General features: G+C 43.7%; 2 protein-coding genes across 5 annotated transcripts; one reads left to right on the plus strand and one right to left on the minus strand.

Annotated features, from left to right (window-relative positions):
- Positions 1 to 11,194: 11,194 nt before the first annotated feature.
- PAWR (pro-apoptotic WT1 regulator) lies at positions 11,195 to 216,719 on the plus strand. 4 transcript variants are annotated; one of them, XM_069764518.1, is made up of 7 exons: positions 11,195 to 11,308; positions 18,560 to 19,156; positions 116,275 to 116,397; positions 157,872 to 157,900; positions 211,223 to 211,358; positions 211,440 to 211,544; positions 213,136 to 215,246. In XM_069764518.1, the coding sequence occupies exons 2-7, from the start codon at positions 18,656 to 18,658 to the stop codon at positions 213,220 to 213,222; spliced, it is 981 nt and encodes a 326-aa protein (XP_069620619.1). In that variant the 5' UTR covers positions 11,195 to 11,308; positions 18,560 to 18,655; the 3' UTR covers positions 213,223 to 215,246. The 4 variants fall into 4 exon arrangements, with proteins under 4 accessions (XP_069620619.1, XP_069620617.1, XP_069620618.1 ...); XM_069764516.1 differs by having other exon boundaries at positions 116,275 to 116,409; positions 213,136 to 213,356; XM_069764517.1 differs by having other exon boundaries at positions 11,262 to 11,374; positions 213,136 to 216,719.
- Positions 104,086 to 106,568, minus strand: LOC138675898 (uncharacterized). Its single transcript, XM_069764514.1, has 6 exons — positions 106,397 to 106,568; positions 106,241 to 106,330; positions 105,969 to 106,052; positions 105,679 to 105,889; positions 105,442 to 105,598; positions 104,086 to 105,326 (listed from the first exon to the last, which is right to left on the minus strand). The coding sequence occupies exons 1-6, from the start codon at positions 106,439 to 106,441 to the stop codon at positions 104,138 to 104,140; spliced, it is 1,776 nt and encodes a 591-aa protein (XP_069620615.1). The 5' UTR covers positions 106,442 to 106,568; the 3' UTR covers positions 104,086 to 104,137.
- Positions 216,720 to 288,358: the final 71,639 nt, after the last annotated feature.

Genomic DNA, 288,358 nt, shown 5'->3' on the forward strand with positions numbered 1-288,358 from the left:
CATTCCATCTAAGTCTGCATTCCAACTGGCGCTCCTTCCTTTCCGAGCCCTCCCATGTGCCCAAACGGTGGTTCCCCCCACCACATATGGTATCAGCATACTCAGGACAAATTGGACAACAACTTTTGGGGTCCAATTTCTCCTGTTACCCTCGGGAAAATACAAAACTGGGGGCTAAAAAATAATTTTTGTGGGAAAAAATTTTTGTTTTATTTTTACGGCTCTGCATTATAAACTTCTGTGAAGCCCTTGGTGGGTCAAAGTGCTCACCACACATCTAGATAAGTTCCTTAGGGGGTCTACTTTCCAAAATGGTGTCACTTGTGGGGGGTTTCAATGTTTAAGCACATCAGTGGCTCTCCAAATGCAACATGGCGTCCCATCTCAATTCCTGTCAATTTTGCCTTGAAAAGTCAAACGGCGCTCCTTCCCTTCCGAGCTCTCCCATGCGCCCAAACAGTGGTTTACCCCCACATTTGGGGAATCAGCGTACTCAGGACAAATTGTACAACAACTTTTGGGGTCCATTTTCCCGTGTTACCCTTGGTAAAATAAAACAAATTGGAGCTGAAGTAAATTTTTTGTGAAAAAAAGTTAAATGTTCATTTTTATTTAAACATTCCAAAAATTCCTGTGAAACACCTGAAGGGTTAATAAACTTCTTGAATGTGGTTTTGAGCACCTTGAGGGGTGCAGTTTTTAGAATGGTGTCACACTTGGGTATTTTCTATCATATAGACCCCTCAAAATGACTTCAAATGAGATGTGGTCCCTAAAAAAAATGGTGTTTATAAAATGAGAAATTGCTGGTCAACTTTTAACCCTTATAACTCCCTAACAAAAAAAAAATTTGGTTCCAAAATTGTGCTGATGTAAAGTAGACATGTGGGAAATGTTACTTATTGAGTATTTTGTGTGACATATCTCTGTGATTTAATTGCATAAAAATTCAAAGTTGGAAAATTGCGAAATTTTCAAAATTTTCGTTTTTTCACAAATAAACGCAGGTAATATCAAATAAATTACCACTATCATGAAGTACAATATGTCACGAGAAAACAATGTCAGAATCACTGGGATCCATTGAAGCGTTCCAACCTCATAAAGGGACAGTGGTCAGAATGGTAAAAATTGGCCTGGTAATTAACGTGCAAACCACCCTTGGGGGTAAAGGGGTTAAAGATTAAAAATAATGGTCTATCAATGACTGTACTTCATTCCTGCAGTACTCGGGGGTGTATCCCATCAGGGCCTGGAGATTTGTTAATTTTAGTGATTTTTAGATGCCGACGTACTTCCTGCTGGGTTAAGCAGGTGACACTTAATGGGGGATTTTTGTTATCACTGATCATATTGTCTGCCATGGAATTTTCTTGTGTAAATACTGATGAAAAAAAGTCATTTAGCATATTGGCTTTTTCCTCATCCTCATCCACCACTTCACCCAGACTATTTTTAAGGGGGCCAACACTATCATTTTTTAGTTTCTTACTATTTACGTAGTTAAAGAATATTTTGGGATTATTTTTACTCTCTCTGGCAATGAGTCTCTCTGTCTCAATCTTAGCTGCCTTGATTTGCTTTTTACAGAATTTAATTTTCTGTATTTATTTAATGCCCCCTCACTACCTACTTCCTTTAATTCTCTAAATGCTTTCTTTTTTGTCACTTATTGCGCCCCTCACAGCTCTATTTAGCCATATTGGTTTCCTCCTATTTCTAGTATGTTTATTCCCATACGGTATATACTGTGCACAGGTCCTATCCAGGATGCTAATAAACGTCTCCCATTTTCTTTGTATATTTTTATGTCTCAGGATATCATCCCAGTTAATTGCACCAAGATCATCTCTCATCCGGTGGAAATTTGCCCTCCTGAAGTTTAGTGTCCTTGTAACTCCTCTACTACACATCTTATTAAAGGATACATGACAACTTATTATTTTGTGATCACTATTCCTCAAAGTGACCCCCAACCCTTATATTTGATATGCGGTCTGGCCTGTTGGTTAATATTAGGTCTAGCAGTGCCCCCCTTCTTGTTAGGTCCTGAACCAGTTGTGAGAGGTAATTGTCTCTCATAATTGTCAAAAACCGATTACCTTTGCTGCAGATTTCCGTTCCCCAATCAATTTCAGGGTAGTTGAAGTCCCCCATAATAATGACTTCTCCTTTAGTCGCGGCTTCACCTATTTGCTTTATGAGGATATTTTCTGTTGCTTCCATTATTTTTGGAGACCTATAACAAACCCCTATCAGTATTTTATTATTTTTCCCCCTCCCCTTATCTCCACCCACAGGGACTCTACATTTTCATTAGATTCACCTATATTATTCTGCAGGATGGGTTTTAAGGATGATTTTACATATAGACACACCCCTCCCCCTCGCTTATCCGTTCGGTCATTTCTGAACAGACCATAACCCTGCAAGTTAACAGCCCAGTCATGGCGCTCATCCAGCCACATTTCAGATATCCCCACCATGTCATAATTATGCTCCAACACCATTAATTCTAATTCGTCCATTTTGTTGGCGAGGCTTCTGGCATTAGTATACATACATTTTATGTATCTCTCTGCACCTCTATTCTTTCTTAAATTATTAACTGATCTAACCCCATCCCCCATGCTGTAGCAATATGTTATATGTTCATGTGGCCTCTAGGGGTTTCACTACTTTTATGTGTGTTCTATATTCTTTGTTTGGAACTTGTTGGATGTTGTTGGACTCGGAATTCATGTAATGGAGGTTGAGACATGATGTGAATAAAGAGCAGATTACCTACAAGAAGAGTGCCTGTAGCTTTAATGCAACCGCTGAAAGTAGAACTGCAAAATCTACAGAGAAGAGGCATGATAGCACCAGTCTATAAGAGCACAGATTGGATCAGCAGTTTGGTCATAGTGCAGAAACCATCGGGCAAGTTAAGAATATGTATTGGTCCTAAGCCACTCAACAAGACGCTGAAACGAAATCATTACCCAATGCCAACATTAGATGATGTTCTACCAGATTTATCAAAGGCTAAAATATTTTCTGCATGTGATGTAAAAAATGGATTCTGGCATGTGACCCTGACTGAAGATTCAAGTTTATTGACAACATTTTCTTCACCATTTGGACGCTTTAAATGGCTGAAAATGCCCATGGGACTAAAACCTGCTCCAGAGATATTCCAGCAGAAATTGATGAAGGCTTTGGAAGGACTTACTGGAGTGAAGACAATAGCGGATGATATCCTAGTAGTGGGAGAAGGTGAAAATATGGAATCTGCAATCAAGGATCACGATCAGAAGATGATACAATTTTTGGACAGATGCAGAGAAAAAAACATAAAGCTGAATTTGCACAAATTCAAATTGAAAATGACAGAAGTGGCCTATATTGGTCATCGACTGACTTCAACTGGGGTCAAAGTGGATCCTGAAAAGGTGAGAGCAATACAAGATTTGCCTACCCCTACTGATGTTTCTGGAGTACAACGATTTTTGGGCATGGTGAATTATCTCTCAAAATTTTGCAGACATCTGTCAGACATGTGTGAGCCACTGAGACAGCTAACCCACAAAGATGTGCGCTGGGAATGGACAGAAAGCCAGGAGACTGCTTTCCGAGCAGTAAAGAATGCCAATGCAGATACAGCAACCCTAAAGTATTTCGATCCAGATTGAGAAGTGGTGGTACAATGTGATGCTTCGGAAAAAGGCCTTGGAGCCACATTAATGCAGAACAAACAGCCAATTACATTTGCAAGCAGAGCTCTTACAACAACAGAGCAGGGATATGCGCAGATTGAGAAGGAACTACTGGCTGTGGTATTTGGGATGGAAAAGTTTCACCAGTACACCTATGGTCGACGGGTAACAGTGCAGTCAGATCACAAACCATTGGAGAGCATTACAAAGAATCCATTACTAAATGCCCCAAAGAGACTACAGCGCATGCTGTTGCGACTTCAGAAATATGATGTTGACATCGGGTACTGTCCAGGAAGAGACTTACTGATTGCAGATACGCTAAGCAGAGCTTACCTTCCTATCACAAATGATGAGGAGGAAGACATTGAAACCATCAATATGTGTAACTACCTTTCAGTGTCAAAAGAAAAGGTCAAGCAAATCCAGACGTTTACAGAGAAGGATAAAAGTCTCCAGAGTTTAAAGACTGTCATCTTGCAGGGCTGGCCAAAATACAAGCAGCATGCTCCGAGGGAAGTCTCACCATTCTTCCACATAAGAGATGAATTGTCAGTGCAGCAAGGAATCATCTTTAAAGGAGACAGGGCTGTTATACCTGAAGTTCTCAGAAGAGGCATATTGAAGACATTGCACTCTTCTCACTTAGGCATGGAAGGATGCCTACGTCGTGCACGAGAATCAGTTTATTGGCCAGGAATGAATGACCATATAAAAAATTACATAGCACAATGTGAAATATGTGCATCTTGCAATGATAAGCAACCAAAGGAGACATTGCAACCTCATGAAATTCCACATAGGCCTTGGTCAAAAATAGGAACAGACTTGTTCACATGGAATGACAAAGAATACCTGATTACAGTGGACTATTTCTCTAACTTCTGGGAGGTTGATTTGGTGCAGGACACAAGGGCGAGAACAGTGATTAAAAAACTCAAGGCCCATTTTGCCAGGTATGGCATTCCAGATATCGTTTTCTCTGGAGGTTGAGACATGATGTGAATAAAGAGCCTGGAGATACTCACAGAGTGTGATTTGACAGGATTCATCACACAGAACACATGCCACCCCCAACTTCCTTATTTGTGCCCAGGTCTCTTTCTACACTATCTTCCCCTCCTATAAATTGAATACCCTCCCCCCAATCCCTAGTTTAAACACTCCTCCAACCTTCTAGCCATTTTCTCCCCCAGCACAGCTGCACCCTCCCCATTGAGGTGCAGCCCATCACTAGCGTAGAGCCTGTAGCCAACTGAGAAGTCGGCCCAGTTCTGCAGGAACCCAAATCCCTCCTTCCTACACCAATTCTTGAGCTACTTATTAACCTCCCTAATCTCCCGTTGCCTCTCTGGCGTGGCACGTGGTACAGGCAGTATTTCGGAAAATACCACCTTGGAGGTCCTTGCTTTCAGCTTGCAGCCAAATTCCCTGAAATCATCGTTAAAGGGCCGCTGTCACCCCCCTCCAGCAGTTACAAACTAAAAGAGCCACCTTGTGCAGCAGTAATGCTGCATTCTAACAAGGTGGCTCTTTTAGTTTTGTGTTCATGTATTACTAAAATAAAGCGTTTTGAAACTTTTCAAAAATACCTGTCTTTGTCCATGGAGGCGGGTCTGAAGCCTCCTCTGTGAAGCGCCCAACTGCAGTCACTCATCTCTTCTGGGGCGATGGTCGCCACCCCCTGCGCGCTGTTTTCTTCTGAAATCCGGCGCCTGCACTGTGCGTGCCTGCCTGGGCAGGAGCAGTGAGAATTGGCCGTCATAGATCTCAGATGCCGGGTCCCTGCCTGCGCCTGTGCGGGCAGTGCGGCCACCCTGTTACTGAATCCCCGCCCCACACTGTGTTATGCATTATGCACAGTGCGGGGCTGGGATTCCTGGGCAGATTCCTGCACAGACCGACGCTGGAAGGCAGGGAACCTGGGGGAGCGTCTGACAAGCGCAGTGCGCATGTCCAGGAATCCCAGCCCCGCACTGTGCATAATGCATAACACAGTACGGGGCGCGGATTCAGTAACAGGGTGGCCGCACTGCCCGCACAGGCGCAGGCAGGAACCCGGCATCTGAGATCTATGACGGCCAATTCTCACTGCGCCTGCCCCCAGGGACGCTGCTTCCATTAGGCAATTTGAGCCCTTTGGCTCAGGCGGCAGAAGAGAGGGGGCGGCAGATTCCGTAGTAACTGGATTTGCGCTGCTAGGTTTTTTTTTTGTTTTTTTTTTATAAAACTCCGGGGTCAAGTGCCCGCCCCCCCTCCTCCCTCCCTCCTTCCTGCCCCCCCTCCCTGAAGACGTAATACTCACCTTCCTCCAGCGGTGGCTGCAACTGTGTCTCAGCGCCGGCAGCGCGTACTGTCTTCAGCGGTCACATGGTACCGCTCATTTAAGGTCATGAATATGCGCATATTCATGACCTTAATTAGCGCTATCATGTGACCGCTGAAGACAGGAAGGAAGACGCTGCAGAAGAGATGCCAGGAAGTTCTGTTCTGTGCCGCGCGGTAAGAGGTGAGTATGACAGGGAAAAAGGATGGGCAGCCATGCACGCAGGGTGGGAGGATAGGGGAGGCATGCACGCAGGGGAGAAGGATAGGGGAGCCGTGAACGCAGGGGAGAAGGATGGGGGAGCCGTGAACGCAGGGGAGAAGGATGGGGGAGCCGTGAACGCAGGGGAGAAGGAAGGGGGAGCCGTGAATGCAGGGGAGAAGGATGGGGGAGCCGTGAACTCAGGGGAGAAGGATGGGGGAGCCGTGAACGTAGGGGAGAAGGATGGGGGAGCCGTGAACGTAGGGGAGAAGGATGGGGGAGCCGTGAACTCAGGGGAGAAGGATGGGGGAGCCGTGAACGCAGAGGAGAAGGATGGGGGAGCCGTGAACTCAGGGGAGAAGGATGGGGGAGCCGTGAACGCAGGGGAGAAGGATGGGGGAGCCGTGAACACAGGGGAGAAGGATGGGGGAGCCGTGAACACAGGGGAGAAGGATGGGGGAGCCGTGAACTTAGGGGAGAAGGATGGGGGAGCCGTGAACGCAGGGGAGAAGGATGGGGGAGCCGTGAACTCAGGGGAGAAGGATGGGGGAGCCGTGAACGCAGGGGAGAAGGATGGGGGAGCCGTGAACACAGGGGAGAAGGATGGGGGAGCCACGAACGCAGGGGAGAAGGATGGGGGAGCCACGAACGCAGGGGAGAAGGATGGGGGAGCCGTAACGCAGGGGAGAAGGATGGGGGAGCCATGAACGCAGGGGAGAAGGATGGGGGAGCCTGTTATGATCAGGTGGCCTTGGAGCAGCATGAAATGACCTTCGCTGGAGCAGTGGTAACTTTACTGACCGCAACCCCTGATCCTATCACCGCAACTAGAAGTAGCTGTGGGGTGTGCCTAACCAGACCTAGACACCTCGACACAGCCTAAGGACTAAATATCCCTAAAGATGGAAATAGGAAAACTCTCTTGCCTCAGAGTAGACCCCCAAAGAATAGGTAGCCCCCCACAAATAATGACTGTGAGTAGGAGAGGAAAAGACACACGCAGACAGAAAACAGGGATAAGCAAAGGAGGCCACTTCTACCTAGATAGGAGATAGAACAGGATACTATGCAGTCAGCATAAAACACTACAAAATATCCAGAGCAGAAAAATACAAAAACTCCACCACCTAACTAAAGATGTGGAGAGTATATCTGCGACTCCAGCGAGTCCAACTAGACTGAGAAAAACATCAGGCACAGTCTAGCAGGAACAAAATAGAAACAAGATAAGCACAGAAAATAAACACACAGCAGTGTGTCTAAAAAAATGAAGAAAACACTTATCTTAGCTGAATTGGCAGCAAGCAGGAGGGGCCAGGCAGAGGACCAACACTTCCAAAGGAACATTGACTACTGGCAAGGACTAATGAGTCCTGCACAGCTAAATACCCCAGTCCAAGCTGCAATTAGCAGAAACACCTGTCCAAGACTACTGCTCAGGAACAACCGCATTACCATCAACAACCACCGGAGGGAGCCCAAGAGCAGAATTCACAACAGGAGCCGTAACGCAGGGGAGAAGGATGGGGGAGCCGTGAACGCAGGGGAGAAGGATGGGGGAACCGTGAACGCAGGGGAGAAGGATGGAGGAGCTGTGAACACAGGGGAGAAGGATGGGGGAGCCATGCACGCAGGGGAGAAGGATGGGGGAGCTGTGAACGCAGGGGAGAAGGATAGGGGAGCCATGAACGCAGGGGAGAAGGATGGGGGAGCCATGCACGCAGGGTGGGAGGATAGAGGAGCCATGCACGCAGGGGAGAAGGATGGGGGAGCCATGCACACAGGGTGGGAGGATGGAGTATAAATATGGAGTATAAATACTAGACCCTATAGGGGGGCCACAGTGTGAGAGGACAGTGTGAAGAGGGGGCCGGTATAGAAAGGAGAGGTCAGTGTGAAGAGCATGTACCATAAGAGGGACAGTGTGGGGGTCATATTTTGTGCAGACAATATAGTGAGGGGCAATTTTTTATTCCGGAGCATTATAATGACACTTGTATCTTTAAGGGCGTCTTGTGGAGATTTTCTGCAAAAGAGCGGAAAAGATGGAAATCTGCAGAGACGGCTGTGGCTGAGAAAACTCATCATGGGGTCTGGACAAGATGAAGAAAAGAAGAACGGCTCGATAGACGATGTCATCTATAAGGTACCTGGATGTAAATGTTATTTGTGATACTAACTAATTCTCATGTTTTTATTTATGTTAGGAGCTTTAAAGGGGTTGTCCAGGTTTGTGATGAGTCTGCAGTCATTCTTTGTGACTGGAGACTTCTGAGTTCTCACAGTGCAAACTGCACGCTGTCAGGATTCTCTCGTGCTGGGGATTTACATACACGCGGTCACATGCTGACTAGACATGTGTGGCCTCCGTCATTGAAAATGAACTAAGCGAGGCCGGGCACATCTAGGCAGAATGTGGTCAGAAGTATACAAATCACATGCTTGTGCTGACATGACTGTCCACCGGCAAGGGAGAATCCTAGTAGTGTGCAGTGCATGCGTTGTGAGAATTCAGAAGCTGCGATCTCAGGATTCAGCTCTGCAGGTTCCAGTAGTCGTCACATGGACACTTCACTCATATGCGATTTTCATACTTGTGGTCCTGTGACAACGAGCTTCTCTTCTGCTTCTCTCAGTTTTTCACTGAACATTGAGAGCATTAGGGAGAGGAGCTCGTGGGTACATGACTAAGGGTACCGTCACACAGTGCCATTTTGATCGCTACGACGGTACGATTCGTGACGTTCCAGCGATATCCATACGATATCGCTGTGTCTGACACGCAGCAGCGATCAGGGACCCTGCTGAGAATCGTACGTCATAGCAGATCGTTTGGAACATTCTTTTCTCGCTGGATCTCCCGCTGTCATCGCTGGATCGGTGTGTGTGACACCGATCCAGCGATGCGTTCGCTTGTAACCAGGGTAAACATCGGGTTACTAAGCGCAGGGCCGCGCTTAGTAACCCGATGTTTATCCTGGTTACCATCGTAAATGTAAAAAAATACAAACACTACATACTTACATTCCGGTGTCCGTCAGGTCCCTTGCCGTCTGATTCCCGCACTGACTGACTGCCGGCCGTAAAGTGAAAGCAGAGCACAGCGCGCTGTGCTTTCACTTTACGGCCGGCAGTCAGTCAGTGCGGGAAGCAGACGGCAAGGGACAGACACCGGAATGTAAGTATGTAGTGTTTTGTTTTTTTTACTCTGGTAACCAGGGTAAACATCGGGTTAATAAGCGCGGCCCTGCACTTAGTAACCCGATGTTTACCCTGGTTACCCGGGGACCTCGGCATCGTTGGTCGCTGGAGAGCTGTCTGTGTGACAGCTCTCCAGGGACCACACAACGACTTACCAACGATTACGGCCAGGTCGTATCGCTGGTCGTGATCGTTGGTAAATCGTATAGTGTAACGGTACCCTAAGTGTGCAAATCGCATATGTCCTTGGTGGAGGGGGGGCACCAAAATTAATTCTTGTCCCTGGTGCCAGAAACCCTAGATACACCTCTGCCGGTATGCCACTGCGAGCGGCGATTACCGAGTCCGGTGGGGGGATGTGTGTGCACAGGCAGTGAGGCAGGGACTGTGGGGGAGGGGGGGGCGCCATTTTTCCGTTCGCCTCAGGCAGCAGAGAGGCTAGGTTCACCCCTGCCTGCCCCAGGCAGGCACGCACAGCGCAGGCGCCGGATTTCAGAAGAAAACAGCGCGCAGGGGGCGGCGACCATTGCCCCAGAAGAGATGAGTGACTGCAGTTGGGCGCTTCACAGAGGAGGCTTCAGACCCGCCTCCATGGACAAAGGCAGGTATTTTTGAAAAGTTTCAAAAAGCTTTATTTTAGTAATACATGAACACAAAACTAAAAGAGCCAAAGAGCCACCTTGTTAGAATGCAGCATTACTGCTGCACAAGGTGGCTCTTTTAGTTTATAATAGCTGGAGGGGGGTGACAGTGGCCCTTTAAGGACCTTCCACCTACCTCTAACTTTGTCATTTGTGCCAATGTGCACCATGACCGCTGGGTCCTCACCAGCCCCTCCCAGTAATCTGTCCACCCGATCAGCGATGTGTCGGACCCGAGCGCCAGGTAGAGAACCTAGCAAAAAAGCCAAACAAAAAACAGTGGTGTGCTTGCAGTTTCTTTGCAATTTCACCGCACTTGGAATTTTTTTTCCCGTTTTCTAGTACACGACATGCTAAAACCAATGGTGTCGTTCAAAAGTACAACTCGTCCCGCAAAAAAATAAGCCTTCACATGGCCAAATTGACGGAAAAATAAAAGTTTTGGTTCTGGGAAGGAGGGGAGCGAAAAACAAAAACGCAAAAAAAGCTCCGGGAGTTAATGCTTGTCATAAAAAGATGAGACAATTGTCCACCCCCCAAAAAAAAATGCCTAAATGCTAAAGTAAGGCTATGTTCACACTAGCGTTGTGCGCCGCTGCGTCGGCGACGCAACGCACAATGCACGCAAAAACGCGGCAAAACACACGCAAAAACGCTGCGTTTTGCGACGCATGCGTCGTTTTTTGCCGAAAATCGAACGCAAGAAAAATGCAACTTGTTGCGTTTTCTTGGTCCGACGCTTGCGGCAAAAAAGACGCATGCGTCGCACAATGCAACAAACAAAAACGCATGCGTCCCCCATGTTAAATATAGGGGCGCATGACGCGTGCGTCGCCGCTGCGTCGCCCGACGCTAACCCGACGCACACTAGCATAACGCTAGTGTGAACGTAGCCTAACCGCTAAAAATGCTGGTAAACCATTAGCAGAAAGCGCTCCAGGAAATTGTTAAGAGACAAAAACTTGATGTGGTTTCTGCTCTAGAACTGGTGGTTTTGACCACCTGGATCCCCTCAGTGTGCACACGGCTTATGCTGGCATGTTCCGGAGTCCTATGGCTGCCCCCTCACACGGCAGCATGTCCCCTCTATCACAATGACTCCCGAGGTATGACGGCGGTCGGCACATTCCGGGAATGCGCGGTCACAATAGTCACTCCCTCAGCGCCCGGAGCTCGTTACACTTCGGAAACACTCGGAAACTTTCGGCTTCTTCCGGGGACGCGAGTGCAGCTCGAGAGAGGTGAGTGTGCCCGCCGCACCTTGCCCCTAGTCTGTGCGCCCGGTGACTGACCACTGTGTGCCACAGGTAAGGACGCTGCTGAGGGCACCCGCACGAGGGGAGGGTGGCAGAACACTGGCATCTAAAACTTTCCAGCTAGGAAGCCGGTGCGGCCACTTCTGGCTGCAGGGAGGAGATGGGCTGCTGCTGTCAGGACTGGGTGCTGCTGGCCACGCCGAGGAGGAGAGGGCTATGTGATGGCCAGCCAGCCACTTCTGCTGAAGTCATGGTGCCATGCTCATGCCTGGCACCTTCCCTGTCCACAAGTCTAGTCCTGGGCCATAGCCAGCTCTAGGTTATTATATGGATACGTGATTACATAGTTATATGGATATATTACATAGTTCTTACATGGATACATTATTACATTGCTTTATAAGGATACATCACTCCATTGTTATATGGACATTGTTACATTTATTATGTAGATTAGTGTATGATATGGATATGTTGTTATATGGAAACGATAATACATCCATTATATGGGCACATTATTCTATTGGTATGGGATACATTGGTACATTGATCATATGGTTTGTTACATTGTTATATGGATATATTATGTTTATTATATTGATATGTTGTTCCATTTATTTTATGGGTATATTAGTATTTATGTTTGCTTTATGTGCACATATTGTTCCATTGGATATATGGATACATTATCAGATTAGATATATACACATGCAGCGGTACATTGGATATATGGATATATTATCAGGTTAGATATATACACGTGCAGCGGTACATTGGTTATATGGATAGATTATCAGGTTAGATATATACACATGCAGCGGTACATTGGATATATGGATACATTATCAGGTTAGATATATACACGTGCAGCGGTACATTGGATATATGGATACATTATCAGGTTAGATATATACACGTGCAGCGGTACATTGGTTATATGGATACATTATCAGATTAGATATATACACATGCAGCGGTACATTGGATATATGGATACATTATCAGGTTAGATATATACACGTGCAGCGGTACATTGGATATATGGATATATTATCAGGTTAGATATATACACGTGCAGCGGTACATTGGTTATATGGATACATTATCAGATTAGATATATACACATGCAGCGGTACATTGGATATATGGATACATTATCAGATTAGATATATACACGTGCAGCGGTACATTGGATATATGGATATATTATCAGGTTAGATATATACACGTGCAGCGGTACATTGGTTATATGGATAGATTATCAGGTTAGATATATACACATGCAGCGGTACATTGGATATATGGATACATTATCAGGTTAGATATATACACGTGCAGCGGTACATTGGATATATGGATACATTATCAGGTTAGATATATACACGTGCAGCGGTACATTGGTTATATGGATACATTATCAGATTAGATATATACACATGCAGCGGTACATTGGATATATGGATACATTATCAGGTTAGATATATACACGTGCAGCGGTACATTGGATATATGGATATATTATCAGGTTAGATATATACACGTGCAGCGGTACATTGGTTATATGGATACATTATCAGATTAGATATATACACATGCAGCGGTACATTGGATATATGGATACATTATCAGGTTAGATATATACACGTGCAGCGGTACATTGGTTATATGGATACATTATCAGATTAGATATATACACATGCAGCGGTACATTGGATATATGGATACATTATCAGGTTAGATATATACACGTGCAGCGGTACATTGGATATATGGATACATTATCAGGTTAGATATATACACGTGCAGCGGTACATTGGTTATATGGATACATTATCAGATTAGATATATACACATGCAGCGGTACATTGGATATATGGATACATTATCAGGTTAGATATATACACGTGCAGCGGTACATTGGATATATGGATATATTATCAGGTTAGATATATACACGTGCAGCGGTACATTGGTTATATGGATACATTATCAGATTAGATATATACACATGCAGCGGTACATTGGTTATATGGATACATTATCAGATTAGATATATACACATGCAGCGGTACATTGGATATATGGATACATTATCATGTTAGATATATACACGTGCAGCGGTACATTGGATATATGGATACATTATCAGGTTAGATATATACACGTGCAGCGGTACATTGGTTATATGGATACATTATCAGATTAGATATATACACATGCAGCGGTACATTGGATATATGGATACATTATCAGGTTAGATATATACACATGCAGCGGTACATTGGATATATGGATATATTATCAGATTAGATATATACACGTGCAGCGGTACATTGGATATATGGATACATTATCAGATTAGATATATACACGTGCAGCGGTACATTGGTTATATGGATACATTATCAGATTAGATATATACACATGCAGCGGTACATTGGATATATGGATACATTATCAGGTTAGATATATACACGTGCAGCGGTACATTGGATATATGGATACATTATCAGGTTAGATATATACACGTGCAGCGGTACATTGGTTATATGGATACATTATCAGATTAGATATATACACATGCAGCGGTACATTGGATATATGGATACATTATCAGGTTAGATATATACACGTGCAGCGGTACATTGGATATATGGATATATTATCAGGTTAGATATATACACGTGCAGCGGTACATTGGTTATATGGATACATTATCAGATTAGATATATACACATGCAGCGGTACATTGGTTATATGGATACATTATCAGATTAGATATATACACATGCAGCGGTACATTGGATATATGGATACATTATCATGTTAGATATATACACGTGCAGCGGTACATTGGATATATGGATACATTATCAGGTTAGATATATACACGTGCAGCGGTACATTGGTTATATGGATACATTATCAGATTAGATATATACACATGCAGCGGTACATTGGATATATGGATACATTATCAGGTTAGATATATACACATGCAGCGGTACATTGGATATATGGATATATTATCAGATTAGATATATACACGTGCAGCGGTACATTGGATATATGGATACATTATCAGATTAGATATATACACGTGCAGCGGTACATTGGTTATATGGATACATTATCAGATTAGATATATACACGTGCAGCGGTACATTGGATATATGGATACATTATCAGATTAGATATATACACGTGCAGCGGTACATTGGTTATATGGATACATTATCAGATTAGATATATACACATGCAGCGGTACATTGGATATATGGATACATTATCAGGTTAGATATATACACGTGCAGCGGTACATTGGATATATGGATACATTATCAGGTTAGATATATACACGTGCAGCGGTACATTGGTTATATGGATACATTATCAGATTAGATATATACACATGCAGCGGTACATTGGATATATGGATACATTATCAGGTTAGATATATACACGTGCAGCGGTACATTGGATATATGGATATATTATCAGGTTAGATATATACACGTGCAGCGGTACATTGGTTATATGGATACATTATCAGATTAGATATATACACATGCAGCGGTACATTGGTTATATGGATACATTATCAGATTAGATATATACACATGCAGCGGTACATTGGATATATGGATACATTATCATGTTAGATATATACACGTGCAGCGGTACATTGGATATATGGATACATTATCAGGTTAGATATATACACGTGCAGCGGTACATTGGTTATATGGATACATTATCAGATTAGATATATACACATGCAGCGGTACATTGGATATATGGATACATTATCAGGTTAGATATATACACATGCAGCGGTACATTGGATATATGGATATATTATCAGATTAGATATATACACGTGCAGCGGTACATTGGATATATGGATACATTATCAGATTAGATATATACACGTGCAGCGGTACATTGGTTATATGGATACATTATCAGATTAGATATATACACATGCAGCGGTACATTGGATATATGGATACATTATCATATTAGATATATACACGTGCAGCGGTACATTGGATATATGGATACATTATCAGATTAGATATATACACATGCAGCGGTACATTGGATATATGGATATATTATCAGGTTAGATATATACACATGCAGCGGTACATTGGATATATGGATATATTATCAGGTTAGATATATACACATGCAGCGGTACATTGGATATATGGATACATTATCAGGTTAGATATATACACGTGCAGCGGTACATTGGATATATGGATACATTATCAGATTAGATATATACACGTGCAGCGGTACATTGGTTATATGGATACATTATCTTATCAGGTTAGATATATACACGTGCAGCGGTACATTGGTTATATGGATACATTATCTTATCAGGTTAGATATATACACATGCAGCGGTACATTGGTTATATGGATATATTATCAGGTTAGATATATACACATGCAGCGGTACATTGGATATATGGATATATTATCAGGTTAGATATATACACATGCAGCGGTACATTGGATATATGGATATATTATCAGGTTAGATATATACACATGCAGCGGTACATTGGATATATGGATACATTATCAGGTTAGATATATACACATTATAGTGGCATATTGTTTCTATTGGTTATATGGATACATTATCAGGTTAGATATATACACGTGCAGCGGTACATTGGTTATATGGATACATTATCAGGTTAGATATATACACGTGCAGCGGTACATTGGTTATATGGATACATTATCTTATCAGGTTAGATATATACACGTGCAGCGGTACATTGGTTATATGGATACATTATCTTATCAGGTTAGATATATACACATGCAGCGGTACATTGGTTATATGGATACATTATCAGGTTAGATATATACACATTATAGTGGCATATTGTTTCTATTGGTTATATGGATACATTATCAGGTTAGATATATACACGTGCAGCGGTACATTGGTTATATGGATACATTATCAGGTTAGATATATACACGTGCAGCGGTACATTGGATATATGGATACATTATCAGGTTAGATATATACACGTGCAGTGGTACATTTATTATATGGATACATTATCAGATTAGATATATACAGATGCAGCGGTACATTGGTTATATGGATACATTATCAGATTAGATATATACAGATTATAGTGGCATATTGTTTCTATTGGTTATATGGATACATTATCAGGTTAGCTGTTTATGGAGTCACTAGAACATTGGTTACATGAGTACATTATCAGATTATAAATATTTGTATACAGTATTACATTAATTATATAGATACATTATGGAAATGCTAGAACCAAACTGTGACCCGTCATCACTTTATACAGCATATGAATTCTGCATACCTGCAGTCCTGCTGCATCATGTGTAGAGGATCCCATTTACCACCATCTTTGATGTAATTAATATTAGAAGTGACCTGGCTCTGCCCACACCATTAAAGGGAACCTGTCACCCCGTTTTTTGAGATTGAGATATAAATACTGTTAAATAGGGCCTGCGCTGTGCGTTACTATGGTGTATGTAGTGTACCCTGATTCCCCATGTATGCCGAGAAATACATTACCAAAGTCGGCGTTTTCGCCTGTCAATCAGGCTGGTCTGGTCAGGTGGGCGTGTTCACAGCGTTCTTTTCTTCCCCAGGTTTCCGTTGGTGGCGTAGTGGTGTGCGCATGTCCAAGGTCCGGATTCCCTGTGCCCACGTGAAGACACAGCGCGCGATCTGCGCTGTCATTCCTTTCATCGGTGCGGGCGGCCATCTTCCTGGGGCCGCGCGTGCGCAGATGTAGTGCTCTGCTGCACGGGGCTTCAGGAAAATGGCCGCGGGATGCCGCGCGTGCGCAGAAGAGATCGCGGCGGCCATTTTCCCAAAGCCGAGTTTGCATCTCGGCTTTGGGAAAATGGCCGCCGCGATCTCTTCTGCGCACGCGCGGCATCCCGCGGCCATTTTCCTGAAGCCCCGTGCAGCAGAGCACTACATCTGCGCACGCGCGGCCCCAGGAAGATGGCCGCCCGCACCGATGAAAGGAATGACAGCGCAGATCGCGCGCTGTGTCTTCACGTGGGCACAGGGAATCCGGACCTTGGACATGCGCACACCACTACGCCACCAACGGAAACCTGGGGAAGAAAAGAACGCTGTGAACACGCCCACCTGACCAGACCAGCCTGATTGACAGGCGAAAACGCCGTCTTTGGTAATGTATTTCTCGGCATACATGGGGAATCAGGGTACACTACATACACCATAGTAACGCACAGCACAGGCCCTATTTAACAGTATTTATATCTCAATCTCAAAAAACGGGGTGACAGGTTCCCTTTAAGCATGTGTAGCGGTTCACTTGTGCGGTTTGTGAGGTTTATGTGCCACCCAAAAGTAGGGGCCCAATGGCCGCACTGTCTAATCCACTACTATAGATATGGAAGCCACATATATGGCCAGCCTGAGCGCAGATCACTGGCGGCAAGAGATGGCATGGAGAACTGAGGCAGGTCAAGTCATGTGGCGCACAGTTGGCATTGACCATGTGACAGTGGGTCTGTGGCACAGCTACAGTACTAGTAGTAAGCAGCTCTTTAGCTTTAATGCACTCTTGGCTGCTCCATTTATTTCTTTGTGCAGTAGAACATGAAAACGTGTAGAAGGAAAGGGCTGATCTCGCTGTTGTTTCCTCCCTGGGATTTTGATTTATATAATCTTTGTTACTAAAAAGCCATACTGGTGTGTGGGGCAGTGCGTGTCTGTCTGATCTAGGCAGGGTGTCAGCTGAAAAATAGAGCTGCCTCTTCTAAGGAGATTAGTGCTGTATGAAAAGCCAAGTCACCATCAGACTCCTTGGCACCAATAAAGTGCTGTGCTGGATGCCTAGGTAAAAGGTTTTTTTTTTTAGAAAAATATTTAAATTTTCATATTTGCATGCTGTTGGCTATGAGATTTGTTTAATAGTAACTTGCCTAAAGCTTTATTTGTCTTTTTTTATTAACTTTTATTGTCATTTTTATGTAAGCTGAATTTGTCGTTTAGGCTTGTATTATTCACCAAAATTCAAAGTTCACTATTCAATAATATATGATAATAAATATTTAATAATTCAGTAGTCAGTGAAGTGTGCCAAATGATGAACTCGGAGCTACTTCATTACTAGATGGTTGAATGTCTTGGTTTTATTCTTCCTTATAAATACTGTATGTTATCCATAGGTGGGCTTCATCTAAAGCGTACCAGCCTTTGATTTGGAGCGTGCCCATTTCATGTCCTTCCCTTCTGGAGATCCTAGATAGACAAAGTAAGAGAACATGGCGAGCGGTGGCTTTAGGTCACACACCCCATCTTCTTCTAACACAACTGATTTCCTGGAGGAATGGAAGGCAAAGAGGGAGAAAATGAGGGCAAAAATGTATGCGGCTGAGACGATGGGGACTGCTGGGGCAGCGGATCTCGTCAACAAAACTAGCAATGAGATGAACAATAATACCAGTAACAGTAGTAACCACCTGACCGCCGCACCAACTGTGCAAAAAGCACCGACAGCCATCAAGAGGACAGATGATGATCTTTCTATTAGCACCGCCGTAACACAGCAAAGGAAGGCCCCAAGTCCTGTACAAGATGGAGGGGCAACACCGGATGAATCACCTCCACCTACATCTCAAGACACTCCAACGAAGATTAAAGATAAAGGAAAAAGCTGCAGTGGTCCAAGTGCCAGGAAAGGTAAAGGGCAGATTGAGAAGAGAAAACTTCGGGAAAAAAGAAGGTCTACAGGGGTGGTGAATATTCCCTCTGCAGAAATAGAAGTAAGTCATCATGATGAATACTCAACCTGTCATATATGTGTATATGTATATCCTTTGTGTCAGATTTCCAGGGCTGCCGTTAATAGACGTAATAATATCATTTACTATTTTCACAATAAAACATCTGTTTTCTGTACATTTTCGTTGTGTTCTCAAAACGACAGGTTTTCTTCTAGTTTGTAGTAGTTTATATTTCAATGCACATTAGATAAAAGTTGGCCAAAACCACCATTTTTTGTAGGATCAGCTGACTATTTTGTGCTTTGGGAGCTTCTGTAGCTCAGAAAATGATGTTTAGGATATGAGTATTGGGCGGTTGGAATTTAATCATCTGATTCTTGTGTTCGGTTGGGAGGTATGCCGCTGCCAAATAATTCTGAAAGTGGCTCTCTTGTACAGAACACAGGAATACTTAGCTGATTCGAACATTCCTGTGTATAGGGCAGTTATGAAAAATAGCCATTTGACGAACTTTAGAATGGCTGTCTTAAAGGGAACCTGTCACCATGTTTGACCATTATTAGCTATGGCCAGCTCCTTTCTGGGCTGATATACGGCATTCTACATTACTGTATATCTGCGTTTAGCCGACCTGAAAGACTAGAAAAACAGCTTATATTATACTCACCTGTGGGACGTCCACACAGTCTCCCTGGCATCGCGCTCCTGCCGTGTTGAGTGCAGAGCAAAGAACTGTAGTGTGCAGTGAAAGGTCAGCCCTGGCGCATGCGCACTGCAGTACTTTATTCTGCTCTGGTCAGGACAGAGAAGTGCGCCTGCGCAGGAGCGCGATGCTGGGGAACACTGTATGGATGACGTAGGGACGTGTCATCTACATGGACCAAGAAGGAGGATGATATCACAAGAAGTAGGGAAGCACCGGACCAAGATCAGCGATGCCCCTAAGACTGGATTGCCTCCAGAGAAGTATAATAAATGCTCTTTTTCTTGTCTTCCAGGTCAGGTTGTGGGCATATATACAGCATATTATAATGCTGTATATCAGCCCTGAAAGGTGGTGGCCGTATCTCATAACGGTCAAACCTGGTGACAGATTCCCTTTAATGAATCTGGCCCTTAGTGTCTAGCTAGCACACAAATTGTTTGAACTCCTTAAAAAATGTGGAATATGCCTTGTACACAAAGATTTTTGCTCACTTTTTCACAGAATTCCTATTTTTGTCCTTTGGTCCATCAGAAAAACAAGAACACATCCATATTTGTGTCTTCTCAGTTGGAAGCAGCAGTGCATATTTTGTGTTATAGAGGGTAAGAGTATACATTTTCCTGATTTCAGACTATATTGGAAGCTTGTAATCAGGAAACTTCCCCGCACACTACAGTGTGTCAGAGTTAGAATACACGGTATGCGTGGACGGCAGCAATAGACCTCATATTGTGTCTGAACTGCTGCAGTTGTGAATTTATGTTGGTAAAATCTCGCCAGAAAGCAGATTTTGTAATTGGAAGCAAGGTTTCCGTGAAGTCTTACAATTGTTTTCTCTTTACATAAACGTTAATTGTTTTCTCTTTACATAAGTTTGTTTGCCCTTATCCTATGATCATGTGTTTCATTGTGCAATCTGCTTATAATTAAGTACAGTCTGTGCCCGTGAAAGAAATGCCGTCTAATTGCTGTATCCTAGTAGCCAACTTTTCTTTTTCTTTTGTTACAATATGCAGTAAAGTACACCAGAAAAGTCTTCTCCTTGTCAGTTGATAAGATGTGATACCTTTCCTCTACTGCTCCTCACAAGCTAAAGTTTGCCGAGTTTGATACATTGAGAATACAGAGCAATCTGCTGATGGCTTCTTCGGGGGGAATTGATGTCAATAATTACTTTTATTGGGGGAGGGTTGTATGGAACATGCCTCTTAGCTTCAAGAGCGTTATAAAGAAGGGTTTGCTTTTTTTCCAGAATAAGTGCCATTAATGTTCATGTGCTATGTCCAGGTATTGCACCTCATCTCTATTCGTTCTGTAGGTCTTCAATATAAGATCCTGCGGCTCCTGGATGTAAACAGTGTATGAAGCGGAACATTACTGCAGATCAGCTTCTATTCTTTTCGTTATGAGCTGATCTGCAGCCCCAGGAAGTGGACATTTAATAGTCTACATAGTTGTTATTCTGGCTCCATACATTGCTCATGTCCGGGTGCTTCCTGATAATTGGGGGTGTCTGGTGTGTGTCAGACGTTCATTGGTCTTATATTAATGACCTTTCCTTTGGATAGGTCATCAATACATTAGTACTGGTCAACACCTTTAATATAAAGTTCCCTTGTGGAGCTGCATGTAATTTCCTACTATCGTAATTAGCATGTCTATATGGATGTAGCTTTTCTATAGTATTATTTGGTGATGTTTTTCTGATTAGATAAGTTTTAATTTGTGAATATTCTCTGTATTGGGCATTGCAATGTGTACCATTGACCCAGCAGATCTCCACTTCTGGTGCTAGTTATGGAGAATTGCATCATGTCATATTCTGTTTAGATTTACCTGAGAAATATCAAGTGTCACTGAGGCATGTATGTGGACTTATAACCACCTGTCAGTACAGTTCGAGGAAGCATAATGTCTGTCTGCAGCCGATGTGAAGATTTCAGCATCTACACATACGAGTTGCGTGTTTACTGTGACTGTCACCTACCTGCCTTTTCTCTGTTTGAGGAATATACAACTTTTCTGATACAGGTGAATGTGGCAAAAAGTATTCCATTCACTTGCATGATCTGAAGAATAAAGGCTGATTCTTTTAGGCTACAGTACAGGCACAGAATCTGTGCCCAAATCCTGACCGTATCCCAAAAGCATCCATGAAATGCGAATTGTGAGATCAAAGTACAACTTTTTGATGTGAGAAATCAAACACTGCACATCACCTTGATCCCCACTGTCAAACATGGTGGTGGCAGCATCATGCTGTGGAGATGCTTTTTCTCAGAAGGAAAGGGAAGCTAGTCACGGTTGATGGGAAGATGGATGGCGTTAGACTATCTTGGAGGAAAACCTGTTAGAGATTGCAAAAAAACCAAGAGACTGGGGCATAATTTCACCTTTCAGGACAACAACCCTAAATATACTGCCATAACTACAATGGAAAGGTGACATCAAAGCATATTCATGTGTTTGGATGGCTCAGTCACAGAACAGACCTAAATGCCATTGAGAATCTGAATGATGATTCAAGAGATCATTTCACCTGACGAACAACACTTTTACTTGTTCATTGTGCGAAGGGAAGCCTATTTACTCTGCCTGGTTTTCTGGAAACAAACATTCCTAGGAAAGTTTAATCCTGATATTTGTCTTGGGTGAACCATCGGACTGGTTACTAGGGATGAAGTTCCTGACAACTGAAGACTGTGGATGTTATGCTTAATGTCTCAGCTATGTGAGCCATAGCTGATATTTAATTTTTTTTTTTTGCTAAAATTCTAATTTATGGTAATGATTTTTTGTATCAATAGTGATTGTTTCTGGTATACTAAATACTATTAGTTCTAACTGATATTTGCTCCATGAGTCAGAACACTTATGCCACAAATTTCATGACCGTGTCAGATTAACCTGAGAAAGTGACACGTTGGCAATGGTCATGCACTATATTATGTGTATGGTATCTGTGTTGCAGTACTATTCTGTGTTCATGGGCACGTCACCTTTGTGATTTTTAGCATTGAACGAGCTTTAGGCCTGGCGGCACTCCTTTATAGCTGCAGTACAATTGTCAGTGTATATGGTACGGCTGTTGGGCCGTCCTTTCCCTCAGGGCAATCCTGTCTAGATTAAACATTTTGTCACGCTTGGACACCAAGGAAAGTGGAGAATGTTAAGATCTTTGTCAAACATTCAATACGGAAAGGCTCTGCAACATGTACATGCTATAGCGAAGAATGCTGGATCAGTGTCTGCTTTTCCTTATATGCAGTCTTTGTTATTATACTAAACTTTACTATGTAGTTTAACGTCCGAAGTTGTTTTTGCCTTTTTCTCCCTGTTTGTATACTAATCAAACTGGAATGATTAGTCTGTAAATTGTAGCAGAATGCATCTATACTGCAGTAATCGACACTACGCTCTTATCTGTCCAACACAAATAAATGACAATTTAACAGCAAACTGCATTATCATGATGTCCCTTGTAATAATTATGCGTTTCTATCAAACTGCTTGAAGGTATGTGCACACGTTGCGGATTCTCTGCGGATCCGCAGCGTTTTTGAGGGGCAGAAACGCTGCAGATCCGCAATTGATTTACAGTACAATGTAAATCAATGAGAAAAAAAAAATGCTGTGCACACTTTGCGGAAAATCCGCTGTGGAAACGCTGTGGTTTAAAAGAAGTAGCATGTCACTACTTTTTTGTGAATCTGCAGCGTTTTTGTACCCATTCCATTATAGAAAACCGCAGGGGTAAAAACCACAGCAAATCCACAGGAAAACCGCAGCAAAAACGCTGCGGAACCGCACAAAAAACGCTGCGGAACCGCAGGTGCGTTTTCTGCCAGGAGAGGCAGAATCCGCACCAGAAATTCCTAAGGCTAATCCGCAATGTGTGCACATAGCCGTAGTCTTTGCCTGATGAAGAGACCTGTGTAGTCTGGAAAGCTTGCAATTTGTTACCATCTTTTCAGTTAGCCATTAAAAGGTATCAACCACTGAGGACTCTCAAATCTAAATATTTTTCATAGCCTTATGGTGGTTTATAGACTGTGCTCATTGAAAAGATTGAATTCATTTTGTCAGAATGTTTGACTTGTTGAGAGGAATGATGTGACTCAATAGGCATTACACCCTTTAACCCCTTAAGCCCCGAGGGTGGTTTGCACGTTAATGACCGGGCCAATTTTTACAATTCTGACCACTGTCCCTTTATGAGGTTATAACTCTGGAACGCTTCAACGGATCTTGGCGATTCTGACATTGTTTTCTCGTGACATATTGTACTTCATTTTAGTAGTAACATTTATTCGATATAACTTGCGTTTATTTGTGAAAAAAACGGAAATTTGGCGAAAATTTTGAAAATTTCGCAATTTTCCAACTTTAAATTTTTATGCCCTTAAATCACAGAGATATGTCACGCAAAATACTTAATAAGTAACATTTCCCACATGTCTCCTTTACATCAGCACAATTTTGGAACCAAAATTTTTTTTTGTTAGGGAGTTATAAGGGTTCAAAGTTGACCAGCAATTTCTCATTTTTACAACACCATTTTTTTTTAGGGACCACATCTCATTTGATGTCATTTTGAGGGGTCTATATGATAGAAAATACCCAAGTGTGACACCATTCTAAAAACTGCACCCCTCAAGGTGCTCAAAACCACATTCAAGAAGTTTATTAACCCTTCAGGGGTTTCACAGGAATTTTTGGAATGTTTAAATAAAAATGAATATTTAACTTTTTTTCACACAAAATTTATTTCAGCTCCAATTTGTTTTATTTTACCAAGGGTAACAGGATAAAATGGATGCCAAACATTGTTGTACAATCTGTACTGAGTACGCTGATACCCCATATGTGGGGGTAAACCACTGTTTGGGCGCATGGCAGAGCTCGGAAGGGAAGGAGCGCCATTTGACTTTTAAATGCAAAATTGACAGGAATTGAGATGGGACACCATGTTGCGTTTGGAGAGCCACTGATGTGCCTAAACATTGAAACCCCCCACAAGTGACACCATTTTGGAAAGTAGACACCCTAAGGAACTTATCTAGATGTGTGGTGACCACTTTGACCCACCAATTGCTTCACAGAAGTTTATAATGCAGAGCCGTAAAAATAAAAAATCATATTTTTTCACAAAAATGATCTTTTCGCCCCCAATTTTTTATTTTCCCAAGAGTAAGAGAAGAAATTGAACCTCAAAAATTGTTGGCCAATTTGTCCTGAGTACGCTGATACCCCGTATATGGGTGTAAACCATTGTTTGGGCGTATGGCAGAGCTCGGAAGGGAAGGAGCGCCATTTTACTTTTCAATGCAAAATTGACTGGAATTGAGATGGGATGCCATGTTGCGTTTGGAGAGCCCCTGATGTGCCTAAACATTGAAATCCCCACAAGTGACACCATTTTGGAAAGTAGACCCCTTAAGGAACTTATCTAGAGGTGTGGTGAGCACTTTGACCCAACAAGTGCTTCACAGAAGTTTATAATGCAGAGCCGTAAAAATAAAAAATCATATTTTTTCACAAAAATAATCTTTTCGCCACCAATTTTTTATTTTCCCAAGGGTAAGAGAAGAAATTAGACCACAAAAGTTGTTGTGCAATTTGTCCTGAGTGCGACGATACCCCATATGTGGGGGTAAACCACTGTTTGGGCGCATGGCAGAGCTCGGAAGGAAAGGAGCGCCATTTGACTTTTCAATGCAAAATTGACTGGAATTGAGATGGGACGCCATGTTGCGTTTGGAGAGCCCCTGATGTGCCTAAACATTGGAACCCCTCACAAGTGACACCATTTTGAAAAGTAGACCCCTTAAGGAACTTATCTAGATGTGTGGTGAGCACTTTGACCCAACAAGTGCTTCACAGAAGTTTATAATGCAGAGCCGTAAAAATAAAAAATCTTATTTTTTCACAAAAATGATCTTTTCGCCCCCAATTTTTTATTTTCCCAAGGGTAAGAGAAGAAATTAGACCACAAAAGTTGTTGTGCAATTTGTCCTGAGTGCGACGATACCCCATATGTGGGGGTAAACCACTGTTTGGGCGCATGGCAGAGCTCGGAAGGAAAGGAGCGCCATTTGACTTTTCAATGCAAAATTGACTGGAATTGAGATGGGACGCCATGTTGCGTTTGGAGAGCCCCTGATGTGCCTAAACATTGGAACCCCTCACAAGTGACACCATTTTGAAAAGTAGACCCCTTAAGGAACTTATCTAGATGTGTGGTGAGCACTTTGACCCAACAAGTGCTTCACAGAAGTTTATAATGCAGAGCCGTAAAAATAAAAAATCTTATTTTTTCACAAAAATGATCTTTTCGCCCCCAATTTTTTATTTTCCCAAGGGTAAGAGAAGAAATTAGACCACAAAAGTTGTTGTGCAATTTGTCCTGAGTGCGACGATACCCCATATGTGGGGGTAAACCACTTTTTGGGTGCATAGCAGAGCTCGGAAGGGAAGGAGCGCCATTTGACTTTTCAATGCAAAATTGACTGGAATTAAGATGGGACGCCATGTTGGTTTGGAGAGCCCCTGATGTGCCTAAACATTAAAAACCCCACAAGTGACACCATTTTGGAAACTAGACCCTCTAAGGAACTTATCTAGATGTGTTTTGAGAGCTTTGAACCCCCAAGTGTTTCACTACAGTTTATAACGCAGAGCCGTTAAAATAAATTTATTTTTTTTTCGCAAAAATTTTTTAGCCCCCAGTTTTGTATTTTCACAAGGGTAACATAATAAATTGGACCCCAAAAGTTGTTGTCCAATTTGTCCTGAGTACGCTGATACCCCATATGTGGGGGGAACCACTGTTTGGGCGCATGGCAGAGCTCGGAAGGGAAGGAGCGCCATTTGGAATGCAGACTTAGATGGATTGGTCTGCAGGAGTCACGTTGCATTTGCAGAGCCCCTGATGTACCCAAACAGTACAAACCCCCCACAAGTGACCCCATATTAGAAACTAGACCTCCCATGGAACTTATCTAGATGTGTTGTGAGAACTTTGAACCCCTAAGTGTTTCACTACAGTTTATAACGCAGACCCGTGAAAATAAAAATTCTTTTTTTTTTCACAAAAATGATTTTTTAGCCCCCAGCTTTGTATTTTTACAAGGGTAACAGAATAAATTGGACCCCAAAAGTTGTTGTTCAATTTGTCCTGAGTACGCTGATACCCCATATGTGGGGGGGAACCACTGTTTGGGCTCATGGCAGAGCTCGGAAGGGAAGGAGCGCCATTTGGAATGCAGACTTAGATGGATTGGTCTGCAGGCGTCACGTTGCATTTGCAGAGCCCCTGATGTACCCAAACAGTAGAAACCACCCACAAGTGACCCCATATTGGAAACTAGACCTCCCATGGAACTTATCTAGATGTGTTGTGAAAACTTTGAACCCCCAAGTGTTTCACTACAGTTTACAACGCAGAGCCGTGAAAATAAAAATCCTTTTTTTTCCCACAAAAATGATTTTTAGCCCCCCAAATTTTTATTTTCCCAAGGATAACAAGAGAACTTGGACCCAAAAAGTTGTTGTCCAATTTGTCTCGAGTACGCTGATACCCCATATGTTGGGGTAAACCCCTGTTTGGGCGCACGGGAGAGCTCGGAAGTGAAGGAGCACTGTTTTACTTTTTCAATGCAGAATTGGCTGGAATTGAGATCGGACGCCATGTCGCGTTTGGAGAGCCCCTGATGTGTCTAAACAGTGGAAACCCCCCAATTATAAATGAAACCCTAATCCAAACGCACCACTAACCCTAATCCCAACTGTAACCCTAACCACACACCTAACCCAGACACACCCCTAATTCTAATCCCAACCCTAATCCCAACCGTAAATGTAATCCAAACCCTAACCCTAGCCCCAACCCTAGCCCTAACCCTAACCCTAACCCTAACCGGAAAATGGAAATAAATACATTTTTTTTTATTTTATTATTTTTCCCTAAGGCTAGGTTCACATTGCGTTAGGGAAATCCGTTTAGCACTAGCGGATTGCGCTAACACAATGTCTTTTTAGGTGTCGTGTTTAGTGGTCGCGTTAACGTCCCCGCTCTGGAAGATCGGGGATCGGACCTCGGGCGCGCCGCGGACGCTGCAAGCAGCGTCTGAGGCGCGCCACAAAAGAATGGCACCTTGCTAGCGCGAGCCGAAAATGGCACGCTCTAGCGATGCGCTACACCTGAAAATCACATTGCTGTCAATGGTTGTGCTAACGGACCCGTTGCACGGCGTTAATTGTGACATTTTCGCCGTGCAACGCTGTCCGTTAGCGTGAACCCATTAACGCAATGTGAACCTAGCCTAACTAAGGGGGTGATGAAGGGGGGTTTGATTTACTTTTATAGCGAGTTTTTTAGCGGATTTTTATGATTGGCAGCCGTCACACACTAAAAGACGCTTTTTATAGCAAAAAAGTTTTTGCGTCTCCACATTTTGAGACCTATAATTTTTCCATATTTTGGTCCACAGAGTCATGTGAGGTCTTGTTTTTTGCGGGACGAGTTGACGTTTTTATCGGTTACATTTTCGGACACGTGACAGTTTTTGATCGCTTTTTATTCCGATTTTTTTGTGAGGCAGAATGACCAAAAACCAGCTATTCATGAATTTCTTTTGGGGGAGGCGTTTATACCGTTCCGCGTTTGGTAAAATTGATGAAGCAGTTTTATTCTTCGGGTCAGTACGATTACAGCGACACCTCATTTATATCATTTTTTTTATGTTTTGGCGCTTTTATACGATAAAAGCTATTTTATAGAAAAAATAATTATTTTGGCATCGCTTTATTCAGAGGACTATAACTTTTTTATTTTTTTGGTTATGATGCTATATGGCGGCTCGTTTTTTGCGGGACAAGATGACGTTTTCAGAGGTAACATGGTTATTTATATCCGTCTTTTTGATCGCGTGTTATTCCACTCTTTGTTCAGCGTTATGATAATAAAGCGTTGTTTTTTGGCTCGTTTTTTATTTTTTTTTCTTACGGTGTTCACTGAAGGGGTTAACTAGTGGGCCAGTTTTATAGGTCGGGTCGTTACGGACGCGGCGATACTAAATATGTGTACTTTTATTGTTTTTTTGTTTTTTTTTTATGTAAAGTAATGTATTTATGGGAATAATATTTTTTTTTTTCTGCTTTATTTAGGAATTTTTTTTTTATTTTTTTTTTTACAAGTGTGGAAATTTTTTTTTTTACTTTTTCACTTTGTCCCAGGGGGGGACATCACAGATCACCGATCTGACAGTGTGCACAGCACTCTATCAGATCGGTGATCTGACATACAGCCGGGCAGGATTAGAGCTGCAGCTGCAGCCTGATCCTGACCCGGAAGTGCTCCCTGCAGGACCCGGATGCAGCCCGGCGGCCATTTTGGATCCGGGGACTGCAGGGAGAAGACGCTCGGTACACGGTGAGCACATCACCGTGTACCGATCGTCTCAGGGAAGCCCGCAGGGAGCCCCCTCCCTGCGCGATGCTTCCCTGCACCGCCGGCACACCGCGATCATCTTTGATCGCGGTGTGCAGGGGGTTAATGTGCCGGGAGCGGTCCGTGACCGCTCCTGGCACATAGTGCCGGATGTCAGCTGCGATAGGCAGCTGACACCCGGCCGCGATCGGCCGCGCTCCCCCCGTGAGCGCGGCCGATCGCATATGACGTACTATCCCGTCCATGGGAATTAAGTCCCAGGTCACCTGGACGGGATAGTACGTCATATGGGATTAAGGGGTTAAGTAATACACACATTACCGATTGTGTTACCAAGACAAATAGTAATTATTTTCCAATTAGTCATTTATGTTCATGATAACTGTTAATGTCTAATGCCAATCCATAGTTTTTCTTTAAAGAGAACCTATCACCCCCAAAATCGAAGATGAGCTAAGCCCACCGGCATCAGGGGCTTATCTACAGCATGAAAAACACCAAAAAAAGGAACAAGTCAAGAAAACACCCCAAAAACAGGCAGAGATGCTTACCTGTCTGAATGGGCCTCAATACAATTGCACAGACAGGGTGCAGCGGACCCAAGTAAAATGGCAAATGCACAGGTGCAATACCTAATGAAACAGCCAGCCTTCAATCAGGGATTGTCCGTGTGGTACACCAATGCACTAAGATAAAATACTCTGTATGTGGCGTGTTCACACAAGGAATACAAAGCATCTGGCTCCAGCCTATTAATAACACCCTATGGCGGGCTGCCCAGTGCTGAAATGCATCCCGTGTGAACAGAGGCCACAGTGTACAGAACCATGCCACATAAAGAGTATATATCTTAGTGCATTGTGTACCACACGGCCAAACCCTGATTGAAGGCTGGCGGTTTCATTAGGTATTGCACCTGTGCATTTGCTTATCTACAGCATTCTGGAAAGCTGTAGATAAGCCCCTGATGTAACCTGAAAGATGAGAAAAAGAGGTTAGATTATACTCACCCAGGGGCAGTCCCGCTGCGGTCCGGTCCGATGGGCGTCGCGGTCCAGAGCCTCCCATCTTCATACGATGACGTCCTCTTCTTGTCTTCACGCTACAGCATCGGCACAGGCGTACTTTGTCTTCCCTGTTGAGGGCAGATCACAGTACTGCAGTGCGCAGGTGTTGGGCCTCTCTGACCTTTCCCGGCGCCTGTGCACTGCAGTACTTTCCTCTGCCCTCAACAGGGCAGACAAAGTACGCCTGCATCGGAGCCGCAGCGTGAAGACAAGAAGAGGATGTCATCCAATGATGATGGGAGGCCCCGGACCGGACCGCGACGCCCATCGGATCGGACGGCCCGCTCAGATGAGTATAATCTAACCTCTCTTTTCTCATCTTTCAGGTTACATCGGGGGCTTATCTACAGCATTACAGAATGCTGTAGATAGGCCAAGCCCACCAGCATCAGGGGCTTATCTTCGATTTTGGGGGTGACAGGTTCCCTTTAATGAAAATTAGGTCATTAAGTGCCATATACTTTGCTAATATCTCCGCAAAGCAGAAGCAAAATTTTAAATAATAATAATAATAATTATGCTCTGCATCTATTGTTACATCCTGTTTACAATTCAACATAAAAATGTGGTGAAAGGTCCTCTTTAACCCCTTAGCGACCGCCGATACGCCTTTTAACGGCGGCCGCTAAGGGTACTTAAACCACAGCGCCGTTAATTAACGGCGCTGTGGAAAAAGTAAATAGCGCCCCCCAGAGTCGGATTTTCTCCGGGGTCTCGGCTGCTGAGGGTAGCCGAGACCCCAGAGAACATGATTCGGGGGGCTTTTAACCCACCCCGCATTTGCGATCGCCGGTAATTAACCGTTTACCGGCGATCGCAAAAAAAACAAAACGCGATCTCTTTTTAATTTCTCTGTCCTCCGATGTGATCGCACATCGGAGGACAGAGAAAAGGGGTCCCAGGTAGCCCCCCAATACTCACCTATCTTCCCCGATGCTCCTCGTGTCTCCCGGTGGGCGCCGCCATCTTCAAAATGGCAGGCGCATGCGCAGTGCGCCCGCCGGCCGGCCCCGCGAGAATCTTTGGGGTCTCGGCTGCCGGGGGTAGCCGAGACCCCAAAGAGCATGATCGGGGTCGGTTTTAGCGACCCCTGTTTTGCGATCGCCGGTAATTAACTGTTTACCGGCGACCGCAAAAAAAAAAAAGTCAAAGTGTAATTCTCTGTCCTCTGATGTGATCGCACATCAGAGGACAGAGAAATAGGGGAATTCGGGGACCCTGCCATACTCACCTGTGTCCCTGGGTCCTCCTGCTGCTCCTCCTGGCCGCCGGCAAAAGAAAATGGCGGGCGCATGCGCAGTGCGCCCGCCATCTGTCTCCATCTGCCGGCCGGCAGGAGAAGAGCAGTTGGGGCTAAAATTAGGGGTAGGGGTAGGGTTAGGGGTAGGGTTAGGGGTAGGCTTAGGGTTAGGGTTAGGGCTAGGGTTAGGGTTAGGGGTAGGGTTAGGGCTAGGGTTAGGGGTAGGGTTAGGGGTAGGGTTAGGGCTAGGGGTAGGGTTAGGGGTAGGGTTAGGGCTAGGATTAGGGTTAGGGCTAAATTTAGGGTTAGGGTTGGGGCTAAATTTAGGGTTAGGGTTGGCGCTAAATTTAGGGTTAGGCTTCTTTCACACTTACGTCAGTACGGGGCCGTCGCAATGCATCGGCTCGACATACCGACACACGTTGTGAAAATTGTGCACAACGTGGGCAGCGGATGAAGTTTTTCAACGCATCCGCTGCCCAATCTATGTCCTGGGGAGGAGGGGGCGGAGTTACGGCCACTCATGCGCGGTCAGAAATGGCGGATGCGACGTACAAAAAAAGTTACATTGAACGTTTTTTTGTGCTGACGGTCATTAGGGTTAGGGTTTGGATTAGGGTTGGTATTAGGGTTAGGGTTGGCATTAGGGTTACGCTTGGGATTAGGGTTAGGTTTGGGATTAGGGTTAAGGTTAGGGTTGTGATTAGGGGTGTATTGGGATTAGGGTTAGGTTTGAGGTTGGGTTGAGATTAGGATTAGGAGTGTGTTGGATTTAGGGTTTTGATTAGGGTTATGGTTAGGGTTGACATTAGGGTTGTTTTGGGGTAAGGGTTTTGATTATGGTTAGGGTTAGTGATTAGGATTATGGATCAGGTTGGGATTAGGGTTAGGGGTGTGTTGGGGTTAGGGTTGGAGCTAGAATTGGGGGGTTTCCACTGTTTAGGTACATCAGGGGGTCTCCAAACACGATAGCCAATTTTGCACTCAAAAAGTCAAATGGTGCTCCCTCCCTTCTGAGCTCTGCCGTGCGCCCAAACAGTGGGTTACCCCCACATATGGGGCATCAGCATACTCGGGATAAATTGGACAACAACTTCTGGGGTCCAATTTCTCTTGTTACCCTTGTGAAAATAAAAACTTGGGGGCTACAAAATCCTTTTTGTGGAAAAATATATATATATATTTTTTTTTATGACTCTGCATTCTAAACTTCTGTGAAGCACTTGGGCATTCAAAGTTCTCACCACACATCTAGATAAGTTCCTTGGGGGGTCTAGTTTCCAAAATGGGGTAACTTGTGGGGGGTTACTACAGTTTAGGTACATCAGGGGCTCTGCAATCGCAACATAATGCCCACAGACCATTCTATCAAAGTCTGCATTCCAAAAAGGCGCTCCTTCCCTTCCGAGCTCTGCCGTGCACCCAAACAGTGGTTTACCCCCACATATGGCGCATCAGCGTACTTGGGATAAATTGGACAACAACTATTGCTGTCCAATTTCTCCTGTTACCCTTGTGAAAATAAAAACTTGGGGGCTACAATATCTTTTTTGTGGAAAAAAAAATATTTTTTATTTTCACGACTCTGCATTCTAAACTTCTGTGAAGCACATGGGCATTCAAAGTTCTCACCACACATCTAGATAAGTTCCATGGGGGGTCTAGTTTCCAAAATGGGGTCACTTGTTGGGGGGTTTCCACTGTTAAGGCACATCATGGGCTCTCCAAACGCGACATGGCGTCCAATCTCAATTCCAGCCAATTCTACATTGAAAAAGTAAAACGGCGCTCCTTCACTTCCAAGCTCTGCGGTGCGCCCAAACAGTGGTTTACCCTCACATATGGGGTATCGACGTATTCAGGAGAAATCGCACAACAACTTTAGTGGTCTAATTTCTCCTGTTACCCTTGTGAAAATAAGAATTTGTGGGCGAAAAGATAATTTTTGTGTAAACAAAAGCGATTTTTTTATTTTCACGGCTCTACGTTATAAACTTCTGTGAAGCACTTGGGGGTTCAAAGTGCTCACCACACATCTAGATAAGTTCCATGGGGGGTCTAGTTTCCAAAATGGTGTCACTTGTGGGGAGTTTCCACTGTTTAGGCACATCAGGGGCTCTCTAAACGTGACATGGCGTCCGATCTCAATTCCAGCCAATTCTGCATTGAAAAAGTCAAACGGCGCTCCTTCACTTCTAAGTTCTGCGGTGCGCCCAAAAAGTGGTTTCCCCCCACATATGGGGTATTGGCGTATTCAGGAGAAATTGCATAACAAAATTTATGGTTAAATTTCTGTTTTTACACTTGTGAAAATAAAAAAAATGGTTCTGAATTAAGATGTTTGCAAAAAAAAGTTAAATGTTCATTTTTTCCTTCCACATTGTTTCAGTTCCTGTGAAGCACGTAAAGGGTTAATAAACTTCTTGAATGTGGTTTTGAGAACCTTGAGGGGTGTAGTTTTTAGAATGGTGTCATACTTCATTATTTTCTTTCATATAGACCCCTCAAAATGACTTCAAATGTGATGTGGTCGTTAAAAAAAAATGGTGTTGTAAAAATGAGAAATTGCTGGTCAACTTTTAACCCTTATAACTCCCTAACAAAAAAAAAATTTTGTTTCCAAAATTGTGCTGATGTAAAGTAGACATGTGGGAAATGTTATTTATTAACTATTTTTCATGACATATCTCTCTGATTTAAGGGCATAAAAATACAAAGTTTGAAAATTGCAAAATTTTAAAAATTTTCGCCATATTTCCGTTTTTTTCATAAATAATCGCAAGTAATATCGAAGAAATGTTACCACTAACATGAAGTACAATATGTCACGAAAAAACAGTCTGAGAATCAGCGGGATCCGTTGAAGCGTTCCAGAGTTATAACCTCATAAAGTGACAGTGGTCAGAATTGCAAAAATTGGCTCGGTCATTAAGTACCAAATTGGCTCTGTCACTAAGGGGTTAAAGCAAACTTGTCATTAGGATTTTGCTCAGTAAATTACACACATTGTCTGGTTGGTGCAGTTATACTGATTAAAATGATACCTTGGTTGATGAAATCTGTCTTGTGGTTGTCAGTTAATGAGATTCTCGTGCTTAAGGGCGGGCATGTCAAGGAACTTTATTTGGTGCTCTCTGGCCTCATCTTCATTATTTTTGCTTAACTGATAGGTCATTGATCCTTCAGTAACCTGTCTCCTATTTTAAATATTGCAGTTTATATTGTGAGCTTTGGAAACATTTTTTTTTACCTCCAGCAAACTGGCGCCAGCAGCAGAGTCTGCACAGTAGCATCTATGATTTATCTATAGATGCTACTGCACATGTACAGCAGCCATCTTGCTGGAGCCAAATTGTTTTGCTCTAACAAAATGGCGTTGGTGCATGCGCAAGCAATGCTCTCAGTCTGCACAAGCCTCCCCCACAGGTCAGCACAAAATTCTCTTTAACTGAAAGCAAAGATTAAACAACAACAACCACAAGACGGATTTCATCACCAGGTATCATTTTAATTAATATAACAGCGCCGACCTGACACTGCCTGTCGTTTACTGAGCACATCCTGCTTTAAATGTCCACAGCTTTCATTTTTTCACAGCAGTGCAAGAAATTGACAGTCTTAGTGTTAGATATTTTGGATAAATATGTACCAAAGTAGATATTGAGGCTAATCTACCTGCAGCAGAAATACAAATGTTAGCCTTGGATTTCTACACTTCAGATTTACTCCCTATATGTGAACAGACACTGAAATATTTCATTTCTCGTAAACTTGTCAGCTAAAAACCTGTGTTACGTTATATGAAAGGGAGCAATAAAATATATGATCATCCCCTCTTCGGTCTCCTATTGGCAGCTTTCAGCAGCTGGCACCCATGGGCGTGTATTACTCCCCAATAAACATTGCATGTTTCAGATAAGGTAACTTCTGTCGCTCTTGCTGACTTTGACTCATTTCAATAAGCTTGTTTTTGCAGACCAGCAGACATTGGGAGAAGGAGGCAGTTTTATCATTTCTTTACATTTGTATGCATTGCTTCTTCCAGGAAGAGGAAAGTGACATTCATGCCCTTTGGGACCACAATTTGCATGTGTTATGTGAAAGCTTCCAACTCTGTCATCACCTTTTTAGTGATAGGGGAACCTTTTCAGGTCAGTCCAGTACACAGTACAGTGGTGAATCTTATCACAAGAATGCACTGCAACTATTGTACTAGAGGTGGAAATCACGTTGAGAAAGCTTCAGGACTGACACTAGTCTTCAATGCTGAATAAACATTTCTGCTTCTGATGTTACTTTGCTGTTTTTCTGTGTCTTTGAGCCAACTACGATAAAATTCTATAACTATACATTGCAGATGTATCTTAAATTGAACCTGTCAGCAGGATTGTGCTGAGTAAACTACAGACATTGTCAGTTCGGTGCTGTTGTACTGATTGAAGTGATACCTTGGTTGATGAAATCCGTCTTGTGGTTGTTGTTTAATGTTTATTTTCTGTTTTCAGTTAATGATATGCTCGTGCTCCGGTGCGGCCTGTGGGGGTCTTCATGTGGTGCTCTGCTTTACATATTCATCTCTATTGGCTTTTGACAGGTCACTGATCCCTCAGTGACCTGCCCCCTATTTAACATGCTGCATAGAATATTTGTGGAAAAAAACAAAATTAACATTCATCATGCAGACGGCAGCGCTGTAGCATGACACAATGGATAATATGCATATATTCATTTATTATTTAGTCGAAGTAAAGAATTAACTTAATCAAAATGGCGCCTGTGCAGTAGCATCTATCGTGTTCTGATGGATGCTATTGCACAAAAGTGCAGCTGCCAACGTCATTTTGCTGGAGAAAAAAAAAATTAGATCTATTTTGATGGAGCCCATTTTTTTTCTCTAGCAAAATGATGTTGTCGGCAGCGCCATTTTCATGAAGATAATTTTATTTATTTTTTCTCCCCACCACACTACATGGCTAAATCATAATGAATATAGGCATATAATTATCCATTGTATCATGCTACATCGCAGGCGCTGCCGCTTGTCTCTGCCTGATGAATATATATATATTTTTCCACACAATATTCTATGCAGTATGTAAAATAGAGGGCAGGTCACTAAAGGTTCACTGACCTGTCATAAGCTATACAGATGAATATGTAAGCAGAGCACCACATATAGCCCTGCCCACTGGCCTCCCCTGGGCGTATTAGAATCTCATTAACTGAAAACTGCAAATGCAAATTAAACAACAACCACAAGACCTTGGTTGATGAAATCTGTGTCATCAGTATAACGGCGCCAACATGACAGTGTCTGTAGTTTACCCAGCACAATTCTGCTGATAGATTTGCTTTAAATGGTTGCTCATGACTAGTCAGTAGGGTTTCATCATTGTTTAACCTTCTTAGAATACACCTCTCAGTGGTTAACACTGGCTTGCAGTGCTGGGGTCTTAGGTTCAAATCCCACCAAGGACAGCGTCTGCAAGAAGTTTGTATGTTCTCCCCGTGTTTGTGTGGGTTTCCTCCCACACGCCAAAGATATTTTGATAGGGAATTTAGATTGTGAGCCCCATCGGGGACAACAATGATAATGTCTGTAAAGCTGTGGAAGTAGCACTATATAAGCAAAGCATAATGAATGAATAAAACAGCTACATATTGAAAAGGATTGCCCTATAAACAACTTATGTAACATATCTTCAGGATATATGTAGTCCAATCACTGCTTGCTTGTAGTCCAACCACTGTACCCCTGCTGATCATGAGAATGGTGGTCCTACAGTCATCTGTGTGAATAGTGCAGTAGTGAGCATTCAGAGGAGTGGTGACCCCAGTCATAGAAAACATGGTCAGTCACTATTGCTTCATTCACAAAGGGGACTTCGGCCCCCTCTCCTCAAGATTGGTGTGTTTCTTAGCAGTAAGATCCTCAGCATTCACACATGGATAGGTGATCCATGTTGTTTACGACACAAGCCCTTTAAAGCTGTGTATTTGTGTCTGTTGAAGAGCTCAGTCCAGGCTTGTAACGTGTAGCACATTTGATGATGATATTTTTTTAGCTATCTGTCTTAAATATTCTGCTTTTATTCCTGTGGAGCAGGGATGGCAAGAGGATGCATTGTTTTCTAAGGCTACTTTCACACTAGCGTTTTCTGCAATCCGTCACAATGCGTCGTTTTGCAGAAAAAACGCATCTTGCAAAAGTGCTTGCAGGATGCGTTTCTTCCCCATAGACTTGTATTGATGACGCATTTGCGATGGATTGCCACACGTCGCATCCGTCGAGCGACGGATGTGTCGTGCTTCTGCGGACCGTCGGGAGCAAAAAACGCTACATGTAATGTTTTTTGCTCCTGACGGACTGCTTTTTCCGACCGCGCATGCGCGGCCGGAACTCTGCCCCCACCTCCCCGCACCTTACAATGGGGCAGCGGATGAGCCGGAGAAATGCATCCGCTGCCTCCATTGTGCAATGCGCTAAACGCTAGCGTCAGAATCTCTCCCCGACGCATTGCGACGGGGAGATTCCGACGCTAGTGTGAAAGTAGCCTAACTCTACTGTCCGTTTAGAGATGATCTAGACACAAGCCCCACCATTTACATTCATTCACTTCCATGTAAAAGCTAAGAATCTAAAAAAAAGTAAAGGTGCAATCAGAATTCGTTACTCTGAAATTAGTGACTGTAAAGCCTAACCCCACTTTCATACCCACATATCATGACAGTAAGTGCCTTGCACATAGATGATGCTGTGTATTTACTTACCTTACCAGTGGTCAATCACTTCCCGTATTGGTGACCACACAGTCTCTACATATCATGAGTAGTTGGAAAATGTTTCCTATATAAATGTTTTCTAAAGTCCTAAGATGTTTTTTTTTGTGTACCACATTGGGAGGCTGCTGTAACCACATGGCCGTGCCTTGTGAAAGGAAGCTATGAAGATACCTAGGGCAGGGTAGGTCCATGCCAGCTGTTGAGAGCCCTACTCACTGCATGTAGTATTATTTTGTACGAGCCAGATAAGTTGGCTTCTTGTTTCATGTGGTTTAGTATGGCTTAGATGATTGATGTGAAAAATCTACTTGACTGTGAATTCCTCTGATTACAGATCCTTCTTTTATTTCATAAAAATGTAGCTCATATCGTAGATCAAAGACTGGTGAACTCACATTGTGTCAAGAGACCGACGTCTGTAACTGCGCTGACCTGGAACAAGATGAGTTTGTGTTTTGGAGTTCAGTTGATGAACTTTATTACTGAAAGTGATTCCCCTTGTGAATAAGCTACTCTACCAAATAGGAGGAGGCATTAGATGAGCATGACTGAGTCCATCTGTAAGCTCCAACGTGCAGCAACAGGAATTCTTCTCTAAGTGGGACCAGTGTCTTAGGCTGTGGTTTAGACAGATCAGTTAATAACTGCATACTTTTACTAATTCTCGGAAATGCAGCCTTTAAGGCTCTGTCTGCAAAATCAACTTTTGGTTGTGGTTGCCTTGCCATACAGTGTCACATTGCAATTTAGCTATAGTCTTACTATTTGTTTTCTTAGAGGTAAGCTGGATCGGTGCTGTGCTTTGCCTCTTCATTGCTTGCAGATCAGTCATTTTTTTGGTACTGAACTATCTACTAGTTGTGTGGGTTTTTAATACTCTTAAGTACCGTATATTCTTATCTAAAGTTTCTCTTGCATATATCTGTTTAATATTGCCTTTCCATGGAAGTAATCAACTGACTGGCTTGGTGTGGTGTGTCCCTCTCATTTAGCATTGTACAGTAATTGTCATAAAATGCTTCACGATCACTAGTTTTTACGTTTTCTTTGCTGTGTCACTTTACTGTTTGGTGTCAAAGCCCACATCTCATACATATGGAAATGCAAAGCTCAGACCTCTACGTTGTGTGTTTTCCATGATCTTCAATTTGGAAATAAGATGAATTAATCCTCATAGATTCTATATTCAGCCACCTCATTTCTGACATTGATGTGTACGGTCACTTCCACAGCCATGACTGTCACCAGCATGGCTATCCCTACCCTGCCAACAAACAGCTGTGAATGAAAGCGGTTGTTCACTGCTTTATCATTGATAAACTATTGTTAGACTAGATCATCAATGTCTGAGCGGTCGGGGTCTGACACCCTGCACCCCCTCCGATCAGCTGTTCTCGGCCGCTGGCTGGAATGCTTAATTGTGGAACGGCTCTGTCTTCTGATGGTGGCTGCGGCAGGGTACTGCACATCCACCTCCTATTGATTAGATTTGCAGTACCGAGCTGTAACCTGTCAGAAGGTAGAGCAACTCCGCAATTGAGCAGCACCCCTTGAGAAAGGCTCATCACGCTGAAACGCGCGTTGGGGTGGGTACACGCTGCAGACTATCGCTTTCCAGCGCCTGCTCAGGTAACTATGTAGCTACTTTGGGTCAGCCTCTGTGCGGCCATTACTAGAGATACTATGTCTATGGTCTACATATATGTTTCCTGGCATGGCCTGGTATAATATTGTACTCTTGTTTTTCCCTTGATTGATATAATACAAATTGATTCTATTTATATCTCCTAAAGGGGATTTTGTTATTTTGTTACTAAGGTTATGGTCCTCATGCTTGTACCCCTTCCGTTTCTTTGTGCACATTGTGGCTTGAGTACTTTTTTCCTCTCCTCCTGGCTTTGCAAAATGTCCTGTTTTTATAACAAATCAATAAAGATTTTGTTATATTTTTCTTAATTTTATTGTTGGGTGCTTTTTGATCGCACTTTTTTTCTTTGGTATTATATAACTCCGCAATTGAGCAGTTCAACATTTGGTCCGATCTACTGACCAAATTCACACATTTTAAACGATGGGTCCATGATGCGAATGGACAGAACACTGATGCCATTTGTTTAGTACCTGCATGCTGTCTGTTTGACCGAAATGACACATACGTGTTTTAAATACAATGTACAAATCACGTTTTACCTTACGTTCAGTGTCTCTGTTGGGGCTTATGTCCGAACCCCTGGAAAATTGGATACGGGCGTATGCACTGATTGGGCCACTGACTATTATGGTGCAGACGGAGTCACAGTGTGCGCACATCATTTTTGGCTATATTTGGCTTTACTAGTCTGCATCATTATAGTCAATGGGGGTTCAAGCACAAGCCCATACGGAGACACTAAACATAAGGTAAAAATGATGTGAACATTGCCTAAGAGTTTGTTATAATGTTTCTGTTTAGCTGAGGTTGAATTATGTTTCCCTGACACATGGTTGGTCTAAACTTTCTGTATTTATCAAAACAAGCTGATATTTTTGTGTATGGTCAAAAATAAATATTGCGACTTTACAGCATCCATGTTTGAAGTGTTATCAGTCTTTAGTCACGCATATAGTATGTTGGTAAATGAGCTGACCTTTTAAATGCTTTCTTTTTCACCTATATTCTTGGGGCCCTGAAACGCAGATGGTTTTTCTAATGAAATAGTTTTTAGCTGCAGCGTCATACTAATTTTTATTTACTGCTTGTTTTCCTGTTTTCCTTCTAATCCCCATAGATCCTTCTTTCTGTGGCATACACCCACACTGAGCGATGAGGCTGGTGTACTGTATATGGTGACCTTTGGTGGAATTATAATGCCTGACATTCCGGAGTCCGCACCTGTGTTTGTCTAGTCTGTTCATAAACATTACATGTAGGTGTTTGGTTTCTCAGCATACATAGAAGAAAGGAGTAGCACATGCCGCCTTATTGTCAGGCTACAGTAACTCTGCACATTCCATCAGAGCACCACACGAACCATAATAAGAATGGCGCTTTTATATATGCAGTCTATGTTATTGTAGCCACTTTCTTGCTTCTTTTGTCTTTTATTTTATGACAGATTGAATTTGTGATTATATTTATTATTTTATTTATATTGTTTTGTTAGAATAAACTAATAAACAAGGAATATATAATACAGCAATGTATTTAAAGTGACTTATTTTACACCCAGAGGAATCGGTCCAGCACTTAGAATAGCAGCAGCTGGGATTAGGGTACTACGTGTGGATTCTATGTATTTGTTATCAATCCATAATTATTTTATTTATTTTTTTGCTGGTTGGACAGTCCCTTTAATATGACAGCCTTAAAGGGGTTGTCCAATCCCAACTGATAAGTCTGCAGTCACTCTAGGTGACTGCAGACTTATGAATCCCCCAGAGCACGCACTGTGGTGATTTGCAGGTTTCTAATCCGGGCCTGGAGAGTATGTGTGAGTTATCCATACTCCTGGCCAGAGCCCAAGTAGTGGGAGCAGCCTCGCTCCATACAAGTGTATGGAGCAAGGCCGCACCCACTAGACGAGCCCTGGCCAGGAGTATGGATAACTCATACATACCCTCCGATCCTGGCTCAGAAACCGGCAAATCACCTCAATTTGAAAAGATTAAAAGAGGTACATGTTATATGCGTTTCACGCATTACCATCCTTAATCATAGACAGAGAAAATGATTGCGTGCATCCTTTACATGAGCCAATCATGTAGCTAGGAGGGAGGAGCTCTTCCTCTAGCTCCTCCCCCTCCTATCTACATGGAGTTGTATCAGCTAGCAGCTGCCGTCTCAGTAATGGGAGAGTGGGTCTTCACTGAACACAGATTTTACTGACTGATCAATTCTGGCAGAGAAAGAAGTCAATTTGTCTCATAAGATATATTACAAAGTTACTTATTTTCATGTGTACTATTGATTTATGAAATAAAAATTAACGGCCTCATCCACATGCTTAGCAATGTGTTTTTTTTAACTTGCGTGTGGTACAACACATTTCCTGAAGCATTTAATGCATTCTATAACATAAATAACATGTCTTATCACAATTATTAAAACCCTTTATTGCGCTTTTTATATGATTGTCTATAAACATATTCTTTTGTTTAATCACATATTTGTAAACATTGCAACTTGCACTGCCACAGGTAATAAAGCACTTTGTGATAGCCATGTTTTGCCAAGTTTGGAAGTTAAAAGGAATATATTTCCAAAGTTGTCTACTGGTCTCCTATATTCCCATTATGAATAATGAATGAGGCGAGGTGCTCATCCTCCGCACCCTTCACACAAGGACTCAAGGACTCTTCAGAGCCCCATTCTCGGTGTTGGTGATGGTCTCAATGGTTGGATACAACCCCTTTACGTTGGCCATACACTTACTCTTTTTGGCCAACAGCTATCTAGTTTCCCTGATGGCTGTTCCTCTGAACACCTCCATACACATGAATGCTCAGCTTGGCCAAATATGCATAGGTTCTCATTAGGCAAAGGGAAATAAATTCCTCTGGCGCACACTTCTGATGAGTAGAATGCAGTGACTGTGCTGCGTGCACCAGGAACGCTGTGTTTCATTCTCATTATCGTCGGTGGCAGTGACGTTCATTTCATGCTCTAGAGGGACTAGTCAACTGCAATGAGCTGGCTTTTTCTCCTTTGTCCAGTTTGTACTTCTGATGGGTGACTTCTCTGAAGAGAAGACACAAGGATAGAGCATATTGAAGTTCAAGATTTCGTTCCTCAAACATCTACTCTCAGGGTAAAGTTTGGAAACCCCTATACTCTTTTGATTGTTGGCAGGTTTTGCTGAAGTCAACACATTTGGATGATATTACTGTGTCTGCCCACCTTTTACTGTTTAGATATTGAAATTAATGTGTGAGTCGCCCGTCAGGGCAGTGGGGTACTCGATACCAGGTCCAGTACTTAAAGGGACGTGTCATGATGGCAGTGACCCGGACCGTGGCCATGGGCGCCCATGTTAAAGGGATAGTCTTTAAAGGGGTTTGTAAAGTAATAAATGTTCGGGACGCCACCTGAGGTATTCGGTCAGGGATGACCAACGCTGCTTAACCCCTTCCCGACCTTTGACGCATACGCTGCGTCATGAAAGTCGGTGCCATTCCGACCCATGACGCAGCATATGCGTCATGGAAAGATCGCGTCCCTGCAGATCGGGTGAAAGGGTTAACTCCCATTTCACCCGATCTGCAGGGACAGGGGGAGTGGTAGTTTAGCCCAGGGGGGGTGGCTTCACCCCCTCGTGGCTACGATCGCTCTGATTGGCTGTTGAAAGTGAAACTGCCAATCAGAGCGATTTGTAATATTTCACCTAAAAAAATGGTGAAATATTACAATCCAGCCATGGCCGATGCTGCAATACCATCGGCCATGGCTGGACACACTAATGTGCACCCACCCCACTCCTCCGATCGCCCCCCCAGGCCCCCGATCTGTGGTCTGCTCCCCTCGGTCCTGTGCTCCGCTCCCCCGTCCTCCTGCCCGCTCCCCCCGTGCTCCAATCACACCCCCCGTGCTCCAATCAAACCCCCCCGCACTCCGATCCCCCCCCGCACAGCGATCCCCCCCCCCGCACAGCGATTTCCCCCCCCCGTGCTCCGATCCACCCGCCCGCACAGCGATCCCCCACTCCGTGCTCCAATCCACCCCCCCGTGTTCCGATCCACCCCCCGTGCTCCGACGCCCCCCCCGTGCCCTGATCTCCCCCCCTTATACTTACCTGGCCTCCCGGGGACCGTCCGTCTTCTTTCCTGGGCGCCGCCATCTTCCAAAATGGCGGGCGCATGTGCAGTGCGCCCGCCGAATCTGCCGGCCGGCAGATTCGTTCCAGAGTGAATTTTGATCACTGAGATAGGTTATATCTCAGTGATCAAAATTAAAAAAAAAAGTAAATGACCCCCCCCCCCCCCTTTGTCACCCCCATAGGTAGGGACAATAAAAAAAATAATTTTTTTTTTTTCCACTAAGGTTGGGGTAAGAACTAGGGTTAGGGTTAGGGGTAGGGTTTCGGTATGTGCACACATATTCTGGTCCTCTGCGGATTTTTCCGCTGCGGATTTGATAAATCCGCAGTGCTAAACCGCTGCGGATTTATGGCGGATTTACCATGTTTTTTCTGCGCATTTCAATGCGGTTTTACAACAGCGATTTTCTATTTGAGCAGTTGTAAAACCGCTGCGGAATCCGCAGAAAGAAGTGACATGCTGCGGAATGTAAACCGCTGCGTTTCTGTGCAGTTTTACTGCAGCATGTGTACAGCGATTTTTGTTTTCCATAGGTTTGCATTGAACTGTAAACTCATGGGAAACTGCTGCGGATCCGCAGCGTTTTCCGCAGCGTGTGCACATACCTTTAGAATTAGGCTATGTGCACACGGTGCGGATTGGCCGCTGCGGATCCGCAGCAGAGTTCCATCAGGTTTACAGTACCATGTAAACATATGGAAAGCCAAATCCGCTGTGCCCATGGTGCGGAAAATACCGCGCGGGAACGCTGCGTTGTATTTTCCGCAGCATGTCAATTCTTTGTGCGGATTCCGCAGCGTTTTACACCTGTTCCTCAATAGGAATCCGCAGGTGAAATCCGGACAAAAAACACTGGAAATCCGCGGTAAATCTGCAGGTAAAACGCAGTGCCTTTTACCCGCGGATTTTTCAAAAATGGTGCTGAAAAATCTCATACGAATCCGCAACGTTGGCACATAGCCTTAGGGCTAGGGTTGGGTTGGAATTAGGGTTGTGGTTAGGGTTAGGGGTGTGTTGGGGTTACGGGTGTGTTGGGGTTAGGGTTGTGATTAGGGTTACGGCTACAGTTGGGATAAGGGTTAGGGGTGTGTTGGAGTTAGAATTGAGGGGTTTCCACTGTTTAGGCACATCAGGGGGTCTCCAAACGCAACATGGCGCCACCATTGATTCCAGCCAATCTTGTATTCAAAAAGTCAAATGGTGCTCCCTCACTTCCGAGCCCTGACGTGCACCCAAACAGTGGTTTACCCCCACATATGGGGTACCAGCATACTCAGGACAAACTGCGCAACAATTACTGGGGTCCAATTTCTCCTGTTACCCTTGTGAAAATAAAGAAATGCTTGCTAAAACATCATTTTTGAGGAAAGAAAAATGATTTTTTATTTTCACGGCTCTGCGTTGTAAACGTCTGTGAAGCACTTGGGGGTTCAAAGTGCTCACCACATATCTGGATAAGTTCCTTGGGGGGTCTAGTTTCTAAAATGGGGTCACTTGTAGGGGGTTTCTACTGTTTAGGCACACCAGGGGCTCTGCAAACGCAATGTGACGCCCGCAGACCATTCCATCAAAGTCTGCATTTCAAAAGTCACTACTTCCCTTCTGAGCCCCGACGTGTGCCCAAACAGTGGTTTACCCCCACACATGGGGTATCGGCGTACTCAGGAGAAACTGGACAACAACTTTTGGGGTCCAATTTCTCCTGTAACCCTTGGGAAAATAAAAAATTCTGGGCTAAATAATTATTTTTGAGGAAAGAAAACGTATTTATTATTTTCACAGCTCTGCATTATAAACTTCTATGAAGCACTTGGGGGTTCAAAGTGCTCACCACACATCTAGATAAGTTCCTTTCAGGGTCTAGTTTCTAAAATGGAGTCACTTGTGGGGGGTTTCTACTGATAAGCCACATCAGGGGCTCTGCAAACGCAACGTGACGCCAACAGAGCATTCCATCAAAGTCTGCATTTCAAAACGTCACTACTTCACTTCCGAGCCTCGGCATGTGCCCAAACAGTGGTTTACCCCCACATATGGGGTATCAGCGTACTCAGGAGAAATTTGACCCCAAAAGTTGTTGTCCAGTTTCTCCTGTTACCCTTTGTAAAATAAAAAATTGCAGGCTAAAAGATCATTTTTGAGAAAATAATTTTTTTTTTTATTTTCATGGCTCTGCGTTATAAATTTCTGTGAAGCACTTGGGGGTTCAAAGTCCTCACCACACATCTAGATTAGTTCCTTTGGGGGTCTAGTTTCCAAAATGGGGTCATTTCTGGGGGATCTCCAATGTTTAGGCACACAGGGGCTCTCCAAACGTGACATGGTGTCCGCTAATGATTGGAGCTAATTTTCCATTTAAAAAGCCAAATGGCGTGCCATCCCTTCCGAGCCCTGCCGTGCGCCCAAACAGTGGTTTACCCCCACATATGGGGTATCAGCGTACTCAGGACAAACTGGACAACAATATTTGGGGTCCAATTTCTCCTATTATCCTTGGCAAAATAGGAAATTCCAGGCTAAAAAATCATTTTTGAGGAAAGAAAAATTATTTTTTATTTTCATGGCTCTGCGTTATAAACTTCTGTGAAGCACCTGGGAGTTTAAAGTGCTCAATATGCTTCTAGATAAGTTCCTTGGGGGGTCTAGTTTCCAAAATGGGGTCACTTGTGGGGGAGCTCCAATGCATAGGCACACAGGGGCTCTCCAAACGCGACATGGTGTCCGCTAACAATTGGAGCTAATTTTCCATTCAAAAAGTCAAATGGCGCGCCTTCCCTTCCGAGCCCTGCCGTGTGCCCAAACAGTGGTTTACCCCCACATATGAGGTATCGGCGTACTCAGGAGAAATTGCCCAACACATTTTAGGATCCATTTTATCCTGTTGCCCATGTGAAAATGAAAAAATTGAGGCTAAAAGAATTTTTTTGTGAAAAAAAAGTACTTTTTCATTTTTACGGATCAATTTGTGAAGCACCTGGGGGTTCAAAGTGCTCACTATGCATCTAGATAAGTTCCTTGGGGCGTCTAGTTTCCAAAATGGGGTCACTTGTGGGGGAGCTCCAATTTTTAGGCACACGGGGGCTCTCCAAACGTGACATGGTGTCCGCTAAAGAGTGCAGCCAATTTTTGATTCAAAAAGTCAAATGGCGCTCCTTCCCTTCCAAGCCCTGCCGTGCGCCCAAACAGTGGTTTACCCCCACATATGAGGTATCGGCGTACTTAGGACAAATTGGACAACAACTTTCGTGGTTCAGTTTCTCCTTTTACCATTGGGAAAATAAAAAAATTGTTGCTAAAAGATAATTTTTGTGACTAAAAAGTTAAATGTTCATTTTTTCCTTCCATGTTGCTTCTGCTGCTGTGAAGCACCTGAAGGGTTAATAAACTTCATGAATGTGGTTTTGAGTACCTTGAGGGGTGCAGTTTTTAGAATGGTGTCACTTTTGGGTATTTTCAGCCATATAGACCCCTCAAACTGACTTCAAATGTGATGTGGTCCCTAAAAAAAATGGTTTTGTAAATTTCGTTGTAAAAATGACAAATCGCTGGTCAAATTTTAACCCTTATAACTTCCTAACAAAAAAAAATTTTGTTTCCAAAATTGTGCTGATGTAAAGTAAACATGTGGGAAATGTTATTTATTAACTATTTTGTGTCACATATCTCTCTGGTTTAACAGAATAAAAATTCAAAATGTGAAAATTGCGAAATTTTCAAAATTTTCGCCAAATTTCCGTTTTTATCACAAATAAACGCAGAATTTATTGACCTAAATTTACCACTAACATGAAGCCCAATATGTCACGAAAAAACAATCTCAGAACCGCTAGGATCCGTTGAAGCGTTCCTGAGTTATTACCTCATAAAAGGACACTGGTCAGAATTGCAAAAAACGGCAAGGTCTTTAAGGTCAAAATAGGCTGGGTCATGAAGGGGTTAAAGGGGTCCTCTGGGGTGAAGTTATGGCAGCCAGATGGTATAACTTCCCACAAGTAGGTCCCCAGGGCTCCCAGTGAATAGATGGAAGAAGGTGAGTGGTGCAGTAAAGAACCAAGGACGCACTTGTGAAGTCTTTTTACCTGGTTTACTGATGGTAGCAGGCAGCCACAGTCCAGGGCACCAAATCACAGGTACAGGCAGGGTCCGGCCGGCTTGGAAGCGAGTTTAGAGTCCAGCTTTACCAGGTGGAGTTAAAAGCTTTAATTATAGCACTGTGGCGTAGTTACTTACTGCCTATGGCTTCTTAGCAAGGTCCTCTCAGTTGCAGTTAAGTCCATATATATTTGGACAGAGACAACATTTTTCTAATTTTGGTTATAGACATTACCACAATGAATTTTAAACAAAACAATTCAGATGCAGTTGAAGTTCAGACTTTCAGCTTTCATTTGAGGGTATCCACATGAAAATTGGATGAAGGGTTTAGGAGTTTCAGCTCCTTAACATGTGCCACCCTGTTTTTAAAGAGACAAAAAGTAATTGGACAATTGACTCCAAGGCTATTTCATGGACAGGTGTCCCTTCGTTATGTCATTCTCAATTAAGCAGACAAAAGGCCTGGAGTTGATTTGAGGTGTGGCGCTTGCATTTGGAAGGTTTTGCTGTGAAGTAAACATGCAGTCAAAGGAGCTCTCCATGCAGGTGAAACAAGCCATCCTTAAGCTGAGAAAATATTGCTTCCAAGCGTGACATCACTTTCCCCGTGAGGAAAGCAATGCCACTGTTACAACCAGGACCCTGGGGCATCACATGTGTGTAAACACTCCAGAAAAATGTTTTTAAACATTTTTAGGAAAAAGCTGTGGAATTTATGCAATCATCCGTTTGCTTGAAGGTACACCACCCATGTTTCAGGATGCTGGCGCTTACATGTACCTAAGAACTCTAAGCATACTATTTTTCTAGGGAATTAATGTATTAAATGAAAAACAATATCCCATCTAAAATAAAGGATTATCATAGCCCATGCATGCTCGATAAGCGAGCACAATAAATATACAGTACTATTCAGACAAAAAACTGGCTGTAAAAATCCAACTTGGATTCTTAACTTTTCAGCAGGTATCAGTCAAGTGTGAAATAGTCAAGCAAATATTTTTATAATCTTTTCATTTTACCAGTTCTAAGGTGTGTATACCTATAATCAGCAAGGACAGTAGAGCATTAAAGCGAACCTGTCATCAGGATTTTGCTAAGTAACTTACAGACTCTGACAGGTTGACTGATTAAAATGATACCTGGAGTGAAAAAATCCGTCTTGTGGTTCTTGTGTAATCAGTGTTAGAAATTTGCAGCTAATGATATGCCTGTGCTCTGGGGCGAGACTGTAGGCAGAGTCTTAACTTCTTGCTCTAAACCAGAGAAACCATTAAGAGACCTGCCCACTGGCCGCCCCGAAGCACAAACAGTTTGTCTCTCTTTGTCTCTATGATGAGAAACATGTTTGTGCTTTGGGACGGCCTGTGGACAGGTGTTTCCTTGGTTAAAACGATCCCTTGGTTGATGAAATCCGTCTTGTGGTTGTTGTTTAACCCCTTACCGGCATCGGACGTACTATACCGTCCGATGCCGGCTCCCCTGCTTTGATGCAGGGCTCCGCGGTGAGCCCGCACCAAAGCCGGGACATGTCAGCTGTTTTGAACAGCTGACATGTGCCCGTAATAGGCGCGGGCAGAATCGCGATCTGCCCGCACCTATTAACTAGTTAAATGCCGCTGTCAAACGCAGACAGCGGCATTTAACTACCGCTTCCGGCCGGGCGGCCGGAAATGCCGTCATCGCCGACCCCCGTCACATGATCGGGGGTCGGCGATGCTTGTGAATGGTAACCATAGAGGTCCTTGAGACCTCTATGGTTACTGATTGCCCGTCGCTGTGAGCGCCACCCTGTGGTCGGCGCTCACAGCACACGTGCAATTCTGCTACATAGCAGCGATCAGCAGATCGCTGCTATGTAGCAGAGCCGATCGTGCTATGCCTGCTTCTAGCCTCTCATGGAGGCTATTGAAGCATGGCAAAAGTTAAAAAAAAAAAGTTTAAAAAAATGTGAAAAAAATAAAAAAAACATAAGTTTAAATCACCCCCCTTTCGCCCCAATCAAAATAAATCAATAAAAAAAATATCAAATCTACGCATATTTGGTATCGCCGCGCTCAGAATCGCCTGATCTATCAATTAAAAAAAAGTATTAACCTGATCGCTAAACAGCGTAGCGGGAAAAAAATTCGAAACGCCAGAATTACGTTTTTTTTGGTTGCCACGACATTGCATTAAAATGCAATAACGGGCGATCAAAAGAACGTATCTGCACCGAAATGCTATCATTAAAAACGTCATCTCGGCACGCAAAAAATAAGCCCTCAACCGACCCCAGATGATGAAAAATGGAGACGCTACGAGTATCGGAAAATGGCGCAATTTTTTTTTTTTTTTTTTTTTTTTTAGCAAAGTTTGGAATTTTTTTTCACCACTTAGATAAAAAATAACCTAGTCATGTTTGGTGTCTATGAACTCGTACTGACCTGGAGAATCATAATGGCAGGTCATTTTTAGCATTTAGTGAACCTAGCAAAAAAGCCAAACAAAAAACCAATGTGGGATTGCACTTTTTTTGCAATTTCACCGCACTTGGAATTTTTTTCCCGTTTTCTAGTACACGACATGCTAAAACCAATGATGTCGTTCAAAAGTACAACTCGTCCCGCAAAAAGTAAGCCCTCACATGGCCAAATTGACGGAAAAATAAAAAAGTTATGGCTCTGGGAAGGAGGGGAGCGAAAAACGAACACGGGAAAACGAAAAATCCCCCGGTCATGAAGGGGTTAATCTTTATTTTCAGTTCTGAGTTATTGATATGCTTGTGCTTCCCGGGTGGCCTGTGTGTGTGGGGGTCTTCATGTGGTGCTTTGTTTAGCTATTCATCTGCATGGCTTCTGACAGATCTCTGATCTCTGTGACCTGCCCCCTATTTTACATAATGATTATTATATATTAAAAATTAAATCTCCCTAGGCAGGCAGGCGCTGCCGGCGGCGCCTGCACTGCAGCATCATCGCTTATATAATGTGCATTTAATTATTTTATTTGATGCTATAAATAAATTCATTAAAAAATCTGAAAAAATCTCAAAATGGCGCTGGCAGTGCCTGCAGAGTAGTAGCTATTGGCGATCCAAAAGATGCTATTACGCAGGCGCCAGCGGCTCCATCCTGCTAGAGAAAAAAAATTGTCTCTAGCAAGATAGCACTGTCGAAGCCTGCGCAGTAGCATCTATTGGCTATCCGATAGATGCTACTGCATTCGCCAGCAGAGCCATTTTGAGACATCTGAGATTTTTTTAAATGAATTTATAGCATCAAATAAAATAATTAAATTATTTATTTAATATATATAATATTCATTATGTAAAATAGGGGGCAGGTCACTAAGGGATCAGTGATCTGTCAGAAGCCATAGAGATGAATATGTAAGCAGAGCATCACATGAAGACCCCCTTCACAGGCCGCCCCAAAGCACGAGCATATCATTAACTGAAAACGACAAATACAGAATAAACAACCACAAGATGGATTTCATCAACCAATGTATCATTTTAATCAGTATAATGGCGCCAACCTGACACTGTCTGTAGGTTACCCAGCACAATCCAGCTTAAAGGTTTCCTATAAGTTACAAACTAATCCTTATTTGCATATCTATCTTTGTTGTTTTATTGATGAGCTTTGGTGGTTGTGTTTTTTTTTTCCATTTGTTTTTTTTTCTTTATTTCTTGAATATGAACTGAACTTTATTTATTGATCAACAGGACAAGTACAGTACAAACTTTATAATGTACCGTATATACTCGAGTATAAGCTGAGATTTTCAGCCCATTTTTTTGGGCTGAAAGTGCTCCTCTCGGCTTATACTCGAGTCATGGTCGGCGGGTGAGGGAGAGCGACGACGGTCACATGCTCACCTGCTCCTGGTTCGGTCCCTGCATGTCCTATGGTCTCCGGCGCCCGCAGCTCTTCCTCTGTTCAGCGGTCACGTGGTACCGCTCATTTAAAGTAATGAATATGGACTCCATTCCCGCTAAACAGAGGAAGAGCTGCCGGCGCCGGAGACCATCTGTCCGGGAGAAGCTGCCAGGGACCGCGCTGGGAGCAGGTGAGTATGTCATATTCACCTTACCTAGTTCCACTGCCTCCCCGTCTTCTGCGTCCTCTGCAGTGACCGTTCATGTCAGAGGGCGCAATGACGTATTAGTGTGCGCGCCGCCCTCTGCCTGAACAGACATGTGGCACATTTTTATATGGAGCAATAATGAACTGTATGGAGCATTACATGTAGCACATTGTTATATGGAGCATCTTATGGGGCTATAAAGAACTGCATGGAGCATTACATGTGGTACATTGTTATATGGAGCATCTTATGGGGCCATAATGAACTGCATGGAGCATTACATGTGGCACATTGTTATATGGAGCATCTTATGGGGCTATAAAGAACTGCATGGAGCATTACATGTGGTACATTATTATATGGAGCATCTTATGGGGCCATAATGGTCTGTATGGAGCATTACATGTGGCACATTGTTATATGGAGCATCTATGGGGCCATAATGAACTGCATGGAGCATTACATGTGGCACATTGTTATATGGAGCATCTTATGGGGCCATAATGGTCTGTATGGAGCATTATATATGGCACATTGTTATATGGAGCATCTATGGGGCCATAATAAACTGCATAGAGCATTACATGTGGCACATTGTTATATGGAGCATCTTATGGGGCCATAGTGAACTGCATGGAGCATTATATGGGGCACATTGTTATATGGAGCATCTTATGGGGCCATAATGAACTACATGGAGCATTATATGTGGCACATTGTTATATAGAGCATCTTATGGGGCCATAATGAACTGCATGGAGCATTATATGGGGCACATTGTTATATGGAGCATCTTATGGGGCCATAATGAACTGTATGGAGCATTATATGGGGCACATTGTTATATGGACCATCTTATGGGGCCATAATGAACTGTATGGAGCATTATATGTGGCACATTGTTATATGGACCATCTTATGGGGCCATAATGAACTGTATGGAGCATTATATGTGGCATATTTTATATGGAGCATCTTATGGGGCCATAATCAACATTTGTGCAGCATTATATGGAGCATATTTTAATATGGAGCATCTTATGGGGCCCATCATAAACTTTATGGAGCATTAAATGGGGTGTATTTTGTATGGAGCGTCTTATAGGGCCCATCATCAACTGTATGGAGCATCTTATGGGGCCCATCATGAACTGTATGGAGCATCTTATGGGGCCCATCATGAACTGCATGGAGCATTATATGTGGCTCCTGATTCAATATGGATATTCAAAAACACTTAACCTACTAATGTCTCAATTAATTTTACTTTTATTGGTATCTATTTTTATTTTTGATATTTACCGGCAGCTGCTGCATTTTCCACCCTAGGCTTATACTCGAGTCAATAAGTTTTCCCATTTTTTTGTTGCAAAATTAGGGGGTCGGCTTATACTCTAGTATATTAGGTATCTTATTTCACGATTCACCAGACACTTTTTCTTTTTCTTTTTTTACCTCTGACTATAGATCTGATTACATTACACTAGCTGCCATTAGAAGCCTACCGAAAGGGCGAAGGTGAAGGTGCAATATATAGAAAGATGCCAAAGTACACACAGAAACTGCTTAAACTCTAATAGAGTGAATAGCGCCTGCTCAAGCCAGATATAGTATTATTCCTCATGTAGTCAAAATGCAGGGAGATTGATCACTGCGTACTCGACATGTAGTGAGCTTTGACTTTTAGCATTTCCGCAACTCCCTGCTGCGGGTAAGACGCATGCAGAATTCGCATGCGTTTTCCTGCAAAACACGATCGTTTTGCAAGCGTTTTTAGCTTGCAGAATGCGTGCTTTTTCTAAGCGATTTGAAGCATTGCTTGGAAAAGTGATTGACAGGTTAGTCACACTTGTCAAGCATAGTGCTTGACAAGTGACCAACTTTTTACTATTGATGCTGCCTATGCAGCATCAATAGTAAAAGATATAATGTTAAAAATAATAATAATAATAATAATAATAAAAAAAAAAAGGATATTCTCACCTTCCGACGGCCCCCGATCTCCTCAGCGACACTCCCGGTACGTTACGTTCCCAGGAATGCTTTGCGCGAAGGACCTTTGTGACATCACGGTCGCGTCACCGCGACGTCATCCCAGGTGATTCGCGCAATGCATCCCTGAGAATAGAAGTCACCGCGTGCACCGCTGAGAAGCGGGAGGACTCCGGGGGCCATCAGATGGAAGTATATCCCCATTTTTAATTTTTTCATTTTTTTTTTTTACAGAAATATGGTTCCCGAGGGCCTGGAGGAGAGTCTCCTCTCCTGCAGATCCCGGGTACCATCCGCACATGAAGCGCTCACTTTACGCATGGTGGGCATAGCCACATGCATAAAGTGAGCATTTCAATGCAATCCTATGGCTGCGGAATCGTCACGATTCCGCAGAAATAATGAACATGCTGCGGATTTTACCGCTATGCGATTCCGCAGTGGGAAAATCCGCAGCATGGGCACAGCAACTGCAGAATCCCATAGGATTGCAAGGGAATGCGGTTTTTATACGTTTCCGCTGTGGCAAAAAACGCAGCAGAAACGCATAAAAAACACAACGTGGGCACACAGCCTTACAGGGCCCTCTGCACAGTCCCAATGATAAGAAGCAAGCTGCTACATAGAGAATATTATGCAATTTTCTCTCTGTAGCCCTGGTAAATCAGCCTAACATGATTTAAATGACATTTACCTGCAGATCTTGTGCTAACACCCTGACCCAGATACTACAGGACACCTTCATAGGTCTTGAGTCTGATCTGTTTTCACAACACGAGGTAGGGAGGAATCTATGGTATGCTGTGCCTGATCAGTATATGTGTACTTGTGTAAGTGTCTATATCAATGTAAGAAAGTTAATACAACATGTATTGTCAGAAAAGAAAATAGTGAAACCCAAGCTCACTCTTATGGCCATCAGATATATTCATATATAAATATACGTGTATATAGTGTACTCCTTTCTTATAATGGTGAGAGCTTGAGTTTCACATTTGTCTTTTGTCACTCACAATAGATGTAAATTTATTATGACTGGAAATCCCTTACATTCGTGAACTTGTCATTAGTGTAGACACAATGACATGTAAAAAGGTCCCAAGTTCACTGTGTAAAAGCTTTATTATCTGACAGCTAAGCAGGCAAAAGTATTTCTGTAGCCTGCAGACATTAGCTTATTGTCTTTTTGAATATCTTGGTCCTTTAATGGTTTTGTTAGTAACATTGCTTATTTAATTGTAACTTTAAATATTACAATTTCACAAACTGAAATGCCTGTGCCACTATGTATAGAGGTGGCTGTTGCGTCATATTAATCCAGCACGCAATTCATAATAAAGAGGACACGGCAGTTCCACAAAAGTGGAAAATATAACTGCTGTTACCTTGTGCTGCTAGGATAAAGCACATACCGACTTTTCTGCGACTGAAAGTCAACTCTATTCATCTGAATGTTTTTTTGTTGTTGCTGTTCCTGCAGCACCCGATTTAGATTTCTGCAAAATATCTGACCCATGTGAACTTTCATCCACACGCTGTGGAGCAAATTGAGTAATGCTTTGGAAACCAGAGTTTTGTGTGAATTTTGCGACGGAATTCTGCAAAAATGTGTTGTGTTGTGTGAACATAGCGTTGCTGTTACTAGTTTTAGGGGTGTGCATATGACATCTTTTAGCCGTCAGTACGCCCGCATTGTTTTTAAAACAGTTGACGCTGGCAGTGTTTTTCTTGAATTGTCGTCTTTGCGCCGTTTTTGCACAAAGAAGACACTTCACACTCTTCCTTTGCAAGCTGCTCCAGGTTTATCATATTTGAAGTGTGCATTCTCTCAACAGCAATTTTAAGGGTATGTGCACACGTTGCGGATTCTCTGCCGATCCGCAGCGTTTTTTGAGGTGCAGAAACGCTGGAGATCCGCAATTGATTTACAGTACAATGTAAATCAATGAGAAAAAAAACTGCTGTGCACACTTTTCGGAAAATCCGCTGCGGAAACGCTGCGGTTTAAAAGAAGTAGCATGTCACTTCTTTTTTGTGAATCAGCAGCGTTTTTGTACCCATTCCATTATAGAAAACTGCAGGGGTAAAAACCGCAGCACAAACGCTGTGGAACCGCACAAAAAACGTGACAAATCCGCAGGTGCGTTTTCTGCCAGGAGAGGCAGAATCCGCACCAGAAATTCCTAAGGCTAATCCGCAACGTGTGCACATAGCCTAAGATCTCTCCACGGGTGTTCAAAGGGATTTAGATCTGGACTTATTACTGGCCACTTTAGAACTCTCCGGCGCTGTGTTTCTATCCAATTCTGGGTGCTTTATTGAAGTATTTTTGCGGTCATTGTCCTGCTGGAAGACCTCTGACTTAGGACAGAAACCCACCTTTGTGACAATGGGCACTACATTGTGACCCAAACTCCTTTGGTAATTTTCAGGTTTCATGATGTCTTGCACACAATCGAGAAACCCAGTGTCAGAGGCAGCAAAACAACCCCAGAACATCTTTGAAACATTGCAATATTTGACTGTAGGTACTGTTTTTTGTTTTCCTTTGTAGGCCTCATTTCATTTTCGTTTAAACAGTAGGATGATTTGCTTTACCAAAAAGCTCTATCTTGCTCTCATCTATCCGTAAGACACTTTTCCAGAAGGATTTTGGCTTACTCATGTACATTTTGGCAAACTGAAGTCCAGCTTTTTATGTCTGTGTCAACAGTGGGGTTCTCCTGGGTCTCTTGCCATAGCATTTCATTTAATTCCAATGTCAACAGATGGTTTGCGCTGACACTGCACCCTGAGCCTGCAGGACAGCTTGATACGGCCGAGTCTCGCAGGTGAAAACCCAGCTCTTGCGCGTGCAGCTCCATGTATTGCTGTGCGGCCGCACGCTCCGCTCCTGAGTGCCGGCGCAAGAGCTGGGTTTTCATCTGCGAGACTCGGCCGTATCTCGCATATGTGTGATCCCGGCCTAGTAGTGATCATTGGGAGAGAAGCATTATTTTTATTGGACTATTGATTAAGGAAAACCCCCAAAATTGCTGTTTAAAATTAACTGTTATATAATTCCAATGTAATGGTCTAAATTAAAACATCATGTCTAGGTCTTATATTTGGAGTACTGTATGCTAAATGCTTGAATCTGTAACAAATGGAAAGGTGTTATGTGGATGAAAGCTTAAACAAGGCTATAATAAAGCATTATTAGGTAAGGGAAATGCAAAGACCGCTCTGAAGGTCTGTATTATTCATTAGAGTGAACTGCTCATGAATAATACATTTTCCACTGTATTCTCTTTGTGGATCTGGCTTTTTACACTGACATTATATGCATTTTATGTTAACCGGTACCAAGGAATTCCAAGATTTGGGTATTTAAATTATTAGTAAGTTACTAAATGTACAGTTAGTTTTGTTTGCTAACATGCTACTACCCCTAGTTGCTTTTTGTTGTGATGTAAATCAGCATAGTAGGTCAGAGATCCAGACCATCTAGTGTAACACTTCAGAAAATGTTCTGTTTTTCTGTTATTTAACCCCTTTGGGACTGGGCAATTTGTCATTTTTGACAACTATTTTTTTTCTCCTTTTTCCTCATATTTCTTGTTTTTTTTTATGCGACAAGTTGTAGTTTTGAATTACATCATTCATTTTACTATGTCGTGAAAAGAAACCCTTTTTAATGGGGATGAAATTATGCAAAAACTGCAATTCTGTCACTGTTTTGGGGATTTTCTTTTTATTGAGTTCATTGTGCAGTAAAAATGACCTGGCAGTATGATTCTTCAGGTCAATATGAACATAGTTATACCAAACGTGTAGCATTTTTAAAAATATTTTAGTAGTGAAAAAACATTATGAAATTTGTAAAAAAAAGAAAATGTCACCATTTTTTGAGACCTGTAACTTTCTACATTTTCAGTCGATAGTGCTGTGTCAGGGTGTCCTTTTTTGCATGCAGAGCTGAAGTTTTCATGATGTCATTTTGGGGTACATAAAGGTACCGTCACACTTAGCGACGCTGCAGCGATACCGACAACGATCCCGATCGCTGCAGCGTCGCTGTTTGGTCGCTGGAGAGCTGTCACGCAGACAGCTCTCCAGCGACCAACGATCCCGAGGTCCCCGGTAACCAGGGTAAACATCGGGTAACTTAGCGCAGGGCCGCGCTTAGTAACCCGATGTTTACCCTGGTTACCAGCGTAAAAAAACAAACAGTACATACTTACATTCAGCTGTCCCTTGCCGTCTGGTTCCTGCACTGACTGCTGGCCGTAAAGTGAAAGTGAAAGCACAGCACAGCGGTGAGTCACACAGCGGTGACTCACTGCTGTGGCTGTGCTCTGCTTTCACTTTACGGCCAGCAGTCAGTGCAGGAACCAGACGGCAAGGGACAGACAGCTGAATGTAAGTATGTACTGTTTGTTTTTTTACGCTGGTAACCAGGGTAAACATCGGGTTACTAAGCGCGGCCCTGCGCTTAGTAACCCGATGTTTACCCTGGTTACCAGTGAAGACATCGCTGAATCGGTGTCACACGCCGATTCAGCGATGTCTACGGGGAGTCCAGCGACGAAATAAAGTTCTGGACTTTCTTCCCCGACCAGCGATCTCCCAGCAGGGGCCTGATCGCTGCTGCCTGTCACACTGGACGATATCGCTAGCGAGGACGCTGCAACGTCACGGATCGCTAGCGATATCGTCTAGTGTGACAGTACCTTAAGACATTGATAATTGAAAGTCTTCTTCATCAAGACTATCAGTGTGGGAACAAACAGCAGGAGTGTAGAAGACAGTCATTGTTTAGCACAATCTGCAAAATATGCCAATAATACCAGACACTCAGTCTTCTTCACCTGGACCTTACTTTTCATGCATGGCCTTCCGGAATTATGGCACTTGTGCTAGATCTCGGGCAGGGGCAGTTAACAGGAACAAGAGTGTCTTGTCAGTCACTGACAAGAGGCAGGCTGTGGGCAGGGAATAGGGAAGAGAGGCAAGAGGGCTAATTTGCATAGAAAATTGGCAATGGGTTTCTTTAAAATGGCACCAAGAATTTTTAAAAGAAAGTTATGGATTTTCTCAATATTTTTGACTTTGCATATATGATATTAGTATGTGGTATAAACAGCTGATTATGGAAGCTCTTAACATTTTTATCTTTTTTAAAATATTTTTTTTTAATTTGTACCTACTTTTTTTAAAGAAACTTTAATCTGCTATAATTTGATTGCTTATACCATATACTGCATTACTATAGTATTGCAGTATATGATATAAATCACCGTCAGCCGATTGCTGAGCTCCAAACAACTACTAAGATGGCGGCAGGCCCCCAGCTGCCATAACCCATCAATCTCCCATAATCGCGGCGCTGAGTGTCGGTGAGTTCGCGTATTGCTGATTGTTCTATTTAAATGATGCAATGACTGACAGCTGTTTTTAAATAGTTAAGTTGCAGTGCTTGCAGCTAACGCCAATCTCTGATGTTACAGGTAGATCCTGGCTATGCACTACAACCGGCATCTCGCCCATCATAAAGCAAGTACAGCTCTTTTGGCCGTTCCATACACGTGCACCCTGGCTGTGATGTACATGAATGGTAGTGTGTGCAAAGGGGTTAAAGGGAACCTGTCACCCCCACCATGGCGTTTTCAACTAAAAGAGCCACCTTGTGCAGCACTAATGCTGCATTCTGTCAAGGTGGTTCTTTTAGTTGTGGTCCCTTCCAACGCTGAACTATTCATTTTTATAATTTGCCCCTCCTACCTGTAGTCTGTCCAGGGGGCATGTCTTTTCCCCCCGGACACAAACGCCTCTCAGCCATCCCTTAGCCGCGCCGGGCGCCGCCTCCTCTGCAGTCATTTACGTTCCCGGAGCTTGCGCTGTAAGTTTTTTTTTCGGACATGCGCAGTTTGCGCTGCCCTTCAACTCCCATCACATGATGGGAACTTACAGCGCAGGCATCGGGGATGTTAATGAAGGAAGTGAAGGCGGCGCACGCAGGGCCTGAGTGATGGCTTGGAGGCGTTTGTGTCCAGGGGAAAAGACATGCCCCCTGGGCACACTACAGATATGAGGGGCAAATTATAAAAGCGAATAGTTCAGCGTTGGAAGGGACCCCAACTAAAAGAGACACCTTGACAGAATGCAGCATTAGTACTGCACAAGGTAGCTCTTTTAGTTAAAAACGCCGGGGAAGGGGGGTGGGGGGGACAGGTTCCCTTTAACACTCTTCACATATATGCATGTGACCAAATTAAAGAAAAATAAAAAGTAAAAGCTAATAAACAGACATGACCCTTTTCTCATAGCTGCAGTTCAATAGACTTGCAGCCCATAACATAAAAAATATGGTAATGACCTTTGTGACATTTTTCAAGTGGACTTCTAAAAGATTAATTAGACATTTGACCTTTTTATCATTCTGATTTGCAAGCGGCTATATTTCTATTTTTCTGACGTTTTAAAAATACCCGGAAGTTTATTTAAAGGCAATGTGCACCCAGCTAATGCTGTAGTTTGCATCAAATTGATCTAGTGCCAGTTATTAAATCACTGAAGGCCTACCATATAGAATGGCTTATTGCTACATCAATTTTTGGGCCTTTTGACCTCGCATTAATTTCCATTTGCATATGTGGCTGTGTCTTTTTTTGGGATGACTTATAAGTGCAATTGTTCTATTTCTTTTTGTGTTTTATTGTAGGGTGAACTGGAAAAAAATTCAGCAAGGTTTTTTTTTAATGCTCCTCTCCATGCTGTGTCAGTGACATGCTAAATTTATTCAACAGGGTATTATGATAACAGCAAGAACAACGTTTTTTTTTTATGTTTTAAAAATGTGCATTAAAAAATCTCTTTACCCCTTCACAACGCGACTAATTTCCATTTTTGCATTTTCGTTTTTTCCTCTTTTTCTTCCCAGAGCCATAACTTTTTTTTTTTATTTTTCTTTTCACATAGACATAGTTACATAGTTATTAAGGTTGAAGGAAGACTATATGTCCATCTAGTTCAACCCATAGCCTAACCTAACATGCCCTAACATGTTGATCCAGAGGAAGGCAAAAAAAACCCATGTGGCAAAGAGTAAGCTCCACATTGGGGAAAAAAATTCCTTCCCGACTCCACATACGGCAATCAGACTGGTTCCCTGGATCAACGCCCTATCAAGGAATCTAGTATATATACCCTGTAACATTATACTTTTCCAGAAAGGTATCCAGTCCCCTCTTAAATTTAAGTAATGAATCACTCATTACAACATCATACGGCAGAGAGTTCCATAGTCTCACTGCTCTTACAGTAAAGAATCCGCGTCTGTTATTATGCTTAAACCTTTTTTCCTCCAACCGCAGAGGATGCCCCCTTGGCCCTTTTTCAGGTCTATGATTAAAAAGATCATCAGAAAGGTCTTTGTACTGTCCCCTCATATATTTATACATTAACCCCTTAATGACCGCCAATACGCCTTTTAACTGACCTGACATATAAGAGAATGGCCTCCCCATACAGATGACAATCCAGCATCTGTTGGTTGTACACTATAGCTGACAACTTGCTGTATCAGCCACGATCAGTATTTGCACCTTCTAAATCTGTTTAACCCCTTAGATGCTGCTGTCAATAGTGACTACATCATTATAAATGGTTAACAGAGTGTGGGGGCTTCTTCTTTATCCCAATTGGTGCCCTCAGATCATGATTTTGTTGTCCTGATGTTTGCGATGGCAATTCATGACCAAATAGCGGCCTTAGAGTCTGACGGCTGTTGTAACCTGTTCAAAAGTTAGGGCCATTTAGGTGGTAAAAATACACATTTTCATTTCTGTCATGTCACTTTGCATTAATTCCTGTAAAGCACCTGATGGGTTAATAAACTACCTGACAGCAGTTTTCAATATGTTTAGGGGTGCTGTTTTTAAAATGGTATCACGTTTGGGGGTTTCCCAATATATGGGACCCCTAAAGTCACTTCAAACATGGATAAGTCCCTAAAAAAATAAATGTGGTAAATTTCTTTGAAAAAATGAAAAATTGCTGCTACATTTTTAAACCTCCTAAAATGCTAACAAAATAAAATAACATTTTACAAATGGTGCTGATGTAAAGCCGACATGTGGGAAATGTTATTTATTAATGGTTTGCTGTGGTATGACTATCTGGATTAAAGGGATAATCATTCAAATTTAGAAAATTGCTAATTTTTTAACATTTTTCTCAAATTTTTTATATTTTTTATAAATAAACACAAAAAATGTTGAACTAAATTTACCATTATCATAAAGTATAATGTGTCACGAAAAAACAATCTCAAAATCACTGGGATTTGTTGAAGCGTTGCAGAGTTATTACCACATAAAGTGACACTGGTCAGATTTCAAAAATTTGGCTCGGTCACTAAGGGGTTAAAATAAGATCACCCCTTAGTCTTCGTTTTTCCAAACTAAATAGCCCCAAGTGTAATAACCTATCTTGGTATTGCAGACCCCCCAGTCCTCTAATAACCTTGGTCGCTCTTCTCTGCACCCGCTCCAGTTCAGCTATGTCTTTCTTAAACACCGGAGGCCAGAACTGTGCACAGTATTCTAAGTGTGGTCGAACTAGTGACTTGTATAGAGGTAAAATTATGTTCTCCTCATGAGCATCTATGCCTCTTTTAATGCATCCCATTATTTTATTTGCCTTTGTAGCAGCTGCCTGACACTGGCCACTGAATATGAGTTTGTCATCCACCCATACACCCAGGTCTTTTTCATTGACGGTTTTGCCCAGAGTTTTAGAATTAAGCACATAATTATACATCTTATTACTTCTACCCAAGTGCATGACCTTACATTTATCCCCATTAAAGCTCATTTGCCATTTATCAGCCCAAGCTTCTAGTTTACATAAATCATCCTGTAATATAAAATTGTCCTCCTCTGTATTGATTACCCTGCAGAGTTTAGTGTCATCTGCAAATATTGAAATTCTACTCTGAATGCCCCCTACAAGGTCATTAATAAATATGTTAAAAAGTAGAGGGCCCAATACTGACCCCTGTGGTACCCCACTGCTAACCGCTACCCAGTCCGAGTGTGTTCCATTAATTACCACCCTTTGTTTCCTATCCCTGAGCCAGCTCTCAACCCACTTGCACATATTTTCCCCTATCCCCATTATTCTCATTTTATGTATCAACCTTTTGTGTGGCACCGTATCAAAAGCTTTTGAAATGTCCATATACACTACATCCACTGGGTTCCCTTGGTCCAATCCGGAACTTACCTCTTCATAGAAACTGATCAAATTAGTCTGACATGAACAGTCCCTAGTAAACCCGTGCTGATACTGGGTCATGAGGTTATTCCTCTTCAGATACTCCAGTATAGCGTCCCTTAGAATGCCCTCCAGGATTTTACCCACAGTAGAGGTTAAGCTTACTGGCCTATAATTTCCGAGTTCAGTTTTTGTTCCCTTTTTGAATATTGGCACCACATTTGCTATACCCCAGTCCTGCGGCACAGACCCTGTTATTATGGAGTCTTTAAAGATTAAAAATAATGGTCTATCAATGACTGTACTTAATTCCTGCAGTACTCGAGGGTGTATCCCATCCGGGCCCGGAGATTTGTCAATTTTAGTGATTTTTAGACGCCGCCGCACTTCCTGCTGGGTTAAGCAGGTGACATTTAATTGGGAATTTTTATCACTAGACATTTTGTCTGCCATGGGATTTTCTTGTGTAAATACTGATGAAAAAAAGTCATTTAGCATATTGGCTTTTTCCTCATCCTCATCCACCATCTCACCCAGACTATTTTTAAGGGGGCCAACACTATCATTTTTTAGTTTCTTACTATTTATGTAGTTAAAGAATATTTTAGGATTATTTTTACTCTCTCTGGCAATGAGTCTCTCTGTCTCAATCTTTGCTGCCTTGATTTGCTTTTTACAGAATTTATTTAATTTTTTGTATTTATTTAATGCCTCATCACTACCTACTTCCTTTAATTCTCTAAATGCTTTCTTTTTGTCACTTATTGCGCCCCTTACAGCTCTATTTAGCCATATTGGTTTCCTCCTATTTCTAGTATGTTTATTCCCATACGGTATATACTGTGCACAGGTCCTATCCAGGATGCTAATAAACGTCTCCCATTTTCTTTGTGTATTTTTGTGTCTCAGGATATCGTCCCAGTTAATTGCACCAAGATCCTCTCTCATCCGTTGGAAATTTGCCCTCCTGAAGTTTAGTGTCCTTGTAACCCCTCTACTACACATCTTTTTAAAGGATACATGAAAACTTATTATTTTGTGATCGCTATTTCCCAAGTGACCCCCAACCCTTATATTTGATATGCGGTCTGGCCTGTTGGTTAATATTAGGTCTAGCAGTGCCCCCCTTCTTGTTGGGTCCTGAACCAGTTGTGAAAGGTAATTGTCTCTCATAATTGTCAAAAACCGATTACCTTTGCTGGAACTGCAGGTTTCTGTTCCCCAATCTATTTCAGGGTAGTTGAAGTCCCCCATAATAATGACTTCTCCTTGAGTCGCAGCTTCATCTATTTGCTTTACGAGGATATTCTCCATTGCTTCCATTACTTTTGGAGATTTATAACAAACCCCTATCAGTAATTTATTATTTTTTCCCCCTCCCCTTATCTCCACCCACAGGGATTCTACATTTTCATTAAATTCACCTATATTATCGCGCAGGATGGGTTTTAAGGATGATTTTACATATAGACACACCCCTCCCCCTCGCTTATCTGTACGGTCATTTCTAAACAGGCTATAGCCCTGCAAGTTAACAGCCCAGTCATGGCTCTCATCCAGCCACGTTTCAGATATCCCCACCATGTCATAATTATGCTCCAACAACATTAGTTCTAATTCGTCCATTTTGTTGGCGAGGCTTCTGGCATTAGTATACATGCACTTTATGTTCCTCTCTGTACTTCTATTTCTTAAATTATTAACTGTTCTGACCCCACCCCCCATGCCACCGCCACCCCCAACTTCCTTATTTGTGCCCAGGTCTCTGTCTGCACTATCTTCCCCTCCTATAAAATGAATACCCTCCCCCCAATTCCTAGTTTAAACACTCCTCCAACCTTCTAGCCATTCTCTCCCCCAGCACAGCTGCACCCTCCCCATTGAGGTGCAGCCCGTCCCTAGCGTAGAGCCTGTAGCCAACTGAGAAGTCGGCCCAGTTCTGCAGGAACCCAAACCCCTCTTTCCTACACCAATTCTTGAGCCACTTATTAACCTCCCTAATCTCCCGTTGCCTCTCTGGCGTGGCACGTGGTACAGGCAGTATTTCGGAGAATACCACGTTGGAGGTCCTTGCTTTCAGCTTGCAGCCTAATTCCCTGAAATCATCTTTAAGGACCTTCCACCTACCTCTAACTTTGTCATTAGTGCCAATGTGCACCATGACCGCTGGGTCCTCACCAGCCCCTCCCAATAATCTGTCCACCCGATCAGCGATGTGTCGGACTCGAGCGCCAGGTAGGCAGCACACCGTTCGACGATCCCTGTCTTTGTGACAGATTGCCCTATCTGTTCCCCTAATAATTGAATCGCCCACTACCAGCACCTGTCTGGCCTGCCCTGCTCTCCTATTTCCCTCCTTACTGGAGCAGTCACTCCTCCGGCTTTCAGAGGACATGCCTGGCTGCAGCAGTGCTACCCCTGTACTGGCACCCCCCTCATCTGCCAACTTAGCAAACTTATTGGGGTGTTCCAGATCAGGACTAGCCTCCCTGGCACTCTTCCCTCTACCCCGCTTCCTAACTGTCACCCAGCTTCCTACTTCACCATCCTGCAGCTCCATCCTACCATCCCCCCCCTCATCTGTCCCATTGAGCGTCTGCTCCGTGAGCAGAAGACTCCTCTCCATGTTGTCTATGGATCTCAGTGTTGCCAGCTGCACATTTAAAGTCAGAATCTGGGTTTCCAAATGCACAACGTGCTCACATCTCGCACAGCAGTATGCACCCTCGATCGGCTGCTCAAGGACTGCATACATGTGGCAAGATGTGCACTGGATGGCATTAACAATCGTGGAGCACATTTCCTAATGTGGATTGCACCAGACAGAACAGTTCAATAAAAAAATAAAAATAAATACAAAGTATTAATAAAAATCAGACCACAATTCAGTAATTCCTCCCTTGGAAACTCCCTGACTCCAAAGTCACTGAATCACAAGTCACACTTACCGCCGTCCACACTTACACTCAGGTCGCACTCAGCTCGCTCACACTCGATCTGCTGAAGATTTATAGATTTTTTTTTTCTCTAGTTCCCCTCAACAGCAATCAACCTTGCTGTTCAAATGCACTTCCAAAAAGGACTTGAGCCCCAAACAGCTGCCCCTTATAAACCCTTAACTATGAGCCCCCACCCTAAGTTAACCCTTATGAATATAGCTATCCCCAATTCAGCAACTCACACCAATTCACACAGGTATTTGTTAAAGGCTTTACCAAATACCTCTTCACTGAATCACAAGTCACACTTACCGCCGTCCACACTTACGCTCAGGTCACACTCAGCTCGCTCACACTCGCTCTGCTGAAGATTTATAGATTTTTTTTTTTTCTCTAGTTCCCCTCAACAGCAATCAACCTTGCTGTTCAAATGCACTTCCAAATAGGAGCTCTTGTTTTTTACTGGAGGAGTTATACTTTTGAACGACACCATTCATTTTGCCATGTAGTGTCCTGGAAACCGGGAAAAAAATCCAAGCGAAAAAATGCAATTTTGACATTGTTTTTTTTTGGACTGTTTTTTTTTGTGTAGTAAAAAATATTCTCATCAGTACGAATTACGATGATGGGAGAAAAGAGGGTTGATTTAAACTTTTTTTTTTAATTCTTTAAAACTTTTTTTTAACTTTTCACTGTATTTATTAGTCCACTTACAGTCATGGCCAAAAGTTTTGAGAATGACACCAAAATTATATTTTCACATGATCTGCTGCCCTCTGGTTTTTATTAGTGTTTGTCTGATGTTTATATCACATACAAAAATATAATTGCAATCATATTATGAGTACCAATAGGTTATATTGACAGTTAGAATGAGTTAATGCAGCAAGTCAATATTTGCAGTGTTGACCCTTCTTCTTCAAGACCTCTGCAATTCTCCCTGGCATGCTCTCAATCAACTTCTGGACCAAATCCTGACTGATAGCAGTCCATTCTTGCATAATCAATGCTTGCATTTTGCCAGAATTTGTTGGTTTTTGTTTGTCCACCCGTCTCTTGATGATTGACCACAAGTTCTCAATGGGATTAAGATATGGGGAGTTTCCAGGCCATGGACCCAAAATCTTTATGTTTTGTTCCATGAGCCATTTAGTTATCACCTTTGCTTTATGGCAAGGTGCTCCATCATGCTGGAAAAGGCATTGTTGGGCGCCAAACTGCTCTTGGACGGTTGGGAGAAGTTGCTCTTGGAGGACATTCTGGTACCATTCTTTATTCATGGCTGTGTTTTTAGGCAAGACTGTGAGTGAGCCGATTCCCTTGTCTGAGAAGCAACCCCACACAGGAATTGTTTCAGGAAGCTTTACAGTTGGCATGAGACAAGACTGGTGGTAGCGCTCACCTCTTCTTCTCCAAATAAGCTTTTTTCCAGATGTCCCAAACAATGGAAAAGGGGATTCATCAGAGAAAATGACTTTGCCCCAGTCCTTAGCAGTCCACTCCCTGTACCTTTTGCAGAATATCAGTCGGTCCCTGATGTTTTTTCTGGAGAGAAGTGGCTTCTTTGCTGCCCTCCTTGAAACCAGGCCTTGCTCAAAGAGTCTCCGCCTCACAGTACGTGCAGAAGCACTCACACCAGCCTGCTGCCATTCCTGAGCAAGCTCGGCACTGCTGGTAGTCCGATCCCGCAGCTGAAACAGTTTTAAGATACGGTCCTGGTGCTTGCTGGTCTTTCTTGGGCGCCCTGGAGCCTTTTTGACAACAATGGAAGCTCTCTCCTTGAAGTTCTTGATGATGCGATAGATTGTTGACTGAGGTGCAATCTTTGTAGCTGCAATACTCTTCCCTGTTAGGCAATTTTTGTGCAGTGCAATGATGGCTGCACGTGTTTCTTTAGAGATAACCATGGTTAACTGAAGAGAAACAATGATACAAAGCACCAGCCTCCTTTTAAAGTGTCCAGTGATGTCATTCTTACTTAATCATGACTGATTGATCGCCAGCCCTGTCCTCATCAACACCCACACCTGTGTTAATGGATCAATCACTAAAACGATGTTAGCTGCTCCTTTTAAGGCAAGACTGCAATGATGTTGAAATGTGTTTTGGGGTTAAAGTTCTATTTCTGGGCAAATATTGACTTTGCAAGTACAGTAATTGCTGTTAAGCTGATCACTCTGACATTCAGGAGTATATGCAAATTGCCATTAGAAAAAATGAAGCAGCAGACTTTTGAAAAATTAATATTTGTCTCATTCTCAAAATTTTTGTCCATGACTGTAGTTATCTTGAAACTGCAGTCATCTGGTCACATTTACTGTGTACAGCACTACCACAGTATTGCTGTATATAGTATAAAGTACGGTCTTCTTTGAAGCCTGACCACATGCTGGATTTCAAGGGAGCTGCGTAATAACAAACACAGAGGTCTTCAACAGACCCCCTGTTGTCATAGTTGTTGCAGATTTGTTTGACTGCAGCAGAAGTAACAGCAGTCGGACATTTGTGGGAGAAACCAGAGTTTACTTGAGACATACAGGAACTATATAGATCATCAACAGAGAGGAAAAACGATTCTTATCCTAAAATGGCTGCTATACTAAAGAGTGACAGTTTAAACAAGAGAAACCGTTAAATACACTACATATTATTAAGCATCAACAGATAGAACTGCGCCATCTGCTGACACCGCAATGTAACTCCTCCAACGTATAATAAGTCTGTAGCTTCTTGCAAGTATTTGAGCAACAGTAATCCATCGTCGACCAGCAATCTTGTCACAGGTGCGCGATGGGTAATTAGAATGCCATGCCCCAATGCCAGCACGTTGTTAATGCTACTGTCAGAGATTGACGGTAACATTTAACAGGTTAACAGTTGCAGGCGGAGCAAAGCGTAAGTTGTTGTAAGTAGTTCCTGGCTGTAACCCACAGCCATTTCCTGCAAACTATGGGGCAAACTCACCTCGTGAGCCCACTCCACACACCCACTTCCGATTTGCACCGTACATGTACAGTGGATGTCTTGAAGGGATTAAAGAATAATTAATTTCTATTTTATAAATAGTACACATAAAAATAAGCAACTTTGTAATATTTCTTTTCAGACAAATATGCTTTTTTTTTCTCCTGGACTGATCAATCATTCTCAAAATTCTCAATTACCCGGGTAAAATCTCTGTGAAGACAGATTTTTTTACATTACAGAGATAGGAGATGGCAGTTTTTTTTTTTTTTTTATAAGATTCTACAGTGGGGAAAATAAGTATTTGATACACGACCGATTTTGCCAGTTTTCCCACCTACAAAGAATGGAGAGGTCTGTAATTTTTATTGTAGGTACACTTCAAATGTGTATGAAATAAGTATTTGATCAATTACTAACCAGCAAGAATTACAGGCTCTTACAGACCTGTTAATTTTTCTTTGATTCCCTTTTCCTTGTACTCATTACCTGTATTAATTGCACCTGTTTGAATTAGTTACCTGTATAAAAGACATCTGTCCACACAATAAATCACACTCCAACCTCTCCTTCGTGGCCAAGACCAAACAGCTGTCTAATGACACCATGGACAAAATTGTAGACCTGCACAAGGCTTTAATGTGCTACATGACCGTAGGCAAGAAGCTTGGTGAGAAGGCAACAACTGTTGGTGCTATTATTAGAAAATGGAAGAAACACAAGATGACTGTCAATCTTCCTCAGTCTGGGGCTCCATGCAAGATCTCACATCGTGGGGTAAGTATGATAATGATGAAAGGTCAGGGATCACCCCAGAACTATATGGGAGGACGCGCTCAATGATCTGAAGAGAGCTGGGACCACAGTCTCAAACATTACCATTAGTAATACGTTATACCTTCATGGATTAAAATTCTGCAGAGCACGCAAGGTCCCCCTGCTCACGCCAGCACATGTCCAGGCCTGTTTGAAGTTCGCCAGTGACCATCTGATTGATCCAGAGGAGGCATGGGAGAAGGTCATGTGGTCAAATGAGACTAAAATAGAACTTTTTGCTATCAACTCCAATTGCCATGTTTGGAAGGAGGAGTACAACCCCAAGAATACTGTCACAAACCACTTAACGCATGGTGGTGGAAACGTCATACTTTGGGAGTGCTTTTCTGCAAAAGTTACAAGAGAACTGCATGATTCGTGAGATTTTGACCAACAACCTCCTTCCCTTAAGAGCATTGAAGATGGGTCATGGCTGGGTCTTCCAGCATGACTATGACCTGAAACACACAGCCAGGGCAACTAAGGAGTCGCTCCGTAAGAAGCATTTCAAGGTCCAGAGTGGCTTAAGGTACCGTCACACTAAGCGACGCTGCAGCGATACCGACAACGATCCGGATCGCTGCAGCGTCGCTGTTTGGTCGCTGGAGAGCTGTCACACAGACAGCTCTCCAGCGACCAACTATGCTGGTAACCAGGGTAAACATCGGGTTACTAAGCGCAGGGCCGCGCTTAGTAACCCGATGTTTACCCTGGTTACCAGCGTAAAAGTAAAAAAAAAAAAAACACTACATACTTACCTTCCGCTGTCTGTCCCTCGGCGCTCTGCTTCTCTGCCCTGTGTAAGCACAGCGGCCGGAAAGCACAGAGGTGACGTCACCGCTCTGCTTTCCGGCCGCTGTGCTTACACAGTGCAGAGAAGCAGAGCGCCGAGGGACAGACAGCGGAAGGTAAGTATGTAGTGTTTTTTTTTTTTTTTTACTTTTACGCTGGTAACCAGGGTAAACATCGGGTTACTAAGCGCGGCCCTGCGCTTAGTAACCCGATGTTTACCCTGGTTACCAGCGAAGACATCGCTGAATCGGCGTCACACACGCCGATTCAGCGATGTCAGCAGGAAGTCCAGCGACGAAATAAAGTGCTGGACTTTCTGCAGCGACCAACGACATCACAGCAGGATTCTGATCGCTGCTGTGTGTCAAACTGAACGATATCGCTAGCCAGGACGCTGCAACGTCACGGATCGCTAGCGATATCGTTTAGTGTGACGGTACCTTTAGTCCAGACCTGAACACAATAGAAAATGATTGGAGGGAGCTGAAACTCAATGTTGCCCAGTGACAAACACAATACTTGAAAGATCTGAAGAAGATCTGTATGGAGGAGGGGGCCACAATCCCTGCTGCAGTGTGTGCAAAGTTAGTCAAGAACTACAGGAAACGTCTCACCTGTGTTATTGCTAACTAAGATTTATGTACCAAATATTAAGTTCTGTTTTTTATATTATCACATACTATTTTGTGCAATAAAATGCACTTTAATTATGTAATAATCATACAAAGTGATTTTCTTATCTTTTTTTTTTAAATTCTGGCTCTCACAGTTGAAGTGTATCTACGATAAAAATTACAGACCTCTCCACTCTTTGTAGGTGGGAAAACTTCAGTGTAATCTGCAGTGTATGGAATACTTATTTTCCCCACTGTTTATAGAATTGAGGAGTGGGGAACTCTGCCTCCAGCTCCTCCCTTCTCTATCGCTCCTCTACATAGAATCTTATTAGCAAAACTGAAAGTCATGAATTGGAGTATAAGTTGGTATACATGCAACGTATAGGAGCATATTCCCACTGGTCACTAAACAGACAAAACCTAATATAGAAACCAAATGAACATATATCCTCGTGTAAGTAAGCAAACAGCAATAGTGCATATAAACCCTTAATGACCGCTGATATGCCTTTTTTTTTTTTTTAAACCATAAAATTTTTTATTTTATTAAATATTGTAGAACAAAACAGGGTCTTACAGGTATTTAGTTTCTGTATAGAATGCATGAACAAAAAATGATATAAAAGATATAGACGATATAAGGTTATCAGTGACCTTAATTCTACAAAGACGTAAATGACAAAGACAAGACAGTAAGAAGTAGAGGGGAGGGAGTAAAGAGAATGAAAAAAAAAAAGGGGAAAAACCTCAGTTAAATCGATAAATCAAATCCGAACTCCGTCACACTACATGTCGGATCCCGCTGCATAATAATTCCACGGGGACCATATAGCCTGGAAGCGCACCACCGAGTCATTTAGTAAGGCTGTAAGGTGTTCCATCATTCTGACATCCATGATCCGTCCAAGGAGGATCTGAAGCGAAGGGGGACTCGGCTGTCTCCAAAGACGCGCAATCAGGCATCTGGCCGCCGTAAGGATATGTTGCAATAATCTATTGGAAAGTTTGCCCATACCCGGCGCCCCGTGACCCAGGAGAAGCACCAGCGGGTTTAGTTCTATGTCTGTATGCAATACCTTATCGATGAGGGACTTAACCTGATCCCAAAAGGGCACAATTTTTGTGCATGACCAAAATATGTGGACGAGAGACCCAGTGCTTCCCCCACATCTCCAACAGGAGGGAGGGATAGAGGGATTCAGTCCATGCAGAAACTCTGGAGTGTGATACCAGTGCATTAGTATCTTATAGATATTTTCTCTGTAGAGAGTACACACTGATGATTTTGCGGCATTCATCCAAATGACAGACGACTCTCGGGGAGAAATACGCCGCTCCAAGGCGGCCTCCCACTTGCGCATATATAGAAAAGATTCACCAGACCCATCCCGTGTATCCGATAAAATGTTGTAAATTTCTGAAATCAGACCCCTGGTGTTCACGCCTCTCCTGCAAATTTTATCGAAATCCGTGGGGATCGAAGCTTCCGCTTTACTATATAGGGAGTTAGCAAAATCTCTGATTTGTAGGTATTGAAAGAATTCCCTGTTGGAAATCGAGAAATGTTGCTTAAGATAATCTAAGGAGTGAATATCCATGGTCTCCCCGTCTATAATGTCTGCAAATCTAAATATGCCCGCTTTAAGCCAAGGGTGAACCATAGGAGATTCTAAACTGCTTGGGAGCTGTGGATGATAGATGAAGGACACCAGGGGGGAGCAAGGTGACATGAGGGCGAATCTCCGTGTGCAGGTCTTCCAAATGTCACGAGTGGACTGCATGGGGCCTAGAAGGGGTGGAAAGGACTTACATTGTGCTGGCGACCATAAAAGAGAGTTAGGGTGTATTGGGGCAAGCCATAATTTCTCTATTTCATTCCACCTGCTGTAGGCCCATAGGGACGTCCAGCAGGGGATTCTCCTCAGGTGTGTAGCCCAGTAGTATTTAAGAATATTTGGCACAGAAAGCCCTCCCCTGGTCTTATGAGCTGTGAGAACCTCCTTAGCCACTCTATGGCGCTTTTGTTGCCATATGAACCTAATAATAGCTGCCTGAAGGGACTTCAATTCCGAGACCGGAACTCCAACTGGGAGGGTCTCAAAGGCGTAGATCAATCTGGGTAAAAGACTCATTTTTACCGCCGCTATCCGACCCATCCGCAAGAGAGGAAGTGATTGCCATTTAGTTAGGCGGGCTTTTGATTCTTTAAAGAGGAAGGGGAAATTTAGTTTGTAGAGGGTCTCGTATGAGGAAATAATATTCACCCCCAAATATTTCACAGCATCCTGTTTCCACCTGAATTTAAAATTCTGGCGTAGATGTTCCCATACCTCAGGGGGGATGTTCAGTGGCATAGCCTCCGTTTTGCTGGAATTGATTTTATATCCAGATAGGTCTTCGTATCTCCTCAAAGCCCTCATGAGGTTCGGAAGAGACACGTGGAGATTAGTAAGCGTCAATAGAACATCATCAGCAAATAGTGCGATCTTAAAAGATTTACTCCCAACCATCACCCCAGAGATATTGGGGTCCCGTCGTATGGACGCTGCCAGGGGCTCTATGAAAAGGGCAAACAGTAGAGGCGACAAAGGGCACCCCTGCCTGGTGCCATTCGATATAGTGAATGATTTAGATGTACAGAAAGGAAGTTTTATGGCCGCTGTAGGGTGGTTATATAGGGATCTAAGCGCGGACAGAAATCCCCCCAAAATGCAAAGACCCGCATCGTACTAAAAAGGAATGGCCAGGAGAGACGATCGAAAGCCTTCTCGGCGTCAAGGCTCAGTACTAGTGTTTGCTATTGCTTTCGGTTCGAGATGTCCACCAAGTCCACAACCCTCCTGGTGTTATCACCCCCTTGACGGCATGGAATAAAGCCCTCTTGGTCTTTATGAACGAGGGTAGCCATTTATTAAGTCTGGAGGCCAGCAGCTTGGTGAACACCTTCAAATCCGAATTCAAAAGGGCTATTGCCCTATAGTTTGCACCTGATATGCCTTTTAACGTCGGCAGTTAAGGGTACTTAGACCACAGCGTTGCTTTTTAATGGCGGAAGCTGAGATCACAGAGAACATGATTTGGGTTGGTTTTTACCGACCCCAGTGTTGTGATCGCCGTTATTAATGGTATGGCGCCGACTGGAAAAAAAAAGTCAGATTTTCCATTTTAATTTCTCTCTCCTTTGACGTGATTGCATATCAGAGGAGAGAGAAATAGGGTCCACTGATCACCCCCGCGGTCCCCGCATGCCCCCGTGAAGCCCCCGGGCCGCCAATCTTCCGTCCGTCTTCTTCTGGGAGAAAATGGCAGGCGCATGCGCAGTGTGCCCGACTAGATCTGCCGGCCGGCAACAATAGGAAAATTTTCCTATTGGTCATTTTGATCACTGTGATAGACCCTATCACAGTGATAAAGAAAGTAAATAAAACCCCCTTTTATCACTCCCTTAGGGAAAAATGTAAAAAAAAATTATATATATATATATATTTTTTTTTTTACATTTTTCCTTTAGGGTTAGAGTTGGGCTTAAAGTGAGTTGGGCTAAGGTTAGTGTTAGGGCTAGGGTTTGGGTTAACTTTGGGATTAGGGTTAGTTGTGTGTTAGGGTTAGGTTTGAGGTGAAGGTTGAAGTTAGAATTGGGGGTTTCCACTGTTTAGGTACATCAGGGTGTCTCTAAACGTGACATGGCACCACCATTGATTCCAGCCAATTTTGCATTCAAAATTTCAAGCTGTGCTCCCTCCCTTCTCAGCCCTGCCATGCACACAAACAGTAGCTTTCCCACAAATATGGGGTATTGGCATATTCAGCAGAAATTGCACAAAACTTTTGTGGTCCATTTTCTCCTGATACCCTTGTGAAAATTAAAAAAAAGTTTAAATAATTTTTTGTGAAAAAAGTAAACTGTTCATTTTTTCCTTCCACATTGCTTTAGCACCTGAAGGGCTAATCAACTTCTTGAATGTGGTTTTGCGCACCTTGAGGGGTACAATTTTTAGAATGGTGTCACTTTTGGGTATTTTCTGTTATATTGAGCCCCCAAAGTCAATTCAAATGTGAGGTGGTCCCTAAAAAAATGGTTTTGTAAATTTTGTTGGAAAAATGAGAAATCGCTGGTAAATGTTTAACCCTTATAACATCCTAACAAAAAAAAAAAAATTGTTTATAAAATTGGGCTGATGTCAAGTAGACATGTGGGAAATGTTATTAAGTATTTTGCGTGACATCTCTCTCTGATTTAAAGGCATAAAAATTCAAAGTTTGAAAATTGCCACACGTCGCATCCGTCGTCGTAAGGTTGAAGGAAGACTTTAAGGGTACCGTCACACAGTGGCATTTTGATCGCTACGACGGCACGATCCGTGACGCTCCAGCATCGTAACAATATCGCTCCAGCGTCGTAGACTGCTGTCACACTTTGCAATGTACGACACTGGAGTGATAATTTCATGACGTATGTGCGATGTAGAAGCCGTTGGTTACTATGCACACATCGTATACAATATCGTGCACACCTTTGTTACACCATGCGATCATGCCGCCACAGCGGGACACTAGACGACGAAAGAAAGTTTCAAACGATCTGCTACGACGTACGATTCTCAGCGGGGTCCCTGATCGCAGGAGCGTGTCAGACACAGCGAGATCGCTGGAACGTCACGGATATATCGCTGGAACGTCACAAATCGTGCCGTCGTAGCGATCAAAATGCCACTGTGTGACGGTACCCTTAGTCCATCTAGTTCAACCCATAGCCTAACCTAACATGCCCTAACATGTTGATCCAGAGGAAGGCAAAAAAAAACCCATGTGGCAAATAGTAAGCTCCACTTTGGGAAAAAAAATTCCTTCCCGACTCCACATACGGCAATCAGACTAGTTTCCTGGATCAACACCCTATCAAGGAATCTAGTGTATATACCCTGTAACATTATACTTTTCAAGAAAGGTATCCAATCCCCTCTTAAATTTTAAGTAATGAATCACTCATTACAACATCATACGGCAGAGAGTTCCATAGTCTCACTGCTCTTACGGTAAAGAATCCGCGTCTGTTATTATGCCTAAACCTTCTTTCCTCCAGACGTAGAGGATGCCCCCTTGTCCCTGTCTTAGGTCTATGATTAAAAAGATCATCAGAAAGGTCTTTGTACTGTCCCCTCATATATTTATACATTAATGCGTCGTATTTTGGTGGACCGTCGGCACACAAAAAAACGCTACATGTAACTTTTTTTGTGCGTCGTGTCCGCCATTTCCGACCGTGCATACGCGGCTGGAGCTCCACCCCCTCCTCCCCGGTCCTTACAATGGGGCAGCGGATGCATTGAAAAACTGCATCCGCTGCCCCCGTTGTGCTTTTACTTCACAGCATGCGTCGGTACGTCGGCCCGACGCTAGTGTGAAAGTAGCCTAAGGCTACGTTCACATTAGCGTTAAGCTAATGTGCGTCGGGTTTGCGTCGGCGACGCAGCGGCGACGCATGCGTCATGCGCCCCTATACTTAACATGGGGGACGCATGCGTTTTTGTTTGTTGCGTTGTGCGACGCATGCGTCTTTTTTGCCGCAAGCGTCGGACCAAGAAAATGCAACAAGTTGCATTTTTCTTGCGTCCGACTTTTGGCAAAAACCGGCGCATGCGTCGCAAAACGCAGCGTTTTTGCGTGCGTTTTGCCACGTTTTTGCGTGCGTTGTGCGTTGCGTCGCCGACGCAGCGGCGCACAACGCTAGTGTGAACGTAGCCTTAGACTTGTGGCGAGGTGCACGCCTCCTTACCAGATCCATCATGATTGACTTGCATGGTGCTAAACTTTGGATGCTTAGCAGTCATAGACTGACCGTCTGATTTTATATGTAAGTAATTCTTCTGTACAGTCCTATTGCAGGGGTTTTCCCACGAACAAAAGTTAATTTCAATCATCAGCTCTTGGAATCATAATAATTTCCACAATTGGATATGTTTAAATGAAATGTCCCTGTGCTGAGATAATCTTATAAATGTGCCCCTGCTGTGTACTGTGTAATGGCCGTGTCTGACTGTACAGGGACATGGTCTGATCATACCAGAGGTGCTGGGCAGGGGAGTATAGACACATTACAGCAGGGGATCGCAAATAATTCTTGCTTTGAAGTAAAACATTGTTTAAAAACGGGCAGGAATAGGTTTTAGAATAAAGGAAGAAAAATGTTTCCAGCTCCTGGTAAAATTCCTGAAGACTTTATTTCATGGAGAAATTGAAATCAAGATATAAGATAGATAAGTGCAAAGTGTTTGTTAGAGCTTGTTGAAAATGAGCATGTGCTTAGCGAAATGTTGTACCTCACAAAGAGAATCATCTCCGATCCTATGCTGTAATGTGAATATACTCTTTTGCCTCCCCTCCCCACCAACCAGGAGCTGTGGTATCCATACAGACCATGTCCCTGTACGATCAGACACGGCCATTACACAGTACACAGCAGGAGCACATTTATAAGATTATCTCAGCACAGGAACATTTATTTTAAGCACATCCAATTGTGGAACTTAATATTATTCTAAAATCTTTTGATTAAAATGAACTTTTGTTTTGGGAAAATCCCTTGAAATATTTAAATCTGTACTGTAAAGAAAAAGATAATATAAAATAATAGTTTCCTTATATTAATTGAACCATAAAGTAAAAAAAAAATAGTAAATACAAATAAAAATACCCCCCCAACAAAAAAAATATTGCCCCCCTCCAATTGTTGTAAAACCATCCCCTGTATGTCCTAGTAAACAAGTAAGCCTTATTACTGGGGTCACTTCTCTTCAGGGTCACCTTGGCAAAGATCTATGTGATGTGCAAGCTTGCACATGTATAGCCGTACTCTGATGTTATTCTGCTTGGGTGTGTATGTCATATAAGTGAGGCTTTGGATGTTGTTAGCGTATTTTATTTTCATCTTGCCACAGTGTCTCTGATCTTTCGAGCTGTTTGACTTGGCTAACCTAAAGCTGTATCAACCAGATTTCCTTTATTGACTTTCATGTTTCTGGAGAGAATCTATTTGGAGAAATGCTTTACCATCAAGAGAATTATTTAGTGTAAATGGAATGGACGTGTGTGCATAACAAAGATAGAGTTCTAATTAGTGTATAAAACCAATACACTACTGTTAAAAAAAAATAAAATAAAAAAGCACGTGTCCAATATTACTAGAACCAGTACCACCCAATGTTCAGCAACTTGCTCTCTGTAGAATCTGGCATACTCATGATTACAAATCCTCAGCCTTTTTTTTTTCAATTTATTTTTGGAGTGTGAAAATCTCATGATTAATTAAATTTACATCTGTTGTTAAAATGGTTTCCTCAGTAAGGCATTTCCTTATAATGATGGCCGTCAAAATAAAAAGCCCATGTGGCATGTTTCATCAAATGCCATTTTTTAGTACTGAAGGCCCATACTGTGGCACGCAAAATGCAACCAGTCTTCCTTCGCTTGAGTTCATTTCCTCAACAGGCATTGATTTTAGATTTCACAGAAACTTTTTTTTTCTTCTGTAACTGTACCCCACTTGATATCACACTTTGCACTTGTCTTATTTCTAAAGTAGTTATTTCCATGTAGTTCAGCCTCCTGCTTTATTCTCTTCAGCCTTCATGTTAAATTGTAGCTTTCATTCTGTATGTTATTCCTTTTTACTCTACCAATCAAATCAAATATCACTATATCTAGCACCACTGCAATCTTTTGGGATTACACTGTGATTATCTTTCTGCCTATATTCTCCTAAATAAACTAATACATTGTAAGTCAAAGGGCTGAACTGTGACTTCATTATAACTGTGTTACAGGCCCTGCACTGTCATCATCCTTATCTTTGACAAATACTTGTGGAATTAACCACCTGATCATGTGACCTAACTTAAAATATGACAAAGTAGATGAGTTTCAGGTAGAAATAAACAACTACATAAGGTAATAGTAGTTGAACTATATAAAGTGTGTGGGGGTGGAGTATTAGTGACTTCTTTAAAGGGGATTATCCCCTCTTTGACAGAAGAATGCAAAATTGTGAGAGTATGAGATGTGCACAATTCTCCTCAATTCCCTGTGTGTCATGATAACATCCACAGAAGTTGACACAAATGGGTTTGAATGGCTACCAAAGTTAACATCCTCACCTGTACATTGCACATTGTCACGATTTGGCAGTTTGCAGTCAGATCAGGGGCATACAATGACAGCTTGCGGCTCCTGTGCAAGAAATGTGTCTTGGCTCCTCTTCTTTTAACGTGACAAAGCTACAGATATATATCTCCATTATTATAAATATATCACATCCCGTATTACACAGTGCCCTCTCTTGTTACGTATAGCTCCGTCCCGACCCTTACATATCGGATTTATGGCACCCTGTTCAACTCTCTTGTTAAATATGAACTGAAATGACTGCTGAGGGAACATGAGAAAGCTTCTTTTCTGATGCAGGAAGTTGATGGACTGGTCTTCTGGTCACTGGCTGCTCCATCAGCAGTAATTTTATATCTAGCAAGAGAAGACTATGTAATAGAGTGGGTGCTGTGAGTAACAAAAATAACAAGAATTCACTATGTAAGGGACAGCACTGTACATAACAGGAGAGGACACTTTACATAACTAGTGAGAATGGTACGTAATAAGGGATGGTGTTATACATAATAAAAGAAGAAACTATGCAACTAAGGACAGCGCTATCTATAATATAACGCTGGGATCGTCACTCTGTCCGAAGCCTTTATAGACTGCGCAGGCGCGACGCTCCTAGCGTTACATTATAGAGTGTCAGGAAAAAAAATGGCGCCGGAAGCAGGGGGTCGGGAGCAGGGGGACACCGTGCACATATTTGCGCCCTGATTATGCTGTGGCACTTCATGCCACAGCAATTTGTTACTTACGCCATTCCTTTCCGCCCCGCCCATTTTCTTCGTCCTCCTGCTGCCGGAATCGGCGCCTGCGCAGTCCGCGCTTTCCGACGCCATTTTCTTGAAGACACACCTGTCACCATTTTTTTTTTCCTGACACTCTATAATGTAACGCTAGGAGCGGAAAGGAATGGCGTAAGTAACAAATTGCTGTGGCATGAAGCTGTGGCACTTCATGCCACAGCAATTTGTTACTTACGCCGCCTGATTCCTTTGTCCTGCTGCCGGAATCGGCGCCTGCGCCCTACAGTGTGTCTTCAAGAAAATGGCGCCGGAAAGCGCGGACTGCGCAGGCGCCGATTCCGCCAGCAGGAGGACAAATTGCTGTGGCATGAGGCTGTGGCACTTCATGCCACAGCTATTTGTTACTTACGCCACCTGATACGGGGCATATATTATGGAGCAGCGTATGGGGCATATGGATGGGAGCAGCAAACTAAAGAACGGTGGCGCAGGATGGGATCAGCACATGACAGAACGGGGGTGCAGGATGGGAGCAGCACATGACAGAACGGGGGTACAGGATGGCAGCAGCACATGACAGAACAGGGGTGCAAGATGGAAGCAGCACATGACAGAACGGGGGCGCAGGATGGGAGCAGCACATGACAGAACGGGGGCGTAGGATGGGAGCAGCACATGACAGAACCGGGGCACAGGATGGGAGCAGCACATGACAGGATGGGGGCGCAGGATGGGAGCAGCAAATGACAGAATGGGGACGCAGGATGGAGCAGCACATACCAGGATGGAGACCATATACCAATATAAATGCTCGCCACCTGGGCGTAGAACGGGATCAATAGCTAGTACATAATAAGGCTACATTACTGTATCCGTGTGCAGTGTCAGTGTGCTGCCCGCTTTTACAGACACATTGGCCATGTCCTATTCTGATCCCCAAAATCGGGTCAGAACAGGACATTTTGTTACCCTAGCAAATCCATTCTCAGATCCATGATTTTCACGGATGTTTGAATGGACTGATAAAAAACTCTACAAGTCTGTGTGCCGTCCGATTAAAAAGGAAATCTGGCAGCCCACAGACATATCACACGAATGTGAGAATGTAGCCTAAGGGATTTTACAAATATCATTATCACCTCAAGTCATACAGTGCAGATATAGCCTAATATTTTCATCCAGTTACTTAACTCTGATATCTCGTCTGATTAGAGCTACTTTCTGTTTTTTCTTTCTTCTCCATCTTGTCAGATCTTCATGTCAACATCTCCCAGCCACAACTCGCCTTGTCACAATGATCACTGTGGCCCTGAAAATAACAAGGTCACTTATTATTATTATTTATTTATATAGCACCATTGATTCCATGGTGCTGTACATGAGAAGGGGTTACATACAAGTTACAAATATCACATACAGTAAACAAACTAACAATGGCGGACTCATACAGAGGGGCGAGGACCCTGCCCTTGCGGGCTTACATTCTACAGGATTATGGGGAAGGAGACAGTAGGTTGAGGGTTGCAGGAGCTCCGGTGTTGGTGAGGCGGTAGCTCCGGTGTTGGTGAGGCGGTAGCTCCGGTGTTGGTGAGGCAGTAGCTTCGATAGTGATGAGGCAGCAGCGGTGTCAGTGCAGGCTGTAGGCTTTCCTGAAGAGATGAGTTTTCAGGTTCCGTCTGAAGGATCCGACTGTGGTTGATAGTCGGACGTGTTGGGGCAGAGAGTTCCAGAGGATGGGGGATATTCGGGAGAAGTCTTGGAGGCGATTGAATGAGGAGCGAATAAGTGTGGAGGAGAGAAGGAGGTCTTGGGAGGACCGGAGATCACGTGAGGGAAGATATCGAGAGATTAGTTCAGAGATATATGGAGGAGACAGGTTGTGGATGGCTTTGTAGGTCAGTATTAGCAATTTGAACTGGATACGCTGAGGGAATGGGAGCCAGTGATGAGATTTGCAGAGAGGGGAAGTGGAGGAGTAGTGAGGAGAGAGGTGGATTAGTCGGGCAGCAGAGTTAAAGGTACCTTCACACTAAACGATATCGCTAGCAATCCGTGACGTTGCAGCGTCCTCGCAAGCGATATCGTTTAGTTTGACACGCAGCAGCGATCAGAATCCTGCTGTGATGTCGTTGGTCGGGGCTAGAGGGCCAGACCTTTCTTTGGTCGCTGGCTCTCCCGCTGACATAGCTGAATCGGCGTGTGTGACACCGATTCAGCGATGTCTTAGCTGGTAACCAGGGTAAACATCGGGTTACTAAGCGCAGGGCCGCGCTTAGTAACCCGATGTTTACCCTGGTTACCATCCTAAAAGTAAAAAAAACAAACACTACATACTTACCTACCGCTGTCTGTCCCCGGCGCTTTGCTTCTCTGCTCTGGCTGTGAGCACAGCGGCCGGAAAGCAGAGCGGTGACGTCACAGCTGTGCTTTCCGGCTGCCCGGCGCTCACAGCCAGAGCAGAGAAGCAAAGCGCCGGGAACAGACAGCGGTAGGTAAGTATGTAGCGTTTGTTTTTTTTACTTTTAGGATGGTAACCAGGGTAAACATCGGGTTACTAAGCGCGGCCCTGCGCTTAGTAACCCGATGTTTACCCTGGTTACCGGCATCGTTGGTCGCTGGAGAGCGGTCTGTGTGACAGCTCTCCAGAGACCAAACAGCGACGCTGCAGCGATCCGGATCGTTGTCTGGATCGCTGCAGCGTCGTTTAGTGTGAAGGTACCTTAAGGATGGACTGGAGAGGTGCAAGGGTGTTAGCAGGGAGGCCACAGAAAAGGATGTTGCAGTAGTCAAGGCGGGAAATGATGAGGGCGTGCACAAGCATTTTAGTAGATTGGGGGTTGAGGAAAGGACGGATCCTGGAGATATTTTTGAGCTGGAGGCGACAGGAGGTGGAAAGAGCTTGGATGTGTGGTTTGAAGGACAGGGCAGAGTCGAGGGTTACTCCGAGGCAGCGGACTTCGGGTACAGGGGAAAGCATGATGTCATTGACTGCGATAGATAGGTCAGGTAAGGAAGATTTGTGGGATGGAGGAAAGATGATGAGTTCAGATTTGTCCACATTGAGTTTGAGGAAGCGAGAGGAGAAGGAGGATATGGCTGATAGGCACTCTGGGATTCTGGACAGCAGAACGGTGACGTCTGGGCCAGAGAGGTAGATCTGAGTGTCATCAGCATAGAGGTGGTACTGGAATCCATGGGACATATATTGTATATGTACGTGCATCTCCCTTGCACTGCGCGCCTGACTACAGATACCCCACCATTAATATCCTATTAGCCATGCACCAATCAGAATATCAAGTGATAGGTAGTGATGTGCCCCCCATTAATTTTAATCTCCACCACCTGATAAATATAAAATATTCAGTCTCTGTGACTCTCCCCAATTATCTTTAAGGCTATGTGCACACACTCCATTTTTGTTGCGGAAAATATGCAAGGTTTTACAGTACAAACAAAGTGAATAAGATTTCTAAATTCTCATGCACATGTTGCTTATTTTTTCCTTGCAGATTTGCCGCAGATTAAAATCTGCATAATGTCAATTCTTGCAACATATTTCACGCATACTAATGAGTGGGGAAATATGCACCAAAAGCATGTCAACAATGTATCAAAATAATTATTTTACGCAGCATTTTTCCTCCCAACACATTCTGCTGCAATTCCTGAACATGTGCACAAAGCCTTAGTACCTGAACTGTGTCCCCCCATTCATTATAAGTCCTTGATAGCATCATAATGTATTTGGGTGTGGGAAAAGACATTATCAAGTACTTAACATCCTCTGCCACTTTTTAATTCATTACAAGTTCCTAACAGCGTTCTTTCCCACCTTTCATTTCATTTCAAAGTGTCCTATGCTCCTTACCCCTCCCTCTCCCACTCCCCAGTAAATTTTAAAGGGAACCTGTCACCCCCAAAATTGAAGATGAGCTAAGCCCTCAGGCATCAGGGGCTTATCTACAGCATGCTGTAAAGGTTAGGTTATGCTCATCCAGGGGCTGTCCCAGTTCTGTTCTGGTCCGATGGGCGTCGCGGTCCGGGGCCTCCCATCTTCTTACGATGACATCCTCTTCTTGTCTTCAGGCTGCGGCTCTGGTGCAGGCATACTTTGTTTGCACTGTTGAGGGCAGAGCAAAGTACTGCAGTGCGCAGGTGCCGGGAAAGGTCAGAGAGGCCCGGCGCCTGCGCACTGTGCCCATCTGACCAGAACAGAACCGAGACTGCCCCTGGGTGGGTATAATCTACCGTATATACTCGAGTATAAGCCAAGATTTTCAGCCCTTTTTTTAGGCTGAAAGTGCTCCTCTCGGCTTATACTCAAGTCATTGTCCCTGGGGGGTGCGCGGGGGAGGGGGAGCGGCGGCTGTGACATACTCACCTGCTCCTGGCGAGGTCCCTGCATCTGTTGTCTCCGGGCGCTGACAGCTTCTTCCAGCATTGAGCGGTCACATGTACCACTCACTACAGTAATGAATATGGACCCGACTCCACTCCCATAGGGGTGGAGCCGCATATTCATTACTGTAATGAGCGGTAACGGTGACCGCTCAACACTGGAAGAATCTGTCGGCGACCGGAAATGCAGTGTCCGCGCCAGGAGCAGGTCAATATAATGGGGAGGGAGAGCATTGCGCGATAGTCACTTCTCCTGGTTCCGGCGCCACTGTGTATTCCGCGTCCTCTGCAGTGACGCTCAGGTCAGAGGGCGCGATGGCGTGGTTAGTCCGCGCCCTCTGCCTGAACGTTAGTGCAGAGGACGCGGAAGACACAGCGACGCCGGAACGAGGACAGGTGACTATTGCGAGAGGTGAGTATGTTATTTTTTTTTTAATCGCAGCAACAGCATATGAGGCAAATATCTCTATGGAGAATCTTATGGGGCCATAATCAACACTTGTGCTGCATTGTATGGGGCAAAATATCTCTATGGAGCATATTATGGGGCCCTTATTAACCTTTATGCAGTACTGTATGGGGCAAATGTGTCTATGGAGCATCTTATCGGGCCATTATTAACCTTTGTGCAGCATAATATGGGGCTTATTTAATATGGAGCATCTTATGGGGCCCATCATGAACTGTATGGAGCATTATATGGGGCTCCTGATTCAATATGGATATTCAAAAACTTAACCTACTGATATATCTCAATTAATTTTACTTTTATTGGTACCTATTTTTATAATTTACCGGTAGCTGCTGCATTTTCCACCCTAGGCTTATACTCGAATCATTAAGTTTTCCCAGTTTTTTGTGTCAAAATTAGGGGGGTCAGCTTATACTCGAGTATATACGGTAACCTCTTTTTCTCATCTTTCAGGATACATCGGGGGCTTATCTACAGCATTACAGAATGCTGTAGATAAGCCCCTGATGCCGGTGGGCTTAGCTTACTTTCGGTTTTGGGGGTGACAGGTTCCCTTTAAGTCCCTGATAGCTTCATAATGAATTGTGGGATGGAGGGGGATGCTATCGGGGACTTGGCACCATCCTCCACTACCCAATTAATTTTACCTCCATATCTATTGTCTTCTTCCCCCAGTTCATAAGTCCATTATAAGCTCCTTTTACTCCCATCCCAGTCCCCCACATCCCTCATTGTCCTCTCCCCCACCCCATCCCTCATTGTCCTCTCCCCCACATCCATCATTGTCCTCTTCCCCACCCGCATCATTGTCTCCTTTCCCACCCCCATCATTGTCCTCCACTACATCCCATCATTGTCCTCTCCTTCACATCTCATCATTGTTCTCTTGCACATCCCATCATTGTCCTCTCCCCCACATCCCATCATTATCCTCTCTCCCACATATCATCATTGTCTCCTTTCCCACCCCCATCATTGTCCTCCACTACATCCCATCATTGTCCTCTCCTTCACATATCATCATTGTCCTCTACCCCATATACCATCGTTGTCCTCTCCCCCCACATACCATCATTGTCCTCTCCCCCCATATACCATCCTTGTCCTATCCCCCACATACCATCATTTTCCTCTCAGCCACACACCATCATTGTCCTCTCCCCTACGTCTGATTCCTCTTGTTTTCTTTTTACCAGTGCACTAACATATATAAAAAAAAAAACCACTCATCTCTCCATCCGCGCGAGCCTGTGTTACTGAGAAACCGCCTGGCAGGAAGCTGAGGACGGGACCCTGTAACTCCACTGCCATTTTCTCCTGTAGGCAGCAGAGCTGCAGGATCACTCCCTGCTTGCCACATCGCATATGATGAGGCCCTCATTATTACCGCCCTGCCAGAGCCCCCTCCACCTCCATACCCCGGCGCAGATGCAGCAGCTAATATGTCCGTCCCTTAGTCATGTAGAGAAACTACAGACTTTTCTTTTCAGCCTAGAAAACCAATTTAAGTGAGATTAAACATTGATAAAATATTTTTTTCTTTTACAGTGCTTCTTTCCTTCAAGTGAGTGCAGTCTGTTTTGCTGCTTATCCCATTTTACAATGGATTGTCTGGTGACTGAGATGTCTGACACTGTGCTGTTTAGTGGGACATAAGAATTTCCATGAAACAAAGGTCTTAGACTTTCCTCATCCACTCCCTTGGTTTTGCATTTTCATACTGTGCACACATGGTACAGGAGTAGAATAATAAACGCTCGGTGAATGCCAGCCTTGTCTCTGGAATTGTTAGTTCATTGTTTCTTAAGGCCCCTTCACACTAAGCGACGCTGCAGCGATACCGACAACGATTCGGATCGCTGCAGCGTCGCTGGAGAGCTGTCACACAGACCGCTCTCCAGCGACCAACGATGCCGGTAACCAGGGTAAACATCGGGTAACTAAGCGCAGGGCCGCGCTTAGTAACCCGATGTTTACCCTGGATACCATGCTAAAAGTAAAAAAAAACAAACACTAGATACTTACCTACCGCTGTCTGTCCTCCAGCGCTGCGCTCTGCTTCTCTGCTCTCCTCCTGTACTGTCTGTGAGCCGGAAAGCAGAGCGGTGACGTCACCGCTCTGCTTTCCGGCTCACAGCCAGTGCAGGAGGAGAGCAGAGCACAGCGCTGGAGGACAGACAGCGGTAGGTAAGTATCTAGTGTTTTTTTTTTTTTTACTTTTAGCATGGTAACCAGGGTAAACATCGGGTTACTAAGCGCGGCCCTGCGCTTAGTTACCCGATGTTTACCCTGGTTACCAGTGAAGACATCGCTGGATCGGTGTCACACACGCCGATCCAGCGATGTCTCCAGGGAGTCCAGCGACTAAATAAAGTTCTGGACTTTGTTCAGAACAGCAGGGGCCTGATCGTTGGTCGCTGTCACACAGAACGATTTCATTAACGATATCGTTGCTACGTCACAAATAGCAACGATATCGTTAACAATATCGTTATGTGTGAAGGTACCTTTACTGGGAGCCATAGTTTAGATTCTCCATGATCGAACATGATTAGTTCAGCTTGTTTAACACCAGGAGGCTAAAAAATGAACACTTAAATTGACTTTTAATCCTTAGTATGCTTAAAATGTAGTCTTCAGAGAACATTTCAGTTCTCTCAATTTGTAAACCTTATATTGAGCCTTTTTCTTAGTTAATTGTTATATCCCTCCACCCCCCCCCAAAAAAAAAAGTGGCAGACAAAAATGACCCTTTTAAAAAGGATAAGTGTTATTGACCCAACATTACAAGAATTGTGCAATACAAATTTTATACTTTAAAGGTGACCTGTCGCCAAGTTTGGCCGGTAAGAGATACGGCCATCACCTTTCAGGGCTGATATACAGCATTCTATAAAACTTTTATTATACTCAACAGGGGGGTGGTCTGGTCGATGGGTGTCGCTCTTCTTGGTCCGTCGCCTCCCTTCTTTTTGCGATGCCGCCCTCCTCGGCATCGCGCTCCTGCGCAGGCTTACTTCTCTGCCCTGTTGAGGGCAGAGCAAAGTACTACAGTGCACAGGTGCCGGGAAAGGTCAAAGATCCCTGATACATGCCGAGGAGACTGTGTGGATGACGAAGGGACGCGTCATCCACACGAAGCAAGCAGGAGGATGGGGATCATAAGAAGATGGGAGGCTTCAGACCGGACCACCCCACAGGTGAGTATAATAAAAGTTCTTTTTCTTCTCTTGCAGGTCGGGTTGGGGGCAGATAATACAGCATTATAGAATGCTGTATATCAGCCCTGAAAGGTGATAGCCGTATTTCTTATTGGCCAAACCTGATGACAGGTTCACTTTAAGCAAGTCTTTCACAGTTAGAACACATATCCATTAAAGTCTTTGGTGCTATTCACATGTCCTTGAGACATGTCACAAATTATTGCCCATACAAGTCTATGAATTCTTGAAAAATCAGTGACGGCACCGATTGATATGTGTTCAAACCATGATTAACATTGCAATGGGTAGTAGAAGCTTTGCAATTTTTTTCTATGATAAAATCACTCATGGAACACTCTTGGTTTAAACTGAAACACAAACCAAGTACGGTACTTAAGAAAATCAAATCCCAAAAAATCGGTGGAAATTGGAAATTTTTCATGTGTACAAGAATGAGGCCCGATATATTTTCAGTAGCCTGGACAATGTGGCTGACAAATGTACTGCTCTATATTGAAAGACAAGGTGCTACCATCACTACGTGCCCTTGGTAGACGTGCACTTTTCCAGCATGACAATGATCCAAAACTCACATCTGTTGCATTTCTAAAGAAGAACAGGGTGAAAGTGATTCAGTGGATAAGTATCTCTCCTGATCTGAACCCAATTGAACACCTCTGGGGAATTCTGAAGAGACAAGTTGAGCCTCACTCTACATCCAGCATCTACAATTATTTTCCCATAAAGGTTCTTCTTTCCATGTTTTTCGTAGATTAGACGCATACCCATTATTGTCTACGTGGCTGTTAACATGTCTGTTTTTTGCAGACCAGTTGGTCCACGAAATAAAACTGAGGCATGTCCAAGTTGTTATTCGAGTCATCGATCAAGATCAGGCCCATTATTTTAAACATTAAGATGGGTGAGAGAAGCTGTTCAATTTTTTTTTTTTAAATAAAACAGATAGTAAAAACTGACACACTGACCAAATATTGATGAACGTCTGTTCGCTGTTGATGTACAAGAAAAATCACTGATGGCATAACGCTGCATTCACACATAGTGTGACACATCCTAGTGCTGTCTGATTTTTTTATTTTTTTTTATTGGTCAGCGCTGGTCAACACATGCATGTGCTGTGACTGTCACACAGACGTGACACATTCATCTACGATGCCGAACAGCTGAATCTCGGGAGCGCTACAGGTAGCCGGGTTCCCGATGCAGCTCCTTCAGTAAGCACTATAGCTTGCCCAATAAGGAGGGAGCCAACGATGTTCGCTCATGTCTTGTCAGCATTAGAACACAGATTAGAATGTACAGCAGGTGAAATAAGTATTGAAAACGTCACCAATTTTGTAAGAAAATATATATCTAAAGGTGTTGACACGAAATTGTCACCAGATGTCAGTAACAAGCCATCCAATCCACAAAGGCAAATAAATCAAACCAAAGATGTCCATAAATTAAGTTATGTGTAATAATGAGAAATTACAGGGAAAAGGTATTGAATTTGGATGGGTTTCTACCCACATTTGGTGAGAATTTCATGCCAATAGCAGCTTTAGACATCTATTTACTTAAAAGATTTGTGACGTGTTCAGTACTTTTTTCACCTGCTGTATGTGCTCACTTGTCCATTAAAATCACAGTTCTGACAGTAGGAGCCTTGTGACTCAGAGCATGTGTAATTCTCATCCGATTTTCCAGTTCGGACTTTGTCATTAAAGTCTATGGGGATCCGTATAAATTGGAGTTAACACAAAAGACATACAGTTGTGGCCAAAAGTATTGACACCCCTGCAATTCTGTGAGATAATACCCAGTTTCTTCCTGAAAATGATTGCAAACACAAATTATTTGGTATTATCTTCATTTAATTTGTCTTAAATGAAAAAACACAAAAAGAATTGTCCTAAAGCCAAATTGGATATAATTCCACACCAAACATAAAAAGGGGGTGGACAAAAGTATTGGCACTGTTCGAAAAATCATGTGATGCTTCTCTAATTTGTGTAATTAACAGCACCTGTAACTTACCTGTGGCACCTAACAACATGTGTTGGCAATAACTAAATCACACTTGCAGCCAGTTGACATGGATTAAAGTTGACTCAACCTCTGTCCTGTGTCCTTGTGTGTACCACATTGAGCATGGAGAAAAGAAAGAAGACCAAAGAACTGTCTGAGGACTTGAGAAACCAAATTGCGAGGAAGCATGAGCAATCTCAAGGCTACAAGTCCATCTCCAAAGACCTGAATTTTCCTGTGTCTACCGTGCGCAGTGTCATCAAGTAGTTTAAAGCCCATGGCACTGTGGCTAACCTCCCTAGATGTGGATGGAAAAGAAAAATTGACAAGAGATTTCAATGCAAGATTGTGCGGATGTTGGATAAAGAACCTCGACTAACATCCAAACAAGTTCAAGCTGCCCTGCAGTCCGATGGTACAACAGTGTCAACCCGTACAATCTGTCGGCTTCTGAATGAAAAGGGACTGTATGGTAGGAGACCCAGGAAGACCCCACTTCTTACCCTGAGACATAAAAAAGCCAGGCTGGAGTTTGCCAAAACTTACCTGAAAAAGCCTAAAACGTTTTGGAAGAATGTTCTCTGGTCAAATGAGACAAAAGTAGAGCTTTTTGGGCAAAGGCATCAACATAGAGTTTACAGGAGAAAAAAAGAGGCATTCAAAGAAAAGAACACGGTCCCTACAGTCAAACATGGCGGAGGTTCCCTGATGTTTTGGTGTTGCTTTGCTGCCTCTGGCACTGGACTGCTTGACCGTGTGCATGGCATTATGAAGTCTGGAGACTACCAACAAATTTTGCAGCATAATGTAGGGCCAAGTGTGAGAAAGCTGGGTCTCCCTCAGAGGTCATGGGTCTTCCAGCAGGACAATGACCCAAAACACACTTCAAAAAGCACTAGAAAATGGTTTGAGAGAAAGCACTGGAGACTTCTAAGGTGGCCAGTAAAGAGTCCAGACCTGAATCCCATAGAACACCTGTGGAGAGATCTAAAAATGGCAGTTTGGAGAAGGCACCCTTCAAATATCAGGGACCTGGAGCAGTTTGCCAAAGAAGAATGGTCTAAAATTCCAGCAGAGCATTGTAAGAAACTCATTGATGGTTACCGGAAGTGGTTGGTCGCAGTTATTTTGGCTAAAAGTTGTGCAACCAAGTATTAGGCTGATGGTGCCAATACTTTTGTCTGGCCCATTTTTGGAGTTTTGTGTGAAACGATCAATGTTTTGCTTTTTGCTTCATTCTCTTTTGTGTTTTTTTCATTTAAGACAAATTAAATGAAGATAATAATGCCAAAGAATTTGTGATTGCAATCATTTTCAGGAAGAAACTGATTATCTGACAGAATTGCAGGGGTGTCAATACGTTTGGCCACAACTGTACTTGGTAGTTCCATGTTCCAATAATCCGTTTTTAACTGACCCATTGCAGAGAGTTAATGGATAAAAAAATAGTTCAACCTCCCTGCTTTAGTGAAAAAAAAGAGATGAGAATAAAATGGATGCATGTAACTACGATGATACTTAAGAAGACAATCAGTTAATTTCTCTTGGATGGTAACGCTCATGGGGATGTGTGAATGCAACCTAAGGCTAGGTCCACACAAGCACATAAAACATTTTTGATTTTGATCCAGAAAAAAAATTATGATTTTTCATCCGCATCCTCATCCATTTGTAGTCCGTATGGCATCTGTGTGGCAATCGTCATTGTACATCAGCAGTTAATTAAATTTACAAGATCAAAAACTGTTCCCTATGTTAATAATGGCAATGTAACCATAAAAATCAGATGCTGTACATTTGTTCCTTATGTGATCCATGTTTTTCTTACCAATAAACTTGAATAGGTGAGTCTCACGCAAAAAATGGAAGAAATTAGCACACACTTCATTTTTATTCTCATGGACATTGTCCATGTAAAAAAATGCATAATCTGAACAGTCCAATTGAGTAACCTTGGTCCTAATGCTGCACTTGAAATATAATTTTTTTTTCACAGATAGCATTCAGACCAAAACTATCATCAAGTAGGCATAGAATAAGGGCGTTTTTACATGTCCCTGTTTTATGTGGCCAAAATGGACTTGGTTTTTTAAAACCGTCAATTTTTTTTTTCTTTCTATGCTCAGTTTCTTTAGTCTACTGAAATTTTGTCTGGCACATGTGAATAAACTGTGATGCAAGAGTTAAAATGTCTTAAGTGTTGATTAGACGTGACAATTACATGTGTTGTAGAAACCTTCTGAATAGGAGGTAGGGCGGTGCTGACATTATTTAGATTGCACCTGGAAAACCCGATCCAGAACTGTGCCTTCCCAATACAAAAGACACAAGGTTCAGTTTGCACTACTAGCAGTTACCCTTTTAGGTTGTTAGCAATTAAGTCATTATAGAACATCCAGTTTCACTGTTTTTTTGTCATAATATTTTAAAAGAAAAAAAAAAGACTCAAGCAATCAGCTACAACAAACTTCTCTATGATAAAGTTGGTTGTAGAGCATGTCCATATATACAAAATGAACAATGATTAGCAGTGAAGATTCACAATGAAGATTTTGTTTCACCTTGGTACAGAAGCAGATAAAATAAAAAGTCTATACCATTTTCTTACCTTTCATCCATGACAGCATCATTGAGAATATCCTGCCCCACAACTAGACTAGATACATTGAAAAAAAAAAATCACCCATTTCTTCTTTCAGTGGTTTTCTTTTGGGCAGAGGAGCCTGGATCATGCAGCTTGAGAGCAGTGACTATGGAACATCTTTATGGTAGACTAGATGGTGGCCCGATTCTAACGCATCGGGTATTTTAGAATATGCATGTCCACGTAGTATATTGCCCAGTCACATAGTATATTGCCCAGCCACGTACTATATTGCCCAGCCACGTACTATATTGCCCAGCCACGTACTATATTGCCCAGCCACGTACTATATTGCCCAGCCACGTACTGTATTGCCCAGCCACGTGCTATATTGCCCAGCCACGTGCTGTATTGCCCAGCCACGTAGTATATTGGCCAGCTACGTAGTATATTGGCCAGCGACGTAGTATACAGCACAGAGCCACGTAGTATATTGCCGAGTCACGTAGTATACAGCACAGAGCCACGTAGTATATTGCCCAGCCACGTAGTATGTTGTCCAGCCACATAGTATGTTGCCCAGCCACGTAGAATATTGCCCAGCCATGTAGTATATTGCCCAGCCACGTAGTATATTGCCCAGCCACGTAGTATATTGCCCAGCCACGTAGCATATTGCCCAGTCACGTAGTATATTGCCCAGTCACGTAGTATATTGCCCAGCCACGTAGTATATTGCCCAGCCACGTAGTATATTGCCCAGTTACGTAGTATATTGCCCAGTCACGTAGTATATTGCCCAGCCACGTAGTATATTGCCCAGCCACGTAGTATATTGCCCAGCCACGTAGTATATTGCCCAGTTACGTAGTATATTGCCCAGTCACGTAGTATATTGCCCAGTCACGTAGTATATTGCCCAGCCACGTAGTATACAGCACAGAGCCACGTAGTATATTGCCCAGTCACGAAGTATATTGCCCAGCCACGTAGTATATTGCCCAGCCACGTAGTATATTGCCCAGCCACGTAGTATATTGCCCAGCCACGTAGAATATTGCCCAGCCACGTAGAATATTGCCCAGCCACGTAGAATATTGCCCAGCCACGTAGTATATTGCCCAGCCACGTAGTATATTGCCCAGACACGAAGTATATTGCCCAGACACGTAGTATATTGCCCAGCCACGTAGAATATTGCCCAGCCACGTAGTATATTGCCCAGTCACGTAGTATATTGCCCAGCCACGTAGTATATTGCCCAGCCACGTAGTATATTGCCTAGTCACGTAGTATATTGCCTAGTCACGTAGTATATTGCCCAGTCACGTAGTATATTGACCAGCCACGTAGTATATTGCACAGCCACAAAATATACAGCACAGAGCCACGTAGAATATTGTCCAGCCACGTAGAATATTGTCCAGCCACGTAGTATATTGCCCAGTCACGTAGTATATTGCCCAGTCACGTAGTATATTGCACAGCCACGTAATATACAGCACAGAGCCACGTAGTATATTGCCCAGCCACGTAGTATATTGCCCAGTCACGTAGTATATTGCCCAGTCACGTAGTATATTGCCCAGCCATGTAGTATATTGCCCAGTCACGTAATATACAGCACAAAGCTACGTAGTATATTGCCCAGCCACGCAGTATATTGCACAGCAACTTAGTATACAGCACAGAGCCACGTAGTATATTGCCCAGTCACGACGTATACAGCACAGAGCCACGTAGTATATTGCCCAGTCACGTATTATACAGCACAGACACGTAGTATATTGCCCAGCCAGGTAGTATATTGCCCAGTCACGTATGTAACAGGTTAAATAAAAAATAAACATACTCACCCGAAGAGCCCGTTGTAGTTCCGGTGCTTGTGAGCAGTGTCCGGTCCCAGGATTGGTATGAGCGCAGGACCTTCCATGACGTTGCGGTCACATGACCGTGACGTCGCAGTCACATGACCGTGTCGTCATGGAAGGTCCTTCTCCCATAGCCTCTTTGGAAGCAGAACCTGCCGCTTGCAGTGCCGAGGAGAGGATGCGACGGCGGAAGGTGAGAATAAGGTTTTTTTTTTATTATTATTTTTAACATTAGATCCTTTTACTATTGACGCTGCATACGCAGCATCAATAGTAAAAAGTTGGGGATACACAGGGTTAATAGCGGCGGTAACGAAGTGCGTTACCCGCGGCATAACGCGGTCCGTTACCGCCGGCATTAACCCTGTGTTAGCGGTGACCGGAAGGGAGTATGCGGGCGACAGGCACTGACTGTGGGGAGTAAGGAGCGGCCATTTTCTTCTGGACTGTGCCCGTTGCTGATTGGTCGCGGCAGCCATGACAGGCAGCTGCCGAGACCAATCAGCGAATGAATAACCGTGACAGACAGAAGGACAGACAGACGGAAGTGACCCTTACACAATTATATAGTAGATTTAGCCGTCTCCAACAGGAACTGTAGCCAATATGTCATTTGGGGTAGCCTCAGGAATCTAACTCTCCACTAGGAGCAGTCCAGCTGTTTGGGTATCCCTTCTTCATCTTGGATTGGCATGCTGCCACTTGCTTTTTGGCTCAGTTCAGCCAGCTGCTTCATGCATCTTGGCTCAACCTGGCCTGCTGTTTCACGGCTCTTGGCTCAGCTCAGCCTGCTGCTTCTCATACCTTTTGTCTTAGATCTACCTGTTGCCTCAAGCCTCTTGGGTAGGCCTGCTGCCTCACGCCTCTTGGCTAGGCCTACCTCCTCAAGGCTCATAGCTCTCACCTGTAGCCTTATGCATTTTGGCTCCACACACTGCCTTTTGGCTTGGCTCAGCCTACTGCCTCAAGCCTCTTGACTTGGTGTGCTGCCTTGTGTTTATTCTCTCAGATGGATACCTCTTGACTTGACTCTGTGAGCCATACCGGTTGGCTCAGCTTGGGCTAATACTTCATGCCCGTTGGCTAGGCTTTGCCTAATTCCTCATACATAGAAAAAAAAAGATCTGCACACATTTGTCCAGGAGGTGCCGCCCGAACTAGAGAAAACCAATGTATCAAGAGAAAAAGCAATCAGCCACACTCAAATGCGTATTTGGTTGCAAAAAGTGCCCATATTTATTACATGTACATTTAGTTATTCACCACAGAAATGAGAAAATCAGAATAAGTGATTCCTTTTTCTCTTAATTCCTCATACATGTTACCTCAGCTTGGCCTAATGTTTTATCCCTGATAGCATTGCTTAGGTCGATGCTTCAATTTTGTTGCCTCAGTTTGGCCTAATGCCGCATGACTGTTGCCTCGACTTGGCCTAATGCCTCATGCCTGTTGCCTCAGTCTAATGCCTCATTCTTGTTGGTTCGATATAATGCCTCATGGCTGATGACTCGGCCTAGAGCCTCTTGGCTCACCCTAATGCCTCTTGGCTTGGACTAGCGTAATACCCCATGTATATTGGCTGAGATTGTTTTGCAGCCTCCTGTCCCAGCCTCACGCCCTTTGCGGCTGCTTGGCATAATGCCTCATGCCACAGCTCGGCCTCACTTGCCGTGGCTCGGCCTAACTCCTCTTGCCGTGGCATTTTTCCATCTCGCTGGTATGTGTGAGGGCTGCTACCAATTCGAGAGCTGCAGCTGTTGTATTATATGAAGCGTCAGCAGCATCAACATTTGTCTAAGGAACTTTTGTCTGTAAGAGGGAAAGTGATTCAGAAAGTGAATGTAGGTCGAGGTGTTTGAGATTTCCGTGAGGGTGTGCAAGTTTGTCGAGTGGAGATTGTGCATCTAGAGAGGAGAGGGAAGAGCATGTGAGTAGATTGTAGTCAGACAGATGGGGAGGTGATTTAGAGTGGTTAGATAGGGAACAGAGGTGAAGCTGAGGTCCAGTGTGTGGCCTTCTTTGTGAGTGGCTGCGGAAGACCATTGAGCAAGGCTGAAGGAGGAAGCAAGAGATAGAAGCTTAGAGACAGCTGAATGGGCTGTGTCAATGGGGAATTTGACATTCAAATAAAAAATGAAGACAGCGCCTCATGCGTTGGTGAAAAATCGCAGTTCCTTTATTCTGCCCTCTGTGGCGACGTTTCGATCTACATGATCTTATTCAGTCTTGAAAAAGAATGTTTGGATGTTTTCCGGGAAGGACTCTCTGGAATTGACATGCGCCTCTCTTGTGGGTAATAGTTAACCCTTTATTTGCCATGAGGTGCTGTGAATTGTTTATTCTTTGAATGGGGAATTTGACGTCACCCATGATGATAGTGCGGATGTCAGTGGAAAGGAAATGAGGAAGTCAGGTAGTGAAGTGTTTAAGGAAGGTGGTTGATGACCCTGGGGGGCGGTAAATGACAGCTAATTAGACAGCTATTGTATGCACAACTATGGTTCTACTGTGTCCTGACTTAAACGGTGCAGACCAAATTATATTGAATTGTCTGAGGGATGATAGACAAAGTCCCCTTAATTTATATCCTATTTGTCTGTCAAAACATCACTTTGCCCCCATGTCTTATTATTATCAGGCACAAGGGGTAATTGAGAGTTGAGTGTAAAAGAGCAGTGGAAAGGTGAATTGCTATAAGTAACAAAATCCTAAATGTTCTGTTCCTTATGTATAATTCAAAGAATTGTATTATTAATGCATATGATATAGATTGTTATAGCCGGCAAACCACCAAGTAATCATTAGTACACTATGATATCAACATTGTACTATGCATTACACCGGGTTATATAATTTTCAGAACGCTCTACTGAAGACCTCATTGTGTGCGCTAACACCTTTGTATTAAAGACTGGAGTCACTCAGCGATCAACACTGATATAGTTCAGCTCTACTATTGGGTCAACATTATTGGCAGTATGTTTGTGCTCAGTCAGAAAAAGAAGTCAACACTTCCAATAGTATACTACAAAAACAAAAAAACTGAACCACATTATATTTTTTGCAGCATACTATTGGACGTGTTGAATGCCTTTTTTTTTCTGACTGAGCTCTCCTCTCATCAGCCTGGTTGTTTTCAGTTGGTGCTGGATCCTGCCTGCTCTTTAGATTTGTAGGCTTTTGGCCCGGGAGAGGCATGTTTGAAAGATATTAGGTGGTTTGAGGTTCCATCTCAGAGAGGGAGAAGTTGCCCTGCTATGGTTGATGGGCCCTCGTAAGTTGGCCAATTTATGCCCTAAGTATCTTCATTTTTATTACTATATTCCATACTGCAGTGAAGCAATTCAAATTTCATATGTTCAATGTTTGCATATATTATTATTATTATACATTTTTATAGCGCCACTTATTCCATGACGCTTTTCATGTGAAAAGGGGGCAAATATAGACAAATACAATTGAACATGAGCCAAAAACAAGGCACACAGGTACATAAGGAGGGAGGACCCTGCAGGTGAGGGTTCACAGTCTGCAGGGGATGGGTGAGGATACACTAGGAGAGGGTAGAGCTGGTTGTGCGGCGGTTCAGTAGGTTGAGGATCACTGCAGGCTGTAGAATATCTTCGCACTTACGGAGGTTGCTGTATTCTTTTGTTTGAATATTATGCAGTTGTAGCAGCTTGCATATGTTCACATCTGCTTTATTCTGTTTGGAGGTGCTGGTTAGTTTTATTTTTGTAACATTGCGTTTATGTTGGACTTCCTGAAATGTACAGTAGTTAAGGATCATCAGACTGTATAATCAGATTCAGTAAGAAGGAACATAAACCAGCTCACCCGTGATTCAACAACCAAACCTCGGGAGCACGGACCCGCTGTGTCCAGGCGTACAACATCCAAAAAAAGAAAGGAATGTCCAGCTTCACCGAGTCCGTAAAAAAGCGTTTTCTTTATTCACAAACTTTAAACATGGAGGATACAGACTTCAGCACAACCATATGGGTAAGAATCTCAACGTGTTTCTGGAGACTAGGCTCCCTTAATAATCAGATTCAGCAGAATCAATACCTGTGTATAAATCACGAAATAACTTTTGCCATGACGTTGTTAATCGGTGAAGGTATTATACAGGAAAGGTGACTTCCAGTAATAAGTCACACCTTGACCCCAGGATACATACGTAGAATATAATTATTTTTTCAACAGCTACACTGAGAATTTTTGCAGCACTACTAATTGATTTTTAAATGTTGAGCTACAGCCGCTAACCAAATGAATAAAGGTATTGTGCGTGTGTCCTATTCTAATTAATTGAAGTGTGCCCAATGTTTTCCAGGAGTTCAACAGTTGTGTTGGCAGCTGTCCCACCCCACTTGCAGCAACGTGTTTTAGCACCCAGTGCGGAATTGAGAGAAGTTGCAGAAGTTAGACTGCATTTTACGTAGTGGGCTTGAGCACGACGGGTATTGGCTGTATTTTCTAGCTAACACCTGCTTGTAACTTCTGGCACAGTCAATAGTGACCTAATAAAGCACTTTATCTTCATTGAGAGTGCTCCTATTGGGCAAGCAGGATGATAAACCACAATGCTAATGCTTAAGTATTGCAGTGTATGACAATCAAGTGATCGTATGTGTAAATCTCCTAGTGTGACGTAAAAATAAATAAATTGAGCAAAAAAATGTGCAGGACATTGTTCCAGCAGACACATAAATATTTTGTGACTGTCAGATGGGAATCCTACAAACTACCACCGATCTGCCGACATTCCCGACTCCTTTTTTGATCAGACTGCTGGGTGTAGCATAATGCACCCATGACATTGAATCGGGATGTCTAATCAAAAGAGGAGCTGGAGATGCCGGCAGGTAGTAAGCGGTTTGCAGTGCTTCTATGTGGAAGTCACAGAATATTGATGTGGCTGCAGGTCCTCATCCTGCAAATTGATTCACTCATGTCTATTATTAAGTGATTAAAAAATGTATAAAAAAAAACCCTTAAAATATAATGTTCAGTCACCCTCTTTTTACATGCATCATGGGAATAAATAAACATAATTATCATTACTGTGTCTGTAAAATTCCATACTTATAACGTATCACATTTGAGAAAAAAATGCCCATGATGCTGGTCCTCTGTTCACCTTGGTGGTTCTTGACTGCTAGTCCAGAGCTCTGTGAACCTCTTCCTACCTTCTGGCATCCTATGTTCATCTAGACCTGATGTAAAACCAGGCAAACTAATCAGAAGAGGCACTGGTGATGAGGGAATTTCTCGGGGTTCTTGTCTGACAGCCATGGCTTACTGATGTGCCACTGGACTAGAGTCCTGTTTTTTTTTGTAGCTCAACTTTAGTTCTTTCTCCTACATGGTCAAAGAAAATGGAATAGATGTTTTGTTTTTTTTTTGCATCACCTCTCCTCCACTGAAAGAAAACTACGGTAATAAAAGGTGATAAGTTATATTTCTCGACCCACGTAAGAAAAAAAACAAGCCAACAGCTGCTCCATCAACAATAAAGAATATGGAGACAACACCTAAAGTTTTTATTTTCATTTTGTAGCAATAAACTAATAATAAAACTATATTTAAAAATATATAACTTTGCTATTGCGTAATTTCACTTACAGAATTAAACGGAATCTGTCGCCTACTTTTTCGTATATATGCTGCGGCCACCGCCATTAGGGGCTTATCTACAGCATACTCACCTGGAGGGGCGGTCGGGTCCAATGGGTGTCACGGTCCGGCGCCTCCCATCTTCATGCGATGATGTCCTCTTCCTTGCTTCCTGTTGTTGCTTCGGCGCAGGCGTATTTTATCTGCCCTGTTGAGGGCAGAGCAAAGTACTGCAGTGCGCAGGTGCCGGGAAAGGTCAGTATGATGTAACTTGTTTTTCTTATCTTTCAGGTTACATCGGGGGGGGGGGGCTTATCTACAGCATTTCAGAATGCTGTAGATAAGCCCCTACAGGCGGTGGCCGCAGCTCATATACGAAAAAGTAGGTGACAGATTCCCTTTAAGTGAATATGTGATTTTTACAACAAAGCGAATACCATGAAAACTATTTCTCTGTTTTCTTAACCATTTACCACGCAAAATAGTTTTTTCCCCCTGTGCCTCAATATTTTATATGTCAAGCCATTGTGAATTTAGAAATGGCAACTGGGCACAAAAATCTGGCCCTTAAATGACTGTTGATGGTAAAAGCAAAAGCTGAAAAATGAAGTTGATTTAGTGGACTATAAATGTGCATACCGTATATTTATGTGTGTGTACATGTGTGTGTGTGTGTATATATATATACTGAATATACTGTATATGCACAAATCGTCCACTAAATAGTCTTCGAATAAGAATAAACACACACACAATATTTATAAATTTATAAAGAATAAACACATACACAAAAGCCCTCCAAACATTACAAATAAAATATATTTATATGTATTTTATTTTTGGGGGGATTTTGTGTGTGTTTATTCTTATTTGAGGTACACGTCTGTATTTCATTTTAACCACAGTAAATCACAGCATTTTTACTGGAAATTTTTTTTGTGTGTACATCTTGTTAAATGAAATCTTAGTTTTGTCTTTGCAATCCTAATTTATTCCTTTGCTTTCACACACCGTACATTAATGTCTGTTATATTGGTAAAGCTATTTAATTACCGCAGCATGTTTGCTCAGCTATTTCTTTAGTCAGCAATGCCTGGAAATGCTGTGATCTGCTCTTTAGAGATGAAAATGTCACCCAGCATAATGAAATCTAATTCCTCAGCTCTCACTGTTCTCTTCCCCGTGTGAAGTGTAGAACAGCCAGAAGATGTTAGAACTTTGAGATCAAAGGCCTTAAATGCAGATATAGTAGGACTTGTAATTCTGGTGTGAAAGAATCTAGAAATGAAAATATTCTTCGTGGCCTTTAGTAAATAAAGACTTTGGATGCCTTTTCCATGAGGTGCCATTATGAGAGATGGAGGTTTATTTCAGCTAACACTTGGCACCACTTTGTAAATAAGGCTGCTTTCACACATCAGGTTTTTTGCCGGATGCGGCGTCGCGCCGCATCACCGGATCCGTTTTTTTTTTAAAGAAACCGGATGCAACCGGACGAGCCGGATCCGGTTTTTTAGCCAGATCCGTTGTCCGGATCCGGCAAAAAACCTGATCCGGCTTGTCCGGTCGCATCCGTTTCGTCCGTTTTATTTTCCGGTTTTTTACGGATCCGGCTTTAAAAAACGCCCCCTGAAAGGCTAAAAAGGTGATTGGCCGGCTGAAAACTATATATACAGTGTTCTTAACATCTGTGACGAGTTGGAGAGGAGCAAGCTGCAGAGCAAGATGGAGGGCATTATTGCAAAGATTCTGCAGAACAACGTGGATTTCATCACAGAGGCGAATCGATTAAAAGCTATTGTGATTGAGAAAGAGGAAGAGAGACAGCGTGTCATGCGTCTGCGACGACGCCGTTTGTGGATCCACCCCATCACGGCACAGAGAATGACCCGGGGAGTCTTTTCAACGTTGTATATGGAGCTTCGAGGTGACCCTGAAAAGTTTTTCTGCTATGTTCGGATGAAAGCGGAGAACTTTGATATATTGGTGGAGCGGGTTCAACATCTGATAAGAAGGAGTGATACCTATTGCCGATTCTCCATTACCCCAGCTGAGCGTCTGATGGTGACTCTTCGGTAAGCATTCTTTTTGCATCAACTTTTGTTGTGGACTCTTTATTTGATATTTTGAATTTGTAGTAATTTCTTCCTTCCTTTTCTTCACAGATTCCTAGCAACCAGTGAATCCCGGTCTTCCCTACATTTTCAATTCAGACTGGGCATTTCCACAATATCAGGAATAGTGAGGCACACTTGCCGTGCACTGTGGGACTGTTTGCATGAAGAATACATTCCACATCCCACAATGCAGACATGGTTGGAAGTAGCTGACAGATTCCTGGAAGTGTGCCAGTTTCCCAATTGCTTGGGTGCGGTGGACGGGAAACACATCCGTATCGTGAAACCGGCTGGTTCTGGATCTCCGTATTTCAACTACAAGAAGTACTTTTCCATCGTGCTGATGGCCATCGCCGATGCGGATTACAAATTTGTAGCGGTGGACATTGGGGCGTATGGTCGTTCTAATGATTCGCAAGTTTTCAAACTGTCTTCTATGGGGCGGCATTTATATGGAAAAACCTTTCAATTTCCCCCCCCAAGACCACTGCCTCAAACTTCCGATCCACCAATGCCATTTGTATGTGTTGGGGATGAAGCTTTTCAGCTTTCAGAGCATCTTTTGAAACCCTACTCCAGCCGTGGTTTAACCAATACCAAAAAAATTTTCAACTACAGACTCACACGTGCAAGGAGAATGGTGGAGTGTGCGTTTGGGATCCTAACCGCCAAATGAAGAGTTCTCTTGACATCCATAAACTTAAACACAAACACTGTGGATGAGGTGGTGAAAGCGTGTGTTGTCCTCCACAATTATGTTATATCCAAGGAACAGCTTTCCATTGAGGACCATTCTGCCGAAACCACCTTGATGGATTACAGCATCCATACATACAGAAGTTCTGCCACAGTGTCCAGAATACGGGATCACTTTGCAGAATATTTTATTTCACCCCAAGGAAGAATACACTGGCAGGATGATATAGTTTAAACACTTTGTGTATACCTAGTAATAACTTTAAACTTTACCCATGTTGCGTACCTGTTGTTTTTACCTTACCCATGTTGTATGCCAGTTTGGTTTTTACCCTCATGTTGCGTACCTGTTTGGGTTTACCTTTTAACCATGTTGGGTACCTGTTTGAGTTTATTTTTAAATCAAGATGTGCATACCCAAAGTTCTACTGTTACCAATAAACCTTTTTTTTTACAAAAGTGTTATTTGTTCCTAATGAATAAATACAAGAGATTTTTCAACCAAAAACTTTTATTAACAATGTAACACACAAAAAAATGGGGTACTAAATGTTTTCATACGTCGGGGTGGAGATACTATCGGAGGCACTGTCTGATAGGGACACTTCGACAGTGGGAGTGTGGAGAGAGGAATGTGATGGTGGTGGAGAATGTTCACCGGTTAGGGGTGAAGGAGTGGAGAAAGCTATTGAGCGGGTGGACAAGAAAGTGGGATTGGGGTTAGAAATTTGGTAGGGTGGAGGGGTGTACGAAATGTTTTGGGAGGACTGGGTGGCAGAATGAGTGATGTGTGTAGAAGATGTTTGGGAAGAGGGTGATACAGTCTGTTGGAAGTGGGCAGGGAGAGGAGGTGAGGATGAAGTAGATGGGAAGTTGTATGGGTCTGGATCATCATATGGGTGTGAAGTGGCACGGGAGGGATGCTGATAGTGTGGATGGTGGGAAGGGGCACGGGGCTGGTGGTGTGGCTGGTGGGACGGGGCACGATGTGGATGATGGCGAGTTGGGCGTGATGGGGCAATGTCTGTTTGGCGATACGGGTCAGGAGGATGGTACTGGCTGTAGTGGTGGACAGTGGAGGAAGGGGGGCAAGTTGGAGGATGGTTGGAAGAACTATCTGCTCTAGAGGCAATTAGCGCTAGAGTAGACTGGCAGGATTCCATTACTTGCATCTGCTGAGAAGTAGATAGCGTCTCCATTTGCTCAAGCACCGACTGAAAAAAAGTGTTGTTCGGGGACTGTTTTGCCTCTGAACGCATCGTTACCAGAAGTGTATGCATCTCGAGCATACTTTTATTTATGAAATTGAATCCTGCAGCCATTTGCTCGGACAAAACTTTCAGACAGTTCTGGAACGATGCGTTCAGGTGCAAGAACTCGGGAGCATAACTATGTATCTGACCCCTCTGGCGAAACCGCCCCGATGCTACAGGTGTACTAGAGGTGGCTGCAGCAGAAGGGTGGGGTACAGGAAACGCTATGTTCTCACCAGCAGCTACATGCAATGGAACCGGCCAGGATGCTCCAGTGCTCGTGGATGGGAAAGAGGGATCGGTAGAGTGGGAAGGTGCAGAGTGGGAAGGTGCAGAGTGGGAAGGTGCAGAGTGGGAAGGTGCAGAGTGGGAAGGTGCAGAGGGTTCCTCACTGTCAAAGTGTCCCTCGGTGGCGGCCTCTTGAGGGATCGCCCCAGAAGTGTTCAATTGTGCTGCAGGCTCCAGAGTGCTCCCAACGGTTCTGTGGAAAAAGAGAGAAACAAACAATTAATATACTGTCATTGCATGGCCCTGGCTGAAAGAGCAAAAGAGGTTAGACATGTAAAACATTAGTGCATGTGGTGGGTAATATTTACCTTCGGGTGACCATCGTTGACCTGAGGAACGACAGGGCCCTTGCGTATTTGTACGTGCTCCTGCGTCCTCCAGATCCACTCCGGGCCTGCATCTCTTTATTGAACTCCTTCTTAAAGCGATCCCTGATCGACCGCCACCTTTTCACAATCCGCTCACCTGTTAAAATAGGAGAAAGACAACTTGGTTAGAAACAGCATTTTAGAATGCATCACCAAAACTGAACTGAGGATACTTACGTTCTTGAATCTGGGCCTGAACATCTAGGTCCTCCCACCTCGGAATCAGTTCACAGCAGATTTGCTCCCAGAGTCGACGGGTCACTGAGAGATCAGCATGGCGGCGGTCACCCATATTCCACAACGGCTCCCTGTCTCTGACAAGATCGATGAGGAGGTCAATATCAAGGCCGACCTCCTCACCGTCCGAATCTGGAGCACGCTGTGAAACCTGTTTGAAAAGGGGGAAAAAATTAACACCAAATTTGAAACATTGCTAACCTGCACCCAAAAAATAACAAAAAACCTACATGACGACGGCCGCCACGTGAATGTCGCCGACGACCCCGGGAGCCACTGGAAGGACCTATTGCTTGGGCACCAGATTCAGAACTCTAGAATACAAAAATAAAAAATTATGGGGTTGTTGGTAGCCATTCTATGTGTTGTGTGCCATGTGATATATATGTTTTGTATGTGTTGTGTGTGGTTTGAAAGTATCAGTTTCTATGTATTTTGTTGTAAGTGTTATGTTTTGTGTGTAGTGTAGGGTGTGTTTCCGCAATACATCACAGATACATACCAATTGTGAGCCCTCTCCGTGGGTTTCTCCACCCCTTCCCTCATCTTCGGGGACCACCTCTTCTCCGGGGGACTCAGCCTCATCAGCTTCCTACGATGAAACATAAAAGAATAGATGATACAAACACACACACACACACCTTTGGTTCATACTAACCTCTGTGCGTGGACGGCGAGGAGGAGGAGGCCTCCCCGGAGACATGGCTCTCAGCTCTGTGGAAGTCTCTCGGCTCTGTGGCAGGCTCTCGGCTTTGTGGCAGGCTCTCGGCTCCCGGCTCTGTGGCAGGCTCTCAGCTCTGTGGCAGGCTCTCAGCTCTGTGGCAGGCTCTCAGCTCTGTGGCAGGCTCTCGGCTCTGTGGCAGGCTCTCGGCTCTGTGGCAGGCTCTCGGCTCTGTGGCAGGCTCTCGGCTCCCGGCTCTGTGGCAGGCTCTCAGCTCTGTGGAAGTCTCTCGGCTCCCGGCTTTGTGGCAGGCTCTCAGCTCTGTGGAAGTCTCTCGGCTCCCGGCTCTGTGGAAAGCTCCCGGCTCTGTGGCAGGCTCTCAGCTCTGTGGCAGGCTCTCGGCTCTGTGGCAGGCTCTCGGCTCTGTGGCAGGCTCTCAGCTCTGTGGCAGGCTCTCGGCTCCCGGCTCTGTGGCAGGCTCTCAGCTCTGTGGAAGTCTCTCGGCTCCCGGCTCTGTGGAAGGCTCCCGGCTCTGTGGCAGGCTCTCAGCTCTGTGGCAGGCTCTCGGCTCCCGGCTCTGTGGCAGGCTCTCAGCTCTGTGGAAGTCTCTCGGCTCTGTGGCAGGCTCTCAGCTCTGTGGCAGGCTCTAGCTCTGTGGCAGGCTCCCAGCTCTGTGGCAGGCTCTCTGGCTCCTTCCGTCTTGTCAGGGTGTTGGCTCTTCTGCTTTTGGGCTGGAAATGGCTGAAGGCCTCATGGCCCTGCTTTATATATAGTCCAGGGGGCTGATCAAAGTTTTTTGAGCATGCTCAGTGTAAAAAGCCGGATACGGCCGCCGGATCCGGTTTTTTCCGGATCCGGCGCTTTCCGGCATCCATAGACATGCATTGTTGTAAAAAGCCGGAAAGACCGGATCCGGCCTTTCCGGCTTTTTCGCCGGAGACAAAAAACGTTACAGTACACGTTTTTTCCAGACGCCGGAATCGACTTGACGCCGGATCCGGCATCAAACCGGAAGGAACGCTGGGCTATCAGGCGCCATCCGGCACCAATAATATTCAATGGGGGAAATGCCGGATCCGGCTTCTCCGGTTTTCTATTCCGTTTTTTGTCGGAAGAGCCGGAATTCGCCTGAAACAAAAAACCTGATGTGTGAAAGCAGCCTAAAGGTGATTTGTGTGTCAGTAAGGTAAACCCATATTAAGTACCTTTCTTTTGGCTTCTTCTCTCTATTGAGTTTCTACAGTGGAGATGGGAGCCTGGCTTAGGAAACCAAAAATCAGATAACTTTGTGAACTTTCCCTCATCACTAGCAGGTCTAATCCACATTTCTACATCACTACACTTGCAAGCATCAGCATTGCCAGAATTCACTAAAATGGGGGTACGTCGTCCACATATAACATGTGAATGTCTACTACTGTAAGAAATCACATTTTTATATACTAAAATTCAAAGTAGTCTCATTTTTAAAGTAATGTAAGTTTATATTTTTCTTAGTTATATCTAATATAATCTATTTATGTGTATATCTGTCCGATATATCGGTTTGGCTATGTGGAAAGCTGACAGCCTGTGTGTCCGGTCACAAACATGTTTTTCTGCATTCTGTACTTATGATGTGATTACATGTTTATGATGTGATCATAATGGTTTTGGCAGCTGTGTCCACTTTTATACATGCAAACACTACTACTATAACACTTCTATACAATGATGCCATTGCATTATTTACTGTCCAGTGTCCAAATACTGCCACATAATATGAATTTGACCATACAATACTGAATAACATCATCTTTTGAAGCCATGCTGTGTAAGTATATTCATCATCATCATCATCATCATTATCATCATCACCTACAGCAAAGGCGGACAATACATCATAAGCTTCTATTCAAGATTCCGGTTAGAGTAGTCATTGCTTCAGTAAGAAAATGACAAAATAACACATTTTGTAATCTATCTTATCATTGAAATCTGCTTCTTTCTACTCCTGGATTGATTAGTCATTATCAAACGTATTAATTCTTAGGTAAATTCTATATTCAGTGTATAGAGATCATTACATTACTGAGATTGGAGATGGGAATTGCTCCTCATGAGATTCTGTGTAGGATTGGCAAGGGGAGCTCTACCTCCATCTCCTCCCTCCTTCTTCATCCCTCTGTATAGAATCTTCTCAGTAGCAGCCCTCATCTCTTATCTCAGTATGTAAACATCTGGCTTCACTGAATACAGACTTTACCCAAGAATTGAGCATTATGAAAATGACTGATCCGCTCTGGAGGAAATTTCTTTGATAATGTGTTACAGAATTTCTTATTTTCACATGTTCTATTGATTTCTGAAATTAAAATTCACAGGACGGTTACTCTTTAAGGCTCTTTTGTCCCTGCTAGGCTGTCTGGTGGCAGGTTTCACTATTCTCCCCTTTAAAAACGCATGAACGTTTGGCCAAGCTGACCGTTCATGTGTATGGGGCTTTCAGGAGAGATCGCGCACAGCCGAGTGAGCACTTGCTGTCAGCTATCATGTGTATGGGAGCCTTTTATTAACACAATATCCAAACCAATAAAACATTGAAACACTCCATAAGATTGACTAGAAACTAACTTTTATCAGTTGCTGCAATAACTCAATGATTGTGGAGACTGTGACCGGGTTCCCTTGTCTGTAAGTCATAAACATTTTATCTGGATGAGACTTAGTAAGTTATGAGTGAGAGTACAAAGGCTAAGCTGTAAAATTAGCCATCAGATTTGCAGAGAAAATACAAACAGATTCTGCATGTGATTTTCTTGGGCCAGATGATGATTAACCATATACAATTAAATGACTGATGGAAGATTTTACCATAGAAAAGCATCTGCCACTGGTTTCTACAGATTATGACGGATGGGGAAGAATCACAAGTGTTTGTCTGCTTCCAGTGAATCTCCAATGTCAAGCTCTCGTTTCCTTTCATTCCAGAGTATTTTGTCTCCTTGTAAGGAAGAATGTGCACTGATTGTGTTTGTGAAAACATTCCTCTTTAGCCTTAGTTGCTCACTCAGCCTTCTCTTTAACAAACTCCATCATTATGGCTTGAGTAAGATCCTGATATACAATGCAAGGTTTGGACGTTTCTTGTGCAATGTAGGAAGCATTTACATTCTAACTCTTACTCTTTTTTTCCCCACACCTACATTTTGTACAGTTTGCAAAGTGTACATCTATATATATCGCAGTACACTGGATATACCTTATCAGATTGTATTGGTACTTCTTATTTATTTGCTATTCTTTCCTTCATTGTATGTGAGACCATATGTGCTTAGTCCAGCAATAAATATTCAATACCACTAACTCCAGTAGTCCTCTGTGCTTGTTTTACAGTCCAGCCATATTGCTAGCACTGTATTGGTATGAGTGCTTGTTCACTTGTAGATTTAACGTGTTTGGATGTCATATATATTGGGCTGAAATCTGTGCCCCTCTGATTGGGGGATAACTGGTTTGAAGAGGATGCTTCCCTCACTATGTAACAACATAGCATGTTTGCAATTATATGTAGTATATATATATATGTAGTATAATGCACAGCCCATAGTCCTCCATACAGTATAATGCACAGCCCATAGTCCTCCATACAGTATAATGCACGGCCCATAGTCATCCATGTAGTATAATGCATAGCCCATAGTCTTTCATAGAGTATAATGCACAGCCCATAGTCCTCCATACAGTATAATGCACGGCCCATAGTCATCCATGTAGTATAATGCACAGCCCATAGTCCTCCATACAGTATAATGCACAGCCCATAGTCCTCCATATAGTATAATGCACAGCCCATAGTCATCCATGTAGTATAATGCACAGCCTATAGTCTTTCATAGAGTATAATGCACAGCCCATAGTCCTCCATACAGTATAATGCACGGCCCATAGTCATCCATGTAGTATAATGCACAGCCTATAGTCTTTCATACAGTAAAATGCGCAGCCCATAGTGATACATGTAGTATAATGCACAGCCCGTAGTCATCCATGTAGTAAATTGCACAGCCTATAGTCCTTCATACAGTATAATGCACATGTAGTAGTATGGGTCACCGTGTACTCACTGATTTAAAAAAAAAAAAAAATACTCACCTCCCATCTGCTCCCCCGCCACGAAGTGTCCTCTTCTGAAGCTGGCAGCTTACCTCAGTGTGCAAGAGACCGATGCACATGAGGTCACTGCCATATGCCCTCGGTCATGTGCATGCCGACGTTAGCTGCAGGCCTTTCATTGGCCGGCAGCGTGTATTGCCCCGCACGGACCTGATGGGTTTGTTTGCTTCAATACACGTCAGCTAAATGTGCATCCGAGGACGGAAATCCAGCTGAAGTATTTGCTGGTGTTGGTCTCAGCGGTGACCACAGCAGTTACGCCCCTGCTGAAGGCGAGTGGGTCCCCCCGTTTGTCCAGGGTGGTTCAACAGGTGAGATATTCAGTAATCCTGAGAATGGGGCTACAGATTTGCGAGAGCAGAGTGAAGTGCAGGTTTGTGTGTTCGAACCTTGTCAAAGGTACCGCCAGAGAAAAATGCTATGCATAGCCTAAGTGATGCTGAAAATATTCAGAGATCTATTCTGCCAAATGATCTGAGTTTTACAAATTGCTCTCCAAGTGCTTTTGTGAAAGACCATCTAGTTACACATCATCCAACGCTGAAGCAAGCATAAACATTATGTTCAGCAAACCCAAACTTTTCATCTGCTAGCTTCATCTACAAAGCTAATCCATCTCCCATTCCGTCAACGTCGCAGTGGCTGCAGTTTATACCACTTCCATCTCCAGTGCATAAATGCTGGGCAAACAAGAATCTAGCTCTATGTATCAACTAATCAGATTCTATTTTTCAATTGCTTTTTGGAAAATGGAAGCGGCTGATTATTGTCATGGGCAAGGTAAAATTACTATGACCTCTAGCCCAGAGGTCCCCAACCTTTTTTGCACCAGGGACCGGCTTTAAGCAAGACCAGTTTTCCATGGCCCGGTGGGGTGGGGGTGGGGCAGGGGTGGGGCTCTGGTCATATGGGGGTGGGGTTATGGAGGGGTGGAGCTTAGTGCATACTTATCATGTAATTATGACATTTATAATGAGAATGTTATTCACACATTCACACACACACATTCTCACACACACATTCACACACACACATTCACACACACACATTCACACACACACACACACACACACACACACATTCTCACACACACATTCTCACACACATTCACACACACACATTCACACACACACATTCACATTCTCACACACACACACATTCTCACACACACACATTCACACACACACACACATTCACACACACACATTCTCACACACACACATTCTCGCACACATTCTCACACACACATTCACACACCCCTCTCACCTCTCCTCGCACTCTACCACAGCATCTCATTGCCTTCCTCTGACACAGCCGGCCGCTGAATGATGACGTCATCCAGCGGCGCGTCTGTGTGAGAGGAAGCAGGAAGACAGATCGCTGGGCAGCGGAGCTGCGGGGATTTCTCCCTGCCCGTCGCAGCCACCCCTCCACCTCTGCACACATTGGGAGCCGGCGCTCTGCAGCTTCTCTGTGCCGGCTGTCAGCTTGACAGTCGGCACAGAGAACAGCTGATTCCCTGACCGGGGGCGGCAGAATGCAGCCGCCGGGGGAGACACTGCGGACCGCCGGACCGCCCGACTGCGCCCTTCCCTGCCGACTGCGCCCTTCCCTGCCGGCTGCGCCCGGGGCAAATGCCCCGGCTGCTCCCCCCCCTAGATACGCCACTGGGCGTGTCAGTGAGGAGAGCCTGCCGCCCCACCCCATCAGGAACACACCATGCTGCGCAGGAGGGCTGCGTCACTAAGACCCGCCTGACGCCCCGCCCCGTCCTGCATAATGTTCTCTGCCGGGAGCTGCGAGCTGTCACAGAGCGTGCTCTGACCAGGCGCAGGGCCGCGAAGCTAGCTGTCAGTGGCGCCGCGGACCGGCTGAAAAACCTCAACGGCCCGGTCCGCGGACCGGCGGTTGGGGACCTCTGCTCTAGCCTGTGTGTATTATATAATGATTGTATGTTGTTTTCTAAATAGTGACTGTATTGGCTAGTATCTATGGTGTGGCTATAGCCCTGTAGGTGTAATGTGAATTCCATATATATATCATACACATATATATAGGGCACTGAATATTTAAATTTTTAGAGATTTGTGCAAAATTGCATTTCCTGTGTACTTTTTCTTGCTAGTTTGGTAAAAATAATACCAGTAATCCTATATGGCTAGAGGTGAATGCAGTGGAAAATCTCTTGATGTAGATAAGAACATTATTGTGAGCTCTGAGTATAAAGCTGCAGCCTTATAAGGAGACTGCTTCCCCAGATCTGAGGAACATTCTTTCCAATAGATATTCAAGGAATGTTTTTTTTTTCACTTCCCAAAATCGGCCATATAATACCAACAGATGCTTTGCATTTCAGCATTCATAAGTGCTTTGCTACATTTATTATCATTTACTTTTATTGTACTGCTGCTGCAACACATTTAATTAACTACATATGTCTCTTGAGGGACGAATGGGTGAAAGATTCAGCAAACACGCATAATGAGTATGAAGCATATTTGATTTTTCTCCTGCGTCCATAAATTAGCAGTTCATTTTTAAACAGGACTTTTCACCAGTTTCAGCATCTTAAAGTGGTCCCATAATGAAATACTGGCTGCGGAGTTGAGTAACACATTAACACGTTGATTTTATTTTTTAATTTCTCCTCTCTCTTGCAGAGATATTGGCCTGTAAAGTTTAGGTTATTATTGTTGTTAAATTCAATGGTGCTTTACTCAGAGATTTTTTTTACTGTGCAGGGGGCATGTACAAATACCCTAGAAAAAAAAAAAGATTTTCCAGCACTTCCATCAATAAAATTCATATTTTTATCCACATGAGGATCCATCATGTGGATAGAACCTTAAACGTTTCTGGCATACACTACGTCCTTAGTGATAGGAATATTTGATAATTAATTTTTTGTAATAAAAAGATTGATTTTAGGGATGGAAGTGACAGAAAATCATTTTTTCTTCTTCGGTTCTACAATAGCTGAGCTTCACCAGCAGGAATTGGCACCTATACATCAACTTTCTTCTGTATCCCGAACTACCGTATATTGACGTGGTGAGCTTGTTTATTTTTTGTTTGCACTTCTTCACCCGGTTCACCAAGCATAACAATATACAGAAATGCAGAAAAAAATACAGAAAAATACAAGTATGCCCCCACAATAGCTTAGGCATGCTTTCTCCTGTGTGAGACATGTAATGAGAGACAGTCGGATCTCACTGTAGAACCTTTCATGATTACATGTGCCCGGAATAGAGCAAACATTAGTACCACCTTTTGGTTAAAAAGGCTGAGGGCTGGCTAAATGAGTGTATGAATCCATTGAGGAGCTGCTTTCTGTGGATGCACTAATGTATATGAATGCCACATTGGATCAGCAATGAAGGGAGAAGCTTGGCCCTTTACGGCTGTGTGCGTGCGTGCGTATTTATGTATAAGATTCGTGTTTTCATTTCATCTTCATGTCCCTTTCGATTGTTACTAGTATGGTGATTATGTAGCTTTTTATATAGATTTCTTTTATGGTGGTCCTGCTGTAATTTATTTTTTCATATTTAAGTTCCATTTCCTTGGTGACAAAAAATCCAGCCAAACTGTGATACAATTGTACTTACACTATACGGCGGGTCAGGGCAAGGTATTCTGGTGCATTAGGCAGATGAAGCCGATGGCGATCCCACAGCTCCCTTCGATGAACCCCCAAGCAAGCAATGGGTCTAAGACTAAGATAACAGGACCCTAACACACCCCTCCCAATGGGTCAAGTAACAAGCTCTGGTGACCACTTCCATTAGATTTGTTACCTTTTTCACAAAAAAATACCAGGAAAAAAAGTGGTGAACTTTTAGTAGTGAAGCCAAACAGGGAGTGTAATTTCACAATTCGATATGAAATCGTTCATTGTTTGCAGACCATTACATAAAACAAGGGGTGAGTATTCATCCCTGACTTCCTATATTTTAAATGTCAGACCCAAGGACAATCATGGAAACGAATATCACCCTATGTGAGCTATTAATATGGGTTGTAGACAGCTGAAACTAGTGATACCAGTATGCCTCATGGATAATGCCTTGTTCTGTAAAAATCATCTTTTATCTCTTTATGTTAAGTAGAACACTAGGACCGGAATTCACAGTGACTCCGGCAACTGCGTAGAACAAAAGTGAAGCCAATGGCCATAGAATGGTGGAACAGTGTAGAGGAGTGACAGCAGGCAGAATGAGCAGTCGCGGGATTTACAGCCATGTACCTGACGTCACAGGACACAGTGAAAATAGGGGAGTAGAAATATAGGAAAATTAAGCGAGGAGCTAAGTTATCTTCCAAGCAGCATATGCCCCATAGCTGGAAGAACTGGAATAGCCCCTCTTGTGATGGCCCACCAACAGCCCCTCTTGGGATGGCCCACCAACAGCCCCTCTTGGGATGGCCCACCAACAGCCCCTCTTGGGATGGCCCACCAACAGCCCCTCTTGGGATGGCCCACCAACAGCCCCTCTTGGGATGGCCCACCAACAGCCCCTCTTGGGATGGCCCACCAACAGCCCCTCTTGGGATGGCCCACCAACAGCCCCTCTTGGGATGGCCCACCAACAGCGCCTCTTGTGATGATGGCATAATAGCAGAAAAATAAAAGTAAGCTTATACTCACCTGATCCATCCACAGCAGTGGGCGCCGGATATTGCAATGACGTCACTGCGCCATCCAACATCTCCTGCGTGCTCCATCTCCAACAGAGCGCTGGCCGGAAGTGGCCTGCATTCTGATGGAGTACCCAGCGGAGCAGGGAGCTGATTACAGCTCTTCTGCTCGTGTGGCGGCGGCACTCACAGCAATTGCATTTGCATCTTATAGCCGCAAATACGAGCGAGAGACGGCGTGGGGAAGACAAAGAGAGTGGTGAGAAGTGTCAGTGACTGACACTGCTCCCCTGTGTGCCCGCACTCCTTGTCCCAGCCCAGACTGAGAGAAAAGAAATCTGTGGAAAATTTGCATTGGCACAACGAGGAATGTTGCATTTTCTCAGCATAAAGCCGGTAACCCATGTGACCTCTCGTGTCAGTGACTTGAGAAACTGCAGCGTGTCTGTACATGTTTACAGAGACTGTGCTGCCTGTGTAGTCTGTTGATGGACACCGTCTCACGTTTTTAAAGTCTAATTATTCTCTTCCACTCCACTAGACAAATTATATCCCTCTTTGTGTTTGGTGAATGCCGAGGCAGTGAGTCAGGATTTCATATCCAATGATTTTGTCCCATTCCTCCAGGCAGATGCTGTACTGTGCGCAGACTTGTTGGACAATATCTATGGACGGCCATTGTTACATAGTGACATTGACGCTCCGATTGAGATTAGCTATTAGTAGCCCAGAACATTCTGTGTAGCCTCTGGAGCTGCTGCAGTCTTACTTTAGCTCTGTGTGAGAATGTTCTACAGTGAAAGGTTCTTTGTTTAATTGCAGAGTTAAGACACTTTCCCTTGTCGCTTATCTCAATACTTGTGTCTTTATATGTCTATTTTGTGAGTTTCCTATGTATTGCATATGTTTAAATTTAGTGATCTTGTAGGAATAAGTACCGTATTTGTGCACCCGATTATTCTCTGTACTCACAATGATATATTAAACCAATTATCCTGCTGTAACTTGAATACAATTTTATTACAGTGTTTATGATCACATTGTATAGACCTGTTCATTTCTTTGTTTTACTTATGCAGAGCCCTGAAGATGAAGATGACGAATCTGGACAAAAAGAAAGGAAGAAAGAAGATTCTGTTACCCAGCAAAATACCCTCCAGAATGAATCATTAAGTATAGACCCAAGTGACTACTTGCAGTCGGTAAGAATTACCGTAAGTGGTTGTACCCAAAGTAAAAATATTAAATGTACAACTATTGAAAGAATACAATTTTGCCACTAAAATGATTAGTTGAAAATGTATTATATTTATTGTACTTGCATATTGAGATGATTTTACACTTGAAGGGAGTCTGTCATCCGGTTTTGGCTGCTCCACCTGAGAGCAGCATGATGTAGGGGCAGAGACCCTTATTCCAGTGATGTCATCCACTGGGGTCCTTTATGTAGTTTTGATGTTTATATGCCACAGATCTATTAGTTTTCTGAATGCTAAGCTCTTTATCCCCCCCCATCCCCGAAACCTTTTGATTGTAAGTGTTCTGTGTACACTGTGCAAAGGCAGAAAGCTGCCAATCTGTGATAGGGGCTGAGTTATAAAGAGCTCAAGAATATAGAGAACTAAATAGCAACAGGTTTAGTAGTCCTCTACTGATAATACCCTGCTGATAAAACAGGGATTTTATCAAAACTACAGCAAGCAGCCAAGTAAGTGATACATCACTAGAATCAGGGTCTCTGCCCAACAACATGCCAATCTCAGTTTAGGTGGCAAAAACAAGATGACCGATTTCCTTTAAGTGCCAGTGGAAACTTGTCCTAAGTCATTCTCCCTTCTTACATAGTTACATAAGTTGAAAAAAGACCTGGCTCCATCAGTTTCAACCTTTCCCCGCCAATTGTGCAGTTTTTCACTAAATTAACTATGATCCTCAATGTTATGTGTACTGAGGAAATATTCCAGTCCTTTTTTAAAAGCCGTTCTAGTGTCGGCCATTACTACCGCTTTTGATAGGGCATTCTACAGTCTGACTGCTCTAACTGTAATGAACCCTTTCCTATTTAGCTGTCGGAATCGCCTTTCTTCCACCTGTAATGAGTGGGCCCCCTGGTCCTTAGTATGGTCTTTGGAAGGAATAAGTCATGGTAAAGTCCATTGCACTCACCACACATATATTTATACATGTAAATGAGATCTCCTCTGAGGCGTCTTTTTTCTAAGATTAACAAGCACAACTTTTCCAGCCTTTCATCATATGAGAGGCCTCCATCCCTGGTAATAATCTAGTTGCCCACCTTTGTACTGCCTCTAATTTCTGAATATCCTTTTTTAAATGTGGAGCCCAAAACTGGATCCCATATTCTAGATGTGGCCTCACCAATGATTTATAAATGGGTAACGATACGTTGGGATCCCAGGACTTTATTTCTCTTTTTATACACACTAAAATCCTTTTGCTTTTGCGGCTGCTGCTTGACATTGAGTACTGCTGCTCAGCTTACTTGTAACCAGAATGCCCAAATTCTTCTCTTGATCTGCCGTCCCGAGTATACTCCCATTTAATGTATATGCAACAATAGGATTACTCCGTCCTAAGTGCATTACTCTACATTTATTATTATTATTATTATTATTATTATTATTTATATAGCACCATTGATTCCATGGTGCTGTACATGAGAAGGGGTTACATACAAATTACAGATATCACTTACAGTAAGCAAAATAACAATTACAGACTGATACAGAGGGGCGGGGACTCAGCCCTTACAGCTTAATTCTACAGGATGGTGGGGAAGGAGACAGTAGGTTGAGGGTTGCAGGAGCTCTGGTGTTGGCGAGGCGGTAGCTTCGGTAGTGATTAGGAGGCAGCGGGCTGTAGGGTTTCCTGAAGAGGTGGGTTTTCAGGTTCCGTCTGAAGGATCCGAATGTGGTTGATAGTGGGACGTGTTGGGGAAAAGAATTCCAGAGGATGGGGGATATGCGGGAGAAGTCTTGGAGGCGGTTGGGTGAGGAGCGAATAAGTGTGGAGGAGAGAAGGAGGTCTTGGGAGGACTGGAGATTACGTGAGGGAAGATATCGGGAGATTAGGTCAGAGAAATATGGAGGGGACAGGTTATGGATGGCTTTGTAGGTCAGCATTAGTAATTTGAACTGGATACGCTGAGGGAATGGGAGCCAGTGAAGAGATTTGTAGAGGGGGAAGCGGAGGAGTAGCAAGGAGAGAGATAAATTAGTCGGGCAGCAGAGTTAAGGATGTACTGGAGAGGTGCAAGGGTGTTAGCATGGAGACCACAGAAAAGGATGTTACAGTAGTCGAGGCAAGAGATGATGAGGGCATGCACAATCATTTTAGTAGATTGACAGTTTTGGAAAAGACGGATTCTGGAGATATTTTTGAGCTGGAGGCGACAAGAGGTGGAAAGAGCTTGGATGTGCGGTTTGAAGGGAGAGAAGGAGGATATGGCTGATAGACACTCTGGGATTCTGAACAGCAGAGAGGTGACGTCTGGGCCAGAAAGGTAGATCTGAGTGTCATCAGCAGAAAAACATTAAATCTCATTTCCCAAGTGTTTGCCCATTCAAACATCTTATCCAGATTGTTTTGCATTATTGTAATGTCAAGGTCAGATTTTAGTATCCTACATAATTTGGTGTCGTCAGCAAAGACTGACACTTTACTCTCAATCTTATCCATAAGGTCACTAAGAGGTTAAAAAGAACCAGTCCTAGCACAGATCCCTGCGGTCCCCACTGCTCCCAGTACAGATCCCTGCGGTCCCGACTACTGACTATATCCCATTTAGAGAACGCACCATTTATGATGACTCTTTGTTTCCTGTCATGTAGCCAGTTCCTTACCCATCTGCTTACAGTTTCCCCACAGTTCTTGCTTCTGTAGCTTCAGTATAAGGCTGTTATGTGGTACTGTATCAAATGCCTTTGCAAAGTCCAGATAAAGTCCAGATTTGCCCTTATCATCTCCCGCCTCGACTACTGCAACCTCCTACTCTCTGGACTCCCCTCTAGCACTCTGGCACCACTCCAATCCATCCTACACTCTGCTGCCCGACTAATCCACCTGTCCCCCCGCTATTCCCCAGCCTCTCCCCTGTGTCAAGCCCTTCACTGGCTTCCTATCGCCCAGAGACTCCAGTTCAAAACCCTCACACTGACATACAAAGCCATCCACAACCTGTCTCCTCCATACATCTGTGACATGGTCTCCCGGTACCTACCTACACGCGACCTCCGATCCTCCCAAGACCTCCTTCTCTACTCCCCTCTCATCTCTTCTTCCCATAACCGCATCCAAGACTTCTCCCGTGCTTCCCCCATACTCTGGAACTCTCTACCCCAACACATCAGACTTGCGCCTACCATAGAAACATTCAAAAAGAACCTGAAGACTCATCTCTTCCGACAAGCCTACAGCCTGCAGTGATCCTCAACCTACTGAACAGCCGTACAGCCAGCTCTTCCCTCTCCTAGTGTATCCTCACCCACCCCCTGCAGACTGTGAGCCCTCGCGGGCAGGGTCCTCCCTCCTTATGTACTCGTGTGCCTTGTTATCTGCTCATGTTTAATGTATTTGTCTATATTTGCCCCGTATTCACATGTAAAGCGCCATGGAATAAATGGCGCTATAAAAATGTATAATAATAATAATAATAATAATAAATCAGATCGTTGGGTACAGCCGGGACCAGCTGCTTCGAAAGCATCACCAAACCAGGGATTCAAGCTTCAGGAGGCTAATTTGCATATTCCAGGTGCCTTCTGGGAGAAGCGAAGTCTCCCTAAGCTAGAAGATCGTTGGGTACAGCCGGGACCAGCTGCTTCGAAAGCATCACCAAACCGCGCGCGAATTTTTGCCTGTAGGACATTATTGCAAGAGAGCTTGGCTGAGTAGATTACACAAGAAGGAAAACACACAGCAAGTCAGCAGGATCTAGGAGCAACATGGCAGATGTGACAACCTACATGGTGAGCTGCAGCATGTGCTACATGTTCACAGATCGACCAGAAGAAGAATCCAATTTCACCTGTCAGAAGTGTAGACTAGTGGCCCTTTTAGAAGAAAAGGTGCGGGGTCTGGAAGAAAGAATAGCAACTTTGAAACTCATCAAAGAGAATGAAGACTTTCTAGACAGAACAGAAGCATCTCTACTGGTCACAGAAGGTGAAAAAAGTGTCAGAGAACCTCCAAAAGCAGATGAGTGGAAGCATGTGACCAAAAGAAGCAAGAAGACCATGGAGAAATCACCAACCACACAACTGAAGAACCGATATCAAATCTTTGTAGAGGATGAAGATGGCACACCTAAGAATGAAGCAATACCAGCAAGCAAAAAAGAAAAGGGCACACAGCAACAAGTGACAGCAAAAAGTACAGCCAAGAAGCAACGAAGAGTGGTGGTGGTGGGAGACTCACTACTGAGAGGCACAGAAGCAGCCATCTGCAGACCGGACATAACTGCAAGAGAAGTATGCTGCCTTCCAGGTGCGATGATCAAGGATGTGACCGATAGGATACCAAAGCTCTTCAGCTCCAAGGACGTCCACCCATTTCTTCTGATACATGTTGGCACCAATGACACGGCAAGGAAGGACCTACCGACAATCTGCAAGGACTTTGAAGAGTTGGGGAAGAAAGTAAAGGAACTGGATGCACAGGTAGTTTTTTCTTCTATCCTTCCAGTAGACGGGCATGGCACCAGGAGATGGAACAGGATCCTTGATGCAAACAACTGGCTAAGACGATGGTGCAGACAACAAGGATTTGGATTCCTGGACCACGGTGTGAATTACTGGTATGATGGACTCCTCGCCAGAGACGGACTACACCTCAACAAACCTGGGAAACACACATTCGCCAGAAGACTCGCTACACTCATCAGGAGGGCGTTAAACTAGAAGAAGAGGGGACGGGAAGAAAAACATTAGACTCGAACAAAGACGACCCAGGAAAACATACTCTGAAGGGAGGTAAGAACATTTCTAAAACAATCCACAGTGAGGAGATTGGAACAAAACAAAATCCTCTAAACTGCATGCTCGCAAACGCCAGAAGCCTGACAAACAAGATGGAAGAACTAGAAGCAGAAATATCTACAGGTAACTTTGACATAGTGGGAATAACCGAGACATGGTTAGATGAAAGCTATGACTGGGCAGTCAACTTACAGGGTTACAGTCTGTTTAGAAAGGATCGTAAAAATCGGAGAGGAGGAGGGGTTTGTCTCTATGTAAAGTCTTGTCTAAAGTCCACTTTAAGGGAGGATATTAGCGAAGGGAATGAGGATGTCGAGTCCATATGGGTTGAAATTCATGGAGGGAAAAATGGTAACAAAATTCTCATTGGGGTCTGTTACAAACCCCCAAATATAACAGAAACCATGGAAAGTCTACTTCTAAAGCAGATAGATGAAGCTGCAACCCATAATGAGGTCCTGGTTATGGGGGACTTTAACTACCCGGATATTAACTGGGAAACAGAAACCTGTGAAACCCATAAAGGCAACAGGTTTCTGCTAATAACCAAGAAAAATTATCTTTCACAATTGGTGCAGAATCCAACCAGAGGAGCAGCACTTTTAGACCTAATACTATCTAATAGACCTGACAGAATAACAAATCTGCAGGTGGTCGGGCATTTAGGAAATAGCGACCACAATATTGTGCAGTTTCACCTGTCTTTCACTAGGGGGACTTGTCAGGGAGTCACAAAAACATTGAACTTTAGGAAGGCAAAGTTTGAACAGCTTAGAGATGCCCTTAATCTGGTAGACTGGGACAATATCCTCAGAAATAAGAATACAGATAATAAATGGGAAATGTTTAAGAACATCCTAAATAGGCAGTGTAAGCGGTTTATACCTTGTGGGAATAAAAGGACTAGAAATAGGAAAAACCCAATGTGGCTAAACAAAGAAGTAAGACAGGCAATTAACAGTAAAAAGAAAGCATTTGCACTACTAAAGCAGGATGGTACCATTGAAGCTCTAAAAAAGTATAGGGAGAAAAATACTTTATCTAAAAAACTAATTAAAGCTGCCAAAAAGGAAACAGAGAAGCACATTGCTAAGGAGAGTAAAACTAATCCCAAACTGTTCTTCAACTATATCAATAGTAAAAGAATAAAAACTGAAAATGTAGGCCCCTTAAAAAATAGTGAGGAAAGAATGGTTGTAGATGACGAGGAAAAAGCTAACATATTAAACACCTTCTTCTCCACGGTATTCACGGTGGAAAATGAAATGCTAGGTGAAATCCCAAGAAACAATGAAAACCCTATATTAAGGGTCACCAATCTAACCCAAGAAGAGGTGCGAAACCGGCTAAATAAGATTAAAATAGATAAATCTCCGGGTCCGGATGGCATACACCCACGAGTACTAAGAGAACTAAGTAATGTTATAGATAAACCATTATTTCTTATTTTTAGTGACTCTATAGCGACAGGGTCTGTTCCGCAGGACTGGCGCATAGCAAATGTGGTGCCAATATTCAAAAAGGGCTCTAAAAGTGAACCTGGAAATTATAGGCCAGTAAGTCTAACCTCTATTGTTGGTAAAATATTTGAAGGGTTTCTGAGGGATGTTATTCTGGATTATCTCAATGAGAATAACTGTTTAACTCCATATCAGCATGGGTTTATGAGAAATCGCTCCTGTCAAACCAATCTAATCAGTTTTTATGAAGAGGTAAGCTATAGGCTGGACCACGGTGAGTCATTGGACGTGGTATATCTCGATTTTTCCAAAGCGTTTGATACCGTGCCGCACAAGAGGTTGGTACACAAAATGAGAATGCTTGGTCTGGGGGAACATGTGTGTAAATGGGTTAGTAACTGGCTTAGTGATAGAAAGCAGAGGGTGGTTATAAATGGTATAGTCTCTAACTGGGTCGCTGTGACCAGTGGGGTACCGCAGGGGTCAGTATTGGGACCTGTTCTCTTCAACATATTCATTAATGATCTGGTAAAAGGTTTACACAGTAAAATATCGATATTTGCAGATGATACAAAACTATGTAAAGCAGTTAATACAAGAGAAGATAGTATTCTGCTACAGATGGATCTGGATAAGTTGGAAACTTGGGCTGAAAGGTGGCAGATGAGGTTTAACAATGATAAATGTAAGGTTATACACATGGGAAGAGGGAATCAATATCACCATTACACACTGAACGGGAAACCACTGGGTAAATCTGACAGGGAGAAGGACTTGGGGATCCTAGTTAATGATAAACTTACCTGGAGCAGCCAGTGCCAGGCAGCAGCTGCCAAGGCAAACAGGATCATGGGGTGCATTAAAAGAGGTCTGGATACACATGATGAGAGCATTATACTGCCTCTGTACAAATCCCTAGTTAGACCGCACATGGAGTACTGTGTCCAGTTTTGGGCACCGGTGCTCAGGAAGGATATAATGGAACTAGAGAGAGTACAAAGGAGGGCAACAAAATTAATAAAGGGGATGGGAGAACTACAATACCCAGATAGATTAGCGAAATTAGGATTATTTAGTCTAGAAAAAAGACGACTGAGGGGCGATCTAATAACCATGTATAAGTATATAAGGGGACAATACAAATATCTCGCTGAGGATCTGTTTATACCAAGGAAGGTGACGGGCACAAGGGGGCATTCTTTGCGTCTGGAGGAGAGAAGGTTTTTCCACCAACATAGAAGAGGATTCTTTACTGTTAGGGCAGTGAGAATCTGGAATTGCTTGCCTGAGGAGGTGGTGATGGCGAACTCAGTTGAGGGGTTCAAGAGAGGCCTGGATGTCTTCCTGGAGCAGAACAATATTGTATCATACAATTATTAGGTTCTGTAGAAGGACGTAGATCTGGGTATTTATTATGATGGAATATAGGCTGAACTGGATGGACAAATGTCTTTTTTCGGCCTTACTAACTATGTAACTATGTTACTATGTTACATCAGCTGCATTACCTACATCCAGATTTGCACTCACCTCCTCATAGAAACCCAACATGTTAGTTAGACATGATTTATCTTTCATTAATCCGTACTGGTTGTCTATTATATTATTCTCTGCAATATCATATCTTATAATGCCCTCAAAAACTCTGCACATTACTGATGTCAGGCTTACCAGACGGTAATTGCCCAGATCCACCTTCTTACCTTTCTTATATTTCCGTACCATGCGAGCCATCCTCCAATCCTGTGGCACCGCCCCTGGTACAAGAGAGTCTAAGAATATAAGATACAGAGGTCTGTCAATTACTGTGCTCAATTCCCTCAGTATCCGTGGATGAATGCCATCTGGGTCAAGGGATTTGTCAATGTTTCATTTGTCCAGACACATGCATACTTCTTGTGTTAAACTAATTATAATAGGTTGTGAGGTGAACTTTCATTTTTGCATTGTTGAATGACCCCTGGAATAGTCAGTTCATAGGTGAACACAGATGAAAAGTGCCTGTTTAATAGCTCAGCCTTTTCTTTATCCTTTATAATTATCTTATCATCTTTTAAGGGGCCTATACCATCTATTTTTTCTTTTTGACATTGATGTATTTATACAAAATTTGGTTATTTATTTTAATGTCACCTGCAATTTATTTCTCTGTAGATAACTTTGCTTGATTTCGTTTTAACATTTCTTATTGAGATCTTTATACTTCTGAAATGCAATTTCTGTATTCTTGGCCTTCAAGATTTTGAATGCCCTTTATTTTAGTCTTATTAAACTTTGTACTGTCTTATTTATCCATAATGGTTTATTTTTAAATTCCTGGATGTTTTATTGCCAGAGGGTATACGTTTTCTACAGGACTCTAGTAGTGTATCCTTAAAGATTCCCCATTTATAGTTGGTGGGACATGGTCCCAGTCTACACAATTAAGCTCTTCCCTTAATTTGTTGAAATCAGCTTTCCTTAACTTTCAGGTTTTTGCATTTCCCCTTTTGAATGCTTGATTGAAAATTACATTGAAACTTACCATGTTATGATCACTGCATACCGAAAGCTCCCTGACCTGTAGATCTGAAATTGTATCTGGTCTGTTTGACAGAACCAGATACAGCAGATTATCTTCCCTGGTTGCTTCATCTACCAGCTGAGAGAGGGTATTGTCCTCAATTGCAGACAATAACTTGTAGCTTTAAAGGTACCTTTACACTGAACGACTTACCAACGATCACGACCAGTGATATGACCTGGCCGTGATCGTTGGTAAGTTGTTGTGTGGTCGCTGGGGAGCTGTCACACAGACAGCTCTCTCCAGCGACCAACGATCAGGGGAACGACTTCGGCATCATTGAAACTGTCTTCAACGATGCCGAAGTCCCCCTGCAGCACCCGGGTAACCAGGATAAACATCGGGTTACTAAGTGCAGGGCCGCGCTTAGTAACCCGATATTTACCCTGGTTACCATTGTAAAAGTAAAAAAAACCAAAACACTACATACTCACATTCTGATGTCCGTCACGTCCCCCGCCGGTGTCCACAGGGTTAAAACTGCTTTCAGCAGGAGCGCTGCTAATGCACGCGCTGCTGCCGAGAGTTTCCCTGCACTGACTGTGTCAGCGCCGGCAGTAACAGCGGTGACGTCACCGCTGTGCTCTGCTTTACGGCCGGCGCTGACACAGTGGACGCCGGGGGACGTGACAGACATCAGAATGTATGTAGTGTTTTTTTTTTTTTTTTTTAACTTTTACAATGGTAACCAGGGTAAATATTGGGTTATTAAGCGCGGCCCTGCGCTTAGTAACCCGATATTTACCCTGGTTACAAGTGAACACATCGATGGATCGGCGTCACACACGCCGATCCAGCGATGACAGCGGGTGATCAGCGACCAAAAAATGGTCCTGATCATTCCCCAACGATCTCCCAGCAGGGGCCTGATCGTTGGTCGCTGTCACACATAACGAGATTGTTAGCGGGATCGTTATGTGTGACGGTACCTTAACCCCTTAATCCCATATGACGTACTATCCCGTCCAGGTGACCTGGGACTTAATTCCCATGGACGGGATAGTACGTCATATGCGATCGGCCGCGCTCACGGGGGGAGCGCGGCCGATCGCGGCCGGGTGTCAGCTGCCTATCGCAGCTGACATCCGGCACTATGTGCCAGGAGCGGTCACGGACCGCTCCCGGCACATTAACCCCCGGCACACCGCGATCAAAGATGATCGCGGTGTGCCGGCGGTGCAGGGAAGCATCGCGCAGGGAGGGGGCTCCCTGCGGGCTTCCCTGAGACGATCGGTACACGGTGATGTGCTCACCGTGTACCGAGCGTCTTCTCCCTGCAGTCCCCGGATCCAAAATGGCCGCCGGGCTGCATCCGGGTCCTGCAGGGAGTACTTCCGGGTCAGGAGCAGGCTGCAGCTGCAGCTCTAATCCTGCCCGGCTATATGTCAGATCACCGATCTGATAGAGTGCTGTGCACACTGTCAGATCGGTGATCTGTGATGTCCCCCCCTGGGACAAAGTGAAAAAGTAAAAAAAAAAATTTCCACACTTGTAAAAAAAAAAATAAAAAAAAAATTCCTAAATAAAGCAGAAAAAAAAAAATATTATTCCCATAAATACATTTCTTTACATAAAAAAAAAACAAAAAAACAATAAAAGTACACATATTTAGTATCGCCGCGTCCGTAACGACCCGACCTATAAAACTGGCCCACTAGTTAACCCCTTCAGTGAACACCGTAAGGAAAAAAAAAAAACGAGCCAAAAAACAACGCTTTATTATCATAACGCTGAACAAAAAGTGGAATAACACGCGATCAAAAAGACGGATATAAATAACCATGGTACCTCTGAAAACGTCATCTTGTCCCGCAAAAAACGAGCCACCATATAGCATCATAACCAAAAAAATAAAAAAGTTATAGTCCGCAGAATAAAGCGATGCCAAAATAATTATTTTTTCTATAAAATAGCTTTTATCGTATAAAAGCACCAAAACATAAAAAAAATGATATAAATGAGGTATCGCTGTAATCGTACTGACCCGAAGAATAAAACTGCTTCATCAATTTTACTAAATGCGGAACGGTATAAACGCCTCCCCCAAAAGAAATTCATGAATAGCTGGTTTTTGGTCATTCTGCCTCACAAAAAAATCGGAATAAAAAGCGATCAAAAACTGTCACGTGTCCGAAAATGTAACCGATAAAAACGTCAACTCGTCCCGCAAAAAACAAGACCTCACATGACTCTGTGGACCAAAATATGGAAAAATTATAGGTCTCAAAATGTGGAGACGCAAAAACTTTTTTGCTATAAAAAGCGTCTTTTAGTGTGTGACGGCTGCCAATCATAAAAATCCGCTAAAAAACTCGCTATAAAAGTAAATCAAACCCCCCTTCATCACCCCCTTAGTTAGTTAGGCTAGGTTCACATTGCGTTAATGGGTTAACGCTAACGGACAGCGTTGCACGGCGAAAATGTCACAATTAACGCCGTGCAACGGGTCCGTTAGCACAACCATTGACAGCAATGTGATTTTCAGGTGTAGCGCATCGCTAGAGCGTGCCATTTTCGGCTCGCGCTAGCAAGGTGCCATTCTTTTGTGGCGCGCCTCAGACGCTGCTTGCAGCGTCCGCGGCGCGCCCGAGGTCCGATCCCCGATCTTCCAGAGCGGGGACGTTAACGCGACCACTAAACACGACACCTAAAAAGACATTGTGTTAGCGCAATCCGCTAGTGCTAAACGGATTTCCCTAACGCAATGTGAACCTAGCCTTAGGGAAAAATAATAAAATTAAAAAAAAATGTATTTATTTCCATTTTCCGGTTAGGGTTAGGGCTAGGGTTGGGGCTAGGGTTAGGATTTGGATTACATTTACGGTTGGGATTAGGGTTGGGATTAGAATTAGGGGTGTGTCTGGGTTAGGTGTGTGGTTAGGGTTACAGTTGGGATTAGGGTTAGTGGTGCGTTTGGATTAGGGTTTCATTTATAATTGGGGGGTTTCCACTGTTTAGACACATCAGGGGCTCTCCAAACGCGACATGGCGTCCGATCTCAATTCCAGCCAATTCTGCATTGAAAAAGTAAAACAGTGCTCCTTCACTTCCGAGCTCTCCCGTGCGCCCAAACAGGGGTTTACCCCAACATATGGGGTATCAGCGTACTCGAGACAAATTGGACAACAACTTTTTGGGTCCAAGTTCTCTTGTTATCCTTGGGAAAATAAAAATTTGGGGGGCTAAAAATCATTTTTGTGGGAAAAAAAAGGATTTTTATTTTCACGGCTCTGCGTTGTAAACTGTAGTGAAACACTTGGGGGTTCAAAGTTCTCACAACACATCTAGATAAGTTCCATGGGAGGTCTAGTTTCCAATATGGGGTCACTTGTGGGTGGTTTCTACTGTTTGGGTACATCAGGGGCTCTGCAAATGCAACGTGACGCCTGCAGACCAATCCATCTAAGTCTGCATTCCAAATGGCGCTCCTTCCCTTCCGAGCTCTGCCATGAGCCCAAACAGTGGTTCCCCCCCACATATGGGGTATCAGCGTACTCAGGACAAATTGAACAACAACTTTTGGGGTCCAATTTATTCTGTTACCCTTGTAAAAATACAAAGCTGGGGGCTAAAAAATCATTTTTGTGAAAAAAAAAAGAATTTTTATTTTCACGGGTCTGCGTTATAAACTGTAGTGAAACACTTAGGGGTTCAAAGTTCTCACAACACATCTAGATAAGTTCCATGTGAGGTCTAGTTTCTAATATGGGGTCACTTGTGGGGGGTTTGTACTGTTTGGGTACATCAGGGGCTCTGCAAATGCAACGTGACTCCTGCAGACCAATCCATCTAAGTCTGCATTCCAAATGGCGCTCCTTCCCTTCCGAGCTCTGCCATGCGCCCAAACAGTGGTTCCCCCCCACATATGGGGTATCAGCGTACTCAGGACAAATTGGACAACAACTTTTGGGGTCCAATTTATTATGTTACCCTTGTGAAAATACAAAACTGGGGCCTAAAAAATTTTTGCGAAAAAAAAATAAATTTATTTTAACGGCTCTGCGTTATAAACTGTAGTGAAACACTTGGGGGTTCAAAGCTCTCAAAACACATCTAGATAAGTTCCTTAGAGGGTCTAGTTTCCAAAATGGTGTCACTTGTGGGGGTTTTTAATGTTTAGGCACATCAGGGGCTCTCCAAACCAACATGGCGTCCCATCTTAATTCCAGTCAATTTTGCATTGAAAAGTCAAATGGCGCTCCTTCCCTTCCGAGCTCTGCTATGCACCCAAAAAGTGGTTTACCCCCACATATGGGGTATCGTCGCACTCAGGACAAATTGCACAACAACTTTTGTGGTCTAATTTCTTCTCTTACCCTTGGGAAAATAAAAAATTGGGGGCGAAAAGATCATTTTTGTGAAAAAATAAGATTTTTTATTTTTACGGCTCTGCATTATAAACTTCTGTGAAGCACTTGTTGGGTCAAAGTGCTCACCACACATCTAGATAAGTTCCTTAAGGGGTCTACTTTTCAAAATGGTGTCACTTGTGAGGGGTTCCAATGTTTAGGCACATCAGGGGCTCTCCAAACGCAACATGGCGTCCCATCTCAATTCCAGTCAATTTTGCATTGAAAAGTCAAATGGCGCTCCTTTCCTTCCGAGCTCTGCCATGCGCCCAAACAGTGGTTTACCCCCACATATGGGGTATCGTCGCACTCAGGACAAATTGCACAACAACTTTTGTGGTCTAATTTCTTCTCTTACCCTTGGGAAAATAAAAAATTGGTGGCGAAAAGATTATTTTTGTGAAAAAATATGATTTTTTATTTTTACGGCTCTGCATTATAAACTTCTGTGAAGCACTTGTTGGGTCAAAGTGCTCACCACACCTCTAGATAAGTTCCTTAAGGGGTCTACTTTCCAAAATGGTGTCACTTGTGGGGATTTCAATGTTTAGGCACATCAGGGGCTCTCCAAACGCAACATGGCATCCCATCTCAATTCCAGTCAATTTTGCATTGAAAAGTAAAATGGCGCTCCTTCCCTTCCGAGCTCTGCCATACGCCCAAACAATGGTTTACACCCATATACGGGGTATCCGCGTACTCAGGACAAATTGGCCAACAATTTTTGAGGTTCAATTTCTTCTCTTACTCTTGGGAAAATAAAAAATTGGGGGCGAAAAGATCATTTTTGTGAAAAAATATGATTTTTTATTTTTACGGCTCTGCATTATAAACTTCTGTGAAGCAATTGGTGGGTCAAAGTGGTCACCACACATCTAGATAAGTTCCTTAGGGTGTCTACTTTCCAAAATGGTGTCACTTGTGGGGGGTTTCAATGTTTAGGCACATCAGTGGCTCTCCAAACGCAACATGGTGTCCCATCTCAATTCCTGTCAATTTTGCATTTAAAAGTCAAATGGCGCTCCTTCCCTTCCGAGCTCTGCCATGCGCCCAAACAGTGGTTTACCCCCACATATGGGGTATCAGCGTACTCAGTACAGATTGTACAACAATGTTTGGGGTCCATTTTATCCTGTTACCCTTGGTAAAATAAAACAAATTGGAGCTGAAATAAATTTTGTGTGAAAAAAAGTTAAATATTCATTTTTATTTAAACATTCCAAAAATTCCTGTGAAACCCCTGAAGGGTTAATAAACTTCTTGAATGTGGTTTTGAGCACCTTGAGGGGTGCAGTTTTTAGAATGGTGTCACACTTGGGTATTTTCTATCATATAGACCCCTCAAAATGACATCAAATGAGATGTGGTCCCTAAAAAAAAATGGTGTTGTAAAAATGAGAAATTGCTGGTCAACTTTGAACCCTTATAACTCCCTAACAAAAAAAAATTTTGGTTCCAAAATTGTGCTGATGTAAAGGAGACATGTGGGAAATGTTACTTATTAAGTATTTTGCGTGACATATCTCTGTGATTTAAGGGCATAAAAATTTAAAGTTGGAAAATTGCGAAATTTTCAAAATTTTCGCCAAATTTCCGTTTTTTTCACAAATAAACGCAAGTTATATCGAATAAATGTTACTACTAAAATGAAGTACAATATGTCACGAGAAAACAATGTCAGAATCGCCAAGATCCGTTGAAGCGTTCCAGAGTTATAACCTCATAAAGGGACAGTGGTCAGAATTGTAAAAATTGGCCCGGTCATTAACGTGCAAACCACCCTCGGGGCTTAAGGGGTTAAGCACAACCAGAAGATTCTATGTCCCATTGAATGACTGGAAAGTTAAAATCCCCTGTAGATAGGACCCTATTATTATTATTTGCTGCCTTTTTAATTTGTTGCAGCATTTCCTCTAAAATTTCTTCTATCTAACTTGCATATATTTATTAAAAAAACGGAAATTTGGCAAAAATTTTAAAAAATTTTTTTTTTGTGAAAAAAGTAAAATGTAAATTTTTTCCTTCCACTTTGCTTTAGTTCTTGTGAAGCACCTAAAAGATTAATCCTTTTCTTGAATGTGGTTTTGCGCACTTTGAGGGGTGCAGTTTTTAGAATGGTGTCACTTCCAGTTTTATTGACCCACCAAACTCACTTCAAATGTGAAGTGGTCTCTAAAGAAAGAAAAAAAATGGTTTTGTAAATTTTGAGGGAAAAGTGAGAACTCCATGGTCAACTTTTAACCCTTATAACGTCCTAACAAAAAAAATTATGTTTCCAAAATTGTGCTGATGTATAGTAGACATGTGGGAAATGTTATTTATTAACTTTTGTGTGACTCCACTCTCTGATGTAAGTGTACAAATTTTAAAAGTTTTAAATGTTGCCACTAACATGAAATGCAGTATGTCACAAATAAACAGTCTCAGAATCAGTGGGATCTGTTGAAGCGTTTCAGATCTATAACCTCATAAAGTGACAGTGGTCAGAATTGTAAAAATTGGCTTGGTCATTAAGTACCGGCTTGGTCATTAAGTACCAACTTGACTCTGTCACTAAGGGGTTAATACTATTAGCACACTTATTACTCCTCCTCACCTTCCTACATTGGGTACGGAAAGTACTCAGACCCCATTAAATTTTTCACTCTTTGTTTCATTGCAGCCATTTGGTAAATTCAAAAAAGTTCATTTGCACCCCATCTTGACTGGAAAAAAACAGGAATGTAGAAATTTTTGCAAATTTAATAAAAAAAAATAAAAACTTACATATCACATGGTCATAAGTATTCAGACCCTTTGCTCAGACACTCATATTTAAGTCACATGCTGTCCATTTCCTTGTGATCCCCCTTGAGATGGTTCTACTCCTTCATTGGAGTCCAGCTGTGTTTAATTAAACTGATAGGACTTGATTTGGAAAGACACACACCTGTCTATATAAGACCTCACAGCTCAGAGTGCATGTCAGACCAATTGAGAATCGTGAGGTCAAAGGAACTGGCCAAGGAGCTCAGAGACAGAATTGTGGCAAGGCACAGATCTGGCCAAGGTTACAACAGAATTTCTGCAGTACTCAAGGTTCCTAAGATCACAGTGGTCTCTATAATCCTTAAATGGAAGAAGTTTGGGACCACCAGAAGTCTTCCTGGACCTGGCCATCCAGCCAAACTGAGCAATTGTGCGAGAAGAGCCTTGGTGAGAGAGGTAAAGAAGAACCCCAAGATTACTGTGGCTGAGCTCCAGAGATGCAGTAGGGAGATGGGAGAAAGCCTGCATAGAGTTTGCATAGAGTTTGCTAAAAAACACATGAAGGACTCCCCGACTATGAGAAATAAGATTCTCTGGTCTGATGAGACGAAGATAGACCTTTTTGATGATAATTCTAAGCGGTATGTGTAGAGAAAATCAGGCACTACTCATCACCTTCTCAATACAATCCCAACAGACTTCACCGAAGCTTCACCTTCCAACAAGACAATGACCCTAAGCGCACAGCTAAAATAATAACAAAGGATTGGCTTCAGAACAACTCTGTGACCATTCTTGACTGGCCCAGCCAGAGTCCTGACCTAAATCCAATTGAGCATCCCTGGAAAGATCTGAAAATGGCTGTCCACCAACGTTCACCATCCATACTGATGGAACTGGAGAGGATCTGCAAGGAAGAATGGCAGAGGATCCCCAAATCCAGGTGTGAAAAACTTGCTGCATCATTCCCAAGAAGACTCATGGCTGTACTAGCTCCAAAGGGTGCTTCTACTCAGTACTGAGCAATGGGTCTGAATACTTATGACCATGTGATATTTCAGTTTTTCTGTGTTAATAAATATGCAAAAATTTCTACATTTGTTTTTTTCAGTCAAGATGGGGTGCAGAGTGTACATTAATAAGAAATAAATAAACTTTTTTGAGTTGAGCGAATGGCTGCAATGAAACAGAGTGAAATATATAGAGGTCTGAATACTTTCTCTACCCACTGTATGTTCCTTGCATGTACTAGCCCCCCTAAATCCTCATTGACCCCTACTGTCTCACTTTCTCTGTCTAGTCTATCCCCTTTTTGCTGAATCCACATTCCTATTCTTTTGTGGTGATCTAATGTATGCCGTATAAATTATGTTTCCCCTGTTTTGTCAGGGAAGGACCACATCCTGTCTCGCCGTATACAATAAACCAGAGGAGACTGCTATTGAGGATTTGCCTCTCCTATATTCTGCAGTTCAGATCCTATTCATCTAGTAGACAGAGTTGTGATGTTCCTCTACTACTGTACTGTTTTTATTCGGCCCATGGTGGAGCTGCTAATAACTGATCAATGGGGTGTCAGTTGTCAGAACCACCAAACTGATTTTGCCTTATCCTAAGAATAGGTCATCAATATCATTTTAGTGGAATGTATGTTGACGAAATCTATTGTTATGACTAAAATTGTCACTCAATTACAGGGATACACCCAGAAACATAGACTATCACTAATTTTATGCATGTGCCGTATCGCTGAAGGACCCCTTCCATCACAAGAATAGGGGTCCCTCATCCCCAGTTTCAGTGGAGTGACAGTCAAGCAATGAGTGCTTCCATTCCATTCAAAGTCTATTGGGATTACAGATATAGCCATGCACTGTGATTGGCCATTCTGTTGTGAATTCTGTGGTCAAGCTCCCTCCTGTGGTCATGAGTGGTACTTCGGCTGGTTCTGTCTATGAGCTTCCTCTGGTGGATGTGAGTGGGGCTGCGGCTTCTGTGTTCCCTTCCTCAGGTGACGAAGTTAAGTCGTTAGGTGCTGCTCTATTTAACTCCACCTAGTTCTTTGTCCCTGGCCTCCAGTCAATGTTCCAGTATTGGCCTTGCTCTCTCCTGGATCGTCTTGTGGCCTGTCTGCCCTGCATAAGCTAAGTTCTGCTTGTGTTACTTTTGTTTGCTATTTTTTCTGTCCAGCTTGCTATATTGGTTTTTCTTGCTTGCTGGAAGCTCTGGGACGCAGAGGGAGCACCTCCGTGCCGTTAATCGGTACGGAGGGGTCTTTTTGCGCCCTCTGCGTGGTTGTTTGTAGGTTTTTGTGCTGACCGCAAAGCTATCTTTACTATCCTCGGTCTATTCAGTAAGTCGGGCCTCACTTTGCTAAAACCTATTTCATCTCTGTGTTTGTATTTTCATCTTTACTCACAGTCATTATATGTGGGGGGCTGCCTTTTCCTTTGGGGAATTCCTCTGAGGCAAGGTAGGCTTATTTTTCTATCTTCAGGGCTAGCTAGTTTCTCAGGCTGTGCCCGAGGCGCCTAGGTCTGGTCAGGAGCGCTCCACGGCTACCTCTAGTGTGGTGTGATAGGATTAGGGATTGCGGTCAGCAGAGTTCCCACGTCTCAGAGCTCGTCCTATGTTATTAGTAACTATCAGGTCACTTTGTGTGCTCTTAACCATCAGGTCCATTGTGTTTCTGAATCACCAGTTCATAACACCATTCCATTAAGTGTCATAGACTTTGAATAAAGTAGTCATGCAGTAGGTAGTTGCTGGCTTTTTTAGCATTTATCTCTCTTAAAATTTGGGGTATTTAAATGTTAACTAAATTGTCTGCTAAGTCAGATTTAGAAATTTAGGTGTGTTTTTAATTGTGAGTGAAAGATATTTGAAGATTGTGGAGATCTGGTGTAGTACATGCTCCGTAGCTTCTTTATTATTGCCAAGAATGTAAAGAAACTAAACCATTTCCAGGCAAACTACATTAGTCCCACTTCCTGTGTATATTATTGAAACATGTGAATAGATTTACATTTCATTTCTTGGGCCTCCATTATTTGTCATATTAGCCTTGATGTCAAGCCTGGCTATGCAGAATGTCATGGGGAATTACTTTGCAAACAATACTCAACCCCTCTATGTGTATATGTTTCCCTAACTTCATTGCTGCTTTTCCTCTGAAATAGCCGTTTGAGAAGAGGAAGAGCCCCGTTTCTTCTACCGTATATAAGACCATTGTATCATTAATTCCTTGTCAAATGGCTTTTTAAAGCAGATATTTGTAATCAAGGACAACCTATTATAAGTACAGGTCTCTTGAGATTTAGATTTTAAGCTCCTATAGTTAAGCTGCATTTACACTGAAAAATTATCATGATTGAGCACTGTTAAGAAACCTTGTTCACAATAATCGTTCAGTAAAACAGGCTGACGATCTCCCAATGAATAAGCAAAGTGCAAAATATCATTCTTCTTGGCTGTTCGTCATCCTGCTGTGCCTAAAACAATGGCGGCCTAGACACAATCAACATTCTATTACAGATCGCCCAGTGCTCATCTTTTCAGGTCTGTGTAAACAGGCTACTAAATGACCATCAATCAGCAAGTTTAGTGACGTTTAGTGGTTGGTCTGTGTAAACGGACCCTTAGGGACTTCACGTCTTTTGCCTTCTTGTGAGCTTGTAACAAGGTGGCACGAGGTGGTAGTCCCAGCCAAGTCACTTAACCTGTGACGGCCATTTTCCTGAAGCCAAGATGCAAACTCGGCTTTGGGAAAATAGCCGCCGCGATCTCCATCTGCGCACGCGCGGCAACCCGCGGCCATTTTCCTGAAGCCCCGTGCAGCAGAGCACTCCATCTGCGCATGCGCGGCCCCAGGAAGATGGCCGCCCCCACCGATGACAAGGCTAATAGCGCAGATCGCGCGCTGTTTCTTCACATGCGTGCAGTGGATTCGGCACTTGGACATGCGCACACCACTACGCTACCAACGGAAAGCTGGGGAAGAAAGAGCGATGTCACCACGCCCACCTGACCTGACCAGCCTGATTGACAGGCGAAAACGGCGACTTTGGTAATGTATTTCGCAGCATAGGTGGGGAATCAGGGTACACTACATACACTATTGTAACGCACAGCGCAGGCCCTATTTAACAGTATTTTTATCTCAATCTGAAAAAACGGGGTGACAGGTTCCCTTTAAAGCTGCAGTCCACGACCAGAGTCCACTGAGCATTCAGTCAGCGAGTACTGCGGCCCCTTGCACATGAAACGGACAGGATAGATATAACCCAGATGAATTTACCACTTCTCCGCAGTTGTTAGTGCACAGGCAAACAGGATCCAGGGACTCAATTAAAATCCAACAGGAATAACTTTTTATTTAACACGTAGATGAGGGAGTATTAAGTAGAAGAAGGAAAAAGAATGTAATTGCACCAAATCAATCTCTCCTTAACGACATTCACGGCTGTACCCACCGCAGCCATGGCGGCCGAAAGAGGAGGTAGTCCTTATGCCGGAATCTGGACGCTTGAAGTCCCTTCAGCGGAGCACCACATGGTCCCAGTGCCTGCTTCACTGCCATGGTCCTGGGCAGCAGTCTCTACCCCCTCTTGAGGTTTTTGCCAGCACCCAGCAGGAGAGCTTCCTGCCGTAGGCAATCCTGCCTCTGCTCCAACTGAGGAGCAGGGACTTCCTGCTCCTTTTGGGGCTGTTAACCAAACCCCCTTGGTTAACTCCTTCTGTCCCTGTCTCTAACAAACATGCAATAACCATAGTGAACATTATCAGACATTACAAACACAACACATACATTACATTACAAGTTAGCATTGATCACAGCATAGGAATAAAAGGGTAATACATTAATACACAAGGCATAAGAAATACTGACAATACTAAACAGGTACACCGTCTGGGTACCACATAAGATGTACAGGCCCAGCACATGGGAGAGAGAGAAGCAATGAGGCTTTCCGCCACCTCCTTACAAGCTCACATACAGACGTGTCCATCAAGTTAAGCCATGAGGCTAGAGGTGTTCAATTTCTATACTAATGAATACTTTGGATGTATAATCCTGGACCTATATGCAAATTACCTGTTCAGAGAAAAAGAAGACTTAAACTCTGTAGCACCACCTGTTGTAGCGATCATACAAGTCATAATCAACCCTTTAACGAGTCGTGCAATATGACTTAGGATAAAAGCCAAATCAGTATCTCATTTCGCAGACACGGTGTTTCGGGCTGTTGGCCCTCGTCAGTGCGAAGCAAGAGAACTAATTTGGCTAGGTGGCGCTAGTCCTCTTTTTCTCTGAAGAGGCAATTTGCATATTAAATTTCCCAGAGGAGCATTGCATGGCGAATAAGCCTCCTTACCTTGACAAGCCAGAGCTGGCATGTCACTCTCCACAAGGAGAAACCTTACCCCTTAGACCCTAATCCTGGCCAATATTTCATGAGAAATAATAATGCAACACATTAGTTATGTGGACCTGTAGTCATACTATGCTTCCGCTAAAGGGAATGCCCATCCACTCTCCTGATTGTCTGAGTTACTAAATACTTATATATTTTTTTATTTAAAACCATTTTGGATATGTTGAGCAGTTTCTGTTCTTCTGCCTAGAAACAGATGACAACATAAAAAGTTCACCTTTTTCCCTTGTCAAGAGGACAGCACTTCTCCACATTCCTTAGGAGGGTTTATAGACATCATAGGGGGTTCTCCAGCTCGGCACTGTTCCTGCTTGATTGTAGTGGGCTGTCTTCTAATAATTTAATCTATAGCGGTTTTTCATGGCAAGATATGTGGCCTCTCGCCGCTCCTCACATTATCAGTTGCTGACTGGACTTCTGAAGGTTAACTTCTCGCTGGAATGGGGACATTTTAAAAAGGGGTCATTATGTTGTCACAACCCCTTTAAGGTTTAAACTTAAATGTGTGTATATATGCTTCTCCCACAAAGATACTTTGATAGTAGTTGTGAGTGGTTTAGTACAGCTGTACTTTGTCATTTGTCGTAAGTCGGCTAAATACTTCAGTCATATGATCCAGGAGACTAGCTGCTACTTAGAGAGAGTATACAGGATGTGGTGGGCAATTGTACTTAATTCACATGAAATGCAAAAATACAGGCTCGTGTGGAGACGCAGCGCTTAAGTTTCCTCTCTTCTTTAAATAGATTAAGAAGAATGTGCATACTTGACCGACATTCAGCCTTCTCTGTCATTAAAAAATAATAGTATGGCTTTCTTGCCTTAAGACCAGATGTCCGTAATAAACCGAAAAGCAGGAAAGCCTAGACGAGATTGCTAGTGACTGTGGGTATTGTGGGTAAATGGTCTGGAAAGGCATGTAATGCTGAATAAGCACTTTCGTAGTATTTTTATGTTCCACTGTCCTGATAGTGTCAGGACACTACGACCGTGCTGCATCTTTAGCTTTTCAGACTATCCCAGTCTTTAGAGTAAGGCTTAGGCTAGGTTTACAGTGGCATTAGTTTTTTTTCTGTTTTAAACCAATCCGTTTTTTGCATTGGAAAAAAACAGTAGCAAAAACTGCTGCAGAATGATTACATGAAAAGCGTCATTGGAGATAAACTTCAATATAAAAAAAACTCGTGCTTGTAGGTTTTTATTAATGGAAGCTAATGTGAAGTATGAGAAGCTATCTATAAAGCTTAATATTTTTGGAAGTTGGACTGTTTTTTTTTAGATTTGGCGATCTTAGGAGGATATCTGTTTGTGCAGGAAACTATTACTGTACAGAATTATTAGGCAGCTTAATAAAAACCAAATATATTCCCATCTCACTTGTTTGTTTTCACCACGTAAACCAATATAACTGCACAAAATTTAGAAACAAACATTTCTGATATGCAATAACAAGCCCCCCCCAAAATGAGTGACCAATATAGCCACCTTTCTTTATGATGACACTCAGCAGCCTTCCATCCATAGATTCTGTCAGTTGCTTGATCTGTTTATGATCAACATTGCGTGCAGCAGCCACCACAGCCTCCCAGGCACTGTTCTGAGAGGTGTACTGTTTTCCCTCCCTGTAGATCTCACATTTTATGAGGGTCCACAGGTTCTCTATCGGGTTCAGATAAGGTGGACAAGGGGGCCATGTCATTATTTTTTCTTCCTTGAGACCTTTACTGGCCAGCCACACTGTGAAGTAGTTGGAGGCTGGTGATGGAGCATTGTCCTGCATGAAAATCATGTTTTTCTTGAACGATACCGACTTCTTCATGTACCACTGCTTGAAGAAGTTTTCTTCCAAAAACTGGCAGTAGGTCTGTGAGTTGCAGCTCTGATATATGGCAAAAGTGGTGGCAAATAGCATCTTGGCAGCTTCACGCTTGATTTTCCTCAATTCATGGGCAGTTATTTTGCGCCTTTTTTGCCCAACACGCTTCTTGTGACCCTGTTGGCTATTTGCCATGAAACACTTGATTGTTCAGTGATCACGCTTCAAAAGTTTGGCAATTTCAAGACTGCTGCATCCCTCTGCAAGACATCTCACAATTTTGGACTTTTCAGAACCCATCAAATCTCTCTTCTGACCCATTTTACCAAAGGAAAGGAAGTTGCCTAATAATTAAGCACACCTTATATAGGGTTTTGATGTCATTAGACAACACCCCTCCTCATTACAGAGATGCACATCACCTAATTTACTCTATTGGTAGTTGGCTCTCAAGCCTGAACAGCTTGGAGTAGGACAACATGTATAAAAAGTATCATGTGATCAAAATACAACTTGCCTAATAATTCTGCACACAGTGTGTTTAAAATGTTTCTGTCATGTTTAGGCTTGTCATAAACCTGAATGGCTATTTTATAATATTATTCACTACTATTTAAAGAAAAAAAACCTGTCCGCAGTTTTGGCCGATACAATATACAGCCACCGCCTTTCAGGGCTTATCTACAGCATTCTGCAATGCTGTAGATAAGCCCCCTGTCCGAACTGCAAGTGAAGAAAAATAAGTTTTGTTATAGTCACCCGGGGGGGGGGGGGGGGGGGGGAGGGAAAGGGGCGTCCGGTGTGGTCCAGTCCGATGGGTGTCGCAGGTCCAGGTCTGACGCCTCCTATTTTCTTGCGACGCTGCCCTCCTGCTTCTTCATCGCTCCCTGGCATTGGCGCGCCTACGCAGGCATACTTCTCTGCCCTGTTGAGTGCAGAGTAAAGTACTGCAGTGCGCAAGCGCTGGCAAAGGTCGGAGAGGCTTGGTGCCTGCGCACTGCAGTACTTTGCTCTGCACTCAACAGGCCAGAGAAGTATGCCTGCGCAGGAGCGCCGATGATGGGGAGCGATGAAGCAGGAGGGAGGCGCCAGACCTGGACCTGCGACACTCATCAGACTGGACCGCCCCCCGGGTGAGTATAATATAACTTATTTTTCTTCACTTGCAGGTCGGTCCGGGGCTTATATACAGCATTATAGAATGATGTAGATATGCCCTGAAAGGCAGTGGCCGCACCTTAGGCTATGTGCACACGTAGGAAAAGAGGTGCAGAATTTTCTGCACAATATCCGCATCTCCTGGCACAATCTGCAGCCCTAGATTTGCAGTGGTTTTTATGCAGAATTGATGCGGATTTTCTGCGGATTTTGCCACTGCGGATTTTTAACAGAAACGCTGTAGATCCGCACAAAAGAAGTAACATGCACTTCTTTGAAATCCGCAGTAATTCCGCACCATCTGCACAGCTTTTTTTTTTTAACATTGAATAACATTGCATTGTACATCACAGTGCGGATCTGCAGCGTTTTTGTGCCGAAAAATCTGCACATAGAGTTATAGTGTCAAAATCTGCTGACAGGTTCCCTTTAATAGTATCTGGCAAAATTTAACGTAATTTGCTGTAACTAGGCCATCAGTCCTGCGTTCCGAACAGGTCTGTTTTAGTAAATACTCGTATACTTCCTGTACCTTTCCTCTGTTATTCCTACTAGAGATTTATGAAAAATTGACAGCTATTGAACTCTTTTAGAGCGCACCCTTTTACCAATAAAAATATTAATGGCCAGTTGTCAAATTATTTTCAAACATTTATGAGGCATGTTAGAAGAAAATATGATCTAGAATAGTTATTTTATAGAGACAGTAGGAGTGACAAGTCATCTTTAACATCACAGCCTACTAATGGCATAGGTTTGTAAATAAGGCCAAGCCTAATTATCAGGGATAAGCGAATAGCTTCGCATAAGTCCTTATCTGAATAGCTATAGCGCTTACCGAATAGCTCAGGTGTGGGCAATTAATTTTCCCTAGGGGCCACAGGGAGACTATTCAATTTGTGGAGGGTCGAAGTAATAGCTTGAAATTCTACTAAATATTAATTTATTAATATTGTATCACTTCATATTGAGCATAATTGCCGTATCTTTCAGACTATAAGACGTATCGGACTATAAGACGCACCTAGGTTTTAGAGGTGGAAAATAGGTAAAAAAATATATGAAGCAAAAAAAGTGGTAAAATATTTAATAACATAAATAACATACTATTATATGTGGTGTTATTATATATAATAGTATGTTATTATGTTGGCAGCTACGGGTAGAAGATGGTGCTGCGGGACCAGTGTGGTGTCTGTAAAGTACTATGCGAATCTGCTGGAGGGTGAGTATAAGAATGGGGGCACAGGGCTTATATTTAAAGCACCACTCCAGCACTGAGAAATAACACTGGAGTGCTGCTTTAAGATCCCATGTGAGAACTATAACTCTCAGCATGTCCTGCAGATGCTATGGCATGCTGGGAGTTCTAGTTCACCACAGGAGTGGCATAGTGCTTTTTTGTGTGTTGTAGTGACTAACTTATTAATTAATTCTTACCGATTTTTTTTTAGACTGTAAGATGCACCGGACTATAAGATGCACCTAGGTTTTAGAGGTGGAAAATAGGGAAAAATATATTTGAAGCAAAAAATGTGGTAAAATATTTAATAACATAAATAACATACTATTATGACTCCCAGCATGTCCTGCAGATCCTATGGCATGCTGGGAATTTTAGTTCACCACAGGAGTGGCAGAGTGCTTGATTTATGTGCTGTAGTCACTAACCTTTTCATAAATTGTTTCTTGTATAGGCTGTGCTCAGTGCAGGTCCTGCAGCCACCCATGAATGCACAGTGCCCTCCCTATTATGACCTCACCACAGATCATGTAAGAGGAAGCTACGCTGTTTGTAGCAAGCTGTCTGCAGGACCTGTGATGACATCATCAAGAGGCAGGGCTTTGTGCAGTCATGTGATGCTCCAGCCCGCCCTCTTCATGACCTCAACACAGGTCCTCCACAGAGCATTCAGCAATGCATCAGCGCTGTTAGGTATGCTGCATCCCTCTCTCCTCTGGCACCCTGTTCTTGCCCCCTCCTCCACCACACACACAAATCTCCCCAGCTGCTGCAGGAATCCAGCTCTGGGGAAACCATGTGTTTCTGCTGTTTAAGTGAAGGAATATTCCTTTGCTGCTCCACATTCACTGCTCGGCGCTGACAGGTGGGCGGGGAAGCGGCTAATGAATATTCACTTTAAGTATCGGGACCATGTGGTTTCCCCAGCACCGAAATCCAGCAGCGGAGACATTTTCCTGCCTCCTGCGATCTCATTCTGCCGCTGCCCCCTCCCCACATGCTACATTCCGACCATAAGACGCACCCACACTTTCCTCCCAAATTTGGAGGAAAAAAGTGCGTCTTATGGTCCGAAAAATATGGTGGTAGTTCAGGCTGTGCAGGTCCTGCAGCCAGCACCAGCCACACTGTGGTGAGGTAAAGAAGGGCTGGAGCATCCCATGACCGCACAGAGCCTTCCCTCTTGTTGCCTCTCCACAGGTCGTAAGAGGAATCTTGCAGATTCTACAACTGGCAAAAATTATGGAATCACTGACCTTGGAGGATGTTCATTCAGTTGTTTAATTTTGTAGAAAAAAAGCAGATCACAGATATGGCACAAAACTAAAGTCGTTTCAAATGGCAACTTTCTGGCTTTAAGAAACACTAAAAGAAATCAAGAACAAACAATGTGGTAGTCAGTAATGGTTACTTTTTTTAACCAAGCATAGGGAAAAAAATTATGGAATCATGAAAAACAAACAAACAAACAAAAAAAACACTCCAACACATCACTAGTATTTTGTTGCACCACCTCTGGCTTTTATAACCGCTTGCAGTCTCTGAGGCATGGACTTAATGAGTGTCAAACAGTACACTTCATCAATCTGGCTCCAACTTTCTCTGATTGTTGTTGCCAGATCAGCTTTGCAGGTTGGAGCCTTGTCATGGACCATTTTCTTCAACTTCCACCAAAGATTTTCAATTGGATTGGGATCCGGACTATTTGCAGGCCATGACATTGACCTTATGTGTCTTTTTTTCTAGGAATGTTTTCACAGTTTTTGCTCTATGGCAGGATGCATTATCATCTTGAAAAATGATTTCATCATCCCCAAACATCCTTTCAATTGATTGGATAAGAAAAGTGTCCAAAATATCACCGTAAACTTGTGCATTTATTGAAGATGTAATGACAGCCATCTCCCCAGTGCCTTTACCTGACATGCAGCCCCATATCATCAATTACTGTGGAAATTTGTATGTTCTCTTCAGGCAGTCATCTTTATAAATCTCATTGGAACGGCACCAAGCTAAAGTTCCAGCATGATCACCTTGCCCAATGCAGATTCGTGATTCATCACTGAATATGACTTTCATCCAGTCATCCACAGTGCATGAATGCTTTTCCTTAGCCCATTGTAAGCTTGTTTTTTTTCTATTTAGCTGTTAATGATGGCTTTCGTTTAGCTTTTCGGTATGTAAATCCAATTTCCTTTAGGCGGTTTCTTCCAGTTTAGTCACAGACGTTGACTCCAGTTTCCACCCATTTGTTCCTCATTTATTTTGTTGTACATTCCCTGTTTTGGAGACATATTGCTTTAAGTTTTCGGTCTTGACATTTTGATGTTTTCTTTGGTCTACCAGTATGTTTGCCTTTAACAACCCCCATGTTGTTTGAATTTGGTCCAGATTTTAGACACAGCTAACTGTGAACAACCAACATATTTTGCAACATTGCGTTATGATTTACCCTCTTTTAGGCTATGTGCACACGTTGCGGATTGGGGTGCAGAATTTTCCACACAAAATCTGCATTTCCTTCCCGAAAACGCAGGTGCGGATTTGCCATGGATTTTGTGTGTTTTTGTTGCAGAATTGGTGCTGATTTTGTGCGGATTTTCTGCGGTTTTTACCCCTGCAGATTTCTATAATGGAAGGGGTCAGAAACACTGCAGTTCCGCACAAAAGTATCATGCTACTTCTTTTGATCCGCAGCGGTTATCATGTGGATTTTTCCCCACCATTAGCACAGCTTTTTTTTTTCTATTGATTTACATTGTACTGTAAATCACTTTGCAGAACTGCAGCGTTTCTGCGTGGAAAAATATGCTGCGGATCCGCACTAATTCCGCATCGTATGCACACAGCCTTAAGAGTTTGATAATCCTCTCCTTTGTTTCAATTGACATCTCTCGTGTTGGAACCATGATTCAGGTCAGACCACTTGGTGCAACAGCTCTCCAAGGTGTGATTGCTCCTTTTTAGATGCAGACTAATGAGCAGATCTAATTTGATGCAGGTGTTATTTTTGGGTATGAAAATTTACAGGGTGATTTCATAATTTTTTTCCTCAGAATTGAGTGATTCCATAATTTTTCCCCTATGCTTGGTTAAAAAAAGTAACCATAACTGACTACCACATTTTTGGTTCTTGATTTCTTTTAGTGTTTCTTAAAGCCAGGAAGTTGCCATTTGAAATGACTTTAGTTTTGTGCCATGTCTGTGATCTGCTTTTTTCTACAAAATTAAACAACTGAATGAACATCCTCCGAGGCCAGTGATTACGCAATTTTAGCCAGGGGTTGTAGAGTCATGTCCAAAGGACCTGTGATGACGACATTAAGAGGGGGGGCTCTGTGCTTTCATGTGATGCTCCAACCCGCCCTCTTCATGACCTCACACAGGTCCTTATGCCGCAGCACTCAGCATCCAGCACAGCCCTGGCAGGGGCTGTGTTGCCAGGTATGCAGCGATCTTGTCTCCTCTGGCACCCTGCTCCTGCTCCCTCCTCCTCCAGACACACAGATTCCCCACCTCCCCCCCCCCCCCCCCAGCCGCTGCAGGAATTCGGCGCTGGGGAAACCATGTATGTCTGTTAAAGTGAAGGACTATTCATTTGCCGCTCACTTGTCGGTGCTGACAGGGGCGGGGAAGCTGCTAATGAATATTCATCTCACTTTAACCCCTTAGCGACCGCCGATACGCCTTTTAACGGCGGCCGCTAAGGGTACTTAAACCACAGCGCCGTTAATTAACGGCGCTGTGGAAAAAGTCAATAGCGCCCCCCAGAGGCCGATTTTCTCCGGGGTCTCGGCTGCCGGGGGTAGCCGAGACCCCAGAGAACATGATTCGGGGGGTTTTTAACCCACCCCGCATTTGCGATCGCCGGTAATTAACCGTTTACCGGCGATCGCAAAAAAAAAAAACAAAAAAAAAAAACGCGATCTCTTTTTAATTTCTCTGTCCTCCGATGTGATCGCTCATCGGAGGACAGAGAAAAGGGGTCCCAGGTGGCCCCCCAATACTCACCTAGCTCCCCCGGTGCTCCTCGTGTCTCCCGGTGGGCGCCGCCATCTTCAAAATGGCGGGCGCATGCGCAGTGCGCCCGCTGGCCGGCACCGGGAGAATCTTTGGGGTCTCGGCTGCCGGGGGTAGCCGAGACCCCAAAGAGCATGATCGGGGTCGGTATTACCGACCCCTGTTTTGCGATCGCACATCAGAGGACAGAGAAATAGGGGGATTCGGGGACCCTAGCATACTCACCTAGGTCCTTGGATCCTCTTGCTGCTCCTCCTGGCCGCCGGCAGAAGAAAATGGCGGGCGCATGCCCAGTGCGCCCGCCATCTGTCTCCATCTGCCGGCCGGCAGGAGAACAGCAGTTGGGGCTAAAATTAGGGTTAGGGGTAGGGGTAGGGTTAGGGGTAGGGATAGGGTTAGGGCTAGGGTTGGGGCTAAATTTAGGGTTAGGGTTGGGGCTAAATTTAGGGTTAGGGTTGGGGCTAAATTTAGGGTTAGGGTTGGGGCTAAATTTAGGGTTAGGCTTCTTTTACACTTACGTCGGTACGGGGCCGTCGCAATGCGTCGGCCCGACATACCGACGCACGTTGTGAAAATTGGGCAGCAGCTGTAGTTTTTCAACGCATCCGCTGCCCAATCTATGTCCTGGGGAGGAGGGGGCGGAGTTACGGCCACGCATGCGCGGTCAGAAATGGTAGATGCGACGTACAAAAAAACGTTTCATTGAACTTTTTTTGTGCCGACGCTCCGCCAAAACACAACTGATCCAGTGCACGACGGACGCGACGTTTGGCCAAACGTCACGATCCATCGGCAATACAAGTCTATGGGCAAAAAACGCATCCTGCGGGCACATTTGCAGGATCCGTTTCTTGTCCAAAACGACGGATTGCGACGGAATGCGAAACGACGCAAGTGTGAAAGTAGCCTTAGGGTTAGGGTTGGGGCTAAAGTTAGGGCTAGGGTTGGGGCTAAAGTTAGGGTTAGAGCTGGGATTAGGGTTAAGGTTTGGATTAGGGTTGGTATTAGGGTTAGGGTTGGCATTAGGGTTACGCTTGGGATTAGGGTTAGGTTTGGGATTAGGGTTAAGGTTAGGGTTGTGATTAGGGGTGTATTGGGATTAGGGTTAGGTTTGAGGTTAGAGTTGAGATTAGGATTAGGGGTGTGTTGGATTTAGGGTTTTGATTAGGGTTATGGTTAGGGTTGACATTAGGGTTGTTTTGGGGTAAGGGTTGTGATTATGGTTAGGGTTAGTGATTAGGACTATGGATCAGGTTGGGATTAGGGTTAGGGGTGTGTTGGGGTTAGGGTTGGAGCTAGAATTGGGGGGTTTCCACTGTTTAGGTACATCAGGGGGTCTCCAAACACGACAGCCAATTTTGCGCTCAAAAAGTCAAATGGTGCTCCCTCCCTTCTGAGCTCTGCCGTGCGCCCAAACAGTGGGTTACCCCCACATATGGGGCATCAGCGTACTCGGGATAAATTGGACAACAACTTCTGGGGTCCAATTTCTCCTGTTACCCTTATGAAAATAAAAACTTGGGGGCTACAATATCTTTTTTGTGAAAAAAAAATATTTTTTATTTTCACGACTCTGCATTCTAAACTTCTGTGAAGCACTTGGGCATTCAAAGTTCTCACCACACATCTAGATAAGTTCCTTGGGGGGTCTATTTTCCAAAATGGGGTCACTTGTGGGGGGTTACTACAGTTTAGGTATATCAGGGGCTCTGCAATCGCAACATAATGCCCACAGACCATTCTATCAAAGTCTGCATTCCAAAAAGGCGCTCCTTCCCTTCCGAGCTCTGCCGTGCGCCCAAACAGTGGTTTACCCCCACATATGGCACATCAGCGTACTCGGGATAAATTGGACAACAACTATTGCAGTCCAATTTCTCCTGTTACCCTTGTGAAAATAAAAACTTGGGGGCTAAAAAATCTTTTTTGTGGAAAAAAAAAATATTTTTTATTTTCACGGCTCTGCATTATAAACTTCTGTGAAGCACTTGGGCATTCAAGGTTCTCACCACACATCTAGATAAGTTCCATGGGGGGTCTAGTTTCCAAAATGGGGTCACTTGTGGGGGATTTCTACTGTTTAGGCACATCAGGGGCTCTCCAAACGCGACATGGCGTCCGATCTCAATTCCAGCCAATTCTACATTGAAAAAGTAAAACGGCACTCTTTCTCTTCCAAGCTCTGCGGTGCGCCCAAACAGTGGTTTACCCCCACATATTGGGTATCGACGTACTCAGGAGAAATTGCACAACAACTTTAGTGGTCTAATTTCTCCTGTTACCCTTGTGAAAATAAAAATTTGTGGGCAAAAAGATCATTTTTGTAGAAAAAATGCTATTTTTTTTTTCACGGCTCTACGTTATAAACTTCTGTGAAGCACATGGGGGTTCAAAGTGCTCGCCACACATCTAGATAAGTTCCTTAAGGGGTCTAGTTTCCAAAATGGTGTCACTTGTGGGGGGTTTCCACTGTTTAGGCACATCAGGGGCTCTCCAAACGCGACATGGCGTCCGATCTCAATTCCAGCCAATTCTACATTGAAAAAGTAAAACGGCACTCCTTCTCTTCCAAGCTCTGCGGTGCGCCCTAACAGTGGTTTACCCCCACATATTGGGTATCAGCGTACTCAGGAGAAATTGCACAACAACTTTTGTGGTCTAATTTCTCCTGTTACCCTTGTGAAAATAAAAATTTGTGGGCGAAAAGATCATTTTTGTGTAAACAAAAGCGATTTTTTATTTTCACGGCTCTACGTTATAAACTTCTGTGAAGCACTTGGGGGTTCAAAGTGCTCACCACACATCTAGATAAGTTCCTTAAGGGGTCTAGTTTCCAAAATGGTGTCACTTGTGGGGAGTTTCCACTGTTTAGGCACATCAGGGGCTCTCTAAATGTGACATGGCGTCCGATCTCAATTCCAGCCAATTCTGCATTGAAAAAGTCAAACGGCGCTCCTTCACTGCTAAGTTCTGCGGTGCGCCCTAACAGTGGTTTACCCCCACATATGACATATGGGGTATTGGCGTATTCAGGAGAAATTGCATAACAAAATTTATGGTTACATTTCTGTTTTTACACTTGTGAAACTAAAAAAAATGGTTCTGAATTAAGATGTTTGCAAAAAAAAGTTAAATGTTCATTTTTTCCTTCCACATTGTTTCAGTTCCTGTGAAGCACGTAAAGGGTTAATAAACTTTTTGAATGTGGTTTTGAGAACCTTGAGGGGTGTAGTTTTTAGAATGGTGTCACACTTCATTATTTTCTATCATATAGACCCCTCAAAATGACTTCAAATGTGATGTGGTCCCTAAAAAAAATGGTGTTGTAAAAATGAGAAATTGCTGGTCAACTTTTAACCCTTATAACTCCCTAACAAAAAAAAATTTTGTTTCCAAAATTGTGCTGATGTAAAGTAGACATGTGGGAAATGTTATTTATTAACTATTTTTCGTGACATATGTCTCTGATTTAAGGGCATAAAAATACAAAGTTTGAAAATTGCAAAATTTTAAAAATTTTCGCCATATTTCCGTTTTTTTCATAAATAATCGCAAGTAATATCGAAGAAATGTTACCACTAACATGAAGTACAATATGTCACGAAAAACAATCTCAGAATCAGCGGGATCCATTGAAGCGTTCCAGAGTTATAACCTCATAAAGTGACAGTGGTCAGAATTGCAAAAATTGGCCTGGTCATTAAGTACCAAATTGGCTCTGTCACTAAGGGGTTAAGTATCGGGACCACATGGTTTTCCCAGTTCCGGATTCCTGCAGCGGGGACATTTTCCTGCCTCCTACAAGTGCGATCCCACTCACCGCTGTCCCCTCCCCACGTACCATAAGATGCACCCCACATTTTCTCCCAAATTTTGGGGAAAAAGTGCGTATTATCGTCAGAAAAATACGGTAAGTATGCTGACTCCCCCCTATATATTTTTGAATCCTCTCACAGCCCCTTATATTCAGCATGAACCTCACAGCCTACTACATATACGGCATGAGCCCCACCCAGGCTCCCTTTATACGGCATGAGCCCCACCCAGGCTCCCTTTATACGGCATGAGCCCCACACAGCCTCCCTATATACAGCATAAGCCCCACACAGCCTCCCTATATACAGCATGATCCCCACACAGCCTCCCTATATACAGCATGATCCCCACACACCCTCTCTATATACAGCATAATCCCCACACAACCTCCCTATATACAGCATGATCCCCACACAGCCTCCCTATATACGGCATGATCCCCACACAGCCTCCCTATATACAGCATGAGCCCCACACAGCCTCTCTATATACGGCATGAGCCCCACATCCTCCCTATATATGGCATGAGCTCCACACAGTCTGCCCTTGTACAGCATGAGCCTCCCCATGTACAGCATGATCCCCACACAGCCTCCCCATGTACAGTATGAGCCCCACACAGCCTCCCCATGTCCAGCATGAGCCCCATAATGCCTCCCCATGTTCAGCATGAGCCCCACAATGCCTCTCTATGTACAGCATGAGCCCCACACAGCCTCCACATGTACAGCATGACCCCCACACAGCCTCCCCATGTACAGCATGAGCCCCACACAACCTCCCCATGTACAGCATGAGCCCCACACAGCCTCCCCATGTACTTCATGAGCCCCAGTTTCCCCATATACTACATGAGGCCCCACACAGCCTCCCCATAAACTGCATGATCCCCACACAGTCTTCTTATATACAGCATGAGCCCCACAGTCTCTCCACATACGGAATTAGGCCCCACACAGCCTCCCATATACTGCATGAGGCCCCCACAGCCTCCCCATATATTGCATGACAGTATACAGTCTTCCCATAGCCTCACCATATGCAGCATGTCACCCCCATAGTCTCCCCATGTGCAGCATGATACCCCCATAGCCTCCCCGTGTGCAGCATGACAACCCCATAGCCTCCCCGTGTGCGGCATGTGACCCCCATAGCCTCCCCGTGTGCAGCATGGCACCCCCATAGCCTCCCCGTGTGCAGCATGACACCCCCATAGCCTCCCCGTGTGCAGCATGACACCCTCATAGCCTCCCCGTGTGCAGCATGACAACCCCATAGCCTCCATGTGTGCAGCACCCCATAGCCTCCCCATGTGCGGCATGTTACCCCCATAGCCTCCCCATGTGCTTCATGTCACCCCCATAGCCTCCCCATGTGCTTCATGTCACCCCCATAGAATTCCCACATTTACCCTATAGAATCCCCATGTTCACTCCCATAGAATCCCCATGTTCACTCCCATTGAATCCCTATATTCACCCCATAGAATCCCTGTGTTCACCCCATAGAATCCTAATGTTCATACAAATGAAAAAAAAAAAAAAACACCAATTACCTTGGTCCCGTTCCCGTCTACTGCTGCTGTTTCCGATGCGCTGACTCTCCGGCAGTACACAGCTGACGCAATGACATGACATCATCGCATCACCTCTTTTACACGCTGATTGGTGGAGGAAGTGGCCGAAGGCCCCTCCTCCACTAATGCTAACTGCGGGAGAGAGTGGGCAGGCACGGTGCGGACCTCAGATTTTCAGTCCCATGGCTGTCTCGGTCTGTAGGCTGGACTCAGACAGCCAGAGGGCCAGATGTGGCCCGTGGGTCGCACTTTGCCCAGGTCTGGAGTAGCTGCCTCAGGAACCTGGATACCTGGAGTGCTCCTGATAATCAGCTGTTATGCTCCGAACAGCTGATTATTGGGAGCACTCCAGGTATCCAGGTTACCAATGCAGCTATTCAGTAAGCGCTATAGCTATTCACATAAGGAGATATCCAAAGATATTCGCTTATCCCTACTAATTATGTAATGGTGATGGGGTGCTGAGAAACTTTGCTGGTCCCTTTGCATGGCAGGAAACCAAGCAAACTAGGGCACATGTATCAAAAGCTATATAACAGAAATACCATCCTCAACATTGAAATTGCAGCACCAAAATTTTAAAGCTGTGGAATTATGAAAAACACAGGATTGATGGACATGTCAATGATATGCAAATGATGAAAAATGGAATCAAAATGTTGAAAGCACATTGATTTATTTAGATTAGATCACACAGGCTGCTCATAGCAGCAACAATGTGGCTTGACGTAGTTCTGTTGAAAATGGCACTTAGGACAATTTGGAGAAATTGCTGTGCCACAACCAATTTAACCCCTTCCCGACCCATGACACCACGTAGGCGTCATGAAAGTCGGTGCCAATCCGACCCATGACGCCTATGTGGCGTCATGGAAAGATCGCGTCCCTGCAGATCGGGTGAAAGGGTTAACTCCAATTTCACCCGATCTGCAGGGACAGGGGGAACACTGATGTGCCCCCCCACCCCACTGATCTCCCCCCCCCCCCAGTCCTTCGATCTGCGGTCCGCTCCCCTCCGTCCTGTGCTCCGCTCCCCCATCCTCCTGTCCGCTCCCCCATGCTCCTATGCCACCCCCCCCGTGCTCCGACGCCCCCCCCATGCCCCGATCTCCCCCCCCTTATACTTACCGAGGCTCCCGGTGTCCGTCCGTCTTCTCCATGGGCGCCGCCATCTTCCAAAATGGCGGGCGCATCCGCAGTGCGCCCGCCGAATCTGCCGGCCGGCAGATTCGTTCCATGTACATTTTGATCACTGTGATTAAACCTATCACAGTGATCAAAATAAAAAAAAAAAGTAAATGAACCCCCCTTTATCACCCCCATAGGTAGGGACAATAATAAAATAAAGAATTTTTTTTTTTCCCACTACAGTTAGAACTAGGGTTAGGGAATGTGCACACATATTCTGGTCCTGTGCTTATTTTTCCGCAGCGGTTTTTAAAAATCCACAGTGCAAAACCGCTGTGGATTTACCGTGGTTTTTCTGGTGATTTCACTGCGGTTTTCTATTGGAGCAGTTGTAAAACCGCTGCAGAATCCACAGAAAGAAGTGAAATGTGTTTCCGCGCAGTTTTTTCCGCAGCATGTGCGCAGCGTTTTTTGTAAACTCATGGGAAACTGCTGCGGACCCGCAGCGGCGGAAACGCTGTGGATCCGCAGCGTTTTCCGCATCGTGAGCACATACCCTTAGAATTAGGCTATGTGCACACGGTGCAGATTTGGCTGCGGATCCACAGCGGATTTGGCTGCGGATCCGCAGCGGATTGGCCGCTGTGGATTCGTAGCAGTTTTCCATCAGCTTTACAGTTCCATGTAAACCTATGGAAAACCAAATCCGCTGTGCCCATGGTGCGGAAAATACCGCGCGGGAAAGCTGTGTTGTATTTTCCGCAGCATGTCAATTCTTTTTGCGGATTCCACAGCGTTTTACACCTGGTCCTCAATAGGAATCTGCAGGTGAAATCTGCACAAAAAACACTGGAAATCCACGGTAAATCCGCAGGTAAAACGCAGTGCCTTTTACCCGCGGATTTTTCAAAAATGGTACGGAAAAATCTCACACGAATCCGCAACGTGGTCACATAGCCTTAGGGTTAGGGTTGGAATTAGGGCTAGGGTTTGAAATAGCGTTAAGATTAAGCTTGTGGTTAGGGTTATGGTTAGGGATGTGTTGGGGTTAGGGTTGTGGTTAGGGGTGTGTTGGGGTTAGGGTTTGGATTAGGGTTAGGGTTGGGATTAGGGTTAGGGGTGTGTTGGGGTTAGGGCTGTGGTTAGGGGTGTGTTGGGGTTAGGGTTGTGATTAGGGTTATGGCTAGAGTTGAGATTAGGGTTAGGGGTGTGTTGGGGTTAGTGTTGGAGTTAGAATTGAGGGGTTTCCACTGTTTAGGCACATCAGGGGTCTCCAAACGCAACATGGCGCCACCATTGATTCCAGCCAATTTTGCGTTCAAAAAGTCAAATGGTGCTCCCTCCCTTCCGAGCCCCGACATGCGCCAAGACAGTGGTTTACCCCAACATATGGGGTACCAGCATACTCGGGACAAACTGGGCAACAACTATTGGGGTCCAATTTCTCCTGCTACCCTTGTGAAAATAAAAAACTGCTTGCTAAAACATCATTTTTGAGGAAAGAAAAATTATTTTTTTATTTTCACGGCTCTGCGTTATCAACTTCTGTGAAGCACTTGGGGGTTCAAAGTGCTCACCACATATCTAGATAAGTTCCTTTGGGGGTCTACTTTCCAAAATAGGGTTACTTGTGGGGGGGTTTTACTGTTTAGGCACATCAGGGGCTCTGCAAATGCAACGTGACGCCCGCAGACCATTCCATCAAAGTCTGCATTTCAAACCGCCACTACTTCCCTTCCGAGCCCCGACGTGTGCCCAATCAGTAGTTTACCCCCTCATATGGGGTATCAGCGTACTCAGGACAAACTGGGCAACAATTATTGGGGTCCAATTTCTCCTGTTACCCTTGTGAAAAAAAAATTGCTTGCTAAAAAATCATTTTGAGGAAGGAAAAATTCTTTTTTTATTTTCACTGCTCTGCGTTGTAAACTTCTGTGAAGCACTTGGGGGATCAAAGTGCTCACCACATATCTAGATAAGTTCATTGGGGGGTCTAGTTTTCAAAATGGGGTCACTTGTGGGGGGTTTCTACTGTTTAGGCACATCAGTGACTCTCCAAACGTAACATGATGCCCGCAGACCATTCCATCAAAGTCTGCATTCCAAAATGTCACTACTTCCCTTCTGAGCCCCAACGTGTGCCCAAACAGTGCTTCCCCCCCCCACACAGGAGAAACTGGACAACAACTTTTGGGGTCCAATTTCTCCTGTTACTCTTGTGAAAATAAAAAATTGCGGGCTAAAAAATAATTTTTGAGGAAAGAAAAACGATTTTTTATTTTCACGGCTCTGCGTTATAAACTTCTGTGACGCACTTGGGGGTTTAAAGTGGTCAATGCACATCTAGGTTAGTTCCATGGGAGGTCTAGTTTCCAAAATGGGGTCACATGTGGGGGAGCTCAAATGTTTAGGCACACAGAGGCTCTCCAAACGCGACATGGTGTCCGCTAACGATTGGAGCTAATTTTTCATTCAAAAGTCAAATGGCGCTCCTTCCCTTCCGAGCCTTGCCGTGTGCCCAAACAGTGGTTTGTGACCACATATGAGGTATCGGTGTACTCAGGAGAAATTTCCCAACACATTTTAGGATCCATTTTATCCTGTTGCCCATGTGGAAATGAACAAATTGAGGCTAAAAGAAATGTTTTGTGAAATAAAAGTACTTTTTCATTTTTACGGATCAATTTGTGAAGCACCTGGGGGTTCAAAGTGCTCACTATGTATCTAGATAAGTTCCTTGGGGGGGTCTAGTTTCCACAATGGGGTCACTTGTGGGGGAGCTCCAAAGTTTAGGCACACAGGGGCTCTCCAAACACGACATGGTGTCCGCTAAAGATTGGAGCCAATTTTTCATTGAAAAAGTCAAATGGCGCTCCTTCCCTTCCGAGCCCTGTCGTGCACCCAAACAGTAGCCCCCCCCCCCCCTCCCCCACACATATGGGGTATCGGCGTACTCAGGACAAATTGTACAATAACTTTTGGTGTCCAGTTTCTCTTTTTACCCTTGGGAAAATAAAAAAATTGTTGCTAAAAAATCATTTTTGTGACTAAAAAGTTAAATGTTCATTTTTTCCTTCCATGTTGCTTCTGCTGCTGTGAAGCACCTGAAGGGTTAATAAACTTCTTGAATGTGGTTTTGAGCACCTTGAGGGGTGCAGTTTTTAGAATGGTGTCACTTTTGGGTATTTTCAGCCATATAGACCCCTCAAACTGACTTCAAATGTGAGGTGGTCCCTAAAAAAAATGGTTTTGTAAATTTTTCTGTAAAAATGAGAAATCGCTGGTCAACTTTTAACCCTTATAACTTCCTAGCAAAAAGAAAATTTGTTTCCAAAATTGCGCTGATTTAAGGTAGACAAGTGGGTAATGTTATTTATTAACTATTTTGTGTCACATATCTCTCTCGTTTAACAGAATAAAAATTCAAAATTTGAAAATTGCGAAATTTTCAAAATTTTAGCCAAATTTCCATTTTTTTTCTAACAAATAAACACAAAAATTATCGACCTAAATTTACCACTAACATGAAGCCCAATATGTCACGAAAAAACAATCTCAGAACCGCTAGGATTCGTTGAAGCGTTCCTGAGTTATTACCTCATAAAGGGACACTGGTCAGAATTGCAAAAAACGGCCAGGTCATTAAGGTCAAAATAGGCTGGGTCATGAAGGGGTTAATATAACGCCGAGCTGTTACTGTACCTCCAATGAAGACTGGAAAATCTAACTACCTCACATCATCCCTGGAGTATGACCGATTTGGCATTCCATCCTAAAGGTCTCTTCAAAGCGTTACCTACGTGGGCTTTGAAAAATCACGAGTAGTGATCCATACTGTAATACAATTAAAATTACCGGTATTAATATTATTTATTGTTATAGCGCCATTTATTCTAAGGCGCTTTACATGTGAGGAGGGGTATACATAATAAAAACAAGTACAATAATCTTAAACAACACAAGTCATAACTGGTACAGGAGGAGTGAGGACCCTGGCCGCGAAGGCTCACAATCTACAAGGGATGGGTGAGGATACAGTAGGTGAAGATAGAGCTGGTCATGCAGCGGTTTGGTTGATCGGTGGTTACTGCAGGTTGTAGGCTTGTCGTATATGTCACATACCAAGCCTAAGACACCAAATAATGTCTGCAAAAACCATGATTGACCTCACACCACTGCTCTCAAAGGCTATCATCCTGTAGAGCAGTGTTCCCCAACTCCGGTCCTCAAGAGCCACCAACAGGTCATGTTTTCAGGATTTCCTTTGTATTGCACAGGTGATTTAATTATTGCCTGTGCAGGTGATGCAATGACTTGTTGGTGGCTCTTGAGGACCGGAGTTGGGGAACACTGCTGTAGAGCAAGATGGCAATGCAGGCGGTAATAGAGGTCTGTTAGTCAAAAAAAAATGCCTATCTAAAAACAGACCTTTTTCTATGTATATGTATTTTTTGATAACTATTCAATAAATTGTTTATTGCATATTATTTTGGTTATCCTCTTTGTCTTTCATTATTAGAATTGTTTTTCTAGTATATTGATATTTCCTCTATTAGACAATCTTTCGGTGATATGTTTTGTTTTGTCAGGGGAGTTTAGTAATTATTTGGTGGAGAAATATTGTAGGTTACTAGCAATAGAGGTCTCTTCCAGGATGAGACTTGCTTTTGTATTTGATGTTATGACAGCCAGCAATTGGTCTGAAGATTACATGGGCAATGTTATAAGAAAGCCATCTTGAGGGCATGTTGCCTGCATGACTTAAACATGCTACTATTGCCATCAGTGTCTCCAGACTTGATTCCTGTTGAGCATATCTTGGGCGTCATTGATTGGCATTTGTAAAGGTAGGCGTCATCCGTGGATCTGGATGATTTGCATGCCCAAGTGCATTCAGTGTGGCAGAACCTTTCTTCAGACAACCATTAATTAACCAAAAATAATAACGTTACTATGAACCTCGGTATTTGACCAAGTAGCCTGGTGTGCTGACATCAGAATATTCATTGGTCCTCACAGATACAAGAACTTTTCCCTATAATTAGTGTACTCTGTAAAAGTTCTACAGTTGGATTGCATCTATCTGTGGTTTCATTCATGGATCTTAAGTGGTCAGTGCAGACTTGATTCAGCAAGTCACATATAAATACAAGTTACATTTTCTGTACATGAGATAAGTTGTAGGACAGTCAAATTTTCCTTCTTTTATGCTGATGCAAAAATCTTTGGATTTTGGCAAAGGAATATTGGCTTTTTACTTCTTCAAACCCATATGTGCATAATTCCAAATACTGCTGTGTTCCACAGAAAAATATCCAACATTTGATATTGAATTATTTACTATTAATTTATGTTTGTTTTTGTTTAGGAAAGAAATGTGCCAAACAGATACAAGAGGTAAGAATGGGAGAAACCCTAATAATGTTGAATGCTAATTTGTAATGTACCTAGTGTATTGCATTGTTGAACTAAAAATGTCCTAAATCTAATACAAATAATCACATCTGAAGTACGAGAGACGTTTTTCCGCTGCGAAGGTGGATAAGGTAATGATCACTTTCAACCCACTCCCACTATTTGAGTATTTTACAAGATCATGGACAAATGTACATATGTATTGTACCTGCTATTGTACTGAGTAAGAAACTAGGAAAACAGGAAATTCTCCAGCATTGGATATATAACTTAAAGTTCACATATATTTGTTCTTCATAAAAGTTTCATACAGGCATACCAATAGTAATCCAATCGACTGACCGACGCATTTCGACTTAAACAGTCTGAATCCTGGACTATTACATAGGAGTGCTAGTGCTACTTTTATACCTGCCCCCTGCCACACACCTGGGAATTCGTTAATCAATTGGTGCTGTGTGTATACAATTAATCCTGTGTTGTGCAGGAGATGGAAAGATATAATTGAAATACAACATGCAAAGAATAAAAAACCCTGGTAATCAGTAATAAATATATTAATTATATTGCAAAATGAAGTCCTGTCTTATGTATGTGGAACTCTTGTGTGCAACTTGAAAATCCAATATGATTCTCGGTTTAGGATATTTCTTTTTAAATCACCTCCTCTGAATGGTCTGAACATCTTTGCAATTCCTGGAGACCTAAGGGATCTGGTATCCTCTTTATGTGTTTGTAAAAAATGTCTCCCAACCACAGATATATTTACTGCTGTGGGATAAGTTGCATCTGAAAGATGTCTCCTGATGCATTTTATAAGGGGACCCGATGAACATGCGACGTATTGTATTTTACGTTCTATACATTCTATCATATATATTACCCCTGTCATGTTGCAATTAATAAAATTGTGTATTGTATAGTGTTCTCCTGTAGTATTACACACAAAATTTGTGGTTTTATTTACATGGTTGAAGTCTTTGCATGGTATGTGTCCACATTTAAAGAAACCTTTATAAGGAAGCCAAGAAACTTTGCCTGTATTATTTCACTCTTAAAAAAAACACTAGTTGACCAGATTGATCACAAAGTAGACTATTTGTTTTGCCACAAATCAAATATCTAATTTAAAAAAAATATCTTCAAGTTTTTTGTCTTGGTTGAGGATTGGAAGGTATTTTTTTATGATTGCTACTATACAGGTCCTTCTCAAAAAATTAGCATATAGTGTTAAATTTCATTATTTACCATAATGTAATGATTACAATTAAACTTTCATATATTATAGATTCATTATCCACCAACTGAAATTTGTCACGTCTTTTATTGTTTTAATACTGATGATTTTGGCATACAACTCCTGATAACCCAAAAAACCTGTCTCAATAAATTAGCATATCAAGAAAAGGTTCTCTAAACGACCTATTACCCTAATCTTCTGAATCAACTAATTAACTCTAAACACATGCAAAAGATACCTGAGGCTTTTATAAACTCCCTGCCTGGTTCATTACTCAAAACCCCCATCATGGGTAAGACTAGCGACCTGACAGATGTCAAGAAGGCCATCATTGACACCCTCAAGCAAGAGGGTAAGACCCAGAAAGAAATTTCTCAACAAATAGGCTGTTCCCAGAGTGCTGTATCAAGGCACCTCAATGGTAAGTCTGTTGGAAGGAAACAATGTGGCAGAAAACGCTGTACAACGAGAAGAGGAGACCGGACCCTGAGGAAGATTGTGGAGAAGGACCGATTCCAGACCTTGGGGAACCTGAGGAAGCAGTGGACTGAGTCTGGTGTGGAAACATCCAGAGCCACCGTGCACAGGCGTGTGCAGGAAATGGGCTACAGGTGCCGAAATGGGCTACAGAGAAGCAGCACTGGACTGTTGCTAAGTGGTCCCAAGTACTTTTTTTCTGATGAAAGCAAATTTTGCATGTCATTCGGAAATCAAGGTGCCAGAGTCTGGAGGAAGACTGGGGAGAAGGAAATGCCAAAATGCCTGAAGTCCAGTGTCAAGTACCCACAGTCAGTGATGGTGTGGGGTGCCATGTCAGCTGCTGGTGTTGGTCCACTGTGTTTCATCAAGGGCAGGGTCAATGCAGCTAGCTATCAGGAGATTTTGGAGCACTTCATGCTTCCATCGGCTGAAATGCTTTATGGAGATGAAGATTTCATTTTTCAGCACGACCTGGCACCTGCTCACAGTGCCAAAACCACTGGTAAATGGTTTACTGACCATGGTATTACTGTGCTCAATTGGCCTGCCAACTCTCCTGACCTGAACCCCATAGAGAATCTGTGGGATATTGTGAAGAGAAAGTTGAGAGACGCAAGACCCAACACTCTGGATGAGCTTAAGGCCACTATTGAAGCATCCTGGGCCTCCATAACATCTCAGCAGTGTCACAGGCTGATTGCCTCCATGCCACGCCGCATTGAAGCAGTCATTTCTGCCAAAGGATTCCCGACCAAGTATTGAGTGCATAGCTGAACATTATTATTTGATGGTTTTTTTGTTTGTTATTAAAAAACACTTTTATTTGATTGGATGGGTGAAATATGCTAATTTATTGAGACAGGTTTTTTGGGTTATCAGGAGTTGTATGCCAAAATCATCAGTATTAAAACAATAAAAGACGTGACAAATTTCAGTTGGTGGATAATGAATCTATAATATATGAAAGTTTAATTGTAATCATTACATTATGGTAAATAATGAAATTTAACACTATATGCTAATTTTTTGAGAAGGACCTGTATTCTGGTATTAAGGGCTATACTGTGTTGAAAAGGTAATAAATGTTTTATTTGGGTTTCTATTGATTTTCTTACTTTTTTCTTTTCTGTCAGTAGTTTTTCTCTCTTAATATTATCCAGGATGGATTCCACTCTTTTCTGGGACCAATGTGCATAGCCCCTTTGTTCAAGTCTGTTAAAACCACCTTCAATTCTTTTTATATGTTTCCTGTGAAGAACAATTCCTTATTAGTTCTCTCCTATTGGGATGTTATTAATAAAATGGGGTGCATGACATGAATGGGCTTCCAGTATGGAATTGTTACATGTGGGTTTCCTGTAGGGGTAAATAATTATTGATTTTGCAGACACCGTATATACTCGAGTACTCGGCACGCAAAAAATAAACCCTCACCCGGCCCAAGATCACAGAAAATAGAGACGCTACGGGTCTTGGAAACTGGATTTTTTCATCACTTAAATAAAAAAGAACCTATACATACCGTATATACTCGAGTATAAGCCGACCAGTTACCAATCTGCTCATAAAATAGTCTGCTGCTTCAGCAGTATTCTTCAGTTTGCTTAAAAAATTAAGCAGCAGATTATTTTATGAGCAGATCTAAATTTTGTAGCTGCAGAACATTAGTAAAAAGGGAAGTTGGAACACATTGTACCTTATATTATTGCTTACAGGGGTTTTCATAAGTTGTCTCTTGAGCAGCTTAGAGCTTTGCAGTCTCACCTTACTTCTTGGTTTTTTGAGGGGTGGGTGGTCCTCCTTGAGTTACAGTTCTGGTGAGCAGCTTCATTCTTCTGCTACTCCTGCAACATATTAATGGTCTGGAAGTGCTTGTTCTACACTGTTATTTTAATACACTATATTTTTGTATAGAGATAACATGGAAGTTCTGCTAGTTGCAAGCTGTTTTGTGATTCTGCAGGACTAGTAAGAGCTCTCAGTAGCCGAGAGGAAGGAGGAGGGAGGTGAGCATCTAACTGCTGTATAGAAATCAATTGGCTCAAGGTAAATGGTTTGTATGTTAGGAGTTGGCTCCATGGAAACCAGCTACACACTGTGAAAGATGAAAGGGCACATACAGAAGAATGACAGCAGATAGAAAAAGCAAGTTGGTTGCAAACTTGCTTATTTTCATGTTGTTTAAGTAAAGCAACTTAATAACATTAGAATATCTCTTTAATTCTCATACTATGATAGATGCAGCAGAAATAGCGCAACCTATAAAATTAGACAGGTTATAGTAGATTTAATTTTTCCATTAGTGTCTTGGCATTATGTTGAAATTGAATTTCTTGCTACTGTGAAATTGGGTTGAAACATAAGTGTTTTAATTTTTCAAATTGTGCTTTTCTCTTTATGCCTAAATGGTAAAAATTACTATTACACATTATGGTAACCATAAAATACTGTTTTAATCTTTATTTACTGTACCCTCTTTAATCTAGGATATATGGGTATAATTAAGTGCTAATGCTAACATATAACCTACATACTATCACCATGAGCTTTCTCCTTCGCCTCATTGGGGGACACAGGACTGTGGGTGTATGCTTCTGCCGCCAGGAGGCTGACACTAAGTAAACTTGAAAAAAAGTTAGCTCCTCCTCCATCGTATACACCCTGACACCGGCTACCAGAGACTCCAGTTTATGCTTAGTGTCTCAAGGAGGCACATCTCTGGGTCCTGGATCGTTGGACCCGATTTTTTTCAACATCTTTGGATTGAAGGGGCGATGGACCTTTTTGAGGGTCCGATCTCCCCAAACCATCAACGGGCAAGTACGTGCGATGTTTCTCCACGTATCCTTCCCCGCTACGTGGGATTCTTCACCGGACTAGCCCTGACCACCCTGAGGTAGCTAGACTCCAGGCTGTACAGGTGCCCATAAGATGTCCGTGTGTTCCCCCCTGATTTCTACACCCCTGCGGTGTTAGCTGGGGTGGTGGACGGTCCCTCTCCTTATCCTGGGGATAATGGAGATAGGGTTCCTGCACCGTCATTGGTTCTACCCCTCGATAGTGCGGTATGACAAGGGGGGCTCCTGGCATTACCTGCGCTCCGGGAGTGCGGTGCCTTTTTTCAGCGATGCTGAGGCCGGCGTCTTGGTGTGGCGGCGCTGTGGCATGGTCTGGCGCTGCGGCGTTGGGACAGCAGTGCTGCGGCGTGATCCGGCGCTGCAGCGTTAGGACTGCTGCGCTGCAGCGTGATCCGGCGCTGCGGCGTTGGGTCGGCGGCGCTGCAGCGTTGTCCGGCGCTGTGGCGTTATGTCGGCGACGCTGTGGCGCAGCTACGCTGCAGCGTGGTCCGGCGGCGCGCGGCGTTAGGAGCGGCGCTGCGGGTATGATCAGCGCCGCTGTCCCCCCAGAGGCTTCGGCCCTGCCTGGCCGCTTCGGGCGTGGAGCAGCTTCCTGGAGCCGGGACTTCCGGCCATCGGACCGCGCTGTGAGGCTCCGCCCCCTCCGGCGCGTCACTTTCGGTTCCGGCTCTCCTCGCTCTAAGGGGGGAAAAATTGAGGCCCCGGCTTTGGGCCTGCTCCAGGCCGCAGCATCGTTTGGCGGTCCCTCCCCCCTAAGGCCTGCTGTGCATATAAGACAGCGCTTTTGGGCTCCGCATCGTGCTTTCAGGATCCATCACGGTACTCGTGGGGACACAGGACTGGGGTAAGTGCTTCTCCCTCCATCTGGCTGAAGCATTCCTTATTTCCCTGTCTCTGGCCCTGGGTATAGCATTACGGATCGTTATGTCTAGAAGGGTTAAGACTCACACGGTTCTTTTTACCAGTTGTGTATCTTGTAGTGCCCTTTTTCCGCACGCCCAAAGTAATCGCCTCTGCGAGGCCTGTGACTCTGAACGCGTCCAGGAGCCCCCCCCTGCCAGTTCTCCAGTAGTCTCTCTGGCTCCGGTCCCTCAAGCAGATGCTGGGGTAGCTCCACCGGAATGGGTCACGTCCTTGTCACAATCCATGGCGTCCCTTACTGAAGCGATCAAATCTCTGCAGACCCCGGCGGTCGGTACCGGTAATCCACCTGTCTCAGAGAGGGCCTCGGGGTCTCAGGAGTCTTTGGCCTGCAGGGGCCGCGCTCTCACTCGACAGACGCATGGAAAGCGGAATCGCAAAGGGTCGCCCAGGCACTCAGGTGCTTCCGCATCCTGGAGTTCCCCATCCCGCTCTCCTTCCCCTGCAGAAAGCGGGGAAATTGAGACTGACTACGAGTCGGAAGATCCCTACAGCCGTCTCGGAAAATCTCTTTTTTAGGCATGATTTTCGACACCTCTCAAGCCCTATCAATCCTTCCCCAGGACAAGGTCCTAGCCCTTCGGCGGGAAGTGACGAATCTTCTACAACCATACCCTCATACGATTCGGTCCGGGATGAGGGTGTTAGGAAAGATGGTTGCAACCATAGAGGCAGTTCCGTTTGCACAGCTTCATCGTCGACCCCTCCAACGAGCAATCCTGTCAGTGTGGAACAGAAATCCTCTCTCTCTCAACCGCAGATTTCGGTTGTCTTTCCAGATCAAGCAGGCTCTCTCTTGGTGGCTAAACAGCCCATCTCTACTCAGGGGGAAGCCCTTTCCTCCAACCAATTGGCTAGTGGTCACAACAGATGCCAGTCTCCTGGGTTGGGGAGCAGTGTTCTTCCATCACACAGCTCAGGGACGCTGGTCTCCTCGGGAATCAGATCTCCCCATCAATATCTTAGAGATTCGAGCAGTACGGCTAGCCTTGTTATGTTTTCACCATCTTCTGGCGGGTCGCCCTGTCCGAATTCAATCGGACAACGCCACAGCGATAGCTTACATAAATCACCAGGGGGGCACCCGCAGCAAGGCAGCCATGCAGGAGGTAAAACAGATTCTACTCTGGGCGGAGAGAAATCACTCTGTGATCTCAGCGGTCCACATTCCGGGTGAAGAAAACTGGGCGGCAGATTTCCTAAGCCGTCAGGGTCTAGCCTCCGGGGAATGGTCTCTCCATCCCGAGGTTTTTTTGCAGATATGCCATCTTTGGGGAACTCCAGACGTGGATCTAATGGCGTCCAAGGTGAATGCCAAGGTGCCCAGTTTTTTCTCTCGGTACCGAGATCCCCAGGCTATCGCCGTGGATGCGCTGGTACTGTCTTGGAACCAATTTCATCTCTCTTATCTGTTCCCTCCTCTGGCACTGCTCCCGAGGGTAATCAAGAAGATCAAATCGGAGAGAGTGCCGGCCATCCTGATCGCTCCGGATTGGCCACGACGGATCTGGTATGCAGACCTGGTACAACTTCTCGCCGGGGTTCCATGGCGGCTCCCCGATCGGCCGGATCTTCTATCTCAAGGGCCGATCTCCCACCAGAACTCAGGGGTCCTACGTTTGACGGCCTGGCCGTTGAATCTTGGGTTTTAACTCAGGCAGGGTTTTCTCAAAAAGTAGCTGATACCATGATCAGTGCACGTAAGCCCGTCTCGGCCAGGATTTACTATCACACTTGGAAGGTTTTCCTTTCCTGGTGTAGAGTGCGCAGGCTGCCTCCTCTGCGTTTTTCCATTCCTAACATTCTAGCCTTCCTTCAAGCAGGCCTTGATTCTGGGCTTGCTCCAAGTACCCTTAAAAGGCAGATTTCGGCTTTATCTGTCCTTTTTCAGCGCAAGATTGCTACTAATCGTCAGGTCAGGATTTTTTTCCAGGGAGTCGCTCATAAGGTCCCTCCTTATAAGACTCCTTTGGAAGCTTGGGACCTTAATCTGGTCTTAAGGGCTTTACAGAACGCTCCTTTTGAGCCCCTGCAAGATGTTTCTTTGATGTTTCTTTCCTGGAAAGTTGTATTTTTAGTGGCTATAACATCCATTAGACGGGTATCGGAGCTGGCAGCTCTTTCTTGTCGTCCCCCTTTTCTGCAATTTCATCAGGACAAGGTAGTTCTCAGACCGGCACCGTCCTTTTTGCCAAAGGTTGTTTCATCTTTTCACATCAATGAAGATATTGTTCTGCCCTCTTTTTGTCTGGCACCTACGCACCGTGTAGAAAAAGCTCTCCATACGTTGGATCTGGTGAGGGCTCTGAGGAGGTATATTTCCCGTACGGCTCCTTTTCGCCAGACAGATGCTCTATTTGTCCTTCCGCAGGGTCGCAGGAGGGGATGCGCTGCTTCAAAATCTACCCTGGCCAGGTGGATAAGGGCGACCATTCAGGAGGCTTATCGCACCATGTGCATGACGGTTCCGGCCGGAATCAAGGCTCATTCAACAAGAGCGGTGGGGGCTTCCTGGGCCGTTCGGCACCAGGCCTCAGCAGAACAGGTTTGCAAAGCTGCGACCTGGTCTAGTCTGCATACGTTTGTCAAACATTATAATGTCCACTCCCAGACCTCTGCAGATGCAAGTCTGGGTAGAAGGATTCTTCAAGCGGCAGTGGCGCATTTATAGACAACCATCATCTGGATGTCTTTGACTGGTGAGTTATTTTTCCCACCCAGGGACTGCTTTAGGACATCCCACAGTCCTGTGTCCCCCAATGAGGCGAAGGAGAAATAGGGATTTTTGTGTTACTCACCGTAAAATCCTTTTCTCCGAGACGCTCATTGGGGGACACAGCTCCCTCCCTGGTAGCCTTATGGCTGCTTTGGTTATATCTGATTACATTAGTCAGTAGGATCTTTTCTAGACATAAAGTTTCTGTATTTATGGTGTTACATTATTTTTTTGTGTTTTGTTCTCCTACTGCTTTTTGCACCAAACTGGAGTCTCTGGTAGCCGGTGTCAGGGTGTATACGATGGAGGAGGAGCTAACTTTTTTTCAAGTTTACTTAGTGTCAGCCTCCTGGCGGCAGAAGCATACACCCACAGTCCTGTGTCCCCCAATGAGCGTCTCGGAGAAAAGGATTTTACGGTGAGTAACACAAAAATCCCTATTTCTCATTTATTATATATATATATATATAATATATATATATATATATATATTTTTATACATACAGTGGAGAAAATAAGTGTTCGATACACTGCCGATTTTGCAACTTTTCCCACCTACAAAGAATGACGGGGCCTGTAATTTTTATCATAGATACACTTCAACTATGAGACAGAATCTAAAAATAAAAAGCAGAAAATCACATTGCATCATTTTTACTTAATTAATTAGCATTTTATTGCATGAAATAAGTATTTGATCACCTACAAATCAGCAAGAATTCTGGCTGGAATTCTTCCACTTAAAGATTATGGAGGCCACTGTGCTCTTAGGAACCTTGAGTACTGCATAAATTCTGATGTGACCTTGGCCAGATCTGTGCCTTGCCACAATTCTGTCTCTGAGCTCCTTGGCCAGTTCCTTTGACCTCATGATTCTCATTTCGTCTGACATGCACTTTGAGCTGTGAGACCTTATATAGACAGGTGTGTACCTTTCCAAATCAAGTCCTATCAGTTTAATTAAACACAGCTGGCCTCCAATGAAGGAGGTGCTCTGTGCTTGGGCCCGCAGGATCGACAGGTATATATACTTTTAGGATTACGTCTATTCCCATACATCCTACAGCGGATATTGGCGCGCATGTATTTGTTTGGATAGTGCAGCGGAGGACATAAGGCACACATTTGTTTGTTTTTTGCCTTTTTTATGCATTTTTTTGCACAGATGATACTTATGATTATATGTATTTGCACATTTTGCTATTGAGGACATTTTTCAATTAGTTATTTACCATATTTATATTTATTTTTATTTTTTGCACTCAGCACTTTTTTTGCACGTGCAATATTATCTCCTCTGTACGCACAAAAAACATAATAATTTTTTTACATGCACGCATAATTAGATTGTGGGACCGTTTCCATATATATATATTTTTTTATATTGTATATTGTACCTGTCTACCTGTGTGTATTTATCCCCCAAGCACTTGCACTTTTGTGCTTATGTTGCCATATTATAAATAAAGGCTTTTTATCTGATTTATCTTTTTGTGGCCTTTTTACATATGTAAGAATTTTCTTTTATGTATACACATATATAATTCATTTATTTGGAGCCCCTTTTTTGGTTTTTGATATCTTTATATTATACCCGGGTGGTCTGCCACTCTTTTTACTTTTTAGCAACTAGTGAGTAGTGGTTATATGTGTGTGTGTATGTATGTATATGTGTGTATGTATATGTGTATATATATATATATATATAGGTATACATTTTTTATTATTTATCACTTTTTATATATATTTAACTCTACTGTTGCTATTTCGTTTTTCCAATGAAGGAGTAGAACCTTCTCAAGGAGGATCATAAGGAAATGGACAGCATGTGACTTAGGCTACGTTCACATTAGCGTTGCGTCGGGCGCAGCCGCGGCGACGCATGCGTCATGCGCTCCTATATTTAACATGGGGGCGCATGGACATGTGTTGTCTTGCGTTTTGTGACGCATGTGTCATTTTTGGCGCAAGCGTCAGGGCGCAGAGGACGCAGCAAGTTGCATTTTTTGCGTCCAAAATCAAGCCAAAAATGGATGCATGCATCACAAAACAATGCGTTTTTGCATGCATTTTTGCATGCGTTGTGCATTGCGTCGCCGACGCAACACAGAACAACGCAAATGTGAACGTAGCCTTAAATATGAGTGTCTGAGCATAGGGTCTGAATACTTATGACCATGTGATATGTCAGTTTTTCTTTTTTTATAAATATGCAAACATTTCTACATTTCTAAAAAATAAGAAAAAAGAGAAGCGCACTCACCGGTGATGATTCATCAGATTTATTCGGACATAAACGTGTGTGTTCACTACCCTCCCTGCATTTTAATGTTTATGTCCAAATAAATCTGATGAATCATCACCGGTGAGTGCGCTTCTCTTTTTTCTTATTTTATGGTATGTGCATGAACTGTCACATAAGCAGCACCCCGGCAAGTGATTTTTTTGCCTTATAGGCTATGTACGGCAATATGGTGCACTAGAGGAGTGTCATAAGGGTCTAACTAATAGCAGTGGTGCGGATGTACTTTTTTCTTTCATTTATATGGATTTCTACATTTCTGTTTTTCAAGATAGGGTGCAGAGTGTACATTAACCCCTTTCTGGCATTAAACGTACTATTCCATCCATATGACCTGTGACTTTATTCCCATAGACGAAATAGTACGTCACAGGGGGAGCGCGCCTCATTGCGGCCCGGGTTTCAGCTGATTCTCACAGCTGACACCCAGCACAAAGAGCCAGGAGTGATTACGGACTACTCCTGGCACGTTAACCCCTGAAACACTGGAATCAAACATGATTGCAGCGTTCATGACGACGTCCAGGTCTCCAGACCTGAGAGACTTCCTGTCATGCGCAGTGATGACCAGTAAGGCTACTTTCACACTAGTCCGTCGGTACGGGCCGTCGCAAACTGTCGGCCCGACGTACCGACAGAGAGTGTGTTAATGTAGCACAACGTGGGCAGCGGATGCAGTTTCACAAAGCATCCGCTGCCCATTGTGAGTTCCGGGGAGGAGGGGGCAGAGTTTCGGCCACGCATGCGCGGTCCAAAATTTCGAACCCGACGCACAAAAAAACGTTACATTAAACGTAATTTTTGCGTTGCAGCACCAAAAACACGACGCATCCGTCGCACGACGGATGCGATGTGTGGCCATACGTCGCAATGCGTCGCTAATGCAAGTCTATGGAGAAAAAACGCATCCTGCGGGCAACTTTGCAGGATGCATTTTTTCTCCAAAACGACGCATTGTGACGTCCGTCACACGACACTAGTTTTCCAAATATTTTATTAACATTTTGAAATTCTTTAACAAAGCATTTTTCAGTAGATTGTAATATGCTTCATATCTGAGGAAAATTGGGGAGGGAATAGGAAGGGAGGGGTGAGGAAGAGGTGCTGGGAGAGGAAGAGAAAAATAGGTATGTAAATACCATACCTAGAATAAACCATAAATTTAAACCTTGAATTTTGGGCCACTGACCTAAATATGTAAAAAAGATTAAATAATTGAGAGCCCCCAAAAATGTACTTAACTGTGATTATAAACTAATATTTATCAAGTTATTTAAGTCGTCAACAGCTCCTGCAGTCTATTGATTATTCTGTTGGTTTTGGAAGTTAATGTTCCATTTGTTCCATTTTTTATTGTATTTGTGTAAATATCCATTCGCTATTGCGAATTTAAAGTCTAATGAATTGTGTAAATTTAGATTGTCCACAATGCTAGAGAAACTCGGAACTTCTGATCTCTTCCACATAGCTGCGATTTTGTTCTTAACTATCAACAAGAGGTGAATTATAACAAACCTTATTGAATAATGCAGTTTTTCAGTATCTATGGAAAGGAGTGCTGTTTGAGGTGTAAGGACATAGTCCCTGTTTAGAAGTGTGCCTATGTATCTGGATACTTGGTTCCACAGATTTGTAATTTTTGGGCAGGACCAAAAGATATGAAACAAGTCTCCTTTAATTCCACATCCCCTCCAACACAAAGGCGAGGAGTTTCCTCCGAAGTGAGAAATTCTGTTCGGTGTAAGGTACCACCTTGTTAGTAGTTTATAATATGTTTCGTGTAATTGTAGGGAAATGTTAGAGGACTAGGTGTTTTTTTATTGCATCTTCCCATTGGTCCTTGCTTATATTTAGTTTTAATGATTTCCCCCATTTTATCATATATTTGTTTTTTTGAAATTTGTAGTCTTTATTAAAGATATTGTATAGATACTTTGTACTCCAAAATACCTTGTGATTAGTATTTTTAATTAGTAAATAAGTTGATTCTGTTTTGGAGGGAACCTTAGAGACAAAATCTTGAAGACACTCTTTAATAATATAATAATGTATGAATTCTGATGAAGGAATGTTATATTTTTGTTTGATTTCTGAAAAATTTAATAATTTGTTATTTGCAAGCAGATCTCCTAATTTTTTTATGCCTTTTTGTTCCCATAAGTCTGGTATTTGATGTCCGAACATTGAGGCTATTAGTGAAATTGGAATGTTTTCTCCAAATGCATGTTTATCCTTTTTTCCAGAGGGATTAGCCAATTGGTCCCATGTTTGAACGATAGCTGAAATTATTGGATGATTAGATTTATATTTGTTTAAGTTAAAGATATGTTTGAGAAGAAGGTTTTCCAAAGAAATTGATTTAAGGAGGGATGTTTCCATTTCCAGCCATACTGCGTTCTCTTTTCTATTTAACCAGTTTTGGCTTTGCTTTATTAGATTTGCATTATGATATGCAAATAGATTTGGAAGACCCAACCCCCCATTACTTTTACTTTTATAAAAAATGTCCTTGGAAATCCTCGCTTTTTCCCCATTCCAAATGAAATATAATATTTTTTTGTGACAGTTTTTAAAGAAATCAGGAGGAAATTTCAATGGCAGAGCTCTGAAAATATATAATATTTTTGGGAGGATAATTGATTTGATTGCCAATACTTTGCCCATCCATGAGAGGCTGATTTTGCCCCATGAATGGAGGTCTTTTGTTATTGCAGATAGGATATGTTCCCCGTTAGTATTGGCTAATGTATGTATTTTCTTTGTAAATAGGATACCTAGATATGGGATCTGGTCTTTTTCCCAAGTAAAATCTACTAGTTTTTTTAATGAGTTAATATTTTCTTCAGGTAGGTTAAATTGGAGAATTTTTGATTTGGAGTTATTTATTTTGAATAGAGAAATCAGAGAGAATTCGGCCAATATTTCTAGAAGATTTTTAATAGAATTGAGGGGATCTGTAAGAGTTAATATCATGTCGTCTGCGAATAAGCTTACTTTATATTGTTTATGTCCTATATCAATTCCCAAGATATTTTTGTTTATGCGGATTGTTTCCGCTAGGGGCTCGATAGCCAGGGCGAATAGAAGGGGAGAGAGCGGGCAGCCCTGTCTTGTTCCATTGCTTATTGGAAATGCCTTTGATAGGTTATTATTAACATATATTTTTGCACTTGGGGTCGAGTAAAGGGCAAACACCAATGTCAGCCACTCCTCCTTGAAGCCAAAATTCTCCATAACTATTCTCAGATATTGCCAATTAATCCGGTCAAATGCTTTTTCGACGTCAAGCGCCAGAAAGATAGAAGGAGTATTATTAGAATTAATTTTGCTCAAAATGTTAAGGAGTCTTCTGGTGGCATCAGAAGTTTGTCTTCCCTCGATAAATCCAGATTGATCAGTATTTATTATTTTTGGTAGAATTTTTTTTAGTCTGGTGGCCAAAATTTTTGAATAGATTTTAAGATCTGTATTTATAAGTGATATTGGTCTGTAATTTTTTATTTCATCCAGATCGCTTTGGGGTTTTGGGATCATGATTAAGATAGCTTCGAGCATTTCTTTAGGAAAAAACCCAGAGTTTGAGGCCAGATTAAAAATTTTTGTCATATGGGGAGCAAGATTTTCAGAGAAAGTCATATAGTATTCATTTATTAGCCCATCGGGTCCCGGTGATTTTTGTGATTTGAGATTTTTAATTGTTTCTATAACTTCGGATACAGTAATAGTAGTTGTAAGCTTGGCTAATTTTGAAGATTCTATTTTGGGAAGTTGTAATTTTTTGAGAAAGTACTTTATTTTTGGGGGATCTGGTTTAGATAATGAGGGATTGTCTTTTAAGTTATATAGTTTATGGTAAAACTTGGCAAATTCCTCCACTATATCTGTTGGATGATATTTAATTTCTCCAGAATTATTTTTTATTTTATTTATTCTGTTACGGATTCTTTCTTTTTTGAGTTTGGCTAACATAAATTTTGTTGGTTTATTAGTTTCAGAATAATTTTTAAATTTAGATGCCTTGATGATTTTTTCAAAGTCTTCCGTAATTGCTTTATTTAGTAATTGTCTTAGACCTAGTATTTCTAAGTAAGTTTCTTAAGATTTAGTGTTTGAATCATCAAAGCTCTTTTCTTTTGCGCGAATTTGTTCTTGGATATTCTTTATTTTTTCCCTTTTTTTTGCGTTGTGCCTGGCTGAGATTTGGATTAATTTCCCCCTTATGATTGCTTTATGAGCATTCCAGACCACAAACGGATCGGTTTCCCCATTGTCGTTTTCTTTAAAATAATGTAGTAGTGAGGTACTAATTTCTTTTTTGTAGTCTGGAATGCCCAAGAGGAAGCCGTTGCATTTCCATAAAGCTGAATTTTTAAAAGAGGGTCCAATTATCACTTCAGTAATAACTGGGGAATGACGCATTGCGACGTCCGTCACACGACACTAGTGTGAAAGTATCCTTAGTCTCTCAGGTCAGTGTAAAATACATGCAGCGCTGACAGCTTCCATAGCATGCAGATCTGCACAAAATGAGTGTCCGAAAATGGGACAAAGTGTAAAAGTAAGAATGAATTTAAAAAAAAAATTAAAAAATAATAATTGTAAAAACATTTGAAAGAATAGTAATAAAAAATTAATTTTTATTCCATCCATAAATAAATATTTGAATAAAAAAATCTAAGCAATAGAAGCACACATATTTAGTATTGCCGCGTCTGTAATGACCCAACCTATAAAACTGTCTCTCTAGTTAACCCCTTTAGTGAGCACCATTTAAAAAAAAAGGCAAAAAAACAATGCTTTATCATCATACCACCGAACAAAAAGTGGAATAACACGCAATCAAAAAGACGGATATAAATAAACTTGGTGCCACTGAAAACATCGTCTTGTCCTACAAAAAACAAGCCGCCACATAGCTCCATCACCGGAAAAATAGCAGTTATAGCTCTCAGAGTAAAGAGATGCAAAAATAATTATTTTTTATATAAAATAGTTTTTATTGTTTAAAAAGCGCCAAAACATAAAAAATGATGTAAGTGAGGTATCGCTGTCATCGTACTAACCTGAAGAATAAAACTGCTTGATCAATTTTACCACAAGCAGAATGGTATAAACTCCCCTCAAAAGAAATTCATAAATTGCTGGTTTTTACCCTTCACCACGACAGCACCCACATGAGAGAGGGGATCCGCCCATAGGAACAGGAAACCTACAGAATAAAAGGGGGCGGTCCCCCTCTCCAGTTTAGGTTTCCTGTTCCTATAGGAATCTCAAGATACCTGTAGCAAGAAGAGGATTCCTGGGCCAGATGCATCTCCCTGTGTGGTGTCCGTGGGAACAGCAGGGGCTGCGGCACCAGATGCAGAGATGGGGGAGCCCCTGCTTGCAGCCTCTCCACTCGTTTGTCCACCGATCCATGGTCCGGGTCAGGGGTGCACCGCCCGACTCCATGAGGACGCGCACGCTGCAGCCGCCGGCTTTTCATTACAGCAGCCGCTGCACGGTGAGGAGAGCGGCGCGTCTAACCCGGAAGTGGCCGAGTGCTTCCGGGTTGGGTCCGGGGAGGCAAAAGCTGGTGTGTGTTAGTATGCCTTCACTAGCCGACGAAGCGCACCTACCTGCAGCAGAGCAACGTCCTCCCAGCTAGTAGGGAAGTGCAAGGAGCAGCACAAAAAGCGGTGGTCGCCCTACAGAAAAGCGTTCCACAGCCAGACACAGGAGTGTAAAGGATGATATACCTAAGACTCCGCCTCCAGAACCGGTACCTTTTCAGCTTCACTGGGTGAGTGTAAAAATCCTCTTCCTATATGCTGATTTATTCCTCCTATGTTCCCCTCTCCTTTTAGACTAAGAAACGGACACACAAATCCAAACGTAAAGAATGTGCCCTATGCACACAACTTCTCCCGGAATCATACATTAAAAGATTATGCCCCGACTGCATCAGTCTAACCTTACAGGAAGAAAGGGTAATGACACCAGCGGATGTAAGAGCTATGATTCGGGAAGAAATGCAGGGTTTAGGGCACACCAGTGGTTCAACTACACAGCTTCCGAGTAGATTTCACTCACCAGTAGACTCAGATTCAGATGACGTGCAGGAAAAATCCTCAAGTCAATCCCAATCAAGTTCATCTGAGAATGAAGGTGGTCTTTGTCTCTCAGGTAATAACATAGATAATTTAATTAAATCCATCAGGAATACGATGGGATGCCCTGATACAAAAGGCTCCAAATCTGCACAAGACATAATGTTTGCTAGATTGGGTCAGAAACCTGCGAGGTTTCTTACCATCATCGTCTAAAAGGCGCTACCCTTTTAGTGATGAAGAACTAAATTCCTGGTCCAAAGTGGATGCCGCGGTAGCGTCCACATCAAAGCAGTCCGTGCTGCCAGTGGAAGATTCAGGAGTCTTACCAGACCCTCTAGACCATAAGGGCTCCTTTTCACTTGCGAGAAATACGTGCGAGTCTCGCATGTTAAAACCAAGCTCTGGCGCCGGCACTCAGGAGCAGAGCGTGCAGCTCCATGTGTTGCTATGCAACCTCACGCTCCGCTCTGAAGTGTCGGCGCCAGAGCTTGGTTTTAACATGCGAGACACGGGGGCATTCAAACCCACCATTTCTAGTACATGTACCGCCAGGTCATTACTAGTGTGGGTGGATCAGTTGGAGGAACCGATTAGAGGTAAAACACCCAGAGAAAAAATTCTGCCAATGATCCCTCTAATTAAGGAAGCTGTAGCGTTTCTAGCAGATGCATCAGCAGACTCACTACGTTTAGTGGCCAGGTCAGCCGGCTTAGTGAACACAGCCCGGCGAGCACTTTGGTTAAAGAGCTGGAAAGGGGATGCACAGACAAAAGCAAAGCTTTGTACGATCCCATGCCAGGGTGAGTTTCTTTTTGGAAAGACGTTGGATGATCTTCTAACCAAGGCAGCAGAGAGGAAGAGAGGATTTCCTAATCAATCTCTTCCTTCTTACAGGAGACCTTCAGATGACGTCCCTTTATCAGGAATAAAACGTTCAAAACCCAAAGAGATCTTTGGGAAATGAAGGGCACAAAACACAAAGGTGCATTGTTTAGTGGATCCTATAACGCAAGACGTAACAAATTCCGCTAATATTCAAGTCAATGGTAGACTAAAACATTTTTTCCACAAATGGAAGCTTATAACATCAAGCCAGTGGATTCTTGACATCATAGAGTTCGGGTTAAAATTAGAATTTGAACGAATCCCTCGGGATTCATTTATAGTAACATCTCCCAGAAGACCGGAACAACAAAAGGCTCTTGAATTACAGATCCTGTCTTTACTGTCTAAAAAAGTTTTGATAGAAGTTCCCAAAGATCAAGAAGGAAAGGTGTTATATTGCCCTTTTGTTTTTGATCAATAAACCGGACGGTTCATTCCGAACTATTATTAATCTAAAAAAATTAAATTCCTTTTTATATAACCGTACCTTTAAGATGGAGTCCATTGGTTCTACTATCAAACTTTTATTTCCTAGATGTGTGATGGCAGGAATAGACTTTAAAATATGCCTATTACCATCTTCCCATATACACCAAGCACCAACGGTACCTGAGAGTGGCAGTCAACCTGGCAGGACAAATTCGTCACTTCCAATATACAGCAATGCCTTTTGGTTTGTCGATGGCTCCTCGTGTATTCACAAAAGTAATGCTAGAGGTGATGGCTTACTTGCGCCAACAAGATGCTTTAATTGTACCCTACATAGATGATTTTCTAGTGGTGGGAAGATCTGTCTCTCAGTGTGAGAACTGTCTGTCTAATACAATTTCATCCCTGCAGGAGTTAGAATGGATCGTCAATTTAAAAAAATCCAGATTGGATCCAGAAACCTTCCAGTCCTTCCTGGGACTACATCTAGACTCCGTAAGTCAGAGGTGTTTTCTTCCAGAGTCAAAAAAATTCACTATAATATCAAAGGTGACACTAGCAAGGAAAAACCCTAATATGTCACTAAGGGAAGCTATGTCTTTACTGGGTTCCCTAACCTCATGTATTCCAGCAGTTCCATGGGCCCAGTATCACATTAGCTCCTTACAACATGAAATCCTACATATTCAAGAGATCTCGCAGGGTCATCTGGAAAGGAAACTAACTCTTTCCCAAAGTGTAATAGAATCCCTGGCCTGGTGGTTAGATACAGACCACCTTTCCAGGGGAGTACCCTGGATAATAGAGCCTTCCAGAGTAATCACCACTGACGCTAGCCCGTCGGGATGGGGTGCCCACATGGGGGATAATTCAGCACAGGATCTCTGGAATCCTGCAGAGTTACTCTATTCTTCAAATTGGAAAGAGGTAAAAGCCGTTGATCATGCTTTGAATCATTTTCTTCCACAGATTCAGGGAACACATGTAAGAATCTTGTTGGACAATTCCACCACAGTGGCATACGTGAACCGTCAAGGGGGAACACGGCCAGAAAATCTAATGTCCATATCAGCAGATATCTTTCAACTAGCAGAAAGCCATCTTTCATCCCTAACAGCTCTTCATATCAAAGGGATAGAGAACACAAGAGCAGACTTTCTCAGTTGAAACATGCTATGCCAGGGAGAGTGAACTCTCAACACTTAAATAGTCAAAAAAATAGTAAAATTATGGGGTACTCCACAAATAGATTTGTTCGCCACCAGGGAGAACAGACAAGTACAAAGATTTGCCTCCCTGAACAAACTAGACCACCCGGACATGTTGGACTTGCTTCAGTACCCCTGGAAGTTTGATCTAGCTTATGCTTTTCCTCCGATGACTCTAATTCCCCTAGTGCTCAGGAAGATCAGGAGGGAGAAAGCCAGGATGATCCTTATCACACCCTTTTAGGCGAAGAGACCGTGGTTCTCTTGTTTTCAAGCCATGTCACTATGCGACCCCTGGATTCTTCCATCAGACCCGAAACTGCTATCTCAAGGCCCATTCTTCCACCCTCAGGTGAAGGGACTACACTTGACGGCGTGGAATTTGAGAGGCAGTTATTAAGTTTAAGAGGATTCTCTGAGGACCTTGTAAACACTCTGTTATTAAGTAGGAAAAAATCTACTACATTAATATACAGCAGAGTGTGGAAAAAATTCTTACATTTTCATACGGAATCTTACACCAGACAGGCTCCAGTCTTGGCCATCCTAGAATTTTTACAGAAAGGACGAGAACTGGGGTTATCAGTAAACACCTCAGGAGTACAGGTTTCAGCCTTAGGGGCCCTGTATGAGTTCAATATAGCACGAGATAGATGGGTTGCAAGATTCATTAGGGCATGTGAGCGAAGTAACCCGGTCCACATTCCACATTTACCTCCATGGGATTTGAACTTAGTCCTCAATGCCTTAACTAATTCCCCATTTGAACCGTTAGATTCTATTCCCTTAAATATTTTGACATATAAGGTGGCACTGTTGGTAGCTTTAACATCAGCCAGAAGAGTCAGTGATATCCAGGCCCTCTCCATAGACCCACCCTTCCTGTTAGTATTCCAAGATCGGGTAATCCTTAAACGAGACCCCTCATACCTTCCTAAAGTCGTATCTAGCTATCATAGGTCACAAGAAATATTTCTTCCTTCCTTCTTTGAGGCTCCAGTAACTCCAGAACAACAAAAGTTTCATACATTAGATGTTAAAAGAGCCATCTTAACCTATATAGAAAGGTCTTAGGCCTGGAGGCAGAGTAGGGCTCTGTTTGTGTCCTTCCAGGGCCACAGGAAAGGACGTGGGGTCACAAAAGCTACCTTATCCTGGTGGATCAAAGAAGCTATTTGCTTGGCTTACTCGTCAAAGGGCGAAGTTCCTCCGGACGGCATAAAAGCACATTCTGCGCGAGCCATGGCATTCTCTTGGGTGGAGAAAACAGACGTGCCAATTGATTTAATATGTAAGGCCATAACCTGGTCGACACCTCCTACTTTTTACAACCATTATAAACTCGATCTATCCACATCTTCTGACTTAGCCTTTGGTAGAGCTGTCCTTAGCACAGTAATCCCACCCAGGTGACGGTTCTCTGAAAGTCTCTCATGTGGGTGCTGTCGTGGCGAAGGGTAAAAAGCCGGATTACTTTCCGGTAATGCTCTTTTAATGTCTCCATGACAGCACCCATTCACTACCTTCCCTAGTCATACACGGTTTCTTCCTTTTAAAACTGACTGATAAATCACTGTGTAGAGTATTTTTAAGGCATTTACATTATTGGAGTTGAATTGAACTAAAACCTTGCGGTTCCTCTCGTACTCTGAAAACTAAACTAAGGAAGAGAGGGGGACTGCCTCCTTTTATTCTGTAGGTTTCCTGTTCCTATGGGCGGATCCCCTCTCTCATGTGGGTGCTGTCGTGGACTCATTAAAAGAGCATTACCGGTAAGTAATCCGGCTTTCTGTTCATTCTACCTCACAAAAATCGGAATAAAAAGCGATCAAAAAATGTCAAGTGCCTGAAAATGGTACCAATAAAAATGTCAACTTGTCCCGCAAAAAACAAGACCTCACATGACTCTGTGGACCAAAATATGGAAAAATTATAGCTCTCAAAAACTATTTTTTTCAGTAAAAAGCGTCTTTTACTGTATGACATTTCAAAAACCTGACCTGCACATCCAAACATACTCAGTGTGAACAGGTGCTGAACCTAGAGTCGTCAACTCGTATATAGTTAAGTAAATAAGGCAGCACACTGCAGCGCTAAAACATGCAAACTTGAAAACATGAAATTTGAACTGCATTACTGCACTAGAAATATGAAAAATGAGAGCTTTTAGCGCATAAAAATGGCCAATTTTATGTGTACCTGGTAGCCTCTTTACGGCATCTATCTTATACCAGGTCCTACGCTTGCCTTACCTCGCTGAGAATAAACGTCTCCATCTGAATGGGTGCATGTGAAACCTCTTCTTAAACTAAAATTCTCTCTCTCTGTGGAGGGGTATTGGACCTGCTGTAATTAAAACACCTGAAGCTAGGAGGCGGAGTGCACGATCAGAAGGCTAGAGAATACATTTCAAAAACCTGACCTGCACATCCAAACATAGACTCAGTGTGAACAGGTGCTGAACCTAGAGTCGCCAACTCGTATATAGTTAAGTAAATAAGGCAGCACACTGCAGCGCTAAAACATGCAAACTTGAAAACACGAAATTTGAACTGCATTACTGCACTAGAAATATGAAAAATGAGAGCTTTTAGCGCATGAAAATGGCCAATTTTATGTGTACCTGGTAGCCTCTTTACAGCATCTCTCTTATACCAGGTCCTACGCTTGCCTTACCTCGTTGAGAATAAACGTCTCCATCTGAATGGGTGCATGTGAAACCTCTTCTTAGACTAAAATTCTCTCTCTCTGTGGAGGGGTATTGGACCTGCTGTAATTAAAACACCTGCAGTAATGCAGTTCAAATTTCGTGTTTTCAAGTTTGCATGTTTTAGCGCTGCAGTGTGCTGCCTTATTTACTTAACTATATACGAGTTGGCGACTCTAGGTTCAGCACCTGTTCACACTGAGTCTATGTTTGGATGTGCAGGTCAGGTTTTTGAAATGTATTCTCTAGCCTTCTGATCGTGCACTCCGCCTCCTAGCTTCAGGTGTTTTAATTACAGCAGGTCCAATACCCCTCCACAGAGAGAGAGAATTTTAGTCTAAGAAGAGGTTTCACATGCACCCATTCAGATGGAGACGTTTATTCTCAGCGAGGTAAGGCAAGCGTAGGACCTGGTATAAGAGAGATGCCGTAAAGAGGCTACCAGGTACACATAAAATTGGCCATTTTCATGCGCTAAAAGCTCTCATTTTTCATATTTCTAGTGCAGTAATGCAGTTCAAATTTCGTGTTTTCAAGTTTGCATGTTTTAGCGCTGCAGTGTGCTGCCTTATTTACTTAACTATATACGAGTTGGCGACTCTAGGTTCAGCACCTGTTCACACTGAGTCTATGTTTGGATGTGCAGGTCAGGTTTTTGAAATGTATTCTCTAGCCTTCTGATCGTGCACTCCGCCTCCTAGCTTCAGGTGTTTTAATTACAGCAGGTCCAATACCCCTCCACAGAGAGAGAGAATTTTAGTCTAAGAAGAGGTTTCACATGCACCCATTCAGATGGAGACGTTTATTCTCAGCGAGGTAAGGCAAGCGTAGGACCTGGTATAAGAGAGATGCCGTAAAGAGGCTACCAGGTACACATAAAATTGGCCATTTTTATGCGCTAAAAGCTCTCATTTTTCATATTTCTAGTGCAGTAATGCAGTTCAAATTTTGTGTTTTCAAGTTTGCATGTTTTAGCGCTGCAGTGTGCTGCCTTATTTACTTAATTTTACTGTATGACAGCTGCCAATCATAAAAATCCGCTATGAAAACCCGCTGTAAATAGTAAATCAAACCCCCCTTTAACACCCCCTTAGTTAGTGAAAAATAATTAAAAAAAAAAAAGTGTTTATTTACATTTTCCCATTAGGGTTGGGTCTAAAGTTAGGATTACGATTACGGTTGGGATTAGAGTTAGAGGTGTGTTGGAGTTAGAATTGGGGGGTTTCCACTGTTTAGGCACACCAGGGGCTCTCCAAACACGGCATGGCGTCTGATCTCAATTCCAGCTAATTCTGAGTTGGAAAAGTCACACGATGCTCCTTCCCTTCCGAGCTCTGCCATGCACCCCCATATATGGGGTATCAGCGTACTCAGGACAAATTGCACAATAACTTTTGGGGTCCAATTTCTCCTGTTACCCTTGGAAAAATAAACATTGGCTACTAAAAGATAATGTTTGTGGAAAAAATATATATTTTTTATTTTCACGGCTCTGCATTATAATCTGTAGTGAAACATTTGGGGGTTCAAAGTTCTCACCACACATCTAGATAAGTTCCTTGGGGGGTCTAGTTTCCAAAATGGGGTTATTTGTGGGAGGGTTTCCACTGTTTAGGCACAGCAGGGGCTCTCCAAACGTGACATGGCATCTGATCTCAATTGCAGACAATTTTGCTGCGTTGAAAGTCAAATGGCGCTCCTTCGCATCCAAGCTCTGCCATGCGCCAAAACAGTGGTTTACCCCCACATATGGGTTATCAGTGTACTCAGGACAATGTGCACAATTACTTTTGGGGTCCTGTTACCCATGCGAAAATTAAAATTGGGGGTGAAAAGATCATTGTTGTGGAACAAATCTGATTTTTATTTTTTACGGCTCTACGTTATAAACTTCTGTGAAGCCCTTGGGGGGGTTCAAAGTTCTCGCCACACATCTAGATAAGTTCCTTGGGGGGTCTAGTTTCCAAAATGGTGTCACTTGTGGGGGGTTTCCACAGATCAGGGGCTTATCCAAACGCGACATGGCATCTGATCTAAATTCCAACCAAGTTTGTGCTGAAAAAGTCAAATGGCGCTCCTTCCCTTCCGAGCTATGCCATGCGCCCAAACAGGGGTTCTCCCAGCGTACTCAGGACAAATTACACAATAACTTTTGGGGTCCAATTTCTCCTGTTATCCTTGGGAAAATAAAAAAATTGGGATCTGAAGTAATTTTATTTGTGAAAAAAAGTTAAATGTTTTTTTTTTTAAACATTCCAAAAATTCCTGTGAAGCACCAGAAGGGTTAATAAACTTCTTGAATGTGGTTTTGCGCACCTTAAGGGATGCACTTAAGGGATGCACTTTTTACAGTGGTGTCACTTTTGGGTATTTTTTTATCATATAGACCCCTCAAAATGACTTCAAATGTGTTGTGGTCCGTAAAAAAAAATAAAAAAAATGGTGGTGTAAAAATGAGAAATCGCTGGTCAAATTTTAACCCTTATAACTCCCTAACAAAAAAAATTTTTGGTTCCAGAATTGTGCTGATGTAAAGTAGACATGTAGGAAATGTTACTTATTAAGTATTTTTTGTGACATAAATGACTGATTTAAGGGCATGAAAATTCCTATCAAAGAAATTTTACCACTAATGTGCAGTACAATATGTCACGAGAAAACAATGTCAGAATCACTGGGATCCGTTGAAGCGTTTGAGAGTTATAACCTCATAAATGGACAGTGGTCAGAATTGTAAAAATTGTCCTGATCATTAACATGCAAAACACCCTTGGGAGTAAAGGGGTTAATGAGGAAAAAAAACTTTTTTGAATTTACCAAATGGCTGCTATGAAACAAAGAATGAAAAATGTAAAGGGATATGAATGCTTTCCTTACCCACTGTAAATTTGACTTGCAACTAGGTACCATATGATTAGTCATGCAAATTCTTGTCATGTCACTGCATTGTGCTTGTTTTGCTCCGGACAATCGAAATTTTAATTTTCTCCTTCGCCTCATTGGGGGACACAGGACTGTGGGTGTATGCTACTGCCGCCAGGAGGCTGACACTAAGTAAACATGAAGAAAAGTTTAGCTCCTCCTCCGTCGTATACACCCTGACACTGGCCACCGGCGAACCCAGTTCATGCTTAGTGTCTGAAGGAGGCACACGTCTGGGTCCCAGACCTTTTGGACCCTTTTTTTCTCTACATCTTGGAAGTGAGACAGGGGCGACGGATCCTTTTGAAGGGGTATGATCTCCCCAAACCATCAACGGGCGAGCACGTGTGAGTATTCCTCCATGTAACCTTTCCCGCAATGTGGGATTACTTGCCAGACTTAGCCCTGACCACCCTAAGGTAACAGAACCATAGGCTGTACAGGTGCACGTGGATTGTCCGTGCGGCCCCCACTGCATCACCAATGCTCAGACAGCGGTGATGGAAGGGTGGCGGACGGTCCGTCTCCTCATCCTATGAAGGGAAGATGGAGTTAGTGTGCCTGCACTGTCTTTTTTACAACCCCCCTCTAACCTTAGCATCCAGAGGGGGGCTCCTGTGGCAGCGCATCTTACCTGGCGTCTGAAGGACAGGACAGCTCTGCGGGCGCCGCATTCTCTGCAGCTTGCGGCAGTTACGACCAGCAGTGCCGCAGACTTTCACCTACTGTCAGCGCTGCGGCCTGTCTGCTGCGGGCGGCGCAGCGGTCTTACTAGTGCTGCGCCATGGGCTGGTATCCCAGCATCACTTCTGGGGCAATCATTAAATTTGCTCCCCGGCTTCTGACCGGGGTAGGCTGCGGGCAGAAGCCCCGCCCCTTCCGGCAAATCATTTTCCGGGTCCGGCCTGCTGTAGGCCGCAGGGACGCCGCAATCCCGGCAGCTCCACCCACTGATGACGGCGCTCTTTTTTAAAAAGAAAGAATCATACTCACCTGCGCCAGGAGCAGATGAGTATAATTACACAGCTGCTGCTCCCCCTCCCCTGCCGACCCCTGGGTATGACTCGAGTATAAGCAGAGAGGGGCAATTTCAGCCTAAAAAAATGGGCTGAAATTCTCGGCTTATACTCGAGTATATACGGTATATATCTTGTTTTTTCAACTCTACCCACTAGTGTCTGGGAACTGTGGGGGACAATCCAGTACTTCTACTTCATTGCATTGTCATTGAAACATTTTTTCGCCAATCTTCACATATGTTTTGGGTCATAGTCCTGCTGGAACACTGTCATCCTTTTCATACCCATAGTACTTAAGTGTACGAAGTAACTCATCTTGTAGGATACTCATAGCTCAACATTGAGACCACCATCTATCCTGGTCAAGTATCAAATGCCTTAGGCTGTGAAACACCCCCATATCATCAGGCTTCCTCTGCTGAACTTAACAGATCCTTCAATTTCTCAGTCCGTTAGCCCTTTTTTTTCTCTTGTTTCTTCCAGACCCATTTGCACCCATCAGAGCTTAGTCTATTGACTCCAAATTACCGTTTCCAATTTTCCACTGTCCACTTTTCATACTTTTTTACAAATTTGAGCCTACTTAAACTATAATCATTTTTTGTACAATAGTCTACTTTATAGTGGCTTAGATGTATTAACCCCTTTACCCCCAAGGGTGGTTTGCACGTTAATGACCGGGCCAATTTTTACAATTCTGACCACGGTCCCTTTATGAGGTTATAACTCTGGAACGCTTCAACGGATCCCAGTGATTCTGACATTGTTTTCTCACGACAAATTGTACTTCATGATAGTGGTAAAAATTCTTTGATAGTTCCTGCGTTTATTTGTGAAAAAAACGGAAATTTGGGGAAAATTATGAAAATTTTCCAATTTTCCAACTTTGAATTTTTATGCAATTAAATCACAGAGATATGTCACACAAAATACTTAACAAGTAACATTTCCCACATGTCTACTTTACATCAGCACAATTTTGGAACCAACATTTTTTTTTGTTAGGGAGTTATAAGGGTTAAAAGTTGACCAGCAATTTCTCGTTTTTACAACACCATTTTTTTTTAGGGACCACATCTCATTTGAAGTCATTTTGAGGGGTCTATATGATAGAAAATACCCAAGTGTGACACCATTCTAAAAACTGCACCCCTCAAGGTGCTCAAAACCATATTCAAGTAGTTTATTAACCATTCTGGTGCTTCACAGGAATTTTTGGAATGTTTAAATAAAAATGAACATTTAACTTTTTTTCACAAAAAATTTACTTCAGCTCCAATTTGTTTTATTTTACCAAGGGTAACAGGAGAAAATGGACCCCAAAAGTTGTTCTAAAATTGGTCCTGAGTACACCGATACCCCATATGTGGGGGTAAACCACTGTTTGGGCACATGACAGAGCTCGGAAGCGAAGGAGCGCCATTTGACTTTTCAATGCAAAATTGACTGGAATCGAGATGGGACACCATGCTGCGTTTGGAGAGCCCCTGATGTGCCTAAACATTGAAACCCCCCACAAGTGACACCATTTTGGAATGTAGACCCCCTAAGGAACTTATCTAGAGGTGTGGTGAGCACTTTGACCCTCCAAGTGCTTCACATAAGTTTATAATGCAGAACCGTAAAAATAAAAAATCATATTTTTTCACAAAAATTATCTTTTCGCCCCCAATTTTTTATTTTCCCAAGGGTAAGAGTAGAAATTGGACCCCAAAAGTTGTACAATTTGTCCTGATTATGCTGATACCCCATATGTGGGGGTAAACCACTGTTTGGACGCGTGGGAGAGCTCGGAAGGGAAGGAGTGCCGTTTGACTTTTCAATGCCAAATTGACTGGAATTGAGATGGGACGCCATGTTGCGTTTGGAGAGCCACTGATGTGCCTAAACATTGAAACCCCCCACAAGTGACACCATTTTGGAAAGTAGACCCCCTAAGGAACTTATCTAGAGGTGTGGTGAGCACTTTGACCCACCAAGGGCTTCACAGAAGTTTATAATGCAGAGCCGTAAAAATAAAACAAAAATTTTTTTCCCACAAAAATTATTTTTTAGCCCCCAGTTTTGTATTTTCCCGAGGGTAACAGGAGAAATTGGACCCCAAAATTTGTTGTCTAATTTGTCCTGAGTGCGCGGATACCCCATATGTGGGGGGGAACCACCGTTTGTGCGCATGGGAGGGCTCGGAAGGGAAGGAGCTCCATTTGGAATGCAGACTTAGATGGAATGGTCTGCAGGTGTCACATTGCGTTTGCAGAGCCACTAATGTACCTAAACAGTAGAACCCCCCCACAAGTGACACCATTTTGGAAAGTAGACCCCCTAAGGAACTTATCTAGATGTGTGTTGAGCGCTTTGACCCACCAAGGGCTTCACAGAAGTTTATAATGCAGAGCCGTAAAAATAAAAAAAAAAAATTTTCCCACAAAAATTATTTTTTAGCCCCCAGTTTTGTATTTTCCCGAGGGTAACAGGAGAAATTGGACCCCAAAATTTGTTGTCTAATTTGTCCTGAGTGCGCGGATACCCCATATGTGGGGGGGAACCACCGTTTGGGCGCATGGGAGGGCTCGGAATGGAAGGAGCTCCATTTGGAATGCAGACTTAGATGGAATGGTCTGCAGGTGTCACATTGCATTTGCAGAGCCCCTAATGTACCTAAATAGTAGAAACCCCCACAAGTGACACAATTTTGGAAACTAGACCCCCTAAGGAACTTATCTACATGTGTTGTGAGAGCTTTGAACCCTCAAATGTTTCACTACAGTTTGTAACGCAGAGCCGTGAAAATAATAAAAAAAATACTTTCCCCCCCAAATTATTTTTTAGCCCCCAATTTTGTATTTTCCCGGGGGTAAGAGGAGAAATTCAACCCCAAAAGTTGTTGTCCTATTTGTCCTGAGTACGCTGATACTGCATATGTTGGGGTAAACCCCTGTTTGGGCGCACGGGAAAGCTCGGAAGGGAAGAAGCACTGTTTTACTTTTTCAACGCGGAATTGCCTGGAATTGAGATCGGACGCCATGTCCCTGATGTGCCTAAACAGTGGAAACCCCCCCAATTATAACTGAAACCCTAATCCAAACACACCCCTAACCCTAATCCCAACAGTAACCCTAACCACACCCCTAACCCTATTCCCAACTGTAAATGTAATCTAAACCCTAACCGTAACTTTGGCCCTAACTTTAGCCCCAACCCTAACTGTAGCCCTAACCCTAGCCCTAACCCTAGCCTTAACCCTAACCCTAGCCCTAACCCTAATGAGAAAATGGAAATAAATACATTTTTTAAATTTTTCCCTAACTAAGGGGGTGATGAAAGACGCTGAAAGACGCTTTTTATTGCAAAAAATATTTTTTGCGTTACCACATTTTGAGAGCTATAATTTTTCCACATTTTGGTCCACAGAGTCATGTGAGGTCTTGTTTTTTGCGGGACGAGTTGACGTTTTTATTGGTAACATTTTCGGGCACGTGACTTTTTTTATCGCTTTTTATTCCGATTTTTGTGAGGCAGAATGACCAAAAACCAGCTATTCATGAATTTCTTTGGGGGGAGGCGTTTATACCGTTCTGTGTTTGGTAAAATTGATAAAGCAGTTTTATTCTTCGGGTCAGTATGATTACAGCGATACCTCATTTATATCTTTTTTTATGTTTTGGCGCTTTTATACGATAAAAACTATTTTATTGAAAAAATAATTATTTTTGCATCGCTTTATTCTCAGGACTATAACTTTTTTATTTTTTTGCTGATGATGCTGTATGGTGGCTCGTTTTTTGCGGGACAAGGTGACGCTTTCAGCGGTACCATGTTTATTTATATCTGTCTTTTTGATCGCGTGTTATTCCACTTTTTGTTTGGCGGTATGATAATAAAGCGTTGTTTTTTGCCTCTTTTTTTTTTTTCTTACGGTGTTTACTGAAGGGGTTAACTAGTGGGCCCGTTTTATAGGTCGGGCCGTTACGGACACGGTGATACTAAATATGTGTACTTTTATTGTTTTTTTTTTTTATTTAGATAAAGAAATGTATTCATGGGAATAATATTTTTTTTTCTTTATTTAGGAATATTTTTTTATTTTTTTTTTACACATTTGGAAAATTTTTTTTTACTTTGTCCCATGGGGGGACATCACAGATCGGTGATCTGACAGTTTGCACAGCACTCTGTCAGATCACCGATCTGACTTACAGCACTGCAGGCTTCACAGTGCCTGCTCTGAGCAGGCTCTGTGAAGCCACCTCCCTCTTTGCAGGACCCGGATTCCGCGGCCATCTTGGATCCGGGCTTGGAGCAGGGAGGGAGGTACGGAGACCCTCGCAGCAACGCGATCACATTGCGTTGCTGCGGGGGGCTCAGGGAAGCCCGCAGGGAGCCCCCTCCCTGCGCGATGCTTCCCTGTACCGCCGGCACATCGCGATCATGTTTGATCGCAGTTTGCCGGGGGTTAATGTGCCGGGAGCGGTCCGTGACCGCTCCTGGCACATAGTGCCGGATGTCAGCTGCGATAGGCAGCTGACACGCGGCCGCGATCGGCCGCGCTCCCCCCGTGAGCGCGGCCGATCGCATATGACGTACTATCCCGTCGGTGGTCATAGGGGCCCACCCCACCTCGACGGGATAGTACGTCTGATGTCAGAAAGGGGTTAAATTCCCATACAGATAAACAAATCTCCATTAGCATGTGCTGTGGGGATTTCTTTTTCTGTATCCAGGAGATTTTTTTTCCTATTGAAGCCCATTCATTCTCTCTGTATTGTTGTACTATTTTTTAATTTTCAATATTAATGTATATTCAATAACTAGTTTTTATATTTGCATATTATGGTCTGTATATTCCCTTATATTTTTTATGGGTTTGAAGTTAAATTTAACTAAGGTAGTATTGCATGTTATCCCATGCTAGACTATTACTGGATTATGGATATAACAGGTCCATGATCAATCTTGAGGACCGTTATTATTATTATTGTTCATTTTTATAGCGCCATTTCTTCCATGGCGCTTTACATGTGAAAAAGGGCCATACATAGACAAGTACAATAAACATAAGCAATACAAGGCACAGACAAGTACAGAGGACCCTGCCCGTGAGGGCTCACAATCTACAGGGTCTAAAAACGTATAAAAGACGCCCCATTACTAACCCCATAGCCATATTGTATAAAAACACACACACCCAGAATAAAGTGCTTTAATTGAAAGAATGACCCAGACACATTCTTTTGTTCAGCAGAGACAGTGAAGCTGGTCAGTGTTGATAGGAAGATGGATTTAGCAAAACACAGGGCAATTCTGGAGGAAAACCTTTTAAAGGTTACAAAAGAATTCAGACTGGATGAACTGCTAGAGATTCAATGGAATGGTTTAGATCAAAACATATTCATTTGTTTGAATTGCCCAGTCAAGGTCCGAACCTAAATCCCATTGAGAATTTATGGCATTTCACAGACACTCTCCATCCAGTCTCACTGAGCTAGAGCTAGTGTGTAAAGAAGTTTAAGCAAAAAGTTATTCCTCTAGATGTGCAAAGTTGGAAGAGACAAGCCCCAAAAGGCTTGCAGTAGTAATTGCAGCAAACGGTGGTCCAGCAAAATATTGACTTCAGGGGGACTGAATACAAATTTCAGATTTATGTTTTTAAAATAATTAGAAAACCATGTATCATTTCCTTTACTTGTCACAAATACTTGTTAATTTGTATTGGAATAGCACATAAAATGCCAATAAAATACATTTAAGTGTATGCATGTGGACAAATGTCGAAAAGTTCATAGGGTGGGAATACTTTTTCAAGGTACTGTAGATTGTAGTCATTGTCCTGCTACAAGAACTTAAGTGGATGCATTTTCTATTACAGTCACTGTACAGGGGATATTTGGAGCGCTGCTGCAAGGAAGAGTGGGCAGAGATTGCCAATTCTTGATGTTATATGCTCATAGACTCCTACCCCAAAAGGCAAACTGCTGTCATGAATTCAAAGGGTACCTCAACAAAGTATTAGTTTTAAGGTTTTGCATGTTTATGAAACCACATTATTTTAGCTTTTCATTTTTCCTCTCATAAAGATTTTTGTTTTCCTATTGAATTGTACAGAATAACAATAAAGCCGGATTTTTGGATATCTATATGTATATATTTAAATATATTCTGTACTTCATAATGCATTACAAGTACAGTTAGCATTGGTAGGTCCTATGTCAGCACCATGGACAGTATAACATGGCGGGCAGTCAATTAACGCTAAAGATGAATTCTAGATTACTTGACATGGTTCTCTTAACTTTAATTCATAATAAAATGGAATAGTTTTGTAAGGTTTGAAAGCTTATATCATTGAAAGTCATAATGAACACTAAGTTACAAACTGTCAACTTCAGAGATAAATTGAAACAAGCAGTAATAACTTGGCAAGTTAACGCATTTGACAAGACTGCTTAATTATTCAAGCTGCTGTGGTGTTAGTATTGGTATTTAACCCAGTACACACACAATTATTTATGGTTTACATTACTTAGAAATCATGTTCATTATTAAAACAAAATTATTAAAAAACTAAAATGTTTACTGAAGGGAAATGTAAACATATGGACTTCTCTTCTTAGACAAGTATGGATGAAGCAATAGTATGATTTTATTTGTGATTTGCCCTGCTCATCGCAAAAGTGAAATTTTAGCCCATTCTTACCTACAAAACAGCTTCAACTCAGTTACATCCGGTTGTCTTTCATGAACTGTTCTCTTCCTGTCCTTCCACATAACTTCTATAAGATTAAATTCAGAACTTTGATTTGGCCATTTCAAAACTTTAGTTTAATTTTTCTTCATCAATTCTGTTGCATAATGACTTGTGTGCTTTTGCGTATTGCCTTACTGCATAACCAACATTCTTCTGAGATTCCGCTCATGGATAAATGTATTGACTTTTTTCTTTAAAATTTACTTGTATAATTTGCTGTTATAATCTAGAATTTATTGTTCCATTAATAATGGCAAACAAATGTAGCAAGATAAGCCAAAACAGTGATACTACCACCACCCTGTTTCACAGATGGTATGAGGTTTTTAAGCTGTAATAGTGTTTTTATTTTACCCAAACATAACACTTATTTAAACCCAAAATTTTCTATTTTGATCTCATTAGTTCATAATACATTGTTCCATTAGCCATTTGGCTTGTTCAGGTTTGATCTGTAGCAAACTGCAGACAGGCAACATTGTTCTTGTTGAAGATCAATGACTTTCTCCTTGCAATATTGCCATCCACACCATTGTTGTCCAGTGTCCTTGCAGGTGGGGGGAGCCAGGGAGGTAGCCATGGCCGACAGCAATCTCTGTATTACTCCCTGGACCCCCTCCTGCATAAGTTCACATTTCTCTGTTGCGTTAACTCTGCGCAGACTTTCTGTGCCATCTGGACTTGCCCAGTACGGGGATGTATTCCTCACCGCTTTGCCTCGGTTCTAGGAACTGCCGCCCAGGAAAAGACCTGCCACATCTTGCTTGTGCTGTCCAGCTGAACAAACTTCTATCTTTCTCTATGGGCACAGATTCCTTTAGCTGCGTCCGCAGCACCACTGCACTTCTTGCTCCTAGAGGAACCTTCCTGTGCAAGCTGTTCTATGCTGGGCCCCTCTCTTGTAATGTTGGGGGGCACAGCAACTCCTGGTTAGGCAGCTCAGTGAGCTGCACGGGCGCGCAGGCCCTGACTGACTAAAACCAGGAAGCCTAACTATTCTTATGCCACTGTACCACTCCTATTCTAACTATATATTACAGTGCCCCCCTCTTATGACCAACTATAGACACTACGCCCCTATCACTATACTGGCCCTGGGGATTTACTTATCAAAAGTGTGCAAACAACTGTGCATGTAAAGGCATACATAAATATACAGAGCAATATTTGGAAGGTATAGCAATGCTCTTGTACATGGTGGTAATACAATTAAGGGGGTTGGGGAGAAGAGGGAACAACAGATTTCACATCCCCTACATTTCCCCCTTTCTTTAAAGATGGTTGTCCTCAACCATGGCAACCTTTAAATATATAAATGCAACATTATAAACAATAGAAAGGACTCATTCGAGTCATGTCCATTATATCTTCAAAGGTGAGATAACCCCCTTCCTTTAAATATGGTACTCATATCCCGGAAAGCATAGTTTCACTGGAGAGTCCTACTTCTCCAGCAGAATGGTAATATATATACAGTTTTTTTCAGCACCATCTTTCCTTTCCTTGGGAAGGTACTAAGGGGCCTCTCCATGCCCTTAAGGACGCAGAACAGTCCTTTAAGTTGAGCTCCTGTGCAACGGGCACAACAAAATAAACACAAGTCTGTCCACTCTTCTCCTTTGCTTTCACTGGCACGCGTCTTGTGCCACTCTGTTAGATCCGTCACACTCCCATGGATGGACCGATTGGGACTCTGCAGCTGCAGAGCCTGCGGACTGCCATGATGCAGCAGGGGCAGAACCATCAGTAGGGGCAAAAGAAGCACAGGATATCACTGATTCTTGTCTCGGCCCCGGACTCCGCTCTGTGCTGTCATTCTCGGTAACAAGGCCACTGCCATTGCATAATAGCCCCGAGGACAGTCCTCCTTGCAGAAAAAGACCCAATCCCCCTCGCGTCCCCCTCGCGCATGGGGTCTCCTGAAATTCACAGAGGCAGCGTTGAAGTATACTTTATCATTGGTGCCCTCCTCCTGTTCCCAATGGCCACAGGAGGGGTCAGGAGGCTTGGTCACGGGGACAGGGGACCAAAGGACAGTCCGGTTGGGTGAAGTAGTGAGCCTCAGCGCTGAACAGTCTTTTGGGGTCAAAGACCATGTTTGACTCACCGCTGTGGATCTTGGTGGTCCTGCCGCACCCATCCTGTGAATGGTGGATCCCTACACGCATGCCGCTGCGCACTCCGGCTCCCGATGACAAAGTACTGGCCTGGTCTTCACTTCCGGCACTGGCTCCTCCGAGGTGGTCATTGTTTCCGGTCCCCTCTGAATTAACAACTTTGGTTCCGGACGACAAGGTTCCTCCTCCTGGCACCGTAACACTGGCTCCGCAAGATGTTTCAGCTCCAATGAACGTGAAGATGACTGCTCGGCTCATGATGTCTCTGGCCTGCGGGACGATGTGGACTTTGCCGGCTGCCAACTCTGTGTTGAAGAACTCTCCGAACGTTGGTAAGTGGGGTGCTCTGCGATTTCTTCCCACTGTTTGGCGAGCCGGGTTCTTACGTTTTCCTGCCGCCACCTCCTTCCAATGTAGCCTAGGCTTCCACAGCTGCATACAAGATCCTTTTCTGGGCCCCACCCATTCCATGGTGGTGTCGCTCCTCCCATTTCTTTTCAAGTCGCTTCAGTGGGCGTGGCGGTAAATTTCTCTGGTGCATCCTCCGGAGGCGTCGCTCAAAGGATCTTTGTGCCATTTTAGCGCAGACACCCCACGGAGTGTACAATTATAGCAATAGTCCTTTTTGGTGCCACTCACCGCCATCTTGGTCGCCATCTTTGCTGTCAGTCCTTAGTACATTTAAGGTCATTTCCAGGTTTTCCACCATCTCCAGGGCATCCGTTCCTCCTGAAGTTGCGGTGTTAGTCACATCAATCACAGTCATTCTCTCTTTCTTCTCCACTTTGGCTTCACCGCAATATGGGGCAGTGAGATCCTGCCGACTACACCAAGTGTAGGGGAAAGCCAGGGAGGTAGCCATCACCGACAGCAATCCCTGTATTACTCCCTGGACCCCCTCCTGCATAAGTTCACATTTCTCTGCTGCGTTACCTCTGTGCTGACTCTCTGTGCCATCTGGACTTGCTCAGTACGGGGATGTATTCCTCACAGACTGTTCCGAAATAAAGGAGACACACTTCGGCTTAACTTCAATATGAACTTGTTTACTCAGCACCACTTTCTGCAATACAGCCACTCCAGGTATCACAGACAGTACCTTCTCTGTCCCTGCTCTGTCATCTCCTCTGTCCTCTCCTCTATATTCAGCACCAGGTATGACCATATCTTCCGGTCCCGCAGAATCTATTCCATCTGGAATTCTTGCCTCCCATGGGGGAGTCCTACACCACTTTGCTTCGGTTCTAAGAACTGCCGCCCAGACAAAGACCTGCCACATCTTGCTTGTGCTGCCTGGCTGAAAAAACTTCTATCTTTCTCTATGGGGACAGATTCCTTTAGCTGCGTCTGCAGCACCGCCACACTTCTTTCTTCTAGAGGAACCATCCTGTGCAAGCTGTTCTATGCTGGGCCCCTCTCTTGTAACGTTGTGGGGCATAGCGACTCCTGGCTAGGCAGCCCAGTGAGCTGCACGGGCGCCCAGGCCCTGACTGACTAAAACCAGGAAGCCTAACTATTCTTATGCCACTGGGCCCCTCCTATAGCTATATACTACAGTGCCTCCCTCTTATGGCCGACAATGGACACTACACCCCTATCACTATACTGGGCCCGGGGACTTATTTTCCCTATAAAAAGTGTGCAAACAACTGTGCATGTAAAGGCATACGTAAATATACAGAGCAATATACAGAAGGTATAGCAATGCTCTTGTACACGGTGGTAATACACTTTATGTGCAGCAGTACCACCGTGTACGGGCACATTAATAACACACAATATACACACTTAAAGTGGTTGGGGAGAAGAGGGAACAACAAGCATTTCACATCCCCTACATCCTCTTGATGGTGGATTCATGAACAATCATTAGTTAATGTGAGAGAACCCTTTAAATCTTTAGAGGTTACCTTGGGTTCATGTATGACCTCGCAGTCTATTATATGCCTTGCTCTTAGAGTGATCTTTGTTAGTTAGTCCCTCTTGTTGCAGGAGATAATGATACTGAATTTCTTCCATGTTTACTGGATCTGGATATAATCTAACTGTTAATTGGTGGAATCCAAAGTCTTTGGTGGTTTCATAAGATTTTCTAGCCTGATGAGCATCAACAACTCTTCTTCTGAGGTCCTAAGAATTCTCCTTTGTTTGTTACGTGATACAATTCCACAAATGTGGAGTAAATGTATGTTCTTTAAATAAAACAGGTTATCCTCTAACACCTGTATATATCACCTACAGAGCCATTATGATCTTAATGTCTACAAATATCTCAAACATTTATTGGAATTCATAGAATATATACAAAGTCAGCATAAAATCAGTACATAACATTGACAGCAATAGGTATTTACTTTTTCCAATATTTGCAGAGACTTTTTTCATTATGATATAATCCATGTGGTCCCACAGTGGTACGTGAGCTATAGATATCTTTGTGGCTTTTATAGCGATCATAAATATTTCCTGTTTGCTGGTTCATATGGGTGAGAATTTGTTATAAATCTTTGACAAACTATACATGACCCTATATATACTACCTGCCTCAACATATGGATCTGTAACAGCCTCTGCTTTTTTTTGTGTGTGTGTTACGGTCAATGTTATGTACTGATTTTATGATAAGTTTTTTTTTGCTGTCTTTGTATATATTTTATGAATTCCAATAAATGTTTGATATATTTGTAGACATTTCAATCATAATGTTCCTTCAATGTTCCTTCACTTGACTCTGTAAGTGATATGTACTTTATTTGAATGGATCAGTGATTTTTTTTTTTGTACTGAAGAATTATCTGAGGAACATCTAACACCTGGTTGTCATCCCATTGATTGAAAACACCAGAGTCTAATTTCCCCTTCAAATTATTGGCTAATCTTAAAGGTTCACATACTTTTGCCACCCAGGCATGTGATATTGTATAATTTTTTTTATTTAGAGATTTTCAAAGTCTAATATTTTTCGAGTCATTTATTTTATTTGGTTCTCTATTTACTTTGAGGACGTGTGTGAAAATCTGATGTAGTGCTAGATCAAGTTTATGCAAAAAATATGAAAAATCATGAAAGATTTATGTCTTTTTTTCAAGCATCATTGTAAATCAGAGCGTTTATGTGCGTTGTCTAAAGCCTTTCTGTTATTTAGAAAATTCCTGTAAATGTCTGCCCGCTTTGGCACTTGCTTCTGCCTAGATGTAACCTATATTTAAAATATCTAAAAAGAAAAGAACAATCCTAAATATGGTAAAATGATTTGTACTAAATTCCAGTTATGTTAATATGTTTGGAAACCTCACATTTATTGCTGTGAAGCAGTATTTATATACACAGTTGCTTGCCAAAGTATGTTTTTCATTAGAAGCATATTTTTGTTTCTTTAGGCTAGAGAAAAAGTAATAGTTTTACTTACAGAATTTAAATTGTCTAGAAAAGATGATACCATTTAATAACTTTGGCATTCCTGGAAACCTTACTGTTGTGTTGTTTTGTAGTGTATGAAGTCAATTCAATATACTTTTGTCTAGTAAACTTATTGATTTAATATCCACTTTCTCATGTTCACCCTTCCCTTATCTTTTTGATAATGACTACGGCCACAATTATTTAAGGACTTTACTGTAAAATACCTTGAAAAGTCACAAACATTTAGTGTAATATTCAGCCATCTCTACCAAAGTGGTTGGAACAGGTCACAAATGGTATCGCCCTCCCATACAAATGATTAGTTGTGTACCTTAAACCAGAAATCTTATTACTCCAGTCCCCAACCGGAGTAAGATTTCTGCCAAGGCGTACTGAGTCACATAAGTCACTTGAGTCATTAAGTGGCATGTGCCTCCTAATGAATTAAGTGCATTTTACACCATCATGTCCTTTCATTGAGCCTAATGTGTACAATGCCAGTCTTAAAGGAGTTGTCCACCACTAGGACAACCACTTTTGGTTCTAAATGTTTGGCGCTGTGAAAATAAAAACGCTCATGCTCACTTCCTGTGCAGGCATCGTTCCAGCTGTGTCAGCACTCGTGTTCTGAGGGCACACGTGCAGTTGTTATGACATTTGAACCCTGTGCCCAGTTAGCTCTGGCATCACTGTCCACACCTTTGAATGTATAAGTAATCAAGAGTAAGTGAGCGGCCATTCAGATCAAGAAGGGGTTGTCCCAGTAGTGGACAACCCCTTTAATGAATTTGACCCTTATTGTCCATTTATAAATTATTATTATTTATTATTTTAACGCCATTTATTCCATGGCGCTTTACATGTGAGGGGGGGTATGCATGATAAAAACAAGTACAATAATGTTAAACAATACAAGTCACAACTGGTACAGGAGGAGAGAGGACCCTGCCCGCGAGGGCTCACAATCCAAAAGAAATCATGTCATATGGCTGGGCTGTGGCATACCATCATAGCACAGCCGTGACAAAGCCATGTGAATGAAAATTCAGAGTGTTCATACACTGAAAAAGCTGCTGGAAGACGTCCCCTTTTTATGTTAGTGCTATGGACCTAGGACCAAGAACACAATGGAAACTGTTTTTCTTGATTTTCATTGCTAAAATCTTTAAAATCACAGCTTCACAGACTACGTGACAGCTCTGCATAATGAGCTGAGAAACATTGTGGGAAATATTATCTGTTTTTCTTTTCCAAACCAGATACTTTTTACAGCTTGTTTGGCCTGATATCACTTCTAAAAATAAAATGTTCCAGGCATAATAGGATAAGACAATCCACAGTGTCCCGAATGGGAATTTACAAAGATAAATGTTAATTGTCCAGTATGGCTTTCTAATTGTTTTCCTTGGCACAGCTGTCCTATTTTTGCCAGGCACAAGCCAGCGGTTATATCTCATTGCCCCAATTATGATCACTCATCTGCTTTGTAGAAGACAAATGTTCTGACTGATGTCTTGAACACCCTGTCTTCCATGTTACTTTAAGACAAACTGTTTTGCCAGTTGGCATAGTTACATTAACAATAGTCATCACTTCTGTTTAGGTTACAATGACTTCAAGCAGTGCACAATGGTTGTTTTTCATTCTGTAGTAATCATATTAGCGCATTTATTTACATAGTGAAATTAGGAAGAAATCTAATTTACTGATCAGTAAGCCAAACAAGTTATGCTGAATACATGCGTCACTGCCAGTAAATATCAGACAATATTCAATCACGTTGTTTTAGATATTTGCCCAAGAATAATATTGATTTGTTTCAAAACATACTTGAATTTGGATTTTGGTTTGAATTGAGAAAAACAGAACATGTCTATCTATGGAAGCATTCAAGTGTTAAACCAAATTATTTTAGTAACTGTATTTGGAACATTGTAATATTTTTACTGTAGTATTATAAGAATTTCTATTATTAGCATCAAAATAGACAAATAGGCGGGCACCATCCACCAACAATACTAAATGATATGGTTCTAATATATATCCTGGGGATCACCTAATGCATGTCGGGAAACACGAACCAGAAAACATGAAGAAAAAGTACATGCATATAGCAGGGATCACCCAAACCGATAAGAGTGTCAAAAAAGCTTTATTATAGAACAACAAGGAGCACACATAAAAACAATTAAAAATCCTCAAAGGATAATACACATGAATGCAGATCCATAGATAAAGGGTAAAGTACCCAAAAGAAGGGGTAATCCTGAGCTGGAAGTGACAAATGTAACAATTTCACAGATTACAGCGACAAAGCATACATAAATGCCAGCAAATACTACTGAATGCCGAATCACAGCATCAAGGCCGCAGCAATCTAAACTAACTGTGTGTAAACAATGAGTAGATGCTGTCACTCCTAAGCCTGTGTGTGTGGACACTGAAACATCTTCAATGGCTTAAAGGCCCCTTCACATTAAGCGACGCTGCAGCGATACCGACAACGATCCGGATCGCTGCAGCGTCGCTGTTTGGTCGCTGGAGAGCTGTCACACAGACAGCTCTCCAGTGACCAACGATGCAGGTAACCAGGGTAAACATCGGGTAACTAAGCGCAGGGCCGCGCTTAGTAACCCGATGTTTACCCTGGTTACCATCCTAAAAGTAAAAAAAACAAACAGTACATACTTACCTAACGCTGTCTGTCCTCCAGCGCTGTGCTCTGCACTCCTCCTGTACTGGCTGTGAGCACAGCGGCCGGAAAGCAGAGCGGTGACGTCACCGCTCTGCTTTCCGGCTGACCGACGCTCACAGCCAGTACAGGAGGAGTGCAGAGCACAGCGCTGGAGGACAGACAGCGTTAGGTAAGTATGTACTGTTTGTTTTTTTTACTTTTAGGATGGTAACCAGGGTAAACATCGGGGTACTAAGCGCGGCCCTGCGCTTAGTTACCCGATGTTTACCCTGGTTACCAGCGAAGACATCGCTGAATCGGTGTCACACACGCCGATTCAGCGATGTCAGCGGGAGAGCCAGCGACCAAAGAAAGGTCTGGCCCTCTAGCCCCGACCAACGACACCACAGCAGGATTCTGATCGCTGCTGTGTGTCAAACTAAACGATATCGCTAGCGACGACGCTGCAACGTCACGGATTGCTAGCGATATCGTTTAGTGTGAAGGTACCTTAAGTAGAGTGACAGACAATACGGGGAGTCCCACACACACATGCCCTGTCTATAAACACCCAGGGATAAGTTTGGGTGAGGCGATGAACAATACTTAAACCTGGCTCAAATACAGTCAGAGAGTCGACCCAGTCAGAAGTCCAGCCTCTAGGATACCCGGACCCACGCGTTCCGACACTCGTGGTGTCTTTCTCAAGGCAAAATCAAAATTTGGGGCGACTCTCTGACTGTATTTGAGCCAGGTTTAAGTATTGTTTATCGCCTCACCCAAACTTATCCCTGGGTGTTCATAGCCAGGGCATGTGTGTGGGGGACTCCCCGTATTGTCTGTCACTCTCCTTAAGCCATTGAAGATGTTTCAGTGTCCACACACACAGGCTTAAGGTACCGTCACACTAAGCGACGCTGCAGCGATACCGACAACGATCCGGATCGCTGCACCGTTGCTGTTTGGTCGCTGGAGAGCTGTCACACAGACAGCTCTCCAGCGACCAACGATGTCGGTAACCAGGGTAAACATCGGGTTACTAAGCGCAGGGCCGCGCTTAGTAACCCGATGTTTACCCTGGTTACCATCGTTAAAGTAAAAAAAAACCACTACATACTTACCTACCGCTGTCTGTCCCCGGCGCTGTGCTTCTCTGTACTGGCTGTGAGCACAGCGGCCGGAAAGCAGAGCGGTGACGTCACCGCTCTGCTTTCCGGCTGCCCGGCGCTCACAGCCAGAGCAGAGAAGCACAGCACCATGGACAGACAGCGGTAGGTAAGTATGTAGTGGTTGTTTTTTTTACTTTAACGATGGTAACCAGGGTAAACATCGGGTTACTAAGCGCGGCCCTGCGCTTAGTAACCCGATGTTTGCCCTGGTTACCAGCGAAGACATCGCTGAATCGGCATCACACGCCGATTCAGCGATATCAGCGGGAGAGCCAGCGACTAAATAAAGTTCTGGCCTTTCTGCCCCGACCAGCGATATCACAGCAGGGGCCTGATCGCTGCTGCCTGTCACACTGGACGATATCGCTAGCCAGGACGCTGCAACGTCACGGATCGCTAGCGATATCGTCCAGTGTGACGGTACCTTTAGGAGTGACAGCATCTACTCATTGTTTACACACATTTAGCTTAGATTGCTGCGGCCTTTATGCTGTGATTCAGCATTCAGTAGTATTTGTTGGCATTTATGTATGCTTTGTCGCTGTAATCTGTGAAATTGTTACATTTGTCACTTCCAGCTCAGGATTACCCCTTCTTTTGGGAACTTTACCCTTTATCTATGGATCTGCATTCATGTGTATTATCCTTTGAGGATTTTTAATTGTTTTTATGTGTGCTCCTTGTTGTTCTATAATAAAGCTTTTCTCCATCGTCTCATTAGGGGACACAGGACTGTGGGGTGTATGCTACTGCCGCCAGGAGGCTGACACTAAGTAGACAAAAAAAAAGTTAGCTCCTCCTCCATAGTATACACCTTGCCACTGGCCCTGACAGCTCCAGTTTATGCTTAGTGTCTGTAGGAGGCACATCTCTGTTTTTTTTTTCCCCAGATTCCGTTATCTTGAGGATAAGATAGGGGCGACGGACCTTTTTGAAGGGGTCCGATCTCCCCAAACCAACAACGGGCGAGCACGTGTGAGTGTCGCCTCCACGTATACTTTCCCGCGTCGTGGGACTAAAACCTGACCACCCTGAGGTAAGGAAACCCTAGGTTGTACAGGCATTTATGCATTGTTCGTGCAGCCTCCACTTCAATCACCAATGTTTTGATCTGCGGTGCTTAAGGAGGCAGACGGTCCCTCTCCTCACCTTCTGAAGGGTGAAGGAGTTAGGGTGCCTGCACCGTCTTTTTCCCATATGTATATTTTTATATATATATATATATATATATATATATATATATATATATATATATATATATATATATATATATATATGTGGCTTTTTATTTATGCCTCTTTAACCTGGCGTGTTGTCAGAGGCTGCGGGGGGGGCTCCTGCTTCTTTGCGCGCGTGTTTTATCGCATACTGCAGACGGCGCGTACTTCGTGCGGTGCCGGTGTCAGGATGACTCTCCATTTCCAAAGCACGGGAAGTTCCGCCCCTAGCACTTCCTTCCGGCGGCCCACGGCATCATGGTCCCTGTAGTTTCCCTCATGGGCGGTAGCTCCGCCCCTAGCAACTGTTTCCGGCGACCAGTTGCATTATGGTCGCTGTAGTTTACTGAGGGGTCGTGGGCGGAAGTTCCGCCCCTTCCGGCGGCGCGTACTTCCGGTTTCGCGCTCCCAGCGTTCCTAGGAGAGCGCAGGTGGGGAAAGCAAGATCCCTGTTTTGGCCTGTGGCATGTTCTTTATGGCGGCTCCTCCCACCTTTCATCCGATCATGATCTTTATAAAGGAGGCTCGGTTTAGTGTGGTGCTCAGAACGGACGGGGACACAGGACTGGGGTAAGTGCTACTTCCCTCAGCCTGACAGCAGTTTTTTGTTCTAGACTCAGTAGCTCATAGTTTGGTTTTTTTCATAGCAGCTTCTGCAGCAATAGTCATCATGTCTAGAAGGACTAAGTCTCACACGGTCCTGTATACATCATGCTTTACTTGCCAGGCTGTTTTTCCGCATGCGCAGACTAGCCAGATCTGTGAAGCTTGCAATCCCGAACGCGCTCAGGAGCCCCCACCTGCTACCCCGCCCGTTACCCCGCCTGTTATTCTGCCGGGTATGCCTGTATCTGAGACTGCGGCATCTCCCCCTGAGTGGGTCGTATCCTTAACGCAGTCTATGGCGTCTCTAACAAAGACGGTTGAGTCCCTTCAAACCCCTGTCAGGGACGTTCATTCATCTATTCCGGAAAGATCCTCGGATTCTCAGGACCCTCCGGCCTGCAGGGGCCGTACTCCCTCTAGGCAGACGCGGGGGAAGCGTACCCATACAGCGTCTCCCGGTCCGTCGGGTGCATCTGCATCTGTGAATTCCGTCTCTCGGTCTCCTTCTCCTGTGGGAGTGAGTGAGCATGGTTCGGACCTTGACTCTGAAGGATCTTTTGATTTAGAAGCTCCTGATTATCAGGAATCAGTTGACAGTCTCATTGAGGCCGTTAACCAGTCTTTGGGAGTAGAGGATGTAGCCACCTTACCTTCGAGTCATAAGGTGTCTTTTAAAAGATTCAAGCAACCTCATAAGGTGTTTTCCTCTCATCCTGAATTTGAGGATTTAGTTCAACGTCACATGGAGAGACCGGACAAACGTTTCTTAGGCCAGAAGGCTCTGGGTACCAGGTATCCTTTCGCGCCCGAGATTTGTAAAAAATGGGCAGAATCTCCTTCTGTAGATCCTCCCGTGTCCCGTTTGGCCTCTAACACACTGCTGTCTCTTCCTAATGGATCCGCTATTAAAGATCCAACTGATCGGCTCTTAGAGAGTCTGGCTCGGTCAGTGTTTGAGGCTTCAGGGTCAGCCCTCGTGCCGTCTTTTGCGGCGACTTGGGTCGCCAAGGCTATGATAGCTTGGTCAGAGTCCGTCACTAAGGTTCTTCAGGATAGAGAGTTTCCTGTAGAAGTGATAGAGATGTCTAATCAGATATCCTTGGCTGGGAATTATCTGATCAATGTATCTTTGGATGCGGCAAATTGTTCAGCATTGGCAGCTGCTAATGCTATCGCTATCAGAAGGGTGCTATGGCTGAGAAATTGGCGGGCGGACTCTACTTCTAAAAAGTCCGTTACTTCCCTCCCTTATCAGGGTGGTCGACTCTTTGGCGCAAAGTTGGATCATCTTATATCTGATACCACAGGGGGAAAGAGTAATTTCCTTCCGCAACAAAAGGTTAGGCAACCTTTTCGTCGCCATTTTCAAGCAATGTTTAGATCCTTTCGTAACACCCGGTGGTCTGCAGCACCAAGCTCAGGTCCTCCAAGTCGGCCTAACCAAGACAGGGAACACCAGGTATCATATAGAGCCAATCCATTGACAAGAATGCGATATCAGCCATCAAGATCTAGGGGATCTAGATATCCGCGGTCCTCGGCAAAATGACTGGAGGCACCCTCATGTCGTTTTCAACAGGGTAGGCGGTCGTCTACTTCTGTTCCATCAGTCCTGGCTATCAGTCGTTTCCGACAAATGGGTGAGAGAACTGGTGGTTTCAGGGTACAAAATCGAGTTTCTCTCTCTCCCTCCAAGTCGGTTCTTTCCGTCCAGTCTTCCCAGTGCAAAGTCCCGTCTAAGGGCTTTATTCAAAGCTGTCGAGTCTTCAGTCCAACGGGGTCATTGTCCCCGTTCCAGGGGTAGAAAGGTTCCAAGGTTTCTATTCCAATCTGTTTACGGTCCCCAAAAAGGACGGGTCGGTAAGACCCATTCTGGACCTAAAGTGTTTGAACAAGTTCGTCAGCACTCGTCGCTTCCGTATGGAGTCGCTCCGCTCGGTTATTGCGGCTATGGAAAAGGGAGAATTCCTTGCTTCCATAGATATCCAAGATGCCTATCTGCATGTTCCCATATTTCCTCCGCATCAAAGATTTCTACGGTTTTCCATAGGTGAACGTCACTTCCAATTCACAGCATTACCTTTCGGTCTCGCCTCTGCTCCCAGGGTGTTCACAAAGGTGATGTCTACAGTCGTGTCCATCCTGCACTCCCGGGGCATAGTTATTTTGCTATACCTGGACGATCTTTTGGTCAAGGGGCCAACTTTTCAAGCATGCAAAGAGAACGTCAGTATCACTTTAGACACTCTGTCTCGTCTAGGGTGGCTGGTCAATTTGAAAAAGTCATCTCTAGTCCCATCTCGAAAGATTTCTTTTTTAGGAATGATCTTCGATACTTCTCTGGGTCTGACTATCCTACCCCCGAGCAAGGTTCTCTGCCTTCGGCAGGAGGTAAAAATTCTTCAGCAACCGAATTTTCTCTCAATCCGGTTTTGCATGAGGGTCTTGGGCAGGATGGTGGCGGCCATAGAAGCAGTACCATTCGCCCAATTTCATCTTCGCCCTCTCCAGCAGGCAATTTTGTCAGCTTGGAACAGGAGTCATGCTTCTCTCAATCTCCGGTGCCGTCTGTCTCCCCGGGTCAGGCAATCTCTCATCTGGTGGATGAGGAGCTCCTCTCTGCTGCAGGGGAAAGCCTTTTCCCCAGTCCATTGGCTGGTAGTTTCTACAGACGCCAGTCTTCTCGGTTGAGGGGCAGTGTTTCATCAACACACAGCACAGGGTTTTTGGTCCCCAGGGGAATCATCTCTTCCAATCAATCTGTTGGAGATAAGAGTAATTTGGCTTGCTCTGCAGCACTTTCACCATCTTCTGGCGGGTCTCCCGGTCCGAATCCAATCGGACAATGCCACGGCTGTGGCTTACGTAAATCATCAGGGGGGCACCCGCAGCAGGTCAACCATGCGCGAGGTAGGGAAAATCCTCAGTTGGGCCGAGAGCAACCACTCCGTGATCTCGGCAGTTTACATCCTGGGCAAGGAGAACTGGGCAGCAGACTTTCTGAGCCGTCAGGGTCTGGCGTCCGGGGAATGGTCTCTTCACCCCGACGTTTTTCGGCAGATTTGCCAATGCTGGGGTATCCCGGACGTGGATCTAATGGCAACCGAGTGGAATGCCAAGGTCCCCAGATTCGTAGCTCGTTATCGAGATCCAAGAGCTCTCGCAGTAGATGCACTGGTCCTTCCTTGGAACCAGTTTCGTCTTCCGTATCTGTTTCCTCCTCTAGCGCTCCTTCCAAGGGTAGTCAGGAAGATCAAGTTAGAGGGAGTTCCGGCAATTCTAGTCGCCCCAGATTGGCCTCGGAGGTCTTGGTACGCGGACCTCGTTCAGCTGATCGCCGGGGTTCCTTGGCAGCTTCCAATGCGGCCGGATCTTCTGTCGCAGGGGCCGATATTCCACCAGAACTTAGGGGCCCTTCGTTTGACGGCTTGGCCGTTGAATCTTGGATTCTGACCCAGGCTGGTTTTTCTCAGAAGGTAGCTTCCACTATGATTAATGCTCGAAAGACGGTTTCTGCGCGCATTTACCACCACACCTGGAAAGTTTTTCTCTCGTGGTGCAGGAAGAAGGGTCTTCCTCCTTTGCGGTTCTCCGTTCCTAATATTTTAGCTTTTCTCCAAGCTGGTTTAGACTCAGGTCTCGCTCTAAGTACCCTTAGGAGGCAAATATCAGCCTTATCGGTTCTTTTCCAGCGCAGGATTGCTATCATTTCACAGGTCAAGACTTTTTTGCAGGGAGTCTCTCACATGGTCTCCCCTTACAGAGCTCCGCTAGAGGCTTGGGACCTTAATCTGGTCTTGAGCGCTCTTCAGGAGGCTCCATTTGAGCCTCTCCAAGAAGTTTCTTTAATGTATCTTTCTTGGAAGGTTTTGTTTTTGGTAGCTATAACCTCCATTAGGCGGGTGTCGGAATTGGCGGCCTTGTCCTGCCAGTCGCCGTTTCTGCAATTTCATCAGGGTAAGGTAGTATTAAGGACAGTTCCTTCTTTTTTGCCTAAAGTAGTTTCCTCGTTTCACATCAATGAGGACATAGTCTTGCCTTCTTTTTGTCCTGCACCTTCTCACCGTGTGGAAAAAGCTCTCCATACTCTGGACCTGGTGAGAGCTCTGAGGAGATATGTTTCTCGGACCGCTTCTTTTCGACAGACGGATGTTCTGTTCGTTCTTCCTGTGGGTCACAGGAAGGGATTCGCAGCCTCTAGGTCGACCTTAGCCAGATGGATACGAGCCACCATTCAGGAGGCCTACCGCGTCAAGGGTGCAGCCATCCCGGCTGGGATTAGGGCGCACTCTACTCGAGCGGTAGGGGCTTCCTGGGCACTTCGGCACCAAGCTTCAGCAGAACAGGTTTGCAAGGCGGCAACTTGGTCCAGCCTGCACACTTTCTCTAAGCATTATAATGTCCACACTCAGGCCTCTGCTGATGCAAGTTTGGGAAGAAAAATTCTTCAGGCTGCGGTATCGCACCTATAGGCGGTAAGTGCCTAAGGGTTTGTTCCAGTAAGTCTTTTTTCCCACCCTGAGACTGCTTTGGGACATCCCACAGTCCTGTGTCCCCCAATGAGACGATGGAGAAACAGGGATTTTTGTGTTACTCACCGTAAAATCCTTTTCTCCGAGTCATTCATTGGGGGACACAGCTCCCTCTCTATTTCATCTTGTTATTTTTCTACGGGGTTGTTCAGACTGTAGTATTATTCTAGACATGTTGTCTTTGCTCTAATGCTGTTTTGTTTTTTCTCTATCTCCTACTGCTTGTGCACCAAACTGGAGCTGTCAGGGCCAGTGGCAAGGTGTATACTATGGAGGAGGAGCTAACTTTTTTTTTGTCTACTTAGTGTCAGCCTCCTGGCGGCAATAGCATACACCCCACAGTCCTGTGTCCCCCAATGAATGTCTCGGAGAAAAGGATTTTACGGTGAGTAACACAAAAATCCCTGTTTTTGACACTCTTATCGGTTTGGGTGATCCCTGCTATATGCATGTACTTTTTCTTCATGTTTTCTGGTTCAAGTTTCTATTATCAGTCAACCTGAAAGGGATTGTCAAAGTCACTCAGAGCATTTTTTTCCCTGCAAAAATTGCATGGTGCTCATTAAAATGAATGTCTGTCCAGTGTAATGCAAGGGTGGTCTCCTGTATTTCAGAATGTTTTGGTTCAAAGAGGAGGGGACATGAAATAATCAACCTATATATTGGCATTAGTTGTATAGACATTGTTGACAAAAGTGATGAAATCCCCAGTTTGTGCTGATACTCTTTGGTCATACTGTCACTTCCAAACGGTGGGACTATCCCAACTTGAGGGCTCAGTCCTGCATAACGTCACATCTTTTCTCCCAGCTTCTATATTCGCTTCTATGACATCTTTGCTCTGTGCATAAGTTAAATTATATTACCTCAGCGGCAAAACATACGGGGCAGGTACTCGAGCATGTCACTCGAGCACCCGCGATATTTGGTGCATACCCAAAGCACCAAATGCAAACTGGAGTAGCAAGTACTTGCGCTCAACACTAATGATGACATATTCAATATGACAATCTAATGTTACCAAATTTTGTGTTGTACCTCTGGGTTCAAAATGCTCATTATACCCCTGGATAAAATCCTTGAGGGGTGTGGTTTCCAAAATGGGGTCACTTATGGTTTTTTTCCATTGTTTGGCACATCAGGGGCTCTCCAAACGTGACATAGCGATTACAGTCTGTTTTGTGTTCAAAAAGTAAAATGGTGCTCCTGCCCCTCCGAGCCCTGCCGTGTGCCCAAACAGTAGATTTCCCCCACAAATAAGGTATCGTCATGTTCAGCAGAAATTGTACAACACATTTTTTGGTCCATTTTCTCTTGTTACCCTCATGAAAATAAAAAGTTTATGTCTAAAATAAATTTTTGGTGAAAAAGATTAAATGTTAATTTTTTATTTCCACATTGTTTTAGTTCTCGTGAAGCAACTGAGGGGCTTAATAAACCTTTTGAATGTGATTTGGGGTATTTTCCGTCATATAGGCCCCTCAAAGTCAATTCAAATGTGATGTGGTCCCTGAACAAAATGGTTTTGTACATTTTGTTGGAAAGATGAGAAATTGTTGGTCAACTTTTAACCCTTCTAACTTCTGAACAAAAGAAAATTGTTTCCAAAATAATGCTGATGCAAAGTAGACATGTGGAAAATGTTATTTATGAACTATTTTGTGTGACAAAACTCTTATTTAAGGGCACAAAAATTAAATGTTTGAAAATTGCAAAAATGTTCTAAATTTCTGCCAAAGTTACGTTTTTCATAAATAAACCCAAGTCATATCGAATAAATTTTACCACTAACATGAAGTACAATATGTCATGAAAAAAACATTCTACAAATCAGGGGATCTGTTGAAAATTTCAGAGTTTTTACCACAGAAAGTGACAATGGTCAAAATGGTAAAAATTGCCTTGGTTACAATGGGGTTAATGGCATGAGAATGAAAAATTTGAAAATTGTTACATTTTCTAAATTTTTACTAAGTTTCCAATATTTTAACAAATAAACGCAAGTCATATCGAACAAATTTTGCTACTACCATAAAGTACAATATGTCAGAAAAAAAACAATCTCAGTATCAGTGGGATCTGTTAAAGAGTTCCAGAGTTATTGCCACATAAAGTGACAGTGGTCAGATTTAAAAATTAGGCCAATTCATTACCTTACAAAGTGGCTTGGTTCTTAACCCCTTCATGACCCCAGCTTTTTTTGGGGTTGCATTTTCATTTTTCGCTCCCCTCCTTCCCAGAGCCATAACTTTTTTATTTTTCCATCAATATGACCTTGTGAGGGCTTAATTTTTGCGGGACGAGTTGTACTTTTGAACGACATCATTGGTTTTAGCATGTCTTGTACTAGAAAACGGAAAAAAAATTCCAAGTGCGGTGAAATTGCAAACAAAAGGGCAATCCCACACTTGTTTTTTGTTTGGCTTTTTTGCTAGGTTTATTAAATGCTAAAACTGACCTGTCATTATGAGCAGGTCATTACGAGTTCATAGACACCAAACATGTCTAGGTTATTTTTTATCTAAGTGGTAAAAAAAATTCCAAACTTTGCTGCTAAAAAAAAAAAAAAAAAAATCGCGCAATTTTCCGATACCTGTAGTGTCTCCATTTTTGTGATCTCAGGTTTGGCGAGGGCTTATTTTTTGCGCGCCGAGCTGACGTTTTTAATGATGCAATGATACGATTGTGGTGCAGATATGTTCTTGATCGCCCGTTATTGCATTTTAATTCAATGTCGCAGCGACCAAAAAACATAATTCATATTCCAAGTATGTGTATGTTTTTTTTTTATTGTTTTATTTAGAATGGGGGAGATGCAATCCGGAATCAACAACCATTCAGGTCTTCAATAGCTGGCGATGCATTGCTGACCCCCGATCACGTGACGGGGGTTAGCAATGCACGCATTTCCGGCTCGATGACTGGAAGCGCTAGTTAAATGCTGCTGTCAGCGTTTGACAGCGGCATTTAACTAGTTAATTGCGGCAGGTGGATCGCGATTCCACCCGCCGCTGTTGCGAGCACGTCAGCTGTACAAAACAGCTGACATGTCCCGGCTTTGATGCGGGCTCACCGCCTGAGCCCACATCAAAGTGAGGGTTCTGACCTCGGACGTACTATCCCGTCTGAGGTCAGAAAGGCGTTAAGGGGTTAAAGGTGTGTATATACTGACAGACCATGCGACACTTAGATTGCACACAAGGGGACTTCCTTTCATTAAGCATGTGATTTATGAAGGGAATTGCTTGCAGCAGAAATTTTTAGGGGCTTCATAGCAAAAGGGGTGAATATATGCACATGCCAATTTCTAGTTTTGTTACCTAAATTTAATTTATGCCTATATATATGCCTGTATTTATCTCACTACACTTCACCACCTTAGACTATTTAGGGCTGATGCATCACACACAAATCGGATTGCAAAAATATTTAAGCACAGGTTGTAATGTAGCAAACTAGGTAAGCAGCCAAGAGGAGTAAATACTTTTGAAAGCCATTGTTGGCAATGCATAACAAAAAAAGCCTGGTTTTAGGCTGTTTGTGGCAGAAATGTTGCATTTTATATCTGTATATGTCATGATATTTAAAAATAATCAACTTGCGTATAGCAGGCATATTAAAAGGTAATGTGTAATCAGGAAATTATCTTTTGTTAGATTTTTGTATTAAAGGGAACCTGTCACTAGGGTTGAGCGAAAAAAGTCGGCCATTTTCAGAAGTCGACGACTTTTGGCAAAGTCGGGTTTCATGAAACCCGACCCCTGTGTGGGGTCGGCCATGAGGTCGGCGATCTTCTGAATCTGGTATCGGAATTCCGATACCGAGTTCCGATATGTTTGCAATATCGGAAATCGGTATCGGAATCCATATTTAAGTGTAAAATAAAGAATTAAAATAAAAAATATTGCTATACTCACCCTCTTACGCGCCCTGGTACTAACCGGCAGCCTTCCTTCCTTAGAATCAGCGCGTGAAGGGCCTTAGATGACGTCGCGGCTTGTGATTGGTCGCGCGACCGCCCATGTGACCGCTCGCGCGACCAATCACAAGCCGTGACGTCATCTAAGGCCCTTCACGCGCTGATTATAAGGAAGGAAGGCTGCCGGTTAGTATCAGGGCGCGTCAGAGGGTGAGTATAGCAATATTTTTTATTTTAGTTCTTTATTTTACACTTAAATATGGATCCCAGGGCCTGATGGAGAGTTTCCTCTCCTTCAATCCCTGGGAACCATTGGAAACCCAATGCACTGCATTGGGTTTCGTGTTTCGGCCGACCCCGACTTTTTTATAGGATCGGACGATTTCACTCAACCCGACTTTTGAAAAAGTCGTGTTTCGTGAAACACGACCCGATCCTATAAAAGTAAAAGTCGCTCAACCCTACCTGTCACCCCAAAATCGAAGATGAGCTAAGCCCACCAGCATCAGGGGCTTATCTACTGCCCTTGTTTTAAAGCCTTGTTTTAGAGTTGTGATCAAAGTAATAAGGAATAGTGCAAACATCTAGAAAATTTTATTTAGTCCACCTTTAACTATTTATTAGTTGGGGCTCTAGAATTACAGCTACAAACATTATTGTTTGAAAAAAAGAAATTAGCTTGCCATGACTGGTCAAAAATAAATTGGCAAAAGGTCAAAAATGAAAAATTCAAGTGGAGAATTTATGAAAGATCTGGTAAAAAGAATTCTCAGAAGAGAGGACACAATCACAAACGGGTTACTGTGTATTAGAAGCCTAATATGTGTCGTATAGTAAATAATTGGTAATGTCCAAATTATTCATTATATACTATATCACTATTTACACCACTGTTTTATACCTGTTTAAACCTTTTTGTTAGAAATGATAAACCTAAAGCTACATATTAAATCTCATGTCAAGCCATTCTGAATCTGAAAAGTAGGGTCATTTTTTTCCCATTTCTTCTCTATAAACTATTATACTTTTTATGAATATGTTAAGTAAATACGGTAGTCTGCAAAATGTGAAGCCTGAATCTGTAATGTTTTGTTTTACATGAAAAGATATTTTGAATATAATATATTTTTGCTTTGTTTCCCAGTGTAAATAGTGCTCCGGATGATGACATTTTAAATCGCCACTCCCGAAGTGACAGGGCAACTTGTAGTCGCTTCAATAAGGATGCAACCTCTAGCCAGGGAGGTTCATTAGAAAAAAAGATTGAGGAGCTTGAAAAGGTAAAATTTTGCTTTATCTCCGTTCAATAAAATAAACTCACTTAAAATGCAATTAATATATAAACCATGTATGATTGACAGGAGCTAGCAAAGGAGAGGCAAGAAAATCTAAGACTAGTGAAGATGATGCAAGACAAAGAAGAGTTAATTTTAAAAATGAAGGAAGAAATTGATTTACTAAATAGGGTAAGTTTGTTCGCTACTAATAAACACTATATTGTACTTACACTGAGTGCACAATTATTAGGCAGCATAGTAAGTATTTTGACCATATCATAATTTTTATGCACATTTTCTAACTCCAATCTTATTTTAATGTATAACTATATGAGGGGACAGTACAAAGACCTTTCTGATGATCTTTTTAATCGTAGACCTAAGACAGGGACAAGGGGCCATCCTCTACGTCTGTGGGAAAGAAGGTTTAGGCATAATAACAGACGCGGATTCTTTACTGTAAGAGCAGTGAGACTATGGAACTCTCTGCCATATGATGTTGTAATGAGTGATTCATTACTTAAATTTAAGAGGGGATTGGATACCTTTCTTGAAAAGTATAATGTTGCAGGGTATATATACTAGATTCCTTGATAGGGCGTTGATCCAAGGAACTAGTCTGATTGCCGTATGTGGAATCGGGAAGGAATTTTTTTCCCTAAAGTGGAGCTTACTCTTTGCCACGTGGTTTTTTTTTTGCCTTCCTCTGGATCAACATGTTAGGGCATGTTAGGTTAGGCTATGGGTTGAACTAGATGGACTTATAGTCTTCCTTCAACCTTAATAACTATGTTACTATGTATATTCGCTCATCACTAATAGAAATCAGTATGATTGGTTGAGGAATTTACCTTTTTTTCCCAACATTTCCTTTCTTTTTCTCACTTTTTTATCCACCAATATTTCTATAAAGAGAAATAGATGTGTACTTTTTTGAGTTTGTGCCGAATCCCATTATATGACCGTGCTTTTTGCAAGCCCTTTTTTATCTACTGTTGGTTGACTTCATATCCTCTTCATATTTGTACTAATGATTGCACTTTGTCTCCATAATGGGTGCGTCTACTAGTTTTACAAATAAGTCGTTCTTTTTAACCTAGTATTCAGTCGTAAGCTACCATCTCTGTAGAGATCCTTCTAAAGGTTCTGCATGTAACTACATATTTGTGACCAAACATCACAGTGTGTGGATGTCCTTGGCACATCAGTGTGTACATAGGTTTTGTTTGGACATGTGTATGCCAATATCAGGACTGACTCACAGTAGTGGTCCGTGGAATCTCTTCTTGAGACCCACTAAAAAAATATAAAGCCTAGAGTTAGGTTGTGAAATATAAAATATTAGAAATGGGCTTTTAGGTGCATTTCTCAATGTATTACATGCATGTACAGTGGGGCAAAAAAGTATTTAGTCAGTCAGCAATAGTGCAAGTTCCACCACTTAAAAAGATGAGAGGCGTCTGTAATTTACATCATGAGGTCTACCTATGATGTAAATTACAGACGCCTCTCATCTTTTTAAGTGGTGGAACTTGCACTATTGCTGACTGACTAAATACTTTTTTGCCCCACTGTATATTATTTTTGCTTGTAATCTGTGTATTTTCTGTTATACAATGTATTAATTTAGCATTATCATTTTAACCATTTATTCCTCTCTCTTTATTATTTTTTATTTTTAGATTGTTTGCAGTAAGTATTTATCAGGCTGGCCTGTCTAATGCAGTTTTTCCAAAATGACATTAATTTACTGACTGTAATTTTTCACTTTTTTCCTAAGGATTTGGATGATATAGAAGATGAAAATAAACAGCTAAAGCAGGAAAATAAGACCCTTCTGAAAGTGGTTGGCCAGCTGACAAGATAAAGACAGATTGACAATTTTCTGTAGAAACACACTACTGATTTTTCTTGAGATGTGAGGGGGTAGCGTAGTGGAAATTGGTTTAGGGGACCTTAATGCAACCTCTTCGATGAAGGGGTGTGCCCAAAATTCTTTTCAAAATTTGATAAAATAGTAGAATTGTATATTTATTATTAATACAGACTGTGTTCTTGAAGGTAACAAATTGCACCAGCTTTTTAAGGTTTATATCTCTTGTAGACAGCTATAATTTTGCTCTGTTATGGAAATGATCAGTTGGTAGATCAGGTTTATTTTTTTTCGTGCCTGGGCAGATAAACTTTTACAATTTTTTCACCCAAAGATAGGATAGGCTGCTCCTGAAATATGTATGTCTTGTTAAATGCACCTAAGTTAATTGTGCCCAAAGAAAGTACAATGGCCAGACTGAATTGCCCCACCCACAATGTCTAGAGAAATTCCCCGAGGACAAAGGGTGAAGGAAGAGGAATGCAAACCTAGTCACTGGAAAGGAATGTCTCATGTCTGGAGAGGCCTAATCTTTACATGTACAATCTCTAGTTCTTTTCTCATATTTCACCAACTCCATCTGTGTCCTGATAATCCAGTACTCCTGGAAGGGGCTGCGATTGGCGCTTAGATACTTGGTCCTCACTGTATGGTATAGAGTACTAGTCTGATCTCTATATCATCACTACTGGACAGCAAAGCTCTGCTAGATTGTGGGAAAGTGTGTATGGAAAGAAGGAGTACTGCAATTACAGTTCACATTGAAGTAAGCATTGTTTACAAGAACCTGTTCTGTTCTTCGGGTATCAATTTTACATTCGAATAACACTAAACTATATGAAAACTCTAGTATTCTAATATGCCTAGGAGAATAGCCCACTCTGATTGACCATATAAACATATGCCATGGATGTTTACAGGAGCTCTAAGGCTATTATTTTCTGGGCAATAACCAACCTATTATAGTTTATTTTTCTTTGTTTTTAAGCACATCTATTTTGAACACTTCTTACTGCTGTGCTGTCCAGGAGTCATACACTTTCTATACATCTGTGTCTGTAGCCACGCTACGCGTAATGAGGTCTGCATATACGGCGAGCCCATAGTCGTGCTTTTTGGATATGCTTGTGTATACCAGGTGCACTACACTTCCTTACTATGTCATCTCTCAGACCTCGCTTTATAGCAGCAAGAAATATGTCCATCATAAATAAACATACTGTAAATGATACATTTTGATTTATTTCTTTCTACTTTATAAATTCACTCCAGATGATAAGTTTAGTGTATTTGTCCCTCAGTACAAGACTTTTTTTTGGAAATCATGAAAGAACATTGCTGCAGTTTGTAAATGTATCTAGTAACAAATGTTTTAATTTGAAAGCATATGTATTTTTGTGTTATTGTACATGTTCATTATTTTGCTACCGGTCTTGTCCAAATTAGTAGCACTTGTAATATAGATCTTATCTCTTATCTTGTTTCTGGGTGATCTTGTACAGGGTAATTTTTTCAGCAATGTCTTAGTATTTTATATGAGGTATTATAAGAACATATACAAATTTTATGGTAAACTATGTCTGTTGCAACAACTATGTAAAAAATATAAGGAGAATATAAACCTTTAAATGCTTCATGACTTTTTTGATGTACAGCATTTTGGGTTGTCTTTGTGTAATGATAACACAGTGTATAGATTTAGATAAATGTAAAGTCTGTAAATTATATTCTCCCGGATTAGTGGAATATTGAGAATGATCCTGAAAATGTATATTATCCAGATCATCAAGTCATCAGCAGGTGTACTGATACCTGAAGATTTCCAAATATTTTCCCAAGGACCTAAAGATTTGTGTAGCTACAAAGTCATGAAAAACCTGCATTTTTAAAGCCAGTTGAAAGTAGATTTAAGGGGGTAGTCTATAGAGAAATCTTACTTTAAATTGTACTTCACATATTTTACAGAGTGTTGTTGCTGTATACATTAATGAAGCATTTAATAAATTGTAAAGTCAGTGGTTTGGGCTCCATCTGACTTTCTTTGTAGAATTTGTCACTAATTGTGACTGTATCTACCTACCTTCGTAATATACATTAGTCTATAGTTGATCAAAGTGGATAATTTCAACTATAACAATCATTGGTCAAGTAAATTTGAACAATTTTATAGACCTTTTGAGCCAAACGATGACACAAATTTACTGTGCGGAAAGAAGTCTGCTGTGTTTAAAATTTTCATTTTATAATCGTTAGTTCCAGCAAGATGGTTCGTCCTTTGCTTGGAGTCATTGAATGAATATGGGCAGTTTGTACAACTGTAATAGCTAATATAAACCTAAACTATATGGCCATGTCAGCATAACAATTGTTAGTTTAATGGATGTCCAAAAATAACCTACTTCTATCTAATGTGTATGGCATCCTTATCTTGCATTCTAAGGGCGCTTTCAGATTGCGTTCCGGAACTTGTCCGGTAGCCCCGTTTTGTCGGGGGTCTGGACATATGCACCAATGGGGCCATTGACTGCAAATGTGCCAGCAGTCCACTACGTGTCCACCTCCGGTAGGAGTACACTCCTGAAAATGATGCACGTCAGAGCGCACACTTACTCTGCCTACACCATTACAGTCTATGGCTCTGTTGGCGCTTATGGGTTCGGACGTAAACCCCGATGGGGCCATCAAATGGGTGCCAGAATGCAATGTGCAAGTACCCTAATGTATGTTTTGCATATAGTGAAGGACAAGCTGATTCATTTATTTTTCACATGCTTAATGCTTTAGACAATCCAACAAAAGATTTGTCATCTGGAAACAGGTTTTTTTTCCCACGGCTGAAGACCAGATACATCTTGGTTCACGAAGAAACGATTGTGGCTGATGAGAAAAAAAAAATATTTTCTTTACTTTAATGTAAAGAAAATCCATATAATCTACATAAAGGATCACAGCCTTTATTGTCTCGGAGAGCTTTTTTCACAATTCTTCAGACTTCATGCCTGAAATCTCCCAGCATTCACTGCAAGGTTACATTTCTTAATGAAGCATGTCTACATGCACTCCCTTATATTAAAGGAAACTCTAGAAGCTGGAGTAAGTCTATATATTAAGCAGATACTTGACTATACCTAGAGACCACTACTCTGAAAGAATTCAAGTAATAAATTACATATTCACATTCGGCCCTTTCACAAATACACCTAAAAGAAATGTATCGGAATTCCATCAATATATTGGTGCATACTGAATATAGCAATGTGGAAATTGCAATATTCCTTATGTTAGTACAGAATTGCTTTCATCTGTGAGTATCTATTATTTTCAGCCATGTAGAGGGGTGAAAGGTTGTGTAAGTGAATCAGGATGAAAATCCCCTTTAAATTATTATTTTTTTATTGAAGCAATATAAGGTTTATGTGTTATAATAATAGTTTGAGAAAAAAAATCCGATATCTGTTCAAATGGGAAAAAAATAAAGCCTGTCAATTGAATTTCTGAAGGAGTCATTGTAATCAAACACTGTAATAAAGAATCTTCTTCTGTATAATGAGAAATGGAAGTGGAAAAAATGAGTCATTTCTGAGAGTAAATGCCAACATTGAGGTTTGGAAAATATGGTGACTTTCTGCTTCTAGTGGAACCACATAATCTGTTTGATTCCACATATATTGGCACATTTCATGGCCAAACATATATCAAGTGTTCATTTTTCCTTTATCTCAGCTGGAGTGTTCAGATAATTGTTCCCTAAATCACCACATACAACTGAAAATTGCTGCTGTGTTCGCGAAAACCTTATGTTTTGTACAATGAGGAGAAGCACTTTATTTAGTGGAGTCGTGTGATCTTCATTTTTTCTACACCGAACACTGAATCATTGACAAATGATCACATGTACATGTATAAAATAATACTAGATGGTGGCCCGATTCTAACGCATCGGGTATTCTAGAATATGCATGTCCACGTAGTATATTGCACAGCCCACGTAGTATCTTGCCCAGCCACGTAGTATCTTGCCCAGTCATGTAGTATATTGCCCAGCCACGTAGTATATTGCCCAGCGACGTAGTATATTGCCCAGCAATGTAGTATATTGCCCAGCAACGTAGTATATTGCCCAACCACGTAGTATATTGCCCAGCCACGTAGTATATTGCCCAGTCACGTAGTATATTGCCCAGCCACGTAGTATATTGCCCAGCCACGTAGTATATTGCCCAGCCACGTAGTATATTGCCCAGCCACGTAGTATATTGCCCAGTCACGTAGTATATTGCCCAGCCACGTAGTATATTGCCCAGCCACGTAGTATATTGCACAGTCACATTGTATTTTGCCCAGCCACGTAGTATATTGCCCAACCACGTAGTATATTGCCCAGTTACGTAGTATATTGCCTAGTGACGTAGTATATTGCCCAGTGACGTAGTATACAGCACAGAGCCATATAGTATATTGCCCAGTTACGTAGTATATTGCCCAGTGACGTATACAGCACAGAGCCACCTAGTATATTGCACAGCGACGTAGTATACAGCACAGAGCCATGTAGTATATTGGCCATTTACGTAGTATATTGCCCAGTGACATAGTATACAGCACAGAGCCATGTAGTATTGCACAGCGAAGTAGTATACAGCACAGAGCCACATAGTATATTGGCCAGTCACGTAGTATATTGCCCAGCCAGGTTTGTCACAGGTTAAAAAATAAAAAATAAACATATACTCAAGTTTCCGAGGGCCCCTTGTAGTCCACGGCAGCTTCCGGTCCCAGGGTTGGTATGAGCGCAGGACCTGTGATGATGTCGTGGTCACATGACCATGACGTCATGGCAGGTCCTTCTCCCATACCATCTTTGCCACCGGAACCTGCAACGGAAGATGGTGGCCGGTGCGAGCAACTACAGAGGGTGAGTATAGCAGGTTTTTTTATTATTATTTTTAACATTACATTTTTTACTATTGATGCCGCATAGGCAGCGTCCATAGTAAAAAGTTGGGACACACAGGGTTAATAGCGGCGGTAACGGAGTGCGTTACCCGTGGCATAACGAGGTCCGTTACCACCGGCATTAACCCTGTGTTGGCGGTGACCAGAGGGGAGTATGCGGGCGACAGGCACTGACTGCGGGGAGTAAAGAGCGGCCATTTTCTTCTGGACTGTGCCCGTCGCTGATTGGTCGTGGCAACCATGACAGGCAGCTGCCGAGACCAATCAGCAAATGAATAACCGTGATAGACAGAAGGACAGACAGACGAAAGTGACCCTTAGACAATTATATAGTAGATTGTTTTCTAAACTCTTTAATTCATAGTTTTCACTTCACATAATAACGTTTTATTTTGGATACTTAGATCACTATTGATTACAATGTACAGTATAATTACAGAGGACCTTTTATCAAATTTTTCACGTTGATCTGGACACACAATGTAATAGTGGCTGCAGAGAGCTCTAAAACTTTTTATTATTTCACCTCTTTTGCAGAGATATCAGCATTCAAAGTATTGTGTGTGTTAATAGATACTTTTCACTAGTGAGTGTACTTCTTGTGTGACTTACTGTGTGATAACACCCTCTTGGATTTATCAAAAGATAGCTCATTAGCTACCAATACACAATGCAGAGACAAAATATAAAAATCTAAACAAAAATGGCTTATTTAACCCCTTCATGACCCAGCCTATTTTGACCTTAAAGACCTTGCCGTTTTTTGCAATTCTGACCAGTGTCCCTTTATGAGGTAATAACTCAGGAACGCTTCAACGGATCCTAGCGGTTCTGAGATTGTTTTTTCGTGACATATTGGGCTTCATGTTAGTGGTAAATTTAGGTCAATAAATTCTGCGTTTATTTGTGATAAAAACGGAAATTTGGCGAAAATTTTGAAAATTTCGCAATATTCACATTTTGAATTTTTATTCTGTTAAACCAGAGAGATATGTGACACAAAATAGTTAATAAATAACATTTCCCACATGTTTACTTTACATCAGCACAATTTTGGAAACAAAATTTTTTTTTGTTAGGAAGTTATAAGGGTTAAAATTTGACCAGCGATTTGTCATTTTTACAACGAAATTTACAAAACCATTTTTTTTAGGGACCACCTCACATTTGAAGTCAGTTTGAGGGGTCTATATGGCTGAAAATACCCAAAAGTGACACCATTCTAAAAACTGCACCCCTCAAGGTACTCAAAACCACATTCAAGAAGTTTATTAACCCTTCAGGTGCTTCACAGCAGCAGAAGCAACATGGAAGGAAAAAATGAACATTTAACTTTTTAGTCACAAAAATTATCTTTTAGCAACAATTTTTTTATTTTCCCAATGGTAAAAGGAGAAACTGAACCACGAAAGTTGTTGTCCAATTTGTCCTGAGTACGCTGATACCTCATATGTGGGGGTAAACCACTGGGCGCACGGCAGGGCTTGGAAGGGAAGGAGCGCCATTTGACTTTTTGAATCAAAAATTGGCTCCACTCTTTAGCGGACACCATGTCACGTTTGGAGAGCCCCCGTGTGCCTAAAAATTGGAGCTCCCCCACAAGTGACCCCATTTTGGAAACTAGACCCTCCAAGGAACTTATCTAGATGCATAGTGAGCACTTTGAACCCCCAGGTGCTTCACAAATTGATCCGTAAAAATGAAAAAGTACTTTTTTTTCACAAAAAAATTCTTTTAGCCTCAATTTTTTCATTTTCACATGGGCAACAGGATAAAATGGATCCTAAAATATGTGTTGGGCAATTTCTCCTGAGTACACCAATACCTCACATGTGGGGGTAAACCACTGTTTGGGCACATGGTAAGGCTCGGAAGGGAAGGAGCGCCATTTGACTTTTTGAATGAAAAATTATTTCCATAGTTAGCGGACACCATGTCGCGTTTGGATAGCTCCTGTGTGCCTAAACATTGGCGCTCCCCCAGAAGTGACCCCATTTTGGAAACTAGACCCTCCAAGGAACTTATTTAGATGCCTAGTGAGCACTTTAAACCCTCAGGTGCTTTACAAATTGATCTGTAAAAATGAAAATGTACTTTTTTTTCACAAAAAAATTATTTTCGCCTCAATTTTTTCATTTTCACATGGGCAGTAGGATAAAATGGATCATAAAATTTGTTGGGCAATTTCTCCCGAGTACGTCGATACCTCATATGTGGGGGTAAACCACTGTTTGGGCACTCGGCAGGGCTCGGAAGGGAAGGCGCGCCATTTGACTTTTTGAATGGAAAATTAGCTCCAATTGTTAGCGGACACCATGTCGCGTTTGGAGAGCCCCTGTGTGCCTAAACATTGGAGCTCCCCCACAAGTGACCCCATTTTGGAAACTAGACCCCCCAAGGAACTTATCTAGATGCATATTGAGCACTTTAAACCCCCAGGTGCTTCACAGAAGTTTATAACGCAGAGCCATGAAAATAAAAAATAATTTTTCTTTCCTCAAAAATGATTTTTTAGCCTGGAATTTCCTATTTTGCCAAGGATAATAGGAGAAATTGGACCCCAAGTATTGTTGTCCAGTTTGTCCTGAGTACGCTGATACCACATATGTGGGGGTAAACCACTGTTTGGGCGCACGGTAGGGCTCGGAAGGGATGGCACGCCATTTGGCTTTTTAAATGGAAAATTAGCTCCAATCATTAGCGGACACCATGTCACGTTTGGAGAGCCCCTGTGTGCCTAAACATTGGAGATCCCCCAGAAATGACACCATTTTGGAAACTAGACCCCCAAAGGAACTAATCTAGATGTGTGGTGAGGACTTTGAACCCCCAAGTGCTTCACAGAAGTTTATAACGCAGAGCCATGAAAATTAAAAAAAAAATTATTTTCTCAAAAATGATCTTTTAGCCTGCAATTTTTTATTTTCCCAAGGGTAACAGGAGAAATTTGACCCCAAAAGTTGTTGTCCAGTTTCTCCTGAGTACGCTGATACCCCATATGTGGGGGTAAATCACTGTTTGGGCACATGCTGGGGCTCGGAAGTGAAGTAGTGACGTTTTGAAATGCAGACTTTGATGGAATGCTCTGTGGGCGTCACGTTGCGTTTGCAGTGCCCCTGATGTGGCTTAACAGTAGAAACCCCCCACAAGTGACCCCATTTTGGAAACTAGACCCCCAAAGGAACTTATCTAGATGTGTGGTGAGCACTTTGAACCCCCAAGTGCTTCACAGACGTTTACAACGCAGAGCTGTGAAAATAAAAAATCATTTTTCTTTCCTCAAAAATTATGTTTTAGCAAGCATTTTTTTAGATTCACAAGGGTAACAGGAGAAATTGGACCCCAGTAACTGTTGCGCAGTTTGTCCTGAGTATGCTGGTACCCGATATGTGGGGGTAAATCACTGTTTGGGCACACGTCAGGGCTCGGAAGTGAGGGAGCACCATTTGACTTTTTGAATACGAGATTGGCTGGAATCAATGGTGGCGCCATGTTGCGTTTGGAGACCCCTGATGTGCCTAAACAGTGGAAACCCCTCAATTCTACCTCCAACACTAACCCCCCCCACACCCCTAACCCTAATCCCAACTGTAGCCATAACCCTAATTCCAACCCTAACCCCCCCGCACCCCTAACCCTAATCCCAACTGTAGCCATAACCCTAATCACAACCCTAACCACAACCCTAACCCTTAGGCTATGTGCCCACGTTGTGGATTCGTGTGAGATATTTCCGCACCATTTTTGAAAAATCCGCGGGTAAAAGGCACTGCGTTTTACCTGCGGATTTTCTGCGGATTTCCAGTGTTTTTTGTGCGGATTTCACCTGCGGATTCCTATTGAGGAACAGGTGTAAAACGCTGCGGAATCCGCACAAAGAATTGACATGCTGCGGAAAATACAACGCAGCGTTTCCGCGCGGTATTTTCCGCACCATGGGCACAGCGGATTTGGTTTTTCATATGTTTACATGGTACTGTAAACCTGATGGAACACTGCTGCGAATCCGCAGCGGCCAATCCGCTGCGGATCGGCAGCCAAATCAGCACCGTGTGCACATAGCCTAATTCTAAAGGTATGTGCACACTCTGCGGAAAACGCTGCGGATCCGCAGCAGTTTCCCATGAGTTTACAGTTCAATGTAAACCTACGGGAAACAAAAATCGCTGTACACATGCTGCAGAAAAACTGCACGGAAACGCAGCGGTTTACATTCCGCAGCATGTCACTTCTTTGTGCGGATTCCGCAGCGGTATTACAACTGCTCCAATAGAAAATCGCAGTTGTAAAACCGCAGTGAAATGCGCAGAAAAAAACGCGGTAAATCCGCCATAAATCCGCAGCGGTTTAGCACTGCGGATTTATCAAATCCGCAGCGGAAAAATCCGCAGAGGACCAGAATACGTGTGCACATACCGAAACCCTAACCCTACCCTTACCCCTAACCCTACCCCTAACCCTAACCCTACCCCTAACCCTATTCTAACATTAGTGGAAAAAAAAAATTTCTTTATTTTTTTATTGTCCCTACCTATGGGGGTGACAAAGGGGGGGGGTCATTTATTATTTTTTTTATTTTGATCACTGAGATATAATCTATCTCAGTGATCAAAATGCACTTTGGAACGAATCTGCCGGCCGGCAGATTCGGCGGGCGCACTGCGCATGCGCCCGCCATTTTGGAAGATGGCGGCACCCAGGGAGAAGACGGACGGGACCCTGGCTGGATCGGTAAGTATGATGGGGTGGGGGGGGACCACGGAGGGGGGGATCGGAGGACGGGGGGGGGGATCGGAGCACGGGGGGGGGGAATCGGAGCGCGGGAGGGGTGGAACGGAGCACGGGGGCGTGGAACGGAGCACGGGGGGGCTGGAACGGAGCACAGGGGGGTGGAACGGAGCACCTGGGGGGGGTGGATCGGAGTGCAGGGGGGGGTGATTGGAGCACGGGGGGGTGATTGGAGCACGGGGGGAGCGGACAAGAACACGGGGGGGAGCGGAGCACTGGACGGAGGGGAGCGGACAAGAGCACGGGGGGGAGCGGAGCACTGGACGGAGGGGAGCCGGACCAGTGTACCGGCCAGATTGGGGGGCTGGGGGGCGATCGATGGGGTGGGGTGGGGGCACATTAGTATTTCCAGCCATGGCCGATGATATTGCAGCATCGGCCATGGCTGGATTGTAATATTTCACCCGTTATAATAGGTGAAATATTACAAATCGCTCTGATTGGCAGTTTCACTTTCAACAGCCAATCAGAGCGATCGTAGCCACGAGGGGGTGAAGCCACCCCCCCTGGGCTAAACTACCACTCCCCCTGTCCCTGCAGATCGGGTGAAATGGGAGTTAACCCTTTCACCCGATCTGCAGGGACGCGATCTTTCCATGACGCCACATAGGCGTCATGGGTCGGATTGGCACCGACTTTCATGACGCCTACGTGGCGTCATGGGTCGGGAAGGGGTTAAATGACCCACCACTGAACTGTAAGATACTTGTTACTTTTAGATGCATGATACCCCCTTCTATAAGGCTACGTGCCCACTATCAGGAATGCTATACTGCATTTTGAACGCAGTTTATTTTTGCTGCAAAACGCTGTTTTTTTCAGTCGCCATGACAGCACAACGAGAGAGGGGATCCGCCCTTCAGGGACAGGAAACCTACAGACATAAAAAGGGCGGCACCTCTCTCCCACGTCAGTTTGGTTTCCTGTCCCTGACAGCGGAACCTCTTGCAGACAGGCCCTGACAAGAGGGTCGAAGTAAGAAGACTCCCCACTCCTGGCGGCCCGGTACAGGTAGCGGGGGTCCCCTACCTCGGCCCGTCCAGGGGGCAGGAAGCACCACACGGCAGGGGCACTGCGCGGTGTAGGTGACAGCAGGAGGAAGCAGCCTCTGATAGGCTAGCTTCTCAGGCAACCGCACATACCTATGGAGGTGCTTGGCTACTCAGGGTCCCGGGAGTCATGGCTGATCCGGGCGGGGGCGCGGCATTGGTCCGGGGGGTTTGCTGGCGTCCTGGTCCGCGTGTCGGCTTGGCACCGCCGCCGCGTCCTGAAGGGGGCGTGTCCGGATGACGCGGCGGGCGGCGCGGCCGGATGACGCGGCTGGGCATGCGCAGTAGCGTCATCTCCGGCTAATGGCGGCGCCCAGCTGCGGGATCAGTCTGGGCTTCAGGGAGGGGTAGCGCAGCACAGCGGCAGACGGTTTAATGGCCACCTGGGATTCCCTGCTGGCCCCCATCCGGGGGCGGTACCTTGGGGGTATTTAATGCGGCAAGCTGGGATAATCAGAGTTCCTCACCCATTCCATAATGGAGTCGCCAGAAGGAACTACCAGCCAGCAGCAGCAGGAGCCGCAGCAGCTGTCAGATAAGCCTCGTAGAAGCTCCCAGCGTCGGTCTAGTGGCAGTAGCCGCGCTGGTGGAGCTAAAGAGGCACGGATCTCTATACCAAAATCCTCAGCTCGTAAAGATTTGCCGGCTTCGAAGGATCCCCCATCTACGGTACCACTCATTACTGGACGGGGTAAGTGAGCTTCGTGAAAGTCCACTTAGTGATGGTTGTGTTCCCCTTGTCTTTTTTCCTCTATCAGGGGAGGAAAAGTTTGTCCAAAGCCAAACATAGGCAGTGTGCCGAATGTGCAGAGCCGCTTCCAGATGGACATTTGAGGAAGTTATGTAAAATATGTATTCAACGTTTACTGGAGGAGGAGGCGCCTGATCTAACCTCTACAATAAGAGAGATGGTGAGACAGGAAATTAAAGGTGCCGAGAGATCCAAATCTCAGGGGGCAGAAGCTAAAAGGTCATCCCCTTTATCTGAGGTAGATTCGGATTCGGGTGAGCTGAGCTCAGGGTCTCTTCCGTCCACTTCCTCCTCTGAGGATCAGGAGTCTGCTCGAGCCTGTTTGTCCCTAGAAAGGGTTAACCATCTGGTCAAAGCAGTTAACAGCACAATGGGGATAGAAGATACCCAATCGGAATGTTCCATTCAGGATGTTATGTTCAGGAGTATTGAGCGAAAATCCCGAAGAGCCTTTCCAGTGATTGACAAGATCAAATCGTTAATCTCAAAAGAATGGAAGAAACCAGAAAGGAAGGGGTCGCTTCCGCCAGCCTTTAAAAGACGGTATCCCTTTGAAGAAGCGGCTTCGTCTTCATGGGATAAAGTCCCGAAGTTGGATGCGGCAGTCGCTAAGGCATGCAAAAAGTCGTCTCTCCCCTTCGACGACTTGGGAAATTTGAAAGACCCGTTAGATAGGAAAGCCGACATCTTCCTTAAGGGAGCTTGGGAGACTTCAGCAGGGTCTCTGAGGCCAGCCATTGCAGCCACTTGTACCGCTCGATCCTTGATGGTTTGGTTGGGTCACCTCGAAGATCAGCTCAGAGATAAAGTCCCTAGGTCGGAAATATTGTCCTCTATGTCCACAATCCAGGATGCCGCAGCCTTCCTCTCAGATGCTTCAGCAGATTCGGTCAGGTTGGCCGCCAGGTCCTCGGCATTATCCAATGCAGCCAGGAGAGCACTATGGATAAAATGCTGGCCAGGGGACTTACAAGCTAGAACAAAATTATGTAGCATTCCTTGTGAAGGGGCTCACTTGTTCGGACCAGTTCTAGACGAGCTATTGGAAAAAGCAGGGGATAGTAAAAAACGCTTTCCCTTCCTAGGAAGACCCTTCTACAGACGGGACTATAATAGAGGATGGTCCAACCGCAGAAGACCATATAGAGACTCCAACAGAGAATCTACTAGATATGACAACAGCAGAAGAAGGGGTAGAGGATTTATGTTTAATCCTTCACGAGAGGTTAAGAAACCACAATGACTAGCGGACCAGGTGGGGGGTAGGCTTTCGGCCTTCTACCCAGCCTGGGTGCAGATTACAAACAATCCATGGATTCTAGGCATTGTGGAGAAAGGCCTAACCTTAGACTTCCACCATACTCCTCGGGACAAATTTATGTTAACACCTGTTCGTTCCTCCTCTACAGAGCAGTTGGCACTAGAGTCTGAGGTCCGGGAGCTCCAACAGAAGAATGTTCTAGTCAGAGTTCCTGCAGGCGAGGAAGGTAGGGGGTTTTATTCCCCTCTGTTCCTGGTCAAAAAACCTGATGGTTCATATCGCACCATTATTAATTTAAAAGGCCTGAATAATTTTCTGTTCATACCCTCCTTCAAAATGGAGTCGGTCAAGACAGCAATAAAATTACTCTTTCACCACTGTTTTATGGTTGTCTTAGATCTCAAAGACGCCTATTACCATGTACCAATTCATATTGATCATCAGAGATTTCTTAGGGTGGCGGTCTCACTAGCTGGCACAGTAGAACACTTTCAATATCAGGCACTTCCGTTCGGAGTCGCAGTTGCACCCAGGGTGTTCACAAAAATCATGGTGGAGGTTATGGCGCACTTGCATGAACAGGATATATTAATAGTCCCGTACCTGGATGATTTGCTAATTGTGGGTCATTCTGAGTCGCATTGCTCAGACCAACTACAGAAAGTTATGGATGCGTTACACAAATTGGGCTGGATGATCAATATAAAAAAATCGCGCCTTCAGCCCCTAAAAGTACAAGAATTCCTGGGATATGTTATAGACTCTAGTCAGCGGGAATGTCGCCTGCCGGACACAAAAGTTGCGAAGATTAAGCATTTGGTCACCAGGGCAATAAATAATCCCTTAGTATCAGTCAGGGGTGCGATGTCAATCTTGGGCTCTCTTACGTCCTGCATCCCGGCAGTTCTCTGGGCACAGTTCCACACGAGGGCTTTACAGTGGGACGTGTTACACAATTCCCGTCGCCTAAATGCTCACCTCGACAGTAAATTCACACTTTCTGCGGAGACTGTACATTCGCTTGGTTGGTGGACTCACACTTCGAATTTACACAGGGGGGTCCCTTGGATAAATCACATATCTAGGGTGCTGACTACGGACGCTAGCCCCAAAGGGTGGGGGGCTCACTTAGGGGAGGATTGGGTTCAGGGACTATGGTCTCTGTCTGAACAGGACTCTTCCTCCAACTTGAAAGAACTGTTGGCAGTAAAACATGCCTTAAATAGATTCCTTGTACCCCTACAGGGTCGACACGTCAGGCTTTTGTCAGACAATCGGGTAACTGTGGCCTACATTAATCGTCAAGGTGGCACGCGATCCAGTACATTGATGGAGGTCGCAAATCATATCTTTCAGGTGGCCGAAGTACATCTTCTCTCCCTGACGGCGCTTCATATAAAAGGAAGTATCAACACCAAAGCCGACTATCTAAGCCGCAACATGCTCAGACAGGGGGAGTGGTCGTTAAATCCAGCCATTTTCAGTCAGATCATCCAGTTATGGGGTTGTCCGGAGATAGACCTTTTTGCCAACAGAGGGAACAAAAAATTACATCAATTCTGCTCCCTAAATCCAAAAGACAACCCATACGCTGTGGACGCTCTGCTGATATCTTGGCACTTCAGGCTCGCGTATGCTTTTCCCCCTCTAAATCTAATTCCCCTAGTCCTGAGGAAGATTCGGGAGGACAAGGCCCGGGTAATCTTGGTAGCTCCATTTTGGCCCAAGAGGGCTTGGTTTCCTTGGCTGAGAAAGATGTCTGTCTGCCAACCATGGATTCTTCCAGAGCTACCAGATCTGCTCTCCCAGGGACCAATCCTCCATCCTCAAGTAGCCAACTTACACCTAGCGGCATGGAACTTGAGAGGTCCTTACTGAGGGGGAAAGGATTCTCTCAGAATCTGGTTAATACTCTCCTTAAAAGTAGAAAACCATCTACAACGGGCATTTATGTGAGAGTATGGAGAAAATTTTTATCTTTTTCAGGGGCTCAAATTGACCAAGAACCATGTATTAACCAGGTTCTTGAATTTTTACAAAAAGGCCTGGAAATGGGCTTGGCCACAAGTACTCTTAGAGTTCAGGTGTCAGCACTGGGAGCGTTATATAATCTTAATTTAGCCAGTAATCACTGGATTGCTAGATTCTTTAAAGCAGTCACCAGGTCTAGACCAATTATTAAACAAAGGTTAGTCCCATGGGACCTGAATTTGGTACTCTCAGCCCTGACGCAAGCCCCATTCGAGCCCATTGATACTATTCCTGTGAAGATCCTGTCAATCAAAACAGCCCTGTTAGTTGCTCTCACATCTGCTAGGAGGGTTAGTGATCTGCAGGCACTCTCCAGACATCCACCATACATGCAAGTTAGGGAGGATAGGGTCATATTAAAACCCGACCCCCTATATCTGCCTAAAGTTGCGTCTAAATTTCACAGGGTTCAGGAGGTAGTCCTTCCCTCCTTTTGCTCCAATCCTACTAACGATAAAGAACGTAAATTCCATTGCTTGGATGTGAGGAGATGCCTCCTTAGATATATTACAGTTTCAGATTCCTGGAAAAAAGATAACTCTTTATTTGTAGCCTATCAAGGGGTAAGGAAAGGTCTTAGAGTATCTAAAAACACTCTAGCCAGATGGATTAGGGAGGCAATCTCTCTCGCTTATACCGCAGGTGGCAACGAAGTTCCAGATGGTATAAAGGCACACTCCACGCGAGCCATGGCATCTTCCTGGGCGGAGAGGTCAGAAGTGTCAATCGAAGACATATGTAAGGCGGCCACATGGTCTTCCCCTTCTACCTTTCTTAGACATTACAGATTAGATCTGGGTAGTTCCTCAGACCTTACGTTTGGGAGAAGAGTGCTAGAAGCTATTATCCCCCCCTAAATCTTTCGTCTCTGAAAGTCTCTCGTTGTGCTGTCATGGCGACTGAATAAATACGTACGCTACTCACCTGGTAGCAGTGTTTTTTCAGGAGCCATGACAGCACCCTTAGATTCCCTACCCTATATTTTTGGATGATGCAACACCCTGTTAATCTTGAGTTAAAGTTTATGTTCACTTGCATAATAAAAAGTATTCATGTATATACTGCATCTGTGTTATTAACCAAGGTGGTCCTCTCATGCTCTGGAAACAACTGACGTGGGAGAGAGGTGCCGCCCTTTTTATGTCTGTAGGTTTCCTGTCCCTGAAGGGCGGATCCCCTCTCTCGTTGTGCTGTCATGGCTCCTGAAAAAACACTGCTACCAGGTGAGTAGCGTACGTATTTCTAGTTACAGCAGTTGATAGTACATGCGGATTTATCACATGTAATGACATTCTATTGGTCAAAATCTGCAGTGGCTAGCATCTCCACTATAGAAACTGACATGCCGTGGCTAGTAAACCCGCATTGTGGGCAAGTTTTCCCAGCAGTAAATAGAAGCACAGTGAGCATGGGATTTCTGTAAATCCCATCCACTGTGCTTCTAATGTATAATGTAGCTTTTTGGATGGAGCACTGTGTACAAAACTCTACTGTTCCTGATCGTGGGCATGCAGCCTAAGACAAACCATCATACCCTCTTGCAAGGGTCAGTGAAGAATACATATTTAAGAAAAGGGACCAATTTTTTTTTTTTATATAAAATCCCCTTACAACTGTTTTGCAAATATGTGCATTTATTAAAGTGTTTAAATCTAATGAAAAATATTTAGAATTGAGAGTCCTCAGCGGTTGATATCTTTTAATTGCTAACTGAAAAGATGGTAACAAGCTTTCGAGACTACTCCGGTCCCGTCCTCAGGCATAGACAAATACAAAATCTGAAGAATCACATATTTATGCACAACAGAGCACAGAAATAATGTCATAGATAAGACAGGTGACATGAAGCAGAACTAACATTATGTGAGTGATAAACAGCTATGTCCTTAAATATTGGAACAGTTCATAGATAAGGAGTGTGAATGTTTTATTGTCCTCTGATTGGGGTCTGGTTCTATGTTATGATGCCCCCACATGGTCTGAGGAGCAAATTCCTTAATTGATGTAAAAAGACATAAATCCATGCCACACATTGATTACTGCACTGAGTGTGTCAAACGTCATCATCAGCTTATATTCCCAGACTCTTCTGTCTCTCTGAGATTTGAAGTTACATCTAATGAGAAACCAATGAAAATAAATATCCCATTGTTTAAAGTATGAAATGGCAAAACATAGCATGTTTGTATTATCTAATTATCTTTTTTACAAACCTTAAAGATGTGAACGTTTAATTATTTTTCTGGTCTTTTATGAACATTATTCTGTTAGCTTTAAAGTTGCGAGCCTCACATCACAGGCCTACAAACCATAATTACGTCCCAAGAAACAGGTTGGGGACCCCTGCCCTAGAAATCTGGAGCTTTTCACCATTGGGATCACAAAAAGACGTTTCCAATAAAAGTCATACTGGTTTATTTTTATGACAGTTCTTCTTAACTCTATTTCCCCGAACAACCATAATATGCAACTTATCCTCAGAGGTTAAGCTGTGTTAATGGCAATTGTTTTTATAGATGTATTCATAATTATAGGGCTGTTGATCTGAGCTTTGCATGTAGGGATCTGCTTGGGCTGCGGCAGGAAAGTGATCCCATCCCGTCACATAAAAAAACTTGTAGTTATATGATTGTAGTAATCCGTGATTGGATTGGTAATTGAATAAAACAGATTATGATTATATACAGTATGTTAACTTTAAAATTCAAAATAGTAAAAATTCTGTTCACACTTTCACTTCTTTACTTCAAGTTTCTTTTGCTGTTTTACTATGCAGCCCCATTCTCTAAATTGTCAGAGAAAGGAAATGGTTTTGTGATTTAGATGGTATTAATGTATAATGTCCATTCAGCTTATTTTCAACATTTAAGATTCCACCTTGACAAAATGCACATAGAGGTCAGAAGTAAACTTCCAGAGACTCTGCTCCATACTGATCTGGCTATATAAAGAACCTTGCAGCAGGATCTAAAGGGTTGTAAGGAAAAAGACCTACTGTATGTTGAATAATGGATGTCAACTAGTTAAAATCTTTTACTGCACCACACTAAAAACTCTAGATGTCCACCATCTGTCCATTTTGTTTCAATGTGGCTACAGGTTTTCAGAGAGAGTATTATCTTTGTATTTCAGGCCGTTCCATCAGTATTTTAAGTTGTCATTAAATCCAGCCCTCTTAAAGGGGTTGCTCATTGCTAAAAAAAAAAAAAAGCTTATACTCACCTCCTGCACTTAGGTTTGCATGACATTATGTCATGAGCTTTGCAGTCAATCAGCAACCATTAATGAGTCTCTTCACTCTCACTCCCTTTCAGCAAAACGGACATCCGGAAGAAGCAAGAGCCACTGCTGTTTTTTCACTTCCCCAGGGTGTCCGTTTTGTCTAACTGAAGTGAGATTGAAGCAGCCCATTAACAGTTGCTAGTTGGCTGCAGGGCTCACGTGACATAACAATGTCTTGAGTGTCACAGGAGACACCCCCCTTTCAAATAACCTGTTTTGTCTTAAAGGGACTCTGTCACCTGAATTTGGCGGGACTGGTTTTGGGTCATATGGGCGGAGTTTTCGGGTGTTTGATTCACCCTTTCCTTACCCGCTGGCTGCATGCTGGCTGCAATATTGGATTGAAGTTCATTCTCTGTCCTCCATAGTACATGCCTGCGCAAAGCAATCTTGCCTTGTGCAGGCATGTACTACGGAGGACAGAGAATGAACTTCAATCCAATATTGCAGCCAGCATGCAGCCAGCGGGTAAGGAAAGGGTGAATCAAACACCCGAAAACTCCACCCATATGACCCAAAACCAGTCCCGCCAAATTCAGGTGACAGGTTCCCTTTAATTTTGAAATATAATGAATTATTGGTTAGATTGGGGCAGATCTTACTGTGGTTAGATTGTTACGGTGGCCCAGCTTCCCTGTACAAAATATTTCCAGAAAAGTCATTGTAAAACGTCTTTAAAAACTGTTAGGATTCCAAGAGAAAATCTGCGAGTCTTGCTGCTTCTACCTATCCACCGAGATTGTCAGCTATTTTGTAAGAAATTGCTGTTAATTTTTTTTATTTCACTGGGGTAAGCAGAACTTATGGAGTTGTAAGAGAATAAAGACCTGAGATATGAGACTTTGAGCACAAATCATATATATCCCTAAACTGAACACATTGTAACAAGCTTACTAGATAATGGGCTATCACCTCAATTTCTTCTTGTATGAATGTAATTCTAATAGGGGCAAGACTTCGGGGATCTTCCCAGATCATGGAAATGAAGAGTGGGATTTCTTCTGCATTTTCTTCAAATTAATAGAGGGTTCCTGTAAATCCTTGTAATGCATGGAATTACATTGCTAATAGGGGCAAGACCCTCGCAGATTATGAAAGGGAAGAGAGCTTCATTCATGTTCCTATAAATTAATGAAAAGGTTCTTGACATTCCTTGCAATATATGTGGACTGGGGTAATTCTGTGCAGAGAAAACCTTTGAAGAAGCTTCAATATTAGTAGGGGTTACTGCTGTTAGATATCTGACCAACATGGAATCAATATGAAATGAATTTCTACAATGGAAAATCTTTTTTTTTAACAAAAATAAAAAGGGCAGCTACAGAGTTAGATGCCTACTCTTTGGATGCAAGAGTGGTATGACGTAATTTTTTCCTTTCTTGTTAACCGGCTTCTGGTAATGCTGAAAGTTGTCACCTAAATTATAGTTGGAAGCATTTTCAGGTCAAATATTTAGAATTGAGAGTCCTCAATGGTTGATGCCTTATAATGTCTAACTGAAAAGATGGTAACAAATTGCAAGCTTGCAGGTCCCTTCATCAGGCATAGACTAATACAAATTCTGAAGAATCACATATTTATGCACAATACAGCCCAGAAATAATGCCATAAAGACAGGTGACGTGAAGCAGAACTACCATTATGTGAGAGTGATAAACAGTTGTGTCCATAAATATTGGAACAGTTCACAGATAAGGAGTGTGAATGTTTTATTGTCCTCTGATTGGGGTCTGGTTCTATGTTGAGATGCCCCCACATGGTCTGAGGAGCAAATTCCTTAATTCACTCTCACATAATGGTAGTTCTGCTTTACGTCACCTGTCTTATCTATGGCATTATGTATAGGCTGTATTGTACATAAATTTTATTCTTCAGAATTGGTATTAGTCTATGTCTGAGGAAGTTTTTCATATTTTCAGTGCAGTGGTGCAGTTCAGATTTTGTGTTTTCAAGTTTGCATGTTTTGGCGCTGCAGTGTGCTGCCCTATTTGCTTAAATTTATACGAGTTGGCGACTCTGGGTTCAGCACCTGTTCACACTGTGTCTATGTTTGGATGTGCAGATCAGGTTTTTTGAAATGTATTCTCTAGCCTTCTGATCGTGCACTCCCCGCCTCCTAGCTTCAGGTGTTTTAATTATAATAGGTCCAATACCCCTCCACAGCGAGAGAGAATTTGAGTCCAAGGAGAGGTTTCACATGTACCCATTCAGATGGAGACGTTTATTCTCAGAGAGGTAGGTCAAGCGTAGGGCCTCGTATAAGAGAGATGCCTTATCGTGGCTACGAGGTACACATAAAATTGGCCATTTTTATGCGCTAAAAGCTCTCATTTTTCATATTTTCAGTGCAGTGGTGCAGTTCAGATTTTGTGTTTTCAAGTTTGCATGTTTTGGCGCAGCAGTGTGCTGCCCTATTTGCTTAAATATATACGAGTTGGCGACTCTGGGTTCAGCACCTGTTCACACTGTGTCTATGTTTGGATGTGCAGATCAGGTTTTTTGAAATGTATGTCTGAGGAAGGGACCTGAGTAGTCTGGAAAGCTTGCAATTTATTACCATCTTTTCAGTTAGACAACCACTGAGGACTCTCAATTCTAAATATTTTTCTATCTACTGGCTAACATGGTACCAATATATATTTCTTTCCTTTTTTCAGGTCAGTATTTTTGTACTGTTGGTCAATTAAATTGATAAACTACACTCTGTTGTTATCTAAATATGGTGACATTTTCGACTTCCAAACAAATGCCATAATTTTCCTAATGGGGTATTTAGGTACTTTCCTCTCAAACAGCTTGAGACATCCAGTCAGCATTTGTTTCACATTTTTCTATAAGGAAAGTCTTCTTAGACCTGTAAATTGTTTTATGAGTCATTTCCTAAGTGTGTAATGCAGGATGGGAAAGAATTGTATTCAGAAATATGTATAAATTTATATATCAAATTTGCGATGACTTCTTTGTATCTGCAGCTATTCCATTTGTCTTTTCTACATTTCACAGTTTCACAGTCATGAACCTTCATTTCTTGTATACAGAGTAATGTACACAATGTAGTGCATGTACAATGTTTTCCTGTCACACTTCAATAAAATATGGACACTATCTCTATGAGGTTTGATATTTTTTTTTATTCTTACCCTTAAACCAAGCTTTAACTCTTACCCTGGTTATTGTGTTCTGGTGATTGAATTCAGTCTCCTATCTCCACTGTGAGCTCTTTGTCTACATCACAAGGATTTGGGGTTTTACGTGTAACAATAAAGCTTGGTGTATAGTGGACTTGTACAGCTTTCCATGTGTAAACATAAGCAAAAGGAAAAAAAAGGATCACATCAGATCACCAGTTCAGCTAACCGAATAATCCTGGCATGGAGCGGGGCACAGAGGAGACCATTGGCCGTTTCCCAGATTGAAAGATAAGATCCCCAGCCAGTTTTTTTTTTTGCAGTGGTTGGATATCTTCCATATAACTTTCCATGTACCCCATTTCAGTCCCTGGGTGCTGTTGGTGTTCATTATGTAATGAATCAAGCACTAGTGTTATTTTTCCATTCTTATAATCAAATGGAAAGATGAAAAAATGAGCACAGATGTGAACCAACCCGAATATATACATTGCAGTTCAATTACACTTTATAGTAAATCAGAAAATTGTATTAAACATGCTGAGAGTGTAACATCGGGGTCCAAATTGTGTATAATATATACACTGCTTAGAATGAGCTTTTTTGGCAGTCATCATGTGACTGCTCATATGTGATCTGCATGCATACTTGTGATCATGTGCTGACCGTCTTTTCTTCCACTTCTCAGTGTTTCATTCAGAGAAGAGAAGATGGCCGGCATATGACTGCAAGTGTCCAAATCGAATGTGAGTGGGTCACATGACAATGGATCAAGCTGTGAAATATTACAAGCTGTTAGGATTCCTGATGTCACACTTTCCCACAAGTTTAAAGCAATGCCCAGAAATCTCTTTAACAGCTGCAGACTCTTATCTTTGATTTTTAACTAATTCAACATTTATCATATTTTATTTTGTGCAAATGTTTTCTTAACAGCCTTGTTGGATAATATACACTGCTCAAAAAAATAAAGGGAACACTAAAATACCACATCCTAGATATCTCTGAATGAAATATTCCAGTTGCAATTTTTTATTCATTACATAGTGGAATGTGTTCAGACCAATAAAACATAACGATTATCAATGTAAATCAAAATGAATACCCCATGGAGGTCTGGATGTGGAAAGATACTCAAAATCAAAGTGGAAAATCAAATTACAGGCTGATTCAACTTCAGTGGAAATGTCTCACGACAAGGAAAAGATGCTCAGTGTTGTGTGTTCTACTCATGCTTGTATGACATCCCTACTGTACAACGCCTGGGCATGCTCCTGATGAGGCGGCAGTTGGTCTCCTGAGGTGTCTCCTCCAGACAGTCTGTGATGCAACGTGACGTTGGTGGATGGAGCGAGACATGATGTCCCAGATGTGTTCAATCGGATTCAGGTCTGGGGAACAGGCGGGCCAGTCCATAGCTTCAATGCCTTCATCTTGCAGGAACTGCTGACACTCCAGCCACATGAGGTCTGGCGTTGTCCTACATTAGGAGGAACCCAGGGCCAACCACACCAGCATGTGGTCTCACAAAGGGTCTGAGGATCTCATCTCGGTACCTAATGGCAGTCGGGCTACCTCTGGTGAGCACATGGAGGGCTGTGCGGCCCTCCAAAGAAATGCCACCCCACACCATTACTGACCCACTGCCAAACCGGTCATGCTGAAGGATGTTGCTGGGAGCAGATCGCTCTCCATGGCATCTCCAGACTCTGTCACATGTGCTCAGTGTGAGTCTGCTTTCATCTGTGAAGAGCACAGGGTGCCAGTGGCGAATTTGCCAATCCTGGTGTTCTGTGGCAAATGCCAAGCATCCTGCATGGTGTTGGGCTGTGAGCACAACCCCCATCTGTGGACGTCAGGCACTCAGACCATCCCCATAGAGTCGGTTTCTAACCATTTGTGCAGACAAATGCACATTTGTTGCATGCTGGAGGTCATTTTGCAGGGCTCTGGCAGTGCTCCTCCTGTGTCTCCTTGCACAAAGGTGGAGATAGCGGTTCTGCTGCTGGATTGTTGCCCTCCTACAGCCCCCTCCATGTCTCCTGGTGTACTGGCCTGTCTCCTGGTAGCGCCTCCAGCCTCTGGACACTATGCTGACAGACACAGCAAACCTTCTTGCCACAGCTTGCATTGATGTGCTACCCTGGATGAGCTGCACTACCTGAGCCACTTGTGTGGGTTGTAGAGTCCGTCTCATGCTACCACGAGTGTGAAAACACAACCAACATTCAAAAGTGACCAAAACATCAGCCAGAAAGCATTGGTACTGAGATGTGGTCCCCACCTGCAGAACCACTCTTTTATTGAGTGTGTCTTATTGCCAATAATTTCCATCTGTTGTCTATTCCATTTGCACAACAGCATGTGAAATTGATTGTCAATCAGTGTTGCTTCCTAAGTGGACAGTTTGATTTCACAAAAGTTTGATTTACTTGGAGTTATATTCTGTTGTTTAAGTGTTCCCTTTTATTTTTTTTGAGCAGTGTATAAGCAAAAATTTTTTCAGGAGTCACAAGAGTGGTTCTTACACCGGCTGGGATCCCAGTACATCTTCTGAAAAGTAGGTCCACTATAAAATCATGCTGCAATTATGATGCCAGGCCTAGTTATCTTCGGTTCTTATTGCCCAACAAAACTGATTTTGTATGAAGGTTGCTCACAAGGTTTCAATGTAATTTCCAATATTCTGTGCTATGGTATAGATATGCAAAGTGCACGGACCTCAACAAAGGGTCGGAAGATATAAATATATTGTGTTTATTAGTCTATAACCCATACAGATATAAGATTGGGTCAGAGTATCTAAAAAATAGACATGTTTTTGTGCTTGCTTCTAAAAATTCAAACAAAGCCAGAATAGAGGTCAGAATGAGTGGAAAGAGGTTCTGTAAGGGGCACATGGAGGTGTCCGTAAATATGAATTTTTGCCTTCCTTGTTATGCTATTGTAAATAATTCATGTTGTGCATATTTATTGCACCCGTTGCTATGTATGATTATGGTTATGGTTGTAGGGAAAGCATAGTACCCTAGTTTGGCCACTAGATGGGGTGCAGAGTTATTCATCTTGTCAATGAAGAGGGAGGAGCAAACTGCTGTTAATCTGGGAAACATCTGGAAATTTGAATCAGTTGGGCAGGAGCGCCCTGTCAGGGAAGTCAGCTCTGCAGCAGCCCTAGATACAGTCAGGCAGCATCAGGGCCAGGAAGGCTATGTGAGAAAGAAGGAAGGTATTGAAAGGGTCACTGACAGCGCAGTATAAGTGGGACTTCGGCTGTAGGTGCTAGAAAAGAACTAAGCAGTACGGACAGGTCACTCAAAAAAAATAATAATCTTTATTTTTATATAGCGCTAACATATTCCACAGCGCTTTACAGTTTTTGCACACATTATCACCACTGTCCCCGATGGGGCTCGCAATCTAAATATGTGGCGGCTTGCGAAGTGGATGGATATACTTGGGACCAGGGCAAAACAATTTGACTGCCGACAGTGTCTGACCTGCCCATGGTGGGTGTGGCTAAAGAAGAGAGGGGGTGTAGAGGCTGTAGCTTACCTGTCCAGGAAGTTGCCCCAAGCACCAGACTGGCAGCTGCCAGAGCCAGGGAGGAGTGATGAGCTTGTCCAGAGATATCAGGAGAAGAGACCTGCACCAGTGACTCTGATATTGCCGAGTGACGAGTCTGTCCAGCAACACCGGAAGAGGAGGCCTGCACCACTGATGACGACGTTGCCGATCCAGCAGAGACCAGAAGTGACACCCGTTATTGTGGAACCTGGACCGGAAGCTGGGAATGAGCTGAATCCTGATGCAGTAGTGGTGGAGCACACCGCAGAAGGATACAGCAATCCTGGGACAAGCACGGCTAACGTGATTGGAGGGTGTTCCCTGATGGCGGCAGGTGGCATCTGGTGTCTCTTACTGAGCAAGAAAAAGAGACTTTGTTCAAGCATGTTATCTTCCTGCGTGGAGTATTTGTTGTTACCAATAAATGTGTTCCGTGAATCGTCCGGGACCACCATTGTTAAAGGAAGGGGAAATGTAAGGGGCACAAGGAGGTGTCCATAAATATGAATGTTTGCCTTCCTTGTTATGCTGTTGTAAATAATTCATATTGTGCATATTTATGGTACCCGTTGCAATGTATGATTACTAGGGTTGAGCGACTTTTACTTTTTTAAGGTCGAGTCGGGTTTTGCGAAACCCGACTTTCTCAAAAGTTGAGTCGAGTGAAATCGGCCGATTATCACAAAAAGTCGGGGTCAGGGATCGACCGAAACACTAAACCCAATGCAAGTCAATGGGAAATATGTAATCCGTACTGCGAGATTTTCTCGCAGGCTTGCAAAACCGACATACGGACATACAATGGATCCATGTGCTCAAAAAATCATAAAAACATATGTACTGTCTATATATATATATATATATATGTATGTCAGTGAGACACATATATATATATATTTATATTTACTTCAGCGCGATATAGCAGAAAAGTCGGTAATTCAATTGCCGGTTTTTCATTTCTCCTTCCTAAACCCGTCATGATATGAGACATGGTTTACATACAGTAAACCATGTCATATTCCCATTTTTTTTTTGCATATTACACACTACTAATGTTAGTAGTGTGTATGTGCAAAATTTGGGCGCTGTAGCTATTAAATTTAAGGGTTAAATCATGGGAAAAAATTGGCATGGGCTCCCGCGCAATTTTCTCCGCCAGAGTGGTAAAGCCAGTGACTGAGGGCAGATATTAATAGCCTAGAGAGGGTCCACGGTTATTGGCCCCCCCTGGCTAAAAACATCTGCCCCCAGCCACCCCAGAAAAGACATATCTGGAAGATGCGCCTATTCTGGCAATTGGCCACTCTCTTCCCACTCCCGTGTAGTGGTGGGATATGGGGTAATGAAGGGTTAATGTCACCTTGCTATTGTAAGGTGACATTAAGCCAGATTAATAATGGAGAGGCGTCAATTATGACATCTATCCATTATTAATCCAATAGTATGAAATGGTTAAAAAATACACACACAATATTGCAAAGTATTTTAATGAAATAAACACACAGATTGTTGTAATATTTTATTGTACTCTCAATCCACCTGAAGACCCTCGACCTGTAACAAATTAAAAATAATAAACCAACAATATCCCATACCTTCTGATGATCTGTCACGTCCCACGATGTAAATCCATCTGAAGGGGTTAAATTATTTTACAGGCAGGAGCTCTGCTAATGCAGCTGTGCTCATGCCAGTAAAACCCCAGCGAATGAATGGAAAGTAGGTCAATGACCTGTAGTTACCTTCATTCGCGGTGATGCGCCCTCTGCTGGATGTCCTCATATGACCTAGAGCGTGGGAACTTTTCTGAATATTTTCCCAGCCTGGTGGGCGACTCACACTTACTAAAGGAGCAGCAGGTATGTTGACTGGGAGCCTGGGAGTGTATGTGAGGGAAGGCCAGGATGTGATGGAGCGGAAGTCCTCAGCCACGATTACCTGCCTGGACCACCCTTACAGTTCCATCGGCTTAACTGAAGTCAATGGTTCTGCCGAGGATTCTGCTGAAATCCTGTTTGTGGAGTCTGACAGAAACCCCTATGTGGTGCTTAGTACTGTGTGTGTGAACCTAGCCTTACAAGTCATATCATACTTCTTACAATGTGAATATGGACACAACTTTGTGATTATTCTTTCACCAGATGAAGACCCGTTGCCATCGCATCGGGAGGGCAGTAATGTCACGATGGGGGCAGGCTTTGCAGCGTTGATAATCTCTCCCCCATGTGCTCACCCACCTATCCACTCTCTCTTTCCCCATGTGCTGACTTCTCCCATCTGTGCTCTCTTCTTTGACCTGCCTACCCCATGTGCTATCCCCCTTGTCTGTCCCCTCATGTGCTGTCCCATTTGAGCTGTCTCCCCCTGTGCTCTGTCTCTCTCACCCCTGTGCGCTTTCTCTCTCCCCCATCTGCTGTCTTTTCCTCTCATGTCATCTCTTCTTTGACCTGTGTAATACTGATATTACAGCAGGAGATTGCATCGGATACATTTTGTGAGGTAAAATATTGTTTAAAAACAGTAAGAGAAATCTTTTACCTGACAAAATGAATCCTCTGTGATCCCTGTTGTGAATTCTGTGGCCAAGCTCCCTCCTGTGGTCGAGAGTGGTACTTCGGCTGGTTCTGTCTATGAGCTTCCTTTGGTGGATGAGAGTGGTACTGCGGCTTCTGAGTTTCCTTCCTCAGGTGATGAGGTTAAGTCGTTAGGTGCTGCTCTATTTAACTCCACCTGGTGCTTTGATCCTGGCCTCCAGTCAATGTTCTAGTATTGGTCTTGCTTTCTCCTGGATCGTTCCTGTGGCCTGTCTTTCCTGCATAAGCTAAGTTTTGCTTGTGTTATTTTTTGCTTGCTATTTTTTCTGTCCAGCTGGCTTTATTGGTTTTTCTTGCTTGCTGGAAGCTCTGAGACGCAGAGGGAGCACCTCCGTACCGTTAGTCGGTGCGGAGGGTCTTTTTGCCCCTCTGTGTGGTTGTTTGTAGGTTTTTGTGTTGACCGCAAAGCTATCTTTCCTATCCTCGGTCTATTCAGTAAGTCGGGCCTCACTTTGCTAAATCTATTTCATCTCTGTGTTTGTATTTTCATCTTACTCACAGTCATTATATGTGGGGGGCTGCCTTTTCTTTTGGGGAATTTCTCTGAGGCAAGGTAGGCTTATTTTTCTATCTTCAGGGCTAGTTAGTTTCTCAGGCTGTGCCGAGTTGCATAGGGAGCGTTAGGCGCAATCCACGGCTACCTCTAGTGTGGTGTGTTAGGATTAGGGATTGCGGTCAGCAGAGTTCCCACGTCTCAGAGCTCGTCCTTTGTTTTTGGTAATTGTCAGGTCACTTTGTGTGCTCTGAACTTCAATGTCCATTGTGGTTCTGAATTACCTGTTCATAACAGTACTGGAGGCCCAAAGTACTAATGCTTCTTAATAGAGGGAAAAGAGAAGTTCTGAGACTATTTTTTTTTCTTTGCACTGTGTTCTGTCTTTCTTTTTCCCTTTACATCAGGGTGGTTCAGAACACAGGTGTGGACATGGACATTCAAGGTCTGTTCTCTTTGATGGATAATCTCGCTATAAATGTACAGAATATTCAAGATTTAGTGGTTCAGAATCCTATGTTAGAACCTAAGATTCCTATTCCTGAGTTATTTTCTGGAGATAGAGCAAATTTTTTGAATTTTAAAAATAATTGTAAACTATTTCTGGCTTTGAAACCCCGCTCCTCTGGTGACCCAGTACAACAAGTTAAGATCATTATTTCTTTATTACGTGGCGACCCTCAAGACTGGGCATTTTCCCTTGCGCCAGGAGATCCTGCATTATGTAATATTGATGCGTTTTTTCTGGCACTCGGATTGCTGTATGACGAACCTAATTCAGTGGATCAGGCAGAGAAAAATTTGCTGGCTCTGTGTCAGGGTCAGGATGAGATAGAGATTTATTGTCAGAAGTTTAGAAAGTGGTCCGTGCTCACTCAATGGAATGAATGTGCGCTGGCAGCTATTTTCAGAAAGGGTCTCTCTGAAGCCCTTAAGGATGTCATGGTGGGATTTCCTATGCCTGCTGGTCTGAATGAGTCTATGTCTTTGGCCATTCAGATCGGTCGACGCTTGCGCGAGCGTAAATCTGTGCACTATTTGGCGGTATTATCTAAGCATGAACCTGAGCCTATGCAGTGCGATAGGACTTTGACCAGAGCTGAAAGGCAAGAACACAGACGTCAGAATGGGCTGTGTTTCTACTGTGGTGATTCCACTCATGCTATCTCCGATTGTCCTAAGCGCACTAAGCGGTTCGCTAGGTCTGCCACCATTGGTACGGTACAGTCGAAATTTCTTTTGTCCGTTACTTTGATCTGCTCTTTGTCTTCCTATTCTGTCATGGCATTTGTGGATTCAGGCGCTGCCCTGAATTTGATGGACTTGGAGTTTACTAGGCGCTGTGGGTTTGTCTTGGAGCCCTTGCAGTGTCCTATTCCATTGAGAGGAATTGATGCTACGCCTTTGGCCAAGAATAAGCCTCAGTATTGGACCCAGCTGACCATGTGCATGGCTCCTGCGCACCAGGAGGATATTCGCTTTCTGGTGTTGCATAATCTGCATGATGTGGTCGTGTTGGGGTTGCCATGGCTACAAGTCCATAACCCAGTATTAGATTGGAAATCAATGTCTGTGTCCAGCTGTGGTTGTCAGGGGGCACATGGTGATGTTCCATCTCTGTCTATCTCATCATTCACCCCTTCTGAGGTCCCACAGTTCTTGTCTGATTACCGGGATGTATTCGATGAGCCCAAGTCCAATGCCCTACCTCCGCATAGGGATTGTGATTGTGCTATCGATTTGATTCCTGGTAGTAAGTTTCCTAAGGGTCGACTGTTTAATTTATCTGTACCTGAGCACGCCGCTATGCGGAGTTACGTGAAGGAGTCTTGGGAGAAGGGTCATATTCGCCCATCATCGTCGCCATTGGGAGCGGGGTTCTTTTTTGTGGCCAAGAAGGATGGTTCACTGAGACCTTGTATTGATTACCGCCTTCTAAATAAAATTACGGTCAAATTTCAGTACCCTTTGCCGCTGCTGTCTGATTTGTTTGCTCGGATTAAGGGGGCTAGTTGGTTCACCAAGATAGATCTTCGTGGTGCGTATAATCTTGTGCGTATTAAACGGGGCAATGAATGGAAAACAGCATTTAATACGCCCGAAGGCCATTTTGAGTACCTGGTTATGCCATTCGGACTTTCTAATGCTCCATCAGTGTTTCAGTCCTTTATGCATGACATCTTCCGAGAGTACCTGGATAAATTCCTGATTGTATACTTGGATGATATTTTGGTCTTCTCGGATGATTGGGAGTCTCATGTGAAGCAGGTCAGAATGGTGTTCCAGGTCCTGCGTGCTAATTCTTTGTTTGTGAAGGGGTCAAAGTGTCTCTTTGGTGTTCAGAAGATTTCATTTTTGGGGTTCATTTTTTCTCCTTCTAGTATCGAGATGGACCCTGTTAAAGTTCAGGCCATTTATGATTGGACTCAGCCAACATCTCTGAAGAGTCTGCAGAAGTTCCTGGGCTTTGCTAATTTTTATCGTCGCTTCATCGCTAATTTTTCTAGCATTGCTAAACCGTTGACTGATTTAACCAAGAAGGGTGCTGATGTGGTCAATTTGTCTTCTGCTGCTGTGGAAGCTTTTCAGGAGTTGAAGCGTCGTTTTTCTTCTGCCCCTGTGTTGTGCCTACCAGATGTTTCGCTTCCGTTCCAGGTCGAGGTTGATGCTTCCGAAATTGGAGCAGGGGCTGTTTTGTCGCAGAGAAGTTCTGATTGCTCGGTGATGAAACCATGCGCCTTCTTTTCCAGGAAATTTTCGCCTGCTGAGCGAAATTATGATGTTGGCAATCGAGAGTTGCTAGCCATGAAGTGGGCATTCGAGGAATGGCGTCATTGGCTTGAAGGAGCTAAGCATCGCGTGGTGGTCTTGACTGATCACAAAAACTTGACTTATCTCGAGTCTGCCAAACGGTTGAATCCTAGACAGGCTCGTTGGTCGCTGTTTTTCTCCCGTTTTGACTTTGTGGTTTCGTACCTTCCGGGCTCTAAAAATGTGAAGGCGGATGCCCTGTCTAGGAGTTTTGTGCCCGATTCTCCGGGTTTGTCTGAGCCGGCGGGTATTCTCAAAGAGGGGGTAATTTTGTCTGCCATCTCCCCTGATTTGCGGCGGGTGCTGCAAAAATTTCAGGCTAATAGACCTGACCGTTGCCCAGCGGAGAAACTGTTTGTCCCTGATAGGTGGACGAATAAAGTTATCTCTGAGGTTCATTGTTCAGTGTTGGCTGGTCATCCTGGAATCTTTGGTACTAGAGATTTGGTGGCAAGATCCTTTTGGTGGCCGTCTCTGTCGCGGGATGTGCGTTCTTTTGTGCAGTCCTGTGGGATTTTTGCTTGGGCTAAGCCCTGCTGTTCTCGAGCCAGTGGGTTGCTTTTGCCCTTGCCAGTCCCGAAGAGGCCTTGGACACATATCTCTATGGATTTTATTTCGGATCTCCCCGTCTCTCAAAGAATGTCGGTCATTTGGGTGGTTTGTGATCGCTTCTCTAAGATGGTCCATTTGGTGCCCTTGTCTAAATTGCCTTCCTCCTCTGATTTGGTGCCGTTGTTTTTCCAGCATGTGGTTCGTTTACATGGCATTCCAGAGAACATCGTTTATGACAGAGGTTCCCAGTTTGTTTCGAGGTTTTGGCGAGCCTTTTGTGCTAGGATGGGCATTGATTTGTCTTTTTCCTCGGCTTTCCATCCTCAGACAAATGGCCAGACTGAACAAACCAATCAGACCTTGGAAACATATCTGAGATGTTTTGTTTCTGCTGATCAGGATGATTGGGTGTCCTTTTTGCCTTTGGCTGAGTTCGCCCTTAATAATACTGTGGTGGATAGGTTGCAGCAGATTTGGACTCATGTAGTGGACAATCTGACTTTGTCCCAGGAGAAGGCTCAACGTTTCGCTAACCGCAGGCGCTGTGTGGGTCCCCGACTTCGTGTTGGGGATTTGGTTTGGTTGTCATCTCGTTATATTCCTATGAAGGTTTCCTCTCCTAAATTTAAGCCTCGTTTCATTGGTCCATATAGGATTTCTGAGGTTCTTAATCCTGTGTCTTTTCGTTTGACTCTTCCAGCTTCTTTTTCCATCCATAACGTGTTCCATAGGTCATTGTTGCGGAGATACGTGGCACCTGTGGTTCCATCTATTGATCCTCCTGCTCCGGTTTTGGTTGAAGGGGAATTGGAGTATATAGTGGAGAAGATTTTGGATTCTCGTGTTTCGAGACGGAAACTCCAGTATCTGGTTAAGTGGAAAGGTTATGGTCAGGAAGATAATTCCTGGGTCTTTGCCTCTGATGTCCATGCTGCTGATCTGGTTCGTGCCTTTCATGTGGCTCATCCTGGTCGGCCTGGGGGCTCTGGTGTGGGTTCGGTGACCCCTCCTCAAGGGGGGGTACTGTTGTGAATTCTGTGGCCAAACTCCCTCCTGTGGTCGAGAGTGGTACTTCGGCTGGTTCTGTCTCTGAGCTTCCTTTGGTGGATGAGAGTGGTACTGCGGCTTCTGAGTTTCCTTCCTCAGGTGATGAGGTTAAGTCGTTAGGTGCTGCTCTATTTAACTCCACCTGGTGCTTTGATCCTGGCCTCCAGTCAATGTTCTAGTATTGGTCTTGCTTTCTCCTGGATCGTTCCTGTGGCCTGTCTTTCCTGCATAAGCTAAGTTTTGCTTGTGTTATTTTTTGCTTGCTATTTTTTCTGTGCAGCTTGCTTTATTGGTTTTTCTTGCTTGCTGGAAGCTCTGAGACGCAGAGGGAGCACCTCCGTACCGTTAGTCGGTGCGGAGGGTCTTTTTGCCCCTCTGCGTGGTTGTTTGTAGGTTTTTGCGTTGACCGCAAAGCTATCTTTCCTATCCTCGGTCTATTCAGTAAGTCGGGCCTCACTTTGCTAAATCTATTTCATCTCTGTGTTTGTATTTTCATCTTACTCACAGTCATTATATGTGGGGGGCTGCCTTTTCCTTTGGGGAAATTCTCTGAGGCAAGGTAGGCTTATTTTTCTATCTTCAGGGCTAGTTAGTTTCTCAGGCTGTGCCGAGTTGCATAGGGAGCGTTAGGCGCAATCCACGGCTACCTCTAGTGTGGTGTGTTAGGATTAGGGATTGCGGTCAGCAGAGTTCCCACGTCTCAGAGCTCGTCCTTTGTTTTTGGTAATTGTCAGGTCACTTTGTGTGCTCTGAACTTCAATGTCCATTGTGGTTCTGAATTACCTGTTCATAACAGATCCCCTGCTGTAATGCCAGTATTGTCTTTTGTTTCCTCCCCTGGCAAGGAGATGTGGTATGCTCCGTACACGGTCAGACACAGACAATTTGTAAAATGAACTTTCGTTCGTGATAAAACCCCTTTAATGTAACCAGCTTCCTCAGTCTGTAGACACATCGCGCATCTGCCGCCACGATCAGCCGAATGATTCACTGCACCTGCGCGGAATTCACATAGGCATAGTAAATCAGTCCGCCGCCATCTTTGTGCAGACTGATAGCGGTGGTCACATTAAAACTGCGCATGCGCTCCTCCTTTATAAAGATGGCGGCGGTCAGTGAATCATTCAGCTGATCCGGCGGCGGCGTGTTCGTGATGGTGTTCCGCTGGTGGTACCGCGCAAGAGGCTGCATACGGCGTACACAGTGTGTGTGGTGCATAATATATACAGTATATAAAGCGTGTGTGTGGTGTGTACGGCCTATACTGTGTGTGTGTGTGTGTGGTGCGATGGTGTTCTGCTGGTGGTACCGCGCAAGAGGCTGGTACCACCTGCAGTTTCCATAATGAGACACCCATCACTTGGGTGTCCCAATATGGCGGTCGGTGAACTTCCGCTGCTTGGAATTCTGGGATCCGGACACATCTGGACAGAACAGGATGTGAAGACATTACAAGGAAAGTATATATTAAGATGATATTTCCTTACAGGGGTCAGAGCTCTATTTAATCTAATAAAAAGGTGCTTACCAACAGGCTACAGTCTAGACCAAAGTTTAATCTCAAATTACATATTCTAATTACATTATGTGATATATTTTATAGACCAGGGGAGTATAACAATTTTTTAAATGTAACAGAATGTAATGAGCGAATATCATTGTTGCTCTGGTTTTCCAGAGCATGCTCGGGTGATCTCCAAGTATTTGTTAGTGCTCGGAGATTTAGTTTTCGTCGCCTCAGCTGCATGATTTATGGCTGCTGTATAGGCTGAATACATGTGAGGAACGCCTGTTTGATAGGGAATTCCCACATGTACTGTATTCAGGCTGTCCAGCAGCCGTAAATCATGCAGCTGAGGTGACGAAAACCAAGCACTAACAAATACTCGAGCAACAATGCTATTCGCTGATCATCATCACTAATTAGAAGTCTGACTCCAAGCTGCAGTACTTTAAGTTTGGGAATTTAATATAAACAAGTTAGTACTAAAATGCATACATTTTCTAAGAGACATATTCATACCATGTTTATCATGCAGCAAATAGAAAAATAGTAACTCTGGAACTTCACTGCTTTTTAAAGGGGTTTCCTGGCCTAAGTATACATTTCTGCAGTCCTCACTGTACTTGACTGCAGATTACCAAATCCTGACAGTGTCGAATATTCACATAGTCAAGATTCTGCCCAACTACCAGCTCAAGAGGCCATCTCTTAACCACAAATATGCGACTTCGACTTACATGGTTGCACTCACGTGCCTTCTAATAACTTTTCCTGCTGATTGTAGTATGCTATGGAGAGAAGCTTGTTGACATGTGAGGCTGGTTTCACATTTGTGTTTGTGTCCGCAGCGTTTGTTGTGTCCGCAGTGTTTCTACATATATCCGCATGCGTTGTGTATTCCTATATTTAACATTAGGTATGCATGCGTTTGTGATTGTTCACGTTTTGCCGCGTTTGACGACACATGCGTCGTTTGCAGCTTGGCGCGGAAATGCAACATGTAGTAATTTTTAGAGGGGTCAATTTGCCGCCTGGAAACGCACGCGGTCGATTGCGCAAGGTTTGCGACAAAAAAATGCATTGCTGTCAATATGAACGCATGCGTTCAGAAGCACATGCGTTTGGTTGCGTTCGTGAACGCATGCATTTCACAAGAGAAAAACATGTCTAGACACTGATAAGCCACCCCCCACATAGTAGGTGATAAAGGGAGGTAGTGGACATTTGCAGGTCACTACTCAGCAGACACTGAAGCAGAGCAGACAGACACAAGCACCTTGGAGGAAACCAGACTCTGAACAATGTGAGTATATCCTAGCCAATGCATTTATTTTCTATTTTCTGTCTCTACATGTCCAAATTTCTGCCATTTCTTTCTTTCTTTCTACATGCATCAGAATGTCTTCTTCTTCGGCTTCTTCTCATGAGGAGTTTCTTCCTGGGCCGTCGGAAGTCGAGCATGTCAGTGAGGTCAGTACTTGCCTCATCCGATTGGTAAGTATTCACTGTCACAACCACACATGGGACAATTTTTGTTTTTCATTTTTTTAGAGCTCTTCTTCATCTGCGGCAGAGACTGGGCAGGAGCAGCGGAGTCAAGGTCGGGTTGAAAGACGGCAGCGGGTACGTATACAAGGCTGACTGTTTTATGTATCCTCAGTGTAATATTCGTGAATCTTCCTTTCTTTCCATTCGTATTTCTTTACTTTTTTCTTCTGGAATCCTTTTGAATGTTGACTTTCCTATTCATGCCATTTCTCAGCATCTTTTTTCTTTCTTTTCCTTATGTTAATTGACCAAACTTTAATGACTTTATTTAATTTTTAGGTTCCACAACGGGAGGATGATCTAATTGAGAATGACCTCCTCATCTCCCTGGTCCAGGGGCGAGTCCCATTGTGGGACACCCGGGATCCACTGCACTCAAACAACGTCACGATGTGGTGCCTATGGAATGAGGTGGCCAAAGAGATGTGGGATGGCTGGGACAACGCCCCGGCTCAGGTCCGAAGTGCATTTGGTAAGTATTGCACTGCAGTGTGAAGCAGCAGAGACCTTGGCCGTGCTCACTCGACTGTGTGTGATGAAAGAAACTCTCTGGAGTTTCTGTCATCACACACAGTTGTGTGAGCACAGCCAAAAGTCATTTTTTTGACCAAAATATTTTTTTTTTTTTTTTTAACAGTGTCCAAAGTCAAAACACGTTGGCATTCGATGAAGGACCGCTTCAACAAGGACTTGCGTCAAGAGAGCAGTGTTCCCAGTGGTTCAGGAGCAAGGATCCGAAGATATAAATACCATCATTTTCTGGCATTTTTAAGACCGGTCCTTGCCCAGAGAACGTAAGTATTTATCACGTGCATTAGGTTGTATTGTATTGCCATAATCTGTATTTTTATATTCCACAGGATTTTGCGTCTGGTTATTTTTTGGTATTAATTTTGTTTTTCCTTTTTTCACAGCACATGGAGCACTACTGTTGGCCCAGGTTCTGGAGCGGTCCTTCATCCGACAGCCGCGGACCCATCCCAGCCATCCAGCAGCGCAGCAGCAAGTGGGCCTTCCACACTAACTGGAGACCAGGGAGCTGGTCCATCAGGTCTTCCGCTTTTGCAGTCCTCTTCCACTGCCCCTTTTTTTGGGGGCTCCTCGCGGCAGTGGGCTTTGGACAGGTTACTCATGCCCGAGTTTTTGCACTTGAGCTCGGTTTTACACGAAGCAATCAAGGCTTTGGGTGACCGAATGGATGTTTCACATAGCCTCTTGAATGCACGTATCCAGGAGGTCACCAAAAGCCTTGATCAAGTGAAAGCCGACCTCCAGAGGCCAGCATATCATTTTTTTAACCAAACTGAGCAGGGCATGTCGGAACACCTTACTCCTGATCTCCAGCTGAGTGTCATGCAGGCCTGCAATGCTGCTTACGTGCAGGCTATGCAGCAGAGTCGGTATTTCCAGCAGACAGTGTCAGCATATCCAACTGTGCCTTCACTGTCACAATTAACCTCAATGCCGACCTCTGCTGCATACCACTGCACGGCCACCTCAATTCCTTCCACAGCCGGACACCACTACAGCGCCAGCACCATGCCGAGTGCAGTTGGACATCCCACCGCCACCACCATGACAACCGCTGCTCCTGCTTGGACCTCCTCCACTGACACCACGATGCAGCAGGACCCTGGCATGGCCTTCCGTACCACCACCACCACCACGATGCAGCAGGACCCTGGCATGGCCTTCTGTACCGCCACCACCCCGATGCAGCAGGACCCTGGCATGGCCTACCGTACCACCACCACCAGGATGCAACAGGACCCTGGCATGGCCTTCTGTACCGCCACCATCACGATGCAGCAGGACCCTGGCATGGCCTTCTGCTCTACAAGCGCTATGGACTCTGGCATGGCTGCACGCTCTATGAGCGCTATGGACTCTGGCATGGCTGCACGCTCTATGAGCACTATGGACTCTGGCATGGCTGCACGCTCTACGAGCACTATGGACTCTGACACAGTGCAGCCGGACCCTGACAGGTCACCCACCACCAAGCCATGCCATATGAGCTCACCAAGACCTCCCAGAACCCGGCAAAGAAAAAAAAAACACAAAAAAACCCAGAGGACTCTTAGCATTCCTCCCCCTTCACCTCCCAATGTGTCTGTAATGTTAGGTTTGTGTCACCCTTCCAGTGCGTCTCAAGCCTCTCATGTGTCAAGCACCATCCCCGAACTACCAGACCCCACTAGTTTCATTGCCCCTTCTCCTGTCACCTCTGCGTCATCCACGGTTAGCCAGGCCTCAGTTCTTAACACCCCCCGTTTACATCATTCTACCCCAAGCCGGTGCAGTTAAATAAATTTTTTTGCCCCAGTTATGTTTGGTTTATTGTGTCTATCGCCGCCGGCAACACACACCGTGCGCCAAATAAGAAACTTCATCACACACTTAATTTTTGAGCCACATCATATCTCCAGTAGTTATAAAAAAGACTGCAGCTTTGTGTGTCTGTAGTATAAAGATATGAGGTGGCCCCCCAAAAAATAGATGTATTATCTCCATAATCTCTTCTTTCTGCTTAGTCTGTGACTAGTGTTGCAGTCTGAAGAGAAAATGGCGGAAATACAGTACAGAACTCTACTGAACAGGTCAGGTGTCAAAAAACTCATTAGTTAGGACACATGACCTGGTGAGTAGAGAACTGCCTTGTATAACCTCCATTTTCTCTTCTGTGTACATAATCTATTACACACAAATTGAAGGGACGATGGTGGTCACACACGGCATATCTATGCTCACCTGCACAGGTGTCAGAAATAGTGAATTCATGAGGCTGTTATATGTGCATCATGAATTCATTATTTCTGACACCTGACTTGATGAGTATAGATCTCTTTAAAGTGACAGTCATTGTCTCTTCAGTCTGTGTCCAATGGATACTGCAGAACAGAATCAGGACGCAATGACGTCACCAAGCTTAAAGCACCATGGCTGCCGTCTCACTAGCAGTATGTGGTCAGTGTTTTATATCAGTATTTGTAAGCCAAAACAAGGAGTGGAACAATTAGAGGTAAATTATGATATTAACATAATAACTAGCACCTCTGCCTTTATCACCCACTCTTGCTTTTGGATTACAAATACTGATATTAAATACAGACCAAATACTGCTAGTTTTAGGCAGTATTTAGTTTAGCCTTGGTTTGTAGAGGAAAAACATAGGAGACACGGTCAACACAACCAAAACTAAAGCTTATTAATAAGAAATGTTATTATCCTTTCAGAAAATTAATGGTACAGATCTAATTACAACAGGACATTTACACATTGTCCTGCCATGACACACGTCCAATATCTGAATCAAAAAAGGCAGCAAATTGGTCCCGCATGTGACCAACTGCTGCAGTAGACCGCAGCAGATGATGCTGGAAATCAGGCAGTGGGTGTGCAACTGGTTCATCCAGTTCAATGTTGGGTTGCTCCTTAGCCATTATATAATTGTGGAGAACCACACAGGCTTTGACCACCTCGTCGACTGTATCCACTTTTAGATTTATGGCTGATGCAAGAATGCGCCATTTAGAGACCAGAATGCCAAAGGAACACTCTACTGTTCTTCGGGCCCTGGTGAGCCTGTAGTTAAAGATCCTTCTAGTGTGGTTCAAGTCCCGACTGGAATAGGGCTTCAGTAGGTTTTCACAAATCTGAAAGGCCTCATCCCCAACCATAACAAATGGCATCGGTGGACCTTGAGTGTTGGGGAGAGGCTGTGGTGGGGGAAAATTGAAATTTTTGCCATACACATGGCGGCCCATATCCGAGTTCTTGAAAGTCTGGGAATAGTTGCCACGGCCAAAAGTTCCAATGTCCACGGTGATGAAGCGACAGTTCGCATCAGCTATTGCCATGAGCACAACAGAAAAATATTTTTTATACTTGAAATACTCCGATCCTGTTCTGGCAGGTTTGATAATGCGGATGTGCTTTCCATCCACCGCTCCTAAACAGTTGGGGAAATCACACACACTCCAGAATTTTTCCGCAATTTCAAGCCACATGTCCACAGTGGGTAGGGCTATAAACTCATCCTGGAGAGCATTCCACAAAGCCCGGCAGGTGTTCGCAACTATTCCAGACAGGGTGGATATTCCAAGCCGGTATTGGAAGTGGAGGGATAATAAACTCTCTCCGGTTGTCAGAAATCTGTAAGAAAAGAAACCCCCCCAAAATTACAAACTATTCTAGTTATGGTGTGGTTACGCTAAAGAAAGAAAGGAACATACCCAAAACATACATGTCAGAAAACACAAAATTTGGACTGTCATTGGTTTAGATTTGGGACGTACCTTAATGTAACCAGCAGACGTTCCTCTGGTGGAATCGCTCTACGGAGCTGGGTGTCTTGTCTCCGTATGACTCCTTGGACACAAGCAAGCAAATCCCGGAACGAGTCTTGCGACATCCTTGAATATTCATGGAATTTCTCCGGGTTGGCATTAAGCTCGCCATGCAGCGTGTGATAGGCTCCATGGCTCTCACGTAGTTCGATAATGGAGTGTCTCCAAAAACGCCGACGTCTCCTTCTCCATCTTTCGCGATTTCAGTCTTGCTCCCAAGCAAAAGCACAGGCAAGAAACCGCTTGATGCTTAAATCCAGGTTGAAATAAAAGCTCTCCATGCGAAGATCCATCATGACACTGGATACAGGAGCAAAATCTGAAGATTACAGCTATTCAGGGGTCTATGTAAAGAAATCCCATAATACACGGCCTCTGTAGTCCCATTGGCGGTGTCTGGTTATCTAGATTTTTCTCTTGTGAAAATTCTCATCATGCGCACAAAAAACGCAAATGCAGGAAAAAACGCATATAAACGCGTACAAACGCGGCGTTTTTTTAACCGCATGTGGTATTGCATGCATCTAAAAAACGCCGCGTTTGTACGCATTTATATGCATTTTTTCCACCCCTTGCAGATGCTTATTAAACGCTGCGGATTTAAACGCAAATGTGAAACTAGCCTGACTGCAGCTAAGCATAGAGCTGGCAATAGAGCAGAATCCTGACAATGTCCATATTGTATCAAATCAGGATTCTGCAATCTGCAGGCATGTAGAATGACTACGGAACAACTGATTTAATTTCACCATCAGTGGTTAATAGCCAGAAGTTACATCAGGGAATACAGCATATTAGAAACAAGTGCCCTTGCTGTATACATTCAACTGTAATATTTATGTCACAGTAACGTAAGTGTATACATTGTAAACTTTGCTAAAACATGAAAAATTCTCCGCACAACAGACATAGGACTAAGTTGTATCATGTTGAAGGTAATATAATATTTAATTATTCAAGTTGGTACAAGAATAGTTGTCTCCTGCAATCTCTACTGCCTACGCCCAAGTAGTTGTATCCTACATGTTGCTTGCCTGCACAAACAAAGCAGCAGGCATCACCAGACCAGCTAATTCCAAAAAGCTTCCTGTCTATCAGCTATGACAAGTATCAATCTACAGAGAGAGAATGTGCTGAATAGTGCAGCATTGACCAGTGCTATGGAAGTTGCTGTAAGGGCCTGATTTGACCCAAACACCCATCAATCATGTATTATACCACAGACACATCCCTAGCACACTTATGTGTTCATCACATTACATTTTCATTATTATAAACCACATAATAACCACTAATATTGTACTGTATTGTATTGTATTCACATGGGCAGCACAGTGGCGCAGTGGATAGCACAGCAGCCTTGCAGCGCTGGAGTCCTGGGTTCAAACCCCACCAAGGACATCTGCAAAGAGTTTGTATGTTCTTGCGTGGGTTTCCTCCGGGTACTCCGGTTTTCTCCCACATTCCAAAGACATACTGATGGGGCTCACAATCTAAATTCCCTATCGGGGACAGCGATGATAATGTGTGCAAAACTGTAAAGCGCTGTGGAATATGTTAGCGCTATATAAAAATAAAGATTATTATTATTCACCATAACAATACTTTGACTATTTATGCTCACAGAGAGACAATGCAAAACAGTGTCCTGATTAAAGTAAATGCTCCAACACTTTTAACCCCTTCATGCCGCAGCCTTTTTTCATTTTTGCATTTCTGTTTTTTGCTCCCCTTCTTCATAGAGCCATAACTTTTTATTTCTCTTCTTTTTTTTTTGCGGGACGAGCTGTACTTTTGAATGACACAATTGGTTTTACTACTGGTTTTTATAGTGTACTGGAAAACAAGAAAAAAATTTCAAGTGCGGTGAAATTGCAAAAAAAAAAGTGCATTTCCATAATTGTTTTGTTAATTTTTTTAACCATGTTCACCAAATGCTAAAACTGACCTGCAATTATGATTCTCCAGGTCATTATGAGTTCATTGACACCAAATATGTATAGGTTCTTTTTTATTTAAGTGGTGAAAAAATCCAGTTTCCAAGACCCGTAGCGTCTCCATTTTCTGTGATCTTGGGCCGGGTGAGGGTTTATTTTTTGCGTGCCGAGCTGAAGTTTTTATTGATACCATGTTGGCGTGGATACGCTCTTTTGATCGCCCAAATATGTGCATTTTTTTAATTGTCTTATTTTGAATGAGGTGAACAGGGAGTGATTTGAACTTTTATTTTTTTGATTTTTTTTTTTTTACTTTTCATTTGCTTCAATAGTCTCCAAGTGAGACTAGAAGCTTAGAAGCTGTGATAATCCAATCGCCTCTGCTACACACAGGTGATGATCAGATCGCCTGTGTGTAGCAGAAATGCTCACTTGCTATGAGCGCCAACCTTTGGGCATTACTTACAGCAATCCAGCAATGACAACCACATGGGTCTACTGCAGACCCCAGGTTGTCATGCCAACCCATCGGCGACCCGCAGTCATGTTACACGGGTGCCTATGGGCTGGATTAGTGGCGCGTTTCTAGCGTGATCACATTAAATGTTGCTGTCAGAGATTGACAGCGGCATTTAACAGGATAACAGCTGTGGATGGATTGCGTTTCCACCTGCTGCTGTTAGGGGCACATGTCAGCTGTTCAAAACAGCTGACATGTGCAGGAAAAGATGTGGGCTCACCTCCGGAGCTAACATTAAAGGGAGAGACACGACATGCGCTGTACATGTACGGCACAAGTCGTGAAGGGGTTAAGAAATTAAGTCTGGTGGAGGAATTATGGTGGTTTCTGTGACCTTTTTACTATTACTAATACAGTTTATAGGTTGATACACCCAGGGCTGTCAACTATTCAAGACAAAATAAAGATAATGCCTAAGTTAGTTCTGAGGATTGGATCATGAAGTTATTATTATTAAAGTAGATGGTACTTAAAACTTAATCTTTATTGGTCACTTATAAAAACACACTTGTCAATGAAAACATGAAAACATCGTAAGAATTTTATTGTGATTCCTATTGTATGGCTACAATAACATATGTAGTCATATAGCCGCTATTTAGAGGTCAGACTATAGACATCAAATTCAGCAAAACCATAAAATACACTACTCACAAAATGTTGGGGATATTTGGATTTCGGGGAAAAATTTCAAGATAAACCTAAAATGCACTTTAACCTTTTCAGGTTAACTTAATATGACCTTCTATAAACTTTTGAATACACATAGCCTACTTCAATGTTTCAGTACTTTTTGCACAACTTGATTTTCTCTAACAAGCATCTTAATGGCAAAATTGACATCAGGTGTTTGAAATATAAATCGGCAAATAAATGTGGGAGTTCAGTTAGAATTGGTATTAAACAGTCCTCTGCATCATGCTGTTCACATTTTGACATCATGAGACCAAGACAATACCTAACAATTGATCAACAATACCTCACCAGTGCGAGGCTTCAAGCAGGATGTTCTCAGATGGAAGTGGTCACTGAGCTTGGAGTGTCAGAGTCATCAGCAGGCTGCAACAAAGATACAGAGAGACTGGAAGAGTCACAGTAAGGCAGAGAAGTGGACATCCATTGTACTGAACTTTCTGCTTCTTTCACTGTACCACTGACCATCATCTCTACCCCATCGTGTGCTCGGATCAGGAGACCATGTGCCAAAGGACAAGGAGGATTCGTCATCGTAAGGAGACAGTGCGTCTGTCACAAAGTGACCGAAGTGGTGTGACACGATCTCACGATTGGTCGGTCACCAGAAGGCACAACACACCAGGGGACTCCAGCGAAACTTTAACCACGGTGGGCCCTGATGGTAGGGAATGGGGGAATAGACACCTCCTGCACTCACCTGAGGATGTGCCCTGATCTTACTATCATTCCTTTACAGGTTCGTTCACCCCATCGCCGAGCAGGACACCTAATCCTTCACTTTCCCTGCCCCTATCCCTAAGTAGGAAACTGGCAAGTGAGAACACTGGTCCCACCACTGAAATACGACAACACGATGTAAGGCAAGACAGACACTGAAAGGAATAGGGTATTAAGAATACCACATTTAGCTTTCTGCTGCAAAGCATCGCACAGCAAGATAATGACACCAGATAAGCCGAACACAGCTGTAGAATCACTGCTTCCAGAAAGCTCCTTCTCCCAGCAAGGTCGCTGCAGAATGAACTAACCCCGACAGCTGATGCATCAGGTGACCTCTTGAAGGATGGTGGGAGTGGTCACCACCCACATCAGCTGACCCAGCAGCAATGCAATTACACCAGCAGGCCACCGGGGAAAACTGCTTTAACCCCCGATGACCTGAAAGGAAAAAAGTTTTAATCTGAGGGAAACCAGATCTGCCACAAATCCAAAAATGGATCATGACAGCATCACCCTTCTGTGGGACCAGATCAGAGACATCTTGTGCCACCTGCAGCGCCGCCAAGGGATCTTCCAGCCACAGAATGCACCCCATGACCCCTGAGCTGGATGCTGAGCTGGCCATTATGGCACTGGATGGAGAAGCCAGGGATTCAGTAATGTTACGGACCCCACGAGACCGGGATATCTTTAACAAGGTGTTGAAGATCTTGGAGACTTACGGAGACCCCACAGACATAGGGGAACTGAGAATACATCTTTTTAGCAGAATGCAGAGGAGGGGGAGACTGTAACGAATGTAATGAATGCATTTCAAGAACTACACACTGCAATTATTAGAAAAGACGGCAGGGGAGTAGGACCCACAGACATAATGTTACAAAACCTCCTAGTGACAGGTTTGTGAGACATGCTGACAAAACAAGCCCTGCGAGAACGTGTACTGGTGAATCCCCATATGACTTTCCCTGAAGGAAGGAGTGAGACACACATGCATGAACAGGATCAGAGGGTGACAGTCCTGGTGAGGAAGATCCAGGGCGTTGGGGTGTCTGTAAATGCCATTGCTGAATCCCAATGGGTGCAAGAACTGAGGAGAGAACTTCTGAGCGTGAAAGTAGAATTGGCTGACAAAGAAGAGAACGAAGGCTACCAGTAATTCTCCAGAGAGAAGGGAAGGCCTGGAGCTCTGCTGTGACTCCAGAATGCTTCACTGGCCGAGGCCCATCACTTGTTACAACTGTGGAGAGAGCGGACACATCACACGGTTGTGTACCCACCGAAAAAGAGTGACGTGTCGCTGCCTGTTAAACTAGAGGGTTCCAAGCCAGGGGGATGCAGCCCGAAGTCAGAATGAGCAAGGTGAGGAAGAGTAGTGGAAGTCGTGAAAGTTTAGTGTCACCATGCCCCTTAATTTGGGCAGAAATGGATGGTTGTGCAGTGTGATGCCTGGTGTCACCTTGGGGATGAATGTGCTGAAGGAGTTTGGAAGTCTCCTCATCAGAGAGCCCTCCAACGAGACTCTAAAACAGTGGGGCCCACATACACCGCAGAGAAGAATTTTCCAGCTAGCATGAGTGGCACAGGTACAGGAGTCTAGTTGTGAGGGAGGAGTGTTAGGAAAGGAAAATCGGGAGTCCCGGCCTCCGCTAAAATAGTTCTTCCACCAGGACAAACGGTACTGTCCCTGCCCATTCGTGCCTGTGACCCCTTGGAGGGGGTTGAAGTCCAAATTGAATAATCTTCTGCAGAACAACTACACACGGGGCTCCTAGTGGCGCATACATTAGCCATTGTACAGGAAGGGACTGTTCCGGTGCGGTGCATCAACTTAGGAGATCAGGACATTACTGTTGTTCCCAGAAGTGAGATGGCCCGAATAGTGAATCTACCTGTGGAAATAATGACACCCCAAACAGTACAACTGGAGGTACAACCTGGAGACACCTAGACTGTATCAGTTAGCTCTGTCTCCGCGTCAGAACCTCTTAACATCAAGGAGGGCTGACCCATACTGGAATGAATGCGGGCCGAGCTGGCCGAACTCAAACCCACTCAGGTGCAACAGGTAGAAACTCTGCTGGGAAGGTATAAAGAAGTTTTCACCCTCCACGAGGATGATTTTGGCTGCACCACAGCCTTTAAGCACGAAATACAAACTGGGAGCACCGTGGCCATAAGGGAGCGTTACCAACAAATTCCCCCACAGTTATACCAGGAAGTGAAGAGCATGTTGAATCAGATGTTGCAAGCCGGCGTGATTAGAGAAAGCTAGAGTCCGTGGATGGCTCCAATTGTGTTAGTATGGAAGAAAGACGGCACCTTACCTTTTTGTGTGGATTACCGAAAACTCAACGCCTGTACGGTGAGGGACTCGTACCCGTTACTCCGGATTGAGGATGACCTGTCTGCTCTGGGTAAAGCCAGGTTCTTCTCTACCCTGGACCTCGCCAGTGACTACTGGCAAGTCCCCATGTCTGAAGACGATCGAGCAAAGACTGACTTTATTCTTCCCATGGGCCTGTATGAGATCAACCGCATGCAGTTCAGCTTAGCCATCGCTCCCTGAACTAGGGGATTTGAACTTTGAGTTGACGCTCATCTATCTGGACGACATTATAGTCTTTGCAGCTTCATTCGAGGAACATCTGCAATGCCTTGAACAAGTGTTGGCTCGCCTTCAGAAACACGGACTAAAGGTGAAACCCTAGAAGTGCCATTTGTTCCACACCCAAAATTGAATACCTGGGCCATGTCATTTCTGCCGAAGGGGTAGAACCCTCCAGAGAGAAGGTCACCATGATTCAAGACTGGCCCACTCCAGAGACCATGAAAGATGTGCGGGCGTTCCTGGGACTGACCGGTTATTACAGGCGGTTTGTGAAGAATTTCGCTCAATGGGCAAAGCCCTTAAGGAACTGTTGAAAAAGGTACCTGTCATGATCCCAATGGCAGGGGATCACAAAAGGACAAGCACACAAAAAACAGAACAAGCTCTAGGGTGATGGAAACTGAGCTGACCGTGATCCTGAACCTAATTCACAACACTAGCAGTAGCCGGGGAACGTGCCTACGATGATTCTAGACGACTCGCGCCAGCCGAAGGACTAGCTTCCCCTATTAGAAGAAACAAAGACCTCTCTTGCCTCCAGAGAAACACCCCACAGAAATAGCAGCCCCCCACATGTAATGACGGTGAAATGAGAGGAAAGCACATACGTAGTAATGAAAACAGATTCAGCAAAATGAGGCCCGCTAAAACTAGATAGCAGAGGATACAAAAGTGAACTGCGCGCTCAGCGAAAAACCCTACAAAAAAACATCCTGAAATTACCTGAACTCATGTGCCAACTCATGGAACATGAGGAGTAATATCAGCCCACTAGAGCAACCAGAAACAAGGAATCACATAACTGCAAGCTGGACTAAAACAAAAATAAAGCAAAACGTGAAACAGGAAAATCAAAAACTTAGCTTGTCCTGATGATCACAGAAGCGGAAAGCAGAGGTAACAAGACACACTGATTACATTGATCGCCGGCGAGGAAATGACAAGAAAGCCAGGTTAAATAGGAAACTCCCATATCCTGATAGAACAGGTGGACACCAGAGACCACAGAGAACACAAGTCACCCAGTACCATCTGTAACCACCAGAGGGATCCCAAAAACAGAATCCACAACAGTACCCCCCCCTTGAGGAGGGGTCACCGAACCCTCACGAGAACCACCAGGGCGACCAGGATGAGCCCTATGAAATGCACGGACCAAATCAGCAGCATGAACATCAGAGGCAACCACCCAAGAATTATCCTCCTGACCATAACCCTTCCACTTGACCAAATACTGAAGTTTCCGTCTGGAAACACGAGAATCCAAGATCTTCTCCACAACATACTCCAATTCTCCCTCCACCAGCACCGGAGCAGGAGGCTCAAGCGAAGGAACAACAGGTACCTCATACTTCCGCAACAACGACCGATGGAACACATTATGAATAGCAAACGATGCCGGGAGATCCAAACGAAACGACACAGGGTTAAGAATTTCCAAGATCCTATAGGGACCGATGAACCGAGGCTTGAACTTAGGAGAAGAGACCTTCATAGGAACAAAACGAGAAGACAACCACACCAAGTCCCCAACAAGAAGTCGAGGACCCACGCGGCGACGGCGATTAGCAAACTGCTGAGCCCTCTCCTGGGACAACTTCAAATTGTCCACCACATGACTCCAAATCTGATGCAACCTATCCACCACCATGTCTACTCCAGGACAATCAGAAGGCTCCACCTGACCAGAGGAAAAACGAGGATGAAACCCCGAATTACAAAAGAAAGGAGAAACCAAGGTAGCAGAACTAGCCCGATTATTAAGGGCAAATTCGGCAAGCGGCAAAAAGGTAACCCAGTCATCTTGATCAGCAGAAACAAAACACCTTAAATAAGTTTCCAAGGTCTGATTAGTTCGTTCCGTCTGGCCATTCGTCTGAGGACGGAATGCAGACGAAAAGGACAAATCAATGCCCATCTTAGCACAGAACGTCCGCCAAAATCTAGACACAAACTGGGATCCCCTGTCAGAAACAATGTTCTCCGGAATCCCATGCAAACGAACCACGTTCTGAAAAAACAGAGGGACCAACTCAGAGGAGGAAGGTAACTTAGGCAAGGGGACCAGATGAACCATCTTAGAAAAGCGGTCACACACAACCCAGATGACGGACATTTTTTGAGAGACAGGGAGATCCAAAATAAAGTCCATGGAAATGTGCGTCCAAGGCCTCTTCGGGATAGGCAAAGGTGACAACAATCCACTGGCCTGAGAACAGCAAGGCTTAGCCCGAGCGCAAACTTCACAAGACTGCACAAAAGAACGCACATCCCTCGACAAGGAAGGCCACCAAAAAGACCTGGCCACCAAGTCTCTAGTACCAAATATTCCAGGATGACCTGCCAACGCAGAAGAATGGACCTCGGAGATAACTCTACTGGTCCAATTATCCGGAACGAACAGTCTTTCAGGCGGACAACGATCAGGTTTATCCGCCTGAAACTCCTGCAAAGCACGTCGCAAGTCTGGGAAGACAGCCGACAAAATCACCCCATCCCTAAGGATACCAGTGGGCTCAGAATTTCCAGGGGAATCAGGCACAAAACTCCTAGAAAGAGCATCCGCCTTCACATTCTTTGAACCTGGCAGGTATGAAACCACAAAATCGAAACGGGAGAAAAACAGTGACCAACGAGCCTGTCTAGGATTCAGACGCTTGGCAGACTCAAGGTAAATCAGATTTTTGTGATCAGTCAAGACCACCACACGATGTCTAGCACCCTCAAGCCAATGACGCCACTCCTCAAATGCCCACTTCATGGCCAAAAGCTCCCGATTACCAACATCATAATTCCGCTCAGTGGGCGAAAACTTTCTAGAAAAGAACGCACATGGCTTCATCACCGAGCAATCGGAGCTTCTCTGTGACAAAACCGCCCCCGCTCCAATCTCAGAAGCATCAACCTCAACCTGAAAAGGAAGCAAAACATCTGGCTGACGCAACACAGGAGCAGAAGAAAACCGGCGCTTAAGTTCCTGAAAGGCCTCCACAGCCGCAGGAGACCAATCAGCAACATCAGCACCCTTCTTAGTCAGATCCGTCAAAGGCTTAACAACACTAGAAAAATTAGTTATGAAACGACGATAAAAATTAGCAAAGCCCAAGAACTTCTGTAGACTCTTAAGAGATGTAGGCTGCGTCCAGTCACAAATAGCTTGAACCTTGAAGGGATCCATCTCAATAGTAGAAGGGGAAAAAATATACCCCAAAAAAGAAATCTTCTGGACTCCAAAGAGACACTTTGAACCCTTTACAAACAAAGAATTGGCCCGCAGGACCTGAAACACCTTCCTGACCTGCTGAACATGGGACTCCCAGTCATCAGAAAAAACCAAAACATCATCCAAATACACAATCATAAATTTATCCAGATATTCATGGAAAATATCGTGCATAAAGGACTGGAAGACAGAAGGAGCATTAGAAAGTCCAAAAGGCATCACCAAATACTCAAAATGGCCCTCAGGCGTATTAAATGCGGTTTTCCACTTATCACCCTGCTTAATACGCACAAGATTATACGCACCCCGAAGATCAATCTTAGTGAACCACTTAGCCCCCTTAATGCGAGCGAACAAATCAGTCAACAATGGCAAAGGATACTGATATTTGACCGTAATCTTATTCAAAAGACGGTAATCTATACAAGGCCTCAAGGAACCATCTTTTTTGGCCACGAAAAAAAAACCTGCTCCCAAAGGAGATGAAGATGGACGGATATGTCCCTTTTCCAAGGACTCCTTAACATAATCCTGCATAGCAGTATGCTCTGGCACTGACAGATTGAACAAACGACCTTTAGGAAATTTACTGCCAGGAATCAAATCTATAGCACAATCGCAATCCCTGTGAGGAGGAAGCGAATTGAGCTTAGGCTCCTCAAAAACATCCCGATAATCAGACAAAAATACAGGAACCTCAGAAGGAGTAGATGAAGCGATAGAAATCGGAGGTGCATCATCATGAACCCCCTGACATCCCCAGCTTAACACAGACATCGTTTTCCAGTCCAAGACTGGGTTATGAGTTTGTAACCATGGCATACCAAGCACTAAGACATCATGTTAATTATACAGTACCAGGAAGCGAATCACCTCCTGATGAACGGGAGTCATACGCATGGTCACGTGTGTCCAGTACTGAGGTTTATTCATAGCCAAAGGTGTAGAGTCAATTCCTTTCAAAGGAATAGGGACTTCCAGAGGCTCCAGACTAAACCCACAGCGGTTGGCAAATGACCAATCCATAAGACTCAGGGCAGCGCCTGAATCCACATAGGCATCGACGGAAATGGCTGATAATGAACAAATCAGAGTCACAGACAGTATGAACTTAGACTGTAAAGTACTAATGGCAACAGACTTATCAACCTTTTTTGTGCGTTTAGAGCATGCTGATATAACATGAGCTGAATCACCACAATAAAAACACAACCCATTTTTCCGCCTATAGTTTTGCCGTTCACTTCTGGACTGAATTCTATCACATTGCATTGTCTCAGGTGCCTGTTCAGAAGACACCGCCAAATGGTGCACAGGTTTGCGCTCCCGTAAACGCCGATCAATCTGAATAGCCATAGTCATAGACTCATTCAGACCTGTAGGCGCAGGGAACCCCACCATAACATCTTTAATGGCCTCAGAAAGGCCATCTCTGAATCTTGCAGCCAGAGCGCACTCATTCCACCGAGTAAGCACCGACCATTTCCGAAATTTCTGACAATATATTTCTGCTTCATCTTGCCCCTGAGAGAGAGCCAATAAAGCTTTTTCAGCCTGAATCTCTAGGTTAGGTTCCTCATAGAGCAAACCCAATGCCAGAAAAAATGCATCCACATTGAGCAACGCAGGATCCCCTGGTGCCAATGCAAATGCCCAATTCTGAGGGTCACCCCGCAGGAAAGATATTACAATTTTGACTTGCTGAGCATGGTCTCCAGAGGAGCGAGATTTCAAAGAATGAAACAACTTGCAATTGTTCCTAAAATTCAGAAAACTAGATCTATCTCCAGAAAAAAACTCTGGGATAGGAATTCTAGGTTCAGACATAGGAGCATGTACAACAAAATCTTGTATATTTTGAACCTTAGCAGCAAGATTATTCAGGCTGGAAGCCAAACTCTGGACGTCCATGATAAACAGCTGAGGTCAGAGCCATTCAAGGATTAAGAGGAGGTAAGACGCAGCCAGGCTGCAATTAAGGCTAGGCAGCAAACTCTGAGGGAAGGAAAAAAAAAAAAAAAAAAACTTCCTCAGACTACTTTTCCTCCTACTTCAGCCAATACGATTACCACTTTTGGGCCGGCGATACCGTCATGATCCCAATGGCAGGGGATCACAAAAGGACAAGCACACAAAAAACAGAACAAGCTCTAGGGTGATGGAAACTGAGCTGACCGCGATCCTGAACCTAATTCACAACACTAGCAGTAGCCGGGGAACGTGCCTACGATGATTCTAGACGTCTCGCGCCAGCCGAAGGACTAGCTTCCCCTATTAGAAGAAACAAAGACCTCTCTTGCCTCCAGAGAAACACCCCACAGAAATAGCAGCCCCCCACATGTAATGACGGTGAAATGAGAGGAAAGCACATACGTAGTAATGAAAACAGATTCAGCAAAATGAGGCCCGCTAAAACTAGATAGCAGAGGATACAAAAGTGAACTGCGCGGTCAGCGAAAAACCCTACAAAAAACCATCCTGAAATTACCTGAACTCATGTGCCAACTCATGGAACATGAGGAGTAATATCAGCCCACTAGAGCAACCAGCAACAAGGAATCACATAACTGCAAGCTGGACTAAAACAAAAATAAAGCAAAACGTGAAACAGGAAAATCAAAAACTTAGCTTGTCCTGATGATCACAGAAGCGGAAAGCAGAGGTAACAAGACACGCTGATTACATTGATCGCCGGCGAGGAAATGACAAGAAAGCCAGGTTAAATAGGAAACTCCCATATCCTGATAGAACAGGTGGACACCAGAGACCACAGAGAACACAAGTCACCCAGTACCATCTGTAACCACCAGAGGGAGCCCAAAAACAGAATCCACAACAGGTACCCTCGGGTGCCAAGAACTGGAAGATCTGTTAGAAGGAGGGCCAAAAGAAGCCTTTCAAGATGTCATAAAAGCACTCACTGAAGCTCCTATCCTGGCTTACGCAGATTTCGCTCAACCGTTCATTCGCCACACTGACGGGAGTCTGCTGGGACTTGGAGCTGTGTTGTCACTGATGCATGACAGAAGAGAGAGGGTGATCGCTTATGCAAGTTGGTCCCTTCATGATTCCGAATGCAATCCGGACAATTACAGTTTTTTCAAGTTGGAGTTGCTGGTGTTGGTATAGGCTATGATGGAGAGATTTGCAGAATATTTGTCTGGCTCCGAAGTGTTGGTGCGTACTGATAACAACCCGCTTGCGCACCTGGAAAACGCAAGACTGGGGGCCCTGGAACAGCAATGGGTGGCAAGAATGGTGAAATTCTGCTATGAGATTGCCTACAGAAGAGGGGCAGAAAATACAGTTAGGTCCATATATATTTGGACAGAGACAACATTTTTCAAATTTTGGTTATAGACATCACCACAATGAATTTTAAACAAAACAATTCAGATGCAGTTGAAGTTCAGACTTTCAGCTTTCATTTGAGGGTATCCACATTAAAATTGAATGACGGGTTTAGGAGTTTCAGCTCCTTAACATGTGCCACCCTGTTTTTAAAGGGACCAAAAGTAATTGGACAGATTCAATAATTTTAAATAAAATGTTCATTTCTAGTACTTGGTTGAAAACCCATTGTTGGCAATGACTGCCTGAAATCTTGAACACAAGGACATCACCAGACGCTGTGTTTCCTCATTTTTGACGCTCTGCCAGGCCTTCACTGCGGTGGTTTTCAGTTGCTGTTTGTTTGTGGGCCTTTCTGTCTGAAGTTTAGTCTTTAACAAGTGAAATGCATGCTCAATTGGGTGGAGATCAGGTGACTGACTTGGCCAATCAAGAATATTGCACTTCTTTGCTTTAATAAACTCCTGGGTTGCTTTGGCTTTATGTTTTGGGTCATTGTCCATCTGTAGTATGAAACGACGACCAATCAGTTTGGCTGCATTTGGCTGGATCTGAGCACACAGTATGTCTCTGAATACCTCAGAATTCATTCGGCTGCTTCTGTCCTGTGTCATGCCATCAATAAACACTAGTGACCCAGTGCCACCGGCAGCCATGCATGCCCAAGCCATCACACTGCCTCCACCGTGTTTTACAGATGATGTGGTATGCTTTGGATCATGAGCTGTACCACGCCTTCACCATACTTTTCTCTTTCCATCATTCTGGTAGAGGTTGATCTTGGTTTCATCTGTCCAAAGAATGTTCTTCCAGAACTGTGCTGGCTTTTTTAGATGTTTTTTTTAGCAAAGTCCAGTCTAGCCTTTCTATTCTTGATGCTTATGAGTGGCTTGCACCGTTCAGTGAACCCTCTGTATTTACTTTCATGCAGTCTTCTCTTTATGGTAGATTTGGATATTGATACGCCGACCCCCTGGAGAGTGTTGTTCACTTGGTTGGCTGTTGTGAAGGGTTTTCTCTTCACCATGGAGATTATTCTGCGATCATCCACCACTGTTGCCTTCCGTGGGCGCCCAGGTCTTTTTGCATTGATGAGTTCCCCAGTGCTTTCTTTCTTTCTCAGTATGTATCAAACTGTAGATTTTGCCATTCCTAATATTGTAGCAAATTCTCGGATGGGTTTTTTCTGTTTTCGCAGCTTAAGGATGGCTTGTTTCACCTGCATGGAGAGCTCCTTTGACCTCATGTTTACGTCACAGCAAAACCTTCCAAATGCAAGCACCACACCTCAAATCAACTCCAAACCTTTTATCTGCTTAATTGAGAATGAAATAACGAAGGGATTTCCCACACGTGTCCATGAAATAGCCTTGGAGTCAATTGTCCAATTACTTTTGGTCCCTTTAAAAACAGGATGGCACGTGTTAAGGAGCTGATACTCCTAAACCCTTCATCCAATTTTAATGTGGATAACCTCAAATGAAAGCTGAACGTCTGAATTTCAACTGCATCTGAATTGTTTTGTTTAAAATTCATTGTGGTAATGTCTATAACCAAAATTAGAAAAATGTTGTCTCTGTCCAAATATATATGGACCTAACTGTACCTAGGCCGATGCCCTGTCCAGGAGGAAGAGTACCAGACCTGAGCAGTACAGAGATGAAGAGCTAGAAGAGGATGAAGTCCCTAGATTCCGGAGGTCCACCAGGATGATGGAGGCAATGCAGGGGCAGATACATTCATCAGTCCAAGACGGTATACTGGGACGAACTCGAGACGAGTGGGGTCAGCTTCAACAGGAAGATGGTGAACTGGCTTTGTTAAGATGCTATGCGGTTTCTCAGAGACTTCCCAGCTTGACAGAAGAGGTACTTTGTCCCCAGAGATGTTGCGGATCCTACGACAATGGGAACAACTGCAGATGAAAAACGGCTTAGTACATCAGAAAACACAACTGCGGACTGAGCAGAATGTTACCTGGTAAGTCCTCGTTCCAACAAAGTCATTGTCTGAAATTGCTGTTGCTGCACAAGAGCAAGGAGCCCATTTTGGTTCAGAAAAAACCTTCCAATGGCTACAGCGGTTCATCTTCCACCCTCAGTTGAAGACGAAAGTGGACGAGGCATGTAAAAAGTGCCAGACATGTGAACTGGCTAAGCTGCCAGGCTCCCGTTCTGTCCATTGTAACCTCAGCTCCTCTGGAACTCTTAACAATAGACTATCTAACCATTGGCCTGGCTCATCAGGGCTATAAACATTGCCTGGTAATATTGGATCACTTCACAAAATTTGCCGTGGTGACTCCGACCCGGGAACAGACTGCAGAGTCCGCTGCACACGTAATATGTTAGAACTTCATCCAATCCTATGGGTGTCTGAAGAAAATTCACTACGATCATGGAGCTTGTTTCTTGGGAAGAGTAATGGATGAATTGCACCGCCTGTACCGGATTGAAAAGTCCTGCACCACACCGTACCATTCTCAGGGTCATAGTGCCTGTGAACGATTTAACCGTACACTGATTCAGATGCTAAGAGGAAGATCGGAAGGCCCGGTGGCCAGAGTGCATTCTTGAAGTACAAGTACATCAAACCATGGGATAAACACCTTACTCTCTTCTGTTCGGCCGAGAAGGGAAAAGAATCATCAAGTTGGCATTGGACCCAGAAGAGGACTACCCACGGAAGGGGTAGGAACATCGACACCACCTGCAGACCCTACACCGGTTCGTCCAGACTAGATTACAGGAGCTGGTACATGCAGAGAAGACCCAATCCGGAGCAACAGAGTTTCGAGCTGGAGATCGTGTCTTAGTGCCGGAGAAGCGGCCATGAGACAAGCTGGAAAATCGTTGGGAGAAAGACCCGTATTGGATGAAGAGTTAGTCCAGAGGGACCTGACTATGAAGTCCAGCATGAAGGAAAGGAAGATGCCCCCACTCAAAATCTTCACCGGAATATGCTCCAACCCTGCCTGTCCAAGAATCCTGTCCAAGTAGAAGGGGAGCCCGAGGCTCCTGAAATGGTCCAAAAGCCAGTGGAAGAAGAAGATGAAGAAGGGGGTGAAGGATCAAGCTCTGAGAGGTTGGAACCAGAGAATACGAGCTCACCCATGGCTCTTCTATCACAGCCGGATTCCAGCCCACAAGAGAGCTCCACTACTTTTCCTGATCTAAGATGCTCCGAACGAACAACAGCTGGCAAGTCCCCCGATAGCTATGACCAAGAAAATTTTGTCTGGCAACAATCCGTACAGAAAAAGAGAAGACAGTCACACACTCCTCAATGAGTCTCGCCCATGGAATGGTGAAGAAAAAGAGCAGAAGAGTGTAGGGAGGAGAGCCAAGCTAATGGTCTCTCTTGCCTGTCTTGGCTTGAACTGTCGGGGCTGTTACCTTTGTTGCAGGGGGAAGAGATTTCTGATCAGAGCAGTTCAGGACACCTGACTGATGGGGGCGGGTCTGACATAAATATCTCTCTGAGTCGGAAGATGGGACATTTGGCGGTGAGCAGTGAGACAGTTGACTCCTTCTCGATGGTCCCACGTCAGCTAGCTGTGCCTGTATTCCTGGCAATCGAGACTGCCGACACATCCTATCCTCAGCCCAGAGAGACTTCTGCACCGGGTAGTGACCAGGATAGAGTTCATACCTTTGCTCCGCTCGCCATCGCGGAGGCACCACTTAGTCCCATCCTTGCAGTGCCTTCTGAGGACCGGCCCGTGGCTGTGTCTGCTGGACTGTGTGCTTCCACTGCAGCCTTGCCTACTGAACTTTCTGCTTCTTTCACTGTGCCACCGACCACCATCTCTACCCCATGGTGTGCCCGGATCAGGTGCTCACTTGCCGAAGGACTCGGAGGATTCATCATCACAAGGAGACAGTGCATCGCCCTTCTGTGGGACCGAATCGGAAACATCTCGAACCACCTATGGTGTTGCCGAGGGATCTTTCAGCCACCTTCCTCCACCACACAGAGACTGATAAGTTAACCTGTTTTTACCTTCTGCATTTGACTTTCCCCATCTGCAAGTTCACACCCTCTACCACCTGCTTGTAATATCTCTGTTTGATATAAAAGAGCCTGTTAACCCTTGCTCTGCCTGCTGTGTGTCACTGCATCCTACGCACCTGCTAGCATCCTACATACGCATGAAAGACGCATGCAGATCTATGTGGATCAAATGTTGCGCACAAAGATGCAAATGTGAAACCAGCCTAAGTGATACATCTCTGTAATCAACCCTTACATCATGCTGCTCTCAGATTCTTCTTGGCCTTTAGCTCAGATTACATTTAGTATCTTTTCAAAAGGTGGCTTAGAGTGTGGGCCGCCTAGAAGATAATGCACACTGGGTAGGGTGTGCTGGATAGTATGCCGAGTGGCTTATATAGTCATTGGCACTTCAGGATCCATGCCATTAGGTCGGGTAAGTTTGCGAGCCCGAGGTGCAAAGTGCCCCAGGAGTGGTGACCATGAGGTGCCCTAATTCACTGGGCATGGGAAACCAACTACATTTAGCCCTTTCTTACTTTTTGAACACACACCCTTTTCCGGGCCTTTTGGCTAGGATGAGGAATATTTTAATTCCTAGTTGAAGGTCTGGCTAGTATTACACTAGGACTACCTTTATTATTTATTCTGTTTTTCATTTGTGTGCTACCCTTTCACTGTGTGTCTTTTGTCACTAGGATTTGTCAGTATGCAGTTTTCTTACAGGTTCTCTTCTGATAGGTTTAGGGATAAAAGTGAGTGGCCATCAGGTTCTGCTTCCCCCTGACCCCTAGCATGGCTGGCCTCAGTGGCGTATACAGGGGGGGCAGCCGGGGCATGTACCCATACCTATTTAAATGTGACTGTCTATTGACCTATATGGGTAGCTGATACGGTCTGTGGTGGGGGTTTTCTTTCTTTTTGAGGGTATTCTTCTCCACTCTGTGGAGTATACCGCCATACAGTACTATCTGTTTCTATATTATTCCGGTCCTGGGTGTATGATGTCCCCTTTTTTGGTATCTGTATTTGTCGTTTTTATTATATGTATGTGGTTTAATGTATTTTTGTAATAAAATTATGCACTATTTTTAAACACTCCCTGTTTTCCTCCTGTTCTGTGTATATCATGTTTTGGGAGTTGTAGCTAGAGGGGCCGGGATTTATTCCTGGGTCACCTGTTACCATGAGTCTGGGTTTTTGTATATTGATAATTATTTCTGTGTTTCTCACAGCAGGTCCCAGCATTATAACAATGGACTTTCGAGCCCGTGACGGCACATGGCTCACGCAAATTGATAACGTTTTTAAAGATACCAATGAATTGGGCATGGAGGGGAACTCTAGGGGGTTACAGGAGAATATGGCCGAATTTAGGGACTTATTGAGGAAACGCACGAAGGTTTGGTGGAACCATGCCTTTTTGGATAAATACCTGCAGAAGGGTCTTATTCCTAGGGGCCTCAGGGTGCAGGTCTTCCCATCCTTCCCGGTTGATGATGCTGATATTAAGGGAAGGTGGGAGGAATGTGCCAGTAAATGTTCTGTGGGGTTTATGGAGATCTTGAAGGAAATGAACGCAAAATCTCTAAAGGAAATGGAAGTTGATATTGAGACCCTACAGTCTAGTATCAAAAAAGAGATGTCGAGTGAAAATTTAATAAAATTTAATAACGAAATTGAGAAAGAAGTTGAAAAATGGGTTGAAGATATTCAACTAACAAAATCCAAGAAATTCCAGCGTGATATGAACGATAGACAGAGTGGTAAAATGTATAGATGGAGGAATGGGAACGAGCGCTCTCGTCCATACTATCGCAACGAGTCACGGTCAAGATCACGATCGACATCATACAAATCTACTACATCTGTGGATGATAGACATTTGGGAAAAAGGGGTCCTATGGAAAAAGATAGTGATGGCCCACAAACGAGTAGGAAAATGAATACAAGGCAGAACTCTAAAAAAGGACCTGTGGGACATCAGTCGGATGGTCGGACCCAGGGGGGACTACAGGTAGTCAATCTGTCTAATCATGTCCTCTCTGAGAGTCAACTAAACGTATTAAGCAGAGGGCTCTCGTTCTCGCCGACTAATGGTTTTAATTTTTTCACAGCCTTAAAGGACCTCCACTTATTTTCGAGGAAGTTGATTTTGAAGAAGTTACATTCGGGAGGAGGAAATAGATCTGATATTCTGGGCTGCACTGAGGAGGATACTCTCCGGATTTTGGAGGAACTATTGGAGGAGCAAACTAATACACCTAAAGGTGAGTTTCCGCCGGCTATTATTCCGAAGTCCACGAGGTTTCCCCCATTGTCCCTTAGCCCTGCAGTGGAAGTGTTCACTAAACTCGTAACAGATGATTTGAGGAAGCTTTCCACGCGTAGACGGCATGATAATCTCACAGGGAGTGAAAGAGAGGCTATTTGCCAGTTACAATCACTTGAGGATGTTGTCTTTAAGGCGGCGGATAAGGGGGGAAACACCGTGGTCTGGCCGGTGGAAAAATATGAAAGAGAAGCATTCAAACAACTTCGGAATCAAACAGTTTATACTAAACTCACCCATAATCCGGTGGTCTCCTTCTCGGTGCAGCTGCAGAAAATTCTGCATCGTGCTTTTGATGTGGGTATAATTAATAAAAAAGTGTTGGATGGCCTGACGGTCGAGTTCCCGAAGGTCCCGACCTTTTACCTCCTCCCGAAAATCCACAAGGACCTCGTCAACCCTCCGGGACGTCCGATTGTGTCAGGGATGCAAGGTCTGTGTGACCCAATATGTAGATTTATCGACTATTATTTAAAAACATTAGTTGAAACATTACCATCCTTTGTGAAGGACACAACGGACGTCCTAACGAGGGTTGACGGGGTCTCTGTGGATGATGGGACTCTTCTTGTGACAGCTGATGTGGAGGCCCTTTATACCTGTATTGACCACACCGATGGCCTGCGAGCGGTCCGCTTCTTTCTGGGGACCTCCGACCTGGGCGGCCCTTTGTGTGAGCTTATCCTCGAGCTGCTGCAATTTGTTCTGACGCATAATTTTTTTACATTTAAAGATCAATTCTACCAACAAAAGCGTGGCGCAGCCATGGGGGCGGCCTGTGCGCCCGCGTACGCCAACCTCTTCCTGGGTTTCTGGGAGAGGTTGGTGTTTGGTGATGCGGGGGCGGGGGCCGCCGACCATGTGCTGTGCTGGTTACGCTACATAGATGATGTTTTGTTTTTTTGGCGTGGAACGGTGCAGCAGCTCGGGGATTTTATGGCTGTGCTCAATTCCAATGCATTTAACATCAGGCTAACCTACAAATATGACCCATCTACCATCGATTTTCTAGATATTTGTCTAAAGGTAGGTCCTGATACTTTTATTGAAACGGATGTGTTCCGTAAAACAACAGCTGTTAATGCATTGATTCATGCGTCATCTGGGCACAGCCAAGCCACCATTAGGGCCGTCCCGGTCGGACAGTTCCTCCGGATGAGGCGGATCTGCTCTACTGATTATGATTTTGAGCTACAGGCTAATGATTTGAAGGAACGTTTCAAACAGAGGGGATACAGCAAACGGTGTGTTCGATACGGGTATAGTAGGGCCAAATCTACACCACGCAACCATTTGTTGTATAACAAACGAGACAAGAGTTGTGCTGATGGAACGATACGGTTTATATCAGAATACAATCATGAGTGGGACAATATTAGAGCCATTTTAAACAAACATTGGCGTATTTTAAGCACAGAGCCCTCCCTGGGTCCGTTTCTGTCCGACTACCCACAGATGACCCCACGTAGGGCCAGGAACTTGAAGGACCTCCTGGTTAAGAGCCATTACTCGACACCAACCACTGGTTTGTTTGGCTCATCACGACGTATCATGGGTTGCTATAGTTGTGGCCACTGTCTTGCCTGCGCCAATGTCCTGCGCAGTACCTCCTTTCACTCTGCTGATGGCAAAAAAGAATATCAGATTAGGGACTACATTTCCTGCAGTAGCAGGAATGTGGTCTATTATGCCACATGCAGTTGCCCACTGATATATGTGGGCCTTACATCTAGGGAATTAAGAGTGAGAGTGAGGGAACATGTGCGGGGCATTGGCGCGGCCAGGACAGTGGAGGATATATCTGAATTACAGACTATCCCTAGGCATTTCAGGGAAGTTCACAATTGTGACCCCAAATGTTTCAAGGTCAGAGGGATAGATTTGGTTCATACTGGAATAAGGGGTGGTAACATTAAACGCCTCCTTGCCCAGCGTGAGCTAAAATGGATAGTCACTTTAGACACTGTTAGACCCAATGGTCTCAATGAGGCCCTGAATTTCGCCCCTTTCCTGTAGCCATACATTATGGTTCATTGATAGTTTCCTTTTGATTCCCCTCCATTTTTATGCTTGTTGTTGTCCTTTTGTTTGTTTGTGGCGTTTTCTTATTGTTTTTTTTTTTATTCTCTTTTACTAGATTTTGTTTTCTTCTGGGATTGTGGATTTCTCTACAATGTATTTTGGGACTAATCATATATTACTTCTTCTGACATCTGTATCTGCCACGGATCATGGACCTGTTTCATCTATGCGCTCCATTTATGAGGATCTATTATATGGATGTGTCGGTGCTACGATATCCCGCCTTTGTGTTCAATCTATGCCTCTTATATTTATGTAATTGTGATTGTTTACTTTGCAAGGGAGTGGGCATTTCGGTGGGGCAGTATTCCGTAGGTCCTATTCTCTTTTGGCTGTGGTGCGCATGCGCCCGATGGCTCCCCTCCTCGCGCCTCCTGTATCCGGCCGCTTGGTGTCTGTGGCTCGGCGACCGGGTTTCCATGGCGATCTGCCGTGCGCCTGCTCGTCTGGCTGCAGGCACTTGGCCGGATCTGGTGGCTGCGGGGGGGCTGGCCGCGGGCGCATGCGCCGCTTAGTTTCAGCCTTGATCCTCTTCCGGTCACATGGTGGTCATGTGACCGGGGTATTACTGGATATAAGGTCCTGACCCGGTACAAAGGGACACTCCCCTTGAAAAAGCAGCGGACACATAGCGAAACGCGCGTCGGGGGCATTGCCCGATTCTTGGGGTCTTCAGCACCTGGGGTAAGAACCGGTTGTGAGTGGTGCTATCTGGTGGGGTTTGCTTTAACGCTCATTTGAGCTGGTTACTTTTGCCTCTCCATTCTCCTCACATTATGAAACCCTCCCCCTTTCCCGGATTGTCTCTCTGCCCATACCCATACCTATTTAAATGTGACTGCCTATTGACCTATATGGGTAGCTGATACAGTCTGTGGGGGTTTTCTTTCTTTTTGAGGGTATTCTTCTCCACTCTGTGGAGTATACCGCCATACAGCACTATCTGTTTCTATATTATTCCGGTCCTGGGTGTATGAGGTCCCCTTTTTTGGTATCTGTATTTGTCGTTTTTATTATATGTATGTGGTTTAATGTATTTTTGTAATAAAATTATGCACTATTTTTAAACACTCCCTGTTTTCCTCCTGTTCTGTGTATCTCTGTAATCAACCCTTACATCATGCTGCTCTCAGATTCTTCTTGGCCTTTAGCTCAGATTACATTTAGTATCTTTTCAAAAGGTGGCTTAGAGTGTGGGCCGCCTAGAAGATAATGCACACTGGGTAGGGTGTGCTGGATAGTATGCCGAGTGGCTTATATAGTCATTGGCACTTCAGGATCCATGCCATTAGGTCGGGTAAGTTTGCGAGCCCGAGGTGCAAAGTGCCCCAGGAGTGGTGACCATGAGGTGCCCTAATTCACTGGGCATGGGAAACCAACTACATTTAGCCCTTTCTTACTTTTTGAACACACACCCTTTTCCGGGCCTTTTGGCTAGGATGAGGAATATTTTAATTCCTAGTTGAAGGTCTGGCTAGTATTACACTAGGACTACCTTTATTATTTATTCTGTTTTTCATTTGTGTGTTACCCTTTCACTGTGTGTCTTTTGTCACTAGGATTTGTCAGTATGCAGTTTTCTTACAGGTTCTCTTCTGATAGGTTTAGGGATAAAAGTGAGTGGCCATCAGGTTCTGCTTCCCCCTGACCCCTAGCATGGCTGGCCTCAGTGGCGTATACAGGGGGGGCAGCCGGGGCATGTGCCCCGGGCACAGCTGACAGGGGAGCGCCAGCAGGCCGCCTGATGCGGCGGTCCAAGGAGGAGGCTCCCTGATGGCGAATTCTGCCGCCCCCACACTGAGATTCTTCTGTTCTCTGATCCGGCTGTCAAATTGACAGCCAGCTCAGAGAGTGCTGCGCGTCAGTTCCCAAGGATGTACTAGCGTCTTCAGACGCTAGTACCCTTGAGCTATGCCCTGACCGCCGCCGGCAATTCCACATCAGTGAAGCGCCAGCAGCGTGATCAGGTCACATGATCACGCTGCTGACATCACTCGCCGGCTCTTCACAGGCAGCCTTGCGGTTTGTGGTAAGTGCTCCAGCTCCAGACATCTGGGTAATGGAGGCTGGAGCTGAAGACACCAAACTGCCAGAAGGAGAGTTGCAGGCTTTGCTGTATACTACTGTGTGGGCGGTGCTGTATACTACTGTGTGGGCTGTTCTATATACTACTGTGTGGGCAGTGCTGTACACTACTATGCAGGCTGTGCTGTATACTACTATGTGGGCAGTGCTGTATACTACTGTGTTCCTCAGATTTCTCTTCACATGCAACTGCACCCGGGAAGGAAGGGGATGGGGCAAAAATCAGGACATTATGGGGGCAGAAATCTGAGGACATTATAGGGGGCAGAAATCTGAGGGGGGGCGCCAAACTGATCCTTTGCCCCGGGTGCAGGAAGAGCTAGATACACCTCTGGATGGAGTTAGCCTGAATTGTGCCCATGGGTGCCCCCACCCTATTGATTTTTCTCCCAGTTTCCTAGTAAACAAATGAGGACAGGAACTCATTTTTTTAACCAAGGAAAATTGATTTCTTCACATATCTACTATATAATTGTCTAAGGGTCACTTCCGTCTGTCCTTCTGTCTGTCACGGTTATTCATTCGCTGATTGGTCTCGCCAGCTGCCTGTCATGGCTACCGCGACCAATCAGTGATGGGCACAGTCCAGAAGAAAATGGCCGCTCCTTACTCCCCGCAGTCAGTGCCTGTCGCCCGCATACTCCCCTCCGGTCACCGCTAACACAGGGTTAATGCCGGCGGTAACGGACCGCGTTATGCCACGGGTAACGCACTCCGTTACCGCCGCTATTAACCCTGTGTGTCCCCAACCTTTTACTATTGATGCTGCCTATGCGGCATCAATAGTAAAAAAGTAATGTTAAAAATAATAAAAAAACAAAAAACCTGCTATACTCACCCTCCGTTGTACGCTGAGCCGCTCCCACCGGCCGCCATCTTCTGCTGCAGTTTCCGGTGGCAAAGATGGTATGGCAGAAGGACCTGCCATGACGTCACGGTCATGTGACCGCGACATCATCACAGGCCCTGCGCGCCAAGGATCTGCCATGACGTCATGGTCATGTGACCGCGACATCATCACAGGCCCTGCGCGCCAAGGATCTGCCATGACGTCATGGTCATGTGACCGCGACGTCATCAGGCCCTGCGCGCCAGCGCTAGAAAGACCTGCCATGACGTCACGGTCATGTGACCGCGACGTCATCACAGGTCCTGCGCTGTGATACCAACCCTGGGACCGCAAGCTGCCGTGGACTACAAGGGGCCTTCGGAAAGGTGAGTATATGTTTATTTGGTATTTTTTCACCTGTGACAAACCTGGCTGGGCAATATACTACGTAGCTGGGCAATATACTACGTGACTGGCCAATATACTATGTGGCTCTGTGCTGTATACTACTTCGCTGTGCAATATACTATGTGGCTCTGTGCTGTATACTACGTTACTCGGCAATATACTACGTCACTGGGCAATATACTACGTGACTGGCCAATATACTACATGGCTCTGTGCTGTATACTATGTCGCAGTGCGATATACTACGTCACTGGGCAATATACTACGTGGCTGGGCAATATACTACGTGGTTGAGCAATATACTACGTGGGCTGTGCAATATACTATGTCACTGGGCAATATACTACGTGACTGGGCAATAAACTACGTGACTGGACAATATACTACGTGACTGGACAATATACTACGTGACTGGACAATATACCACGTGGCTGTACAATATACTGTTGTGAATTCTGTGGCTGAATTCACTCCTGTGGTCACAAGTGGTACTGCAGCTTCTGAGCTTCCTCCCTCAGGTGTTCTGGTGAGCTCGTTAACTGCTTCATTACTTAACTCCGCCTGATGCTGCTATCCTTGCTCCTTGTCAATGTTTCAGTGTTGGATCTGAGCTTCTCCTGATTGTTCCTGTGACCTGCTGCTCTGTATAGCTAAGTGCTTTTTGCTTTTTTGTTGCTTTTTTTCTGTCCAGCTTGTCTTTTGTTTTGCTGGAAGCTCTGAGACGCAAAGGGTGTACCGCCGTGCCGTTAGTTCGGCACGGTGGTTTTTTTTTGCCCCCTTTGCGTGGTTTTGCTTTAGGGTTTTTTGTAGACTGCAAAGTTCGCTTTACTGTCCTCGCTCTGTCCTAGAATATCGGGCCCCACTTTGCTGAATCTATTTCATCCCTACGTTTTGTCTTTTCATCTTACTCACATTCATTATATGTGGGGGGCTGCCTTTTCCTTTGGGGAATTTCTCTGGGGGCAAGTCAGGCCTATTTTTCTATCTTCAGGCTAGCTAGTTTCTTAGGCTGTGCCGAGTTGCCTAGGTAGTTGTTAGGCGCAATCCACAGCCGCTTTTAGTTGTGTTTAGGATAGGATCAGGTGTGCACTGCAGTCTACAGAGTTTCCACGTCTCAGAGCTCGTTCTTGTATTTTTGGGTATTTGTCAGATCACTGTGTGCGCTCTGATCGCTAAGCACACTGTGTTTCTGGATTGCCTTCATAACACCTGTCATTAGCAAACATAACAGTACAAGGAGCCCAACTAATGATTCTCAATAGAGGGAAAGAAAAAGTTCTGACATCACTTTTTTTTTTTTCTGCTCTGTGTTCACTTTTTTTTTTCCCCCTAGACATTTGGGTGATTCTGGACACAGGTGTGGACATGGATATTCAGGGTCTGTGCTCTTCAATGGATAATCTCGTTATAAATGTACAAAAAATTCAAGATACTATTGATCAGAAATCTATGTTAGAACCAAGAATTCCTATTCCTGATTTGTTTTTTGGAGATAGAACTAAGTTTCTAAGTTTCAAAAATAATTGTAAGCTATTTCTGGCCTTGAAACCTCATTCTTCTGGTAATCCTATTCAACAGGTTTTGATTATTATTTCTTTTTTGCGCGGCGACCCTCAAGACTGGGCATTTTCTCTTGCGCCAGGAGACCCTGCATTGAGTAGTGTCGATGCGTTTTTCCTGGCGCTCGGATTGCTGTACGATGAGCCTAATTCAGTGGATCAGGCTGAGAAAAATTTGCTGGCTTTGTGCCAGGGTCAGGATGATATAGAAGTATATTGTCAGAAATTTAGGAAATGGTCAGTACTCACTCAGTGGAATGAATCTGCGCTGGCAGCTTTGTTCAGAAAGGGTCTCTCTGAGGCTCTTAAGGATGTCATGGTGGGATTTCCTATGCCTGCTGGTTTGAATGAGTCTTTGTCTTTGGCCATTCAGATCGGTCGACGCTTGCGCGAGCGTAAATCTGTGCACCATTTGGCGGTACTGCCTGAGGTTAAACCTGAGCCTATGCAGTGCGATAGGACTATGACTAGAGTTGAACGGCAGGAATACAGACGTCTGAATGGTCTGTGTTTCTACTGTGGTGATTCCACTCATGCTATTTCTGATTGTCCTAAGCGCACTAAGCGGTCCGCTAGGTCTGCCGTCATTGGTACTGTACAGTCCAAATTCCTTCTGTCCATTACCTTGATATGCTCTTTGTCGTCGTTTTCTGTCATGGCGTTTGTGGATTCGGGCGCTGCCCTGAATCTGATGGATTTGGATTATGCTAAACGTTGTGGGTTTTTCTTGGAGCCTTTGCGGTGTCCTATTCCATTGAGAGGAATTGATGCTACACCTTTGGCCAAGAATAAACCTCAATACTGGGCCCAGCTGACCATGTGCATGGCTCCTGCACATCAGGAAGTTATTCGCTTTCTGGTGTTGCATAATCTGCATGATGTGGTCGTGTTGGGGTTGCCATGGCTACAAACCCATAATCCAGTATTGGATTGGAATTCCATGTCGGTATCCAGCTGGGGTTGTCAGGGGGTACATGGTGATGTTCCATTTTTGTCGATTTCGTCATCCACCCCTTCTGAGGTCCCAGAGTTCTTGTCTGATTATCAGGATGTATTTGAAGAGCCCAAGTCCGATGCTCTACCTCCGCATAGGGATTGTGATTGTGCTATCAATTTGATTCCTGGTAGTAAATTCCCTAAAGGTCGATTATTTAATTTATCCGTGCCCGAACACGCCGCTATGCGCAGTTATGTGAAGGAATCCCTGGAGAAGGGACATATTCGCCCATCGTCATCACCACTGGGAGCAGGGTTCTTCTTTGTAGCCAAGAAGGATGGTTCGCTGAGACCGTGTATTGATTACCGCCTTCTTAATAAGATCACTGTTAAATTTCAGTATCCCTTGCCATTGTTATCTGACTTGTTTGCTCGGATTAAGGGGGCTAGTTGGTTCACTAAGATAGATCTTCGTGGTGCGTATAATCTGGTGAGAATCAGGCAAGAAGATGAATGGAAAACTGCATTCAATACGCCCGAGGGTCATTTTGAGTATCTAGTGATGCCGTTCGGACTTGCCAATGCTCCATCTGTGTTTCAGTCTTTTATGCATGACATCTTCCGTGAGTATCTGGATAAATTCCTGATTGTATACTTGGATGACATTTTGATCTTCTCAGATGATTGGGAGTCTCATGTGAAGCAGGTCAGAATGGATTTTCAGGTCCTGCGTGCTAACTCTTTGTTTGTGAAGGGATCAAAGTGTCTCTTCGGTGTGCAGAAAGTTTCATTTTTGGGGTTCATCTTTACCCCTTCTACTATCGAGATGGATCCAGTTAAGGTCCAAGCCATCCAGGATTGGATTCAGCCGACATCTCTGAAAAGTCTGCAAAAGTTCCTGGGCTTTGCTAATTTTTATCGTCGCTTCATCTGTAATTTTTCTAGCATTGCCAAACCATTGACCGATTTGACCAAGAAGGGTGCTGATTTGGTTAATTGGTCTTCTGCTGCTGTGGAAGCTTTTCAGGAGTTGAAGCGTCGTTTTTGTTCTGCCCCTGTGTTGTGTCAGCCAGATGTTTCTCTTCCGTTCCAGGTCGAGGTTGATGCTTCTGAGATTGGAGCAGGGGCGGTTTTGTCACAGAGAGGTTCTGATTGCTCAGTGATGAAACCATGTGCTTTCTTTTCCAGGAAGTTTTCGCCCGCTGAGCGTAATTATGATGTGGGCAATCGAGAGTTGCTGGCCATGAAGTGGGCATTCGAGGAGTGGCGTCATTGGCTTGTAGGAGCTAAGCATCGCGTGGTGGTATTGACTGATCATAAGAACTTGACTTATCTCGAGTCTGCCAAGCGCTTGAATCCTAGACAGGCCCGTTGGTCGTTATTTTTTGCCCGCTTCGGGCTCTAAAAATGTGAAGGCGGATGCTCTGTCTAGGAGTTTTGTGCCCGACTCTCCGGGTTTATCTGAGCCAGCGGGTATCCTCAAGGAAGGAGTCATTGTGTCTGCCATCTCCCCTGATTTGCGGCGGGTGCTGCAAAAATTTCAGGCGAATAAACCTGATCGTTGTCCAGCAGAGAAACTGTTCGTCCCTGATAGGTGGACTAATAAACTTATCTCTGAACTTCATTGTTCGGTGTTGGCTGGTCATCCTGGAATCTTTGGTACCAGAGAGTTAGTGGCTAGATCCTTCTGGTAGCCATCTCTGTCACGGGATGTACGTACTTTTGTGCAGTCCTGTGGGATTTGTGCTAGGGCTAAGCCCTGCTGTTCTCGTGCCAGTGGGTTGCTTTTGCCCTTGCCGGTCCCAAAGAGGCATTGGACACATATTTCGATGGATTTCATTTCTGACCTTCCCGTTTCTCAAAAGATGTCAGTCATTTGGGTGGTCTGTGATCGCTTCTCTAAAATGGTCCATCTGGTGCCCTTGGCTAAATTGCCTTCCTCCTCTGATTTGGTACCTTTGTTCTTTCAGCATGTGGTTCGGTTGCATGGCATTCCTGAGAATATTGTTTCTGACAGAGGTTCCCAGTTTGTTTCAAGGTTTTGGCGAGCCTTTTGTGGTAGGATGGGCATTGACCTATCCTTTTCCTCGGCTTTCCATCCTCAGACTAATGGCCAGACCGAACGAACCAATCAGACCTTGGAAACATATCTGAGATGTTTTGTTTCTGCAGACCAGGATGATTGGGTGTCCTTTTTGCCGTTGGCTGAGTTCGCCCTTAATAATCGGGCCAGCTCGGCTACCTTGGTTTCTCCATTTTTTTGCAATTCTGGGTTCCATCCTCGTTTCTCTTCAGGACAGGTTGAGTCTTCGGACTGTCCTGGTGTGGATTCTGTGGTGGATAGGTTGCAGCAGATCTGGACTCAGGTAGTGGACAATTTGATCTTGTCCCAGGAGAAAGCTCAACTTTTCGCTAATCGCAGACGCCGTGTGGGTCCCCGACTTCGTGTTGGGGATCTGGTTTGGTTATCTTCTCGTCATATTCCTATGAAGGTTTCCTCTCCTAAATTTAAACCTCGTTTTATTGGTCCGTATAGGATTTCTGAGGTTCTCAATCCTGTGTCTTTTCGTTTGACCCTCCCAGACTCCTTTTCCATACATAATGTATTCCATAGGTCGTTGTTGCGGAGATACGTGGCACCTATGGTTCCATCTGTTGAGCCTCCTGCCCCGGTTTTGGTGGAGGGGGAATTGGAGTATATTGTGGAGAAGATTTTGGATTCTCGTGTTTCTAGACGGAAACTCCAGTATCTGGTTAAATGGAAGGGTTATGCTCAGGAAGATAATTCCTGGGTTTTTGCCTCTGATGTTCATGCTTCCGATCTTGTTCGTGCCTTTCATGCGGCTCATCCTGGTCGGCCTGGGGGCTCTGGTGAGGGTTCGGTGACCCCTCCTCAAGGGGGGGGTACTGTTGTGAATTCTGTGGCTGAATTCACTCCTGTGGTCACAAGTGGTACTGCAGCTTCTGAGCTTCCTCCCTCAGGTGTTCTGGTGAGCTCGTTAACTGCTTCATTACTTAACTCCGCCTGATGCTGCTATCCTTGCTCCTTGTCAATGTTTCAGTGTTGGATCTGAGCTTCTCCTGATTGTTCCTGTGACCTGCTGCTCTGTATAGCTAAGTGCTTTTTGCTTTTTTGTTGCTTTTTTTCTGTCCAGCTTGTCTTTTGTTTTGCTGGAAGCTCTGAGACGCAAAGGGTGTACCGCCGTGCCGTTAGTTCGGCACGGTGGTTTTTTTTTTGCCCCCTTTGCGTGGTTTTGCTTTAGGGTTTTTTGTAGACTGCAAAGTTCGCTTTACTGTCCTCGCTCTGTCCTAGAATATCGGGCCCCACTTTGCTGAATCTATTTCATCCCTACGTTTTGTCTTTTCATCTTACTCACAGTCATTATATGTGGGGGGCTGCCTTTTCCTTTGGGGAATTTCTCTGGGGCAAGTCAGGCCTATTTTTCTATCTTCAGGCTAGCTAGTTTCTTAGGCTGTGCCGAGTTGCCTAGGTAGTTGTTAGGCGCAATCCACAGCCGCTTTTAGTTGTGTTTAGGATAGGATCAGGTGTGCAGTCTACAGAGTTTCCACGTCTCAGAGCTTGTTCTTGTATTTTTGGGTATTTGTCAGATCACTGTGTGCGCTCTGATCGCTAAGCACACTGTGTTTCTGGATTGCCTTCATAACACCTGTCATTAGCAAACATAACAATATACTACGTGGCTTGGCAATATACTATGTGGCTGGGCAATATACTACGTGGTTGGGCAATATACTACGTGGTTGGGCAATATACTACGTGGGCTGTGCAATATACTACATGAATGGGCAATATACTACGTGGCTGGCCAATATACTACGTCACTGGGCAATATACTACGTGGCTGGCCAATATACTACGTCACTGGGCAATATACTGCGTGGCTGGGCAATATACTATGTGGCTGGGCAATATACTATGTGGGCTGTGCAATATACTACGTGAACATGCATATTCTAGAATACCCGATGCGTTAGAATCGGGCCACCATCTAGTATTGTACTATAAACGCCTCCGAACTTGAGGTGAGGAATCTGCACCTCAAATCCATATTAATTCCATTATGTCTGAACTCACCCTTACAGGATGCACAGCTGTAAGGGGTGGCAGGTCCCTCAGTTACACACTCTCCTTCATATGACCCCTGTGCACTTCATGTACATCTCTTATATACCTGTATGTTTTATGTGCTATTATGCTGTGTTTGCACATTTCCTGTTGTGATATGCTGTGCTATGCCAGTAATGTTTTATGTGTGTTGCTGTTGTTAGCTTAGGGAAAGCAACAGTTAATCTAGAGGGCTGGCCAGCAGCAGAGAGGCTGGGCTAGCAGCCACAGATGAGAGGAAGCTGTTACTTCCTCAGAACTGTCTGGGACTTGTACAGGACAGATGTGCATGATACAAAGCACTGCCAATCCTCCAGGTAGGAAAGAACTGTTGCCCTGGAATCTACACGACTGAGGAACAAGGACTAATAGCCTGTACTACGGGTCTCCAGGACTATAGGAGGGCACCACGTTGAAGAGGTTACAAGTAGGGTTGAGCGAAACGGGTCGAACATTTTCAAAAGTCGCCGACTTTTGGCTAAGTCGGGGTTTCATGAAACCCGATCCGACCCCTGTGCGGGGTCGGCCATGCGGTACGCGACTTTCGCGCCAAAGTCGCGTTTCAATGACGCGAAAAGCGCCATTTCTCAGCCAATGAAGGTAAACGCAGAGTGTGGGCAGCGTGATGACATAGGTCCTGGTCCCCACCATCTTAGAGAAGGGCATTGCAGTGATTGGCTTGCTGTCTGCGACGTCACAGGGGCTATAAAGAGGCGTTCCCGCCGACCGCCATCTTACTGCTGCTGATCTGAGCTTAGGGAGAGGTTGCTGCCGCTTTGTCAGAAGCAGGGATAGCGTTAGGCAGGGTCCATTAACCACAAAACCGCTTGTGCTGCAGCGATTTGCACTGTCCAACACCACCCTCGGTGTGCAGGGACAGTGGAATTTTTTTTTTTTTTTTTTTTTCCCCTCAGCGCTGTAGCTCATTGGGCTGCCCTAGAAGGCTCCCTGATAGCTGCATTGCTGTGTGTACGCCGCTGTGCAAACCAACTGCTTTTTTCAAAGCACAAATCCTCTTGTTCCTTCCTTTCTGCACAGCTATCTTTTTTGTTTGTCCACACTTTTTATTTCATTTGTGCATCAGTCCACTCCTTATTGCTGCCTGCCATACCTGGCTGAGATTACTGCAGGCAGGGAGATAGTAGCTGCCTGCCATACCTGGCTGAGATTACTGCAGGCAGGGAGATAGTAATTGTAGGACATTCCCTGTTTTTTTTTTTTTTTTTTTGGTGGGAGATTAAGATTGGCAATTTGGCATTTCTGCTAGAGTGCCATCCCTGTGTGTGCCATCTCTCTCACATAGTGGGCCATAGAAAGCCTTTTCATTTTTCTGTATTTTTTTTTGTGGGGTGTATAAATTCTCCCTGATAAAAATACAGTGGGAGATTAATATTGGCCTTTGGGCTTGTGTGCCAGTCCTGAGTGTGCCATCTCTCTCACAAATAGTGGGCCATAGAAAGCCTATTTTATTTTTTTTTGGGTTTTATAAATTCTCCCTGAAAAAAAGGGAGATTAATATTGGCCTCTGGGCTTGTGTGCCAGTCCTGAGCGTGCCATCTGTGCCAGCCCTGAGCGTGCCATCTCTCTCACAAATAGTGGGCCATAGAAAGCCTATTTATTTTTTTTTTTGGTTTTATAAATTCTCCCTGAAAAAAAGGGAGATTAATATTGGCCTCTGGGCTTGTGTGCCAGTCCTGAGCGTGCCATCTCTCTCACAAATAGTGGGCCATAGAAAGCCTATTTATTTTTTTTTTTGGTTTTATAAATTCTCCCTGAAAAAAAGGGAGATTAATATTGGCCTCTGGGCTTGTGTGCCAGTCCTGAGCGTGCCATCTGTGCCAGCCCTGAGCGTGCCATCTCTCTCACAAATAGTGGGCCATAGAAAGCCTATTTAATTTTTTTTTTTGTTTTATAAATTTTCCCTGAAAAAAGGGAGATTAATATTGGCCTCTGGGCTTGTGTGCCAGTTGTGAGCGTGCCATCTGTGCCAGTCCTGAGCGTGCCATCTCTCTCACAAATAGTGGGCCATAGAAAGCCTATTTAATTTTTTTTTGGTTTTATAAATTTTCCCTGAAAAAAGGGAGATTAATATTGGCCTCTGGGCTTGTGTGCCAGTTGTGAGCGTGCCATCTGTGCCAGTCCTGAGCGTGCCATCTCTCTCACAAATAGTGGGCCATAGAAAGCCTATTTAAATATTTTTTTGGTTTTATAAATTCTCCCAGAAAAAAAGGGAGATTAATATTGGCCTCTGGGCTTCTGTGCCAGTCCTGAGCGTGCCATCTGTGCCAGTCCTGAGCGTCCCATCTCTCTCACAAATAGTGGGCCATAGAAAGCCTATTTTTTTTTTTTTTTGGGTTTTAGAAATTCTCCCTGGAAAAAAAAAGGGAGATTAATATTGCCCTTTGGGCTTGTGTGCCAGTACTAAGCGTTCCATCTCTCTCTCTCTCTCAGTCAGTGGGCCATAGAACGCCTATTTTTGGTTTTATTTGTTTTCTAAATTCTCCCTGAAAAAATCATTTTATTTTATTTGGTTTCTAAATTCTTCCTGATAAAATCATATTTTTTTTATTATTTTTTTTTCTAAAGTCTCCCTGAAAAAAAAAAAAAAAAAACAACCAAAAAAAACAGTGGGAGATTAATATTGGCCTTTCTGCTTGTGTGCCAGTCTTGACTCCTGGGTGCGTCATCTCTCAGTCAGTGGGCCATAGAACGCCTATTTTTGGTTTTATTTGTTTTCTAAATTCTCCCTGAAAAAATCATTTTATTTTATTTGGTTTCTAAATTCTTCCTGATAAAATCATATTTTTTTTATTATTTTTTTTTCTAAAGTCTCCCTGAAAAAAAAAAAAAAAAAACAAACAAAAAAAACAGTGGGAGATTAATATTGGCCTTTCTGCTTGTGTGCCAGTCTTGACTCCTGGGTGCGTCATCTCTCAGTCAGTGGGCCATAGAACGCCTATTTTTGGTTTTATTTGTTTTCTAAATTCTCCCTGAAAAAATCATTTTATTTTATTTGGTTTCTAAATTCTTCCTGATAAAATCATATTTTTTTTATTATTTTTTTTTCTAAAGTCTCCCTGAAAAAAAAAAAAAAAAAACAAACAAAAAAAACAGTGGGAGATTAATATTGGCCTTTCTGCTTGTGTGCCAGTCTTGACTCCTGGGTGTGCCATCTCTCTCTCTCTCTCTCTCTCTCTCCAATTGTGGTCCATAGAAAGCCTATATTTTTTTTCCTTGATTTGGGTTCTAAAATCTACCAGAGAAAATAACTACATCAATCATTGGTAGAAAAATATTGGCCTCTGGGCTTGTGTGCCACTCCTGACTCCTGTGTGCGTCATCTCTCAGTCAGTGGGCCATAGAACGCCTATTTTTGTTTTTATTTGTTTTATAAATTCTCCCTGAAAAAATCATTTTATTTTATTTGGTTTCTAAATTCTTCCTGATAAAATCATATTTTTTTTATTATTTTTTTTTCTAAAGTCTCCCTGAAAAAAAAAAAAACAAAAAAAAAAAACAAAACCCCCCAAAAAATGGGAGATTAATATTGGCCTTTCTGCTTGTGTGCCAGTCTTGACTCCTGGGTGTGCCATCTCTCTCTCTCTCTCTCTCTCTCTCCAATTGTGGTCCATAGAAAGCCTACATTTTTTTTCCTTGATTTGGGTTCCAAAATCTACCAGAGAAAATAACTCCATCAATCATTGGTAGAAAAATATTGGCCTCTGGGCTTGTGTGCCACTCCTGATTCCTGTGTGCGTCATCTCTCACTCAGTGGCCCATAGAAAGCATATAGTTTGTTACATTTGTTTTCTAAATTCTCCCTGCAAAAATCTATTTTTTTTTTGGGGGGGGGTTTCTAAAGTGTTCCTGAAAAAAAAAAAAAAAAAAAAAAAATAATAGTGTGACATTAATATTAACATTTGTGCTTCAGTGACAGTCCTGCGTGTGGGGCATCTCTCTAATTTGCAGCCACCAAAAAAAGAGTGTGTAACATTGGGCCTGATTTTCGCT

Source organism: Ranitomeya imitator, chromosome 4, assembly GCF_032444005.1.
Source record: "Ranitomeya imitator isolate aRanImi1 chromosome 4, aRanImi1.pri, whole genome shotgun sequence".
Classification (NCBI taxonomy): Eukaryota; Metazoa; Chordata; class Amphibia; order Anura; family Dendrobatidae; genus Ranitomeya; species Ranitomeya imitator.

Coding starts and splice junctions, on each gene's coding strand:
- PAWR (XM_069764516.1), top strand. CDS start 18,656: ATGGCGAGCGGTGGCTTTAGGTCACACACCCCATCTTCTTCTAACACA. Junction 19,157..116,274: donor TTCCCTCTGCAGAAATAGAA/GTAAGTCATCAT, acceptor TTACTTATGCAG/AGCCCTGAAGATGAAGATGA. Junction 157,901..211,222: donor GTGCCAAACAGATACAAGAG/GTAAGAATGGGA, acceptor TTTGTTTCCCAG/TGTAAATAGTGCTCCGGATG.
- LOC138675898 (XM_069764514.1), bottom strand. CDS start 106,441: ATGTCTCCGGGGAGGCCTCCTCCTCCTCGCCGTCCACGCACAGAG. Junction 106,331..106,396: donor CTCGCCGTCCACGCACAGAG/GTTAGTATGAAC, acceptor GTTTCATCGTAG/GAAGCTGATGAGGCTGAGTC. Junction 105,890..105,968: donor CACGTGGCGGCCGTCGTCAT/GTAGGTTTTTTG, acceptor CTTTTCAAACAG/GTTTCACAGCGTGCTCCAGA.